General features: G+C 48.9%; 2 protein-coding genes and 1 long non-coding RNA gene across 5 annotated transcripts; 2 read left to right on the top strand and 1 right to left on the bottom strand.

Moving 5' to 3' along the window:
* Positions 1 to 24,268: 24,268 nt before the first annotated feature.
* Positions 24,269 to 44,156, bottom strand: LOC112661040 (uncharacterized). Its single transcript, XR_003137388.3, has 4 exons — positions 43,976 to 44,156; positions 40,836 to 41,886; positions 25,367 to 25,515; positions 24,269 to 24,407 (listed from the first exon to the last, which is right to left on the bottom strand). It is a non-coding gene; the product is annotated as an uncharacterized LOC112661040 (long non-coding RNA).
* SLCO2A1 (solute carrier organic anion transporter family member 2A1) lies at positions 42,753 to 124,185 on the top strand. 2 transcript variants are annotated; one of them, XM_025448911.3, is made up of 14 exons: positions 42,753 to 42,894; positions 79,928 to 80,065; positions 85,688 to 85,850; positions 103,117 to 103,344; positions 104,151 to 104,249; positions 106,352 to 106,488; positions 108,247 to 108,325; positions 108,905 to 109,069; positions 110,136 to 110,325; positions 112,206 to 112,371; positions 114,705 to 114,868; positions 118,058 to 118,122; positions 120,844 to 120,967; positions 122,175 to 124,185. In XM_025448911.3, exons 1-14 carry the CDS (start codon positions 42,799 to 42,801, stop codon positions 122,293 to 122,295), a joined length of 1,935 nt encoding a protein of 644 aa, XP_025304696.1. In that variant the 5' UTR covers positions 42,753 to 42,798; the 3' UTR covers positions 122,296 to 124,185. The 2 variants fall into 2 exon arrangements, with proteins under 2 accessions (XP_025304696.1, XP_035561192.2); XM_035705299.2 differs by lacking the exon at positions 42,753 to 42,894 and adding an exon at positions 46,914 to 47,051.
* A 20,999-nt stretch (positions 124,186 to 145,184) lies between these two features.
* Positions 145,185 to 205,497, top strand: RAB6B (RAB6B, member RAS oncogene family). Of its 2 annotated transcripts, none has more exons than XM_025448898.3 (8): positions 145,185 to 145,354; positions 171,096 to 171,154; positions 193,092 to 193,145; positions 193,337 to 193,442; positions 195,177 to 195,288; positions 196,389 to 196,482; positions 199,316 to 199,382; positions 201,025 to 205,497. In XM_025448898.3, the coding sequence occupies exons 1-8, from the start codon at positions 145,285 to 145,287 to the stop codon at positions 201,087 to 201,089; spliced, it is 627 nt and encodes a 208-aa protein (XP_025304683.1). In that variant the 5' UTR covers positions 145,185 to 145,284; the 3' UTR covers positions 201,090 to 205,497. The 2 variants fall into 2 exon arrangements, with proteins under 2 accessions (XP_025304683.1, XP_048955785.1); XM_049099828.1 differs by lacking the exon at positions 145,185 to 145,354 and adding an exon at positions 145,515 to 145,614.
* The last annotated feature ends 1,760 nt before the right edge of the window (positions 205,498 to 207,257 follow it).

The following is a 207,257-nucleotide window of genomic DNA, read 5'->3' as shown; positions in this document are numbered from 1 at the left end:
ACCATGTCACATACGAAGGACTGCAGGCCTGGACACATTGGCTGTAGAGTGTTGGGCAAGCAGAGACAGAAGGGAGAAGGACCAACCTGAGTGAGCTGGGCCCAGGAGAGCCCAATGGCAGGTTTATGCCACAACCTGAGAGGCAGAGTAATGGTACCTAGTGGATTCAGGGATGGGGTGAGAAGTTGGGCTGGAGAAAGCTGACACATCTGAGAAGAGACATTTCTGCCTACTCCCAGTCCCATGGGTTCCAAGCTTTCCAAATGTGTGGACCCTTTTTGATATCCAAAAATCTGACGTCTTTCACATGATTGACAGTATTTTTACTTTTTCTTTATGGTAATAATTCCCAAAAAGTAAATTTAAAACAGGCTATCTATTTAGGTATGGGCTTGGGACAAAATGTTCCTGAATGCTGTTAAGTATTCTGCTCACAACCTTTAGAAAAGCAACTTCATTTCAATAGGATTAATTCCTTCTTCTCAGATTTGATGTACTGTTCTAATTCTGCCAAATACATAATTATTATGTATTTGGATTTCATTAGTTGCATTATTTAAGAAGCCTAAGAATAGTACCATTTTGCTTAAAAATACTTTTTCACTCTGGAAAATTTCAATCACAAAACTAAAGAAAATAGTAAAACAAATCCCCATGTGCCCATGACCTGCTTTAATAATGAACACATGATAGATCTTGTTTCATCTCCAACCTCTCCTCCCTCTCCTCCCCCTCTTCTCCTGCCTCTGGCCACTGAGTTATTTTAAAGCAAATTCCAGACTCATAACATTTCATCTGTGAACACTTCAGTCTCTAAGAAGGACTCCTCTAACACCTAGAAGTTAACAATTATTCCTTAATATCATCAAATATCCTATCTTATTTAAATTCCCCAATTGTCTCATGAATGGCTTTTTACCGAGATAGTTTGTTTAAATGAGGGCCCAGAGTTCACATATTGATTGCATTTGGTTCACATGTCTCTTAAATCTTTCAGTATCTAGTAGTTCTACCTCTTTTTTTTTCCCCTGGTCATTTGTTTATTGGAGAAACCAAGGCATCTGTTCTATAGTTTCCAGTTTTCTAGACCTTGTGGTTTGCACCATCTTGGTGTCATTCATATGTTTCTCTGTTCTCTGTCTTTTCTGTGAATGGTAGTTAAGTCTGAAGGTTAACTCAGATTCATGGGCAATATTCTATAAGAACATTTCATAAATGGCATAATTTCCTATTTGATTACAGCAGGAGTCACATAATGTTTGTTATCTCTGTTTCCGTGAGACAGTTCTTTATAGATTGGTGCACTGTAGAGTTTTCTACCAACATTCTAGCTAGTGGTTTTAAAAGGCAGCCATTAGTGAACATTGCCTAAATTCATTATTACATTAAGGTATGCAAAGTGATGATTTTCAAATTCTTTCCACCTCTTCTGAACTTATTAGCTAAAATTCTCTAACAAAGATCTTTCCTACAGCAACTATTTAGTTACCCTGGAATATGGTTTGTGCAGGGATTATACTTTCTTTTCACTAATTTACAAAATAATAAGCTGATGTCCTAATAACTGCCAAAGGTGACAGGTGAGATGGGTGTCTAAGATCTTATGAAAATTCACCAAGTTAGCCTGCCACAGTCTCATGTCTCATGGATGTCAGCTTAAGACTGCAACTGCTAAGGTAGCCTGGGTGGCTCAGCGGTTTAGTGCTGCCTTCAGCCCAGTGCCTGATCCTGGAGACCCGGGATCGAGTCCCACATCGGGCTCCCTGCATGGAGCCTGCTTCTCCCTCTGCCTCTCTGTCTCTGTCTCTCATGAATAAATAAATAAAATCTTAAAAAAAAAAAAAAAAAGGCTGCAACTGCTTGGTTAGAGACAAAGGACTTTATTATTCATGGCATGGCAAGGAACATGAACTTCATGTTCACTTCAGTTTCCTTGTCCCAAGTCCTATGGGGCAACATGGAGTGCCCCAAGTGGATGCTGTATATGCAGGAGGGTTGTATCACAGTAAGGAGTCACCTTTGTCCTAGAGGGAGAACTACTCATCCCCTTAAGGTTACTCGCTGCTAACATAACCCTGATAAATGGCCTGGATATAGAATGATCAGGGCCTGGCATTCTTTGCATATCCAGCAAGAACATGCAGGGATGCTCAGGGCCCATCGCCTTTGTCTGACAGTGTTTTTGTTTCTGTATTATTATGCATGGGCATAATATTTTAATATATTTGATGTATTTTATCCCATTGCAGTCATTATTCTTTTTTGATGCTTAAATTGTCCCATGTCTGGCCAGTGGCACTTGCCTCCTGTGATATTTGTCATGACCCCAGGACTCTTGGATAGCATCCTTGCTTTCTAGTTTGACAAAGTGGTGCAGCTCACCTTGTAAATTTCCTGCTTCAGACCTTCAGACATTTCCCCAAGAAGCTCTTTATTGGGAGACTGTAATTTAGAGACCATAATCTGAGTGCTAGAAGTGCTCATTGCTACTGAATGGATCATTACTTCTAGGTCTTTGCAGAGGACAGAGGTAGGAAATAGGTGTTTGTTTTAAAATATAAAAGTAAATTATGAGCCAATATTAATATTTTAGATTAAACTTTATAAAATTTGACTTAAATTTAAAATTTTATATTTGTATCTCCTTTCTCTTACACTGAAAATTTTGATTCCTATTAACACTAATGTAATTACTGATTTTTTCTCCTGTAGAATAGTTTCAAAATGATATTACTAATATTATCACCACAACATGATTACTGAACTAATCAACTTAAGATTTCTTTGCAGTTTATTTAGCATATGTCTTATTTGGAATATTTGGCCAAGTTACTGTATTTTAAAGTAACTCTAGGATGCCTGGGTGGCTCAGTGGTTGAGTGTCTGGCTTTGGTTCAGGTCGTGATACTGGGGTCCTAGGATCGAGTCCCATAGCGGGCTCCCCCTGGGAAGCCTGCTTCTCCCTCTACCTATGTCTCTGCCTCTCTCTCTCTGTCTCTCATGAATAAATAAAATCTTTAAAAATTTTTTTTAAAAGTCACTCTTAATAATTCTGTATATGGTTAAGCCACCAATTTGATGTTTATTTAGGCTATTTGTTTTATTTTGTATTCAGTTTTTATGTATATTTTATTTTGTTCTAATTTTCTTCAATTCTTTATATTTTCATTTTAAAAATTTTAATTATTTAATTAAAACATCTACATGATTTCAAAGGCAAAACTATAAAGTAAGAGAAATTTAGAGAAATTCAGCTTTCATTGTCCTTTCCTAATTCTTTTACACTCCCCCATGTGGGAAACTTTTCATTTCCTCTTCAGCTGTTGTTGCATTTGTTTTGAAATGTAGACAAATATGAATTTATTTATTTACTTCTTTATATTTCCCTAGTTCACATAAAAAGTCGTGTCTTATACACATAATTCTACATTTTGCCTTTTTCATAAACAATATATGCCCTGTGGATTTTATCAAGAATGCAGAAACTCTCCTTATTTATTTTTATAACTATATAGAACTCCATTGTGGCTGGAGTGGCTTATTAAAACAGTCTCTGATAGCTAGAAATGTGGGTTTCTAGTATTTTGCTCTTATAAGGAGTGCTTCAGTGAGTAGTCTTACAACATGTCATTTTGGTTTTGCTAGTGTGTCTTTGGAATAGATTCCTAGAAGTAAGATTGCTGAGTAAAGGGGAAACAGTTATGTAATTTTGCCAGATATTACTAAATTTCCCTCCACAGAGTTTGTGCTATTTTGCATTCCTATCTTGCATACATTTTAAAGAGTAATGTGATAGTTTTGTTTAATATTTACAGTGTGTCAGAAATTATATATATTGAGGGGCTCCTGGGTGGCTCAGTCAGTTAAGCATCTGACTCTTGGTTTTGACTCAGGTCGTGATCTCAAGGTCGTGAGACTGAGCCCTTTGTGGAGTTCCACGCTGAGTGTGGAGTCTGCTTCAGATTCTCTCTTTGCCCTTTCCCACTGTGCATGAGCTCAATATCTCTCTCAAATAAGCATATTTTTTAAAAACTTTATATATATTGAGAGCAATTTAGACTTATGATAAAATAGAGTTAAATTTTGAGGGAGTACAGTATTTCAAAACATTTTAGGGTTTCTCAAGGAAAAAAGTGTTAAACTATTAGGTGATATAAGAGACTAAAGAATGATTGGTTTATAGTCATATTGTTCCCAGTATACCTTTGACATGAGGTACACCTGTGTCCCTATTCCTGCCTGTCCACCCATTATCTGGGTGACCCTGCACAAGTCACTTAACCTGTCTGGGCCTCGTGGGGAAGACATTTGTGGAAGGTGCCAGATGAGATAATATATGAAAAGCCTTTGGCATGGAGTCTGGGGTAGGTGGATGACCACGGGGGAGAAATTATTATTATTTGACTGTTCTTGCCAGGACCACGCTCCCCTTCCCTCTCCTTGTGGATCTGCATCGAGGAGGCAGCTATGAAAGGACTGAATGGGCCAGGGGTGGGCTGAACAACTTGTCCAGTTTGCCTCAGATTTTTCTGGTTTTAACTTTGAAAGTCCCATGCTCTGGGAATTCCCTCACTCCCAGGCAATCTGGAACAGCTGGTCACCCTCTTGGGGAGAGAGACCTGGCTTAAGGGCCAGAGAGTTAGAGACAGCTCTACCCCTCTGTTCTCAGTCACATAGCCGAACAAAACAAGCTACTCACATAAGGAACCAAGAGCTGTTTTGAAGTTAAAATAGGGACCTCAGCTTGAAAGGCTGAACCACCAGGGGAAATCAGGCATGCCCAGCTCCTTTCTCTTAGTCTGTAGTTGGGGATGGTTTTTTGTAAGGCCTTTGACCTTTTGGTGTCAACTGTAACTGAAAACCCCCTTACCTGTCTCAGAATGGTTGAAGGTAATATTTTATTGATAACAATTGTGAGGTGTATAGTTAGCCTATTGGCTATTATGAAATATGGATTTTAATGTAATAAGAAATCCTATGAAGCTGTATTTAATCTTCTGTATTCATTGGAGTAAGTCATTGTTTAATATTGACGAAGCGAGTAAGAACACTGGTATTTGGCAGCCTGAGCTTCAGGACTCACGGCAGGAATTTTCATGCCAGATTTATGTCACTCAGCTCCAATTATTCCAACATTTTCATGAAAGGAAAATGTCCTTCCATAGATTGCAGGATGCCCCAAGATTGCCAAGAAGTAGGCCAGTCAGCTAGAGAGTTGAGGAATATGCTGGGATCTACTGACCCACCTCCAACCTCTCGGGCTGCGGAGCTTCCCAGGGAGCTCTCTGGTCCCTGCGAAGGGCCAAAGAACAGTCTCAGGGTGTGGCACCACAGGCGCTCTGAAGATTTAGCCCCATTGGGCTTATAACATGAGTCATACAACCAAATCCTGTTAATTGCCTCTGAAAGTGTAACTTTTGTCCAGAATAGTTTCCCAGTTTTCAAGACCCAGGATTCCTTTCTCTTAGCGGGTACTCTGTCAGTGCGAAATGTGGGCCATCTCCTGTGGCCAGTTACTCACTCTCATGCTTCCTTTGATCTGAACATCCACCATGCCATTTTTTTTAACCCTGTAGTTTCTTTTTTAATTTTTATTTTTATTTACTTATTTGAGAGAGAGCATGAACAGAGAGAGGGGCAGAGGGAGAGAGAGAAGCAGACTCCCCGCTAAGCAGGGAGCCCAACGTAGGGCTCGATCCCAGGACTTCGAGATGATGATCTGAGCTGAAGTCAGACACTTAGCCGACTGAGCCACCCAGGCACCCCTACCCTATAGTTTCAGGTGCATTGTGTTCCATCATCCCTGTGGGGATGTTCAGCCAGTTGTGGCAGCCTGGCATCTAACAGCTCCCAGTAAAGTGAATAAAGCCTCCTCACTGTGGGCAGCCCTAGTTAGGGGTGATCCCAGGGATGTGCAGGATGTCCACTCATAGCCCCAGGCACTTCCATTGTCACCCTGATGCAGCCTTCGGTAGGCACCAGACCAAAGATTGGTCAATGGGACTCCCTCTTCTGGGACCTTGATTCTCCAAAAGAGCTCTGCAAGGACTGAGTGGACAACTGGACTTGAACCCATTCAGATGCAGCTTAGCTCTCCAGGCCCCAGCCTCTACAGGCTCCCATGTGTCTTCCTGCCTGGGTGCTCTGTGCACAGGCTGGAGCCTGTGGCCTGCCTGGGGCTACAGCACGCAAGTGGTACATAATGATGAGGAAGACCTATGAGCCACCATGCTTGGGGACTTGCCTACCAAACAGACTGCCTCCTCAGAGCTGGGGATTAAAACATTTTTAAATTAATTCCTCATTTTGATTAAGTAATACATAAATCTCATAATAAAATGCAATAAAAAAAGTTTCTCTCTGACTCCTGTCCTCCATCCTGTCCTGCCAGTGTCTTAGTTTCTGTCCAGAGCTAACTTACATGTCCTTTATTATGATGACTTTTAACATCACAAATAGAGTCCACCTACTTATAAACTGCCCTGCACCCCACTTTTTTCCACTAACATGTCTTAGAGTCTCAATATTTCTGATGGGAAGAAGTAATTGGGTGTCTTTGTTGGAAGGAACACGGACCTCTTCAAAGGATTTGTTTTAAAGTGAGAGGCTGGCCTCCAGGGAACCTCCAGACAGGAGCGGGGAGCAGCTCGAGTTGCTCTGCAGATCTTTTAGGACCACTGCCTATTCTCTGAAGAGAAACTTTTGACAAAGGCCATTGAACTATCTCCTCCCAGTATGCCTTCTTGTATGTGTGGGTGTACGTGTATGCACACGTGCATATTTCTAACGCCCACTGCCTTGTGTGGGATGTGATAGGATGGGGAAAATCAGCCCTTGTCCATCTTATAGCGCTGAGCACAGGGCCTGGTACATAGTGGATACCTGAGAAACAGCTGATGGTCTCCTCCTGGTCCCTCAGCCTAACTCCTATACTTTAGCCATGATACACCATTGTTTTCCCAGCTTCCCAGCCCCTGCTTAGGAAAAATTTTGTTGTTTCTTGTGATATTTCAACTCTTCTACCTGGAGTATCTTCCTGAGTTCGTTATCATCCATTGAGGTTGTGAACATGCATTCTGGGCACCCTTCTCTGGAAAGCTTTCTCTGACCAGCTGGGCCAGCCAAAGGCCACTGAAGGCATCCCTCTGTCTCACACTGGACTGCCCCAAACCCTAACACTTACTCACACACAGCAGCCCCACCCTTACCAGAATCCCAGCGCTAACATCAACACCAGTGACACGGTATCATACATGTGGAACAGTGCCTCACTGGGGCCTGAAGGCTCTCAGTGGCACCTGGAACCAGAGAGTTCCCAACAGCCTAGGGTCCCATCTGTGGATCTGCCATCCTTCCAAGGTGAGCCATTGTCTCTTCAGCTGGGAGCCCTCAATGGGTAATTTCTTCTTCATGCTCTCTCTTGCCTATTCTTTTCTTTAAACTCCCGAGAAAGAGGAAGCTGGAGACAAATATGGGAACAGGTTGTACAAGCCACAGAAAGGACTTTAGATTTTGCTCCAGTGAACTGGGAAGGGTTCTTTGGACTCTGAAATGCTCTAGAAGAGTGACAACATCGGGCTCACATTTTAAAAGACCATTCCACAGCTGTGTAAAGAACACATTCTAGAGAGACAAAGGCAGAAGCAGGGAGACTGGTGAGGAGGCACGGCAGTAACTCAGGTAGGAGAAGATGGTGCTCGGACTGGGAGGCAGCCATGGAGTTGGTGGGAGAGGTGGTCTGGTTTGGTCTGGACAGAAAAGTGAAAGAAGAGCCAGCAGGAGATGTCAATGAATGGGGGACGTGGAGGGAGACAGGCACCAGTAGAAGCCCAGGGTTTTTGTCTTGGGCTCCTGGAAGGTGGGATCGGTAAAGCTATGGGAGGGGCAAGTGCTGAGCAGCTTGACAGGGTCAGACCCTAGGATACCCACTGGGTCACCATCTGACCCAATAAAACAAATCTTCGCCACAACAGGCTTCAATTTCTTCTAAATAATCGGTGACTGGAGACACAGGCTTGCAGAAAACCCAGTGTGTTCCCCTTCTGGGGCCCACTGTGTAGTGCAGTGATGGTGTAAGGCCTTCCAGTAGGGTACGGAGCCCGGGGGGCTGCTCTTTCTACTCCAACAGCCTGATGACACCTGCTCCAGTCTTTGCAAGAACACCATCTGTGGCAAGTAAACTCAGTTATTGTGTTTAGGTCTATATCCTCCAATTCAATACTACAAGATAGTTTCTAGACTGCAAGCTGGCTACTTTGGTTAAGTGATGACTTTTGTTGTAAACAAATAGCGCAGCCAGGCAGCCTCAACCGCAAGGCATGAGGAATTCTGACCCCATCCCACCATTGTTGTGGGAAATGTCCACTCTGTGTCTTTTGAAACAATAGAGCCCTCTGAAATGTAAACAGTGCCTTTCCCCTTGGATGTCCCTCCTGGGCCATCCTCCCCTCCCCCTGGGTCTCCGCAAGTGAGTAACTTCTGCAAGGAGACTCTCCCTCTGGGAGGTCAGGGCTGAGCCTAGAGCTCCTGTGTTCTTCCCGGGCAGGACTCGGGCTTTCAGTGAGAAGTGGGAAGACCTCTCTGGGTCTCTGCATCTGTAAGTTTGGGTAAGCAGATCATCAAGCGTCTGAGTTTCTGGACATTGTTGCTTGAGGCTCTGTTCCGGGCACCTGGCAATGCCTCCCAAGAAGGTGTCCATTGCATGGTGGAGGCACTTCCATGTTCTTCCTTTAAGAAGTCATGACAGGGGGATCCCTGGGTGGCGCAGCGGTTTAGCGCCTGCCTTTGGCCCAGGGCGCGATCCTGGAGACCCGGGATCGAATCCCACATTGGGCTCCCGGTGCATGGAGCCTGCTTCTCCCTCTGCCTATGTCTCTGCCTCTCTCTCTCCCTGTGTGACTATCATAAATAAATAAAAATTAAAAAAAAAAAGAAGTCATGACAGGGCTCTGACCTATGAGGGAGGATAAGGACCCAATAACCAAGAGGCAAGTAGGTGTCCTCCACCCCGTTCTGGCGTGCAGGCTTCTGGACACTGCAGGAAGATAATGATGGTGGTGGCTAACATTTATTGAGGGGCTTGCTCTATACATGACACTGTTCTAAGCACTCGATATAGATGATCATATCGTCTAATCCTCACAGCTACCAAACGAGGTGGGTGATGTTATTGTTGCCATTTTGCAGTTGAGGAAATCTAGGCTTGGCAAAATTAGGCAAGGTGACTGGGTCACACAGCCTGGGAGGGCTGGGGCTAGGGGGGAAGCCCGTGTAGCCCAGTTCAAGAGCCTTCATGGTGATGGCTGCTCTTAGGCAGGGTAAGAGAGTACCTTCACACAGTGGGTACGGGATCGCCAGTCACCATAGCATAGAGGCCTTGCAAACACATGTAAGCTTGCTTTGGGGGTTCAGAAATGAATGGGACAAAGTTCCTGCCATTAGGGAACTTACGGCTTTGCAGAGCAAGGACCATGTGCAAAGCCCACCACCCTGACCAGTGCCCCTGCCCAGTCATTGTTTTATAATGTTCCCTGGGTAATGGGTAAAAATACAGAACCTTGCTCTGCTGGGATGCTAGTGTTACTGGGCTGAGACACCTGCCTTTGGGGGCTTAGACACTGTAACACCCTTCCTTACAATGTTAATGGTGAACTTCAGTGGGGGTGAACCATGAGGCCAGTATCTATTGTGTTCATGGGTCTAGCACGGGGCTTGGCACATTGTAGGTAACCTGGTGAGGCTCCAGTTAACAAAGAGTGTAGATTGTTGAGAGGAGAGAGGCTGCTGCACCATCAGCACGGCAGAGCCGGCACCCGGGTCACCCGATGAGGCTCCCGAAGTCACAGGTGGATTCTGTGGATGACTCCCCAGGGCCCTATCCTGTGCCCTGGGAAGTGATAGTGCTTTGGAAATATTCTTTAGCCTTAGGAGCTGTCGGTGAGTGTGCCATGGAGGACCAGCCCCAAGGAGGCCTGAGTAAGGCTCTTCGTGGAGTGCACGGGAGGCTGGGAGGAGCCTTCAGAGATGGATGGGAAGAGTAGAGGCCCGCTGCATGCTGGGTCCAGACTGTCACTCCCTGACCAGAGGATTTGGAGAAGGGAGGTGTGCCGGGAACGTCCAGATCCTCCTTTGAAGGAGCCAATCTCCCATGAATGGGTGTCCAGGACTTCCTCAGGTGGGAGATGACCAGCCAGACCAAGAGCAGCGTAGCAGCACAAGGCAGGGGCTCCCAGGAGAGTTACCCACCTTCCTGCCCTCCAAAAGGTCAGAAAGAACTTTCAGCCCCTCAAAGACATTGGGCATAAGTGTCACTTTCATTCGGTGAATATTTAATGAGCACCTGCTTTTGTACCAAACCCCTTCTTCCATAGAGCCCACGCCCCACTGGGATGATGAGCCCTCTTTCCCATACACTGAGAATTCTCACTTAGAGAGGCCTGCGCCTCTCCCTGAAGCCAAGAGGGTGGCCGAATGGCATGGACTGGAGCTGGAAAGTCAGGCTGTCAGAAGCATCAGGAGTAGCAACTAGGCCAACTGGTCGCAGACTTTCTTAGCTACAGATTTTTTTTTTTTAAATATCTCACCTGGAACCCCACATAAAGTGTTTAAGCATAACTTTATTTGTTGCCTTCCTGTTTGCGGTGTGTGCTTACTAAACCAATCGGTGAGAACAATAAGGCAGATTTGATCAACATAACCACTTGAAATCCAGGGTTATGGAAATCAATCGGAATCATGCCAACCTAGGCATCTAGCGCCTTCCCACGTATCAGGGATTCTCCACCTCAGCACTGTTGACATGTATAATTAGATATTTCTTCATTGAAGAAATGCTCAGGGCCTGTCCTGAGCATTGTAGGATGCTTACCACTCTCCCTAGTCTCTACCTACTAGATGCAAGTAGTAACACTCCCCTCAGTAGTGAAAACCAAAAATATCTCCAGATATCGTCAAGTGTCCCCAAGTGGGGAAGGGGAGCGCAAAATCACCCCATCTGAGAACCACTGCCATCTATTTTAATTGAATATCAAGAAAATCCTGTTTCACATGGGGAAGTACTTGTATTTGGGAAGAGTGTATTTTGGGTTTTTTTTTTTAAATCAGCTCGCTGGACTCTCCTAGGACCACATTTAATTAATGTTTTATTCTAAGGTCCGTACCAAAAACAAAAAAAGTTGAAAAGCAGCAGCTCAAGTTAATGTGTTGGTAGTTTTCAATGTACTAAAATTTGTATGTAACACATTTGTGTGGGTGTGTTGTTTTTATTACAATTTTGAAGAATAGGAAAATCTTCATATTAAAAACATTCAGACCAAATGTTGGCAGGTCCCCTAAGCCCTCTGGGAGGCACGTTCAGAGATGCTGGTTTCACATTAGGAGGCAGCTGTGGAGAGGCCAGGTTGGGCAGTAGGGCAGGGTCATGGTGCCCCTCTGCTGCCCCAGAGACCCCAAGACTTCATTGGGCGATGCTTGGAGGAGGCAGGAAGGGTGTGTGGAGGCCTGGGGGCCTCTCAAGATCTAGAATTGAAGAGAAGAAAAAATAAAGATTGAGTTAGGGGTGAAGCCTCTCAGTTCTAAGAAAGGGCCCCCTAATCTTGGTGACGCAGGGCCAGGAGGTTAAACCCAGAGCAATCATAATGAAAACAATCTGTTTGCACCATTTGATGCTTCCAGAAATTTTCAGGAGCAAGTCCAAGGTGGAGAACCCAAGTGGAAGCGCTGCTGGTTGGAACTGAGCAGGCGGTAGTGAATTAAAGGCTGGGGGACAGCATCTCTCCCAGCTCCCAAGGAGGAGGGCACTGGCCACCCGGGGATGACAGGGTGGGGGCCCACAGGCTGCAGGAACAACAGCTGGCTTTAATGTTCTGGCAAAAATAGGCCTTCCCTGGAATCAGTGTTTTCTCCCTCCTCTGAAATTGGGAGCCAATTTCGGGGCTTGCTCCTGGGAAATCCGTCTCAAAGGCGATGGGACAGCTGACCACAGGCTAGAACTCACTACCCCTGTGGGGACTGAGAGGGAAACGTGGCAAAGGCTTGGCGAGGGGGCTCATGACCCTTGTTGCTGTGTCCTCAGCTTCCGCTGGGGCTCTTGGGGGCAGACTTGCTGCCCGGGGACCCGCTGGAGCCTGGGGTGCAGAGGCACAGTCAGGGTGCCCTGAGCTCCCTCCTCCCCTTTCCCTGCCCCACGGTCACTCTGGGGAACTTGGTTCTTATGCCCCAACTGGCCACTTGCAGGGTGCTCAGCCCCAGCGCCACCGCCAGAGCGCCTGTCGTCCCGCTGTGCCTCAGTTGCTGACCGTGGGGCTGCGGTCAGGGCGAGGGCCGGGCCTGGCAAGGTGAGCGCTGGGGCAGCCCCGGGGTCTGAGGAAGGTGCCCGGAGGCTCGGGACACGAGGTCCATGCGGGATGCTCAGACTGTCGGGGTGAAGAGAGCCCGCGGGAAGGGGCCTGGGCGGCTGGAAGACCAGGGGGCGCTTGGCCAAGGCCGATGGTGCGTGTTGACGGGGCGGGCTGATCCGGGGCACCGGTGGTCCGCTGCCAGACATTATGAAGCGCCAGCTGTGTACAGGAGCTGTCCTGGGGTCTAGTGACAAAGGTCCAGGGGACTTGAGAGTTGACCAAGAGATGATTCTGGTCCTTTCCCAATACCCTGGGAGGCCCCACCTGGTGGCGTGCACAGTGGCTCCCCAGAGCCTGGAGTCCCTCCCTGGGACCTCGCCACAGGGAGGCCATGGGGGGGGGGGAGAGTGACCACAAGAAGCAGTTGCGAGGGCCTTGCGGCTGCCTGGGAAGGGCTCCTGCCTCGTTCTCAGCGCCTTGCCTAGTCCTGGCTCCTAGACCCCAGCCCAGGAGGCCTGCAGGGCTCCTGTGCACCCCCACCCCGGGGGCTCTGAGCTCCCAGCACCTGCGGGTGTGCATCCCCTGGCCCCCTGAGACTGTCAGGGACCTCCAGCGAGGAACCACTGGCCCCCACGAGCCCACGGCTTGCTGTGCAGCGTGCAGAGCTCAGTCAGGGGACAAGAACCCCGGGACCTGTACTTCAAAATCACGGATGCAAAGAAAGGCCCTTCTGCACCCCAGCTCCTCATTCTGTGGGGCCCCTTCCCGCTGTGCCCTTGGAAGCCCCGCAACTCTGTGCTCTCCGCTGAGGGCTGTCCCTGGCTCGCCTCCATGTCTCTCCCCTGGGATGACTGGACCCTGAGGAGTCTCACGTCGGAGAAGCACCTCACGGCCTCCTGTGACCTCAAACCTCTCTCGGCGTTGGCGGAGCAACCGCGGCTTCCATTTACAGTGGAGGTCATGGAAGCTTGGAGAAGGTGAGTATGGTGCTTGAGAGTGGGCTGCCCCCGAAGCCGATTGCCCTTCCCAGGCCTAGGCCCGGCCCCGCAGCTTTGCTCGCAGCCCCTGCTCCTTCCAGGACAGCAGGCCGCTGCCCTCAGCACACAGGCCACGTGGGCTCTGCTCCTGTGCAACTGGAGGGACTTCCCAAACCAACTGTGAAGTTTCCTGAAAGGTGCTGCGGGGCCACCAGCCTCAAGGGTTCGGCAGAGCCCTGCCCAGGAAGCACCGAGCGCCCTCCCCGGGCCGTGTACTTGTGCTAACCCTGGCCTCAGGGGCCTTGCTCTCCTCATTCAGGAAGGATGCTGGGGAGGCGGACGGAGGCTCTGGGGAAGGCCCAGCCCTTCTGGGAACCATCCTGAGGGAAGTGGAAGCTCCTGGGTGGTCCTGCCCAGCACTGGACCGCACCCGCCCTTGGCTTCAGGCGAGCTTTGGCGCTGGAAGGACCTGGAAGGACAGGGGCTCAGCTCCTGGGCCGGGCAGGAGGCAGAGGTCAGCACACTCCAGGCTTTACCTTTCCACCCAGAAAGCTCCCTGTGGACGGAAGGCCCGGGCCCCTCCCAGGCCGTGCTGGAAGGCTGAAGGGCGTGGAGCGTGGGGACCAGGAGCCTCTGCTCTGCCAGCAGCGCTCTTGGGGCTCCTGGCCTCTGCTGAGTGGGAACTGAGCTGGGAACTGTCCTACCCGAGGGCATTTCTGGACCCCAGACCACTGCCCACTCCCAGTGTCTGGGTCCCAGGCGTTGATCCAGTGAAGGAATGGGCCTCTTTCTTTGCTGGTGGATGAGACACACCAATTAGAATCCTGCCTTTCTCTCCAGACTTCCTAAGCCCCTACCTGGTCTCCCCTCGAGGCACACAGGCCTTCTCTGTCCTCACATCTCTGCCCCACTCTCTGCCAGGAATGCTTTGTCCTCATGTCTCCCCTTACTGACTCCTGCTCATCCATCAGCCCCATCTTTCCCCTATATCCCCAGATGCCTTCACGGACCCGGTCCCTCTATCCCATGCCCAGGCCTTTCCCTCCAGAGTGCACCATGTGGTCACAGTTAGTGACCTGAAACTGAGCCCTTGACTTCCCTTCCCCAGCCGCAGGAGGACTAACGTAGTGCCTGTCACTTGTGTGCCAGACCAGACACAGTGGGAGCTGTCTAGCTGTGTTTATGGGGCAAACTGAATGTCCTAGCAGGATTGGGGTTGTCAGAAAGTACTGTTATGTGAGCCTGTACACACCTGCAGTAGGAAGAGGCGTGCATGGCCCAGAGAAGATTCTTTAGGACAGGGCAGGGCAGGAAGCATTACAGGGTTCATACTGAGAGGGCAGGCCAGGACAGGGTGCCAAGGTTGGTGCTGGGCTGGAGGATTAGGGGGGATGGCAAGTCTTATCACAGGTTTGCAGAGGAAGAAGAGACCTGTAGGGGATAGCCAAAGGCAGATCCCCTTAAGCCTTCGGGCAATGTCACCAAGGGGTCCCCCCTGACAATAGAACTTCCTCCTTGTAGGGAGGCAGCAGTGGATTCAGGGGCAATGGGCTCAGACCTACTCCTTGCCATGTCTTTCGATCCCCACTCTCCTCATCTGTAAAGTGGGAAGGGTAAGACCTAACTGATGGGGTTCTTGGAAAGTCAGCTGAGGGAAAGGTGAATCAAATGTCATTTTGCTTTTCCCATCTCTGCAGAATCACGGGCCAGAGGTGAGGGCCAGAGGAAGGGAGTCCTCCTGGCTTGTGGGAAGCAGTCCTGCTCCTGTGACTCACGGCTCTGGGAAAAAAGCAGAAGTGGATTCCTGTGACTTTGCAGAGTTGGGGAGAGTTTTTCTTGCCCTTTCCAGCCCCATTGGTCAACAAACACGTACCAAGCTTTTACCAGGGGCTGGGCACTGTGCAGGTACCTGCAAACGCAGATGGAACGACACATCTCTGCCTTAGAGGGCTCCTTCTCTAGGGCTCAGGGAGGCCTGACCCAGGCCTGAATGAGGGACAGATTTGGGAACCAGGGTTCATTTTCTAGAGAGCCCAGTGGCCTGTTAGTGTGAGGGAGCCAGGGCCTGGCTGTCACCCACACTCACTCCTTAGGAATCTGTCCACAGTTCCTGGCTTTCAGTGCTCTGTGTGTCTCGGCCCAAATGTTCTGGAATGCCAGCTTCACATGGCCAACTACCACCAATCCTTTCCCACATGGGGGCTATTTGACAGCTCGAAAACTTGTCCAAACCTGAGCTCTGGAAGCCCTTTCCAACTTTGTTCCACCCTGATCTCGAATGATGGCAACTCTGGCCTTCTAGCCCTCAGGCTAAAATCTTGATCACCCTCCCTTTTTCCCACAATCTTTTTCCTACCCCCAATCTGTCAACAGTCCTGTGACCTCTACCTAAAGTAGAGCAAAACCTAATCCATAGCTGTAGAAAGCTGACTATGGTTGCCTGGAGTTGGGGGTGAGGGAGATGACAAAGGGACACAAGGACACTTCTGGAGGTGATGGTTTAATGGGTATGTACGTATTTTAAAATGCACCAAATCATACATTTTGTATGCGTATGATTAATATGTATGCCAAGTATACTTTAATAAAGATGTTTGTTGTTTATTTAAAAAAAAACAACAGATGTTTCCAGTGACTTCTGCAAGTCCTTCTATAAGACCCTTCCCTCTTATAGACTCAGTTTCCCCACCTGTGAAAGGAGGGTCTCTAAGGGACCTTCCATCTGGACCGTCCATCTGGACCTCCTACCACTGTAATCACCTCCCTCATCTCCCTTAGAGGCATCACACATCTTGAGGAGACAGAGTAAGGCTGTGTGGCCTGGGTTTGCCCCAGGACTCTGATCGCAGCTCAGATCGCCAGTGCTCCGTGTAGAGTTGGCTCAGACCAAAATAAGAGCTTAGTTGGGGAGAAGTGGATGCCAGGAAATAGGGCCAAGTCATGTAGGAAAATAAGGAAATGAGTAAATCCATGACTCTATCACTGCTCGGGTTCTTTTCAGGCCCAGAAAACTTCCAGAAAGCTGGACAGAAGTACAGACATTTTGCCAACATCTGCATTTGATGGATGCAGAAACTAAGACCCCGAGAAAAATCTTTTTTCAAGTATACTGAGCTGGAAACTGGCAGAGCTGTTACAGAAATGCAGGTTGCTGTTAACTGGACTTACTGTGGTGATCATTTTGCAGTATATACAAAAATGAAATCATTAGGTTGCACACCTAATACTAATATAATAGTTTATGTCAACTATATCTCAAAAAAAGAAATACAGGTTGTTGGACTCCTAATCCAGTGCTCATTCCAGCCCCTCCCCTGGGGGTCAGAAGACATGAAGTTCATCCACAGGTCCCTGAGCCTCTCTAGGCTGGCTCCCCCTGTGGCCTCGGCCTCTGCCCCTCCACATCACACCCCGGGGCCTCACGGAGGGCTGCACCCATTTGTGAGCACCTCCCCCAACAGGGGGAGAGATCGCACAGTGCCACGTGCCCCGAAGTGCTTCCGTTCAGAGAATTATCTGTACCTGCCTCCTTTGGGGGCAGGAGGGCAGGGGCTGAGAGCCCTAATCTGAGGCAGGTCTCAGGTGTGGAGTCCGGAGGGCCTGGAGAGAACCATCTGGAACTGAGCACCTGTTACCCGCTCAGCACCTCGCATCCATCATCAGAGGTGGTTCCCAAACCGCCCTGTGAGGCTGGTACTGTTAACTCCATTTTGCCCTGTTTTCTAAATGAGAAAACTGATGTTTGGACAGCCAAAGCAGCTTCCTCTGGCCTCCGAGCTGCGTCCTGGGAACACCAGGGCTGGACCGAAGTAAGCCCCATTCCCCAGACTTTCCAGAAAGGAGGAAGAGGAGGAGAAACAGCAGCAGCGGCAGCAGAGTCTGGCACTTCCTGCGCCAGGCCCACCTTGTCCAAGCCACTGGACCTTTTCAAAAGCCTCTTAACTGGTCTCTGCGTCCTCTTTGTTCCTTGCAGTCAGCTCTCAGCACAGTAGCTAGAGTGATACGATAGGAAGGCCACACCCTGCCCCCCTCTGCTCGGAGCCCTCTGGTGGTCCCATTTCTGAGAGGAAAGCCCAAGCCTTGGCCGTGGGCTGTGAACCCAACACCAGCCGGCCACGCTATTCTCAACTGGTTTCATCCCCTGCACTCCCCTCCCCTTCTCAGTCACTCAGCCTCCTTGCCTTCCCGCAGTGCATCAGACACACTCCTGCCCCAGGGCCTTTGCACTTGTTCTCTGCCTGGAATGCTCTTCTCCAAACATCCACATTGCTTAATTCTTTCATTCCTTTGAGTCTTTGTTTAAACATCACCCTCTCCCTGAGGCTCTCCCTGACTACCCTAGTTAATACTACAGCTTATGCTCTCTCCAGCCCAGGATTCCTGATCATCCTACCCTACACCTTTTCTTTTGCCATAGTACTTCTCACTTTCTAATGTATAACACGATTTACTTATTTATTGTATTTATTGTTTGTCTCCTTCGGAAGACTATAAGCTCCATAAAGCCAGGGATCAGTGTCTGTTTTGTAAGCTGATGAATGTCAAACATATAGAACAACACACTGAACAGCGCCTGGGGAAAAGTGGGCCCTTAATAAACACATGAAGTTTTGGGGAGGTCACGACCCTGGAAAGAGCACGAGCCTCTGCATTACCTTGATCTGGTTTCAGAGCACTCCTCCAGCACTGGAATAGCTGCTTACTTTTATCTCCTTAAGCCTCCACTTTCTCATCTCCAAAATATGATTTATTTTGAGATATAATGCACATGAGTTGCCCAGCGGAGTGCCTGGCCCACAATAGCCATATGAGAGCCAACTGCAGGGAGAAGTGACTTTATTTAGCAAATAAATGTTATGAGATGAAGCTCTGGCAAATTAAATAGGACAAGTAGAGCGGGCTCCCACAAACTTGATTGGAGTGTGAGGCTCTTCTCAGAGGAGATATTTTCTTCTCCTTGGAGAGAGAACACTTGGAAGTGTTCTGGTCCCAAACAGTGAGTTTGAGAGAACGCTACAGAGGAGTGAGGGGACCAAGTCTCAGCCCCGCTCACTCACTTCCTGGCAGGGGCACTTAGGACCTCTGGCTTTGCTTTCAGGCATTTCATTTATAAAATAAGATGAGAATGCCTTTTGTGCTGACTTTGGGGGGAATTAAAGGGATTGAAGGAGAAAGCGTGTGTGAGCATGCTTTGTGGGCAATGCAGGATTGCCTTTATGAGAGGGGTGCACAGCTGCTTATATGGGATACGATGCTGGCTGCTTTCAGAAGGTGTTATGGGCTGGATTGTGCCCTCCCAAATTCATGTGTTGAAGTCCTGACCCCGAGTATACCACAGAATGGAACTGTACTTGGAGATAGGGTCTTTAAAGAGGCAATTAAACTAAAATGAGGTCATTAGGGTGGGTTCTAATCCTATGTGGCTGGTGCCTTCTAAGAAGAGGCATCTTAGACATAGACACATACAGATGGAAGATGACGTGGAGACACAGGGAGAAGATGGTCATCTACAAGTGATGGAGAGAGGCCTCCAAAGAAACCAACCCTGCTGACACCTTGATCTTGGACTTCTAGCCTCCCGAGCTATGAGACAGTCCATAGGTGTGATGTAAGCCTCCTAGCCTGTGGTGCTTGTTACAGCGGCCCTGGGACACCAATGGATTAGGTCTGGATGGGACTCCCTGAATATTAGCAAGCTCAGGGAACCATGCTGCTCTGCTCCTTTCCCGCTCACACACATACTAGTCCCAAACATCAGTTTCCAGAGTGCTCCATGGTCCACTCCTGCCTCCCTGGGTCCCAGAGATGTCTAATTAGGTCTTTCAGCCTGAAGAACCTAGTCACTCAAGAGGAGTCCCGATAGTACCATGGGGGCCATCACTGGGCAAAGACCCTCGAGAACATACACTGTTGCGATTCCATGAGGAGGGGGTTTCTGGAAGGGTTGGTCCCGTTGATTGGGATGGAAAGTGCAGTGTCTTCTTTCCTTTTTTTCCTGTTGGCAGAGGAGAGAAAAATATCTATTCTCCAGAAAGGGCTGGGCATACATCCAGGGCCCTGTGCCCAAACCCCCTCGTCCCTCTACATGCTCCCAAAGTCCTGTCTGGACATGCTGGGCTGTTGGGGTTGGAAGATCTGTTTGTGTCACGCGGTTGCCTCTAAGCTATGGTGTCTCAGATCCTCTCAGCGAGAGCCCAGGGCTCCGGGAAGCTGCCGGCGGATGGCCTTCCCGTCTCCTCTCCTCTCCTGCACTAGGTTTATTAAGTCACGAGATGTGGTGGGGTCCACTTGCCTTCCCCAGAATCACCTAGCCCTATCCCCCTTTCAGGACAGGTGGCCCCTGTATTTTTTTTTTATTATTTTAAAATTTTATTTAAATTCAAATGAATTAACATAGAGTGTAGTATTGGTTTCAGGAGTAGAGTTTAGTGATTCCTCACTTACATACAACACGCAGCACTCAGGGGTCCCTTAAACTGCTTTGGTCAACAGTACAGGCCAAAGGCCAAGGGAATGAGACCCACATATCAGTGAGGTGAATGCTGACCCTCTTGGAGGAGTTTCCAAGTCGGGTGCTAGGGTACAAATCCTATTAAAACTTCATAGGAAGTGTCATTTCTTCTGCAGAGTAACAGGAAAAAATAGACAAAACATGGGTTTTCTCGGCAAAACAAGGCCACCCACATATACTCCCCTTAAATCTAGCCCTGCCTGGTGTAACTGCGAATGTTGGTCTGTTGTCATGTAATGGTCACACTGCAGCACGTGGTCTGAGGCAATTTCCTCATTTGACTGGCTTCTGACTTCAGAAAACGGGAGCTCCCAGGCCCCTCCCTGGCTGACGCACCCTCGGGCCTACCGGGAGAAAGCTCTGAACTCCAGCCCCATAGCCCTGGTTCCGGTTGCCTCTGAATTGAAGGCTAAAGTTCAGCTGCCCTTGGTCAGCTGGGGTGTCGAGCCCCAGAGGAACAAACTGTCCTGTAGAAGCTTGGCTTCACAGTAGCTACTGGCATGTGGTGTTTCAGATCCACAGGGAATCCTGTTTGACATTGGACAGAGCTCAGAATCCACACTGTAGCTTTGGGTGTGAATATTCAGTCCTGACCAAGTATTTTCAATGAAGGGTTTTGGACTTTTGCTCCATCCTTCATGCCTCTCCATAAATATGGATGCTTTCCCACAGAAGCTGGACAACATGCAGATGTCAAGTTCTATGGCCTCTAATCTATTTGTGCAAAGGATCAAACTAAAATGGGCTTTTCTTGACAGTTCCAAGAGTGGATTAGCAGCCTGTGCTTGTGGGTGTTATGAGGCCAGAGTGACCTGAGACCCCCACCTTCTGTCCTTCTGTCAGGAGAGGAGCCCCCTGGGAAAGGAGATGACTGAGGAGCTGGCCCAGGTCCCTACATGTCTGAGGAGTCCCTGAAGGCCCTCAGCAGCCTGAGCTGGAAGGTCCTGGAAGGAGGAAGCTTCATCCCATGGGGCCTGCCTACATTTGCAGCTAAGAGCATGATGCCTGATTTCACGCGAACCCAATGCCAGGGAATTTCCTTCTCATTGTTGCCTCCACATTGAGGTGAAGGCAAATAACCAATCAGGAATGTATTTTTTAAAGATGTTTAGGGAGTTTCCTGGCTGTGGCCACACATTCTCTCTCTATACCTCCTACTTTTGCAGCCTGATCCAGTTGGAATTCAGAATGAGATGAAGCCTCAGGAATCATAAAATCCTGACTGATTTCTTTTTAAGTCAAACTATGCCTACTAGATGATTCTTACAAAGTCAGGAAATGAGAACTATGTTTAGTAAAGATTTCCAATAAACCACACTGGACAATCTGTGGTTGGTAGAGTGCCTACTCCGCCCACAGGGATTCCTATGTTGACCGACTGTGATCAGCCGCCCTGACCATAGCTGACTGTCCTCCACCCGAAGGCAGCTGCTCATTGGTGACAAAGAAAGGAGCCTGGTACCTGGGGTCAGTTCAGCAACGCTTTGCCTTCAGAGCAATTCCACACTGGCTGGATTCCAACTGCCCCTGAAGTTCCTCTCTCAAGGAATCTTGAGTTGGACACACAGAGCAAGAAGCAGGAAGAAATATTTGAGAAAGAGAGAGACTGAGAAAGAGAGAAAGCAAGAGACACAGAGATGTGGGCAAGCCATCTCGAGACAATGGCAGATCCACCAGGGCAGGAGAGCATCAAGATAAGGGGGACACCTGGGCAGAGTGGTTCTCCTGTGCTACAGTGCTGGGTTCCCGGCTTGGGTTTGCATCCCAGCCCTGCAGGTACTGGCTGTAAGATTCCCAACAAATCACAAATCTCTCTAAGCCTCAATACCCTCCTCCTCAAATGGCAACAATGGGACTCTATACTATAAGGCTGTTGTGAGCACCACATGATAATGGGTGCAGAGCATCTAGTGTCATGTCTGGGACCCAGGTGGGACAGTAGATGCTCACAATTGTCGATATTGAAGCTGCCTTAGTATTAACCCCAAACCATGAATGCTGACTGCAGGGTACTGCTGGGGTCCTGCCCCAGTATCTCTCTGTCCGTCCTTTCTCTTCATTTCCAATAAGCAGCCACCACTCCAACTAACTGGACAATGTCTGTGTTTGCAGCTTGAAATAGTTTCTTTAATGCAGAAATAAAAAGAACTGTATCAATTTGCTAGAGCGTGGTGGCCAGGATGCCCAGTTCCTCCAGCACACCATGTTATCCACGTGGGAAAAGCAGCTGCTGGGCAGTGGCTTGGCCTTTGAAGGACTAGGTCTTGAGCGTCCTTTGCGTCAGTGCGAGCACAGTGAAACACAGGGATGGGGCAGGGCCTTGGCTCAGGGAGGGAGAGGTAGTGGAGGCCATTTCAAGCCTGGAGTGGAAGGAGGGAGCGGATATCCTGGCCTGTCCAGAGGAGGAAGGGCAGCACTCCAGGGGTCTGATGTCCCTCAGCAGCGAGGCCATGCCCTTGCCTGTGTATGTGTGTGAAGTGTGTATGGACAGGGGTGGGAGGAGAGGCAAGAGTGCAGTGTATCCCGAATCCATTGACGCATCTGTGTTTGCCGGGGTGGATGTGTGAGGGCAGGCTGCAGGAAGGGGTGTGCGTGTGCAGTCTTGTCCCCGGGGAGCACTGTGGTCAGCAGTCCTGAGTGTGTGTACCTGAGGATGGGTCACATGCTCAGGTGTGAGTGTGGCCCCAGGTGTGGATGAGCGCGGGGTCAGCAGTGGGCTTCGTGGATGGGTGATGGTGGTGCGTGCCCAAGTGTGCGTGCAATTCTGTGCATGTAGCCCTCTGCCTTCAGGGCCCTAATGCAGGCCCTAATGCAGGATGGGGCAGGGCAGGCTGCCGGGCCACCAGGCTGACTGGGCTGTAATGACAGCCTTTATGGGGCCTGCTGAGTCCCAGGAACCAGAGGCATTGAGGAGCTGCTGACAGAAGACAAGGAATGAGGAAGTCCCAAAGGCTTCTCTGGGTTTGCATTTCAAGAGGCATGGAGTGACCTTCGCCTCCACTGCTTGGGCAGGTGTCTCCCTCAGAGAAGGGGAAAGGTCAAGTTTCACTTTTCTTCTAGTTGTTTTCACTTTCAGATCTTGATGAAACACCAGGAAAGGTGCAGGTAGTGATGACAGGATGTGTGCCTGGCTTCGGTGCCTTCATGAGGGCCCCGGCAAGGTGGCCATGCTGCACAGACTCAGGAAGAGGGATGCTGTGCCTCCCAGAGCACCCCCCCTCCCGGAGCCGTCTGGGCCTCCTCATTCGGACTGCTGAGAACATAGCTCCTGAGAGCAGGCGTGGTTGTCCACTGTCGCACGGGGCCTGGTGGCGGAGCAGAGGCCAGAACCAGCTATCAGGCCCGGGATTGGTAGAGCACAGCTGACTGGCCAGCAGCAGGTGAAGGCAGGAGTCGAATTCCCGACCCATGTTCCAACAATCTGTGCCAGACAGTGTGGCTCCCAACACCTCTGTCCAACTCTGGGGTCCCCCCCAATACTTCTCCTCAGCCTGAGTCTCCCATCCTTCAGGAAGGTTCCTCCCATGAGACTGGACATGAACAGCCCAGCTTTCTCTCTGGGTTACCAATCCCTGGCTCCCCATGTCCTCTCCCACTTGGGGTGTGTCTGCTTTGCCCTGGACCACCGGCCTCCCAGGTCCTGGGGCAGAGCCGGATGGTCACTGTGGGCTCTCTATTCTCCAGAGTTCCCCCAACAGCAACAACTCACATGAACACACAGGCACAGACACTGCGCATCCTTAGGAACACGTCTCCCCGTCGCACACTGCTTGCCCGCCCACAGCTGGCCCCTCTCCGCTCTCGTGGCCCCTGTAAACCAGTCCCGTTCCTCCTGAGGCTTACTCTCCCGGCCCCTCACCCCTCGCTCTTCAGGGGCTCCACCCGTGTTGTTTGTGTCTTGGTGGATCTTTGACATTCCTCAGGAATATGTATGTTCTTCATTTCAAATAAAATAATGATAGTCTTTTCCCAATTCACAGAACAAGTCAAGAGTGAGAACTCTAAGTCTTTTTCTCATTAAACGTTTGACATCTAAGACCTCAAACAGAGAAACAATAACATGTTTGATGGAAAACATCTAGATTCAGTTTCTCACCCTCAATCTTCACATTAACTTTGGCTGTTGCTTATTTTTATCTCACTGAGATGCTGCATGTGTCTGAGATGAAATGCCAGTACAAGGACACCTGCTTGTAGAATGGATTAAATGGACTCATTCTCTGGGAGGTCACTCAAGAGTGGCTTTGCTGCCACCCGACCGTGGGCACCCCCGACCTGCACTTGCTTATGTAGTCTGGAGAGGCCTGACCAGGCTGGATGCTTGTCACCACCTGGACTTGGCCCCTCATGGCCCTCAGCCACCTTGTGTTGGCTTGCTAAATTTATCAAGTAAAAATAAAGATCACCCAGTTAAATGTGAATTTTCGATAAATGACCAGTAATTCTTTTTTTAGTGAAAGTCTGTTCCTGCAATATTTGTTGTTTTTCAGAGATTCACATTGAACTGGACACCCAGCATTTTATCTGACGACGCTAACCTGGTGCTTATATCCACTGCGTGTGCGGTCCACTTCAGAGGCCCTGCAAGGGTAAAGAACCGAGGTTTGTCAAAGATCTACACATGAGGGCAGATTCTGTCCTCTCCTGGCGTAATGCTCCTCTCTCACACAGCCTTTGGCCGGTCTCACTGATGCCCAGACCCCCAGAGCTCACGTCAGTGTTTTAGCTTATATGGCAGTACCCAGCAGCATAGTGCTCTGGGCTTATACTTCTGTGGTCTCTTTTTATTTTCATTCTCTTCTTTTCCCATTCTAAACACTGAATGTTTGTGTCTCCTCCACCCCTAATTCATATGTTGTCACCTAATCCCCAGTGCGTTGGTGTTGGGAAGTGAGACTTTTGGGAGGAGACTTAAGTCCTGAGGGGGAAGCCTTCAAGAATAGGGTAGGTGTCCTTATGGAAGGGACTCCAGAAAGCTCCTCCATCCCTTCCTCTTTGTGAGGACACAGTGAGAAGACAGCAACCTGTGAACCAGGAAGTGGGTTATCACCAGACACAGAACCTGCCAGCGCCTTGACCTTGGGCCTCCAGCCTTTAGAACTGTGAGAAATAAATTTCTATTGTTTCTAAGCCAGGCTATTCTGTTATAACAGCCTGAATGGACTAAGATACTCATGGACACTTTTTTTTTTAATTGAGGTGAGGTGACATACAGTATTAGGTTAGTTTCAAGTGTACAATATAGTGTTTTGACATCTATATATACATGATGTAAGGCTAGTTAACCATCCGTCACCAAAGTTACGACAGTATAATTGGCTATATTCCCTGTGTTGTACTTTACATGGGGGTGGCTTATTTATTTTATAACTGGAAGTTTGTACCTCTTAATCCCTTTCACCTATGGCAACCACCAGTCTGTCCTCTGTCACTTATGAGTCTGCTTTTGTTGTTTTGTTAGTTCATTTGCTTTGGTTTTTAGATTCCACATAGGAGTGAAATCATATGGTACTTGTCTTTCTCTGACTTATTTTGCTTACCGTAAGGCCCTGGAGGTCCACCCATGAACATGCTTTTGGAAAGAAGGAAGGCAAACCCGATGAAGATACCACCTCCACATTGCACTCAGGCGAGGATGACGCAGGGAACATCTGCGTGAGTGATTCCCACTTGAGAGCAGAGCTGGATTCTGCTATGACATTATCCAGGTTAACACCATTATGCACATTTGTAAAATAAATAATATGATTTTTTTATGCTTAGACTTCAATAACACTTCTAAGCCCTACTAATAATACTTCTGGATTGGAGATACAGCAACAAAATCAATATTTATTACAAAATATTCGATATTTGAAAACAGATTAATCTTGTTCATTTATCTGGTAAAGTATCACATTTTAGGCTGATTTATTCATTTATATGCTTGTGAAACGCTTTGGGATGAACATTGCTTTCAAATACAATGTCCGGAACACGCTCTGCTTTGCTTCTCTGCACAGCATTTTGGGGATGTGTCAACACCTCTGCTGGCCCTGTGAGGGAGTCACGGATTGGGCTCCTGCTCACCACCCCCCAGCTTAAGCGGGTCAGCAGCCACATTTCCCACCACATCAGCATTGGCTGAAATAACTGGCAGGTTGACGCAAAAACCTGCTAGGATCTCATATTTCTTCTTGTCATGGTTTCCCTACAGATGCCAGGTCACGAGCTAGATATGATGTTGAAAGAACTAGCAGGAAAGAGGGGAGTTGCACTGCTTTTGATTTGTGCAGACAAAGGGCCAAGAGAAGGGGCAGCAGGCAGACCCCAGCCTTGGCAGTCTTAAGGAGCAGACTTCCTGCTTGCTCTGCTCCCAGGAGTTCTGCTCCAAGAAGTCATTTTGGCATCTGAGCCCAGAGACAGAAACCTGGAGCTCTGACTTCAGGTCACGTAGCCCAGACTGGCAGCACTGTCCAACCCCAAGCCAGCATGAACTGGCAGGACCTGGGCAGGGGCTGAGGGTCTGGGGACAACGGTCATCTGCTGGAGCAACCCAGGAGGAGTCTCCCCTGGCCAGGGGCCTGAGCAACATTGACCAAGGAAAGGAGTATATTCCATGGGGGTGCTTGAAATGATCTTAGGTACATGAACTTTAGCATTTTTGTAAATGGTTATGAGTTATTTCAATCTAAACTAGAAAAATATGATATCAAATTCAATAATCATTTATTATACGGTGATATGCCATAGGCTGACTTCTTTAACTTGGGCCACATTATCACATTATTTGGCCATTTAGGTAAGATGTCTTTGCCCAGCAAGATTGACTTCCCTAAGGAAGGGCCTATGCCCAAATTTCTGCAGGCCTGGCTCTGAGAGCCCCATCCACCAGGAGAGCGAGACATAAAAAGAAGCCCAGCTGTGAACAGATCTTCCCAAATCTTGGCTCCAGGCAAGATAGGTTTGTTTATATCTGGTAATCGAATCAATTCTTAAAAAACAATCTTTCATTTGCCTTTTATTGAGCTTTGACTCCATCCCCGGCCCTTCTTGGTTCTTTAGTCCTCCTTCAAGGACCCAAATCTGAATTAGGGACATCACTCAATGAGGAATCTACAAGGGGAGGGATGCCCTCAAATAATCAGAGGACATCTTGCCCTTGTGGATTTCTGGGCCTTTCATCTCCAGAGAAGGGCAGGCAGCCCTGAATGCTGCCCCAGTTTGAGGACCATCAGAAGGTGTTTGGGGCTCCTTCTGGGGTGAGGCCAGTGAAGGGGACCGCCAGGTTGGCCAAGTGGACAGGGAGCCTGTGGCCAGGAGATTTTCATTTCTGAGCTGCTGAGTGACCAATTCATTGTTCCTGGGCAGCCAGCTGCAGGATGAAAGAAGATTTGCTTAATGCCCCATCTGAGAACTTTAAAAAGGGAAGGATTAAAAGAAACAGGAAAAACTCAAGTCTAGATGAGAGTAGCCAGGATCGCATCAGATGTTTAGGAAAGGACAGATTATGCTAGAATGAATGCAGTTCATTCAACAAATATTTATTGAGCATCTTTTGAGTGCCAGGCAATGATCCAGGCACTGCTCCACTGGTTTTATTAAAATATGGCTATTTTAAATTGGATCTGCGTCTTGGTAAGGAAGTGAGTACCATTTTATTACAGTATTTGCCAAAGAAAATATCAAATATTTTTAGGCTTCATCCAAAGAAACTCAACCCCCGCCTCGGCAGCTTCATATGCTCATGAGTACATACACCTCAGTCCTCTGAGCATGAGTGCCCTTCTTCCTGTGCAGATACAATCAGCCCTTGGTAGCTGAGGGAAACAGGGCAGACATTTGGCTGGGGGCTCAAGGTACAGGCTGTTTATTCAGTCCCTCTTGCAGACAGAGGGCAGAGAGGAAGGAGACGGCGTGGCTCTGAGGCTTAGCCCCTGGGGAGCGATGCTGGCTTGTGTTGAGGCTGTGCTCAAGGTCCACATCAGCAAATGTGTTCATTGCATTTCCTTTCCAGAGCTGGCATCTGCTGTGCATGGAAAGTCCTTCTGTGGGTGCTGCTTGGGTAGCTCAGGGTCCTAGAGGAAATCGAGTATCCCGAATGTGATTGATAACATTTTTCAGCCTTTGCAGAGGCATGGCTTTGTGTCCTCTTAAAACTCACATGGATGAGGCATAGAGAAAATGCAACAGTCTGAAAGGAATATCCGAGTCTAACTTGGAAACAGCAGAGCAGCCTCTGATGGCCATCAGTACCACCTACCTATGCCTTGCACACCATTAATGGCCATTAATTTCTACTTCCTGCTCTCCAGCCAATGAAATGGACCAAGAATGAGTCCAGGCACAGAAACAAGCTGATGTTGAGGGGTTCGCCATCATCAGCTGAGCCAAAGTGGAAAGCCGAAACCATCCCTCCAGCTTTGATGGGAGTGGCCCACATTTATGTGAGCCTGCTGTATTCATTGAGGGTTTCAGGAGAAGGCAATTTCCTCTAAGACAGTGATTCTCAAAGCATGGTTGCTGGACCCACAGCAGAATTACCTGGGAACTTGTTAGAAATGCCTGTTCTCAGGCCTCACCCCTGACCTTTTACATCAGAAGCTCCAAGAGCAGGGCCCAGTGATCTGTGTTTCTGGTACACACTCAAATATGAGAATCACTGCTCTACACGAACCACCTAAATTTATCTTCTTTGCATCTGCACAGGCCAGGCAAGTATTGTCACATATTGTCTACAGGTGAGAACACAGATCCCACTGTTTATTGAGGGGCCCGTGGGTCTGGCCTTCCCAGTGCCCACCTGCTGGCCACTGGCCTCTCTCTTCAACTTCTACTAAAACGCCTCGGTGGTGGGGAAGGCAGAGCAGCAGAGGTGAACGGAACCAAAATGTGCTGTCGTAGAGGCCAGGTAGGCCATGCTTCTATATGACCTGTGACACTGTCTCTCAGGGAGAAGTGGACGAAGAGATGTTTTGCAAGGTAACCTGAGGTCAGGAAAGGGACAGATGGTCTGTTTGCAAGGTAAGAGCAGTTAGGCTAGCCAAGGGTATGAATCTCACATAACTAGCAAAGGATGAACTCTGGCACTTGAACTACATTGAGTGTTTTAGGTCTTCAGACGTACCAAAGAGGAGAGAAGCAAGTTGCAGCTGGAGCGGAGGACGTTCTGACAGTCTTCCACCCTCTTCCATCACTGTGGGCCTAAACGCCTCCTCCCCTCTGCCACAGTGAAGCTTTTGTACCAAGAGAGAATGGCCAAGACTCACATCCCATGGAAGAGTCAGTGGAAGTTTACAAGGGCATGAAAACATGAAGCCTTGCTAACTTCTGAAGGGTAATGGGACCTTGAGGGAGACAGAAACAGTTTTAAAAGACAGAATGGGGGGAGGGAGTGGAGTGATTGAGGGTGGCATGAGGTTCAGAGCAGTGGCCCAGGTGGTCACATGATGCCCTCGGTGGGGACATCTTTGCCGTCTGAGTGCCAAGACTCCATACTCTTCACACTTTAGCCTGGTTCCAAAGAGTGAATTATCATAATCTGGATGAACAATGCCGTTATCCTTACTATTTGCTGCTATTGCAACTGCTTGGCTGTCAGAAGTGAGAAAGACGTCTAGCAAGACTCGGAGATTGCTGCCTCAGAGTTGGTGGGTAACAGATGAGCAGGAAGATGAAGAGGTTTGGGGGAAAAGATAGATGCACTCAGCTGAGTTCCAGGCATCTGTGGGCGGTCCGGATTAAAAGTCAGGGGCCACAGGGTGCGTGGGTTGGAGGTCAGACAGGATCCAGGTTAGAGAACGCTAGTGTGACTCACAGCAGCAGGAGGCAACTGAGTTCACGGGGTCAGAGTGAGGAGAAGATCTGAGCACTAGAGTGCTGGCATTTGAGAGGGGTGCACCTCGAGAGAGTGCCATGGAAGAGCCTGAGAAACAGGCAAGGAGGGGACAGGAGAGGCAGCATGAGTGGGGTGTGTAGGCTCAGTAGAGAGAGAGTGGGTGAGGCTGACGAGAAGCGGCCAAGAGCAGAGCCCAGCCCCTGGTGATCCCACTATGATGGTGAAATCTCCAAGCCAGCTTAGTAGTGGGTTGAGCTGTGAATGGTGAGTGAGAAAAATAGAGACGATTTCAGGAAGCCTGACCATAAAGGAGAACAAAAAACCCAGGACAGTGGCAAGAGGAAGTCAAGGAGTTGCTCTATTATTAATGTGGGGATAGCATGAGAACCAAGCAATTTTTCTGCAGGGAGAGAAGAAAAAGAGACCGTAGGGGAAGACCTCAGGGTGAGGAGGAAACTGGAAGGAAAGAATATCCTGCCTGAGAAAGCTGAAGGCGATGGACCCGGAGCACATCCAAGGGGTTAGTCACTCTTAGTCAAGAAGAGTGACAGCTCTTCCATGGAATTCTCTAGGCTATAGGCTAGAAAGAAGTGGAAATAGGTGGGGACAGACAGATGGGAGGATTGGAGGAGCTAAAGCACTGCACATCTCTGTGTAGGGCAAGGCCAAGACCAGATGGTTGGGATATGGCCAGAGTAGAACATGGGTGTCCAGAGGTAGAGCAGCTCCTGGTGGAGGCGACCCCCAGGTGTGTGCACAGATGACTGATGTGGCTGAGAGGCAGAGGCCACCCGAGTGGAGGAGGTCGGGCACTGAGGACATGGGGACGGGAGGGCGGTCGTGGGATGGGAGTGGAAGCAAGAGGAAAAGCTCTTGAAGAAGGAAGAAAGGGACCAGCGGGGGAGACGGGCTGAGCACTTGCTGGGTTGGCTATGTGAGCCTCATGGTAGGAAGGGCCCAAGAGACAGAAGCGCCACAGGGACCCATGAACAATGGCATTATCCTTACTATTTGCTGCTATTGCAACGCTTGGCTGTCAGAAGTGAGAAAGACGTTTTGGAGAAACGTCACCCTTTTGGCCCTGGGTTTCGGAGAATGAGCAGCTTCACTCAGAAGGGCACAGGTAGGCCCTTGGAGGAAGCCAGTTCCACCAAAAGGCAGAAGGGAGCAGAGGGGGGCAGAGGCTGAGGAGGTGGGTGGTGGGGACCACAGACCCAGGGCTCAAGGCAGGCTGAGAGGAGCTGGAAGGGTGGGGCAGTGGGAGCAGTTAGGTCTGGGGGGAATCAGAGGGGACTGAGGGTGGAGGAGTCAAAGGATCTGGAGCCAAAGGTCTTGAGTTTGAGCACACCCCATGCCAGGGTGGGGGGCCTGGCTGCTGGGGTGCTTGGCAGGGTTCGCTGATGTTCTTCAGGCACCAAGGCTGAGGGAGGAGGCAGGGACGGGGGGGGGGGGGGGGGGGGCAGTGATCACGTTCCCTGAGTTATGCCGGGCGCACTCTCAAATCTAGCTGGGGCTGGTGAGGTTCGCTTACTGCCTTTGACGCCTGCCTTTCTCTCTCTCTGCCTGGATAGAGCCTACTCACCCTAACGTGGCTCCCACCTTCTCTACAAGCCCTTCCCGATCATCTTTGGCCTCTGAGCTCTTACCACATTCATTGTTTTCTCATTTTAATCCTCAAATAACCTTGAATTTTTATTTTATAGCTGCACATCTATAGCCTCATTAATATAATTGGTGAGTCTTTGCTGATTGCACACCAATCAAAGGTTGATTGATTTTTTTTCTTGGAAAGCATGCATTGGGGTGAGAGGCAGAGGGAGACAGATAATCTCTAGCAGACTTCCTGCTGACTGTAGAGCCTGGTGGGGCTCAATCTCATGACCCTGAGATCATGACCTGAGCTGAAATCAAGGTAGATACCCAACCAGCTGAGCCTCCCAGACACCCTGATTTTTTTATGTGGATGTTACTATATCAAGATATCATGCATGTTATAAGCACATAAAAATAGGAATTAAAAATCATGAGACAGAAATATCTATAAATAGTTGTGATATATTTGTCCTTACTGCCCTTGGGGTGGTCCCAGGCCCCCACCAGTGTGCACACACTCCCCTTGAGGTCACAGATCTGTGTTATGAGCTGGAGGGATATGCTGGTGTCTTATACCTCCTCCATGTCTCCTTTGTGAACAGGAATCATGTCATGTGCATAACAGGTGCTTAGTAAATATTTATGAAAGGGACAAATAAGTCATCCAGGAATGTTTTGGAATAGAGGTGGCATCACGGTATGGCCAGTGGCTTGGACTTTAGCATGAGATGGTTTGCATTTCAGGTTCCAACTCTGCTCCTTTCTAGCCCTATTGTCAAGGCAGGTTCTGGGGCTCCCAGAGTCTCAGTTCTCCCCATGAAAAGGGGCACAATGACCAGAACTCCCTGACTGGATGTGGATTTTGACAAAGGTCAGTGACTGAAACATTAACACTTGGAAGCACCTCAAAGTCACCCGCACACCGTCTCATTTTGCAGAGGTGGTGAGGAGCAGCGACCCCTCCCTCCCCTAAGACCACAAGGTCAAAGCAGGGCTGGACCAACACCCATCTAGGCAACAGATTGATGGAGATTTGGTTTCAATTCTGAAAATGGTGCTTATGGAAAATGGTTATGTGGTCCAGTGATTCTTCTCTCTCTCTCTCTCTTTTTTTTTTTTTTTAGATTTTATTTATTTATTCACGATAGATACACACAGAGAGGCAGAGACACAGGCAGAGGGAGAGGCAAGCTCCTCACAGGGAGCCTGATCCGGGACTCGATCCCTGGGCCCGGGGATCACATCCTGAGCTGAAGGCAGATGCTCAACTGCTGAGCCACAGAGACATCCCTCTTCTTTTGTTTTTCAAAAAGCTTATTTACTTCATCATAAAGTAATATTTATCATTAAAATCAAAAAGATGTAGAAAAAGATAAAAAAAAAAAACCCTCACATTCCCACCATGGAAAGATTATTAACATTTTGCTATCATTTCTTTTACTCTTGCCTGGTGTTATCCAAACCTTGGTTTCCTGGATTTATCTAATATGCCAGCAACAGGAAATCCAGCTCCACAAAACCTAAACCATAAAGAGAATCTACCAGCTCACAGGACTGCAAAGTCCAGATGCAGAGGCCTCGTGGCAGAGCATGAAAGGCACGGTTACAGGGCTCAATGACCTACCTCTGTCCCACATTCTCACTCCTCCTTAGAATGCCCCAGACCCCAACACTGAGGGAGGTGCCCCCACTGCTGGCAGTGTTGGGAGAAAGCATGCTGTCCTGAGGGACTGTCCAGCAGAGGGCCCAAGTGGCTAGGCCTGGCTCCCATGTTCCCACCCTGGTGGGTTCCCACCAGAACTCCCCGACTGGCTGTTATGAAGATGGGGCATGCAGCACAGAGTCTGGGTTCATGATGAGGGGGTCACCGCCAGACAACAGTGCTTTCTGGCTGTCTGATGTGGGCACTTGGAAGCAGCTGAGCTCTCCTGTGAGTGTGTATGGATGTGGATTTTGACAAAGGTCAGTGACTGAAACATTAACACTTGGAAGCGCTTCAAAGCACCTCCCACCAGGGTGGGAACCCACCAGGGCTCATAACCTGAGAGCTTGGAGGGGTGGTACCCCAGAGGAATGTCAGGTGCTTCCACAAGAAGTGGGACAGATTCTGGAGGAGGCCAACAGCAGATATCTACTCCTTGGCCGTCATCCTACTACTGTGGCCAGAGGGAGGTTCTTAGGCCTGGAGTCCCCTCAAGGATCAGTCTCTGCATGCCAGGGTGAAAGAGCTATGGTCTCTCCATCTTCCCATCCAAACCACCCGCCCCGACACCCTCCTCAGCCTCCTCTCCTGCTGGCTTCACAGAGGAGCAGTGAACATTCTCTTCCTGAATGCCCAGCAAGGTACTCCCTCCCTGTGACCCATGACCAGGGAGGAGGCCTGACTTCCACTGACCTCATCAGGTGACTCAGTGCACAGCGAACACAGCCCAGGGTGTGTTAGGGACCCCAGGCCCAGGTGAAGAGCCCCACAGAGCTTTACAGGCCCCAAAGTTTACAGCTGAGAAAGCAGTAGATGCTGCCTGGAAGAGCCAGGCTCGGGGCGGGGCATGGGGCAGGGACAGCCCAGCAGAATAGGTCGTAATCAGAGCAATCACTGGCTGCCAGCACCCTCAGCCCAAGTGCTGTTCAACTGGGAAATAAGGTACACGATAAGCACGTCCCCACTAGTCCCTCCTGACGGAGAGGTGGGGAGAGGCAGGCTCTTCCGACAGTCATCCCTGCTCTGTCTCCTGTGGGTGGCATCCTGCTATCTGCACTTGTGTTTGTACTTGGTCCCTGCCCCGAAGGCTCACAATCCACTGATACAGGATCAGTCCAAACAGTGCAGGGAGGGTGTGTGCCTGGCAAGGCAGGACGCCCATTCCCTTTCCCCGAGTGAAGGAAACAGGCCCTGGGAGACGGGGAGGCTGTGCTGAGGTGCATGAGGGAGGGGAACAGGGAGCAGAGGCCTTTCCTGTAAGCGGGGAGGCTGCAGACCTGGACAACTGAAGGAAAAGTAGAAGAGGCAAGGGCAAGAAGCAAGGCAGAGGGAAGAGGAGATGATCCCTTCTGGAAGCGAGGGTGGGTCAGGTGGGAGCAGGAGCCCAGACCTAGATTCAGAACCAGGGAGAGGGCACAGGGTGCGGGGAGGAAGGTGGCCCCGAGTGGATCAAAGGACTACCATGGGAAATGTAGAACGTGGGAAGATGCTCAACGTACTTCCCTCACGAGAGCTTCCATGGACTGACCCTGCCGTGGACAAGGTGAGGGGGCGGTGAGGAAGGGAGGGGCACCTCCAACCAGGAAATGCCAAGAAGGCTTTAAGGAGGCCTGTCTTTGAGGGTGTGTGTGTGTGTGTGCGCGTGCGTGCGTGTGCTATAGCCATGATGGAGCCCAAGACTTGGGCTCCCAGGGAAGAAGACTGAAAGCCAGGAATGGGACTGGGACCCCCAGACTCTCCCATGTGAATGTAGAGGGGAAGACCCGGGGAGGACAGAGGCGGCAGGGCCTGGGAGGACACCTAATCCTGTGGCCCCCTCCTGGACCCAACATTAGGGGAGGATGGGGCTCCAGACAAGCCTACTTAGGGGGCTCGATCGTCTCCCAGGCTCTACTGAGCAGAAGCCTTTAAGAAGAAGGCTGTTACGGAGAAAGCAAGGCCTCCTAAGGAGAAAAGCTGGGAACAGGTGAGGAGGGAACAGGGACCCAGGAGGGAAGCCCTGCTGAGTTAGAAGAAAACAATCATTAGTGAAGGCCTGTGAGTCAAGTTCGCTCCTCATGCCGCTCTAAGTGGCAAGTGCCACCAAGAGGTTAAATGACTTGCCGTAGGTCACACAACTAGTAAGTTGACAGAGCAGGGAAAGAACAAGAAGATAACCCCCCTTTGGACTGTGAAGTCCAATACCTCGATTATACGGTGAGGGATCCAGTACTCCCCAGGAGGGTGCCCATCTACCTATAGTCCTGGGTGCTGAGCTCCTTCTCCAGAGCTAGGGGCAGGGAACAGGATTTTGGATCAAGGTAGCATCACTCCATGGCATCCTTGGATCAGCCCTAGGTTGGCTCCCTGAGCTGAGTTTTCTGGGCTGTTGGGAATAAGAAAGACCCCGGATCCCCAGGGCCTAGGTGGACTCTCCAGCTAGATTAGCCATGCCATTCCCTCTGGGGCGCTGGTCTCCCCCTACAGGGGCTAAGAGGGATATCAGGGAGGGAGAAGGGACTGAAGTAGAAATGCAGCCTGAGGACTGATTTTGAATATCATAGAGAAAAATATCTAAATGTGTTAAATTACGCTGCTTGCAAACAGTCTTGAGGCAAACTTTTTTTTTTAATAAAAAATTACTCAAGGGACACCTGGGTGGCTCAGCGGTTGAGCATCTACCTTCGGTTCAGGGCGTGATCCTGCGGTCCTGGAATCGAGTCCCACATCAGGCTCCCTGCATGGAGCCTGCTTCTCCCTCTTCCTATATCTCTGCCTCACTCTCTGTGTCTCTCATGAATAAATAAATAAAATCTTCTTTAAAAAAAAGTTACTCAAGTTGTTATTTGTAAAAGACAAAAATTAGAGACACCCCGACCATTCAACACCAGGGCAGGGTTTAAAAAACTCCTCGTTGGCACTCAGAGGGATGGTGATGAGCCCTTCTCAACACGGGAACGAGGCTTATTGTCAAAGAGGAGGAGACAAATGGCAAATGGTGAGTTTTCTTTTCTTTCTTTTAACGGTGAGTTTTCTAAGTGAAAACATACTCGTTGGGGAGAATTAGAAAAAATAGAAATTTAGCAAAGCTTAAATAGTGGTATGGAATGATGGGTGAATGAAACAAATATTTTCTCTCTCCCAGTAGAGTTAGGACAGAGTTATTTTTCAAAGAGTATAATGTAAAGATTAACAAAGTTTAAAAACAAGCATCATGGCAGAGACAAGGCACTGGTTTTCTGTTTACTCAGTAACATTCAGATGACAGGATCCCCTGGGTCCTGGGCCACACGGGGCCAAGGATGATGTAGGTGCTCACGGACTGCGTGGTGTGTGAGCCCAGCAGGGCAAGAGCAGAGGTAAAGCATGAGCTCTCCGGCAGTGGCTGATTATCACCCAGGCGTGGTGATGAGCCGGCCCAGGATAACAGGCTGTGATAAGCATCCCTCCATGTGACCCGAGGTGGGTGGGGTGCAGCCGCTGGGGACAGGCTGGGGCTCCTCACCCACAGGGAACGGACATGGGAGGGATGCAGGGTGAGGCCTATTTAGGTTTCTCCTTTTCCTGCTCCTGCTGTGCTTCCTGCCATAGCAGAGAGTGACCTCCACCGAGTCAGACTCAGAGAGAAGAGCACAGCCAGGCCTTGAAAAGTCTTTCCTGGAAGCACATGGAAATCCCATCTCTGTGTGTCCCAAGCATTGCTGCACCCCAGGTGACATGTCGAGAGGCTGGGGTTCCATGAGGCAGGACACCCGGGTGCTGCAGCACCCTCCCCTCTTGTCACTTGGAAAGGGAGGGCGAAGTTGGCCTCCAGGCCGGAGAGGGAGATGTGGGGCTGTAGGAGCGCAGGGTGGGCCACATGCCACGGCGGAAGAGAGACTGGAATGCAGTAGGTGTGCGGGAATGGGAATGGGATGTGCACAGTAGAGCAGAGCAGAATGGAGTGGGGTGCTGGAGCTGGATCCAGGAGGGCCCCAGCGGCCAGGCTCTGCCCGGACCTCATTTCAGGCCAGTGGTGCTGGCAACAGGGGTGCAAAGGGGGCAAGGACGGGCCAGGCACCAACATGGGCTCCAGACCCCTACCGGGCCATCCTCTGGGTGGGGGTCCGACTTGACCTGCCTGCATGCTGTGACTCAGTCTCTGTGAGCAAGGGTCCCAAGGAGCCGGGGCTTGGTACGGGGCTGCCAGGGTCTAGATCCTGGCTCTGCCACTTACTAGCTATGTGTCCTCAAGTAAGTTATTTTCTCTCTCTGTGCCTCAGATTCTCCAAACATAAAGTAGCGCTAATAAAAGTAATCCCTTCCATTGGGCTGTTTTAAGGATTAAATGAGTCAACATTTGTTTTGGTGCCAGGTATGGACTGTCTACACTGTGTGTTTGTTAAATAAAAATATAAGCTAGTGGCCAAGGTGGTCCACAGGGGAGCAGGCTGCCCCACTGGTGACCGTGACAAAGTGGTAGAGCACTTGACTGCAGACGTGCCCTCCACCTGCCGTGGGGGGGGCAGTCCCTGGGGGACGTCCCCCTCCGTGCCTGTACGTGCACAAGGAGCCAGGCAGCCAGAGTTAATTCGTGATCACACTTGAGTATTCAAATTGCCAGGAGACCCTCATCAGCTGCTGCAGGAGTAGGGGGCACGTGGCCCAGGGGTGCCAGCCACCAGGGAGGACAAGGTGGACAACAAGGAGCCTGGGGGTGAGCGGTGGGCAGAAGGGATTGCCCCAGGCGGTAGGGCCTTGACAAAGATGGCTTGGAGGCTGCAGGACAATGAGGCCTTCCCCGGTCACTGGGTCGTTTTGGAATTCAGTTCAGTTCAGCTCAATTCTATTATTTATTTGTTTGTTTATTTATTTATTTATTTTAAAGATTAATTTTTTAAATTTTTATTTATTTATGATAGTCACAGAGAGAGAGAGAGAGAGAGAGAGAGGCAGAGACACAGGCAGAGGGAGAAGCAGGCTCCATGCACCGGGAGCCCGACGTGGAATTTGATCCCGGGTCTCCAGGATCGCGCCCTGGGCCAAAGGCAGGCGCTAAACCACTGCGCCACCCAGGGATCCCTTATTTATTTATTTATTTATTTATTTATTTATTTATTTATTTATTTATTTATGATTTTATTTATTTATTCATGAGAGACAACACACACACACACACACACACACAGGCAGAGGGAGAAGCAGGCTCCATGCAGGGAGCCCAACGTGGGACTTGATCCCAGGACTCCAGGATCACACCCTGGGCCAAAGGCAGGCACTAAACCACTGAGCCACCCAGGGATCCCTCAATTCTATTTAATAAACATTTTTAAGCATCAGCGTATGCTGGACCAAATGAGGGATTTAGTGCAGAAGCTCCCAAGGAGCTCACAGCTGAGTTAGAAAAAGAGACTTAGATGCACACTTATTCCCATCAGCACTGCCAAGCATAACGACAGCTGGCAGCCCTGAGACCTCACGCGCTGCACACCTTAGGATAGCCTGGGGAGGTGCGCATTCGTATCTTCAGCTTAAAGAGAGGGCACTGGGCGGCTGGGAGGTTAAGCAGGCCGCCTAATGTAACCCAGCTGAACAGAAGGGTGGTCAGCATCTAGGTCTGACGGTAAAGTCACGTATTGTCTCTGCTATCACCTACGATAATAAAGGCAGAGACACATTGTGTGTGCTAGGGAAGGGCCCTGATTCTTATTCACCTCTAAAATGGGGATAATGACATCTAGTTTCCTGAGAGACAAGGGATAGATAATGAATGTGACAGGTCTACACCAGTTTCTCCTCTTGCTGTGGAGGCCCAGAAACAGGTAGTAACAGGAGCTGCTCTGGAAGGGTAGAAGCCAAGCTCTCTGCAGCAGGCAGTGCAGGAAGGGGGAACAGAATGAGCAAAAGGCCGGAGGTGTGAGCATGCAACAGGTCCGGCATGAAAGCAAGAGATTCAGGCAGAGGGGAGAGCCCAAAGCTCGTTCCTCTCTTTCTTCCCTTGGCAACCCCGGAAAAGCTGCTGAAAGCTCCTTTCCAGTTCCTCCTCAACCCACATAATCCGACCTCTGCACACATTACCCACTGGAAACACTCTTGCCAAGGGCCTCAATGCCAGCCTTTTGCCAGCCCACTGGCCATTCTTAGATCTTACCTTCCCTCCTCCACAACCTGATGTGTTCCTTACCTTCTCTTTGAAACACCACTTCTCGGCTGGTCTACTTCTCTGTGTGCTGGGCTCTCCCCTCTGTCTCCTTTGCTGGCTCCTTCCCCTGTGCCCCCCCGAATGTTGCTGTGGCCAGTCATAGGCCTACTCCTTGTCAATGCATTCTCATTGGGAGACTCATTTGTTCCCAAGGCTTACCCACCACCTCCATGTGGGATGGTCCAAGACCTGATCTCTTGCCCAGCGCCCACCCTGAGCACTGGACTCATATAACTCCCCGCTGGGCATCTAGACCTGCATGTACTCCAGGAAGTTTGACTCAAAATGATCCCACAGGGGTTCCCTGCATTCCCCAATAGCTGCTGCTCTTTCTGGGTTCTCTCTTCCAGGGGTTGGTATCACTAATGCAAGTCAGATCCTGGAGTTCGTCCCTAACATTCCCTCACTAACATCTGGGTGCCATCTCCTAGCAATGTGTCTCACATTTTTCTGGCTCATCCTTCCCTACAACATCTCCACTGCTGCAGAAAACATCTTCATCATAGCTCCTGGGGTTCCACAACCTGTCCCATTGCATTCCTACCTGGCTGCCAGAGAGGTCTCTGTGAAATGCAAATCTGCCCAGGGCACCCCCTGTCCAAGAGCCTTATCCCCATTGTGTCAGGGATAAGGCCCACACTTCACAGCATGCCAGTCAATGTTCCAGCCTCTTTACCACACATTCCCACTGTCCCTGGGTCTCCGGACAGACTGAAACCATGGAGCAGATAGATTAGGTCCCAATCTTTCTAGTCTCTAGGCCTCAGCTTGAGGCTTCCTTCCTCCAGAAAGCCTTCCTGCTGCCTTAGGATGAATTAGGGCCCCTCTTCTGTGCCCCCATAGTAGTTGTGCACAACAGAGAGCTATGGTCTCTTTCTACAACACATTCAGGCTTTCTCTTCTTGCTCCCCACCTGAGGCCATGGAGTCTTTGAAGCCAGGGCCTGTCCTTGTGCTATATTTTTCTATGGTGCTAAAAAGTATTTGCTGAAATCAAAGAATTTGGGAAGGGTCTTGGAAACAGACCCTGGGGGTGCTTATAGGAAATGGGTTACTCTTTGTGCAGACACCTAGAGCTGAATACACAGTATCCTTTCTCCCCTTTTCCCTAACAGAAACCCAATTTTGTTCAGGAGAAAGCAACAACATAAACTACACTTCAGGGTCTCTTTTGCAGAGGGTATAGCCATGTGGCCTCATCTTAATCAACAAGACTTAAGGAAAAGAGTCTAAGCATGTATGGGAGAGATTTGTTTCCCTGATGTGAGCACAACCCTTTCCTGTTTCCTGTCTTCCACTTGGAATTAAGAGAAGAGGCTAGAGGTGGAGCAGCTATCTCATGACAATGAGCAAGCCACACACTAAGGAATCTGTAGGGGTCTAGGTCATGACCCCTAATTATATTCTAGCAGGCTTCTTTTTAAAAAAAAAAAAAATATTTATTCATTTGACAGAGAGAGAGAACAAGCAGGGGAAGTGGCTGGCAGAGGGAGAGGGAGAAGAATCCTCCCAAAGAGCAGGGAGCCTGACGCGGGTCCTGGGTTCATGACCTGAGCTGAAGGCAGCCACTTAACCGACTGAACCACCCAGGTGCCCACCTGGCAAGCTTTTTATTATGAGACAAAGAAATCTCACTGAAGCCACTTTGGTTAGGTCTCCACTACATTTAGCTAACCCCACCTCGTAAGAGCAGATAAAAGCAGATAATCATTGGTGAGCATTTCTGACTAGGCCTTACCTTTGGAGATGATGCTGGTCTTGAAGTAGGCAGAGGGCAAGGTTAATGGAATGAGATGAAATGAGGATTGGAGAAGCTGACTTTCCCTGGATTTCTATCAGAGGACCATGACAAGGCCTTGCTCAGGGTTTGAGGAGGATGCTCCAGACATCACAGCCTCAGTGTGCCCATGACCTGAGCCTTCACTGCTCTCTGTGAAATGAGATGCTCCGATGGGAATGTTATCTTCTTTCTCTGCTCCTCATGAAATGAGGCTGCTGGAATAGATAACTTTTCAAAGGGGATAGTGCTCCAAGTCTGGGCTTTGGAGTCAGGCAGAGCTGGGTTTGGTTCTAGCTCCGTCACTTACTGGTTGTGTGTCTTTTGGTCATTTTATTTATTTATTTTAGTTGACCTCTCTAGCATCATCATCTATAAAAATCCAGATTGTAATAGAACCTATAACTGTTGGGCTAATGCTGGGGTTCTATGGAATCATGCATTTGAGTACCCAACAGAATGCCTGGACAATACACCATGGGTACTGCAGCGTGTGTTGAATGCTCTGGGTGGCAGCCGTCCTTGTGTTCCAAGTTCTCTGCAAGGGGAGCCTGGCGACCCGGAGCTTCCTGCCTATTCTAGGTCTGGGGCTGCTGCAGGGCTGCGGAAAGCAAGCCTCCCGAGATGCCCTTTACTCTGTGGATGAGTGAGGTGGCCCACTGCCCAACGGCTTTTCTTCCAGCACCGTGTGCTGTTGTATCTGGAATTCTTGGACTGCAGGTGGATAGGGGAAGCCCACAGACAGAGGACGGCCCAGCCCAGGCCCAGAAAGGCATTGTCCTGTGAGTCCTTGTCTTACCCAAAGTTTCCTGGGTCTTGAAGGTGGCCCTGTGCTTCTCCTAGCAGTCGAGTGGGCTTGCACGGGGGACTACGGGAATCACGGAGCTGGAAAAATACCTCCAGAACTGGATTCCTCACCGCAGCTGCTTTTGGCATAACTTCTCTTAGCCTTCCCTTGAAAAGCCTCACCTTCTTTCTCTTCTGTGCAGTAGGAATCCTAGTGGAAAAAAATCTTGGGGAAGAAAAAAAAAAAAAAAAAAGCCGATGTTCTATTCCAGCCTGAGAAGGAGGTCAGTGGGGTGCGTCCCTAACGTCCACGGGGGGCCCCCTCTCTTGGCTGCTGTCGCTCAGGCCAGACCCAGCCATGCTGACACTTGACAGCGCCTGCAGTTTACCTTGGCTCGGCTCCAGAGAGTTCGGGCCCTGCCCGGGGCGGCCCCCTCTGCAGCGCAAAGAGCAGTTTAAATATAAATCAGTCCTCGACACAAACAGCCTCGGCGCGTCAGTCCCGGAGCCATCCCCGGAACTGGGAGCCCCGGTTTTCGGCGAGCGCAAACAAGCAGAGACCCGCTCGGCCCATCCCCCCGAGGGAGGGCGTCGGGAGGGCGGGGGCCCCGCTCCGGACGCCCCGGCCCCGTCTAGCCCCCGGGTCCCGCTCGCCGCCCCAGCGCCTCTCGGTTCTCCGCCCGCCTCCTCCTGCCCCCGGAGCGCCGCCAGCCCCCTCCTCCGGGCCCCTCGGGCCGCCCGCCCGTCGGTCCCCGCTGCACCCCTCGGGCTCCCCCGACGCCCCAGCGCTGCCTCCCCTCCCCGGGCCCGGCGCCCGGCAGGCGGGACCTCCCCGGGGCGCCCGAGCCCGCGGGTCCCAGCCGCGCTCCGGCGGCTCCGGCAGCTCCGGCGGCTCCGGCGGCCCCGGGGCGCGCGGCGAGGTCACGCGCGGGCGCCCGGCGCGTCACACCTGTCGGGGGGGCGGCCGCGGGGGGCGGGGGCTCGCGGCGCCTCCGACCGCCGAGGGCAGGAGGGAGGAGGGAGAGCGCGTTTCATCATCGGCGACCGCGCGGCGGCCGCTATAAGAGTCCTGGGCGCGCACCCGCTCGCGCAGTCTCCGCGCCGCCCTCCCGCCCGCCGCCCGCCGCCCGCCGCCTCCATGGGGCTCTGGCCCGAGCCCGACGCGCGCCGCGGCAGCGACGCCTCTCCCGGCCGGCCCCGCCGCTGTCCGCGCTCCGTCTTCAGCAACATTAAGGTGAGCGCGGACGCCGCGACCCGTCGGGGCCCGAGCGGCGGGGGCGCACCTGGGGCGGGGGCGCCGCCGTCCACCCTCCGTGCCGCGCGGGGCCGCCTCCGCGGGGCCTGGCGGGGCGAGGGGCGCCCGGGCCGCGCGTGTCTGTGCGCGCGTGTGTGCGCGTGTGTGCGCGTGTGTGCGGACCTCTGCGCGCTCGCACGCCTTCATGGGGTAGCAGACGGGACGCTGGCGGCCCCGACGGTGCCCTCGGAGGGTGACCAACCGGCCCTTTGACAAAGAACCTCGTGGAGCGGCGCCTCTCCGTGCGCGGGAGCTCACTTGGAGAAGGGATGAGCTGGGGGGGGCGGGGGGTGACGGGCCGTGGTTCCTTGGAGACGATCAGAGCCGAAGGCATGGGGGGGGGGGGCGGAAGGGATGTTCTCCTTCCCCTAAAGCAGCAGTGCCCGGCTCTGCTGCCTCGCTGCTGCGCTGCTGCAGGCGAAGTTCAGAATCCCCCCACCCCCCACCCCTGCCCCCCACCCCTGCGTGCTTCCTGGGCTGGAAATGGCCCCAGGAAAGCAGCAGGCCCTCGCGGTGTGTTCAGGAACTTCGAAGCAGGTGCCTCTCTCCCGGCAAGTTATGGGAAGTGGGTGAACAGAAGATGGGGGTGTAGCTGGCCTTAGGGTGAGGACACTTTCTTCCCGAGGGCAGAGCTGCTGCGATGAGGACTGCAGAGCCCCCGGGGAGGCTCCTCGAGGGTAGTGGAGGCGGGAGTGGGGGGAGCAAGGCGCAGAGAGGTTGTTTCCAACAATCCTACAGTTAGATGGGGCTAGGTAAAGCCTCCGGCGCTGCAATTCAAGGGAAAATAGGGGAAGGGTGTCGCTGTGGACCGATTAGGTGTTCAACAGGAGAGTTGAACCGCGTTCAACAGAAAGCCCGCCTATCCTTATTCGTATTGTTAGCAGGGGAGCTGGGATCCCCACTCCTGCTTCTGCTCCATCCCCACAACACAATAAATAGAGGCTGAGTTGATTCCATGGTTGGGTGTAAATAAGACACAGAAATTTTGAGACAGTTTCAGATAATTCTCAAATTGCCTCACCTTTGGCCAGACCTGGATGAGAACGCTGTGTGCGGTTGGTTTTGGTCCCACCATTCAAAAGAGTCTTGGAGAAGTTTCAGCAGAGAACTATAGAAAATTTGGTGTTTATAAATTAGGGATTGGGAGGAAAGGGTGGGAGCAACTGCTGGGTGGTCCGGAAAGAAGGAGGCCCAGGAGAGAGTCAGGGTGGGGGCAGCTCTCCCTATTTTACCAACAAGGGCAAGAAGGGTAGCTTGTCCCGGAACAGTTTCCTGACAGTGAAGGTTCCCCTCCCCCTCCCTCCCCAGCAAGATTGATCCATTTAGACCTGCCCTGAGTCCCTAAAATTAGTTTATGGTAGCAGTTTCTTTGAAGATCTGTAGAAATGAGATAATTGTTCACATGTTGATGATTTTACCGCATGTGCCTGAGGCCTGGACCCAGGCCAATTGGCCTCCTAAAGGTTCACACCAGTTAAGAGTTTTTCTTAACTCTAAAAATCAGATTCTCTTAATTATCACCTCCACTGATCCATAGCAACTCTGAAACCAGAGTGTAGAGAGACTCCCACTTAGCGGCACTTAACCTGAAACCAGGTACAATTTGAATATCTCAAGGCAAATCTGGGACCTAGAATTCCCTTAGTTAAGCTCACATAACCCTTTTTTTTACGGGGGGTTGTCAGGGGATTGCAGTTTGTCGGGAGATTCCCTCGTAGTGAGAGGCTGGGTGACTCCTCTGCCCTCTCCCACTGGGTGATGGACTGCATGTGTCTTATGACATGGGTGACATGGGTGCAAACAGGGAACACCCAGCCTAAGGACCCATCATTTTCATGGGTTCCTCACTGCTGGAACAGACTAACCAATTGGGTTTATGACTTTCCTGCAAAACCCCACATACCATATGGTTTAGGGGAAGGGGATGAGGCCAGGAGACATCCAAGTCTAAGTCTAACCTCTTACTAACTGGTGACACATGGGAAATTTCTCACCTTCCCTGGCAGCAGAGTCCTTATGTTAAAACAACAAACAAAAATGGGTACTATGAATGATCCCCACGTCATGGAGCTCCTTAAGGATTATGTGGGAGGAGACATAGTAAAAGGGTTTTGTAAACCATGCAGGACTCTCCAGGATTGGCTTCAAGAAGATGTCAGTTCTTTCCTCAACAAACAGGACTGCACATTTAAACACCATTTAGGACCTGCTGGTCTACCAATTATGCCTTACAGGAGGCGTAGTTAATCCTTAAGAGAAACTATAGTTAGCAATAACGTCCAAAGGAAAAGTAATAGTAGCTGACACTAATGGAGCTCTCTGGATGGACCAAGAACTTTGGACATATTTCACCCATATTTAATCCTCACTACAACTCTGTCTAGTGGATACTATTACTATCCTATTAATGATGAGGAAAACAAGGCTTAGTGAGGTGTGGACACATAGCCAGAAAGGGGTGGAATATCTAACTGGGTGTGTGAAACCCCAGGGTCAGAGACTGACCGCCGTGCACCCTGCCCTCACCATCACACAGTACTGCTCAATTTTGGTTTGGCACTTGGGGATCCAGTAGGTATGCTTGTTCCGAGGGGTCAGTGCTTTCTTCAGGCCCTCCTGACACTCACATCCCAGCCATGAGCAGGGGTCACTGTCACAGCTACAGGGTGGATGTTCCCAGTCAATAACAGGGTCACCACACCTTTTCACTCCACAACTCTCCCCTAAAGAGCCTGGTGACTCTTATTTATGGGATGAGGTTTTTGTACTCTCTCCTGTAGGAGTAAATGCAATTGTATTTATTCTGGAGATGTCTCTATTGCTTCTGGCTTACAGGATTCTTAAGAAGCAGAAGACCTGCTCACCAGTCATTGTCAGAGAGAACACTTCAACATCCAGGACTCTAAATTAAAAACAGTTCATTCAGCGAATGTGGGGGTGGGGAGGCAGGAGAGAGCCTTTGTGGCCAACTCATCCTGGCAGCCTCAAAGAGATCTGTTTCTTTTTAAAATGAAATTGGGGGGGGGGCAAACGTAGATTATCTTATAAGAGGAGTAGACCATTGGTAATTGCTGTCCAAATTTCAGAAACTCCCACACCTCAGGCCCCAGCATAGGGAAATAGTATATATCTATCTAGTCAGTGAGGGAGAGTCCAGTGGGGATGGTGGGCAGGGGACACACGGTGAGAAGAAAGGGAGAGACAGATCTCACAGCTTGGCCTGAGTGGCCCAGTGACCTCTGACCTGGGAGGGAAGCCCCAAAATGAGGGAGAGATACTTTATCCTAGCCTGTGTCTGTAACTTCCTAAGGCCTCTGACACCTAACTTTGGGGAGACATCTTGGGCTTAACGTCTTGGTTTTCAGAGGGGAGTACTATATCCCACCAATCTGACTGTTCATGCCTCTCAAGAGAATACCCGGGAACAAAGAATTCCTTAACTGACCTCACGGATTACGAGGTGTCCACTTCTCCTGCCCTGGGTTAATGGGTATGTCTCTGATATTCAGGACAGCATTATCCATCCTCTGAGAGATCCTGGCTTGCCCTGCTTATATGTGGGGGTTGGGGGGAACTGGTTGGGTAGGGGTCACAGGTCACATCTTTCCTCTTATAATGATACTCAAAGCCCTTCTCCTGGTGATGAATTGTGACCTACGGAACAAAGAGAAGAGTGATTTATGTCTCACAAAATGGATAGCTCGTCTTACCTCCTTCTGATCATTCTCCTGTGTCTGTAATAGTAACTTTTTTTCCATTCAAGTAGACCCAGATATGATGTTGAGATGTTGGGTTGGGAGCATGGCTTCCCCACATCCTCTTTTGCTCTGTTTGTGGAATGAAGAGGAGTGTGGGTGGTCCTCTGTGCAGACCTCGTCCCTCCTTGTTCTCCCTCTTCACACCTCTGCTTGGTTTTATCCCATTCCATGGGTTTAACCACTTCTAGCCCTTGCTTCACCCTGCTTTCTGCTTGTGGCGGTGCTGGCCTGAGAAGAGCTCCATTTATGTGCCAAAGCCAGAAAGCTGTGCATGGTGAAGCTAAGAAGCTTGGGATGCTCCAGGCTGTGGACCCATCAGAGGACCTTGCTTGGGGCTGGGTGAGTCTGGCCTCCATTTAATATCCTAAGTTCATTACCATGTGGGCATTGCACTCACAGTTTCTGTTGAAGAAGGACATAAAGAAATAGCTGTGTGAATGTACACTTGTCTGTACCACACAGGACCAGCACAGATGGGTTGTAACCATGGTCTTTGGTGGGAGAACCAAAGGGAACATGGGAGAAGAACATGGGAGAGAGCTGACTTCTTAGTACCAGACAAAGCTTGATTTATTTTGAGTTTTTAAAATACTTTTTATTTTGAAACAATCATGTATTCATAGGAAAAATAGTATGGAGAGGTACTATGTACCCTTTACCCAGTTTCTCCCAATGGGTCCATATGACATATTGCGCTATAATACCAAAAGCAGAGAGTTGACATTGCAGTAATGTGTATAGTTCCATGCCATTTTGTCATACAGATTCATGAAACTACCACCCCACTGCCTCAAGACACAAAACTGTTTCTATCGCCACCAAGATCTCTGTTGTGCTACTCCTTTGTAGTCATGCCTGCCCGCTTCCGACTGACTACCATCACAACCACTAATCTGTTCGCCATCACTATAATTTGTCATTTTGAGAATGTCACATAAATGGAACCATGAGATATGTAACTGTTTAAAATTGGTTTTTCTTGTTTAACATAATACCTTTGAGATCTGTCCAGGATGTTGCTTGTATCGATAGTTTGTTCCTTTTTATTGCTGAGTTGTATTCCATGGTATGGATGTACTGTGATTTATCTGATCGTTCACCTATTGAGGCATATTTGGGTTGTTTCCAGTGTGGGGCTATACAAGTAAAGCTGCTGCTATAAACAATCATGTACAGGTTTTTGCGTGGACATAGACTTTCATTTCTCTAGAATAAATGCCTAGGAGTGCATTTGCCGGGTTGGATGGTGGTTGCTTGTTGATTTTTTTTTTTCTTAAGAACCTACCAAACTTTTTTCCAAAGTGGCCGTACAATTTTACATTTGCACCAGCTATGTAGGAGAGATTCAGTTTCTCTACATCTTTGCCAGCATTTGGTGTTGTCACTAATTTTTATTGTGGCTATTCAAATAGGTGTGAAGTGACATCTCAGCATGGTCTTCATTTGCATTTCCCTAATGGCCGGTGATGTTGAACATCTTTTCATGTTCTTATTTGCCATGTGTGTGTGCTCTTCATTGAAACGTCTGTTCATATAGTTTGTCCTTTTTGTAACCAGATTTTTTACTATTGTTTTGAGAGCTGCTTATATATATGAGATACAGGTCCTTTTGGGGGCATGTAGTTTGCAAATATTTTCTCCCAGTCTGTGGCTTAAGATCCCCTTAATAGGATCTTTCACAGAAAAAAAAAGTTTGGATTCTGATGAAATCTAATTAATCAATTCTTAATTTTCTGGATCCTGCTTTTGGTGTATGTCTTAAGAACTCCTCACCAAACCTAGTTCCTGAAAGTTTTCTCTTACGTCTTCTTTTAAAAGTTTTATAGCCTTGCATTTAAATCTGTGATCCATTTTGAGTTAATTTTTGTATAGGTGTGAGGTTCTTTTTTTTTTTTTTGCCTATAGTTATCCAATTGCTCCCGCATCATTTGTTGAGAAGACTATCATTTCTCTATTGAATTGCCTTTGCTCCTTTGTCAAAAACCAGTTGGCCATGCTTGTGTGGATCTATTCTGGGTTTTCTCTTCTGTTTCACTGATGTATGTGTACATCTCTCTGCTAATACCACACTGCCTTGATTACTGTAATGGTATAGCAAGTCCTGATAACAGGTAGAAGCTTGATTTTTAGTCTGCAGTGGTATATGTTTATGTTATGGTTACCATACTTTATAACCAATTCAGTTTCCCTTCTACTTTGCCTTTAAGGAGACTTAAAGACAAATTTGAAGCTTGCTTTTTAGTAACTGGATGGGATCTTATGTATTTCTGTGCTCCAGCTTTTCTTCTAGGCTTAGCTGAATAGTTGTATTTTTCCTTTGAACTTGATTTGTTAATCTATGTTCCTAAACTTTTTCTATTCTCAACAACAGTCTTGCAAAGGAGGTGTCAGCATCTCTATTTCACAGTTGAGGAAATGGAGGCTCATTCAAGACCACCTGTCCAATACATGGCAAGCAGGAATTCCTTCTCGGGGTCAGCTTAATTCCAAGCCCTCTTCCTTTCAGGGCCACAGAATGCCTCTCAGTTCTGGATTCTCTCATCCTTGAACATTTGGGCCTGAGCTCAGTGATCTCTGAGGTCCTTGCAAGTTCTCAGATCCTCATCTCATGCTGTTAAGTTGCTGATGGAGATGAGACTGGGAGCAGGGCCAGTTAGGTCTGAGCTTTGCTGAGAGACCTGCTATGAAACCTGGCAGAAGCTGAGGGTATAGGCTGGCTGGCTGGCTTTGATCAATCCCCAGCTCTCTCAGTTTAGAAGATCTTGATTCCTGGGGTGTGGCCTCCTGTTTGGGATGGATTACATTTGATCAGGGTGGGGAACGAAACCAAGACAGGGAGTGTCAGGCTACACCATGAGGTTGAAGGATGGGTGGATACTCCAGTGAGCAGCCCTCTCCCAGCACCGGTCCTCCGAACCCCTTTGCCCCGTTGGGATGCTCAGGAGGCTCAGGGGAAATGCTGGAGGCTCTGACATGGCTGGAGGGAAGAGCACCAGCCTGGGACAGTAACCCCAAATGAACTTGGGGATATTCAGTCTGGTCAGCATTGGTGCTGACTCCCACAGGGTTGCTCCCTGCCTCCCAGAAAGTAGGCACACGAACCCTTTGGTAGAAATTCAGGGGGATCCCTGGGTGGCTCAGGGGTTTAGTGCCTGCCTTTGGCCCAGGGCGTGATCCTGGAGTCCCAGGATCAAGTCCCATGTTGGGCTCCCTGCATGCAGCCTGCTTCTCCCTCTGCCTGTGTCTCTGCCTCTCTTTCTCTCTGTGTGTCTCTCATGAATGAATACATAAAATCTTTAAAAAGAAAGAAGAAAGAAAGAAAGAAAGAAAGAAAGAAAGAAGAAAGAAAGAAAGAGAGAGAGAAAGAGAGAGAAAGAAAGAGAGAGAGAGAGAGAGAGAGAGAGAAAGAAAGAAAGAAAGAAAGAAAGAAAGAAAGAAAGAAAGAAAGAAAGAAAGAATGAATTAATTCAGTGTGCACCTGAGTCCTATAGGAACCTGGGAGTCTGGTAACAAACATCAGTAATACCTATTTTTGTTCCTCAGAATGCTCTTACACCCCTGAGAGATGCTGGCCTAGAGCACAGAAAGCCTCAGTTAAAATGCAGGTGTCATTGGGGAGGGCCTCAGTAAGCCAGTGTTTGTCCAACCAACCCGCCAAGATGCCCTGAGTTCTAGGAGAGAGTAAACAGGTTTCCACATAGGAGTAGACAAGAGGATGAGTGGATGAACCATGAGTATTATATTTCTGGAATCTTTTATGTTTTATCTTAAAATCAAGTGAATTTTAGGTTTTCCTACACAGTATAGTGTATGTTTCCAAATAATGTATTTCCCCCTAAATCTTGGAGTAACAGTGATGCTCTAGGAAGCTATGCTGCATCTAGCTCGAGTCTCCCAAATGTGACTCCCAGGTGGAGCATAGCAAGTTTGGGAAACACAGCACAGGTAGACCTCACGCCAGAACTAGTTTATCCAGTTAGTTCACTCAGCCAGCTTGGTACGTGCAGAGGGACCGGTACCTAGAAAGTTTAAGTGGGACAGGTACGGGGTGTGGATGTCAGACAATTCCTGGGCTGGTCTCTGCGACGCCCCAGGAGATGAGCCAGCTAGAGAATGCACTGAGGTCCCTATGGGCCCGGAGGAAAGGGGTAGTAGCCAAGGGAAGGGCGGGGAGGACAGCAGGCTTCCAGAGTCACCCTTGCCTTGCATAATGGGCTGCCAATGAGTTTGCAGGATGGGATTAAACAGACCACTTTCTCAGTCGTTTTACATCATTCTTGCCTCATGCCTCAGGGCCTTTTGAAAGCTTCCTGCTTTGCCTTTGATTCTCAGAGCATTTGAGGGGAGTAGAGTGGCAGCTAAGCATTGGTGCAGGAGCCCTGGGCTCACTCACTCATAAGCCTTTACTGAGCATCCACCACGTGGGGCTCTGTACCAGGTATTACTGTTTGTACTTGGCTCCCTAAGAGGCTCCCAATCTTCCAAGAAACAATAATCTGTAAATTCCCTGCCTCTCAGCATGACCAACAGCCTTGATTTGTCCAGGACTGAGGCAGTTTCTGGGACACAGGACTTTCAGTTTTCAAACTGGAAAAGTTCTGGACAGGTTGGGACAAGTTGGTCACCCTACTGCTTCCCTTGCTGTGACATTGTACAAGAAAGGACTTCGACCCTCTGCTGATGGAGGGTCAGGGATGGTGCCCAGTGATGGAAATAAACCTCAAGGATCTATGGCAGGAAGGGATTGTAGTCTTCCAGAGAGAAGATGAGCATGAGCCAGGACACTGGTGGTGGGGCTCATGGAGCAACGAGCCCTATTACTCCTTCTCATTTGTATGCAGAAGCCTGTCTTCGTTGTTCATCATGATTGCTACAGCATTTTTAACTTCTCATGGTATAGAATCCATACAAGTGATGATATAACTGACCTGTAGAAAGATGGTGTTTCTTGGCTTATAGAATTAGTTGAATTTCAGAGTTGAACGAGACAAGAAAGATCATCTGCTCAAAGAGGCAGGAATCCTCTTGATGTCCTTACCTCTTTTGCATAGCCCTAGTAACGGGGAACTCACCACCTCACAAGGAAGGCCCAGGAGCTGGTAGCAACACAGGCTTTATTTTTTTATTGTTTTTAAAAGATTTTATTTATTTATTCATGAGAGACACACACACACACACAGAGAAAGAGACAGGCAGAGACACAGGCAGGGGGAGAAGCAGGATCCATGCAGGGAGCCTGATGCGAGACTCAATCCCAGGACTCCAGGATCACACCTTGGGCCAAAGGCAGGCGCTAAACCACTGAGCCACCCAGGGATCCCTGCAGCACAGGCTTTATTTTTTTTTATTTTATTTTTTTTTATTTTTTTATTTTTTTAAATTTTTTTTTATTTATTTATGATAGTCACAGAGAGAGAGAGAGAGGCAGAGACACAGGCAGAGGGAGAAGCAGGCTCCATGCACCGGGAGCCTGACGTGGGATTCGATCCCGGGTCTCCAGGATCGCGCCCTGGGCCAAAGGCAGGCGCTAAACCACTGCGCCACCCAGGGATCCCAGGCTTTAAATCTCTCCTATGTTGAACTGAAATCTCCCCTGCCTTTCCATGTACATCCCTAGAGGGAAGCTAGCAGAATCCCCTCTTCCTGGTTACTGCCCTCGATATTTCCAGTAGAAAACAGTCTCCTCTCTCCCATAAGTCCCTGTAACTGGGGAGCTGCTTGGCAGGGTTGAAATGGAAAGCCAGGTGGTCTGGGCTACTCTCCTCTGAAAGCTGAACCAGGCTCTGAAGTTGGGCGTTGCTAAGGGGTGTGTGTGGTTCCCGACTCTTGCTGTCCCCGATCACAAAAGTTTTCTTGCTAGTTTCAGTCACTGCAAGGAGTGTGGTCCCCACTCATGAGGGGGCCTCCGGCTTTGTGGAGGCCGGTGGGCTCCGAGTTTCCAGGAACCAGCAGAGATCTTCTCATCATGGGGACCTTCACCCCATCAGATCCTGCAAATTTGTTATGCCTTCATGAGCTGCAAGGCCTGCCCCAACCCATTATTCCTCCTTACCCCCAACTTCCTCTGTTCTCACTCTCAGCTCCTCACTTCCTCTGACTCTGCAGGCCTTCATGGAGTGTCCATGCCAAGCCTGGAAAAGCTCTGAATAAGTCATTGAGTCTATCATCTAGTCTCCAAGTAGATGGCATCTCTCAGGAGGCTCACTGGGGACAAGAGGCTCACTGGGGACTCCATCCTGACTCTATCACCAGAAGGCCTAGCAGAGACCCTCACAGAGGGATCTGACCTAGTGCTAGCAGGAACATACCTGTGGGATGTACTCCAGGGATACACCTCACACATCCCTCCCATCCTAAAGTGGCAGGACCAAATTATTGTAGAACCAGCTTTGTCTATTGGACCATCTCCACCCCTAGGCCTTGTCACTGACTTGGAAAGTAAGCCTGCAGGGCCCTGTGGTTGTCCATTTCATTTCACATTGCCCTGCTGTCAGGAGGATGTCCTCCTAGGCTCACTGCAGCCTGGGGCTCCTCCTTTGTACTCAGTGTCCCAGCAAAGCACTGTTCCACTGAATCAACATGAAAATTTAACATTTAACATGTAAAACTAGCAAGGAGTGGGGACAAGCTTGTTTGGGTTGCTTAAATTAACAAATATTCAGAATTCCCACCCTCAGCAACACATTTTTATTGGTAACAATTATGATATGGTTTTCAATCGTCACACAGATGGATACATTTTATGAGGGCAAATATGTATGGGAAAATATATGAGGGCATATGGATATTTAATTGTGATATTTAATTTGGATATTTAATTTGGGGGAACCCATTATGCGATAAATTTAGTGAAATAGTAAGTGGGCCTTTCAGAAATGCTATCTGACTAATCTTACCATGCTCCGAGGTGTATATTATCCACCTTTTATGGTGGAGACTAGCAGGCAGCTCACGGGAATTGCCATATCACACAGTGACAGAGCTGGTATTTGGGGACTCTTTCCTCTATGGCTGCTTCCTGCATCCCACCATAATTCCACCAGCTGAGCCAGAGCTTTGCTACTTCAGTCCTTCGTACCAACAGACACAAGCAGAGCTATTTATTTATATTTATTATTTTATTTTTCTAAGCCAGATTTGACAATGGTAGCCCTGTAAGTCTTTATTCCTCAGCTTTGCTCTTTTGTTGCACATCCCCTCCCCTCTGCTCATAAGGCTAGACAGATGCTCCAGCTGTATGGCACACAAGCACTTAGACCAGAGACCCCAGCCTGAAGTGGGGGAAGCCATCAGGTGAGTTGGAAATACTTCCTAAAGAATAAATGGAACCCCAGTCAGCTGAACGACATTTTATTATATGACTCATATGCTTAAAGGCTTATAATGAGGAAATGACTCGCATATCTAGCAATCGGATATGCATTCAGGTACACCAGGGGACATCCATCTATGGAATATTTACGAATTATTATTAAAAGTTTTCTTGAGAGGTGCCTGGGTAGCTCAGTCAGTTAAGCATCTGCCTTAAGCTCAGGTCATGATCCCAGGCTCCAGGGATTGAGCTCAATGTCAGGCTACCTGCTCCTTGGGGAGCCTGCTTCTCCCTCTCCCTCTGTCTGCTGCTCCCTCTGTCAAATGAATAAATAAACAAATAAATATTTTCTTGAGAATAGTTTGGGGGTAAGGGTTTGTTCTATAACGAAAGCAGAAGCTGCAGGATAGGCAACTATATGTAGAGATGATCCAAATTTTTAAGTCACAAGAAGACTTGAAAAGTATATACCTAAACAGATAGTTCTCTGTGTGAGAAGCCCACAGATGATTTTTGTCTTCCTTCTTTGTGACTTCCTATGTTTTCCATTTTTCTGCGGTAAACATGTCCTGTACTTATAATTAGAAAAACCTGCCAATTAAAATGCCCTAAAGCCTGTGGGGACCCCACACCCCCCTTTGTTGGATGCAGTGAGACATGTGTTGTGGAATATGAAATGTGATATAAGATGGGAGGTGTCTGGTCTCCAGGTACCTGAGGATGGACCAAAGATGAAGTCAAGATGGCAGGTGGGGGTGTGGGCTTCTCTAGAAGACCATTCCCATGGTTCCCATCACTGTTCTCATGGCATTATTATGTTTGTTATTGCATTTGAGTCTTATATCTCTTCAGAGTTGGGGGTAAAGTTGAATAATAATACTCCAATTCTATTTTTTTTAATTTTTATTTATTTATGATAGTCACACACACACACACAGAGAGAGAGGCAGAGACACAGGCAGAGGGAGAAGCAGGCTCCATGCACCGGGATCCCGACGTGGGATTTGATCCCGGGTCTTCAGGATCGCGCCCTGGGCCAAAGGCAGGTGTCAAACCGCTGCGCCACCCAGGGATCCCTCCAATTCTTTTTAAAAAAGATTTTAGTTATTTATTTGAGAGAGAGAGAGAGAGAGAATACAAGCAGGAAGGAGGGGCAGAGGGAGAAGTAGACTCACAGTGGAGCAGGGAGCCCAGTGTGGGACTCCATCCTAGCATCATGACCTGAGCCAAAGGCAGACGCTTAACTGACTGAGTCATCCAGGTGCCCCAACAATACTTTAATTCTTAAAGAGAGGTAAAACTATGGAACATTTTCTTCTCTGAGAATATTTGAGAGGCATTTCTCTGCTTTTCTCTCTGCTCTTCTGGTGCCCATTCCCAGGGACTGGCTCAGAGCTTGGGAATCTAGCCCTAAGGTTGGCCAAGCATCTTAGGGAAGTGAGTGTATCTGATGGGCTCCATGCCATGAAGGAAGAGTGTGCCTGAGGGAGAGGCAGTGAGGATAGAATAGAGGCTGAGACAGGAACTGCTAAGTGCTGCCTGGAGTCTGGTCCTGAGCTTGGACTTTTACACCTGGAAGGATGTGGGAACATCCTGGGTGGGTTTTACCTAGTCATTTGGTAAGCCTTGATTAAAAAAAAAAAAAGAAAAAAAGCCTTGCTTAACTACCCCCTGTTTATAAGATAGCACTCTGCAAGTGTTTCTATTCAGCAGGGGTTTCAAAACTCTAAGGCCAGGAATGGTGTCAGGATGGCTGCCTGAGATGCATTCATTTTGTTCATTCATTCATGTGACATGTCATTATTGATCACCTATCATCAACCATTAAAGATACAATGATGAACAAGAAAGAATGGGCTATGCCTTCTCCAGAGATATAAACAATGGGTAGATACACAAATAAACGTAGTTACAAAGTGTGTCACGAAGGAAAAGAGGGGCACCTGGGTGACTCAGTGGTTGAACATCTGCCTTTGCCTCAGGTCATGATCCTGGGGTCCTAGGATCAAGTCCTATATCAGGCTCCCTGCAGGGAGCCTGCTTCTCCATCTGCCTATGTTTCTGCCTCTGTCTGTGTCTCTCATGAATAAATGAATAAAATCTTTTTAAAAATAGAAGGAAAAGAAGTGGGTTTTATAAAGGAGAAGGGAGTAGAGACAACTGGATTTTGCTTAATACATGTGGGGCCATGAACTCTGGATTCTAAAAAGTCACCTTCATGCTTCTGATATATAACCTCTGCATAGAGAACACTGCTGTGCTTCAGACAAGGTACCTATCTTGCAAAGGCTCTGGTTAGTTAGGATAAGATGGATTATAGAAAACTATAATGAATTATGGGTTTACATAACAAGGGGCTTCATACTACAAATACTTACAGATACTTCTTAAATAAAACACCACCAAATATTTTAAAATGGAGCCAAGCTTGTGAGAAAGAAAGTGAAATTTTCAGGTGCAAGAAATGAAGAATGAGTTGAACCAAAACAACGAGTACCCACAGACCCTGCAGTAGGGATAGAGGGGAAAATTGTGTGTGGTATGACTAGACCAGTGAAGAAACCCTAAAGAAACTCCTAATGGAGTTTGGGTATTCCTGTGCTCCTTTGGGAGCAAAGATGGCGTGGGGAGTTGGGCCTCAGACTTATGCATAAAGCTGCCCCCCTAGTGAGAAGGGAACTAATGAAACTCTGCCCACCGCCCTAGGGACAGCAAAGAGGCTTATCTCTAACAGGACCTCTGGGTGAAATAATTCCTCTAAGAAATTATAACCCCCAGTCTGTGCTCCATAGAATTGAAAACAGAATTTATACTATCCACGTAGTATGGGAATCTCTAAGCGGATAAGTTAGCATAAAAATTGTTTTGGGGCTGGTGATAACTCTTTGCCATCTGGTAGACACAAGAGTAAAACCACTTTGGAACGATGTTTCTATAATCTAGACCAACCAGAATCCCCAAGAGAAGACAATGCCCTTGGAAGAGGAGCCTAAAAAACAATTACACAAGGAAATGATCTACCATAAGCAACAGGCAGCAGATATATCAATGAGGAAGATTAGCACCTCAAGATTTTGAGATAATGGGGCATTCTGAAAGAAATTATAAAACCATATTAAAAATGTTTAAAGAGATATAAGAAGAAATAGAAAATAGCAGGAAAGAACAAACTGTGAAAAGGGAATGGGCAGTTTTGAGAAATATGTGGGGATTCTAGAGATGAAAAATATAGATATGAAAATTTAAAATTCAGCGAATGGTTAAATAGCAGATTAGAGAATTTCCCAATTTCAGACCCTTAACTTAGTAACATCTGCACTTAATGATAATTAGTAAGTGGAAGATAGGATTGAAGAAGTTAGTCTGAATATAGCACAGAGGAATAAAGAAGTGGAAACTGTGAAAGATATTAAGACATTAAGGGCAGGGTCCAATAAAAGTCTGAAATGAGTGCCAAAGAAGAGAATAAAATGAATAGATGACAGTATTGAAGAAATGACAGAGTTTTCAGAATTGAGAAAATGTATTGTACCATGATATAAAAAAAGTATAGTAGATTCCTGCAGGAATTTATAGGAAGAGCCCAACCTCTACATATTATAGTGAAATTGCAGAACAGTAAACAGTAAAATTTTAAGAACTCTAGGGTGAAATTGCAGATTACTTATAAGAATCAGTAATTAGATCAACACTAGTCTTCTCGAAATAAATAATAGATACTAGAAAATAATGGAATAGTTTTCAGAATGCTAAAAGAAAATCATCACCAAATTCAAATTTTATAACTAAAAGATAATTCAAGAAGACAAATTAGAGATTTTCAAACAAAAGCAGAGAATTTACCAATCATCAGTCCTCACTAAAACAAAGAAGGGTGAAATTCATAAAGCAAGAAAAAAAAAAACAGAAGAAAAGGTTAGTATGCAAAAAGTGGGAGTAATTATTAATTGTAGGTAGACAAAAATAATAATCATTAATGGAGGGCGGAAAAGATGGAAATAGGAGAATACATGCCATTCATATGAAAAATTAGAAGGGAAAATTGGAATTAAATCTTAAGTCTTGGGCCATCTGAGTGGCTCAGCGGTTAAGCTCTGCCTTCAGTCCAGGGCATGATCCTGGAGTTCCAGGATCGAGTCTCGCATCAGGCTCCCCGCATGGAGCCTGCTTCTCCCTCTGCCTGTGTCTCTGCCTCTCTCTCTCTCTCTGTCTCTCATGAATAAATAAATAATCTTTTAAAAAATAATAAATAAATAAATCTTAAGTCCTTAGCTTGTTTGGGAGGAGAGGGGAAAAATTTACTCTTTAAGTCAATTATGTATGTTAAAATGTATAGGTAATTTAACAGAAAAGATGCTGAATCTATACCATCCAAAGCAGAAGAAAGTAAAAAGTTGAAACCTAATCCAATCAATAAAAGGCTAGAAAAGAGAGAATGAAAGGCAAAAAATAAAAATAAATACAAATAAAAACATCATGGAAGTAGAGCATGATAAAATGAGGTAGATATAAATCTCAATTTGTCAGAAATTACAACACATGAAAATGGATCACTCTCACCATTTCAGGGCTAGAGAATTTCAGGCCAGATTGAGCCAGAAACAGAGACAGAGAGAGAGAGAGAGGGAGAGGGAGTGAGAGAGAGAGAGGAGGGAGAGGGAGGGATGGAGGGAGGGGAAAGGAGGAAGAGAATTAAAAAGATAATTCCCCCTGAATAGGATCTTTGGCCCAATGTCTATGATCATCTTTTCCTGATCACCTGCCCTGTAAATTTCCGATTCACTTGTCCAGCCCCCACAATTGTATAAGTCAATTCCTTGAAACATATATACATATACATACATGTATGTATATCTTCTGTTTCTGGCTTGATCAAACCCTGAAGTAGACAAAACAATGGCCTCCCCAGTGTCTGAGTACCCTAATACCCAGAACCTGTGAATCCATTACTTTACGTGGCAGAAAGGACTTAGCAGAAGTAATTACATTTTTTAGAATAGATTGTCTGGGTGGCCCAATGTAATCACAGGGTCTTTATAAGAGGGAGGTGGGAAGGTCAGAGTCAGCCACAAAGGTAAGAGGGAGAGAGATTTCAAGATGCTCAACAGCTGATTCTGAGGAGGAAGGAGCCACAAGCTAAGGAGGTCTCTAGCAGCTAGGAAAGGCAAGGAAGCAGATTCTCCGCTAAAGCTTCCAGAAGGACTACAGGCCTACCGTCCACCTTGATCGTAGGTCTTCTGTCCTCCAGAACTGTAAGACAGTAAATTTGTGTTGTTTTAAGCCACTAAGTTTTATGGTGATTTGTTCCAATAGGGGTAAAAAACTAATACAAATATTGATTCATTCAGGACCCTTCCCTTCTTCCCCAGTAGCGATGCCTTCATTCAGGCTACTTCTTGTCCCTCAGCAGGACCACTTCTCCTGCTTTTCATTGTCTCCCAGAGGTATGTTCTCTGCCTCTCCATAGGAAGTCTCAATTGTTTCTCCCTCCCTCCTTCCTTCCTTCCTTCCTTCCTTCCTTCCTTCCTTCCTTCCTTCCTTCCTTCCTTCCTTCCTTCCTTCCCTCCCTCCCTCTCTCTTTCTTTCTCTCTCCCTCTCACACCTGCTTTTAAGGACTTCTGATTAATTGAGTCAGGTCCACCCAGATTATGTAGGATAATCCTCCTTACTTAAAGTCAACTCATTATATATTGTAATGACATCTGCAAATTTCCTCCACAGCAACACCTACTTTACTTTGATTGAATAAAAAAAGAAAAAAGAATAACTGGGGACTGTAGCCTAGGCAAACTGACACATCAAAAACATTGCCAAAGGGCAGTGACAGGACCTGTATATGGCAGGATGTGGGAGCAGCAGGCAGAGGGCTCCAGGAGAGGTGAGCACCACTGGGCAATAGACAACCCTCCAAAAAGGGCTGCAGGGGCCAGAGGGGCTTTGCTGAAGTCACTGAAGGGAGGAAGGCGTATTTTGGGGTGAGCTGCTGCAAGGAGGCCTAGAATGGGGCATTCCGTCCACTTCTTCCCATGACTGGAGTCTCCTTCCATTCTCCCCACAGATCAGATGCCCAGCATATCGCCAGTGCCTAGATGCCCCTTCCTTATGTTGTTTATCGGTATTTGTTCTGTGATCTGCTGCAGAGGTCACCCGCCCCTGGGCTGCAGACATGAATGGGTAGCGGTATTGGGGAAGTGGGTGAGCTCATGTCTGCTCCTCCTAGGCTGTAGCTGGTAGGCGTCAAGTATTTGCTTAGCTAATCTTTTCCCGTCTAAAGATGCTTATTGGTGATTTCATTCATGAGTCTTAAACCTGCAGGTAGAAATCTCAGCCAAAACAAACCAGGTGTGGATGATGAAACCACATTCCCTTGCACTTGCCTTCAACTCTCTAAGTGAGGCAGCGTGGGATAGTCAAAGGAACTGAGAGGTGGGCAGAAGTATGCAGCCAGGGGTAGACTGCGGCCTCCATCAGCAGCACAGCCAGACCCTCAGCATGTGAAGAGACCACGTGTCCAGATAGGCAGATGGCCAAGGGAAGTGCTGAGAAATCATGAGATTGCCTCAGTTTTGTAATGGATTTGCACACGGAGGTTGGGCCTTATCTCTAGGAAAGAGATACCTGGAAAGGTATAGGTTAAAGCTCAGGAGGACATACCTGAGTCTGAGATGGTGGTTCCCTAAGCATAGTCCCTGTTCTAGCAGCACTGGCATCACGTGGGATAAATGCAGATTCCTGGGCAATCCCAGAGCTTCCGAATCTGGGGCCCAGCCAGCTGTTTCAGCAAGCCCTCTATGTAATTCTGATGCACCCTGAAATTCTAGAACCTCTGCTCTGAAGCCAGGTACATATCGGGACACTGATTCGCTTGCAGAGGTCACCGGGGTATCTGGGATATCATTGTCCCCAAGCCACTGGTGGGAAGTAATCAATTAAATTGAAATGGTGGCCAGGGAATGTGGGTCTCTAATGTGGAGTCATAGTTGATGGGAGGAACTTTGGGGACTTCCTGCTCCATGTAGTCTGGGGCAAAGCCAAGGGCCATGCATGTCAGGCCCTGAGACCTGCCCCTGGGCCAGGAGAAAGGAGGCTGGGAAGGGTGCAAGAGGGTAGGGTCTTCTCAGCCTGGAGGACCGTGGCCGGCCACCTGTTGGAATTTAGAGAATCTCCACAAGTGCTCTGAGCCCACACACTTGCTGTGCTAGGCTGAGTTCCGTTTCAATCTCTCTTTCTCTTTTTTTTACCCAGGTAGTTTGGAGATGGCAAATGTTCTCAGGTCAGAAGTATTCAAACTAATGATATTTATAGCTTAAAATTAAATACTGTAGGTAAACAGAGAATTTGAGAAATTGGCTTGCTTTCCCCTTGCTCCCACTTCTCCCCTCATTTCCTGTGTTTAGATAGGACATGCCATAGTGCACAGAAGACCTTGACGCCCTGAGCGAGCCCTCCCAGCAGCAGTGGAGATCCCTGTGGCCTAGTCCCCTTGTCACTCCCTGGGGTCCTGGGCAGTGGGTGTGGGAGGGAGTGCCAGAGGGTGTGGGTAGCTGGGAAGGATGTTCTGATTGCCTTTATCTAAACATGGCTTTCCTATAGGAAAGAAGTGAGCATGCTTTCTTGACTTCCTGCCTTGACCTCCCATGTAACAGTTTCCTTTCCTCTCAAACACCAGCCTAGGACCTGAGGAAATTTTCCAAGAGAGGCTTTGGGCATTTTCTGCAGTGCTGACTTGAAGCCCTCTCTTCTCGCTGCCTGAGACCCACCCAGTTTCTTCCATCTTTCCCCACGCAGGCTTGCCAAGGAGGGTGTCCCTCTTCGCCCTCCTTGCTGAACTGAGGAGTGGAACTGGGAGGAAGGCAGAGGGAGGAGAGAGGGTAGGGAACACCTTGGGAGACACAGGAAAGTCAAAGGGACAAGGTTAGAGAAGTAGCTGCCCTCTGTCTGCAAAGTCCAGAAATGAGTTGAAGCAATGGAGAGAGTAGAGCTGGAATAGATGCTGGCGGGGATGACTGCAGAAGACCACCTCCATCCTGGTACGGACTTTGTTGATAAGGCTGCCCGCCCCTGGAGATAGTCAGGGTGGGGACCAGATGGGCAGACTTCTACCCATCTGGAGACTAGACAAAAGGTTGAACTTGGACCAAAACGCATATGTTGTTAGCAACCAACCTGCCTCTGTCAAGCTCCAGATCATCTTTCAGAGTTCCTATGTCCCAGAGAGCCCCGTGTCCTCCTGATTCTTCCACAAATTTAGCAAGTGAAGTTCTGTTAGGAAGCATTCCTGGGGGCTCCATTTCAGGCCAACACCCATCTCACAGATGGTGACTTGCAACTGTGTGGAGTCTAACAAGACATAGAGCTCTTCTGGCCTCAGGGAGAAGGAGCAAAGGTAACAGAAATAATGGGACAAGACATCTTCCCACAGCGGAGGTATTGCTCATGGAGTGTAGTGTCAACAAAAAGCCCAAGGGGGATTTATTTCAAAACCCAACATGTAGGGTACCTACGTGACTCAGTGGTTGAGCATCTACCTTTGGCTCAGGTTGTGATCCTGGGGTCCTGGGATTGAGTCCCACATCAGGCTCCCCGCAGGGAGCCTGCTTCTCCCTCTGCCTATGTCTCTGTGTCTCTCTGTCACTCACTCATAAATAAATAGATAAATTAATTAATTAATTAATTAAATAAATAAATAAAATATTTTTAAAAACCAAGTAGCAACCAAGTTACCATTTTATTTTGGAGATTAGTCCAAAGGATCTCATCCTTTCTTCTTGGGTGTGAGGTTGAATAACTCTCACCATTCACTCTTGGTCCCATTTTCTTTTGAGTTCCTTCCTTCCCTTTCCTTGGTCTCTTACCACCTTCCACTTCCACGTAGTCATCTAGGCACTGTCTTCCCTGGAGCTTTTCTCCTGCTGACATCCCCTGGTCCATGGCCACCCCCTGACTGGAGGCTCTTCCACTACCTGTTCCAAGACCTTGTATGGACCTACCTGCCTCTGGCCTTCCTTTTCTGTCCTCTATTCCTTGTCTTGTTACTGGTTAACCAAATGGTTGACAAGCATTATCCCTGCCAACAAGTATTCAGTGACAGCCAAAGAGAGAAAATTCTGTGGCTCTCCTTGGGCACCAATCCTCTTTCCTGACTTGGTTTTCTCCTCTCACCTATCCAGAACTTTCTCAGACTAACCAGATCATTTCCTAACCCCTAGGCCTGTCAGGCTTGCATTGTTCCGCTCCTCACCTTGTCTCCCAGGCTAGGATGACCCCTTTGCTCCTCTCTGCATTCTGACATTCTTGTCCTCAAAAACCCAGCTCTGATCTCATTTTCTCCAGGGCCCTCTTCCTTACCTTCTCATATTCTGAGTGCCCGTGGCACCATTATCTGTATGGCTGCTCTAGCATCTGCCCTATCGCCTTGAGAGTAGTTACTACTATTGTATACATATGCCTCATCTTATTACCAAACTGCCCCCAAAGGGGTCTGGCTCTGCTTGGCCCTTGGTCACCCCTGGAATATGCTTGGCCCATGATGCTATTCAATAAATATCTGCTTATCATAGTATTTTTAATGTTCCCTCTGGGCAAAACTAACAATGCCCACCCCCCCACACACACACACACTCATAGCCCCCAATAAAATCTATCTGAGCTGGCAGGCCAAAGGAATCATAAAGTGTTTCTGCCCCTTTGTCAGAGGGAGGCGCTGTTTCAGTCATCATAGGGAGATCCACATTCAGTGAAGGGTAGCTCTTGTGTGTGTTTTGAGCTAAGGGAGGTCTTTAGGAGTGACCAACCCCCCCCCCACCCCTTTCCATATAACCGTGACTGCCCTGGCATCACACGTGTGATGGCATTAAAGTGATGTTCAAACAGAGCTTGATGGGGAAATCAGAGTTAGGCCGACAAGGAGTCAAGAGAGGGCAGGGTACAGGAGAGTGTGCTAGGCTGAGAACAGCATGTCTGGGGGGCAGAACCCACATGAGGAGAGGTGTGTTTAAGGAAGAGACACAAGTGCAGTGCAGTGCACTGCTGCTGCCTCCCAAAGCCAGCCACGCAAAGGAAGGAGGCCTCCTACAGGTGTGCATGCTGGCAGGCACAGGTTCATGGTGAGTCTGGAAAAGGAAAAGGCTGGAAAAGCAAGTCAATATGGAGCTGCATCCTTTATAGGATCTAGAAAAAATGGTGAGTAGATACCATTCTCTGGCCTGTGGCAAAATGTAGACGGATTCTCTGATACTTGTGAGAATTGGCCATCAGTCAGGAAGACAAGTCATTCTATGTGACAGCTTTAAAAGGCACAAGGGGACACAGATTCAGCTGGAGGAGAGAAGGAATCCCTCCCCGCATTTTGCATGGGCTTCCCATGTCTATTGGCTCACATGGAAAAAAGGTCTGCGTATTTGGGGAGAATTCTCATGGACCCTCCAGCTGTGGATAGAAGGCAGAGGCACCTGAAAATGAGTAAGGAGACACTCAGTGTAAGGGAGCAGAGCCTAAAGGCAAGACAGACCAAGGATGGGAATAGGGGTGAGGCAGGAAATGGGTGCCCAGTACAGGAGGCCTTGGCTGTTACTTGTTCGTCCATAGTGGCCAATAAGTGAGTAATAGAGGAATTAAGGACATAGCTGGGTGAATTTGGAGGGACTCAGAAATTAAAAAATAAAGCAACCTGCTTTCTCAGGCACCTGGAAAACAAGTGAGAAGACTCTCCCTGGAGCTGGAGGGGGAAATGTGGTGGCCTAGGGAAGGTGAAACAGGTTTCTGCAAGGGTCAGCTGAGGCCAGCTGGGCCAGGGGGACAGGAGTCTATCACTGAGCCTAGGGCATGTCCCCTGTACTTCTAGTGATTGACAGAAGTCCTTTGGCTTGTAGACACATCAGTCTGTTCTGTGCCTCCATTGTCTTGTGTATCTCTATATCCAATTTCTTCTTCTTCCCATAAGGATAGCAGTCATTGAATGAAGGCCCGCCCTATTCCTGTCTGACCTCACCTTAACTTGATTACATCTTTGAAGAGCCTATTTCCAAATAAGGTCACATTCACAGGTATCAGGAGTTAGGGCTTTGACCCTCACACAATCCAAGGACACAGTTAAACCCATCATCCCTAGCAAGGAGGCGGGGCGGGGGGGGGGGGGGGGGCAGCATAGGTGGTAGAGAATATCCTTAGCATTTTACTGTGAGTTTCAGAGGCAGAGGGAGTTGGGTGTAGAGAGACGTGAGATCAGTTATGAGGATCATAACAAAGAGTGTTGGAGGACCAGCACTTTAGGTGGTGTAGTCCTTTGGGTCCATATCTTTGATATTTTCACTCTCATGGATCAGTGGGGAAACAGACTACCAGGTTACATGCCCCTCTTAAGATCTCCAGGAGGTCAAGTGGAAAAATCTGAAATCATGGTCATGACTTAGCACTTAGGGAAGACATTTTATCCCCTTGAGGTATCTGATGGGACAGAGAGATTCGAGTCTGAAACCAAGAGTCCTTTCCTCCTGCCATCCTTCCACCTGCCACCAGAAGAACAGAGAGACAGAATAACTACAGAAGTGTGGTGATTTTCCTATGTAGGAACTATCAATTCACTCTGTCGCAGGTTGTGTTTCCTCCTTCTCTGCCCCCCAAACATCTTATCCTGGCTGCCAAGGGCCTGCTCCATCTGGTGCCAAGTTTTAAGGGGGGCTGCATCTCTTTTAGAGTGATGGGATCTTGGAAGGCTGTGGGTGTCTGTGACAACAACCCGAGGCTGTAAATTCTGGGTCCCTCAGCATGCAGGGGAATGCCCAGGTGATCAGAATGGGGTGTGACACTGTTCCCATGCAGGAAAGCATGTCTCTGCCACTGACAGGCCTGTTGTAGGGGAGTCCCCACCTGTGTGAGTGCACGTGATGGGAGTGGCGGCCTGAGCATGCCTGTCCAGTGCATGTGTGTGCATGTGTGCATGTGTGCTTCTGCAGTAGCCTCAGGAGGCACTGTGACACCAGAGCAGCAGGCGGGAGAGTGCTGACAAGGAACACCCAGCACCAGCTGGGTCTGGGCCAATGGGCAGCCACACATACATGTCAGTGCCTTGGCCTCTCAGGCTGGGCAGCCGCTCACCCTTCTCTCAAGCACCTGCTATGTTTGACTCTCTTGCACGTTCTTGATACTTTGTTCTCAGTCCTCCAATGTGGCTTTGATGGGCTGAGCATGCTGTGGTTTATCAGGAACTCGGCAGCCTACGAGGGAGGCTGTAGGATGGTCTCAGCGGGTAGTGCGTGGGGACGAGCTGCCTGCAGAGGGGGTTTCCCTGGGCAAGGGCTCCTTCCTTATCCTGCCAGAATACCCACTCATTTCCACCAAACCTTCTTAGGCTTCACACGCTGGCCCAAGTCATGCTCAAAGACTCACACACTGCTCCCTCCTCGCCGCTCAGGGCAAGCCTCCAGTCTCTGGTCTGCTACCACACTTGGCAGGGTCAAGAGGCAAAGATGGGTCCAAGCTTTCATTTCTACAAATGGAGATGCTTGGGAGCTCTGATAGGGAGCTGGTCCAGGGTGAAACCCTAAGGAAAGTGGAAGAAGTTATAAGGGCTTGCTAAGCAACTTACCGGCCTCCAGAACTTTTTTGAGAGAGAAACAGGTACAATAGGAGGGAAAAAAATATGCATTTGTGCAAGGAATTTACAATCCCTCTGCATCATTTCAATTCCACTTACTTATGCCTTATGGGCACCCCGGGAACCAGTGGTGCCATTCACTGAAATGCATTCCTTCGCATTGATTTATTCCTTATCAAGCACTGGCCAAGCCATCGCCTCTTCTCATCAAGTAGCAGCCTGGCTTCTGTGGCCAGTTCCTTCCCCTACTCTGCTGGCTGGTGACAGGTATACATGCAAGGTGCCAGGATTGCCAAAAGGCCCAAAGTACTCCAGGTGATTGTAATTGCAGCCTGAGCTCAGTGCCCCGAATGAACAATGGACAGTGTGTAACAGGAGGGACATTCTTTGCCACCGGAGAAGCTAACCAGGGGAGGAGACAGGAGTAAAGAGCCCCCAGGGAGAATGAGTGGCCCCCACCCCCCAAAGGCTCGGTGGTGGGTAACACAGGGAGAGAAGGTGCACAGGGCTAGAAGAGGGAGGACCCTGGAGGCTGGGGCACTTCACTTGTTTCTAATCTGAGCTGGTGGGAATCTGCTGGAAGGGTTTTTACAGGGTCATGACAGGCTCTGATCTCCATTTTCAGAAGATCATACTGACATAGTACGTGATTGTATTTTCATAAAGTACAAAACAGGCAGCCTAACCTGTGCCACTAGAAGTCAGGAGAGTCATTCCCCTGGAGGTGGAGAGTGGCTGAGAAGGGCACAAGGGGCTTCTGGGAACCAAGGCACGTTCTGTTCTTTGATCTGGATACTGGTTCCTTAAGGGTCCTCAGTTTCTGAAATTTTATCAAGGCACACTCTGTGACTTATGCCTTTTTTGTGTGAATGTTATACTTAAAGTTTCTTAGAAGATTACTACTGGCCAACCAACAGATTGGAAGGAGGAAGGAGTGGGTTTAGGAGAAGGGTGGGAACCTGTGACCATGGCCAGGTGGTATCTGACAGTGACTGGATAGAGGGTGGTGGTGGAGCTGGAGAGCAGGGTGTGGATCTGAGTCTTGGTTTGGAGGTTGAAGTCCCAGGGCAAGAACTGAAACTGAGAAGAGGAGACCATGCAGGGTAAGATCATGGTTTGGGGCATGAATTTCAGATACTGGCAGAGAGTCAAAGCTGCAATGTGTGGAATGCAGTTCACTGCATGGCCCAGGCTGGAGGAGGGGCGTCTACCCTCCAGTGGCAGCAGGAGGCTTCAGTGTGAGTCCAGGGTGGGCCTGTGCAGGGGTGTGTGGGGTGCCCAGGGCCAGCATGTGTAGGAAGATGAACAAAGGGGCCGAAGATGGAGAACATCCTCATCAGGTGGGGAGCCAGAAAAGGGCTCCCCCATGCATTTCTAAGAAGGGACAGAGGGGCAGAAAGCAAGAGCACTGGGATGGCAAGTAACATCATAAAGGTGAGGGAAACCAAATGTGTCGAATGCTGCAGAACTTAGGTAAAGCCACCTTTGGAGGCCACTGGATTGGCAATTATATAGCCAGTAATCTTTTTTTTTTTTTTTTAAGATTGATGAATTGATTGATTGATTTGAAGGAGAGCGCAGGAGTGGGGTAAGGGTCAGAGAGAGAAGCAAACTCCCCATTGAGCAGGGAGCCTGATTTGGGGCTTGATCCCAAGACTCTGGGATTATGACCAGAGCCAATGGCAGACATTTAACTGACTGAGCCACCAGGTGCCCCCTCCCCTTTTTAAAAAGATTTATTTATTTGAGAGAGAGCACTCATGATGGGGGAGGGGCAGAGGGAGAGAACCCCAAGCAGAACAAGGAGCCCGACGCGACATGGGACTGAATCTCATGACCCTGAAATCATGACCTGAGCCGCTGAAATCAGCAGTCAGACTCTTAACCGACTGAGTCACCCAGGTGCCCCAATAGCTGTCAGTCTTGACACAAACAATTTTGGGGATGCCTCCTTCCCCCAAATTCTCATAAAATTGGGCAGCAGGATGATGGCCTGATTTGGTGTCAAATGGCTGCTATCATTCACCAGCTTTGTAATATGAGACAATTGTGTAAGCTTCCCTGACCTTCCATTTCCTCATCCATAAACAAAAGGAATCATACCTACCTTTCAGGGTCGTAGGAAGATTAACTTAATGGAGCAAATATTTGTTGGACATTTATTATGTGCCAGATAGCCAGATGCAAAAGATACAGGGTGACCAAGGCTGACAAATGGGGAAAGACAAAATAAATAAACAAAATGATGTGAAGAAAATAGCCCCTTGGAGCTTCCCCATGGCCACAAGCCAGCCTTCCTCCTGGCCAGCTTCCTGGGGATCAGCTCTCAGGGTGCTGAGCTCTTCTGATACCGTATCCCCGGTCCCCCCTTTTTCTCTCTCTCTCTGAAAAACTAGCTTCCTCTTCCTTGAGGGTTTAATCTTCAAACCCTTCAGGGAAGTGAGGGGAAAATATTAACAACTTATCTTGTTACTACAAAAAATAGGAAAAATATAAAATGTGGTGAAGCCTCCTTGTTAATACAGCCTGAACGTTCTTTTCCTGCCATAAGCGGATTCAAAGCAGTTTCCCTAATGGTGCCTTATGTCAATCTAACAAATAACTCGTGTGCCAACCTCTGAAGAAGACAAATGGCACTTGTATTCCATGAAGGAAAGCTTTTCTTTTCTTTTCTTTTCTTTCTCTTTCTCTTTCTCTTTCTCTTTCTCTTCTTTCTTCCTTTCTCTTTCTTTCTTTCTTTCTTTCTTTCTTTCTTTCTTTCTTTCTTTCTTTCTTTCTTTCTTTCTTCTTTCTTTCTTTCAGATTTTACTTATTTATTCATGAGAGACACAGAGAGAGGCAAAGACATAGGCAGAGGGAGAAGCTCCCTGCAGGGAGCCCCATGTGGGACCTGATCCCAGGACCCCAGGATCGCGACTTGAGCCAAAGGTAGATGCTCAACCGCTGAGCTACTCAGACATCCCAAGCTTTTCTATATTAAAAAAAATAATTTCTGGGGAAGAATTTGGACATATATTCACATAGATGTCAATGATAGGCTTGTTTCAAAGTTTTTATTTTTCTGAGAACCCTTGAGTACCATGCTCCTAGCTAATCTGATAAATTAATGTAGTCTCATATGCTCATGTTTCATCTCTTCTAGACTTTTCTTTTTAATCTATGATTTCTAAAGCCCAGGCTGCAGGTCCTTATCATCCCAGGCAGTCTCTTACCCACTCTTCTTCATTTTATCTTCCCTCACAAATGCTATCAGATCAATTCAGCCACCTGCCTTCTCCCTCCGTGGAGTTGAGCATCAGACAGGAAAAAAACCTAAACAACCACAGTCCAAAGTGTTTGTGGATCACCAGTGTTATGAGCTAGAGGGCTCACATACCTCCTTTTCTGTGTGCCCTGTGTCCCTTCAGACAAGGATGCCACAATGGCAAGATGGTTTTGACCTATATACTTGCAAGGCCCCTAGGACTCTGGCTTTATCAAAGGCCTTTTCCAACTCATAATAATATTAAATACAAAACACAAAATAGTAACAAAAACTAAAAGAATTATGCAGGTTGGGACTTTCAGTATCCATTCTAATTTTATCTTACATAGAGGCCTTCAGGTGAGATTTTTATCTAAGCTGAATAGACTAAACCAAAAAGTAGCCAGAAGATCTTATCTAATTCAATTCACCGGGGACCTGGTTCCCACCTCTGGGAGCCAGGACCCACCAGGCAGTTTGAAAATGGGAGAGGGTCCACTTGGACGTGATGCTCCTCTGTGCCTGCTGTGGTTTCCTGTGGCCTCCTGGCCTCCGCTGTGCCTCCATCCTCCCTGAAGCAGCTCTCACAGGCCTTTCTCGGTTATATTAGAAGAACCCTGCTATACAGTAAGGCTTCTCTGTGGACAGTAGAGGCTGGCAAGGGGGCACTGGAGAAACTGGTCAGGGGCCTGGCTTGACTGGTCTCCTCTCCCAGGCAAGACTCCAGTTGAATTCTCCAGCCTGGCTACTTCCCTCTTAAGGAAGAAAGAAGCTGTAGTGGAAATCATGGGGTTTTTTTTGTTTGTTTTGTTTTGTTTTTTGTTTTTTTAGACTATCTTGATTTTTATACTTCCAAGGGCTCCCAGGACCCTGTCATATCAGAGGCTTTTTCCAGTTCATAATAATACTAAAGATACCTTTTATTATTGCCACTACAAATACCACCAACTTTGTCCCAACACTGACTGTTTTGAATCTCTGAGCTTTATCTTGTTCAGACATTCTTCCTGAATGGGAAAAAATTTGATTTCCTGAATCACTTCTTGAAAGAGACATTCCCCTTTGGGGCCACGGGACCATGGTTTAGATCCAAAGCCACACCCTGGAGAAGGTATAGAAGGGGTAAGCAAGCCAATTGGCGAAGGGGGCCTTTCACATCTGAGTCCTTGCTTTGCTTCCTTATCTTTCTTTTGTCAGGACAGGGAAAAAGATCCCTGTCTCCCATCCAGCTCTGAGGGGCCTCTCAGGTGAGCCTCAGAGGAACTAACCCAGACATCCTCCTCCCCTTTCAGATGTCTACATCTCTCAAGTCCCCAGGAAACAGCCAGGAGTTACCCTTCTGGGTGGCCTTCTTTGTCCGCATTTGCACTATGGCCTCTTTTGGCCAGAGTCTCACCTCCTAGGTCTTTCCCATGTGGTGAACTGCCGGCCAGGACTGACAATGGGCTATGAGGGTAGAGACACTGAAAGACACATATACAAGTGGAGATGGGCAACACTCAGAGCCAGCACTGGTCTCTGGCCATCTGCCTTCTGTTGGAGACACACCAACCACTTTGGAAGATTCTGGTCAAATAAATGAGGTTTCAGAATGGATGAGTGTAGTAGGGAGGTCATGGAAGAGAGTTGTAGAGAAAGACCTGAGTACACGTTTTGGTTTGACTACTTAGTCCACTGACTGACAAGTGTATACTATTCTTTTCCCCATTAGAAAAGTGGGCATGGAATTATCACTTTGTTTGCTAGACTAGCATCGGAAAGACATTGGGTTTATGATTCAAGATGGCAGACTGCACACATTTTTCTCCCCTCATCTCCATCACCCTCATTATAATGAGAGTAATGAATGAAAGAATGGTGAAAGCCAGTCACAGAAAAAAGAGGAGAAAAGGGAAAGAGATTATGAATGGATGAATAGTTGCAATAATTTTAGCAAGATGGAGGTAGTTGGGAATGTCGAAGGACCAAGGAAGGACCACTCTCATGGGCGTGCATGCATGGGGCCTACAGTGTGGGTAGCCAGTGGACTGGGCATGGCCCTAGAGAGCAACAGATTTAGAACAAGGAGATGTGGCAGAGACAGAAATGAGAAGTGGGGCTGAACCCCAAGGGGTTATAGAGCAATCCCTTTACCCCTGGGAAGCATAGATAACCTTCTCCTTGAGCTGAGGAACCATCAGCTAGCATGGGTATGCACTGGGAAGGGAGGCCCTGTTCCTTCTGGCTCCCAGCTGGCTTGTCACAGAGTGAAGTGTTCCAGTATTAACGCAAATATGCATAGAACCATTACAAGTTGGGAGGAACAGGGAGAGGGGTGGGAGATGCGAGAACAAGTGATACAAGTTCTCCCCTATAATGGCTTGCAGTCTAAAGTGACAAATCAGGAAACTGCAGAACAAGCGTGTTATTTTGATACGTGTGGAGATAATCCTTGGAAAAGCTAAACCCAGAGGTGGCTGTCCCTGAGGTGCTGCACTGGTGGTGGGCTTGAGCTGAGTGCAGGCCTGGGCCTCGGCATTCTAAGCCCTTCTGTGTTACTTGATTTTTTAAAACATATGCACATAATACATTGATTCAAAATGAAGGGGGAAAGTGAAAAAGAGAAAAGAAATGTAAATGGATTTATGATTACATAGGAGAGATTCCAGCTGACTGTGAAAAGGGGTTTCTGATTGCCTAGTGTTGCTCAAACTCCATTGGGTTGTCAGCATGGCTGTGCAGTTCTGGTGCTTCCTGAGAGATGTGTGAGCCTGTCTGGGGCTCCAGCATAGAGATGGGAGCAACAGAATGGACTCTGGGGCCAGATTTTGACTCCCAGATGTTGGAAGAACAAAAGCAAGTGGCACCGTGGGGTCTCCTCCCTAACTCAGAGAACTGTAGAGTGGCCCTCAGCACACCCCTGAACTCTCCCCAAATTGCTGGCGAAAGTGAAAATAAGGTCTTACTATGCTCTTCTTTTCTTTCTCCTCCCTCCCTCCCTCCGTCATCCTGGTTTTCCTTTCCTCCTTCCCTCTATTTCTTCTCTCCCCTCCCTTCCTCCCTCCCTCCCACCTCCACCTCCCTTCCTTCCTTCCTTCTTCCAAAAAATAGTTCCATTTAGATTGCTGGCAGCTGCCACTTGTGGAGCAAAGCAGTTGTTCAAACTGGGAGGTCACAGCCTATGTCTCAATCAGGCCCCACTTCCTGCTCCTGATGGTTTTCTTCCCACTCTTAGGCTCCCTCAGTGTACTAAATTATCTCAGAGATATCCCATCCTGGTGGACGTCAGGCATCAAGTGAATTTAGAGTTTTGCCTTCCCCAGAATATATGTGGACAAAATCAGAAGTGGTTGACAGCAGAGTCAGTGATCAAACAGGTAGCAATTTCTTACACATTTTAGAACTTCTACCCAATGTCCCTATAATAAATGAGTGGATGCCTCAGATCATAGCCCTAACACTTAGTTTGGAAAAGAGGGTAATGAACAGATAAAGGATACCACGTCTTGGCTGTACTTTGACCCTGTCTCACTCATCCTGAGCTGCAGAGGTTTCCCTCCTTGTCCTTCTGGTTCACCCTTTATGGCTGTATTACTTACATCTTCAAGCTTGGCTGGAGCCCCGGGCCCCACTCTGAACCTTCACTTGGCATCGCAGCATCTCATCAGCCTTTAGCAGCTCTTTGGCACAGGTAGCAAAAAGAGTTCTCTTCATTAGGAGAAAGATCTTCATGACCACCCCAGTTTCCCCAGTTGCCTCCTCTCCAAGCTTCCTCTTCATGTTTGTTAGGGTTGAGAGGAGGAATGAAGCTATGGGTGTAAGCATTTGGGTCTTAGAGCTTCCTGCCTGCCAAACCCTGCCATCCCCTGCCTTAGCCTTTTCCTCGAGCTTCCTTCTACAAGATGTGCCTAAAGACATGTACAGTTTTACACACTAGCTGTTTATATTGGCACACCACACAAACTTAGCCATTTACATGGCTTCTGACCCTTTCAAAGTGGGCTCCTTGGATAAATAAATGTATTCCAATGACACTGCCAGTGCTCATAATATTAATAAAACAAAATGGGGCACCTGGAGGGCTCAGTTGGTTAAGTGTCCAACTCTTGATTTCAGCTCAAGTCATGATCTCAGGGTCCTGGGATCGAGCCCTGTGTTGGTTTCCATGCTGGATGTGGAACCTGCTTGAGATTCTCTCTCTCTCTCTCTCCTCTCTCTCTCCCTCCCTATCCCCCTCTGCCCCTCCTTCCTCCCCCTAAAAAACAAAACTGTGGAATTCCTTTCAAAAGCCTCAGAACACTATTTTGAATCCTTTCATGGTTGCAAGTCTATTTAAAAATTAGTTTCCCTTAAATCAACTCTATTGAAAGATAGCTTACATATAATCAAGTATTCAGATTGATTGATGAGTTTTGACAGATGTATACACCTGTGTAAATACTGCCACAATCAAGATATAAAATATTTCTACCACCCCAGAAAGCCCCTTCAGACCAATGCAAATGTTGAACTTTTTTATTTGGGTTTAGAAATAACCAACAATCATTTAGCATTGAGCCAAGTAAATGAGAGGGGCAGGGGAACAGACACATGCAGCTTTGTGCCTTGTGACCTTTGTGGCCTGTGGACTGACCTAGGGGAGGACTGAAGGTTTGGATTCATCCATCACTGAGGACAGACCATTGGAATGAACCTGCAGCTTCCTGAATGGCTGCTCTGATGGACAAGTTCCTGGAGCAAGGACTCATGAGTTAAGAGTGTTTAAAGACACATTCATTTACCTGACAACAAGTGAGCCCAGCTACAGACCAGACATCGTCCCAGGCAATGGGGAAGTGGCACCCTAAAAACCATTCATCATCATTCCTCCGTGCAGTCTCTGGTGGGGGAAGGTGCTGATAAACGAGAATGATATAATTTTAGGAAGCAGGAAGCACCATGAAGAAGAATAAAAGCCGAGTGAGGGGATAGAAAATCATGGTTTGCTATTTTAAGAACAATAATATGGCCCATATAATATGTCTTTATTTTATTTTTGTTTTGTGAAGAAATCACAAGGCTGATTCTACTGTAAGCCACTTTCTAGTATATGTGCTGCCGAAGCGAGCTGTAAGCCACTTTCTAAAAGGGACATGGGATCTTCCTTAAAGTATATTTTGCAAAGTGCTAGTACCTGTTATACAAATATATATATATTTATATACACACACACACACACACACGTGTGTGTGTGTGTGTGTGTGTGTTAAAGTGTATGTGGTGGGAGGGGCATCCATGGTTGGAGAAGTATGGAGAAAGTTGGATAAAACAGTTAAGCAGTTTTTTACCGAAGACTTTTCTCAGAGTCTTTTTTTTTTTAAATTTTTATTTATTTATGATAGTCACACAGAGAGAGAGAGAGAGAGAGAGAGAGAGAGAGAGAGAGAGAGAGAAAGGCAGAGACACAGGCAGAGGGAGAAGCAGGCTCCATGCACCGGGAACCTGATGTGGGATTCGATCCCGGGTCTCCAGGATCGCGCCCTGGGCCAAAGGCAGGCACCAAACCGCTGCGCCACCCAGGGATCCCTCTCAGAGTCTTTAATATGCTAAATGATTTGTGAATATTCAAGAGGCAGGATGATAGTAAGCACAATTTTCCACACTTTTTCCTCCTGAGAATGCTTTCAACTCCAAGCATCTCGAGTGAATGGTGTTCTGCAGGGCACCTTGTGGGAAATTCTGCTCTAGAGTTCTCATGCTGCAGGAGGATGGAAAGCAACAGAGAGGCTCAGTTACTTGGGCAAGTGAGGCAGTGGGAGAAATCTCCACTTACTGAATATCCCTCATATGTGTGACACTCGCTGTGGCCCAGGGGGGTGCCAGGTGCTTAAACATGCCTCTGTGGATGCTTCCCAACAGCCCCATGAACAGCAATCATCAGAGTTCCTATTTCGTAGCAGGGAAGCTGCTATCAGAGAGGTAAGATAAGGAGCCAAGGGTCACGCCATTCCTTGCAGAGTCAAGATTGAAACGTACACTGGTTTGACTCTGAATCCAAACTATCCAAACCCGTAGCACTGTGTTGTCTAAAGGATGGTGGAGGGTGATGGCAATTCAACTAGCAAACTTCTTCCTTCTCCCACCAGGGCATCCACATGGTTTCTTAAACCCTATGTTCTATTTCTCTTGCAAGTATCAAGTGTTTGGTGCTTCATCTCATGCTGGCCATGGAGTGGGTTCTTGGTAAGGTCAAGCAGCCTGGGTGGTGATCCCAGGGTCCAGTCTGCATAAGCTCAGGGTGGTCCTGGCCAGAAGGCTCTGCTGGAACCATCCATCTACATCTTTCCCTTGCTGGCACTCCCTTCCCTGCAGCCATGTATCTTCTCATTCTTCTCCATCTGCTAAATCCATTGGAATGAGAGGCCTGCATATATGCCAGCACTTTTATCAGGATACCCATAAAGCACCCAGACCTGCAGGGCTGCAGTGGCCAAAAGCTGGTGATGAAGTTGGCTCTGTGAGGGGGCATAGGATGTGAAAAGGTGCCGGCCGGCTCTAGGTGGAGTCTGCTATCTAGTATCAAGGGGGAAAAAACGGGGGATTTCTGTATTTACTGGAAAAAGAACAAAGGCATACCTTTCAGGAAAGACATGAGACAGATTTTTTTCTCCCACTGTCCTCACCTTCCTCTCATGAGACTGCTGGGGAATTTGGTAGAGGTTAGTCACGCCTATTAATTCATTACTAATTTGGCTAGAGGGAGACTGGTCTTTTCTGAGCTTTATTTTTTTTTTTAATTTTTTAAATTTATTTATGATAGTCACAGAGAGAGAGAGAGAGAGAAAGAGAGAGAGAGGCAGAGACACAGGCAGAGGGAGAAGCAGGCTCCATGCATCGGGAGCCCGACGTGGGATTCGATCCCGGGTCTCCAGGATCGCGCCCTGGGCCAAAGGCAGGCGCCAAACCGCTGCGCCACCCAGGGATCCCTTTTCTGAGCTTTATAAGCAGAAACTCTGGTGTTCTAAAACTGAACTCCTGTCCTCCCCCTCTGTATACAGCCCCCCAGCTGGAGCCCCTGTCTCCCACACATTGCCTTGCTCCCTTCCTGGCCTTGAGGCTGGAAACTCTGCCCCTTTTCTTGCACCTTGAATCGGTGACAGCCGTATCAGTTCAACCACTACAGGTGCCTCCCTGCATCCCCACTGCCCATTGTTTGGTCCAGACCTCGTACTCTCTCAGGCTGCTATGACAGCCCTCACACCTGCTGGGTGTTCCCTCTAATGCCAGCCATGTGCCAAGCCATCAAGAGGCCTCTGCAGCAACAGGGTACTGGAGTTTTTAGAAGCAACTTTGAACTAGACACATAACTGAGCCCCATGCTGGGCAAGACATGCCAAGAATTAGTTTTTCAGACCAAGAAGGGGGAGATAATTCTGTCCAGATTGTGAGCAGAGACACAGATAATGAATGTGTGCTGTGGGAAACTTGAGTAGTTTGACCTCGGTGAAGTTTGAAGGGCAAGGTTGTGGCAGCAGGTGTTACAAGCAATCTAGTGCTGCATTGCAAAGCAACCAAAAACTTTGTGCTTCAAACAATGCCAGCATTCGGTTTGTTCACAGATCTGCCATCTATATAAGGCTTGGTGGGATAGCTCATTTCTGCCCCATTTGGCATGAAGGCTGGGGCTGGAATCCTCCGGAGGCTCTTTCAGTAATATGTCTGGCAGTGGATGCTGGTTGCAGATTGAAACTTTAGCTGGAGTTGGCGGGAACAGCAATACGTGACCGCTCCATGAGCAGGGAAGATTGGACTTCCTTACAATGTGAGGTCTGGCTTCTAAGGGTCCCAAGGGGGAAGAAGCTAGATGGATCCTCTATCAGTGTCAGGACTCATCTTCAGAGGCCACATAGCATCACTTCTGCTTCATTCTCTTCATTAGAAGGAAGTAACAAAGATCAGCCCTGATTGAAGGGGAGGGAGACTCCACCTCTTGATGAGAAGGAATGTCATTGTCACAGTGGAAGAGATGCATGTGGGATGGGAGATATTGGTTTAGCCATCTTCATAAAATACGTCAGTCACAGCAGGGCATGGATCCAGAGGCACGCAAGGTCTGGGATCTGTAGCATCTTAAATATCATGCCAAGGGCATTGGCTTTTATCTTATAGGAAGTGAGGGGGCCAGTGAGCGGTGTTAATTTGGGGATAGCCTGCTCACATTTGAGTTTGAGAAAGTTGTCTCTGGGGTGGTGGGATGGAGGGCTTTTAGGGGGCAGGCGGGAGGCTCGTGAGAGATTGCTGCAGTAATCCAGGGCGAGAGGTGAGCCTGGGGCAGGGCATGACTAGCACACAGAGAGCACGTCAAGTAGGAGAGGCACCAAGGAGAAATCAGGGGGCTTCCACCAATTTTAATTCAGGAGGCCTGGGTTTGGGCCTGACTTCTATATTTCAAAGGCACCACCACCTCCTACCAGGTGATTATGGATAAAAACTGAGTTAAGAACCACCAATTTAAAAAAAAAAAAAAAAAGAACCACCAATTTAGCCCAATTACCTCACAGGGAAATCAAGGGCCCAAGAGGGCGGGAACTGGCTAAGGTTGCACTGTGAAGTGAGAGACAGGCCCCAAACTGGTTCCAGGCATCTCAAGGGCCTGGCACATAAGCCCAATGGGCCAGCTGCATGCAGTATGCTAGCTAGGCAGGCACTTTGGATCCCCCTCTCTGGACTTCAGTTCCCTGTTTGTAAAAGCCCTTAGACTGCTTTCAAAAACACCTTTATCATGAAATCTTAAGAATTCTGATGTATGAAGCAAAGCAGAGCAAAGGCTCCCTAGGGACACAGGGAGGGCGTGCTACCTCTACTTCCTTCTGTCCCTGGTGAGGAGCTGGGTGGCCGCGGGCTCAGACAGGAGACAATTTGGAGAGGCATGTGATTTTGTGGCTGTAATGGCCTCCTCAGATTTGGAGACCGTGAGCATGGTGCGTGGGTGGCAGCCAGTGACGGGCCCTGTCAGAAGCCCCAGGCTGGCCTCATGAAGGCTCTGCCCTAGCAGGTAGGAGAGGGAATGTCAGCTCTGGCCCACAGCCTGGAGAGGGGCCCCTGCACGGAGGGTGGGCTTGGCTGTGTGAGGAAGCGGAAATGAAGGTGGAGTCCCAGTTGCTGTCCTAAGATGCCAGCCCTTCAATTAAGGAAAGAACTTTGGCAGCCTGTGAAACATCCCCGCCCCGCCCATCCCTGAAGGAAAAGTGCAATCTCCAGAAAGGGGCACCTTACAGGGGATGTGGGACTTCTGGTGCTGAGCCTGCTCTGGCCCAACCCACCAGCTAAGAACCCAGGAAATCCCAGCGCTCAGCCTGGAGCCAACTACAGATGTTACATGAATGTTACCTCACATTCATGTTTACTCATACCCACAGGACAGGCATATGGGGTGGGGTAGGATGCAGAGACAATGCCCTGGGGCCTTCCCCAGGGCCCCATCACCCATCCAGGACCCCCAATAAGAGGTGATGACAAGCTGGGGGATACCCACTCAAACCGGGTAGCTTAAGAGCCCATTGTGGTGCCTTAGAGGTGAGCCTCGGAGAATAGGTGTTGATGGTGGAGAGGGAAGTGGAGGACAGGTCAAGAAGAGTGAAGCAATGTGACTTGGGGTGTGTCATGCCCCTGGGAGTAACCGGGACCGGTTGGAGAGTAGCCTCCAGGCCTCCCAGGACACAGGAGGGAGGGCACAGTGGTACAGTGAGAGAGCAAATCAAGGTGCTGAGTGCCCCGGGTGTGGGGCTGAAGAGTCAGGCCTTTGCCTTGGGGGCGCTTCTCCAGCCCTGTGGTTTTGTGGCACCATTTATGCTGACGGTGATAGGAGTGGCGGGCATGAAGGCAATGGGGGACAGCACCGAGCGAGGCCATGGGGGAGAGCCCCGGTGTGGCCGTGGTACGGTTTCACCCTCAGGACCATCCCATGACGGAGGTGTTCCCAAGTAACAGGCGAGGAAACAGGCCAGGCTGTGGACCTCCTGCCACGGAGGTCCCACAGCGGAAGGCCAAGGTCATAGGCAGGGCTCCCGTCCAGGGGCCTCACCAGCCAGCGTGTCTTCCCCCAGGTGTTCGTGCTCTGCCATGGCCTCCTGCAGCTGTGCCAGCTCCTGTACAGCGCCTACTTCAAGAGCAGCCTCACCACCATCGAGAAGCGCTTTGGCCTCTCCAGTTCCTCCTCAGGTCTCATCTCCAGCTTGAATGAGGTAAGCAGGAGGTTCTGGTCCCTCAGACTCCACTTGCGCACCACCCCCCATCACAGGGTCTGGTTAGGGGCTCTAGGAGGGGCAGGGGAACGGGGACCCAGGCTGTGCACATGGGGAATGTGTTCTAGGGACTACTAGCTACATTGCCTGAGGCTTCCCTGCACCCGACTCTGAGCCAAGAGCCTCTGGCAGCGCCTGACCTTGGGGCCTAGTCACAGCAGCCCTGTGAGCAGGTGCTCTACTCCTTCCCACCTGATGGATGAGGGCACCACGGCTGAGGGTGTGCAGCAGCTCGCCCCAGGTATGCAGGGCCATCTGCCTCCAAACCCTGGGTCTCTCTAATTGAGTTGTGTGGCCGCCCACAAGTGTACGTGGCCTCTACTCATCCTCAGTTTCTGGAGGGGGATTGGTGATGAGTCTCAGGGATGCAGGTGGAGAAGTGGCCCCAGGCCTGGTGGCTCCTGTCTTATGAGGATCACAGCAGCCAGAGCTGCTCAATGGCCCTGACTCCCAAACAAGGTCAGATCTCTGTGACCTGTCAGCAACGTGGGTTTCACATGTCCCTCCGTGACTGCTCATCAAGGTCAGAGGAAGGTGGGGTGGCCTCAGAGATCGGGAATGGGAGGTCAGAGGACAGGGCTAGCTAGGAGTCACTGGAAACCAGGGAGGAAGAGGCCAAGGAGGCAGCAGAGCCCCCTCCATTGTGGCTGCAACACCAGTGGCTCTGGGTAAGGAGGCAGGTCTCCCTGGCCTGGCTTCTCTCTTCTCTTTCCACAAGGCCCACCGTTCTGGGGTGGAGGCAGTGGCCTCCCCCTCCCAGAGCAAAATTAGATCTTCCCTTGACTTAGTGGAATTCAGGCTGATATGGTAATCCAGAGCCTGGCCCCCACCAGGGCAGCTTCTAAGACGGAGCCGCAAAAGAAGGTGGGTTGCCTCCTGGCACCACCCTCAGCCACTACCTTTCAGTTTCCCTGTCCTCCATCCTGCTCCCAGCTGGAAGTGCTCTTTGCCCTTCACTCCTTTGCCCTCAATGGCCTACACAGCAGTGCCCTCAGGAACCTCTGCCCTGTGCCAGATCCCCCTTTCAGTCCTAGGAGTGGGGATGTCTCTGCCTAGCCGTGTTATCCAGAGGAGGAAACTTGCATCTAAAGCCTAAGTGCCCCATCCAGGCTGGCCACGTACACGCACACAGTACAGCCAGCATCTGAGCCTGGGTCTGTCTCATGGCCGCTCTGAACCCCCAACCGCCTCTTCGACCAATCCTCCCTGCTCCCTTGTCCACAGCCCTGCTCTGCTCCAAATGCTGTCCTCCAAACACATCGCCAGAAGAATCTCTCTTGCCTCCCCTCTCTGCACGTATTCCTGCATCGTGGGCTGTCTCCCACACCTGGGGCACCCGCATACCTGCCCACATGCAGCCCTGTGGCCCATCAGTCAGCTCTACTGGCCTCAGACCCTGTCCTCTGAACTCCCTCCCAGAGCCACTGCTTACTCTGCCTGCATCTGTGTCTGTGTGTTTTAGTGTGTATGCATGTGTGTGTGCACACCCGTGTTTTGGCTTCCTGGTGCCACCGGTGACCGGTCTACCTCTCCACGTGTGTTGTGCTCCTGCAGCGCTGTGAGCTCCCACACAGCGCTGATCACAGCACCCATCACACGGAATGCACCTTCTTCATGTTGGCCTAGGACTTTAACAATACGCCTGGCACATGTTGTCCTCACTCATGGAGGGAAGACAGCCTCTCTGGCATTTGTGTCACTGCAGTCCTATCCCAAGACCCTGGCAGGCATCAGTAGTCAGAGTCCTCTTTCATGCTAAGTCCAGACTCTGAATCCTCCTCAACATGGTGTTCTAGGCACACTATTAATCAGTGTCAGATTAGTATCAGGCTACCCAGTCTCAGAGCTTTCCAGACTGATGGGTGAGTGAAGGGGAGAGGAGGGCTGGGCACAAAAGGCCAACGGCAAGACCAGGAACTTGGCTTATGGGAGAAGACATGGGCATCTTGGTCTGTGAAGCAGCCGCTTCTCCTACCCACTGCTAAAGGCCAGGTCTGAGCAGACAAAATCAGAGGGAGCCCTGGAGGCCCCAGCCTGAATGTCTCCCACCAGTTTGCCCTGGGGCCCCCTGGGTTTGGGACCCTGATGGGCAGGGATGTGTTACAACAGGGCTTGGTAACAGACTTTCCAATAATCTAACAGAAAGTCTACAGAGCTGTTGTAGGGGCCGCTGAGGGGGTGAGGTGTGGACTGTGGAGGCCCTCCTCTCCTCAGCTAGAACAGCTTCATTTATACACAATTTATATACAATGATATATTATATTGTATTATAGTATAGTACATTATGGAAAAACTTTTTGCAAAGGGACTCCACTGCTGAAGAAAAGTTTGGGGACCAAAGACTTAAGCCAGCATCAGCTATAACAGGTGTGGAGGTCCCACTTTCTTCCAAAAAAAATGAGTGCATGCCCTGGGAATGCTTCAAGGGCCAGCCCAGATGCATGGGGCCTGGGCACCCCAGGCCTCCTTGGCCTTTGGGGTGCTCTGTCATCCCTCACCCAGACCTTTTAAAGTCAGCTTCAGTTAGCCTAGCAGACATAGTCTGACACTTATAATCAGTTCTTGAAAAAATGCTTGAGAAATAAAAACATGGGGGAGATGAGCTCTAAGAAGCATAAGAATAAAGCTTTGCTTCCAGGTATGGGTTTCAGAATCTCCTGGATCAGGCTAGGCTGCCTCCCTACACACCCTCACACCCTCTTTTTGTATATATTATAAACCATATTACTCATTTCCACAAAGGAGGGATCTTCTGGGCAATTGTGTCCTCTTGAAAAAGCCAATCATTTGTTCATTCATTTACTTAGTCAACAAATATTTAATGAGTACCACCTATGTGTCAAATATTGCTCTAGGTGCAGGGAGCAGGAATGAACAGACAGATAAACATCTCTGTTCATATATCATTCTAATGATAAATATGACATTTGTTTATATAAATAAACAATATTAATTATTTAATTTATTTATTTAAATAAATAAAACTTGGTAGATTGGGTTACAACAAATGCTATGAAGAAAAATAAAGCCACGGAGGAGAATGGTGGTTGTATTTTAAAATATATTTAAATATAACTAAAGTTTTGTTTGTTTTTTTTTTATAACTAAAGTTTTAAGTGGTATTTAATTGTTATAAATGTAAGTTTTACCTAACTCCTTTTTTTATTGAGATATAATTGAGGGATCCTTGGGTGGCGCAGCGGTTTGGCGCCTGCCTTTGGCCCAGGGCGCGATCCTGGAGACCCAGGATCGAATCCCACATCGGGCTCCCGGTGCATGGAGCCTGCTTCTCCCTCTATCTGTGTCTCTGCCTCTCTCTCTCTCTGTAACTATCATAAATAAATAAAAATTAAAAAAAAAATTAAAAAAAAAAGAGATATAATTGACACTTAACATGATATTAGTTTCAGGTATACAACATAATGTTTGGGCCTTTGTATGTATTGCAAAATGACCACCACAATAAGTCTACATCCAGCACCTCACATGGTTACAACTTCTCTTGGTGAGCTCATCCAGTCCCATGGTGTTGTTTAACTATAGTCACCATGCTTGGCATTATATCCCAGTACTTGCTTATTTATAACTGAAGTTTGTACCTTTTGAGGACCTTCACTCGTTTCACCCACTTTACCTCCTTATTTCTCAGAGAAGCCCTTAGTAAGAAGTTACCATCTGAGCAGAGGTTTAAAGTAGGTTAGATGTCAAGGGAGTCCTGTGGACAGATGAGGGAAGGAGCAGCAAGTACAAAGGCTCAGAGGAGGGTATGTGTGTGAGTTAGGAGAACAGCTAGAGGCAGAGCAGCTGGGATGAAGGGAAGGAGAAGGTGGAGGAGCACAGATCAGAGCCTTCACAGAGAAGGGGTGCAGGCTCTAGAGGGCTCGGGAGGCTCTGGGACAGACTTTGCCCTTTATTGTTTGGGGTTTAAATGGAGAGAACATGGTCTGACTTGACCACTCTGTCTGACTCTGTCTGCTGGGTGAATAGGCTACTGGGAGGCAAGAGTGGAGGCAAGGAGCCCAGGATGGAGGCTACCATAATAGTTCAGATAGCATATGGTGGTTGCTTAGACTAGGAGGTAGCGATAAAGGTAGAGAGAAGCAGCTTCCAGGTGGCTGCTGAAGGTCCAGGTGGTGGGATTGCTGATGGCTGCATGTGAGTGTGAAAGAGCAGTCAGGGATGGTGCTCAGGTGTTTCGCTTGAGCCACTGATTGGTAGGATGCAGGTGCCATTGAGATGAGGAGGACTGGGGTGGGGCGGCCAGGTTTTTGAGGGGAAGATGAGACATGAGGTTTGGGTGTGCTAAGCCTGTGAGAATTAGAAGCACACACACAGCATGTAAAGCCATGGGACCGGATGAGCTCACCAAGAGAAGAGTGGAGGTTCAGGGAGTGAGCTATGAGAGTTGAGAGTTCAGGGAGGTGAGGAGGAACCACCCAAGGAAATGGAGAAGAAGCCATCAGGGGAAGAAAATGAAGAAACTGAGAAACTCAGTAAAAGAAGTATTTCAGGAAGGAAGGAAGGAATGGCCACCTGAATCACATGGTGCCTAGAGATCAAGTAAGAAGAAAACTGAGAATTGGCCAGTTGATGATCTTGATGAGAACCACATACCAAGACTTTGGTTCCTGTTTCCTGAGACAGGGCAGTTGCTTTTCCAGCCAGAAGGAGGCTATGTTGTGGACAGGGCAGGGCTGTGGGTACTGACATCCAGGGCTCCTCCAGTCCAGATGAGCTTACATTCTGGGGCAGAGGATCATCTCTTTGGAGGAGTTGTAGTCAGAAGATCTGCCAACACCCCGTTTTATCATTTTGGACCTTGCTCCCTAGGGTGGGCCTCCAGTTCCCTCCCCTGGCACAGGGTGGGGCTCAGAGACCAGGCCTCCCAGGGAGCACCAAGGACACAGAGTTACTGATGTTTACAGCCAGAAAAGGAACTTAGGGGTGGCTTAGTCCTCCTCCCTCACTGCCAGGAGTGGAAGGAAGCCCAACGGGCAGGTCAGGAGCAGAGCTGCTGGGGCAGAGACCCGCTTCTCCAAGAGGCAGTAGACCAGTCCAGTTAAGACTGGGTGCTTTAAACCCAGGCATTCCCCATTCCAGCTGCCTCCTAGCCTCATAGCAAGGGCAAGTTCCCTACTATTTTGAGTCCCAGTGTTGTCATAAAAAGAGAGCTGTTGCTTGATGAAATGAGATAGTACCCATTGCTTGGTGGTTATCCTGACTACCAGGCGGCATCCTTAGGGCATTTAGTTAGCATGTGATGTTCCTAGGCTTCCTTGGACTTTGCCCCAAAAGGTTTGGACCTAAGATGTTTGAAATTGAGGCTATGAGCTTTTCACGGTTTCTAGATACTTCCCTTTGTCTGGTCCAGGAGGCTGAGACTGGGAAGGGATTCTGACATAGGGGAGGATGGAAACAGCACATCTTGGGCCCACGGTGAGGCTGACAGTGGGCGGCCTCTTGCCTCTCTGCTTTTCCTGGAGCAGGTACAGTCAGGTCTCCTCTGTGGGTGAGTAGGGACAAAGTTTCTGGTCTCACTCGGCCCCTCTGCTCTCTCTGCAGATCAGCAATGCCATCCTCATCATCTTTGTCAGCTACTTTGGCAGCCGGGTGCACCGTCCACGGCTGATTGGCATTGGGGGTCTCCTCCTAGCTTCGGGTGCCTTCATCCTCACCCTCCCACACTTCCTGTCAGAGCCCTACCAGTACACCTTGGCCAGCGTTGGTAAGTGGCCTCAACTCCTGCTTCAAGGGCATAAGGAAAGAATGGGCATCTCACCAAAGTTGGTGGGGATGCTTCTGGGGCAGTGGCTACCACTCCAGGCTATGCTATGTTCTCTTACCAGAAAGTGTCATTGGCTTTTATTGTTTTGCTTCTCCTTGAAGCATATCTGAAAGTGAAAACGTGTGGAATTATGCAGAGCTTTGGAGCAGCCCTGGCTTGCTGAGGTCGGAGCATGCAGCTGGTGGCTCACCTCCCCCTGTGATTCCCTATAATTCCCTGTGCTTCATGCAAGGAATGATCCAGTGCACACAAGTGGGGATGCCTCCGAGCAGTGCCTGTGATGGGCTTGGCAGAGGGTCAAAAGCATTGCCCACGATGAGATCTGTGGATTTTCTGCATGTTTAATCCTGTGTTTAATACTTCCTGACATTTGTACATTCATCCATCATTCTTTAGGTTACAGTGCACTTAAACTGTGATCTCATTTGATTCTCCTGGACACCTGTGAAAGGAAGAGAAAAGGTCTAAGATGAGAACTTGGCACTCAAAGTTGTCCAGTAACTTTCCCAGGGGCACCAGTCAGTTAGGGAGAAACAGACCCAGGTCTCCTCATTCTTACGCAAATGGTCCTCCTGTAGCACAGAGTCTCTTGTTCTTAGTGACATGCCCTGTGGTAGAGAGAGATGTATGACGATTTTACCTAAGTAATAAACAAGGAATTAAATAACACAATATTGCCTGGTGAGAGTTCCCTTTTCTTTAAAAATTGTTTTATTTTTTTAATATGAAAAAATCAAAATATAGCAAAGTAAAGAAAAAATACAACAAACACGTACTGATCATTAAGATATATCTGTTTTCCTTCAGATACTTCTTTTATTTTTCCTTTTCTCTTTAAACAGATTTATTGAGACATAATTCACATACTATATGTGTAGCTTACCCAATTAAGGTGTACAGTGGTTTTGGTATATTAACTTTTGGTTTGTGTGTGTGTGTGTGTGTGTGTGTGTGTGTGTGTTTAAGTAGGCTCCACACTACTTAAGTAGGGATGGAGCCCTACATGGAGCTTGAACTCATAACCCTGAGATCAAGACCTGAGCTGAGATCAAGAGTTGGACACTTAACTCACTGAGCCACTGAGGTGCCCCGATTATGTTATTTTTTTAATGTGGTAAAGTATACATAAAACATAAAAGTTGCCATCTTAACTCATGGAAGTATACAATTCAGTGGCATTCATTATATTCATGATACTGTGCAATTATCACCACTATTTCCAGAATTTTTCCATTAACACCAAGCAGACACTACCCGTTAAGCAATCACTCCCCATTCTTCCCTCCCCAGCCTCTGGTTATCTCTAATCTTCCTTCTGTCTCTATAAATTTGCCCATTCTAGATATTTAAGTGGAATCATACAGTATGTGTCCTTTTGTATCTAGCTTATTTCACATTGCATCATGTTTTCAAAGATCATCCATATTGTAACATGTATCTGAATTTCACTTCTTTGTGGCTGAATAATATACCATTGTATGGATATGGCACATTTTATGTATCCACTCACCTGTTGATGGATACTTGGGTTGCCAGATACCTTTTTTAAAAAAGGAATAAGACAAGGGCATTATGCTAAGTGAGATAAGTCAGTCAGAGAAAGACAAATACCATATGATTTCACTCGTATGTGAAATTTAAGAAACAAAACAAAGAGTCATAGGGGAAGGGAGGGAAAAATAAAATAAGATGAAATCAGAGAGGGAGGCAAACCATAAAGGACTCTTAGCTCTAGGAAACAAACTAAAGGTTGCTGGAGGAGAGGTGGGTGGGGGGATGGAATAACTGAGTGATGGCATTAAGGAGGGCACTTAATGTAATGAGCACTGGGTGTTTTTTTTTTTTTTATTTTTTTTTAGCACTGGGTGTTACATGCACGTGATGAATCACTAGATTCTACCCCTCAAACTAATAATAAACTGTATGTTGACTAAATTGAATTTAAATAAAGATTTTTTTTTTAAGTTTTTTAAAAAGAAAGAAAGAAGATATTAACTTCCTCTTGGCTCATCACTTCCTCCCTAACAGGAGGTGGCCACTCACCTGTAGTTGGTGTGCTTAATAAGCTCATTGCATATCTGTATACTTTTCTTCCTTCTAGTGTTAGGTCTTATTTCTTTAGTCTTATTTTTTTTTCTTCTACTGGTTTGGAAGTTATACATTCCTAGTTATCCTTATATTGAAACATTTAAAAAATTATTAGAGAACAAAATTGACTTTTTGTTGGGGGTGAAACACAGCTCTATAAATTTGAACACATCTATAGATTTGGATAAACACCACAATCAGGATATAGAACAGTTCCATCACTCCCAACACATCCATCATGCAATTCCTTCATAGTCACACTCTCCCTATCCACCCAACCATTAGCCCATTTCCAACATTATAGTTTTATGGCTCTGAGAATAACACAGAACTGGAAACATAAACGTCTTGAACTGGATTCTTTCCTGCACTATAGGCCTTTGAAATTCACTGAAGTTGTTGCATGTATCTGTAGTTCATTCTTTTTTCTTGCATAGTAGTATTCCATTATATGGACATAACACAGTTGACCCATTCATCCATCAAAAGACATTTGATTTGTAATGATGTGGATGGAACTAGAGGGTATTATGCTAAGTGAAATAAGTCAATCAGAGAAAGACAATTATCATATGATCTCACTCATGTGGAATTTAAGAAAAAAAAAAACAGAGGATCATAGGGGAAGGGAGGAAAAAAATAAAATAAGACAAAATCAGAGAGATAAACCATAAAGGACTCTTTTTTAAAGGTTTTATTTATTTATTTGAGAGAGAGAGAGAGGGAAAGAGAGCACAGACAGGGAGATGGAGAAGCAGGCTCCCCGCTGAGCAGGAAGCCTGATGCAAGGCTCAATCCCAGGATCCTGAGATCATGACCTGACCTGAAGGCAAATGCTTAACTGACTGAGCTCCCCAGTTGCCCTCCCATAAGAGACTCTTAACCATAGGAAACAAACTGAGGGTTGCCGGAGGGGAGGGGGGCGGATGGGGTAACTGGGTGATAACATTTAGGAGGGCAATGATACAATGAGCACTGGGTGTTATATAAGGCTGATGAATCACTGACCTCTACCTCTGAAGCCAATAATGTATTATATGTTAATTGAATTTAAATAAAATTTTTAAAATGCCAAAGGAAAGACATTTGAATTGTTTCCAACTTGTACAAAAAACAAGGTTGCTGTAAATATTTGTGTATAGACAGGTTTTTTTGTAAATATAACTTTATGATGTTGAACATCTTTTCATGTGTGTGTCATGCATGTATTCTCCTTGGCAAGGTGTTTGTTCAAGCCTTCTGCCCATTTTGTAATCGGATTGTTTTCTTACTGTTGAATTTGAGAGTTCTTTATAAATTCTGGATACAAATTATTAATTGGATGGAAGGTTTGTAAATATTTTCTCCCAGTCCTTAGCTTATCTTTTACATTCTTTTAAGTGTCATTTGCAAAGCAAAAATTGTTCATTTTAATGAAATATAATTTATAATTCTTTTTTCTTTAACCTATTGTGCTTTTAGTGCACATATAAGAACTGTGCTTAATCCCACATCAGGAAGATTATCTCCTATGTGTGCAGTTCTGTTTTTTGTTTTTTATTCTTAAGTTTTACAGCTTTCCACTTACATTTCGATCTATGATCCATTTGAGTTAATTTTTATAGGACTCTTTTTCTTCTCTTGCATATGGATATTAAATAGTTTTAGCATCATTTGTCAAAAAGACTATCTTTTCTCCATTAAATATTTTTTGTACCATTATTAAAAATCAACTGGTCATACTTGTGTGGGTCTTTTTCTAGACTTTCTATTCTTTTCCATTAGTCTATGTGTCTGTTCTATCACACTGTCATGATTCCTGCAGCTTTACAGTTAAGGCCTAAAACTGGTTACTATGATTCTTCCAACTTTATTCTTTTTCAAATTGTTATATCTATTCTTATTCATTTGCCCTCCCATATAAATTTTATAGTCAGCTTGTCTCTGAAAAAAAATCCTTCTGGAATTTTTATTCGAATTGCATTAAATTCATAGATCAATTTGGGGGCGCCGAACACATTTATTCAGTCTACCAATCCATGAACACAGTATGCCTCACCCTTACCCTTACATTTTAACACTGACCTACAATTTAACAAACTCTAAAGCTGATGAATGTCTCTATTCTTCAACAAAGTAAGGATGCTAGGATGTTTTACTACTCGATGTCCTCTTCCATCTTCCATGTTTTTGTTGACCACTGGCAGGTTCTGCCAGTACCTATTATTATTATAGTCATTGTTAGTTATAAATAAGTTAGCACTTATGCATATTTACCTACAAGTTTGCTTCTTTCTTTGCTTCTTGCATTTCACCTGCTCTTGTTGGTTTAATTTCCTTTTTCCTGAAATACATTCATTAGCATTACTTTCAGGTGGGACCATGGATGAGAAAATCTCTAAAACTATGTCTTAAAATGTAAGTTTTACCCTTGTCCTTGCCTCGTGGCTTGGCTGCAAGCAGGATTTTAGTTATTTCCTCTCAATGCTTTGAAGATACCAGGCCTCTATCTTCTGGCTCCTCTTTCTAGTATTGGGACTTCTACCTCAGTCTCATCATCATTCCTTTCTGAGAATTCCATTTTTTCTCTGTAGTTGACTTTAAGATTTCCTTCTCTTCCTTGAGATCTTACATGTCTACTATAATGGTTTCTAAATATAGGTTAATTTTTACTTATCTGTTTGGAAGTTCAGTATGCTATTTCTTTTGAAGATTAAGGTTTTTCTTTGATTCTGAAAAACTCTCAGCCAAAAATGTTCCCAATATTGCATAGCCCTATTTTCTCCCTTCTTTCTTATAAAAATGCATATGATATATATATATATATATATATATATATATATATATATATATATATATATATTCATGTCTGGCCTCCTTGTCTCCTGTCTTTCATAGTTTTGGGTGCTTTATTCATCCAAGCTGCCTCCTGGGTGATTTCCTCAGGCAGGAAATCTTGCTGCTCACTTTGTCTCCCCCAGCTCTCTCAGTTGGATCCAACTCATACTCTACATTGTACATTTTAATGGCTCTCTATATTTTGCTAATTTCTAAAAGTTATTATGATAGTTTTCCAAATCTGTCTGCCCTATTTTCATGTTTTTGATGGTGTCTTATGATTTCTATTTTTACTTTGGTCTCTTCAATTATCTTAAACATTTATTTATTTTATAGTATTTTTCTGTTTGCTCCCATAACTAAAGTTTGGGGAATGTTAAGCCTCCCATGTTTTGTGTTTGCTTGCTCTTGCTTAGGGTGGATTATTTACTGTATGTTTTACAATGTTTGACTGTGGGATCATTTGCAGTGGGATTTTTTTCCCCTGTAGAAATTTTATGTGATCTGGGTTGAGGATATAGCCTTACAAAGTGGTTTTACATTTGTATTCACTCAGCATCTCAGGAACAACACTGCTTTGGAGATAATTTTGTGATAATTTATTGGCTTGGGATAAACTTGTACATGTTTTAAAGGATGTAAGAAGAGGCAGTGGTTTTGGGATGAGCAGCAATGAGAGGCTCAGTCCACACATGCTCATCCTTGGCCTACTATATTGGAATTGAAGATGTCTGAGAGTCAGTGAGCCACCAAAGACTATACTAAGGGAATAACTGATTCTGATTTTTGTTTACCTGTTTACTGAAATGTCAGGCATTTTGGGAGGGGTCATATGTAGAAGTTAGTTTTAAGAGTTGAAACAGAATGACTAAACAAACTCCAAATTCTTTTTTTTTTAAAGATTTTATTTTTTATTTATTCACAGAGAGAGAGAGAGAGAGAGAGAGAGAGAGAGAGGCAGAGTCACAGGCAGAGAGAGAAGCAGGCTCCATGCAGGGAGCCGACGTGGGACTCGATCCCGGTCTCCAGGATCACACCCTGGGCTTCAGGCGGAGCTAAACCACAGGGGCTGCCTGACTAAAGGGGTTCTTAAAAATAGATTTTATTTATTTATTTGAGAGAGAGAGGGAGAGAGCATGAGCGGGAGAGGGGCAGAGGGAGAAGCAGGGTCCCCGCTGAGCAGGGAGCCCCACATGGGACTCAATCCCAGGACCCTGGGATCATGACCTGAGCTGAAGGCAGATGCTTAGCTGGCTGAACCACCCAGGCAACCCAAAGGGATTCATTCCTTTATAGGTTGTGAGACCTCTGGTAGGGAGAGACAGGTGGCTGGAATGGAAAAAGAACAGAGCCAGAGTAGCAGTATCTAATGGTGAAATGTCTGTTGGGTCTGATCATGGGAATCTTTTGCATTGTGGCCTTGTATATGTGTGGACTATGTAGAGACTAAATCCTTCCTCAAGTAGCTCCAGGAGGAAGACAGACCCAAAGCTAGGGGCCCTGCCATGCTCTTTCTCCTCCTCAGTCTAGACAAGGGATTTGAGGCCAGTTCTGAAGGAGAGTTGGGTATTGCTGGCCACCCTCCCAGAGAGCCCTGTGCCAAGTCCACTCCAGACCCAGGGCCCCTGCCCTTCCCCAGCAGCATGAGGACTGGGTTAATGAAATCAGCAAGGGAGCCTGGGGCACTGGGGCCAGGCTGAGGGGAGGGCATCCTGCCAGGCACCACACACTATGGGTCGGTGGGTTGGCTCTCCGCAGCGTGGGCCACATACCAATGGCATTTGCTTCGCACAGAGCAGCCACCACAGAGGGTGGTTAGAGATGGGCGGGCCTCTGAAAATAATCACTCTGCTCCTTGTTAGGGATGGTCCATTGGCTGGGGTTCAGCCCACCACAATCCTCCCTGCTCAGAGGGAAACACTCTGCCATTCCCTCCTCGACCCCGGTGCTCTTAGCCAAACTCCAGTGAGAGGGAACTGAAGGGGACTGGGACAGGGACCACGGCTAGCCTCTCAACCTGCCCGGGGAACTGCAGACCAGGAGAGGAAACTTTTTCGTTGCTGTTGCTCTATCTGTGTAAATTCTATTTGCAACAATGAGGCACAGCAGTCTTTCTTACTCTGGCTGGGGTCAGAGCAGCAGCTGGAAGTGCTCAGGGCTGAGCCACCTTCAGAGCATTTTCCCAGTGCCAGGGGTAGAATGAGGAGGACTTTGGCCCAGGAGCCACATCGGTGGGATCCATCTGGGGCTGTGTGCAGGGTACCAGTACAGCATGGGCATGTGCTATGCTAATATGTGCAAGTAAAAATATCCAGAAAGTCTCACTTCATGGGAAAAGTTTGAAATGCAACTCTATTTCAAGTATATTCCTACGGGAACTTTAGTTTTGAATTATGCAAGGCAATCAGGAACAAATGAATTTTATTAAATGCACCGCCCTGAGTCGTGTTCTGGAGTCAAGCAGTCCTTGGGAATTGAGACTCACAGTGCAGCCTCGGGGCCATCTCCTCCTCAGCTGAGTGTCAGTTCCTCCCTGTATGAAATGGACACTTGCTCACAGGGGTACAAGGGCTGGGAGAATGCATGCTCAGAATTTAGACTGTTAAATGTTGACTTTTATAACTGGAAGTGGTGTGGTGGGGCACCTGGGTGGCTCAGTCAGGTAAGTGTCTGACTTCAGTTCAGGTCATGACCTTGGGGTCCTGGGATTGAGCCCCATGCAGGGTCCACACTCATGGGGAGTCTGGTACTTCCTCTGCCCCTCAGCTCATGCTCACGCATGCTCTCTCTCTCTCTCTCCCAAATAAATAAATAAAATCTTTGAAAAAATATTGGCAGTAGTGGGGACAAGATATGTATTATGCTGGGTAAAGCAGGGTCCCAAATGAGGAAGCACCCTGCTTCCCATAGCAAGTTGAGTCTCACAGCTCTCGGCTGTGGGTTGGGCATCCTGGGGGCATCTAAAGGCAATTTCTTCTTGGTCCTCACTATAGGTGTTCTGCTCCACTCAGGAGCAGGGCTCCTCCCTCAACAGAGTCCCTGCTGCATCCTCCTTATGTGAGTCCATAGGATTTCTCTCAGTTGAAGCATGGGCTGCTCTTCTGCTCCAACAGGAGTTGCAGCAGCCTGGTATGATGGGTAGAGCATGGACTTCAGCATTCAAATGAATCTCAGCCATTTACTTGCCAAGGCCCCTTAAGCAAGCTACTACCTTACTCTTCTAACCCTGTTTCCTTATCTGTAAAATGGGACCCATAATAACTTCACTTTCAGGGTGTTCTGAGGGCAAAATTAACACAATATAGGATAGGTAAAGTGTCTGGCCCATGTTACCTGTCCAGCACATTTTTCTTTGTCTGCCCTTGTGACATTTGAAATCTGTTACTCGTAAGTAATGACCCCCAGACCTATTATATCTTGATTTCGTCCCCTTGGAGCAAAGCTACTCCAGAAATGAACATGGGAAATGAAGAGTAACTGTGTATTTTAGGAAAAAAATAAAGAGGGGCTGAACATTGTGGGAATCATGGAGACCTTTAACAACTAATTGCTAATTTTAAAAAGGCCAGGCAGACATTTATGAATGTTTAGATTTTCTAAATGTCAGAGGGGTCCGGAAATGTGCCGTGGCGCCTTTAGAGAAAAGACTAAGCTACCCAGCCAAGCTTCCAAGACCACTTCTGGAAGGCTCAGAGAGGTTTCAGTAGATGGGAAACAGGCCAACATGACACCAATTCCCTTAGGAGATAAGGGAAGGGTCTTCGGAAACCAATGTCTGGCAGGACTAGGTGTAACCCGTGAATGCTTCTAAGCCAAGGCCAGAGGGAAGTTGGCCCCTACACAGACAATGGATGCGCACAGGCAGGGAGCTTCCTGTAAGATAAGAAGTGGGGGTTGGATTGTATTTTTGAAACAGTTGGGAAAAGAAAGGGAAGAGTCGCTTTCTAGTCATTTATTCATAAATGTGCCAGCTTACCCATGCTCATTCATCCCAAGGGTGTCCCTGGGAAGGAGGGTGTAAGGAGGCATAAGGAGGGGAAGCCTCAAGCTCCTGGGTGACTGGGTCCCTTCCTCAGTGGATAACACACAGGGCCTGGAATCAGCACCCCAACCCCCAGAGCAGAACCCACTCCGCTAAACTGTGGAAGCCATTCAGGGTCCTTCACTGAGAGAACTGCTCATGACAGATAAGCTCAGGGCTGTTCAGTAGTGAACACCCTGCCATGGTGTAAGATGGGTTTGCTCAGAAGTTGTGCAGGGGGACAGGGAAAGTGTGAGTGTGTCTGTGGGGTAATTATGTATAGGTGTATGTGTGAGGGAAGTATTTTATGTGTAGGAAGTTTATGGGGATCCCTGGATAGCTCAGCGGTTTAGTGCCTGCCTTCAGCCCAGGGCATGGCCCCGAAGTCTTGGGATCGAGTCCTGCATCAGGCTCCCTGCACGGAGCCTGCTTCTCCCTCTGCCTGTGTCTCTGCCTCTCTCTCTCTCTCTTTCTCTCTCTCTCAATCTCTCTCTCTCTTCCTGAATGAATGAATAAAATCTTAAAAAAAAAAGAAAAAAAAGAAAATAGTGGACCGTCAGGCTCTCTTAACATCTGTTTTGTGGGCAAGCCACAGTCTCCCACCTTGACGAGCCTGGAAATGAGACCCCATGTTCTCCTAAGTCTCCAGCTGAAGTCTGAGCAGAGAGACCTGAGCATGGCTCCCCCTTCCAGTCAGGCCCCCAGGGCTTGTTTAGTCATTTCCTCTGTTCAGAAATGAGGCTGGGGTGGCAGCCCTGCTTGGGTCTGGGCGGGGGGCAGGGGGTAGGCAGTGCTAGGCAGCAAGCTGCATCCTGCAAGTTGTGTTCTGCACTCTGCTCCCCTGGGGAGAGTCACTTCTCCAGCATCCCTGGCTGACTGTATGTCTCAGGCATGGTGGGAGGTTCTGGGAGGTGGTGGTGGTGGGGTCTCCTTGGGAGAGTCAGCACACAGGGTGGAAAAGAAAGAGTGGTGACTATTCCACTGGCTTTGGGCACAGTTGGGAGTGAGGGATAGCCCCACAGAAACAGAGTCTGGGTCCTTGTTCCACTGGAGAATATGGTTTGAAGCTCTCCTGTAGGAGGCCTGGGGCTCCCTGAAGATCCCTGGAGAACACGGAGGAACTTTCTACTACTCTTCTTGCCACACCTGGTAGAGCAGAACTGCTGGCTGTGCCCAGACACCTTCTGCGACCCAAAGGTTTGGAATGGGAACCACCAGGCACATTTGGGCAGTGTGCTCCCCACCGGGAGGCAGGAAACCTGCAAGAGCAGTTTCTTTCTCTCGGGGGCAGAGGATTCTTCAGGGTCAAGAACTTGGATTGGCCACCATCCAAGGATGTGAGGCTCAGAGCTAAAGGGAGAAAACTGCAAAGAGAAGTCAGGACCCACGTAATGGTGTTAGGAGATGGGGACTTTGGGAGGTGATTAGGGCACCAGGGTTGTGCCCTCATGAATAGGATCAGAGCCCTTATAAGAGATCAAAGAGCTCCCTCACTCTATTTCTGCCTTGTGAGGACATAAGAAGTCTTCAGTCTGCCACCCAGAAGAGGCTCTCATCAGAACCTCTGTGTGCTGGCTCCCTGATCTCAGACTCCCAGCTTCTAGAACTGTGAGAACATAGATTTCTGTCATTTACAAACATTCAGTCTATGATACTTTGGTATGGTAGCCCAGACCGATTCTATTAGATTAATTCTCCTTGATTGGAGCCCCTCCTTAGAGCCTCATGCCTAATTTTGAGTTTTCAGGTTTGGACTGTCTTATTAACTATTCCTCTCAGCTTTGTCATTTGTGCCATTCACAAATTTTCACCCAAGCCTGTGACAATAGCATTGGGTGGTGTGCAATTAGGGCCACCATCTTCTGGGTCACACTGGCCCCTTGATGCCAGCCCTTGATGTGCTTTGAGCCAGTTCTCCTCAAAGGACTTTCTAGCCACATGTCCGCATCTTGTCTACCAGGATATCATGACAGGCTTTGTCTAAAAGACTTCCTCCGGTCAAGTAACACCATGTTACAACTTCCTGCTGGTCTGCAAGCCGCACTAACAAAGGAAATGAGGTTGGTTTGGCATGACTGGCTCTTAATGAACTCATGTTGGCTCAGCTAATCACCTTTTTTTTTTTTTCAAAGAGCTCCTCATCAGCCTGTTGAATAAATCTGTGAAGAATAAGTTCTGCTTCACTACCAATTGGGGTGTGTGTGTATATTAAGCTCACATCTCTTCCGATATTAAAATTAAATGGCTCTGAACCACCATCCAAGTATATCTTCCTTCACTCCTGTCCACTGAGAAACTATTTTGTTGATGAGCCAAGCCAGGCGATGCCTCCTTCCTTGGCCTGGTGGCAATTCCCCAGGGTTCAGGGGCAAGATGTGAGTGGGGCAAACCCCTTGCTGGCAGTGTAACGTCCAGTGTCGTTTCACCATGCACAGTGCACCTGCCCTCTCACGTCTGGCTCATTGGTCACCTGGCCTCCTCAATACAAGTAGGCATTTTCCCTGGGGCCCCCTCTAGGGTGGGGTGATGGTGTGAGGAGGTGTGTCCAGCCTCAGCCTCAAAACTAGTCTTGCAAACTCAGTCTGAGAGCAGAACACAGGAACACACTCCTTCTACTCCCCTGAGCTCACTCTTTTCTCTCAAAGATATGAACCCTTCTAAGCAGTTCCTTTATTCTAATCCATCCTCTGCTGGTGATCTACACTGATCTTACTTGTCTCTAGTTTCTAGACCCAGTCCCTAAGTTCTTAGAAACCTGGGCTCTATTGCCTATCTCTAGGATTCCACCATCTTCCTTCTCCATTTAAATTTCTCAAAGTTTCTAGCCTCTTTGGATGATGTTTTTATTTGATCACTATGTCCCATGTTATAAGATACTCACTATTTTTAATCCTAATAAGAATATTGTAAGGTAGATATTATTATATCGTTTTGGGATGAAGACATTGAGGTTCTGAGAGGCCCCCAATCAGTGAGCAGTAGAACCGAGATTTGAACTTGATTTATCTGGCTTCAAAATGTGAATTCCTTTCACTACCCCATGATGTGTCTCAGGCTGTCAAACCTAATTCTGTTGGGTTTCTGCTGGTACAGACTCTTTTCTCCTAGTTTCCCAAAATAAAACACATTTTGGGATATGCATATGCCCATAGAAATTATTTTGTAATTCTTTCAAAGAACCAACTCCTGGTTCTGTTGATCTGTTCCACAGTTCTTCTGGTCTCGATTTCGTTGAGTTCTGCTCGAATCTTTATTAACTCCCTTCTTCTCTTGGGTGTAGGATCTATTTGCTGTTTTTTCTCTAGCTCCTTTATGTGTAAGGTTAGCTTTTGTATTTGAGTTCTTTCCGAAATTATTTTGTAAGTGGAGACTTAGTCTAGTTGGAATAGACCACATATTATTAGCGGGACGTTATGGAGTATCAGGGTTTTGTGAACTGCACTGAGAATCCAATCACTTCTGATGTGTGAACAACCTACTTTGCAAACCACTTTGAGATCTCAAATCACGACTGAGTTTGGGACAGTCTGTTCCAAGCCTGCTGGTGGGTGTTGCCAGAGTTTCGGGAAGAACTGTTGAGAAGCTGAATTTAGGAGGATGAGGAAATAGGTCCTTCAGAATGGAACATTCTGAATGAGGTTCCCGGGGTTTGCTGATAGCCTGAGGGTTTGGCACCTTGGCCATGTTTCCAAAAAACTCTCCAGAAGCACCCCCTCCCCAGCCTTTTCCTATTATTCTCTAATGAATTGCTTCTGAGGCTTGGGTCTTGCCTCACTTGACCCTACTCACCCACAAACCATGCCCCCTTCTGAGCAGGGAGGTGTGTGTGGCTTTCAAGGAACGTAACTTGAAGAAGGACTCACTGCTGCCCTTCTGTTCCCTAAAAGACCTCTCTTTCCTCTACCAAAATGATGAGCATGACTAGTCAAAGGAAAGCCCCATTTGCTGTGGCCTTCTTATGTTGCTTGACCCTTCTAGGGTCCTCTCTCAGACCCCGTTTCAGATCTTTGTGTAGAGACCTCTTATACCGTTGGGCCCCCTCCAGCTGGCTTCAGCCTGGCCACACATGGAATGTGTGTCCTTGAACAATGGAGTGGCTAGACCTTAGTTTGCCCAGATTTGCCCTGTCTCTGTAGGTACCCTTCTAAGGAAGTCAACCTTCCTGCCACAAAGTCCTCTATCTTTCTAAACCCACTGAGGGGTCCAGAAATTAGAACTGAATCTCTGAATTTAAACTGTGGAATGAGTCAGAGGGTTGACTCACGTGCAGCTGGGGTGGTGCTGGGGTAGCTGGAGGAGGAGAGAGGTCCCAGCCTGTTTCTGGTTAGCATTTCACAGCCCTGTGAAAACTGGCACAGTCAGACTTCTGGTGTCTTGTGGGAAAAGAATGTGTTCTGATGAGCTTGAGCCTTCCAGAAGTCTGCCTCAGGGAAGATGAGAAACAGACTGACATCCCTCTAATGAACAGACTCCCCTACCTCCTTTTCCCAGGGCCCTCCAAGATGGAGGAAAGAGACCTTGGGTGGGCAGGCACCCTCTGGAGTCTGTGGTGGCTGGACTAAGCAGGCATTTCTCTGACCTTACCACAGGATTTGATACGGTGGGAAGGTCAGAGCTAGCAACATCAGAAGACGAGGTTGATGTGCTTCCATAAGTCAATGGAGAATAACTGGGTACAGGCCCCTTGCTGAAATGCTTGAGAAATGGGGAGAGGTTGTTCTGTCTCCTTCAGATGGGCCTGAGCTCCTAAAAGAAGCTGAGAAATCCACTCCAGGGAGAAGGGTGGAGTGGGGCAAAGAAAGCCAAGTTCCCCACCTCCCCACTGGTTTTGCCAAAGTCTTCTGATAGAAGGTCTTTTCCTCTCCATCCTTCTAGCCCTTAGACTCACCGATCCCTGTCCTCTAGATTTTTAGCGGAAGATCCTAATGGTCTAACGGTTTAAATTCTAGAAGACTCCACTCTCACCAGAGGAAGCCGGCCATGGCCACCCACTGCAGGAGTCTCAGGTGTGAATTCTTAGGAAGCCTACACTATGTTTGTCTCTGGCATAAACACCTGTGCCCACATCAAGCCAGGGAGCAGCAGGTCCTACCCATTGTTGCACCCTGCTCTTCCTGGCTTCAGGGCTGCCTGCCTCCAGGACAGCCAGGTGCTACATCACTGAGGGCAGTGCTACCTGGTGAAAGAAGCCTTGTCTTCTGCAGGTGAATTTCGTATGAGTCATGGCCTGGGCCAGAGTGGATTTGGCCCCAGTCAGGCCTGGCATAAGGAAAAGAGAGTTCATGAAGAGATCTTGGATCAATTTGGAATGCAGAAGAGCCAAAGAGGAACTCCAGAGACTTGCAGTTGGGGCCAATTTTAAAATACACATTTTAGTAAAGGCAGTTCTTGACACGGAATTGACATTCCAAAAGTTAATAATAACAAATGACCCCCAGAGGGTTTTGCCTCCTGGACATTTCATTAGGTGGAATTTTGTGAGGATTTTTGTGGCACTGGCATACCATGCAATGTGCCATATGAGGATTTAATAAGCTGGTCAACATTTCTATGATCTTCGATGACCATTAAATGTCCCACAAAAAAAATAATTTTACCAACCAAGCCAGCAACAGTGTTCTAATAGATGTGAATGTCGAAAAATAATAAGAGATCAGAGAAATTAAGAACTAGACTCTTAGTGAGCCCTGGGTGGCACAGCGGTTTAGCGCCTGCCCTTGGCCCAGGGCGCGATCCTGGAGACCCGGGATCGAATCCCACGTCGGGCTCCCGGTGCATGGGGCCTGCTTCTCCCTCTGCCTGTGTCTCTGCCTCTCTCTCTCTCTCTGACTATCATAAATAAATAAAAAAATTAAAAAAAAAAAGAACTAGACTCTTAAAAGAAACACTTACTCTTTAGGCCTTCATCTACCATGTGCCTGTGCTCCAGCAGCTAGCCTGCCCTCGTGTGTCCCACACACGTGCCTCTGGGCTGTGCATCACAGTCTGCAAAGCCGGCCAGCCCTCCCCGTCCCTCGTGCAATGCACCACCTCATCTATTTTGCTATCAAAATACCTCTTTACTGGGTCAATTCCACTCCCTGCACATAGGCCTTGCAATCGGTCTTAATGCTTCCAGTGTGTTCGTTGCACTGCTCCCGTCATGATCTTCAACCCTCCGGGATTTTCCTTAGGATACAATCCAAACCCCTTCCCAGGACACACAAGCCCTCCAGGAGTGGCCATGCCTCACCCTGCTTAGACCTGCATGCTGGTCATACTGAACTTTATTTTGTGCCATTCAGTCCCCCTCCCCCACCAGCCCCTGATAACCACCATTCTACTCTCTTTCTCTCTATGAATTTGTCTATTCTAGTTTCTTCATATAAGTGGAGTCATGCAATGTTTGTACCTTTGTGTCTGGCTTTTTTCGGTTAGCATAATGTCTTCAGGGTTCTTCCATTTTGTATGTAGCAGGTATCAGAATTTCCTTCCTTTTTAAGGCTCAGTAATATTCCATTTTATGTGTCTATCACATTTTGTTTATCCATTCATTTGTTGATGGACATTTGGATTGTTTCCACCTTTTGGCTATTATGAATAGCCCTGCTATGAATGCTGGTGTACAAGTCCTGCTTTAAATTCTTTGGGGTGTATACCCAGAAATGTAAATGTTGAATCTTATGGTGGTTGTATTTAAGTTTTTTGAAGGAACTGCCATACCATCTTCCATCATGGCCGCACCATTTTGCATTCCTTCCAGCAATGTACAAAGGGCTCTAACTTTTTCTTCGTCTTATACAAACAACACTTGATGTTTTCTGTTTGTTGTCATTGTTATTGATAATAGCCATCCTGACGAATGTGAAAGGATATCTCATTGTGGTTAGGATTGGAACAATACTGTGGTTGCTTCTTCAATGAACTGTGTGCCACAGTAGGCTGAAGTTTGTGAAGGTAACACTCATGCCTTTGTCTCTGTCACCTCCCTGTCCCCTACCCCAGCAGAGTGCCTGCCCACAGTCACTATTGGCCAAATAACTGACCAACTGAGGATGAATAAAATTTGGTCCAGGAGGTTTTTCAGGACTCAGCATCCAAGTTTTCCCCTGTCTGGATGACCTTAACAAGAAGACACCTTATCCTTCTTTGGTGTTCCTGGGACAGGCCTCCTGTTCATTCCATGGGGGAGTTCTGTAGGCCAGGAGTTTTCAAATGTGCCCTATACAAACATCAGTGTAGAGGACAGGTAGGGGTGGGACTAGGGGGACCAAGCATGTGTGCCTGGGGAAGAGAGAGAGCAATGAGGAGGGCAGACCCTTACCCCACCATCCAGGGCAGGCTGGGGCACAGTTGAGCATGAGGGGCAGATCTGGTCCACAGCCCTCATATTTCCTCTCTTTGGGGCTTTGAGGCCAACATAGATCAGTGCTTTACCCTCTCTGGCAGTACCCCAAATGAGAATTAAAGGGAATTATGTTAGTGTGAAATGACAATCTCATAGAGCAAGATCAGTGATGTTAGTGGTGTCCATTGGCTTGGACAAGGTATGAGAAAAAGGGATCTTCTGGAAGGGACCCCTCAAGAGCTCTTGAGGCCTTGGAGAGCTGACAGTGCTGATTGGTTAGTGTGGGCCAAGTTAAAAACAATGGCATGGAAGTGGCAGTCACAGGCAGCATGGTGCTCACAGCATGCTGGGAGTCTCTGGGACCCTCCCAGAAAGGAGGGATTGAACTTGAAGGTCTCAAGTCCTTTCCAGCTCCCCAGATTGTAGGATTCTTGGTTGCTGCCCACATTCAGTAAGGACATTAAATGCCTTTGTGTGACACAGTGCCAGGCTTCTCCAGGAATCAGGTTCCAGGGGTCATGACACAGGAGGGATGCATCCCAAGTGGGGATGACACTATCCTCTGTGTCTTCTGTGAGCCTTTGTTCTGCTAAAGAGAACCACACCCCAGGGACCCCAAGTCCGAGGCTGAGCACAGAGCGTTTCAGTCCAGCAGGCCTGGATTTTGATCCTGGATCCCCCTTTTTCAACTGAGCAACCCTTTCCTCTGGGAATGCCGGTATCAACCTCCATGATCAGCTCCCTGCCTGTCCTCACAGAGGACAAAGAATGGATAGCCATGGGTGGAAGATTCCTCTCACCCAAGAAGGGCTGCTCCTGGAACAGGGAGCCCACACTCTGACCTTTGTGTCTACAGTCACTTCCCAAAGGCCTGAGAGAAAGGCCAGATTTGGAGGCCAGCTGGTGGAACTAGAAGACCAGGTGGTGGTTACTGGCGTGCTCTCTCATTACAGGGAACAGCAGCCACTTCCAAGCTGAGCTCTGTCAGAAGCACTGGCAGGACCTTCCCCCCAGTAAGTGCCATAGCACCACCCAGGACTCCCGGAAGGAGACCAGCAGCATGTGGGGTCTCATGGTGGTCGCCCAGCTGCTGGCAGGCGTCGGGACGGTGCCCATTCAGCCATTCGGAATCTCCTACGTGGATGACTTCTCTGAGCCCAACAACTCACCCCTGTACATCTGTGAGTCACAGGCTTGAGGAGGGCTATGGGGATGTGGCCGCGTCCTGAAGTGGCACTCGCTCAGGTTTGGGGGGAAGACATGTGGTTTGAATGCCAGCTCTATTACCTAGCAACTGTGTGATCCTGGGCAGGTGACTGGACCCCAGGGCCCCAGGTTCCTCTCCTGCAGAGCGGTATCTGCATTGGGCAGCTGTGGGATTACATAAGTAATGTATGTAACCACTTAGGCCCACACTGGGCATGGGGGAGCTCCTTTAACAGCCCCTGAAAATGCTGCTGTCCAATCCTCCAGGTATAGGCCGGGGTACACATGTCTTCCCAAACTGTCCACTTAGGCCTCAAAGAAGCACAAGCAAAGCAGATAACAAATGACCATCTCACTGCCCCCATCCTTCCCTTAAAACAAGCCGCAATGAGCATTCTTGAGGCCCACGCCTCCAACAAGAAAGAGCACACCCACTGGCTCCATGGCCCCACAGCTCCTGCCAGGGTTCCCAGCATTGTACTTGCAGGGAGCTTCGCCCACCAGCACACCCAGCAGGAATCGTTAAATGCTGGGGAGGCTTTCCCTCCTGGCAAGTGGGTCTCTTTGGTAGCTGGCTGGAGGAGAAACAGCCTTAGTTCCACACATCTCAGGATCTTGGGTGATTCTAGTCTTGTCTATGGGAAATGCCCTCGATGTGGACTTGTGAAGGCCAGGGGACAGATGGGGTGACATCTCAGGAATCCCTCAGCTAGGGAAAGAACCCGGGGCTGCCACACCCTCTCAAGCTCCCTCAGCCTCCTTTTCCTTCCCTGCTTTCCAGCCATCTTATTTGCCATCTCTGTGTTTGGACCGGCCTTCGGATACCTGCTGGGCTCCGTCATGCTGCAGATCTTTGTGGACTATGGCCGAGTGGACACAGGTGAGCGTGTGCAAGGATGCCCATCCCACCACTGGTTCCAGGGGACAGCCTCCCCAAGCCCCAGCCAGGCAGGGCAGAAGGTGAGCTTTAACTCCAGATGCTTGGGCTTCCTCTTTCCCTCACTCATTCGCTCCTGCAGAGCCTCAGGCAGCCGGGAGCAAACTGCGTGCTTCCTCTTGCACAGGACACTTTCTGTCCTTGAGAAGTGTGTAGCAGGAAACCTAGAAACTTGGGACAGGGCTTCAGCTGTTGCTACCATAGCTGCCCATCTTGGTAGTGGTATTAAAAATAGTTTTACCGTTCTTGGATTCAAAGATGGAGTTGATTATTCAAAAAAAAAAGATTTAATAAGAGCTCTTTTGAGGATAAAGAGGCACTACGTAAAATATACACATGGATTATGATTCACATCATGTTTAACTCTGTGAACACTGGTAGTAAACAAGCTGTGTCTAATCCTGGTTCTACCTCTTACTGGGTGAGTGATCTATATCTTTCTGTGCCTCAGTTTCCTCACCTGTAAAATGGGGCTAATGGTAGTAAAATAAAGTTGTTGTAAGGATTAGAACATGCCTGATATATATATTTAGAGGTTAATAGGTTTGAGCTCTTATTCTTCACAAAATGGTATGGACTAAATTGCTGTATGTCTTAGAATGAGGAAATATGGTCCGTAGACCAGGACACATGAGGTGTCCACAGGTCGCTGAGGTGACCACCCATGGAGCCAGCCTCCCAATGAATCCTGCAAGGGCTCATGGCCTTTGTAAGCTTGTCCTATGCCACCCAGCCTCCCAGAGGGCAGGGAGAGCCAGCACTGTCACAGAGGGGCAGGCAAAGTGCTTTGGAAGGTCCAAGGCAGGAGACAGTGCTCCTGCCTGAGGTGGTCAGGGAGGGCTTCCTAGGCAGCTGACATCTGCATGCATCCCCATTGGTGGGTGGGATTTCTGCAGGTAGTACTGGGAAGGAAGGCCTTCCAAGGGGAGAAAAACACCTGGACAAAGGCAAGAGATGGAAGATGTGTGGAATGTGGGGATGAAACAGAAAGTTCCCACCCACCAGAAGATGTGACTAGGTGGCAGGTCTGAGCCAGACACGCGGGAATAATACTCCCACCAGTTCCTGGCACACAGACCGGAGTTTGCCTATTACACAAAGAATATGGACAGACATTAAAGCCACCATCCTGCCAGAGTCCACAGATTCCTGTTCCTGGGTACTGTCAGACCATGATGTCTTCATTGAGGTGTCACCTGCCTTTACTTCGCATGACAAGGAAAAGCCAGGAGGAGCTTTCTGCCTCAGAGTCAAGCCATCTTTGCCCTTTTCCTGGCACTTCCTGAATCAGTTCCTGCCTCTTGGTTACCCAAGGAGACTTGCAGCTGAGCTCCCAGGACCAAGGACAGTGCCCAGAGATGCCTGGCATGTTGGACTGAGGGCCATTCTGCTACCTTCTCCCTCCCTCCCTCCATGCCCACATGGTTTCTTTACAGCAAGAGGCACAATGGCAGACTCTCAGATGCAGATGGGAGACATTGGCTGGGTGAAGCATCTCCTTTGGAGGCCAAGCAGCTCACTCTGATGATAGTTGTTCCCTCAGGCTCTTAAGGATTATTAGTTCTCCTTTCTTAGGGATCAGTAAAGTGGGGAGGCAGTAGCATTCAGTGATTAGGAATGGGTTTGGATACCAGGGAGACATGGGTTTAAAATCGACCAGTGAAATAGTACTTACTAGCCCTAACCTTGGATCAGGGCAAAGCTAATATCTCTGATCCTCAGTCTTCTGATTGGTTGGAGGTGGGTGGATACAGCCTCCTTCATTGATATACCTACCAAAGGTTGGGAATAAAATAAGATGAGGTCCAGGTTCTGATTCCTTCAGCCTGGGGATTATCTCATGATCTGCTTCATGCACAGTGGCCACCATGCTCTGGAGACCAGATGGCCTGGAGAGGGAATGCTGTCTTGACCCAGATTCTAGCTCATGCCTTACCTCTTCTGCATCATGGGAAGACAGCCCCCCTGATCAGAGGCCCTCTTTCCAGTAGAATGAGATCCCGCATTCACTCAGAAAGCACTTGTTCTCTTTGCTTTCTTTCTAGCTGCGGTTAACCTGAGCCCTGGAGATCCCCGGTGGATTGGAGCATGGTGGCTGGGCCTGCTCATCTCCTCAGCCTCCTTGGTTCTTACCTCTTTCCCCTTTTTCTTCTTTCCTCGAGCAATGCTTAGGGAAGCAGAGGTAAGGTTCTGAGAGCCTATGACTCTGCCTCTTAGAGTTCAAGAAAGGGAGGTATGGGGAAAAAATAAACTGAACTGAGAAACTGCAGCATGTTAAGCAAATTCTGGGTGAAATCTAAACAAGTTGCATGACACAGGACTTCTCAGAGGCTTTGAGAGGTGAGAGTGTTGGTGAATTTCCAGACAGCCTCTCACCAGAGTGCCCTTTCCACGTCAGGCATCAGGAGGGTTCCAGGGAGCATAGTTTGGGAAACACCAAATTCATAGTAAAGAGCCAGGAAAAGCCAAATATATGGACTGGCACAGTTGGCCCCTCATGTGTGAACCTGCAGGACTGAGTGGGAAGGAAAGCTCTAGAGCTGAAGAGCATGAGGGTGGGCTGAGAATGAGTTGACTGTGCGTGGATGGACCTTCTGTGTGTCTGCCAGCCCTGCCTCCTGGGAAAGAAGTCAGGAAAGGATGAGAATGGAAAACAGAGACAAGAAGGCGGGGTGGGACTTTGATGTTAGGGTCTAAAACTTGTTCTGATCCCATGAAGTTCCTGGGGCACTGCAGTGACTGGGTGACCACATAGGTGGCATCATGGCAGCTGGGTTGAGGTCAGGAAGTCAGGAAGGAGGGAAGGCTGGCCATCTGAAGAAGTCTGTGTAGAGATGAAGGATGGGGCTGAGTGCCAGCCAGTGGTTGCCAAACAGCTGAGGCAGGACACGGAGAGATGTTCTTGGAGGGGGTGCCAAGTACTCAGCAGTGGGCAGATTGGAGGAGAAGCAGACGAAGTTGGCACCAAGGTTTCAAGCCAGAGCCCGAGCTCAACATCTGGCAGTGAGGTGTGTGAGATCTAGGCCCAGCTGTGGGAGGAGTGGCAAGGGTGGGAGAGCCTCCACCTGTCTTAGGGAAGAACTTCAGAGGTTGTCAGTGCATTGTGGTGGTTTGGGGGTCAGCGAACCTGAGCCTGAGTGCCACTTAAAACCTAGCAGAGTGATCTTGGGCAAGTTGCCCTGTTTCTACATTTCCTTTAAAATACTGGAGATAGAGCACCTGTCTCAGAGGAGGCTGTGAGGAGTGGAGATGTGTGTGGAAGGCTGGGCACGGTGCCCGATGTGGAGTGTGCTCGCAGTACATGGAGCTCCTGGGCCTGGTGGTGTGTTCCCCTGGGAAGCCCTAATGGCGTCAGAGCGCGGGGGCCTTGCACTCCTCGTGTAGGGGTTCAGAGCTACAGCTGACAAGTTCACAAGAGGTAGGTGAGCTCACTGAGGTGGTATGCATAAAAGCGTGGGCCAGGGGCCAGGACGCAGCCTGGAGTGGGACTCAACTTTGGGACCAGAATGAAGCAGGGACTCCATAGAGGAGATGAAAAGAAAGAGCTGGAAGCAGAGGTCATTGTGGACCAGTGTATCCCAGAAGCCTGCCAGCCCTGGAATCTGAGGACAGCGAGGAAGTGTAGCTATGACAGACAAGATCTAATCAGTCATCTTTTGGCATCAGTCAAAAGAAAGCTAGATATGAATAACATGCCCAGAGGGATCCCAGGAGGCATTGGCATGGATGTGTTCTGGCCAGCAGCCACCGCACTGGGCTCACTGACATGCAGGTGGCACTGGCTTCCAGCGAGCATTCTCTGGGCGCCCTCCCCCACACACCTGGGGCAGCTCACAGCTGCCCATCCCTGAGCCACCGACACCAGGAGGGGCAGGGGCCCAGGGTAGGGCCACCACAGGGAGTTTGGACCATTAACGCTCACCCCCTTTGCTGCCTTCAGAGGTCTCCTGCCATAGTGGATGAAGCAAGGAAGATGGATGAGGCCAAGCCAAGAAGCTCCCTGGTGGATTTCATTAAACGTAACTAACTGCCCCAGCAAATCCCTGGGCAGGGCGGGGGGTGGGGTGGGGCATGTAGCACTGGCTTGAGGTGGGGGCAGGGAGTACCCCAGCCCATGCAGTGTTGTGCATAGGAAGGGGCAGCTAAAGCAGGTGGTCTGTAACTGGCCCATCTCCCAGGAGCGGTTCTGCTAGAGGCTCTGGTGACTGCTGCTGTGCAGGTTCCAGGAGACTCAGATTTAAGCAGAGTCAGCCCTGCCTCCATGGTGTGGCCCCCATGTTCTCTCCCTCGTTTCACATGGAGGTGGCTGTCATGTGTCATGCTTAACACCACGTTCCCAGTGTTAGCCCCTTTTCTATCCAGCCCCCGCCTGATATCTTCTAGGCACATCCTCACTTTGCTTAGCCTGTGAACATGTTGAGTGGGAGTTGAGAGGCTATGTGCCCCTGGACTGGCCACTGAACATCTTGGTGCCTCAGATCTGCCCCGAGGAAGAGAGGAGAGCTGCCTAGAGGAGGAGGAAGGGCAGTGACTAGTCCCAAGGCACCCCTGTGGTGACCACCACGAGGACCCGGCCCCTGACAACCATCTGTTGACAGGGTTTCCTCGCATCTTCCTGAAGCTGCTGATGAACCCACTCTTCATGCTGGTGGTCCTGGCCCAGTGCACCTTCTCCTCGGTCATTGCTGGCCTCTCCACATTCCTCAACAAGTTTTTGGAGAAGCAGTATGGTGCCTCCGCAGCCTATGCCAACTTCCTCATCGGTGAGTCTGGAGGGTGAGGGCGCTGCAGGAGCTGGAGAGCCCTGCCTAGGCCCTTGCCTGAGGGAGCAGCCGGGCCCTCCGCTGCCCATCCAGGGACGGGAGAGGCCAGACCGGACACAGACAAGAGCCAGAGGAGGACTGGCCCAAAGGAAAGAATTTTAAGGACATTTTTCCTGGTTAGCAATCTAGAATGTTCTTAGCAGGTCTCTGGGGTTCCTATCATTCCAGGCAGGGGTGGGCAGAGGATAGGATCTGTCTTCCTCTCTGTCAGAGGGGCTGGAAGACTGACAGCTTCCCAAAGGCCCTGACACCATCAGAGGCAACAGAGAAAAGAGAAAAGGTAGAAATTGGGGTTAGGGATAATGCCTCCTGTTTTTTTTTCCCTTTTTCACCAAGGACTTGAATACCCACTTGGGTAAGGAGTATGTGGCCCAGTGATTCTCCACCCTGGCTGCACTTTAGGATCCCCTGGACAGCTTTAAAAAAAAATACAGATACCCAGGCTGCTTGCTCAGCCAATAAAAGCAGACTCTCTGGGTGGGCCCAGCATTGGTATTTTGTGCAGCTGAGATTGAGGAGCACTGATGTGGTCCCACCAAGTACCAAAGTGAACTACTGAGCCCAATCCACAGGTGAGCCTGGTCATCTGGAGATGGCAAGATGGTCGGGGCCTTAGCTGTGACCTCATCCCTTTAGCTTCAGTCACTAGCTAGCACATGAAATAGGGGCACCACCGTGTGATCCAGCTGGTATAATGAGGATGCAATGAGGGGCCAGGTAATGAAAGGCACCTAATAAATGCACCTTCAACCCACATCCCTCTGGCTGCAAGGGTTCCACTTATTTCTTTATTCTTTGCATAAGCAGGGCAATCTGCTATGTCAGGGTAACTCTGTGGATATGCCTGGCAAACAGTAAATGCTCAATTAATGTCATTTATTACCATTAAAGTTGAATGTATCGAATGTTCCTTCAAGCAGCCATGCCCCCTTGCCCATGGTTCAGCTCAGTGTCTACCCCCAACTCCCAGTCCTTTGCACTCAGACCGGCTTCTCTTTGTTTGTAGGTGCCGTGAACCTCCCAGCTGCAGCACTGGGAATGCTGTTCGGAGGAATCCTCATGAAGCGTTTTGTTTTCTCTCTGCAAACCATTCCCCGCGTGGCTGCCACCATCATCACCATCTCCATGATTCTCTGCGCCCCTCTCTTCTTCATGGGATGCTCCACCCCCACGGTAGCAGAGGTCTATCCCCCCAGGTAATGGGAACGAGAGGTGAGAAGATCCCCTTTGCTGAGGCCAGAGCCTAGATCTGGCTACCATACATCTTCCTTTCTGCTTCTTCAACTCTTTTCTCTCCTTTTTTACTTTTTGATCTAATCTCTTATGTGGCAACTTAGAAAATGGGCTCTTGAATCATATGCTTAATTATGAGAAGAAATCAGAGGTCCTAGTGAGCCCCACCAATCAGGGTCAGGGTTCTGTTTTTTAAGAAGCACCAAAAACTAATTAGTCTGGTTTCAGGATGAATCTATAGGGCAGTGAGTCTCAGGAACCAGGAAATAAGCTATGTTTAGCATCAACTCTGTGCCGGCTACAATTACAAAGTCTCCTTGAGCTGCTGAAGAAAGATGAGAGGAGGGGACTTGAAAAGATCTGGGAAAGAACAATGGAAGTGATGACAGACTCAAAAAATTGGGGCAGGTGAGGCAGAGGGCAGATAAAGTATACCTGTCAGTTTGCATAAAGCAACCTGGTCCCAAGGTTTAAGTCTGGCTTCGTGTTCAGGAAGAGCTTTAGAGGCCCATGAGAGGAGGGTGCTGAGTGAAGGGCATTTATTTTTTCCTGGGTGCCCCTTCCAACTACCTCTTCTTTTAGGTTTTGCCTAGTGAAGTTGCAATGTTTGGAGAAACTGTACCTTTCAGCCTTGGTGTTTTCTCTTTTTCTTTAAGATACTGTCTTTTGTCTTTGGTGGGTGATGGAGAGAAGGGGTAGGAGGGAAGGGAGGCTGGCCCAGGGCAGGAACCTCCATTGAATTTGTATTGTTCTGCAGGCAGACGATGGATTAAGAGAAGCTGAGAAAGCTTTGAGCCTTTGGGTGGCTCTTACTAGGAGTGTTTGGGTTTTTTTAAGATTTATCTATTTATTTGAGAGAGAGCAGGGGAAAGGGTGGGGTGGGGAGAGAATCTCAAGCAGACTCCCCGCTGAGTGCAGAGCCCAACGCAGGGCTGGATCCCACGACCCTGAGATCATGACCTGAGTTGAAATCACGAGCTGGATGCCTAACTGGCTGAACCACCCAGGCGCCTCTCACCAGGAGTATTTAGCACAGGGCTTTGTCATCAGACTAGGGTGAGCTCTGGCACAGTTCTTTGTAGTTGGCAAAAGTTACTTATCTAATCTTCAGTTTTCTCTCATGAAAGGAATGTGATTAATTGTAGAGGTGTTGTGAGGGCAGCATAAAAAGTCTTGGGCACTGTGCCTGGCACCAAAGATATATCCCATTAATATTAACCATCAGCAGTGTAATTATTTCAGCAGAGTCCTGGTCTGTGGTTTGTCAGTTTATCCCAAACCTCAGAGAAATGAAAATCAGATGTGGTGGTCAGGGGGTGGGAATGGTGAGATCAGCTGGTGGAACCCCCTGGGTTGAAGCACAGGGGTGGAGGTTCAGTGACCTGGGCAACATCTACATAGACCCAGAGACAGGAGCCCTCCAGACCCCAGATGCCCTCCAGGGGCCCCAGCCTTCTCTCAACCAGAGCCCAGGTGGAGGGGGAGGGAAGGGAAATATTGCCTATGACTCTGGCATAGCATCTGCCATTTCTTTCATCAGAGTCCTGGTTGGTTGGTTGGTTGGTGGGTTGGTTGGTTAGTTGTCTTGATGCTCTTCTGCAGCACGGGGTTTGCTGACCGAGTCTTTCTGACCAGCAGTTGGCGGTGCCACGGGCACTGACCAAGCAGTCAATTCACCACTGGCTCCAATAGGCATAACTCCGATCCCAGGGTGGCACTGGCCCAAGACAAACAGAGACTCACAGGCATACTAACCAGGCGGGGAACTCACCCTGGGCTGGCGCGGGGAGGTTTTTCTTTGGTCTCGCTTTGTTTGATTCCCCATTTCCTGTTTTGCTGGCAGGACATCAAGTCCTATACATCCGCAGCCTCCTGCCTGCCGCAGGCACTGCTCGTGCCCAGACTCCATCTTCCACCCAGTGTGTGGAGACAACGGAGTAGAGTACCTCTCGCCGTGCCACGCAGGCTGCAGCGAAATCAACGTCACCTCCATAGCCTCCAAGCAGCTGGTAAGGGCATGAGAAGCCCTGTGCGGTCTCTGTGCTCAGCTTGTGCCCTCGCAGGCTGCTCCTTGGCTCCAGGATGGATGAATGCCACCCACGCCACACTCGTTCCCAGCCTCCTGGCCCCTGGGCCACACCCGCTCCCTCTCCGCCTCTCCTTCCCTAAGGTCATGACCAGATGCCTACAGCCCAGAGTCAATTAAAGATTGGCTAATGTTCAAAAAAATCACATTCCTGAGGCCCAACAATGCTCAGAGTAGAAACAAGCCAAAGCATTCCTTCAGCTGAGGCCTTTGAGTATCATCCTGACGGATCCTAAGGGGCATCTCTGGGTCCTGCATCTTGGCTGTATGGGAAGCCACAAGGACAGGCCCAGAGAAATTGCGGGCACAGGGCCTTCTGTGATCTGAACTCAGAAGGTTAGAACTAGAAATACGATCTAGGGTATTTGGTTGAACCCCTCAGCCCCGACATATGGCTACACAACTGGCCTGAGGTTATACAGCTATTTAGGGGCAGATCTGGGACTGGAACCCAGGATCCTGCCTCAGTTTCAGACATACCTGGTCAAGGCCATGTATCTCCTGGCCACCAGCCTTCCACTTGTGCAGCCCACGTTCACTGTGCCCACGCGGTGAGGTTCTACTAGCCCTCTGAGTGCTCTGGCTCCTGGCTTCTGCATCAGCAAGCAGCAAACCAAGTCAAGACGTTTGTTCAGTTATTCAACAAATACTTAGTGAACGTCCAGCACAGCCGTGGGTGTTGAGGACTCAGTGGAGAACCCATCAGACAAAGTCCCTGCTCTTGTCGAGTTTGCATTCTATCAAATAAATGCACAAGATAGTTTTAGAATGTAATCTGTGCCACAGAGATACTTAATGACTAGACTCTCTAGTTCCTGGGGGCCTCCCTAAGATGACATTAGAAGTGAACAACCAGAAGAAGAAAACTCTAGGAAGTTCTGGAAGTGAGGCATTCCAGGTAAAGTAACAGCAAGTGGAAGGCCCGAGGGCATGGAGAAAGCACAGAAGGCTAGGGTTGGCACTGAGAGGCATGTCATACCCAGGCCAAGGCTGGGCAGGCCAGGCCTAGGAGCCAGATGTGCCTTCTCCTAAAAGCAATGGGAAGTCTGTGCAGTTCTGCTAAGGATGCTCTAAGGAGGGGAATGCACCCCATTCCCTTAAGCCCATATGGAGGGCATGGATAAGGCTAGCCCCCACTTAGCATCCTCCTCCAAGGGCACAGGGAAGTGCTGCTCCCACAGCCACCTCCGTGGGCAAAGGGAGACAAAGCATGTAAACAAGGTGGTCTCTCCATTGCCTTCTAATTGGAGGAGTCTCTGGTGGCTTCTGTGGTTTTCTTATCTTTATTTACTTACCTCTGATTCATCTACTTCCAGAAATCATCTTGACATATTTCCAACAACAGCACAAATCCATTAGCGTAATATCAAGAAAAGACAATAAATTATAAGGGGAAAAAATCTATGTGAAAAAATGCAGACTGAGGGAAGTAACAGTCATATTATATATAACTTACTTCTGAGCTTCCCGGGAGCCAAAATAAAGAGGGTACCGAGTTCCTGCTGTCTTCCAGAAGGAAGCATCCTGGCTCATTAGTTCCAGTCCTAGCCTTGTAACTGCTATGACATTTAAATGACCATAGGCTAGTCCATCAGGTGCTGTGAGAAGTAAGGTGAAGACCACCTGACATGGGCAGTGGCCACCAAGACCAGTTATGTAAGAGTGCTGAACCATATGGACTTGTAGACTGGAGACAGGGACCTCTTTCCCTAGAGTCCTTCACAGACAGGAGGCATTCCTCTCTGGTAGGAAGCTCTGGCAAAGGCCTGACAGATGAAGAGCTCAGTGGATTACACTGGGTTCCCACTGCTGTCTCCTCCTGTCTATACCTTTCTTACCTTCCCCGGCAAAAAGGAGCATCCACAAAACCACTGCTCCAAGGCACAGGGCAGCCTGGCCCCAAAGAGAGCCCTCCAGCCCCTGGTCCCATGCTGGGTAGGCCTTGACTAGCAACAGGATCCTGCATGTCGTGATGTGGGTGGAACTGCAGGAGGGGCCCGGCCCATTCTAGATGACCAGTTTTGGTGAAGACGATTGCCCAAACAGTGGTCAGAGGTGGTATCTGTGGGACACCTTGAAAACCTCACCAGGTCTGCTCTCCAGCCTCCACACGCAACATTGCCCAGCTCCCCAAGGCAGGAGTCCAAACCTGGGGGACTCTTTGGCTAGAGCTGGTACCGGTGACAGCATTTGAAGTGTGTGGTGGGTGAGAGGATGACAGGGTGTCTCCCTCTCCCCCTCCCTCTCCTTTCCAAGATGTATCTGAACTGCAGCTGTGTGACCGGGGCATCTGCTTCAGCCAAGACGGGATCGTGCCCCATCCCCTGTGCCCACTTCCTGCTCCCAGCCATCTTCCTCATCTCCTTCGTGGCCCTCATAGCCTGCATCTCACACAACCCACTCTACATGATGGTTCTGCGGTGAGTGCACCTTGGCCCCCACACTGCCTGCTTCTGTCTCTCCTCCTTTCCTGGCACTGAAAGACCCCAGCCTCGGAAGGGCAGAGCCACGAATGGCTGAGCCACGATGAAGCCAGGCTGCCTCGCTCCACACTGTGGAAATACCTATAGATTCACTTATGTTTAAGTCCTGAAAGAACTAAAAGGAAGGAGAATTCAGCTAGATGAAAGAAATCAAGGGAGAAAAATCTGGAAAGTTCCAGAGACTTGAGAGTGAAGCTATGAGAAAGGATGAAAACAAGAGCAACCCAGTGTGCTAGGAGCCAGGACCAAGTTCTCAGGTCAGAAGGGAAAGGCTGGCCACGCGGGAGGGGAGAGCAGAGGTGTCCCATTACAGTAGCGGTGGAATGCCTCTGAGGTTTTGAGAGGGAATTGACCCTTCCTTCACCTCGCCCTCTGCAAAGAGAAAACAACATTTCAACCAGTTCACCCAACCCACCCCTGCCCGCCTCTTTCCTGTCCTCACCCACCTTGAAAAACATAGGATCTGGATATCCAGTGCTAGGGTCAAAGGCCCAGCTATGCCATACACTGGCTGGATGTCTTGGGTTGTTGCCAACCTCACTGAGTCTCAGTTTCCTCAGTTATGAAAAGACATTAATGATATTGACCACAAAGGACTGGTGTCAGGATTACCTGATAAATTGCTTTGTAAATCTAAGGTACTTTACATATTGGTTAATTATCCCTATTAACCAAATTCTAAGAATTACTAATAGCTAGCTAGGTGCCAGTGACCTGTTTTTCCCAAAAGGCTAGGAGATGAAGAACTGAAGCAGCCACTTCTCAGGGCCTGCGGTTTTATGAGTTAGCTTGCAAACTACCAAGCTCCTATTTTTGTTACCGTTTCAAGAACGTTGGCAGGAGACAGGAGACTCCTGGTTCAAAGACAAAGGACTGTTACTCACAGGAGCATGCAAAGAGCAGGAACCTTGCATCATTTATCCTTGTGCCCCTCATCCCATGGAGTGACCTGAAATACCTACGTGTATGCTTCACGTGCAGTGAGCTTATGTCACAGTGAAGAATGCTGGGCTGGGAAGAGCCACCCACTGTGTAGACCAAGGCTGCTCTTGGTGTAGGGTAAGGTTTTACCCCATGCCCCAAGGTCACTCATCGCAACCACAACCCTGAGAAATGGCCCAGGAAAATAGCAGTCAGAACCTTGTGTTCTTAGTATGTTCCACAGAAACCTGCGGGGATGCTCAGAACCACAGCGTATTCCCCTCCCAACACCATCAGCACCCAGTTTCTACCACCCCCCACCCTGTGCATTTGAAGCACCAGTGCTTTCATTGAAGGCCCTTGAGTGGGATGACCTCTTGTACCAGGGCCAAATGGGCCATGGTGGGCCCTCTAACCCTGAGAAATATTTGTGGGTGGCCATGATGAGCAGAGGGAACAGAATAAGGAAACTTCACAGGGAAGTCCCTGAGCAGTAGGTAGGGACCAGTCCCAGTCAGTCTGCCTCCCAGAGGACTCCATCAAGCCCCAGGGTTAGGGAGGCTGCAGAAGAGGAGCATCATTTCAACCACAGGAGGGGCTTTCCTAGAAAACCTCTCCCTTCCAAGTCTTATCAGCAGCTGGAGCAAAACTAAAGAGGCCCCAGGATCCCAAAATTGTTTAAAGATAAATCCCACTAAGAAAGATGAGAGAATAGATGCTATTTAGTGCAAAGAAGGTGAGGCTTAAAGGTGACTTTGTAGGTGACCCACATGTTGTTTGTACCCTAGCCCCCAACTAGGTGTGGAAATACAGGCTGGGAGGGAAGGTTCACCAGAAATGTGGAAGGAGAGGGTGGTCCAAACATCAGAGTTAGTTCACGGCCAATGAGGGCAGAGACCAAAAGGGGCTTAAGCTGTCAGAAACCAAACTGTGGTGCCCAACCCCATTTGCTCCAGAATCTAGAGTAGTCTTTCCCAGGGACAATAACCAGGACTATTTAGGAATGAGCACTGTAGGGACCTGTGGACATAAAGGGAGTATCCATTAGATTGAGATTTGAGGTACTTTCCATTGGGGAGAGGGGGTCGTAAGTGGGTGCCTCAAGCCTGTAAGTATTGCTTTCACTGGGCCATCCTGCAGAGGAACTGGAATAGGGCCCCTTTCCACTTTGCTAGCTGGACTGTGGGGCCATTGGTTCTGAGTTCCCTTCCTTGATGTCCCCTCCGCCCCCAGAAGGGTGGGTGTTCAGAACACAGAGAAGCCTGGTGCCTCTGCAGGCTACCTCCTGGCTCCCCACCTTGTGGATGGGGTGTCCTCCCTCTCTGCCCCATGCCCAGCTGGGATGGCAGGGCCTGGCAATACCACCACTTGAAAGCTTCCCCCCATCTCCCTCTGAATCTCTTTCCTCAGCCAAATGCTTGTCTTCTCTTGAGGGAAAAAAGGTAGCAGCAAGACTGGCTATATAATTTGTAGGACCCAGTGCAAAATGAAAATGGGAGGCTCCTGGTTCCAAAATTATTGAGAATTTCAAGACAGCCACAGCAAAGCATTAAATCAAACCAGGAACCTTTCTGAGGGTAGGGCCCTGGGAGGCTGCACAGGCCATACGCCCACGATGCTGGCCCTAGGTAAAGGATTCTTCTAGTTGCACACAGAAGCCTATGGCCCAGGGGCCCTAATTACACTGTCATCAGGGCTGTCTTTATTGCTATTCACACTCTATGGGAGTTGTTCAGACCTGCTGCTGTGAACACACCCTTCCCCATGCTTCTCTCCATTCCCAGCCTCTTCTGCCCTCTGCCTCTTGAAGGGGGCACTGGGCAGCCCTGAAAATCAGAGACTAGTGGTTCCCAAATTTGAGTGTGCAACAGAATCTCCTGGAGGACTTCCTAACGCACAGATGGCTGCCCGCCCCCCCCCCCCCCACTCAGTGTACCTGATTCTTAGGGCCTGAGGTAGGGCCTGGGAACCTGCATTTCTAATGAGTTCCCAGGGGTGGGGACTCATGCAGCTGGTCCAGTGATGGTGCTTTGAGAACTACTGATATAAATGACAGGAGCTCTTGGCCAGGTGAATCCAGTCAGCCAGGTGGCTGTCAGGCCACTTGAGGGTAGGATCTGGCATGTTCTAAGGCTGGCTGCCCCTGACTGAGTAAAGGCACAGCCCTGGGTCCTCTGGCTACTGACTTCCTATTTTCCTTTTCAGTGTGGTGAACCAGGAAGAAAAGTCATTTGCCATTGGGGTACAGTTCTTGCTGATGCGCCTGCTGGGTAAGTGCCTGAGATGCCCCCTTCCCTCCTGAGGGATGGCACCAGGGCATCAGAGGGCTAAGAGGTGCAGGGTGGGGCTGAGGGAAGCCTTGTCTCATCTCTACTCTAAAGGGAGGCCATGCATAATCAAATCAACACATCAGCAAGGGCCAAGACCCTATATGGGCGGTTTCCCCGTACTTGAGGTTAGGAAAGATTCCATCTATGGCATTAACTCCAAACAAAACTATGTAAGAAAAATGAAAAGTGGACACAGCTGAGAATACCTAATAAAGAACTGAAGGCAGGTATTTTTTTCATCTCTCTCCAAGAACTGGCTGTAGGAACAAAACCCTGCATTCCTGTCCCAGCCAGAACAGCAGCTGAGCCCAGCCCTGGCTTCTCTCCCATCTCACAAAACTCATTCCTCTTGCCTCTCTTCTGCAATTGTTTCTCAGTGCGGGGCCCTCTGCTGGCAAACCCTGCCTACGCTCAAGCAGCCTGAGCCTTCAGAGAAAAGGAGCCAGTGCACAAATGACCAGTAATGCTCCGTAGGAGGGCAGGCTGCCCTGGGGAGCAGGGAACACCTGGCTCTCCCTGGGGGCGTGGGCTGGGGGGGTGGGAGATGTGTGCACCTCACCCGCCCTTTCCCTGAGCCTCATGCTGGACCATCCCTTCTTGACACATCCAGGCAGTAATATGCAGATCATTGCTGTGAAAGGTAAACCGAGTAAAGGGACTACCTTCAACTGAGTGTTTTTTTTTTAGACTTTATTTATTTATTCATTGAGAGAGAGAGAGAGAGAATGGCCGGGACACAGGCAGAGGGAGAAGCAGGCTCCATGCAGGGAGCACGACGTGGGACTCAATCCCGGATCTCCAGGATCACACCCCAGGCTGCAGGCGGTGCCAAACCGCTGCGCCACCGGGGCTGCCCTCAACTGAGTATTGATTAAGGACCCAGTGGGTGCACACTGCAGTGGGGAGTATGGCAGTTGCAGTGGAGGGACGTTAGCCGCTATCAGATTGTACTTTCTGACCTCAAATGCTGAAATTCCTGCAGAGCCTACTGTGCCTTATTATCTGGGAGCCCGGCTACACGTGACTGACCTTCCAGCGGCTTCCATTATCGTTCTGGGGTGGGTTGGTGATGTCCCTCCTGGGGCCTACCGAGCAAGAAGCTTTGCAGGGACCTCTCCCACAAAGATTGGGAGAGGAGTGCAGATGATGAGGAACAAACCAGCCTTTTCCATGGGATTTCTCCATGTTGGGCCACTTGCTCTCCTCGTCCCAGCACTGCCCCTTCAGAGCCTGCTCCTCAGGCCTGTATTAGCAGCATGGAAGGATGCAGGGCATGGAGGATGCAGGGCAGCGGGGCCTCCCTGTCCTGGTGGCAGAGGCACTGCTGTCATCATAGCTGCTTCCTATCATGCATAATTCACATGGGGCTTGCTGTGAAACCTCTGCTGGGAAGGAAGCCCCAAGTTCTGTCCAGCGCAGCCAGCGGCCAGGATGGGCTCTGAAGAGCTTCTCCCAGCCACCTGGAAAACAACCACTATCCCACTGCTCAAAGCACCTGCTGCCTTTGTTTTGTCACTTGAGCTCAGACAACTTGATATGGGATCACAGAAAATCCGGGCTGGAGGCATTCCATTCATCACCCAAGAACACAATCGCACTCTGGGATAGAAGGAAGGCCTTCACGTGGATAAAACCCAGCAAGTTTAAAATTACCCACTGGGACTTGGTTGAAAATTTCTCTGGACTTCATTTCTATTTAGGGTAGTAGCATCCTTGGTGGACCATCCCTGTGGCCAGTTTCCATCCCCTGCTTAGCTGGAGACTTGGAAGCAAGCAGGGTCTGAGTAGACAGGCTGGTTTTCCAAAGTTCCCAATTATGGGTGGAGCCACAAGCAGATCTCTCTCTTTCCTCCTGAAGCAGCTTCTCACAGAGCCCTCAACAGAGCGAGGCTATTCTGAGCACAGTGGTTCAGGGCGTGGATCCTGGACAAATCCCTTCCCGGTTGGTTCAGTGACTGCCTAGAACTATAGCTAACAATACGGGGGTCATCTGGAATATTTTGCAGCAGGAAGACATAGCTTCTGCTGGATCGGGTCTCACCACCCAGCTGTGGGGAAGTTCAGGCGGCTGGGGTAGAGGCTCTGAGCAGCCAGGGTGTTGGGGGTCTTCTGGGGGTGTTGTCTAAGCCAGCAGGGCAACCTAGTACAGTAGAAGAGCATGGGCTTTGAGGAAACTAGGGTTCACAGTCCAGCCCTGACCCTCTTGGCTACACAAGCATGATGTAGCCGTGCCCACCTTCTTCCTCCTTAAAACAAGAGCACCCAGCCATCTCCAGTCCCTATGAGGACTTGAGGGTTTCCATGTCCTCAGGAGACTCCTGCCACACCGTAGAGGTCAGCATATCTCCACTTGAGGCCCTTCCAAGTGTTGCCTGTCTGAGCTGGCATCAGGGTGACCTCTGTGACTCACTGCTCTGAAAGGATGGCTCCGGTCCCTTTTCTCTTCTAAGCCTCTAGTGAAAGAGGAGCTCAGGTTTCCCAGAAAGCTATTTGGCTTTCCAAAGTCACTGTGGTTCCCAGGGGTGAGGCAGAGCTGTTCTCATTCATGGGAAACACACAGGGGCACTGGGGAGAGGGAGCTCACTCCCCACCCTGCCGGGCACCTCTGCCTGCAGCTCCATGTAACCTGGGCTCTCTGAATTCTCTTCCTGCTTATGCCAGCCTGGCTGCCGTCTCCAGCCCTCTACGGCCTCACCATCGACTACTCCTGCATCAAGTGGAACTTTCAGTGCTCAGGGAGGCGCGGGGCCTGTGCCTACTATGACAATGATGCTCTCCGAGACAGGTGAGGACCCAGCATGACCCTGTGGTCCAGGGGGTGTCAGGCCCCAGGCCAGAGCAGAGGGCAGCCATCTGCTCTGGCGACTTTTGTGGGGTTAAAGGCAAGGACCAGAGGGGTGTTGCCATGGACAGAGAGCAGGGTCACTGATGACATAGAACCATCTGGCTAATAGAGAGAGAGAGTGTGTGTGTGTGTGGTGTATGTGTGGTGTGTGTGGTGTGGTGTGTTTGGGGTGTGAGGTATGAGGTGTGGTGTGTGTAGGGTGTGAGGTGTGAGGTGTGATGTGTAGTGTGAGGTATGTGTGAGGTGTGTGTGTGGGGGTGTGTGGGGGATATGAGGTGTGAGATGTGTGTGGGTGTAGGGTGTGAGGTGTGTGTGTGGGGGGTGTGAGGTGTGAGGTGTGGTGTGTGTGCAGTGTGAGGTGTGTGTGAGGTGTGTGTGTGGGGGGTGTGTGGGGGATATGAGGTGTGAGATGTGTGTGGGTGTAGGGTGTGAGGTGTGTGTGTGGGGGGTGTGAGGTGTGAGGTGTGGTGTGTGTGCGGTGTGAGGTGTGTGGTGTGGCGGGACCTGGGGCGAGGCCGTGGCTCTGGAAGGATGCCAGGCCAGCTCCCACTGCTTGGAGAGAGGGGCCCGCGCGCTCGCGGCCGAGGTCGAGGGCAGGTGGCCCTAACCTGCCTCAGTGGACCCAGGCCCAGCTGCACGTCAGTAGTTCTGCACCCTTCCGGCCACCTCACCTGCCGCCATTGGCACGTAGACCAGAGACCGTGGGCTTGAGGGGTCTGAGCAGGATCTGGAAACTGGGGGGTGGCCTAGAAGGCCGGGAGAGGGGTGTACCCAGAGGGCGGCGAGCAGATCCCCTCTCCTCCTGGCTGTACTGGGAGGACTGGAGCCTCCAGACTGGCTGGGGCTGCGGCGTTGCCTCTGGCCCATGCTGGGATGAGGACCACTGGGCTGGAAGCCCGAGCCCTCTCCCCGGGAGGCTGGTGCCCTGTGCGTCAGAGGGTTGAAGGAAGTGAGCCCCCCACCCCGGCCCCGGTGGTAACGGATCCTTACCTGAGTGGTGACGACAGATTCCCTGGGCCATTGTGAAAGCGATGCTCTCTTCCTGATGGCCCAAGCCCCAGCCCCAACCCCCCCGACCCCCAACCCCACCCCTGGGCCACAGAGCCTCCACACCCCCTGACTGGTCCCGCCCCCTCCTGCCCCACAGGTACCTGGGCCTGCAGGTGGGCTACAAGGCGCTGGGTGCGCTGCTGCTCCTATTCATCAGCTGGCGGGTGAAGAAGAGCAAGGAGTACAATGTGCAGGAGAAGGCCGCAGGCCTCATCTGACCCCTGACCCTCGGCCCAGCCGCTGCCCTGCTCCAGAAAGTGGACCCTGCCCCTCCACACCTGCCTGTATTTACTAATGTTAACACATCATTTCCGTTTAGTTTTTTAAATAAGAGAAAACCCCAGGCAGCATTTGCCCTCCCTGCCTCCTACACCCCCCTCCCCGCCAGGATTCCTTAGGTCCACTGTGTACCTGGGCTGGATGGGGACTGAGCTGGAAAGCTAGGTCTTCCCTGGCTCCGTGGGAGGCACCCCCATGTGCCCAGGCGCTCCTCAGTGTTGGGTCCCCCAGCAAGGATGCCCACTGAGGCAGCCTTCCCGCCCCCCCCCCACCCCCGCTGCCACCGCCCCAGCCTTGTGGGTGGGTTGGTTTCCTAAGTGGAGAGAGCAAAGGGGTATCTTCCCAGAGGAAAAAAGGAGAGCGCTGGGTTATGGTTAATGGCCAGAGGCAGGCCTAGGGGAGGGAGAGCCTGGCTGTAGCCCCCTTTGTGCCTCAGTTCAGCATCAGAACCCAGGAAGGACTGACCTCCTTCCACTCAAAAGGCCATTTTGGAAGCTGCCATGTTGGGAAGTAGGGCCAACTGGCCCCCTCTCAGTTACCCTACACTCAGGCACCAGAGCAGGGACCAAGACACCCCAAGGGCGGGTCATCCAGATGTTGTTCCTGTTAACTCTAGATCCTTCTGAGCTAAGAAAGCTGCACTGTGGTGAAGACCTGAGGAGGGCTGTGAAGTGGTCAATAGCCCAACCTCCCACAACCTCCATGTGAGGATGAGACCACTCAACTCAGAGTGTTGGGAAAACCCTCCCCAAGTTGCCTTGGGAGCAGATGAGGTGGCCGCACGTGGGCATCCCTGTCTGGATGGACCTCACCCTGTGTGCCAAAAAGACAGGCGGTCCAAGATGTCAGCAGAGCAAGTGCTGAAGCTGAGAGGGTACCAAGGGCAGCCAAGCTGGATGGTGAGCTGCAGCCCACAAGAGAGAGGCCAGTGTGGTCAGCTTCCCTGGCTCCAGACATGCCTGTATTCATCAAAGAGATCTCGCCTCTTCTCACTGCCCTTCCTGGGGCCTGGGTTGAGCGACCTCACTGTTGTGTGGTGAAGCTTGAGAGACGTCTGCAATGGAGGCCTTTCATCAACAAGTATTATATTTATCGCAGACCAGCTTTGTGCAAGGCAGCACTAGTACATGGCTCTCCACCGAGCTTGCCTACGATCTCCCTCACCTCCCTCCGTCCACACTGGGCCTTCTCCCAGAGTGTGCTCAGTAGGCAGCAGCAGGGAGGCACAGCACAAACCCAGAGATTGTCAACAGGATCTTGACCATCTATGTCCCACCAGATGGCCCCTGCACTTGGCCCTTTGCCAGACAGAGACCTGGCTCACTGTGTCCTCTGGAGCAGCTAGGAACTGGTTATGGCCATACACGGCTCTCTTGAGTTCCAGTCCTCTTGGAAGAGCCCTCCAGAAGCATATCAGAAGCCATCTCTGGAAAGGGGTCCTATGGTGGTAAGCCAAAAAAATGCCAGTGGCAGTGGCCAAACTGCCATGAGACCGAAGTCTTCGTGAAAGCCACTGCTACACATGGCCTTGTTTCCAGAGCCACCATGCTTATTTCCAAAGATCTCACTCAGGAAGGGAGAGGCTCCGTGCAACCTCAGGGGCCAGTTTCAGCGTTTAAGTTGGTTCTGCTTGGAAAATGATTCCCTGCAACTAATCCTGGTCCTTCTCTCTGTGATTTAACCAAATCCTGGAGGCACTGCCCTTCAGCTGAGCTCACGAACAATGAGTGCCAACCTGCAGATCTTGGAAGATTGGTTGCCCTCCCAAGGCTTTATTCTATTGTGATATTGCTATTAATATATTATAATTTTGCTATTGATGTAACTTAGTCATGAATTTGTACTGTCATCTGTATTTGTCAGAGAATGATAGATCCTATATTTTCTGGCCAGAGGAGATGCTCATGCCACATCCACAGGGGCCCATGGCCATGGGTATTGGAGGTAATACGACTCTCAACCCATCAGTCTAGTACGGAGCAGGTGGCAGGTGCTTCTTGTTCCTTCAGTAAAGTTCTACAGGTAACTGTCAAAGACCCACAGTGCTGGACTGTCAGGAGGACTGATCCCTGCCTTGAGTTTATATCCATAAGTAGAGTGAAATACCAAATCTTGGATCTTTGGAAATAGCTAAATCCATGATACAAATCAGAATTAGGATCATAATCATCGTTGGTCACTTGGTCACAGCCATACTACCACTCCCACAGCAAACCTTTCCTCCTGATGGCCAGCAGAGAATATAATGGTGTCACCTTCATTTCACTTCTAGAGCAAACACTTCTAAAGCTGAACAAACTTCCTTGAGTGCTGGACATTCATAGAGGGTGTGATTAAAATACAGATTCTCAACCCCTCCAGCCAGCCCCCAGGGCTATGGGAGTGGCCCCTGTAACTGACCGTTGTGAGTGGTCCCTAATCCCTTGTGGGGTGTCATCGGTACAGCAGAACCTTGGGGACACCCCCTTATGCTTAGGCCATTGAGAAATTTACAGACTCTGTAGGCCTTTGGTAAGTAAAAGATGACAAGGGAAGGGGGGCCAGTTAATCTGATTTCCTGGGTGGCTACAGTCAGGAGCCAGCGGGCATGAAGAACAGCCCAAGAGCTCGCTGTACCGTATGAAGTTCATACCACGTACTGAAAGTGGAACCCTCACTCTCCAAGCTTGAATGTGCAAAAAATGTCACAAGTGTTCTCTAAATTAGTTATGTTTGATTTCTCGCTGTCATCCTGTTGACTGGCTGGAGATTTAGCATCAGCCATCCTCAAGGCTAGTCCCCAAAGCCATCCACAGTCCCGTGGGTCCTGCTAGTATGAGTCTCTGGTCCTTTCCCAGGCTGAGGCTCCCTGCTTCCCTGTGAGCCTGGAAACCCTGCAGAGGCTGGTTAGGGGAGGGCCCAGCCCTAGAAAGCCCACCCCTCTGCTCCATTCCCTCTGCCAGCATAATCCAGCCCCTCAAGGGCTGAACAGAAAAAGCCATAAAAGGAAGGGTCTGTAGGCACTTTTTATCTCATTCTTCCTGGAACCTCCTTAGCATAGGAGTGGGAAAATGCAGTGGAAATCAAATACCATATCTCCACAAATTATGGCCCCATAAGGGAGGCCAGACTGGTCCTAAGACCCCTTTGAGGATGAGGAATCTGAAACTGAGGAAAGCGTTGTGGCTGACTTCACCCAAATGACACCTGGCTGGGTCTGGACGTAAACCAGGCCGTCTAGATCGTTCCATTCCAGCCCCAGCTGCAGCCTCAGCCTCCCTGCTGAGATAATCTGAAATAGGGGGAGGTCCCTCTATTCCCACTGGACTTCCTGGCGGCAGGTGGGGGAATCTACTGAGGGCTCTCTCAGGTGGGAGTGCAGGTGGGAAGGACCAGGTGCTGCTTCATTTACCCGCCTTCTGTTCAAGTAGCAAGAACATCACATGTGCTCATTAAGCAGGGCCGATTTAGCCCCATAGCACCATGAGTTACAGGAGAGTCTCGGAGAAAATGGACAAAGAGGAAACAGCTTTCAGGAGTAAAGGCCAGGAGAGCTGCACACAGACAAACCCTGAAGGGTGACACCTGGTGACGGGTTAGCAGATCCTCGCTTAGGAAACAAAGCCATTTTGTGATTTTCTCCAACCGCTCGCAGAGGTGGAGAGGGACAGCTAAGCTGCGGGCTGAAGCCAGTCAGTCTGACTGTTATTAAAATATCCTATTACAGATTCCCAAAGTGATGAGGTTGGCAGGAGCTCTGTGTGTGTGCGTGTGTGTATGTGAGAGAGAGACCCTGCGAATCCAAAGGAGAAATCCTGTCTTTCCCAACCACGGGAACTACATACCTGGGGAAAATACCCATCCCCTGCCAGTAGCACCCCATCCATTGTAACCTTTCCTCAGAGATTAAATATGTAAACAGGTCCCGGGCAAGCCCTTGGCAAATCACAAGTGAGAGAAAGCTTTTCTCCCTTGACACGCCCTGCCATTCCTCCCCACGTGACACAGGTCGCCCCAGCTTGCCAAAGCCCCTGCCCCCCAGGCACCTGCCACCCCTCGATGTCAACAACAGTGACTAAAACGCACAAGGATCCGTACAGCTCACAAAGCCGCCCAGCCACTCATCTAGCAAGCTCCCCTAATTGCAACTGGGTCAGGACAGGCTGGGCCGGGCTGCGGTAACCTCAGCGAGGTGCCACGTGACATAACAGGAGGTCATATCTTGCTCACCTAGAGTCTACTGTGGGTCTAGGTAGCTCTCCGGGGCAGGGGCTCAGTAATGCAGTCGGCTTGGGGGCCGAGGTCTCTCTGTTTCATCACATGCCACCCCAAACTGACAGGGCAGGGGCAGCAAGTCCCCAAAGGTCTCATGCTGGTAAGTGGATATTCTGGAAGTAATACGCTCCACCTCTGCTCCCAGCCTGTTGGTCAGAACTTGCATGTCCCTGCCACCCCTGTGTGCCACACAGCTGGGGAAAGATGAGCCTGTGAGCTCAGAAGAAACAAAAAGCAGGTATGGACAACAGTGCTAGCATCCTCTACCACTACAGATGAGCCGGGGACATGGGTGCTCCCAGGACACTTAAGCCAGCTTTGTCAGGCTTTGTCAGGGGGCGGGAAATGTTTTCTGAAGGAGGCAGCATCAGTGCTGGCTCTGGAGAGGTGAGGAGATGATCTCCAGGCAAGGCCCAGCCCACAGGCAGTTGGCAGAGGGATGGAGAGGTGGGGAAGGAAGCAGAGCTGGGGTGGCAGCTGAGAGAGATGCAGGGAGCCAGGAAAGGTTCTCTTGAGGTGGGAGGGATTTTCTAGGGAGGCTGAAGAGCCAAAGAGAAGTACAGCTGTCTCCTTCCTTAGGGAAGGAGGAGGGGATGAGGCAATGTGCACTAGAGGAACCTCACCCAGAGCTTCCACCAGCCCTGGGAGGCCAGTATGGCCAGTCGTATCCTCTGAATGGAGAAAATGAGACCCCTTCTAGTTGTCACTTGTGCCTCCATTTATTCATTTAGTACCTGATACAGATGACGGCCAGAGATGACAAACGCATGGTCCCCAGCCTTCGGGGACATATTAGGAGCCAGAAACAGAGGGCAGAGTTCAAGTGCTATGAGCTCATTTGGTTGAGAGATCAGAGAAGGGGGTTGATCCCAGTCTTGCAGGATGGACTGGATCTCAAGAGACCGCATGGTCCAGAGACATTCCAGGCAGAGGGAAAGGAGCAGGAAAACCTGGGCAAGCTCTGAGAAACCATGGACACAGGACCCACCAAGGAGATAAGATATAAGGCCTGGAGAGGCAGTTGGATCCAGGCTTAGAGGCTGCTGGAGGGTGTTGAGAGCTGGCTTACACCAGGCTGTTGGCGGTAAGGCCAGCTAGGTCCCAGGGCCTGGGTCAGGGCCTGGGAGGGGCGCCTCAGAGCCCCAGCCAACCAATCCCAGGAAGGTGTTTCTAGCACAGGGTCTCTTCCCAGAGTCTACACTGGAAAGGAGCTCCTGAGTGGACCCTGCCATACCTGCAGGGGGCTGTCCTTTCCATAATCCCAGGGCACACTGGCCCTGCCCAACACACTCAGAGGGAGCCTCCACCTCATGTGCTTGAAGGAGCCACCCACGTGCAGCCTTCCTCTTGCCCAATGCTCCGAGGCTGCCCCAGCCCAGGGTGGCGTGGAAGCCACTCTCTCCCCATCCTTCCCCTCCCACCTCCTCTCTATGCCCATCTAGGCCCTGGAGCCCCACGCCTGGAGCTGGGAATTGGAGAGGCTCAGTGTCAGGGCCAAATAGGGCAACTAGTTTAAGTCTCCCAGTGTTGCCAACCCCCTTCTCTTTACCCTGTGGTCCATCAGTGTGAGAAAGTCTGTCCCCTTTACAGACACCAAATCCATAGAAGTGACCTCAGAGGTCCCAGATTGGAACCAATATTTGTTTAAACCTTGGTCCTCATTACACCTCACTACCCCTAGCTTCCAGAAGAGGAACAGCGACGGCTGGATGAGACGGAAGCTCTCCCTTTGGGTCCCCACTGGGAAAGGCCCCAGGCCAATTTCACACCGTCCCCAGCTGGCTCCTTGACCCAAGTGGCCTCTCCAGACGCACTGAGGTTTCAGAAGGGCTCTTGAAGCGCAGAGTTTCAGCAGCTCAGGTGTGTTGAGCGCTCAGGCCACTGTCCCAGGTGCTTCAGACAGGTTTGCTCCCTGAGTCAGCGCTGGAGCCCTGCAAGATGCAATCAGCGTGCCGCTTCTCAGACGCGGATCCTGAGACGCGGCGCTGCCCTTCTCAGCGAGGGGGCGCGCGGGGAAGGCGGGCGCCGGCCGAGGGGCGGTCGGCCACCAGGGGGCGCGCCCGTCCCGTCCCCGTCCCCGTCCCGTCCCCGTCCCCGTCCTCGTCCCGTCCCCGTCCCCGTCCCGTCCCCGTCCCGTCCCCGCCCCGTCCCCGTCCGCGTCCCCGTCCCGTCCCCGTCCCCGTCCCCGGGCCCTGCCGGAGCCGCGGGAGCCCCGGGGACGCAAGGGTCGCGCGCCCTCCCGCTCCGCGCCCCGAGGAGCACTCTGCAGGGGTGCGGGCCGCCCAGCCGCCCCCTCCCGCCGCGCGCTGGGTCCTGCGGCGCTCCTCACGCCGGCCCCGCTCCCGCACCGCCTGCACCGGCCGCCCCAGAGCATCCCGGGGTCTGGGCCCCTGCTCAGGGGCGTGGCCTTGAGATGTCCCTCTGTCCCGCTCCGCGACAAGGCACCAGGTAGTCTGTTTATCTGTATGTTCAGTACGAAGGTGTAGTGAACCCATTAAAGAACAAGGAAAGCGTGGTTTGTCTCCCTCCCTAATGTTTCCCACTCAGTTCCCCTCCTTTCCCTTATAATCCTTTTCACTATGTCTTATATTCCATGTATAAGTGAAACCCCACATGGTGATTGTCCTTCTCTGATTGACTTATTTTACTCAGCATCATACCCCCCAGTTCCACCCACTATGAAGCAAATGGTAGGTATTCCTGTCTTCTGATGGCTGAGTAATACGCTCCTAACTCTGGGAAACAAAGGGTTGCAGAAGGGGAGGTGGGGGTGGGGGATGGGGTAGCTGGGTGACCGGAGGGCACTTGATGGGATGAGCACTGGGTATTATACTATATGTTGGTAAATTGAATTTAAATTTTAAACACATGTAAAAATAGATAGATGACAGATAGATAAATTTTAAAAAGGAAAGCAAAGAAGAAGCCAGAAGCACCAAAACGCACACAGGACTTCCTGACACTCTCTGACCTGTTGCTGGCAGAGGGGCCACCCAGCCCGCAATATGGGGTTCCCACAGCCTCTCCCCAGCATCGCCCTCTGGAGACCACCCTTCTGTGGCTTCAGGGGGCTCAGATCCCTCTGACTCCTCTTTCCTCCAGTTCCCAGAGCACCTTGTAGGGCCTGGCCCTGAAATAGTAGCAGGCATCAGAGAAAAAGCTATGTCTGCCTGTATCCTGGGCATCTCCACTTGGGGAGTGTCCCAACTGCCCATCCTACGCATTTAGGCATCTGGAAAGTGCTGGACACCAGTCCTGTGGAGTGAACAAGACAGACCGAACCCCATCTCCCTTGGAATTTACAATTTGGGAAGCAAGACAGACATAATCAAGAAGGCCCACAAATTGTGTGGCAATTGGCTAATAATCTATCACAGGTGCAGCCATGCTGTGAAGCAGGAGTGCAAACACACAGATGGATACCTGCATGGGAACGCAGTGGGGTGAGCAGGTATGCGGTGGACCCAAAGGGGAGAAAGGCCAGTTCCCTAGCAGATGGGGTGGGGGGACAGGTAGGAGTGAAGGCAGTGAACTTCAGCTGAATCTTGAAGGGTAGGGCACGTTTGTTGAGCAGGGCCTCAGAATGGAGGTGTTCTGTGCAGAGGGGGCTGCAGGAGTGAAGGCTCAGAGGTGAGAAAGCTTGGGATACGTTTGCATGAAAAGCAGGGGCAGGTTGCATAGTTACGAGCTGCCGGAGTGTAATGAGTGGTGGTGTACCACGCACACCTCCCATTGTAACTGGCTGCTGCCTGTGGGAATGGGAAGGCACTGACAGCTTTTTAACAGGCGGATGCAACCCGGTTTCTGGGTTTAATAAAAGGTCACTTTTTAAATGGGCTGCGGGTATACCTGGCTGGCGAAGGTGGGGTCTACAGAAGGAGGCTTCCTTCTTGTCATTATGGCTGCTGGGGGAACTGGCCCTGGAAAAGATCAGAGCTGGGGTGCTCCAATGGGGCCAGAGCTGGGGGAAGGACCAGTGAGCAGCAGAGCACCCCAGGCCCCCACAGGCTCCCAGCAGCCAGGCTGTGTGCTGCCCAGAGTTCTGGGGCTGATCCCTGGGCCAGAATGCGCCTCCCAAGCACATGCTGGAACCGGCTGTCTCTGGGCCCAGCATATGGGTTCTAATAGGTCCACATGACATTTATGTTTTAAAGTTAGCTGCATATATCGGGAGAGTTTGAATTTTGGATTTCCTCTTGAAAAACCCTGGGCCAGCACTCCTGCCGGATGACAAGGGACTGGAGCTGAGTACAGAGCACCTTTGGATGGTCCCTGTACTCTTAGCGGGGGCTGCACTTCCCACATCACTAGCTTGGTCCTTGTGGGTATTTAAATTTTCACACATACACATGCCCTTAGAGAGTCCAGCTAAGCCACTGAAAATCTAGGTGAATGTGGGAAAAGGCCTGGAGGAGGACAGAGGGGCTGTGTTTGAGAAATAACAAGCAGGTGGATGACTACCCAGTAGAAGATGAGAGGAATCAGTGTGGACTGCTGGGCGGCTAGAGAGTCAAGTCGGAACTGAACTCCCCATCTCTCTGCTCAAACCTCCTCTCACTGGCTTTCCCACCTCACTTAATGGCAATCCAGCCTTCAAGCTGATCAGACCAGAAACTGGGAGACAGAAAAAAAATAAGAGAAGACAGCTTAGTAACTGGGGAGGCACGAGGGGAGGCTTCATAGTTGCAGGAATGCTCTACTTCTTAAATTCGTGTTGGGTAGCTGGTTTTGTGAGAATGCATTGAGCTCTCTGTGCTTCCGTGTATTGTAGTTTACAGAATAAAGTGTCAACGTGTCATGCATGTGTCTCAGTTGGGCACCGCTATAACCACACCATCACCCCAGGGGAAAAACAGACTTGTCCTTAAAATAAAACACACTTAAGATTTGATTTTCCAAAGGCTTGTTTAATCAGTGATTCTGAGTAAATGTTAGATTTACACTCATGGTTTTATTGTACAATAACATTTTACCTTCTTTTTAGGTAAATAGTCTGTGTATTGAAATGCCCTCAAATGAAAAGCATTTCCCATTGTAAAACTTTTACCAATTTACTTTTATATTTGTGATTTGTTTTTAACGAGGGCCGATATTACCATGTTGCAAGCACCACCTGCCCTGCGATGTATTTGAGACAGAGGGATGGCTCCAAGCCAAAAGTCTGATTTTTTTTTAACTTAATAAAATAAAGAAATGACTTTTTTATGCTCTGCTTTCTCAGTGTGCATTGTCTGATAGGGTAGAAAACAAATTATGTGAGGAAAAAAATAGGATTATCAGTTTTAACAGTCAGCATAAATTGTGATAACATTTTAATCTTTATTGTTTGAAATTCATCTGGAACTTAAAATGTTATTATTAATAGCCTTTTACTCGAAAATGCCTGCAAGTATTTGTTCTCTCTTGTCAGAGCATAATATTTACTTGTTAAATGGAAGCTTAATTTTTAATACATAGTTTAATTTTATACACACAAGCTACCTAGTTCAAGAACAAAGTTTTTGTTTTTTTTTATAAAGTCCATTCTCTATCCATGAATTTTTAAAACTCATTTAATATGCTTACACACATCTTAAGAGTTTTAAAATCACACTCTTTCGCTGGGCTTGCCTTAAGATTGCAGAGATGGGTGGGCCTCCTCGGGCTGCTGGGACACAGTGGGGGCCAAGGGGAATGAACAAAATGTTCACCAAGTCTTTGGTTTTTAAGACAAGTCAGGAAGCCACGAGTCACTGTACTATTTACCTGAATACCCCTGGAATATTATTGCACATCTTTGGGTGGATAACCTCGTGTGGCCACAATTCCTACTTGCTGAGTGAGAATCCCTAGAGACACAGCCTCCTGTCGTCTCCCACTTCACTCTGTTCATGGGGAACATCTTTCACACTTAAACAATGGGACAGAGGTACTCGATCCAGTGCCAGAAGGGCATCTCAATCCTCATGGCTTAGTATGGAGATTTCCTGGAGTGCAAAGCAGAAGGTGCAATCCAGGGTGGAGACTACACATCCTGACACATACACAGCAAGCACCTCCTTTTTGCTCTGGCCCCATTGTTGAAATGTGAAGGATTCTCCATATAAATGCCCCGTGCACAGTTAAGAAAAAGAAAGGGACGACGTGGTGGGAACTGACTCTTGTTGACGTAAGTTGGAGCTAGAAGCATGAAAGCCCTAGACTGGCCCTTTGTGGATCAGTTCACCCCCTTCTGCCTTCCTGTCCTTACCAAGGGTCCCAAACAGCAAATAGTCAAGCCAGCCAGTACGGGGATCTTCTCCGACTCAGGCTTTATCCTCTAAAGGCAGAAAGACCTCCGGAAGGGTGGCTGGTGGGTGCCCAGAAGCCCTGAGGAAAGCCTCAACCTCTGCTTTGGCCTGGGGCAGTGAGGAAAACCTCCCGGGGTGGGGTGGGGGGGATTCACAATTCAGATCAGAGTACAGTCATGCATTCCCAGCTTTGGGATGGAAACCTTCATTTCTACAGTGTGAGGACAGAGAACTTTCTCCAGCTTTCTTAATCTTATCACCTGTGGTAGGCTGAACATTGGCCCCCAAAGATATGTCCATGCCCCAATCCCTTAGAATCTGTGAATGTTATTTTATATGGCAAAGATTCTGCAGATGTAATTTAAGGATCTTAAAATGGGGAGATTATCCTGGATTACCTGCGTGGACCCTAAATACAATCACAAGTGTCTGTGCAAGAGAGAGGCAGAGGAAGACCACACACAGAAGAGAAGGCCATGGGAAAAAGCCAGGAATGATTCTCCCTAGAATCTCCAGAGACAGCATAGCCCTACCGACGTCCTAATTTCAACCCAGTGATCCTACTTCCAGACTTCTGGTCCCTAGAACCCTAAGAATACATTTTGGTTATCTTCTGTTGGTCAGAATGAAGTCTGACCAGAGTGGTGGTCATTTGTCACAGCAGCCTCAGGAAGCTAGAAAAACACCTTCTCAGCCAGAACCCTACATTCTCCTTGTGACCAAGTCTGTAAAATTTTGGTCCTCAACCCAGGACTGGCAGGCAGGCATTTCCTTTCTACATGTGATTTAGTGATTATTCGGCAAAATCAGCCTTCCTTGCTGTGAGCTGGCAGGGAAGTGTTGCATCCTCGGCATCCCACAAGATAAAGCTCCATGCCAGGGAGGCCAGGCATCCTATCCCTCTGGCTAGGATTCCATAATTGTTATAAAAGACTGTATGTTTTATTTTAAAATAAATATGCTACAAATTCTTGCCTAAATATTTTTAAGGAAGAAATCTTATCTTTAATTTTGTATTCCCCAGAGACTCTCCTTAGTTTAACAACACTCAGATTAATTATAACAAGGTCAGAGGGGATATAGTCAAGGATTACTCATCAAGTGGTTGTGAGCAAATGAATTTCTACCACAAATATAGTTTGCAACTCCAGGCGAACATTCATACTTTTTTATAACAAGCATCTTGATAACTACTTTGCTCTACCGAACATACAAAAAAATAATAATAACACTTTTCTCTACCAAACATACAAAATAAAAGCATTGCGGTTTCTAAAGCCTTGAGATGAGAGGTTACATTCCAAAGAAAATTAATGGTAATTCTAAAGGTAGACTGCAGAAGATCACAGTGCACTCCTGCAAATAAACTACTTAAGGTAATGATGACAAGATTCAAATAAGCAGGTAATTTTTTAAAATTTTTCTCTTGTATATGAAAGAAAACCAGTAGGAGTTTTGTAAAGAGAATGCATACTTATTATGAATTATTCAAGCACTGCATGGAGGTGAAAAAAATTCAAATGCCACTGCTCATAAATAATTATCATTTACATTAGGAGAGTCTTTTCTTATGTGTGTTCCAGAAAGGCAAAATAGATATACCAAAAGGTTTTGATAAATATGTGATTATTTTGTATATGCTAGTTGTAATATTACATTTGATTTCATTTGTATTTAAAACTTGAAAAAGAAATCAAAAGGAATCTAAAAGATTATATCTAACTCTAATTAGTATATCTAATAGTATCTAATGTGCATAATTATCATATAAGTATACATGACATAATAATTATATGTATTAGATATATTAAATACTAGATTTTTTATTAGATAGCTTTTTTAGATATTAGATATATTTTTTATTAGTTACATTAAATATTAGATTTTTTAAAAAGATCTTTTTATAACTACAAAGAGATTTGGAGGGAAAAACATTGAGACTAGAGAAATTGTTTTTATATTCCGTATTTCAATTTAGGCAAATCCTTTGACTCCTTGATGTGAAAAATGAGGACATTGATCTAGAGCCTCCTTTCCCTCCCCCATATCCTTACATACTGTGATACAAATATCTTACATACACATTTATATTTTAGCTCATGACTATAATTTGTAAATTTTTTTATTAATATTAGTTCGTAGTTAAATGTTTCTGAATCTTACCACAGCTTCTCTACCCCTGAAATCTTCATTTTGATTTATAGAAATTTATTTTTTTTAAATTTTTTTTTATTTATTTATGATAGTCACAGAGAGAGGGAGAGAAAGAGAGACAGGCAGAGGGAGAAGCAGGCTCCATGCCGGGAGCCCGATGTGGGATTCGATCCCGGGTCTCCAGGATCGCGCCCTGGGCCAAAGGCAGGCGCCAAACCGCTGCGCCACCCAGGGATCCCGATTTATAGAAATTTAACTTCAAATAAGACCTTTTCCCCCTCTCAGCTAATGATATTTATTGCTTGGATGTTTATATTTTCAAAAATACTTATTTTCAACAATATTTCCCCTTAACTTTTTTACTCTAACTTACAACTTATACTTTTCTGAATATTTAAAATTTTCTCAAGGCTTAGAGAAATTAAAAGCTTTTACCCAATGTCACACAGCTAGTGTGCAAAGTCAGGACACCAATGCAGGCCTAATTTCAAAGCTCACCGTGTTGTCATCTATCCATCATCCACTGTTCCCATTCAGTTACACACTTGCTCATTATCTATCACTCCTCACCTATGTAGCTCTGTATCTATCCGTTACCTCCATTCATCCTTCAGACATCCATTTACCTACTTCATTATTCCATTCATTCATATATGATACCAATGCAAGCATACATACATAGTCATTCATCTATCCAGACATTCCATCTATTCCATCTGTCAATCAGCCCATCATCCTTCCATTTACCTATCTATTTATCTACATTAATTTACTTTAACATCCATTCATCCACCTATACATGGATACATAGATACAACCACTCATCCAGACATTCATCTATCCAACTATTCATCCACAAAGCCACCCTTTCATAAATCAGTCCATTCCATTTCCTATGGATCCTTTTATCTTTTCTATTAATTCATCTGCTCATCCAACCAGTCTATCAATTTATCCAGTCACTGATAACTCTGAAAACGAGAACTTTCGTAGAATAGGGAATTGTCTTCTTCTAAGAGTCTGTTGTGTTCTCATTCCATTTCCCAGCCATCAAGAGAAGACCATAGTATTTCATGAGACAATAAGGAGGTCTGTGAGCCCTTGACTGTCTCTCACCCATATGAAAATTCTTGCAAGAGAGACTGTGGGTCTTATGGTCTTAAATATGGATGCCTTCGGTAATCTACCCAATGACTGAACCTTCTAATGTTTGTGCAGTAACGAATCCTCTCTTTATGGAAGAGTCATCAGCAAAGATTACAACCTAAGACTATGAGGCAGAAATTTTGCCCATTTAGACCTCCTCTGTCATTGGCCTGGTATTTTTATTGCAGTCACAACCTTCCATCAACCGACCCACTGCTTAGTTCTCTGGCCATCCACATGGAGTCACTGAATGTGACTTGTCAATTTACACCTAGTTTAACATCACTTTCTTTCCCTACCCCACTGTAGTGAAGCAGCCTGGAGGCACCACTTGGGTGGACCTCAGTAAGAGCTTGATGTGAAAGAAGCTCAGTTTCTCACTCAGATGAGTGATTCACAGTTAACATGATTGAATCAAGGCTATTCGTGACAAATACAAGTCAAAACAAATCAAGAGGAAAGAGTAGAGACGTAAAAATAAATTTTGAAGCCTCTCTTGCAGGGTATTTTGCAAAATCGAGAAAGAAACTATAATCAAACTTAGAGCAGAAAAAGAAAAAGAGTAAGAGGAAGAAGGAGAAAGAAGAGGGCATTTGCGATAGTGACAAGGAGTTCTATGAGGAGGAGGAGGGAGAAGAAAGAGAGAGAGTAGTGCCCTACAATCTAGAGAGCTAGACTTGTCTTCTGGTTGCCTCCAGAACAATCAATGATAAAGAAATTACAGAAATGAGACAGAGAAGTTATTATAAGAACTGTGACTGGTTCCTGGGGAGACTAAAGCCAGGGTGAACTCATATGAAACGTTAACAGCAGTCCCAGGTGGGGGTGGGGCAGCAGGTATAGAGAGGGGAAGAAAACTGTGAGGAGAAACTTCCAGTTCTGTTCATTCTTCTCTCCCATATTTCCCAGGGAAGATGACTGGTGGCCTGGTGGCCTCTGTCACTGGAAGAAAGAAATCAGTGGTAATAGCTTGGCTATTACCCTTGCTCAGGAATGCCAGGGTAACTTCAGAGCTGGGCCGAGTTGAGATTCTGATGAAAACACATGCAGGCTGACCAGATGCCCAGGCATTTACTCCTCTGTCTCAGTCTCCTCAAAACCCTCATGGGATGGCAGGTGACCATTTCTTTTTTTTTTTTTTTTTTTTTTTTAATTTTTATTTATTTATGATAGTCACACACAGAGAGAGAGAGAGAGAGAGAGAGAGAGGCAGAGACACAGGCAGAGGGAGAAGCAGGCTCCATGCACCGGGAGCCCAATGTGGGATTCGATCCCGGGTCTCCAGGATCGCGCCCTGGGCCAAAGGCAGGCGCCAAACCGCTGCGCCACCCAGGGATCCCCCATTTCAAGAACAGTGGCTGAGCTCCTTGTGAATGGAGCCAACCATTCTAAAGATCTTGTTTTCTTTCAGTGCTGTTTTTTTTTTTCAAATAAATTAAAGAGGAAACCCTGAATAAAGAAATTTCTCTGTGAAATGAAAGCAAAAAAAGGGATGTTGAGTGGCAATCCTGGAGTACCTGAGGCTCTCCATTCCAGGGCTCGTTCCTGCTCCTTCCTTCATACTCATTGGAAGGACAAAAGCAGACCTCTATTGCATCCCTTTCCATTATTGGACTGGGCAGCTGATAACCACAAGAGAAACATGATAGTATAAACAAGATAAGTATAAAAATATAACAAAGATATTCAAAGATATGAGAGAGAATATTGGTAAAGTTAAGAAGGAATAAGAAGAGGTGCCTCAGTGATGCAATTGGTTAAGCATCAGACTCTTGGTTTCAGCTCAGGGGTCCTGGGATCAAGCCCCACAGGACTCCATGCTCTGCTTCTCCCTCTGCCTCTGCCCCTTCTCACCACTCATGCTCCCTCTCTTGTTCTCTCTCAAAAAAAATAAATAATCTTTAAAAAAAAAAAAAGGAACAAGAAGCAATAAAAGAAGACAAACATGTGCCTCTTCTGATAGAAAAATAGGAAATTCTTTCAGGACAGCAAGAGAACCTAGGCACAGTTTTATAAAATATACTTAAAGATAACAAAGAGAGAACAAGGTAGTAAAGAAGTGGCTTTACCCCAGATCTTGAAGAAAACAGGGATCTAGAAAAGCATGCTTGACATTTGGACTACTTCTGCCCGGGGAGCATGTACTGATTCTGCACAAGTCAGCAATATCTGTAATAACCAAACACTGGAAACAACCAACATGTCCCTTACAATAGGTGGATAAATAAATGGACACAACCCCTTGTTCGTTTCTCAGAGTTAGGAGTCTCTCATGTTGGTGGTGGAAAGGGAGGTGGGCAGGGGGTTGGGGTGACTGGTGACTGGGTGACAGGCACTGAGGGGGGCACTTGACCGGATGAGCACTGGGTGATATGCTATATGTTGGCAAATTGAATTCCAATAAAAATAATAATAAAATAAATAAAGAAACGGACACATTCGCACAATGCAATACTACACAGCCCTGAAATGGATCAACTACAATTACATGCAACACCATGAGTGGATCTCAAAAACTCAATATCTAATGAAAGCAGCTAGATGCAAACGAGTACATATTGTTTGATTCAATTTATAGACAGCTCAAATATGGGCACAACCAATCCATACTGACATACCTGAATAGTCATTTCCTTTGTGGGAGTAGCATAATGACTAGGGATGAGGTGATGAAGATTTCTAGGGTACTGGTAATATGCAGGTAGGAAGGTGAGCACATATACTTTTCCCTATTCCTCCTGCTAAATACAACTTAATGCCCTAGATATTGTGTATAAAACAAACATAAGAAAACTCTGAAAGGTGGAGAGAAGAAAACAGACCAGCATTGGACCTTGGGACCCAAGGAATGACACAGTGATGAGTTCCCTATATTTTCTTTTTACTTATATATTCTGGACTTGGAGCACAAGAAGGTAGTGATAAAAAGACCACTGAATACAGACAAATATAAAGAATCAAACAAAGCCTGCTCTCTCTAGTCAATGGATGGAGAAAAGGATAGCCTAACAAGACAGAGAACTTTAGTCAACAACTGCTGTGCTCCAATCGAATACCACAGGTAAAAAAACTATGAGGTTTCCCCTATCATCTACCTACCCCAGCAAAGTCCAAGTGGTGAGTACAACCTTCCACCATTACTAAGCTGTATCAAAGCTGGGATGGAGCATCAAGGAAGGCCAAGATGGGAGCCGGCCCTTTCATCCCCACAGGGCAGTACTGAGGCCTCCCACCCACACTCTCAGTGGAGACCATGCAGCGAGTCTTCACATTCATCCCCTCTCCCACCTTAACAAGACCCAACTGATTTTTTATAAAGGTGCAAAGGTAATTCAATAGAGAAAAGATAGCCTTTCCAAAAAGAAAGAAAAGAAGACCACCTCCAACATACCCCATACAAATCTAACTCCAACTCTATCATAGACTGAAATGTAAAACTTAAACCTATTTTTAAACTTTTAGAAAAAACATAGGAGAAAATCTCTGGGACTTAGGACTTATTGAAGAATTCTTGGACATGACACCAAAAACACAATTCTTAAAGGAGAAAAGTCAGTAAGTGGGCTTCGTCAAAAGTAAAAACTTTTACTCTGCAAAAAACCCTGTTAAGAGGTTGAAAAGACAAGCTGCAAGATGGGAGAAAATATTTGCAAACCACACATCTGATAAAGGACTAGTATCTATAATATCTATATTGTATCTACAATATACAGAGAATTCTCAAAACTCAAATAATCCAATTTAAAAAATGGACAAAGGACATGAGCAGACAATTCACCAAGGAGGATATACAGATGGCAAATAAGCACATGAAAAGATGTTCAGCATTGTTAGTGGTTAGGGAAATAAGGATTAAAACCACAATGAAATATCACTAGATAGATACCTCTCAGAATGGCTTAAAAAAATTAAAAAAAAAATGACAAAACCAAAGGCTGTGAGGATGTGGGAATGTAAAATGGTACAGTTACTCTGAAAAACAGTTTGGCAGTTGCTTTAAAAAAAAATAATAAAACCTGTCATATGACCCAGTAGTGCACCTCAGGCCTCTATTCTAGAGGAAAAAAAAAAACTTACGTTCACATAAAATACTTGTACATGGTTGTTCATAGCAGCTCTATTGGTAGTGGCCAAAACCTGGAAATAACCCAGATGCCCTTTAATAGGTAAATGCTTAAATAACCTGGGGTAATCCATACCATGGGATAATATAAAACAGTGAAAAGGGAGCTGATTATTGATACATACAACCTGAATGAATCACCATAGAATTATGCTGAGTGAAAACCAATCCCAAAGGGTTATATACTGTATAATTCCACTTACATAACATTCTTGAAATGACAAAATTATTGAAAAGAAAAATAGCTGTGGGACGCCTGGGTGGCTCAGCGGTTGAGTGTCTGCCTTCAGCTCAGGGCGTGATGCTGGTCCAGGGATCGAGTTCCGCATCAGGCTTCCTGCAAGGAGCCTCCTTCTCCCTGTCTATCTCTATCTCTCTGCCTCTGTGTGTGTGTCTCTAATGAATAAGTAAATAAATAAAGTCTAAAAAAATAAAAAGAAAAATAGTTGACTGGTTGCTAGAAGTTAGGAAGGGGGTGGGGCATGAGGGACCCTTGTGGTGATGGAAATGTCCTGTATATTGACTTTATCAGTGACAACACCGTAGCTGTGTCATTGCACTACAGTTTCGCAAGATGTTATGACTGGAGGAATCTGGATAAATTATACACAGGATCTGTCTTATTTCTTTCAGCTGCTTGTGAATCTACAATGATCTCAAAGAGAAAGTTTAATTTAAAAAAGTATATATAGTAGCAAAGGGCTGAAAATAGCCAAGATTTTCTTTTTTTATTTTAAATTCAATTAATTAACATATAGTGTTTTATTCGTTTCAGAGGTAGAGTTCAGTGATTCATCAGTCTTTTTTTTTAATTTTTTTTATTTATTTATGATAGTCACAGAGAGAGAGAGAGAGAGAGAGAGAGAGGCAGAGAGACAGGCAGAGGGAGAAGCAGGCTCCATGCACTGAGAGCCCGACGTGGGATTCGATCCCGGGTCTCCAGGATCGTGCCCTGGGCCAAAGGCAGGCGCCAAACCACTGCGCCACCCAGGGATCCCAATTCATCAGTCTTATATAACACCCAATGCTCATTACATCCTGTGCCCTCCTTAATGTCCACTACCCAGTTACCCCATCCTCCCATCCTCTCCCCTGCAGCAACCCTCAGTTTGTTTCCTATGATTGAGAGTCTCTGATGGTTTGTCTCCCTTTCTGAGTTTGTCTTGTTTTATTTTTCCCTCCCTTCTCCTATGATCCTTTGTTTTGCTTCTTAAATTCCACATGAGTGAGACCATATGATAATCCCACATATGAGTGAGATATATAATTGTCTTTCTCTGATTGATTTATTTCGCTTAACATAATACCCTCTTGTTCCATCCACGTCATTGCAAATGGCAAGATTTCTTTTTTTATTTTTTTTATTTTTTGGATGGCTGAGTTGTATTTCAACATGTATGTGTGTGTGTCTGTGTGTGTACCACATCTTCATCTGTCCATGAATATCTGGGCTCTTTCCATAGTTTGGCTATTGTGGATATTGATGCTATAAGCATTGGGGTCCAAGTGCCCCTTTGGATTGTTATATTTGTATCTTTGGGGTAAATACCTGGTAATGCAATTGCTAGGTTATAGGGTAGCTCTATTTTCAACTTTTTGAGGAAACTCCAAACTGTTTTCCAGAGTTAGCCAAGACTTTCTTTCTTTCTTCTTCTTTTTTTTTTTTTTTTTTTAGCCAAGACTTTCTTAAAGAAAATTTAAAAATATAGGGAAGATGTAGAAGTACATCTAGATTGACCAGAGGACATTTTCTGGAAAACAGTTTGGCTTAAAATCAAACATATTTGGTTCTATACACCAATGTATCTACTCGATACATATCTTAGAAAAACTTCTCTCAGGTGCATGAGGAAGCATATAAAGAATGTTCATAGCAGCATTTGTAGTAGCACAAAGAATACTGTGCATTTTCCAATGTTAATTTCCTGGTTTTACTAATGTATGATGGCAATGGAAGATATTATCATTATAAATCTAAAATTATTTTAAACTTAAAAACATCTTTTATCTTGGACACATTTTACCGAAAATGATTTAAAAACTGGAGCATACACGTCAGTATTCACTAAACAGCAGTGCAAACAAAAGAACCGCTACTATATGCATCAACAAACACATCTTAGGAATATAATGTTAAGAAAACTGCAAGTCATAACAGAGACCATACCTTACATAAAGTTCACAAGATGCAAAGAAAACAAAGTATTGTTCAAGGACACATCAAAAAATGTGATAAAACTCAAAGAAAAACCAGAGTTGTGCATTTCTGCAAATAGGGAGGAAGGAGAAAGGATGCACGGGAGGGAAACAACTGGAGACCTTAGAAGTATTGTAACATTTGATTTCTCCAGCTGGGTGGAGGGTCAATGGGCATTCACAATGAAAAATTTTCTTTACAACTTACACAGATATCAAACTTATGCAATAAGAAGCTTTACCTAATTAAAATAATAAATAAAATAAAGGAACACAAAGACAGCAGACCCTCAAGTTTTCAGAAACTTATTCTGGTGGGTTTACCAAACCCAAACTGAGTGACCCAGGGGCCACATTTCCCCTTTTTTTTTTTGAACCTGGAGAAAGCCTATTTCTTCCAGGGCAGGTTAAGGACAAGAGCCCAAATGAGGAGAGACAAGCAATGACAAAAGGTGGAGAAGGAGGGAGACATGGAGCAGAGCAAACTCAGACTTCCACAGCACAATGACCACATTCTGTGAGCAACAGCAGTTATTACCTCCAGCTACATGAGCCAACCTGTCGTGCTGTGCTTGAAGTAGGTAGGGTTTTTGTCATCTGAACTGGAATAATCCTGACAGAGTCCCATAGGTGTCCTGGCCCATGGGTCTGACTTTGAGGCTTATAGGTGGCCAGAGGGGCCTGGGTCCCACCCATCCCTCCCCTACTGTCATACTGCCTTTCGTGTGGAGGACCGGGTGATCAGAGAAGGTGTAGGACTTGCCCAGGCTTACCTAACTTCCTGCCAGTAGCTTACCTGACTTTCTATCACAATTCAACTGCTTTGTCTTGACAGTGACAATGTCCTCAGTACAGGAGGATGAGAGGGTGCAGGAAGACAGCACCAGGTGGCATCTGGAATATTGGTGGAGGGACCACTCAGAGGTAGGAAGTGCTGCAGCACTGGAATAGTCTCTCCTTCTGGAGCTTCCTTCAGCCCCATGCTGGATACAATCTCCTGAGAGAGCAAGAGCCCCAGAGCAGAAGTAGAGTGGGAGTTTGGAGGGTGCCCCTGAGCCTGATGCCAGGCACAGTGGGGCAGGTATCCTAGACTGCTGGCCCTACAATCTCTGAGGCTCCAAACCAAAGGCAACTCGGAGAAATAAAACAGTTGTTTTGATTTGCATTCTAGACATTCATTCAAACATTCAACAACTATTTACTGAGTTCTCATTTAGGTCCTTGAGATCCTGTGATGGAGCTTCAACAGCTGCTTTCATGGAACTCACTTTCTAGTTTTTAAACAAGCAATGAGAGAGGGATCCAGCTGGGTTGACTATGGGCCAGGAAGCCTATGGGGCTGATAAACAAACCAGAAACAGACAGGAAGACACCCCAATCAAGCCATGTAAGTCAGAAAGAGGATGACAAATGTCCCTTGGTAATCTCTAGGGGTTGAGCTTGCTTCTCTTCTCTCTGTACACACACACACACACACACACACACACACACATACACACGGAGCTTGCTCCCAAATGTTCTTTGAACCACAGTAAAGAAGGAGACCATGTGGTGGTTGAACAGTAGGAGGCAGCTTCATGAAACCTCCATTAACTGGAATGCCTTACCATCCGGCTGTCCTGGGAGTCCTTCTAACACTTGGGTTCCTTGCTCTCACCCACTCACAACTTGTCCCACGGGCCTCGCTGGGCCAGAGGAATACAGAGGGGAATGGGAAGCAACCCTCCTGTCCTCGGGAAGCTCCTTGTCCAGATACAACTAATTGCCAGGGCAAGCAGAGGCCTCGGAAGCCTGGTGGCCCCAGAGTCAAGAACTGCTGCAGGGCACTGTCCAGAGACAGCCGTGCTGATATTCGGGTGTCTGCTCCTTCGCTCTCATGGGACAGCAGATCCAGGATAAAATTACCTGTAGGAGCGGTTGGCTTGAGATTGGCAGGCACCCTTTCCTGGTCCTCCTCTCTTGCTGGCCAGCTCTGAGGTGACACCGCTGACCCCAGAGAGGAGCCCAGGGGAGGGAGGGCTAGAGCCACCCACACAGGGTCGCGGCCGGGCCGGCCAAGCCCCCTGGCCCACCGCCCCTGGCTCTCCCCCGACCTCCTCTCCTTCCCCTCTCGGCGTCGCGGGAGGTGGAGGAAGGGACCCGCATCTAGGTTCTGGAAGACTAGAAACAGATGTCCCCTGGCAATTTCGTGTCATTTTTCTGGATTCAAAGGAGGGGTCGCGTTAGAGCGGGGAAGGCAGGCAGCCGCGGGGCGGGGGCGGGGGCGGGGGGCGGCGAGGGGCGGCGAGGCCCGGGGGTCTCGGAGGCCGGGCGCGGGCACCCGGGCCCCGCATGACATCAGAGGCGGGGAGCGCGCAGAGCGCAGGCGCGGGCCGCGGAGGGCGGACGGGAGGGGGCGGCGCGCGGCTCGCGGCTCGAGGCTCGCGGCTCCGGAGAGCGCTCCTCCGCCTCCGCCCCCGCCGTCCCCGCGCCGTCCCTGCGCCCCGCGCCTCGGGCGTCCAGAGCGCGCCCCGCGCCCCGCGCCCCGCAGCAGCCCAGCCGCAGCCGCAGCCGCAGCCGCAGCCCCAGCCCCAGCCCCAGCCCCAGCCCCAGCCCCAGCCCCAGCCGCCGCCGCCGCCGCCGCCGGACACGCCGCCGCAGGCCGGGGCCGGGCGCACCGGGGAGCCAGGGACGCGCGCAGCCCGCCCTTCCCCCTCCGGCTCCCGCACCGCCGCCGCCTCCCCCGCCCTCCCCCTCCGGCTCCTTCGCCTCGCCGCCGCCTCCTGCACGGCCCGGCCGCCAGCACCATGTCCGCAGGGGGAGATTTTGGGAACCCGCTGAGGAAATTCAAGTTGGTGTTCCTGGGGGAGCAGAGCGGTAAGTGCCCCCCGGTTCTGGCTGGGCGCCGAGTCACCCCGCCGCCCCCCTCGTCCGCCCGGTGAGGCCCCGGCCCCGGCGCGGAAGGGCCCCTCCGAGCCCGGGCGGAGGGAGGCCCCGGGGAGGGCCGCGGGGGGCGCCGGGCCCGGGGAGGGGTGCGGGGCTGCAGCGGCGGGAGGCCGAGGGCGCGGCTGCTCGGCGGCGGGGCTCGCGGGCTCCTCGCAATGCGGCAGCGGCGGCGGCTGCGGGCGAGCGCGCAGGTGGCCGGGCGCGGGGCGCGGGGCGCGGGGCGCGGGCGGGGGCCGGGGCCGGGGGGGCCGGGGCCGGGGCCGGGGGCGGGGGGCGGGGGCCGGAGCCCCTCTCCCGAGCACGAGGCGGGCCGGCGGGGGCTCCCTGCGGACCCTGCCCCGACAGATGTTTAGTGCTGGGCACGTCCAGGCCCCGGAGCCGGCGGCCTCGGGGGAAGCCGACACCTGTCTCCCGCGGAAAGGGCGGGCGCCGCTGTAGGGGAACGGGGCGCCCACCTCCCCCGGCCTCACGTCCGACTGGGCGCGGAAGGTTCTAGACGCTGCCCGGTGCCCGCGTGTGGGAGCGCCCCTCGGGCGCAGGGTCTGGGCGAGGACAGCGAGGGGTCCCCGGTGCGAGGCGGATTGGGGGATGGTGCGGGGGTGCCTCGCCCCGAGACGCGGCGAAGCCCGGCGCTGGGCAGAGAAAGGACCGGGCGGCACGCCCTGCCTGGCTGCCCAGCACCCTCCGGGGAGCGGGGGGGAGCGAGAGCGCTGAACGCAGACGAGGCTTCCCACCCCCACCTCCCGGCTCTCCGCCCGTCTTGGGGGAGGGGAGGTCACCGAGGCAGCCGGCCAGGGGCGGGGGAGCGGGAGCGGGGGAGGGGGAGACCGCGGCCTCCCTGCCACCCAGCAGCCTCTCGGGGACAGCATCTCAGAAACCCCGGTTGGCCCCGAGGTGAGAGGACCAGATGGAAGAGCGAGGATCCCGCTGACACCTGTAGGAAGGAGTGGTTCTCAGAGCATCTCCCCAGAGGCCTCTCACCTGGGGCTGCAGAGAGACAGGCTGGGCCTTGCCCAGCTCACCTCAGGAAGAAGGCGGTCACTGGGGACAGGATCCCCAGCCCTAGCTCTGCACACCAGTCCAGTTCACGTGCTTTGATGCCTGTCTGTCCAAGGGGCCAAGACGCAGGCAACCTTAGGAGGACCTGATGGGCTCAGGGAGCAGTGCTACCCTGCTGTGTGTACAAGTGGGTTGTGAAGGTCACATGGCAGGCTTCTGTGTTGCTGCTCATTCCCTGGGGTGGATGGTTCAGAGAAGGATGTCAGAAGGTGGTCAGGCCCTAACGTGGGGATGGATCCTGGGGCCAGGCTGTGGGCATTTCAGAACAGAATCAACTCAGCCAGCCAGCCCTGGGTCCTGGACTGTGAGTTTCTGATCTTAACAGAGTCCAGCTTCTGAGCTCACTATGCCTGTAGGGATTTCAGGAGTCTTCACATCCCAGTGCTACTCTTACCCAGCCTGAAGCCCTGGGAGAGAACTCTGATCAGACAGCCTGGGACTTGAATTCCTGCTTGTGTTGTCTCGAGCAGATTTCCAGGCCTCTCTGGACCTCAGTTTCTGTCTCTGCGAAATGGTTGCCTGAGGGCAGTTCTCTTAGTCCTTCACATTTCCCCAGTGCTTCTCAAAGGGCCTTAGCTCTGTTAAGTTAGTTCTCAAGAAACATTTTTTTATTCCCAGTCTGAACATGTTTCCGCCCATCAGACCAGGGCTCTGATGAGGAGAATGCCTCTTGTGAATTTGAGTGAAAACTCTGGACTCCCTCAGAATCTCTGATGGGCTGAGGTCCCTGAGGCGCCATGCAAACCCCCTTTGTTCCTAAATCACAGAAACGAGAGCTTAAGGCCTCAGAGATGGAGTCCCCATTCTGCATGTGTAGATAAGAAGTCTGATCCCCAGGGAGGAGGAGGACTTATGGAGAGTCCCAGGGTGAGTTGCTAGTACTTCAGGGGCTGGAACCAACATCTCCTGTTCCCAGTTGTCAGCATGTCATTGGGAATTAAGATGACCTTGAATCAGGGAGATGGAGAATTGGGGAGCCCTCCTGAGTTGGGGTAAGGATTGTCACCCTCTGGCCAGCCTTGTGGCCGTGTTGGATGACCTGGGGGGAATGCTGAGCTGTTTGGGCTGGGGGCAGGGTTTGTAGGCCCACCCTTGGAACACAGGTCATTAGAGATGAAAGGCTCTGCCATCAATGGGATTGGCTATTGGCCACTCTGGTCCCTTCTGGCTGGGAGCCTTAGGGCCCTGAGAAGCCTTCTCCCACTAGACTGTGTAGTGGATTGCGTACTTCATATTCTACATGGCTTTTGGGGCCCTGAAATTAGGTGGGGGACATAGGCATCCCAGAGCCTGGTACGATGGGGAACTGCCTTCGGAGATACTGCTTCTGTCTTGCCTGCACACAGTTTTGTCTGTATTGGTCCTTTGTGTCACTGTAGCCTATGCAGTGTAGGGAGCCCCTGAGTTCTGGCCCTCCCTCTACCCTGGCTCTCCCTCCCTATGTGACTTCAGAGGTCCTTCACCTTCTCTAGCTGAGACACTTGGGTCAGCTGAGCTTGACAGAAGCCATCTAGAGAAGCATACCTATATGAGCTGACTACCCTGGATAGAAGGCAGGGGAAGGGGCTGGAGGAATGTGGCCTTTTCTTGTTTCTTGTGGGTGGTATAATGGTGCCATCTCCCTAGGCTAGTGGAGGAGGACACCTGGATTCCAAAAAGGAGTACCTGACCTGGAGCCCAGTGATGAGGAGGACACCTGGAACAGATAATTCTAGGAGGGTATCAACCCTTCAAAGATACCAGGATCTGGTTTGAGTGGGAAGCCCTTAAGGAACCACGCTAGAGAGAATACCTCTAGCCCATAAGAAAGCCCTCCTCTTGGCAGCAGAATGACTGCTGTCCCCTAGACCATGGAATACAGGCTGGCTGGCAATGTCAGCCTGGCAGGGAGTGGGACTGTGGAGAGGGCTGTGGTTCCAGAATGAGGGGAAGGCTGTGTAGTACTGCTGGTGTTCAGATGGCTGTCACTGGGCCTGATGGCCATGCTCTTAATGCTGATGGCAGTGGTGGGGGATTCGATGGAGGATGAGGCACACTGGTCCCAACTGCAACACTTGGTGACATCCAGAGAAGACAGGCATGAACTGGTGTCTTAGGAAGGAGAGGAGGTCTTCCTCCTCTGGGGGGACGCATCTTCCTCCTAAGTTCTGATAGTGTTCTGCGGGGGTGGGAGTGGGGCATTAGGCCTCCCTCGGGTGCATCTGGGTGTGTCATGGGGACTAGGGATGTGGCAGATAGGCCTGTCCAGTGTTCTGGCCCCTTCGGATCTCCATTCTCTGAGACTACTCTGCCCAAAGCAGAAAGATTGAGGGCCTGCCACAAGTTTGATCTGCTTTCTCAGGTTGAGGTCACCAGACAGCGTGTCCCTCTAACCTGCCTCCTCTCTGTCTTGTCCCTGGCAATTGTGCTGCTCACCATAGTGAGCACCATGTGAATGGCGTCCCCAGAGTTGTGCAACACAGTGACTGTGCACAGCTGCCTTTGACTATTTAGTCATTTGTTCACTTATCCCTCTCTCTCCCACCACATCCCTCTTTCCCTTCCTCCTTCCATCATCCATTTATTCATTTAGTCAGGTCTTTGAGTGTATTCCTGCATCATAGAACTTATGGTCCACTGGGGAGTTCAGACATTTGTGGCTATAATTATAGTAAAGGTCTATGCAAGCTATGACAAGAGAAGAACAGCTGCTGTGAAAGCACATAGCAGGGCGTCCCACCCACCTTTGTGGGCAGGTGTCAGAGATGGCTCCTAAGACTTCAGAGGAGGAGATGCTTCTCTAGGCAGCCGTCTGGTACTCCGGTGGGCTGAGTGCAGGGGCCCACCCTCTCCAGGGAGCTTTGTCTGTTCTTCATCCTGCTCTGGAGAAAAAAAGGCTGGGATGGGGAGCAGGAGGATGAGGGTGTCTGGCTTCCTAGTGCTGAGAAGGGGCTTTCCCCCACTGTCATCTCATTCCTCTGGGTTAAGGAGTGGTTGTTTCCCCTACACACACACACTGCCCAGAAGGCTTGGCCTGCCTTGCCTAGGGCCTGGCCCAGCCTGACCCCTGCCATCCCACCACACACCATCCATAACCACATGGGGAGCCCTTTGCTGACCTGGGCATTGTACCTGAATCCCATCCCGGAAGTCTGCTCCCTGCTACCTCCCAGATCCACTCGTTCTGCTGTGCCTGGCCCATCTGGACACTCACCATGGCATAGCTTTGGTTTCTTTCTGAGTATTTGAAAAACACAATCACATGCTGCCCCATGACCTCTCTGTTGTTTCAGTTATTCTGGATTTTTAAGTGTTGATTAGCTCTTTCAGATACAAAACCCCTAATTGAATTTTTAAACCCCTTAAAGGAAATTTAAGCGCCTAAGAGGACAAGGTCTTAGCTCCTTTCCCCTCTTCCCTTTTGCAGGGAGTTTGTGCTCCTTAAATATCTGTATTTAAAAATGATGAGATTATTCTCGCTGTGTGATATGTCCTGATAGTCCCTCAGTAGATTAAAAGCAAGGGGAGTCAAGGCAGCTTTGAAACAGGATTCTTCATCCTGACACCTGCTGCTTTCCCAAGCCTGGAGATTTTTACCAGAAACACTTAATCTTTCACAGAGGGTTGGAGCATTTAGCCTTGATCGTGCCCAATCTATAGTTCATCTCACAAAAGCTGACATTCTCAGGGTACCCACCTCCCACCACCTTTTCTAAAGAAATAGGAGAAAGCAGCAGGGCCACCAGAGGTGGGAAGGAAGGGATGCGCCCAAACCGGATGTTGCCAGAGCTCACTTGGAGATCTGAGGTAAATCACCAAGTCATCCTGTGTCTCAGCTTCTTGGTCTTGTTTTCTCTCCTCCCAATTTTTTCCCTCCCTTCCGCAGTGGCTGGAATGATGGGGGGAACCTTGGGTGTTGGGTATGGACCCAGAATATTGGCTTTATTTGTGTAAGGAAGGTGTGCATGAGATGAGAGAATCAGATGAGACCCCAAGGTGAGAATTAACCTGTACTTGGCATAAGACAAGCATGGCACCCTCAATGCTGAGGTCAGAGACAAGAGAACTAACCAGAAGAGAAAAATGAGACCATTAGAATACACCCTGGTTCTATATGATCTGATAATCATTATCATTTGCAGCCCCCAAATTATAATGAATCCCATTAAAATACAACCAAATAACCTCATCGTCCTTTTGTTATTTATCACATCCGTAAAGTCAGCCCATGAATATTTACCCTTATAGGTGTTCCCCTGACCTTGCAAACTGGCCCGGGGCAGACCTGAGAATGGTACCGTCTGCGTCCACCCCAGCTGCAGTGTCTTCCAGTCCTCTGCCTTCTGTGTCTTCCACTGTTGCTGAATGAATGAACCATTGAATGTGCAGGGCTGTTTGGTCTCAGTGTAAATAAGTTAGAGAAATTGCTGGGCAGAACCATTGATCAAGGTGAGAAGAGATTAGGGTGAGCAGCAAAATCTATAGACATCAGGGGTGGACTGCCGGAAAAACTGGGCTGGGCACCTTCCTCAACTGCCTGTCTGTCATCCTTTTCCATTTGTCAGCACAGAGTAGAGGAGATGGGGGAGGTTGTCAGGGAGAAGTACCAGCCACGCCCTGAGATGAGCAGCTTTTGTTAGAGCCAAAAAGATGTGCACCAGGAAATGGGGCCCCCAGCAGAGCCCCTGCTTCATGAGAGAGGAAAGGAGAGGATAAAGATTCATAATGCCCTGTGAACTCCTAGGAGGAGTTCATTGCTGTATCTTAAGGCTTGAAACTTCCATTTTTCCTATTTCTGTAACTATTGCCCTAAACTAAGTGGGATCTTTTAAAAAGTAAATGTTCACTGCTGTGAATACTTTGTCATGTTAGTGAAGTGATTTATTTTTAGTTTTTAAAAAAGCATATTTATCCTGGTCTCTTGGTAACAAGACCAGTGGGAGCCCAGGTAATTCAACCACATGTCCCAGGCCAGGCACCACCTATTCCCAGGTAGGGACATATCCAAGGGACAGGCTAGGATCCAGGAGAAAACAGATGATACCCTGCTCCTTTGGGCAGAAGAGAGTCTTAAAAGCAAAGGTTACTCCCAGGAAACACACTGAAGACTGGCAGCCTAAGGCACCAGCAGGTGCTGTGGACAGTAAGAGAGGAAGACTTGAGTTGTGTGCCTTCTGTGCTAGAGACCACAGCTTTCTTCCAGGACCCGGAAGGATAGTTGGTGAAGGGGCATGATGTCTTGGGATTTCACCAGAGAAAGGAGCTTCCAATATTGGGTTAACTGGCTTACCCGATTTCCCCTGTGACTAGAAATGAGATAAAGGCAAGTCACAGAGATTGGCCATGAGCTGGGACTTTATTCTGAGGGAATCACATCCACACCTAGGAAGGATTCTTCATTCTAAGGGCATAGAGAGGGTAATAGATGGGTAGGGGTCCAGAACAAGTCTGTCTTTCCTAGAAAATGGAGCTGACCTTCTTGGGTTTCTGTGTTTTTCCTCCAGTTAATCTCAGGTGGCATTTAGGCTCTACATGGGGTACTTTCTCCCCAGTATGTTAAGATAGATATGGAATTCTCCCTGTTTTGCAGGTCAGGAGACAGAGGCTCAGGCAGAGCTGGTCATGGCCACAGACTCACAATGCTGCTAATGTGGCAGCATTGAATTTGAACCCAGGTCACTGTGAGAAACCCAGAGTGATCTGTTGGGCCTCATGCCTCACAGGCAGTTTCAGGCCCTGTTATAGGGTAAGAGGACAGAAGAACACTGAGGCCTTATAGACATGAGGTCTGCTGTAAATATTTCCTGTGGAATTATGTGCCAAGCTCTTTGCTGAGGATGAGCCAGTGGATCACAGCATGGGGGAGCATTGGAAGAGGCCCTGGATTCCCCTAGGCTGGTGAGGAGGGCAGGGAGATTGCTCTAAGAAGCAGGCAGGGTCTCCACGTGGGAGTCTGCTGGAGCTGGATTGCATATCAGACACTCCTTTCTTACACAGAATGAACTACTTATTTGAGGTGGTTTGAAAGGAGTTGATTATAGAGATTGTAGGGATAGCTAAAGCCTTCCCAAGTCATCCCTGCACTGTCATGGAGGCAGATGCCATCCCAGTTTTAGCAGAGAACTAATTCCTAAGCAGGGAGAACCAGTCAGACTAAGCAGCTTGTTCCCACCTGCTCTGGGGCAGCCCTTCTCCTGGCTTCAGCCCTCTCCCTTCAGACCTGGAGATATCAGGGCCCTGGAGATCCTGATTCTGTTCTGGGTCAGCCACCAGCAGCCTCTGTGGTTGGTTAAGCCCCAGCCCTTCTCTGGCTTTCCCAATATATTCTCAAGGGCTGCTGGACTAGATGGCCACTCAGGCCAATGAAGCTCTAACTCTGGTCCTGTAATTCAACGCCAGCTCAGGGTATGAAGCTAGTAACACTCCCAGCCTGGAGATAACACTGCTGGCTAGTAAGGTCAGAGGGGCTGCAGAGATGAAGGTATGTAATCAGGGCCTCTGCTAACTGTTCCCCCAGAACTTCCCTCGCCAGGCCTCAGTGCAGGGTCCTCTCCAACCAGCTGCCTCTTCTCCTGGGAGAAGAGCATTGTTGGCCCTCCTTCCTGGTATGCCCCCAGGGTGCTGTGGCTCATCTCTTCTCACGGTGTGTTTGACTCAGGTTGCCAGGCAACAGGGAGGGGGCTGTCCTGCCCTTCCTGCTGGCATGCGTTTTATTCCATACAGAGAGGACCTTTGATGGGGACAGCAGAACAGGTGACAGCTCCCAGGTACTTCTACTCCAGGATTCTTCTTTCTGAGGTCAGGTGGGTGGGTGGTAAGCAGGGAGGGCTGGGAAAGGGCTACTGCCAAGTGGGATATGCAGTATCCCCACCAGACCAACCTTAGCTCCTGCTCCAGGCCCATCACTTACTTGGTGCTCCTGAGCCGTATACTTCCACTCCAGGCCCACTCCTCACTCCCTGGGTGGTGCTGAGATATAACAGGACCACCCCAAGCTCATTTTCCTTTCCAGACAGCAGGGTAATCCTTACCTTGTTGGAGTTGCACAAAGATCAAATATGTCAATACATGGCACGTGGTAACTGCTCGAGTGATAGGTAATTTTGTTAGTGAACCAGTGACAGCAGCCCCCCCCCCCTCTTTTGTAGATGAATGAAGGAGAAAGAGGTAGGGGTAGAGTGGAGGTTTTTGAGACTCACTGATGGGTCATTTTTGTGTAGTGAGCTGCAGAGTCCACATCCTTGTGATGTGATGAGTGGAGCTGCATAACCATTTTAAAGATGAAGGAAAGTGCATCTCTGAGAGGGGAAGGCTTTTGCATGGATTGCAGGACTCAGACTGCTTACTGCTGAGCTGGGAATAGCTCCTAGGCTTTTGACTCTCTAGTTGGCATTTTTCCACTGCCCATCCCAGTAGGAAGTAGGACAGATTCACCCAGCCTTGCTCTGCTGGGCCCCCACAGCTGCTCACAGGAAGAGTACCTCTTCTTCACAGCTCTGTAACTTCCCCAAGGACAAGGAGCAGAGCCTGGGTAGATGACAGGGGCAGAGGCTTTGCCATGTTGTGATTACAGCAGTAGTTAGTGAGGTAAGCAGGTAATAAATCTCAGCTAGTGGTAACATGACTATTAAGCACACAAATAAGGCTGTGTGCATGGTCTGCTGGTGCCTTGGGGTTGGGGGCAGTCAGGGAAGGCTTCCCAGAGGAGGTTTTGCACAGTGAGCAGGAATTCATAGGCACACAAGGAAAGCATCTTAAGCAGATGGCCTGACTATGCCAGGGCTAGGGGGCTGGGAGGAGCTTGGAGCTTGGGAAGTGGGGGGAGTTGCACATACTTCAGGGTGGCTGGACTCTGGCATAGATGTTGGGGGCGAGGTAGTGAGCATGGTTGGAAAAAGCATTGAGCCTGAGGAATTGAGCAGGGTCAGGCCCCAGAGAACCTTGCTTCCATACACAGGGTCTCGTTCTTCCCTAAAGGTAATGGGGACACATTTAGGGGTTTTGACTAAGGAGGGACATGCTCATGGATTAGAAGACAAAAGTGGAGTATGGGCCTGATTGGAGGCAAGAGATGCAGGCAGCCTGAACCAGGCCATGCGGAGAAGAGTCAGAGGATGGAATATAGAGGAGGTTTGTGTGCCTGAGATTTAGACCTCTGGGCACATAGATTTTCCTGGTTCTTTATAGGGTGAGAACTCCAGGATATTGGAAGGTGGCAGGGGAGGAGCTCTTGTCCTTCTCTACAATGCTATACTATGCTCAGATGTACCCAAACCAGTCACCTTGACCTCCTCTGCCCTTCCTGCTTCTACAATGCTCTGGGTGTCCTGACTGCTTCTGTCCAGCCAAAGGGGATGCTCCAGGGCTGCTGGTATCCCTTCCAGACTCTTCACCTGTGCTACCTGCTCAGGGCATGATGTACTACCTGCTGTGAAGTTGTTTATTAGTTGTCTGTGCCCCCAGCCACCTGGTTATTGGGTGTGTGAGCTCCCCCTGCCCCCTGGTCATTTGGTTTGTGAGCTCCCCTAGCCCTTTATGCAACCTCTTATCACTCCTTCCCTGGCTGGGCTCCTCTTCCAATAGATGCTTGACCCACCATCATTGTTTTCTCCCATGATTCATTTGCTCTTCTTTTTGGAATTATATCTAGCTGCCCAACAACTTAGGGGTGCCTGAGAACTTGAGGGAGGACAGCACTGTATAAGGGAGAGCCCCACTTCCTATCTTAGAGACAAAAACCCAATCTCAAGCTGGCCGGCTACACAGAAAATAGAGGGCAAGAGCCAGGGAGCCAGAGTAGAATCAGCAGACCGCCATCCTGAACCCAGGCCTGGCTCAGAGAGGGCGGCCTGTTCAGATCAATGGGTGCAGTCCCCTGCCCATGAGTTAGCTCATGGTCTCTTTTCAAGGGCTGCAGCTTCACCCTGCAAAGCCCTGGTGACCTCTGCTCCCTGTCCTTCCTGTCTTCTGCCTAGGCAGTGCCCATGGAAGTTACAAAGCATCTTTGTTAGTGTGACTGCTGAGTGAAGAATATTCTAATTATCAGTAATCAAGCACATTTTAGTCACTGCCTATGGTCCCGGTAAGCAGTGCCAAATTGTCTGTGAAGTCAGGATGGGTAAGGAGACCTATTCCTTTGCTCGGCACTCAGCAGAGGTGTCTCCCCTGCATGGAGTTGCTAGCCTGGAAAAAAATGGTCCCAGAAGCTGGCCAAAAGCAGCTCAGTGCAGCTCTGACCATTTGAACCCCCTCTGTTCCCTCCTCATTGCCCCAGCTCCTGGGGCAGAGGCAGGACCGAGAGACCCGTCATCCCTGGTACAGGACTGGAGAACTATTACTGTGCCCTTTACACAAGAGACAGGTCCCTCTGAGGATGGTGTACTAATTCAGAGACATGGAGAAAATGTTCTATTCTGATCCTGTTGATGAGTAGGGAGTAAACACTGTGCAGCCTGAAGAGAGTAAAGCAAAGCATCTCAAACAAGTGTTTCTTGTTTGTTTCCTGTCCAGTGACAGGAGAGGGCTAGGAGGAAAGAATAGAGAAGGGAGAGCCGTGGAAGCACTGAGACAGAGTGGGGAGGCACTCCCAGCAGACACAGGCAGACACAGGTGTGCCAGGCACAGAGCTTCTGGGCCAGCACCAGGCCTTGGGAGAGCCGGGGTGCTTTGCAGCTCTAGATGGTGGGGCCGTCCGTCCCAGGTTCTGTCCAAATGGAATGAAAGACTGGAATGCCTTTCAGTGGAGGCACTGATGTGTGCTGGGCACAGGAGTGAGGGGACCTGTCCTGTGTTGGGTCGAGGACAAGGTAAGGAGCAGGGACTGCTGCTGCAGAAGGCTGATGACCTCCAGCGAGGCGGAGCAGCCGAGGAGAGAAGGGCCCTTACCTTGTCATGGAGGATGAGAGAGGATGCCCAGCAGCAGCACTGCCACTCAGCTTTGTTTTTCACCTCCCTCTCTGAGGTGGGGTGCCTCTGCCCCACTGGGGCGCTGCAATTCCCAGATTGGGCGGCTGTGAGTAGGGACTAGTCTTGGGACCAGGAGATCTTTGTTTAGTTCTGCTCTTCTCTGAGTAGAGAGAACCTCTGAGAATGGTTTCCTTTTAGGGAGGGGAAAAAAGCACCCCCCCCCCAAAATTAGCCAAACTTTTAGAATATTAACAGATCTTACCTATAGCACCAGGATCCAGAAATTCTCTGATTCTAATTCATTAAGGCCCTCCTTGCCTCCCCCACACCCAGCCAAAGTGCTGCAGGTCGCTGCCCAGATCAGAATCTGAAATGCAGGCCTGAAAACATGCCCCCGAGAGACCGACCACCCACCTTGGTTCTCTCCCACCTATGTCAGAAGAGGGTAGAGTCCACATGGGGGGCCAGAACCCAGCTGTCTCCTGCTCTCAATGTGCAGCAGAAGGGCTACTTTTTTTTTTTTTATTAAGATTTTTAAAATTTATTTATTCATAGAGACAGAGAGAGAGAGAGAGAGAGAGGCAGAGACACAGGCAGAGGGAGAAGCGGGCTCCATGCAGGGAGCCCGACGTGGGACTCGATCCTGGGTCTCCAGGATCACGCCCCTGGCTGCAGGCAGCACTAAACCGCTGCACTACTGGGGCTGCTCTAGAAGGACTACTGTGAGCCAGCTTTCTGATCCGGACAGCGTCAGCTCATCCACGCACCTTGGCTTGGGAGGGCTGGATGTAGTGTGCAAGAACTCTGCAGAGCAGTATGCAAATGCATGGTGCAGTAGATGCCACAAGGGGCTGCCGATTCCAACCCCCACCCAAGACTCTGTTCAGGCCTGCTGGTAGCTTCTGTCTTAGGCAGAGAGGCCCATGAGGTTCTGTTGCAGGTGACCAGCCATTTTACCACTGTAGGAGAGGAGGCAGAGACTTAGTAAAGAGTAGGGGTGGTGTCTCTTAGAAATGTGTGAATATGAGATAGTAGATCACATGTGACCTCAGGTGACCCCGAGTGAGGCATGCCCTTGCATAGCCCCTCACCTTGAGTGCACATGGAAACGAAGGCTTGCTTCTACTTAGTATGGTATGGCAGAGGTGATGGATGTCCTTCCCATGGTTGTTCCTGTAGAAGATTCCTCTTGCTGGCCTTGAAAGAAGCAAGCTACCACATGTGAGAAGGCCTGTGAGGGGTCATGTGGCGTTGAACCTCCAAGAGGTGGCCTCTAGGAGATAAGAGCAGCCTCTAGCTGGCAGCCCCAACAAAATGGGGGCCTCAGCCCTCCAGCTTCAAGGAACTGAATTCTATCAGCAATCACAGGCGCTTGGAAGAGCTTGGATGCCAAGCCCCAGAAAAAAGTGTTGATACCATGCTCATACCTGATTGTAGCCTTGTGAGACCTGGAGCAGAGGACCCACATAAGCCATGCCCAGACTCCTGCCCACAGAAACTGTGAGATAATGAAGGGCTGGGATTGTGCCCATTGCCCTCTTGTCAAAGCAGCAAGTTGAGTAGCAGTGAGCAGGCTGTGTGAGGGTTTACATAGGAGAGCAGGAGAAGAAGGAGTGCCAAGGACAGGAGAGCAAGAAAAGGAGTGTCAAGAACAGTTCCCTATGCTCATGGAGACCTCAAAGACAGCACCCATGGATGTCCAGCCCAGGGTCCTCTGACAGACTCTGGATGCCACCCTCCATCTGCCTGAGTGAGCTTGCTCTCTTGGCCAGACCATAGCAATGAATGACCCCATGGATGGGGACTTTGGGTCTACTATCACAGGGCCCCTCTGACTGGGCCTCAGCTGACAACCTGGGTAACATAAGCCATGCCTATCAACACTGCCTTCTTATTCTCACTGCCCTACTCTTCCCTCCCTGTTAATGAGGCTTTTGCCCTTGATGACACCAGCAGTTTGCTTCTGGAAGAAAGGATAAACATGAGCATGTATGTGACTTTGCCAAACTCCATGCTGTGGATGGGCCAAGAGTTCCTATGAGTTAAATAAACTACCAAATTGCATTAACACCAGCCTAGTCAAAAGATCAGCTGGTGGTGGGAATTTAGCATTTGCTTCCTCCTGCTTTCAAACAAACATACATATCCTTACTATGAATTCATTTTTCACAGCACCCATGCAGCTACTCAGGCATGTGAACATGACTGGCCTGTGTAGGGTGTGAGTGGGATTGGGCTGAGCCACAGGCCATTCTGCCCATCCTGGTCTGGCTAACAAGGGAAGCCATGCCAGAGGGTCACTGTGTGCGCTGGCGGTGGGGGCTCCTGACCTGAGCAGGGAGTGGAGGGTGGCTAGTACTCAAAGCTAGCAGGTACTGGTGCAGCTGGTGCAGCTCCTCTCCTGGAGGGGAGACCCTGCACCTTTTTGAAGCTGACAGGAGTGTTTGAGATGACTCCGGCAGAGAAGGTCCAAATAGTAGGTGTACTAGTTGTGGTTGGGATGAGCTCTATAGTCTACACACACTATCTGGCCAGGTCCCAGGTGATTGTCAAGAAAGTCCTGCAGATGTTGTCTTAATAGGGTTCTCAGTTTCACAGCTAAGGCACCAGAAGGATCAGAGAGTTCCTACACACATTGGTCCCTAACTGGATTGAGTGTGTGTGTGTATTTGCATGGATCTCCATGCACCTGCACACGTGGTGGTTACACATGGGCTCTGCCCACTGAGCTCATTTGTCCAGGCTTGCTCAGTCTCCTGGCCCATGGTTAGGAGGGCTCACAGCAGCTTCCCAGTTAGATTCTGGTTTTCTATAAAAGACTAGGTTGATGTCAAGCACAGTTATATTCTGGTTTCTTAGGAAAACTTCATGTTAACCGGTATGTTTAATAAATCAGAATAAGCCATTTTCTGAAGGTGCCAGCAATCTGAGAGATATGGGGGTGTGTGTGTGTGTGTGTGTGTGTGTGTGTGTGTATGTGCATAATTTTTAAAAATCACCATATTTTTCTTCCTTTAACTTTTTATTTTGACATAATTTTAGGCCTTTAGAAAAGTTGCAAGAATAGTACAGACTTCTCAAATGCCTTTCACCCAGAATGTTAACTTTTTACTGCTCTCATAGAATTCATAATATGAGAGGTGAGGCTAGGCATTTCTGCCTACATTGTACATATGAGGAAGCTGAGCCTCAGAGAGGATAGTAACTAACTTAAGATCACACAGCAAAGAAGTGGCAGAGACAAGATTCAAATCTAGATCTGTCAGACTTTAAGCACATGTACTATGTGTGATGTAAACATGAGTGTGAGTGTCCTCCTCTGCCCAAAGCACTTTCTTTCTTGTGTTGTAGGTCTGCTAGTGGCAAATTGTTTTGGCATTTGATTCCTTTCTTTCACCTTCATTTTTAAAAGATTTTTGTTGGGTATAGAATTCTGTGTTGACAATATTTTTCTTTCAGTACTTCAAAAATATTACTTCATTTTCTTCTAGTTTGCATGGTTTCTGACAAGGTAACAAAAAACTTTTTCTTCAGTGTTTTCATAGGTCTGTTATCCAACACAGGGTTGTTATTTGTGTTTGCAAAGTCAATGATCTTTTAAAGATTTTTTTTTTAAGATTTTATTTTTAAGTAATTTCTGTGCTCACCCTGGGGCTCAAACTCACAATCCTGAGATCAAGAGTTACATGCTCCACCAACTGAGATTGCCAGGTGCCCTAAAGATTTTTAAATAATATGAAATAAATATTACATATTTTACCATATATTAACCATTCCTCACGTTCATCGTCCCATTGTGCAGATCCACATTTCCATCTGATGTCATTTCACTTTCTCCTAGAGGACTTCTTTTAACATTTCTCATCATGAGCATCTGTGGGTGATGAAATCGATCAGTATTTGAATGTTTGAGAAGGTCTTTATTTCATCTTTGGTTTTGACAGATGTTAAATAATATATACCTGAAAGTATAGAGTTTTATTTTTAAAAAATATTTATTCGTTCATGAGAGACAGAGAGAGAGAGAGAGAGAGGCTGAGACACAGGCAGAGGGAGAAGCAGGCTCCATGCAGGGAACCTGATGTGGGACTCGATCCTGGGTCCCCAGGATCATGCCCTGGGCTGAAGGCGGCACTAAACCGCTGAGCCACCCAGGCTGCCCAGTTACAGAGTTTTAGGTTAATAGGTTTCTTTCAGTACTTTATAGCTATTGCTCCATTGTCTTCCTGCATGCATTCTTTCTGAGGAGAACCTGTTATCTTCTTATCTTTGTTTCTGTGTATCTAACGTGTCTTTTTTCTCTTGCTACCTTTATGATTTTCTCTTTATCACTGAATCTGTGCAAATGCATTATGATGTGCCTTGATGTGGTTTCTTTTACATTTCCTTTGTCTGGGATGCATTGAACTTTTTGTGTCTGTGTGTTTACATTTTTCTTCAAATTTCATATATTTTCAGTAATTATTTTTTCAAATATTTTTCTCTTTCACTACTCCCCCACAACCAATCTTTTGAGACTTTTTTTTTTTTTAATTCATGAGACACAGAAAGAAAGAGAGGTAGAGACACAGGCAGAGGGAGAAGCAGGCTCCATGCAGAGAGCCCGACACGGGGCTCCATCCTGGGTCTCCAGGATCACTCCCCTGGCCGACAGCGGCGCCAAACTGCTAAGCCACTGGGGCTGCCTCTTTTGAGACTTTAATTACATATATGTTAGTCCACTAGACATCATTCCACAATTCACTGGGGTTCCAGCCATTTATTTCTATACTTTTTTTCTTTGTTTCATTTTAGATATTACTGTGTCTTCAAATTCATTGATCCTTTCTTCTGCAGTTAATCTGGGATTCATCTCTTGTTAATCCCATACGATGTATTTATAAGTCTCATACTTCTATACATCGTTTCTTTTTAAATGTTTTCTACATCTCTATTTAACTTTTTGAACACATAAAATAGATTTGAGAGCTTGTTTGGAGGTTCTAGCAGGGGAGCGCAGCTACTCGTATACCCTTGACTGAAGAACGGTCCTCCTCTATTGGGGATGGTTGTCCTCTTTGACCGAGAGCACAACTTCGGGAGGGACGCACATTGAGCGGTGAAGGAGGAAGGGGATGCCCGCCTAGCCAGCCAGATCAGCTGAATCAACCCTGGCAATCAATGGGGTGACAGATGTTGCAGCCAGATCGCCCTCACATCCCATAAAATGGAGTTGTAACAATTTTTTAATGTCTTTGCTGATTCTAACATCTGTGTCAGTTTGAGGCTGGTTTTGATGGATTGGTTTTTCTTCTTCATCAGAGATCTATTTTATTGGTTCTTTGCACGCCTAGTGATTTTTTTAATTAGGTCTTAGACATTGTGAATTTTGCCATGGTGGATATTGGATAGTTTTTTGTATTCCTATAAATATTCTAAGATTTGTTAGCTGGGACTGGAATGGTGCTCACCACAGTGGGGCTGATTATTGCCCAGTACTGAGGCACAGCCCAGTGTCCCATAATGGTGAGGCTTTCCACTCTGGCTGGTAAGAACACGTACTTTCCCCAGCCTTGGGTAGTTTCCCTACATTTGCTGATCCATCCTTAGCTGAAGACTGAGGATGTTCAGGAGTTCTCTGTCTCTCCATGCATCTCACTCTTCTTAGGCACTCTGTCCTGTGAACTCTAGCTGCCTTGTTTTTCTGGACTCTCAGCACTACCTCTTCAACTCAGGGAGTCCACCTGGCTCCATCCTTCCTGTGCTGTGGCCTGAAATGTCCTCACAGCAACAATTTGAGGATAGTTGTGGGGCTCACGTCATTTGTTTTGTGTCTCTCAAGGTTTCCTGTCCTTCATTGTCTGCTGTACGATGTCTTAGAAGTCATCATTTCATGTATTTTGTCTTTCTTTTGATTGTTTCAAGTGGAAGGATAAGTCTGGTCCCTGTTATTCCATCTTGATCAGAAGCTGAAGTCCCAGGCCCTTGGTTTTTCATTTAATCATTTATTTGTAGGAGACACTGGTCTGGGCTTATGACTGTGATCACTGAATTGGGCAGGTGGTGTTGGGGCTGGTTAGCATCCTTGATTTTCATCAGTGATGTTCATCTAGTTGATTGTATTAGCATGTAAATTTAACTGGCTACATGATTTATGCCCTCTAGACTCTTCAGGAACTTTCTGTTGTCCAACTCTTATAAAAAGTGCAGTATTAACAATTGGTTTGGTTTATCTCATAAATACAGCGAATCTTACAGTTGGTCATGAGTTTTGTTTGTTTTTATTTTTTTGGTCTGAGGGGGCTTATGTTTTGTTGTTGTTTTTTGCTTTGACTGCCAAGGAGCTCAGGTAATTTTTTGGTCTGACTTCTGGAGTTGGGTAAGATGTTATGGTTTTGGTTTTCTTTTGTTGTTGTTGTTGTTGTTTTTTTTTTTTAAAGATTTTATTTATTTATTCATAGACAGAGAGAGAGAGAGAGAGAGAGACAGGCAGAGGGAGAAGCAGGCTCCATGCAGGGAGCCCGATGTGGGACTCGATCCCAGGTCTCCAGGATCGCGCCCTGGGCTGAAGGCGGCGCTAAACCGCTGAGCCACCCAGGCTGCCCTGTTGTTGTTGTTTTTAACAAACTCTTCATTCCAGCCTTATCTTTTTAGCTTATTTATCTTTTGCCTTATAATGCTCTCAGAATTATTAGTTGCAAAACAGAGATATCTGTTCTTACTATCCAGCTGATTTGAGCAGAGCAGACAATGAACGTGAGCAGTGATTGGGAAGTTCAGAGTCTCTGAGAGGGTTAGAGAACCAGGCCTGGAGCAGCAGTCTGAGTCAACCAGGACTGATCTAGGAGGAAGCATGGTTCCTGTGCTGAGTTCTGGCAAGAGCTGATGTTGAAACCCACATCAGGCTGCCTGCATGTGCAGAACCGAGGGAGTCCTCCCCACTCGGATTCATGTTGGTCATTTCTGGTAAAGTCTCACATGAGGGTCTGATGGGAGAGCCTAGGTCATGTGCCTACAACATGGCTGCAAGAAAGACTCCTACACTGGGGTGGATGGCTTTGGACCTCCTCAAACAGAGGAAGGATATTCAGAAAGATTCGAGGCTATTCAATATTATTATTGATACTTAACTACTGAATCCTGATATTTTAAACAGTTATTTTTCCAAAAGTAACCAGTAAATCCTTTTGGAAGAAAAAAGGTGGGGGGATTAGCCCAGGCAAGTGCTTCTTGTACACAGCAGTCACATGCCAGGCAGCACAGCCTCTTCTTCCATGCCAGTGCACTGTCCCTAGCTCCAGTGCCCCTCGGCTCTCCTGCCAGAGTAGACAGCCAGGGAACAACCCCTTTTTAGGCTCTCAGGGCTCCTGGCTGGTTGGGGTTGGCAGTGGTGATGGGATGAAAAGTTTGAAGGTTGACAAAGCGCAAAGGTTGGAAGGACTCTGGCCAAACAGGAAAGGAGCCCATGTTATGCTTCCATCAAGCTGTACTTCAGGCTTGGTGAGCCTTTGTCACCAGCCCCAAAGTAGAAGCAGGCCTTTAATAGCCTGGCCTCACTGGAGTAATGACCTCTTAGCCTAGTGAATGACAGAGCTGAGATGTATGTTGGTAGGGGCTAAGGGAGGGGATGACACCCCATGCCCCTGACTCAGAGTGGGCTTTCCTAGGATTGCTGGGCTTGCACAGAGAAGACAGGGAGGGATGGAGGACAGTGGGTAAGTGAGAGGGTCAGGAACAGGTCAGGTTCCCAGCTGACCAGGAGAAAAGGCCTCGGCCAAGCCAGCCCCTGGCACTGTCCTGCCAACCCCTCCACCCACTCCCTTCTTCCTCGTCCTCCTCTGTTCTGTCTTCCCTGGGTCCCTTAGTGAGGCCCAGGTGGCTGAGCAGCCTCTGTCAGAGGGAATTAACACACTTAATTAAAGTGTCCAATGAAGAGCTTTGCATATTTCTTAATTACTGTCTGAGTCTTTTGGGGGACGGTTTGAAATGGGATTTTTCACATTTCCTCATTTAGCCTACAGTGAGCCAGCTGGTCCCTCAGGGCTTAGGTAGAGGCTGGCAAAGCCCTGGTTTGGAGCTGCCTTTCTGAACACGGGGTGGCAGGGTGGGTGTGGGTGGGGGGGCCTGGCCTAGCCCTCCAGGCTTGTCAACCTTATGGGAAGGTTAGAGCAGGCTTTTCTGTTCTGTGAAAACAGCACAAAAGGAAACAAGGGTCAGACAGTAACTGGTGTCTCACCGGTTCCTCTCATCATCGTAGAGCCCCGAGGCTGTGTACCTCATGTCAGGCCAGAATGGGGAACTATATGGGTATGGGGGTGCAGAGGGACAGCGGAGTCCTCTCCCCAGGCCCCTGCAGAGCAGGGATACTGGCCCAGGATAGCCTGGCCTCCTTTCTAGCTGCTGGGCAGGGATGGTTCCCTTCAGCAGGAGGCCCACACCAGCACTCATACAGTTTTTCCTGCTTGTGTTCTGGAAACTGAACCACCAGAATACCTGAGTCACCTGGGCCCAACCTCAGCCTTGGGAAGCAGATGTGCCTTTTTAGTCCCAAGGGCCACCTTCTGACAGCTGCAGACATTCTCTGACCTAGACCTGCTATGGGCCAAGGATGCAGGGACCCTTTCCCTGGCATGAGGACTGCTCTCCTAAAAACACATGGATCAAAGAGGCGGGCAGCCTGCCATGTAGCCAAGAAATGGCAGGAGGTTCTTCCTAAGTCTTTCCTGCCTCCACCCTCCCACTCTGGGCCTAGCTCTCTGGCCCCAAGGAGGACCAGATGGAACCCCACTGTCTGTCCAGCAGGGTCCTATACCTGGTGTGGGCAGTAAATGTGGTTGTGTCACTTAGAACAGATTATGGGCCAAGGTTCTGGCTTAACCCAGCAAGAGGGCTACCCGGTGCACAGTTCATGCTCTTCAGGTCTTGCCAGACCTTCCACAAAGTCTCCAGCTAACTTTTTGTGCCCTCCCTCATATTCTTCCCCATTTCTAGCCCTCTCAGCAATCTCTCCACCACACCCACACCTGCTGTGGAAATGACAGGATGGAGAGGGGTCCTTCCTGGAGGGAGACAGTGTTAGAGCAAGAGTCTGGGGGCTCAGGGCCCATTCAGCTGTCAGCATGTTGCCTGGGCACAAGCCAAGCCCAGGAGCCCTCATAGCCACTGACCCCAAAGCCATGGAAGAGTTTGGCTTCACGTGGCAGCCTTGGAGAAGTGTGAGTGACCGCTCTATGCAGAGGATACCTCAGCCTTGCATCACCAGCTCCATTCAGTCCCTCCCCTGGGGACACTGATCCCCCTGACGCTCCATCCCCGTTAATCAGCCCAAATGGCCACCTCCTTCAGGAGACCATTGAGTTTGCCAGTGGAGTGACCTTGCCTTCTGGTTGGTTCTCAGCAGCCCCTCCCAAGTTGCTTGGCACTTTTAGAGTCTGCACTCGAATACCTCCACCATGGGAGCAGGGCTGCTGGGGAGAGCAGAGGAGCACCTGCTGTCTCTCTGAGAATTCTGTGCCCAGCATGGGCCTGGCACAGAGTAAGCCCCTAATGGCTGTTTGTTGAGTGGGTAGAGAGACCTCTGTGGCTACCTGGAAGCCACCCAAATGTAAAGCAGGCATATCGTTACTGAGCTCTTCTCACTGCTCACGGCTCAGCAATATCTTCTGGTAGTTTAGTCCCACATGATTAAACAGGGAGATGCATTTTTCCTCTTTCAACCAAATGAGGGTGAGTGCTTGGAAGGCCCCCTTGCCCACAGGTCTGCTGCTGGTGGGGACCTCCATTTCTTGCCAGGTCGGTGTCTCTGTGTGGTCCTTCCTCACATTGGCTGCCTTGGGCCTCCTCACAGAATGGCACGGCTGGGTTGAAGGGACATCGTCCAGAGTGTGAGGGAGCAGAAGCACTCCAGATAGGCTGTGCCACCTTTCCTAACCTAGCCCTTGAGAGTCACAGCACCATCCATTTCTGCCCTAGTCACAGGCCTTCCCCTAGACAAGTATCAGTGGCACATTATAAAAAGAGCGTGAGGATGGGGAGTACCATTATGGAAGTTATGAATGGCCACACCTGTTTCTACCATCTCTCTACTTAAGACCCTTCAGAAGCTGCCACCACCCTTGGGAGAGAGTCCATGGTCCTTGGTGTGTTCCCTGCCCTGCTGGCTTTGCCTCTCTCTGCCTTCCCTTCTTTCTTTCCCTCTTTCCACAGCTGGCGCCAGAGATAGAGTCTGGCTTAAATCAACCTGCTGGCCACAAGGAGCTTCCTTGAACAGTGTTTGCCACTCGGGCCTCTCTTCACACACTGGTCGGGCTCCATTTTCCCTGAGATAAAACTCAGATGTGGAGACCTCCACATGTATTCCCCATGGCTCCTAGACACGTTTCTGCTCTCCCTGGACTATTGCCTCCTGTCCCTTATCATGGCCTTGTGTCTCTGCCTCTGTGCCTTTCCTCACACTGTTCCCTCTGCCTGGAATACCCATTCTCTCTCACCTCACCCTCCCACAGCTCAGTGACTGCCCTGCCTCCTCCCTGTGGCCTTTCTGACTGCCCAGCCACCTGGGCCCCTGACTTTTGTGATCTCCTGCTTTGCTGCTGGTCAGACCTTTCCATAAACCAGCATAGCGTTGTGCATGCAGCATGGACAGTGGCGTCAGATCTGGGTTTATACGCCAGCTCCAGTGCTTACCAGCCCTGTGACCTTGTTGACAATAACTAACTCATTGGATCGTGATGAGGATTCAATGAGGGAACCTAAGTTAAGCACCAGTAAGTGCTTGTCTGGCATCGAGTAGAAGCCCAGTAAGAGAGTCCGTCTCCTTCTTTGTAAGGACTCCTGCTCAGTAATGAATTTTCTCACCCTCATTTGGTTGAAAGAGGAAAAAATGCATCTCCCTGTTTAATCATGTGGGACTAAACTACCAGAAGATATTGCTGAGCCGTGAGCAGGGAGAAGAGCTCAGTAACGATATGCCTGCTTATTTAATCTAATCCTGCCGGTGGAGCTGAATCTTTGTCCTCAGAAAAAGCTCTGCGTTGCTGCAGTGGTGTCCAAGAGCTGCTGTTAGAAGGCATGTGGGACAGCATGACCTTGAGAACAGAGCTGTGAGGGGAGGGCAGCTCCCAGAGGCAGCAGGAGCTGCTCGACTGCACGACTGCACGATGCCGCTGCCCCTCTCCGGCCTCCCCCGCCTTTGGCGCAGTGGTAGTACCCAGTCAGGTGATGGCTGCAGCTGTCCTGCCACCCTTCACAATGAGACTGAGGTGGGCGATGCGAGCTCTCCGTTTGCAGGTTCCCAGACCTTTCCCCACCAACCCTCCCGCCCCCCGGGCGGTTGTGGAAGGTCTGAGCCACATTATCCTGGCAGCTGTGGACAGAGTGAGGGTGGTCTTGGAGAAGCTCTCAGGAAGGGAAGAGGGCGGGCTTCTGCTCTGAGAAATGAGAAAGATGGGTCTGGAGGAAGAGTAGGAAATTACTCTTGTTTGCAGGGAATCAGTAATGAACCTGTCATTCGGTCCAGGCCTCGGTTGGGGTGCTGGGCCCCAGGTGTTCAAGCCCACTCACGCGTACATTCTGAGCCCTGCCTTGTGTCCCTCACTTCCCAGTTTCTGACCTTCCAGATTGGGTCAGACATGGCCCCAGTGGGGAAAAGCCCCCTGCCTTTATCTAGTCCCAAGGAAAAGGTCCTGTGGTTTGGTGGGGCCATTTCCAGAGTCCTGTGACATCCATAGTGGTGGTGGCAGCAATGACTTATAAGAATCTGGAGACCCAGTGGGACCCCAAGATGCTGAAGAGAGTCAGGGAGAGGAGCTTGTTCCCTTGTCAGACCACCCCTCTACCTGGCCCCACTCAGTCGGGCCCTGGGCAAATAGCTGTCAACTCCTGTCTCCTTGCATATATAAAATGAGGATGATGTGAGCACCTGCTTCAGAGTTGAGGCCTAAACCATGTTATGGTTAGTGCAGGGATGCTGCAAGCACAAAATTCCCACAAGCTTCTGGTGGGTAAGGGTCTCATGTCTTCTGCTCACTGCTGTCAAGCAAATCTGTGCCTGGCACGTACCAGGAACACACTCTGTAAGTACAGAAGGCATGTGCTGCCCATCATGGTTATCGTGGGAATGCTCAGGAAATACTGGCAGGACTGCACACCTAAAAGTTCCTCCTGCACAGCCCCAGTGAACAACTTGTTGTCCTGGAACCTCCTTCTTCCACCTAGTAGTCACCCTGCGAGCCAGTGCTCACCCACTGCCAGTGGATGTTGTCTCGAGATGGGGTAACTTGGCCGTAGAAACCCTTGCAGGGATTTCTAAGTTCTCAGCCACTCCATGGACCTCCTGCCCCTCTAGTTACTTTTAGCAATTCTGTGGTCTCACCTCCCTGCCTGCTCAGCTGTCCCAGGGAAGAACTCATCACAGGAAGAGAACTGGTGTCATCCCTCCTTCTCCCTATTCTGCTCCCTGATGCTTGCCCCTCACCGAGATATGAGATGCAGTGTGTCACCACCTGAAGAAATTACTAGTGGACCCTGTGATCCCTCTTCCTGAGGAGGTGATAATTTTCCACTATCTTTTGGAAACGGAGGATGCTGTGTTGTCTTAAATTTTGTCTGCCTCTTGCTGGCTCAGGATTTCACTCTGTGGTCCCCTTAGCACTTTGCAGCGAGGCCTTTCTGTGTGGCAAACCTCTACTTCTCACCTTCATGTGAAAGTTAAGAGGAGATTTAAAGCATTTGGAAAGCACTTAACAGATTAATACCTATCAGTTTCCAAGTTAGATTAGAATAGATTGTGGCTGTGTTACTGCTCACCCCAGAGATGTTCAGAATAGAAATGTGGCTATTGTGACGCCAGCTGGTATATGACCTGGCACTACTGCATCAGACCCCCGGTTTAAGGGCATGGCCCCCCCACTTAGGTGCCAGCTACAAGTGGGCTCCCAAGGACACCGCATTTTGGGCCAACTGGCTGCAAATTCAGGGGGTTCCCATGACCCTCCTCAGGTTCTGTAATTTACCAGAACAACTCAGAGGACTCAGGAAAGTGTTCTACTTATGCTTTTAGTTTTATTTTAAAGGATGCAAATCAGAGACAGCCAAATGAAGAGACATGATGGACAAGGTCAAGCCAGTGGCTATGGTAGTTTTTTTTGTTTTTGTTTTTGTTTTAAATCTGATCTTCTGGAAATTATCTCAGTATGTCAGTTACCTGCCACCTCCTTCCACTTTTAAGCGTTTCCTTTGTGCCTGGCACTTTTATTTAATTCTTATCACTGTTCTTTGAAGGCTTTGATGTTATTATACCCATTTTAAAATGAGGAACAGAGGTCCAGAGGAGCGGTCATGACCACCTCAAAATGACACAGCTAAACAGCACCTCAGCTAGGATTTGAATCCAGCTAGTCAAATCTGGGTCAGAGGTGGGGCCTTCTAAGTTTTGCCATAGGCAGTCTGTCAGATGTCCCTTTTGGCTAGAAGATGATTGTCTTTCCCTTAGAAATGTGGCTTTTGGAAGACAGTTGCTTGTCTCTTAAATGGTGTACTACTAAGGCTTCACAGCTGGTAAAGGACCTTTCCCAGAGTTGCCAAATTGGGTTGCCCTGCTCCATCCACAGAGTGACCACAGCCACACCACTAAGCCCAGCCTGTGGACATCCCATCCAAGAATCAAGGGGCTGCAGGCTGGAGAACCTGCAGGTGCTGGCTCTTTTGTTTTCCCTGCCAAGGTTGTCTGTCTCCAGCAGCGCAGATCGGGAGGGCTCTGAGCCAATCTCAGCTGGGCCATCTCTGTCTGAGCCTCCCAGACCCATGGCAGAGACTTGATGGGACAGTGTAGAGAAGCACTCCTCCCTGGGCCTGACCCAACAGATGTTCTTTGGTCACCCTTCTTCCCCTCCCAGATAATGGGAAATGCTGCGGTAGGCATTTCCCTTACTTCTGGGCCCCAGGGGACCTGCACAGGGTTAGGTTAGAAGGCAAGTCCTGCAGTTTGGGAAATTAGCAGCATTTGTGGAATTCCCAAGAGACTGCCTCGTTTCTCTCACCTATGCCAGTGGTTCTTGTTTGGGGGTGATACTGCCCCTTAGAGGGCATTTGCAAATGTGGGAGGGGGGTCCTGGGTTGATACAGTGACTAGGGATCCTGCCAGCATTCATCTGGCAAGGTCCAAGGATGTTAAACCTCCTGCAAGGAGCTAGACTGTCAGGCACACACTACAAAAAATACTCCTGCCCTTGACACATTAGGGGATAGCCCATTTCCTTCCACTTCCCCCCAGTTCCTTGGAAAGCCACTCTCCTTACTAGTCCCCAGGCTGAGTGAATGGGAAGAAAAGAGCATGCCACCATCCCAGTGTGTGGCCAGTGGCAAGGCAGTATTTCCAGGTGAACATGGGCCCAAGCTAGAGGAGCATCTTGTGTTACACTCTGACTTGCTCTGATTCTTCATATATGGTTCTTGCTTTATTCAGACTCTTGGAGATCAAGGAAGACCCCGTGTGGGTGGTGAGAATTCTCGGGATGGGAGAGGCCTCCTGCTTGTTCCTGGACAAGAATTCCCCTACAGCCCACCCAGTGGAGACTTGGCCACCTCTCCTCAGGGTCCCTGTCCAGGGGTCTGTCTCCTGCTTCTGTTTCCACTTTTCATCTTTTCCTCTAGGCTTTTTCGTTTCCTTATCTGTTTGCTTCACATGACATGTGTTTAGAGGAGTCTAGCATACCTGTTACAGCTGAACCCCTCTCTTCTTGTTTTGCAGTTGGGAAGACGTCTCTGATCACACGGTTCATGTATGACAGCTTCGACAACACATACCAGGTGAGGTTCTGGGTGCTCATGCCTCCCCCACCATGTCTGCAGCCAGGATGGCTGCCCAGAGACTATGCTGGCCTCTCTCGAGGTCTTCTAATGCTGGACGTGTGCACAATGGTCCTGGGGTCCCTGGGCATCTGTTCTGCTTGGAAGACCTTTCCATCTGTGCACTGGCCTCAGTTCAGTAAAGACCCAAAGCCCTTTTGAAAATCCAAACGTTGGTAAAAGAAACACTTTCAAGAGGAAAATTGTAAAAATAGAGAGAAGACACATTTCAGTCTCTGTTCTCTTGCTCCCCATGGGCACTGTTTGGTTATGTGCAGGGTCATCATGTAGAGGAGAGTGGATAGGTAAGGTGTAAAATGAGGGAGATGAAAATTAGAGCAGTAAGAGAACTTGCTCCTCAAGCATGGTTATGTTTGCTAGACCCTGCACGCATGCACTGTTGCTAAGGCACTTCCTTCCTGGAGAGGCTAGTTCCACTGCTGTGCATGGGCAGGAGGCTGGACAGAGTGAGCTCCATGGCTTCTGGCTCTCAGGAGTGGTTTGGGGCCAACCAGTGGCCCAGAGGTGGCTCCAGCTGGCCCAAAGACTGAGCTCCTCGGTGTCAATAACATTTCACTCTCCTGAAATTACTGGTGAGTCAGGAGGTATGTGCAGATGAAATGAATTTCCCCTGCAACTATAGCTTTTTGCAGAAGGCACCAAATTTAATCATCTCAACTATGTTTAAGGAATAAAAAAAGATATTGTCTTCCATAACAAAGGGACAAATAATAATTTTTCTAAGCTAGTGAATTCTGTAAGATACTAGTTCCAAGACATGTTAGCTGGTGTTACTCCAGAAGAAAAGATAGGTATGAAGGCTCAGTGCTTATACAGATTTAGGAAACACTGGTAAACTAAAGCCAATCGACTTTTCCATTGCAGGATTTCTCAAGACTTTTACTACATCGATACATGGTTTTGATTTGCTGAAAGAGGGATATGGGTGTCAGGATCTCCCAGATGTGTTTGATCATGGAATCCTTTTGTTCCTGAGTCCTCAGAGGACAAGTATTTACAGCACAAACTGGGGACCTCTGTGCTAAGAGGTCCCTCTGCTTCCCTGGCTTTACAGAGGATGCAGAGCACAGCTCAGTGCAGATTACCGTTCTGTGTCTGCTCTTTGGTCTTGTCTCCTCTGGACCAATCATTGTTTTTGCCTCCAATACAGCCACTCTTTCTGCCCCCTCCCATTCCCTGCTTTTCCTCTGCTGTGTCTGAAATACCAGACAACTAGCGGCCTTGGGAACAGTGGGTAAGAACGTGCGGCTGAAGCCAGGACCTGTCAGATCTGCTCCTCCATTCACAGGCCCAGCACAGGGCCTGGCCATAGCTGGTGGTATCAGGTGCCTACTGGCACCAGAGTGGCTTGGAGAGGCATCCTCTGCCTTGGTTTTCAGACCCCACTAGGCTCTCTGGGAGAGGGGCTCTGAACTCTCTGCACGACCCAGGTCGTAGGCTGTAGAGTGTCTATCTTGGCCACACTTTGTCTTCGTTGTGTTCTCTCTGCAGGCCAGGGCTTTGTATGACTTTGTACGACAGCAGGCTTGCCAGGGGCCTCCTCCCCATAAGGGGGCCTCTTCCCACATCAGTCTTCCTTCGAGATTATTTCTAACAGACTTTAGTTCTGAAAGCCTGGGTATTCATTTATTTGTGTATGTGCATGTGTTTGTGTGTGAATGACCTCCAGATATTATTTTGATTATTTGATTTTTAAAAAAATTCTAAGTTATTTATAATGCCTCTTGTTGGTGTCCCATTGAAAACAATGGGACTCTTAGCTGACTACTGTTCTTGACAGTAGGTAGCAGCATATATGACTTTTGCAGTGACTGGTGATTCTCATGGGCATGGATCAAGGCCTCAACTCCCCTTCATGTCCTTCGAGTTTCTCAGAATCTCCTCCTACCTCCATCTCCAGTGTCCTCTCCCACTGCCTCCGCTTGCCCCGCATCCTGTGGTCCAGCAGGCGTCTCTGCTAGCTGCTCCCCACACGGGCAAACAGTCACGCCCTCCACACTTTGGCTCATAGTGTCGCCTCTGCTGGAATGACCTTCCTTCTCCTCTCCTTAGCTGTGAAAAATTCTTCTGACTCATCAAGGCTCTGAGCACTTGATTGCTCTGCATATGGGGTCCTCTCTCTTCTCTCTGCCACGGCCCTGTCTGCCCTGGCACATTGTCCTCAGGTCTCCTTTAGTCTCCCAGTTCCACAGGAACTCCAGTGTGCTCTGGCTCCTTGGACGGTCTGTGTGTTTGGCTGAAGCCAGGACCTGTCAGATCTGCTCCTCCATTCATAGACCCAGCACAGGGCCTGGCCATAGCTGGTGGTGTCAAGTGCCTGCTGGTACCAGAGTGGCTTGGAGAGGCATCCTCTGCCTTGGTTTTCAGACCCCACCAGGCTGAGAAGCCTCAGGGGCCAGATGTCTTGGTGAGAAGGGGAGAAAACCCAAAGGGAAGCAAGACCTTCACCACCGTGGACTTTTTTGACTTTGTTATTGCAGCAGATAGAATTTCTTTCCCAATGCTCTTTAAGATGGTAATTAGGCTGGGAGGCCAGGGATCCAATTCTGTGTACACATAGGCCATTTTAATGAACTCTCTGGAGAAAGAGAGGGGGAAATGGTATTGTTTATTTTGTTTTTCTTAACATGGTGGCAGAGACATTTGGGAAGTAGACAAGATCCCCAAGGGCTCTGGGGAATGTTCCTAGTTGTCCCTGACCACTCCTCACCAACCCCCTCAAACATCTACTCCATTAGCCGGCAGGGCCCCTCACTTTCGCATAGCTAAGATGCTCAGTTCCCCAGACAGAATCCTTCCTCCCTTTCTCCCATCCTTTTGTGTGCCTCAGGCGCTGTCTCTCATCCTCCGTGTCCCTCATTTACTCATTCTGACAACAGATGTCTGTCACATGCCTTCTCTGTGTTTGGAGGGACAGTGAGAGAAGATGACCTGGCTGCAGAATCTGGCCCTGCCTTCAGCCAGGGCATGGAGGGCAGAGGGTGTCAAATCTCATCCTGGGTGGCAGTCAGTGAGCCCTCTCTCCATCTGGGGCCGAACAAGCCTGAGGCCCTAAGGGGCTGGCGTGAGGTCTTGTGAAGACCAGGGTCATGCAGAGTTGGATTTCCTTGTTCCACCTCTTGGAAGGGTCCTGTCTGCCTGGCAGGCCACGGAGAGAGGCCACCTTGTCAGCTGGCAGGCCTCAGGAGAGCAGGTCCCCTGCCACCTCTTGCCTGGCACTACCCCTGCTACATACACACATGTACATCCTTGTTCTCCTCATGGCATGTTTACTAACCAGCCTCTCACCACCCCTCCCTTTACCTCATCTAAATCTACTCACCTGAAGAAGCCAAAAATCAAGACTTTCAGCCTGGTGAGATTAACGTCTACAATAATTCTCTTGTATAAAACACCAACTAAAACATTGCTTTCAAAAGTAGTTGTAGAAGACACCTTTTGGTACCTGCACTGTGATGAGACTTGATCTTCTGTGTAGGCCACATGAAACACATCTGCAGCTTAGTCCTTAGGCTACCTGTTTAAAACCTGCACTAGCACCATGATGGGAGATTTCCTGCATCTGCAGGTGGCCACTGGGATGAGAGGCCAGGATTTGGAAGCAGCACTCATCTGGGGCTTCTCATAGGTCCTTCATGGGCTCTCTGTCTTGGCCATATATTAGCATCACCTACAGGGGAGATGGCCTAGAGATTCACAGGATGGGTCAGACAGTAGCATTTTTTAAATCTCTGAGGTGATTTAAATGAACTTTTAGCCAAGGCCTGAGCCAGTGGCCCATTCCTAGATCTCCTACCGCAGCACAACCTAGGAGACACTGACCTAAGGGGCTGCTCCTGGGAGAGGCCCCCACCTGCCAGAGCTTACTCAGCTGCTCCAGGAGTACAGGACCACTCCTAAGGGACTGGGAGGCTTTGCCTGTGCTGGGTCACTCCGAGGATCCCACGGAACCTCTGGGCAAGGAACAGAACAGGTGTGTCCGCTGTGCCAGCACAGGCCAAGGGGTTGCCTGAGGGACCCGCACCCCCTCAGTGATCTGCACCGTAGTTGCCAACTGCTCTGCCCCGAGGCTTTCCTCTCACTTCTGGGCTCTGGGTTGGTTTTCTGGGTTTTGCCATAGCAAATTGTCACAAACTGAGTGCTTTTATACAACAGAATTTTGTTTCTCACTGTTCTGGAGGCCAGAAGTCTAGGACCAAGGCTGAAGGCTCTGGGTTCCTCTGAAGGGACCCTGAAGGCTCCTCTGAGGCTCTGGGAGAACAGTCCTTCCTTGGGCCTCCCCCCAGCTTCTGGCAGCTGTGGCTGCAGCCCCTGTTATGAGGCTGCAGAGCTAGAGTCTCTGCCTCTGTCTTCATGTGGCCTTCTCACTGGGCTTCTGTGTAGTCTGCTCTTCTTGTGGGGACACCAGTCGTTAGATTTAGGGCCCTACCCTAAATACAGAATGATTTTTCATCTTGAGATTCTTAACTAATTCCATTTATAAAGACCCTATTTCCAGATGTCATGTTCTGAGGTTCCAAGTGGGCATGAATTTGGGGTGGATCATTATTTTCAACCCATTATGGTACCCCCAGTCTGATCCCATCGGGGACCAGAGCTTCTGGCCTGGGCCTCAGCACCATCTGGAGCTTCAGACAAGGCAGGGATCAGTGGCCGTTCTAGTGGGCACAGAAGTCTTCCTGGAGAGAGTGAGGGATGATTTGACTGTAGCTGCGCTGGAGGGAGGAATGATTACGTGCTGAAGGAGAAGCATTTGTGGAAGTCCAAAGTGTGATGGTCCAGCACTGTGTGTGTGTATGACGGGGAGGGGCCTGCCCACTGCAGTGGAAGGGAAGAGTGGGGCCTTTGGATGGATTATTGGCAGGCTGCATTTTCATGTTCATGGGCCTTACACACTATTGTCTTTATGGGTGCTTTGTTATTTCCTTCATTAAATATATATATATGAAGTTATATTTAATAACTTGTTAAAAGAACATATAATCCAGACTAGATTCATTATTATATATTTATTATTATTATATTCATTTTTATCTTGATTTTAAAAGGAATTAAAATTTAAAAGTTAAATATTTTCGTGGCCCCTGAAAGTACCATAGGCCCTAGGCTCTTAGCCTGCCATGCCTCGTGGATAAGCGGGTACAGATGGTTGGGATTGTGGCAGGCCTTGGAAGCTCAGAGGGGCTTGGGCTTGTAAGGCAGGAAACAAAGCTGTTGAGGGTTCCTACTATAGGCACTGATGGGATTGAAGATTTCAAACTTTGTAGGAGACAGATGTGGAGCACTGGGCTTGGGCAGAGGGGACAGTTGCAGGCGGGGCCCACATAGACCTGGATGCAGCTGCGTGTGACAGGGCAGGGCATAGAGAAGTGTGATAGAGCAGTTAATGCAGGACTGCATGGGAGCTAAGTGAGGAGCCTGGGCTGAGGACAGTGGAAGGAATGAGTGAACCGAGGGTCTTAGGGTGCAGAAGAGGGAGAGGCCGGGGTGGGTCTTAGGTTTCTGTCCAGACACCCTGGAAGACTCTCAGTGCCATCAGCACAAATGAAAATGCAGAGTTGAGTAGGAAGGGCTGATGGAACAGCCAAGTGAAAGTGTTTGAGAATGTTACATGGGGCAGACCTGGCATTCAGGGGGATTTCACTGTATGACTGTCGCCTCATATTTTGACCACAGAACTTAATGTCTGCAAAGGTGGAACTCTACTCTATGAAAATAAAATCATCATGTTGCTAGAATTAAGTTAGGACTAGAGTTCAATGTTTTGCCAGAAGCACAGCAGCATCTGGCAGAGTCGCCAAATACTGCCCAGGTGTAAGCACAGGGATGGCTGGGAGGCCCATGATTTCCTAGCAGGACACTTTGTTAGTAAGCTCTTGTCAGCTTCATTTCATCACTATCGACCTAGTTGGCAGGAGAGTTGCTGCTATTGCCTTCAGTTTTCTGTGTTTTGGATTTTTTTAAAGATTTTATTTATCCATGAGAGACACAAAGAGAGAGGCAGAGACATAAGCAGAGGGGGAAGCACAGAATCTGGTTGCACAAAATCTGGATCCCCAGAGTCCTAGGAACTGATGAGTCTTGTGGGTTGGTATACAGAAAGGAGGAGCAGACAGAGGGGCCTTTCTCCACAGAGTCTAAGATGCCACATGTCCCCGTGTGGTGTTCAGATAACCACGCAATACCTGGGGGAGACAGGGATAGGATCTTCTGCCCCTGGTTGAGGTGGTCAGAGTGAGGTCACATACCAAGGACAAGGATTCAACATGTTTCCTTTTACCTCAACTCTTTCTTTCTCCTTCAGAATGATGCCACATGCAGAGGAGGCCTGGGTTCCAATCCCAGGTTTGTCACTTAGCTCAGAGACCTTGGACCAGCATCCCCATTTTTTAGTACTGCATTCTCTTTTACCCTGGGAATTATTTGGATAGGATTTAACCCCTATTTCATCTAGACCAGTTGCCTCAAACTTTAGCAGTAAAAATGTGGTTAAATTGTATTTAGACCATAGCTCGCATCAGTCTTAAAATCTAGATGATGGAAAATCATAGGCCAGAAGTACTGTTGACACAAATGTGCATTACTATACACCATATAGAGAAGCAGAACAGAAAATTGAGGGACACCTGGTGGCTCAGTGGTTGAGTGTCTGCCTTTTGGCTCAGGTTGTGATCCCGGGGTCCTGGGATCGAGTCCTGCATCGGGCTCCCTGCAGGGAGCCTGCTTCCCCCTCTGCTTATGTCTCTGCCTCTCTCTTTGTGTCTCTCATGGATAAATAAAATCTTTAAAAAAATCCAAAACACAGAAAACTGAAGGCAATAGCAGCAACTCTCCTGCCAACTAGGTTGATAGTGATGAAATGAAGCTGACAAGAGCTTACTAACAAAGTGTCCTGCTAGGAAATCATGGGCCTCCCAGCCATCCCTGTGCTTACACCTGGGCAGTATTTGGCGACTCTGCCAGATGCTGCTGTGCTTCTGGCAAAACATTGAACTCTAGTCCTAACTTAATTCTAGCAACATGATGATTTTATTTTCATAGAGTAGAGTTCCACCTTTGCAGACATTAAGTTCTGTGGTCAAAATATGAGGCGACAGTCATACAGTGAAATCCCCCTGAATGCCAGGCATCTTGGCAAGATGACCTGGCCCTCTGAGACCCACCGGAGTACCGCTGGTCATCCACGTGCTCCTTCTGGAGTTCTGGACTGAGGGCAGACCTGGTCTTGCTCTAACATCTTTTCTTTCTCTCCACCTCTCCTCTGCCCTTTCTCTCTCTCATCTGTTGAGCATATAACAAATTAGGAATGTGGTTACCTCCTAGTACAGAAAACTGACTAATGGTGGCTTGAGAAGAGAGGGTGAGGTTTTCCAGGTACAAGCGGTCACAGTGGGACTTGAGGTGGTACAGCTGCACAGTGATGCTGTCACTCCCTGTGCTCTTGCTCTCACTCTGTTCCTCTTTCTGGTGTGTGGGTTCTTATCTGCATGTGGGCTGGCTGTTGCTCCAGACATCATCTCTGCATTCAAGGCAGGAAAAGAAAGCAAGAACTTTCTTAGGATCTCCTCCCCCTCCGGCAGACTGCAGCTTATGTCTTAACCAGCCAGAACTAGGTCGCCCAGTCACCCTTAACCCCTGGAGAGGCTAGAAAAGCAGAATTTCACTTTTACTGTCTTTAGGCCAGCAAGAGGTGGAGTAAGAGGTGGCTGGGGGTTATTGGGTGAGCTCACCAGCAGCAACTGCTATGTTTCATAGATTAATGGAACTCATAGTGCAATTATCTGCCCTAGAGTCAGGAGTCCATCCTGTTCACTTTGCAGGTTACCCTTATATGGTTCTTAGACACCCTCAAAAGTCCACCACTTTTGGAGGAGCATCTTTCGCCCTGTTAAGGAGAGGGCAAAAGATCCTCCGTGCTTGGATCCTTCCATGACCCTTTGAGAAGCCTCCAAGGGAGCATCAGGCCACACACATCACTGAGAATCTCTGTGGCTTTTGAAGGGATCGACCGATTTGGATGAAATTTAACATTTAATCCCTTAGTTAAAGGCAGGAGGTGCATACTCCTTGGTTGACCTTTCAGACCATAGGAGATAAAAGAGCAATTGATAAGTACTTAAATTGGGTGGTGACAGGCACAAGCCACATTCCACTGGGAGGAAAGTGACTGTGCAGGCTTTGAGGCTGAAGTGGCTGAAAGGAGCCTGGTACCTGTGCCTTGACCTCCTGAGTCAGCATCCCCTCCCCCAGAGCACTCTGCTGAGCAACTGGCACAGACGGACCCTGCCCAGCATGTTTTCCCAAGGCTGCCGCCTCCTTCCCCCACAGTGCCCACTTGCCAGTCTGAATCCTAAAGTTTTGCCAGCCTCATTTGCATGCTAATTTGCATGACTCTACCCTGTACTCTCATCTGATGGTCAGTGCAGAGCACAAACAGCCGCTTCATTGTTGAGGGCTCGTCATGCCCAGCTGCTTTCTGCCACTTATGGATGCTTCCCCAGCCATGGGCCAAGGCCTGGCCAAGGCTAGAAAAAGACACACATACACTCTTTTTCGTGAGTTCTCTTCCTGAGAAGAGTCTTGAGTCAATTTATGCAAATCATCATGCAGATTTCCACTGCGGACTTTATTACTGTGTCTTGTCAGAAAGTGGATGCAAAATTATATTTCATAATAAATGCACACAGCGAAAAAGATTCCAACGAGTGCTTCAGGAGACATCTCTTTTCTTGGAGATCCACTGGGCTGATGGTGGTCTCGTACAGAGGGAGGTGGGCAATGTCATTCTGCGCTCTGTGTCTGAGCCCCCATGGACACTGTGATACCACCTTCAGGACAAAGTGGATGTAGATGTGGCTATGAAACCTGTGCTTGTTAAGATTCCTCATGTTTTGTATAAAATGAAATGCTTGCCCTTTTTCATAAGCAGTGCAGTGTGTAAGCACGATATTAAAGGAGTAAATAGTGGAGTGTAGAGTGCAGCCCAGCCTCCTGGGAAGGGGCATCGGGCAGCACAGCTGAGGAGGGGAGGGAGGATCCGGGGAACCGTGGACTGGCAGGAGGGCCCCCCATATCAAGCCTGCTGCTCATGTGTCTTGATATCCTGCTTACATTCCTGTGGCATAGTTACCAGCAAGACTTATTTATAAGAGGAAACAAAGTACAGAGAATGAATACTTTGATTCAGACTCCATGCCAAGCTAGAAGAGGGATGTGGTCTCCTTTAGAACTCAGCCAGCCTTTCCTGAAGCCCTGGGAACACTAGTTTATTGATAAAGGATGTTATGAGGATTACAAGCCCAAAGTTTCCTAGAGCAAGGAAGCTTGGGAAATGTTGGATTCCATGTAATTGTTCGTGTTTCTTTCGTGCAGGACTTCTCAGAGTGTTTACTGCACCAGTGTGTTTTATGGCTCTCCCCTAGGAGTTAGAATATGCAACCTTTCTCAGAAACATTTGATTACAGTTTACCTTTATCCTGTAGATTGCCGCATGGGGATGCATTTCCCATAACCAGTCTGAGAAACTTGGGAGGGTCTTCTGTGGAGTGGGTTTCTAGAGCTTCTCCTGGAAATCCTCTAGTGGGTTGGTCATTTGTGTTTTTACAGAGTACCTTTGCATAGTCTAACACACGTGATCTGCAGTCCTTAACGGAGGCTATGAATATACCCATTTCAGAGAGGAGGGGCTCCCAATCCAGTGCTCTTCCAAGCCCATCACAGAGTACTCAGATCCTGCAGAGCACTGGGAGAGGTCACTAAAAACAGCCCGTGATCCACCCGGTCCATTTGGCAAAGGTGCTAGCAGCATCCTCTGGGCCTGGCCATGGTCAGCCTCAGGGAGTCATTGAAGGAAGCCTACATTTGCTGGTAGAAGTCTGACCTTTCCCTCTCCCCAAAGGCCCATGAACTTCTGGTCTCCTCAGCCTCTTAGCCTCCTGGCATCACCAGGCTATGTGTATCTCATGGATCTGGGCTTTGCCTTCAAAGCAGAAGTGACTCCCTCCGCACCCCACACTCAACCCACACAAGCACCATGTTCCTGTCAACACACACCCCCCTTTATGAGGCATGCTGGCCTTTAAGAGGGAGTGTGGGGGTGGCAGGTAAGAGGGAATCACTGAGGTTTCTACCTGGGTGGCTCGTTCTTTTTGCTTGCTATCCTCCTATTGTTGTGTCGCATTGTGTCCTATTTCTGTTGATCTGTTTTCACATTCACTGTTTATGTGCTGTCAAGCCCATGAGTGATTTTAAAATTTCAGATATCTGTTTTTTAGTTCTAAGTTTGTATTTCGTTTTTCTTTATAGTTTCTCTTTCTCTTCTGAGATTTTTAAAATCTGTGCCTTGGTTATGAGCGTATCTCTATATATTTGAGCATAATCCTATTAGCTACTTTAAACGACTTGCTACTTCAGTAGCTGGGTCACCTCAGTGTTGGTCTCCACCTGTTTTTTTTCTTGAACATGGTTGGCACTTCATATGCTGAATAAATCAAGATTTATCCTACACGTTGTGATTAAGACTGTGAATTCTGTTTGTTTCTTTGGAAGAGTATTGGTTGAATCCAAATTCTTCATTGTCTTCCCTGTAGGCAGTAGGTAGGCAGCAAATTAAAGTTTTGTTCAGGGATGCCTGGGTGGCTCAGTGGTTGAGCGTCTGCCTTTGGCTCAGGTTGTGATCCCTGGTCCTGGGATCGAGTCCCACGTCAGGCTCCCCATAGGGAGCCTGCTTCTCTCTCTGCCTGTGTCTGTGCCTCTCTCTGTGTGTCTCTCATGAATAAATAAATAAAATCTTAAAAAAAAATAAAGTTCTGTTCAGATTTGTTTTGTTTTTAGTTTTAGGTAGGCTGCTTGGGGTCTGCACAAGCAGGGGTAGTGGCAGAGGGAGAGGAAGAAACAGGCTCCCCACTGAACATGGACCCTGGGATCATGACCTAAGCCGAAGGCAGACACTTAACCAACTGAACCAACCAGGCACCCCTTGGGCAGCTTTTGTATATAGAATTTGGAGTGCCCTCTCTGTGGCTTTCTTGTGGTTAAGATTTTGCACATTTTCTGGCTGTTGTGGTAGCTTTGGGATCTGACTTGTTTCTCAAAAAGCAGACTCTGGGTTTCTTGCCAAATTTTAGCAACCCCTGTGCTCCAGCCAGGGCTCCCCTCAAGTGAGCAAGAAGTCATAAAAACAGGAGCTTCACCCAAGGCTGTTCCCCCCCCCCTTTTTTAAGTTGACTCCCCTCCAATTCCTACCTGCTTTTGGTCACTTGGCAGTGCTTTCAGATAGTTGTTTGTTGTGTTTTGTTCAGAGTTTATAATAGTAATCTGCAAGAGGGTTGGTCTAATAAGAGCTCTGCCATTAAGGAAATCAGAACTGTCCCATTCCCTCCATCTGGGCTTCCCCCTCCACACACGTTTCCCATCCTCCACTGCACCCCCTTTTTCACCTGCTAGAAAGTTAGTATTCACTTCAGGACTTGCATAATTCCCTCATTTTGCCTCAGGAAATCAGTTAGAAGCAGGGTCCCTCTCCTCTTCGTGTTCTTCTCACTACACACTGGTCCTTTCCATCGTCAAGGAGCACAGTCCTGTGTGCTAATGTTAGCTCCTCTACAGGTTGGAAGTTCAGCTCTGAATAGGTATTAACCATGTGAAAGAGCATTCCAGGGGAGCATTCCAGCTCCTCATGGGCAGAGACAAGGGCTCATTCTGCTCTGTGACTAACACATAGTAGGCATTCGAGGATGAGAAGGTGAAGGAGTATTACTTACTTGCAGTGTTTGCCAGAAAGGAGCTGCCCAGGGCCTGACAGAGATGGGCTCCAGCTGGCAGTGCTGTGGGGCCAACTGCTTGTGCCTTGTGTCTGGGAAAATAGATGATGCCAAGGAGCTAGAAATTTCCTGGTAACCAAGGCTCAGCCAAGGCCATCTTAAAAGTTCTTGTTTTTGCTCTGTCTTTAGAGAGCGGACTTTAGTTGTCCTTGTTAAAATGCAAATGAATTTCCTCTGAAGTGGGCTCTGCAGAGCTATTATGGCTAATGACCATAAGAGTCTGACAATAGGAAGCCAGACAGGATGTGACCCCCACGTAGACCCAATGACAGCTTCAGGGCACAGTGACAGCTTCAGAAGCGAAGGGATTTCAGGAAGCAGAGGAAATACAGCGGAATAGTCAAAAGCAGAGGCTTTGCAGTAAATGAGACCTGGGTTCAAATCCTGCTTCCGCCTCCTATGTGACCTTGGTATCTGAGTGAGCCTTGATTTCTGAGTGAGCCTTGATTTCCTCATGAATAGCACCTTCTGCATACGTGGGCATCTCCCTCTGTCTCTCAGCCCAGGTAGGGAATCTGCCCCTCCTTCTGGACCACAGCCTCCTCCCGCTGATTATAGCACAAGCTCAGAGTCTAGGCAGTTGCTTGCAGACTGTACCACACAAATGAATTATCTGCAGGCTTACCTGGAATTCTGGTTCCTAGACTGACACCCCAGAGATTGTGATTCTGTGTATCTCGATGGGGCTCTGGAAGCTGCATGTTTAACAAGCTCCTGATGTGTCTCTGAAGCAAGTGGTCTCTACACTACATGTTGAGAATCACTGGGCCGTAGGAGAGACTGACCAGCCTGAGATCTTTCCAGTTCCCTGTAGAAACTGTTAAATGAGGGGCCCTGAGGCCAGCCATAGGGCTTAGAAAATGACTTGTAGGGCAGCCCCAGTGGCGCAGCGGTTTAGTGCCGCCTGCAGCCCAGGGCGTGATCCTGGAGACCTGGGATCGAGTCCCACATTGAGCTTCCTGCATGGAGCCTGCTTCTCCCTCTGCCTGTGTCTCTGCCTCTCTCTCTTTCTCTCTCTCTCTCTGTGTGTCTCTATGAGTAAGTAAATTTTTAAAAATCTTAAAAAAAAAAAAGCAAATGACTTGGAGATCATGACTTGCAGAGTGGCTGAATCTGAATTTTAACTACATGGAAGAACAATTCCAAAGGAGGGAACAGCATTAAATAAGGCACAGAAACACAAAGTGATTCGTGTGTGTAGTGTCTTAACCAGAACACTATTACTATAGTATAAAGTCAAAGCTGAATGTGATGGAAATGAGACCAGAGGAAGTGAAAGGCAGGCCCTGAGCAATTTGTAGACCAAGTGAAGTGTTTAGACTATTTATTAGGGACAGTGGGAGAGTGAAATGACCAGATTTATGTTTTAGAAAGATAACTCTGGTCCTGGATGACAGGTTAGTTGTAAGAGGAGAGCCTGAGGGCAGATAAACCAGTCAGGAAGCTGTTGAGGTTATTCAGATAAAAGAAGTTGGAGATCTTAACTGGGGCAGTGCTGGTGGGGATGCTGAGAATGGAGAGACAAAATGCTCAGGGGGCAAAGTCATCAGCTCAGTGATTCTTCTGAGGTAAGAGAGTGGATGAGAGAGCAGGTGAAGAGCAGGGACTCAAGAGGGCTTCTGGAGGCTAGGGCATATGGGGTGGTAGAGATGCCATTCAAGGAGGGAGGAAAGTACCCACTTTGGAGGGAGATGATGGGCTCCGTGTGGGACACACTGTCTAGTGAGATGCCTAGTAAACAGTTGGATACCTGGATCTGGGGTCAGGACAGAGGCAAGGCTTGGGATATAGATTGGAAGCCATCAGTACATCCTATTTGAAGCTGTGAGAGTAATGAGGTCCCCTGACACAGGATAGGAAAGACCAAGCAACATTTTAGGAACAGAGAAAGGAAGAAGTTCCTTTAAGAGATCAATAAGAAACAGCAGTTAGAGAGGCAGAGAAGCCAGAAACAAGCAGTGTCATGAATAGCAAAGGAAGGAAGGGTGTCAAGAAGAGGATGGGTCATCAGGGTCAAGTGCATCAAATAGAGCTTGGCCTAAGAATGTTCTTACAGTGGAGAGGTGAAATGTCTCCTGGTTAGCAAGAGCAGCCTCGGTTGGACAGAGGACAGACCCTGGACCACCCTGGTCAAGCAGCAGGTGGGAGGAGAGGAAGTAGAGACTGGGTTGGGGATCCTTTTCCAAAAAGCATACCATTTGAAGAGAGGTGAGAGCTTGCTAGATAGCTAGCAAGCTACTTAGTGATGGAGACATGAGAATTTTGAGGATGGTTTCTGGACAAAAGTAAAGAGTGAGTAGAGCATGAAAGCTTGAAAATGAGCCATCTCATTTCATCTCCTTGGAAAGGAGATGGCAATAGAGCATCACCTGAGAGGAGGGGACCAGGAACAAGGGACCCACAGGGAGAGGCTTGCTTCAAACAGGGAGAGCAAACCCTCAGAGCTGAGAGGGATGTGGGGATGATGATGGACACTGGTAGACAACTTGGCAAATATTCTTTTTAGTCTAGGCTCTGCCACTTCAGCTGCTGACCCTGGGCAAGTAACTTAAGCATCTTACACTCCATTTTCTTAGCAGTGATGTACAAGTACTAAAGAATGTTGCTCTTAACAGAGGTTATCAGGAGTAAATTAAGGCATGTAAAGCACTCGGCACAACTGCTGGCAAAGAATAAGTACTCAGATGCTTAGTCATTATTACTGTGCTTACACATTGTCATATGAAGGGTAAACACAAGGAATTGAAGTGCTTTATATCTAATGTTGAAAAGTAAGATTTGAGGCTGTCTCCTGAGAGGGAACCACACTGAAGATGGAAGAACGGGGAGAATGTTATGAACTCTTGCTGATGTGGGTGGAGGTAGGAGGTGATCAAGGACAAGTCACATGTTTTTATGTTTACTCATAGATTTACCATTTGTGGTGCTCTTATATTCCTTCTTTAAAGATGCAAATTGCCATCTGTAAAATTTGCCTAAAGCATTTCTTATAATTAGGGCCCACTGGTGACAGATTATCACAGCTTTCCCTTACTTGAAAATGTTTTGCCTTCATTTTTTAAGAAAAGTTTCACTGGCTGTGGAATTCTAGGCTGCCATGATCATGGTGGTGGTGATGCTCTTTCTTTGGAACTTGAAAGATGCTTTTCCACGGTCTTCTGTCCTCCATTGTTTCTGCTAAGAAATCAACTGTCATTCTTGCCATTCTTGCCATTATTCCCTGGTGTATAAAGTGTTTTTCTGTTTTCTCCCTGCTATCAAGGTTTTCTCTGTATCTTTGGTTTCAGCAGTTTGACTCTGACGTGCCCAGGGTGATTTCTTTGTATTTATTATGATTTAGGTTCACCGAGCTACTTGGTACCCTGGGTTGATGTTTCTAACCAAATTGGATAAAACTTTAGCTATTATTTTTTCAAAAATCTTTTTGCTCAATCTGTCTGTTGTTTTCATGAGGCCCCAGTTGCAAGTATAGCAGATTCTTGATATTGTTCAAGCAGTTCTGGAGACTGTGTTCATGTATTTATTTATTTATTGTATCTTTTTTCTCCGTGCTCCATTTTATTTTGGCCTCTCTTCACTGACCTTTCTTCTGCAGTGTTCTAGCTGTTGTTATACAAATCCCGTGTGGTTTTGTTTCAGATATTGTATTTTGTAGTGTTGAGATTTTCAGTTTTTGTTTTTAGAATTTCCATTTATCTCTTGAAATTCATCATTCATCTTTTCCTTTACATTTTTACCATATTTATAGCAGTCATTTTTAAATCCTTCTCTGCTAATCCAACATCTGGTTCACTTGGGGGTCTGTTTTCTTGATTATGGCTTCAATTTCCTTCTCCTTCGTATGTCTAAACCTTTTTTTATTGTGTAGTGGACACTGTGAAGACAGGCATACCTTGGAGATACTGCAGGTTTGGTTCCAGACCATGTGATAAAATGAAACATGAATTTTTTGGTTTCTTAGTGCATATAAAAGTTATATTTATACCACATTGTAGTCTATTAAGCATATAATAACATTGGGTCTAAAAAATAACATACATACCTTAACTTAAAAAACTTTATTGTTGGAGTGTCTGGTCAGTTAAGCGTCTGCCTTCAGCTCAGGTCATGATCTCAGGGTCCTGGGATTGAGCCCCACATCAGGCTCCCTGCTCAGAGAGGAGCCTGCTACTCCCCTTGCTTGTGCTCATTCTCTCTCTCTCTCTCTCTGTCAGATAAATAAACAAAAGCTTTAAAAGAAAATAAAAAGGACTTTATTGTTATGACATGTTAACCATCATCTGAGCTTTCAGCAAGTTGTAATCATTTTGCTGGTGGGAGGGTCTTACCTCAGTGTTGGTGGCTGCTGACTGATCAGAGTGACAATTGCTAAAGGTTGGGGTGGCTCTTAAAATAAGACAACAATGAAGTTTGTCACAATTGACTCTTTCACAAAGGAATTATCTGTAGGATGTATGCTGCTTGATAGCATTTTACCTGCAGTGGAACTTCTTTCAAAATTGGAGTCAGTCCTCTCAACCCTGCCACTACTTTATCAGCTAAGTTATGTGATGTTATCAATCTTTATTGTCATTTCAACAGTCTTCATAGCATCTTTACCAGGAATAGATTCTATCTTAAGAAACCCTTTTTTTTGCTAATCCATAAGAAGCAAGTCCTCAACCATTCAAGTTTTATCATGAGATTGCAGCAAGTCAGTCCCATCTTCAGGCTTCACTTCTAGATCTCTTGCTGTCTCCATCACATCTGCAGTTAACTACCACCTGAAGTCTTGAACCCTTCAAAGTCATCCATGAGTGCTGGAATCAACTTCCAGACTCTTCTTAATGTTTATATTTTGATCTCTTCCCATGAATCACAAATTGTCCTAGTGGCTTATAGAGTGGTTAATACTTTCCAAAAGGTTTCAATTTACTTTGCCCAGATCCATCAGAGGACTCACTATCTTTGGTAGTGATTTACAAATGTAATTTACAAAATGTATTTCTTAAATAATAAGACTTAATAGAATTATAACTTGATCCTTGGCTGCAGGGTGACTGCTGTGTTAGCAGACACAAAAACAACATTAATCTCATTGTACATCTCTATCAGAGCTCTTGGATGACTGGGTGCATTGTCAACGAGCAATAATATTTTGAAAAGAGTCCTTTTTGCCGAGCAGTAGGTCCCAACAGTGGGCTTAAAATATTCAGTAAACCATGTTGTGAATAATGTGCTATCCTCCAGGCTTGATTGTTCCATTTATAGAGCACGGCAGAGTAGATTTAGCATAATTTTTTAGGACTGTAGGAGTTGGGAATGGTATATAAGTACTGGCTTCAACTTAAAGTGACCAGCTGTACTGGCGCCTAACAAGAGAGTCAGCCTGTCTTTCAGAGCTTCCAAGCTAGGCATTGACTTCTCCTCTCTAGCAATGAAAGTCCTAGGGGTACCTGGGTGGCTCAGTCATTGAAGCATCTGCCTTTGGCTCAGGTCATGATCTCAGGGTCCTGGGATGGATGGAGCCTCGCGTTGGGCTCTCTGCTCAGAGGGGAGCCTGCTTCTCCCTCTTCCTCTGCTCCACCCCACCGCTTGTGCTCTCTCTCTCTCTCAAATCAGTCAATCAATCAACTGCTACCTAGCTAGCTATGAAAAAGTCCAAGATGGCATCTTCTTCCAACATACGGCTGTTTTGTCTTCATTGAAAATCTGTTGTTTAGTGTAGCCACCTTCATTAGTTATCTTAGTTAGATCTTCTGGATAATTTGCTGCAGCTTCTACATTGCTGCTTCATGTTGCACTTTGATGTTATGGAGGATGGCTTCTTCCCTTAAACCTCATGAACCTCTACTGAATTCAAGCTTTTCCTCTACAGCTTCCTCACCTTTCAGTCCTCACAGAACTGAAGAGTCTGGACCTTGCTCTGGACCAGGCTTTAGCTTAAGGGAATGTTGTGGCTGGTTTGTTCTTCTACTCAGACCACTAACACTTTCTCCGATTCAGCAATAAGGTGGTTTCATTTTCTTACTGTATATGGGTTCACTGGAGCAGCACTTTGAATTTTCTTCAAGAACTTTTCCTTTGGATTCACAATTTGGCTAACTGTGTGGTGCATGAGGCCCACCTTTCAGCCTTTCTCAGCTTTTGACACCTTTCATCCCTAAGCTTAATCATTTCTAGCTTTTGATGTAAGAGATGTGCAGCCCTTCCTTTCACATAACACTTAAGGCCATTGTGAGTTATTAATTGGCCTGATTTCCACCCTGTGGTGTCTCAGGGAATAGGGAGACCTGAGGAGAGGGAGAGATGGAAGAATGGCCAGTTGATTGGATACTCAGAATACACACAACATTTATCGATTAGGTTCACTGTCTTTTCTGGGTGCAGTTCATGGCACTCCAAAATAATAACAGTTGCAACAGCAAAGATTACTCACTGATCATAGATCACCATAAAAAATATAATAATGAAAATTTTGAAACATGAGAATTATCAAAATGTGACACAAAGACACAAAGTGAGCAAATGCCATTGGAAAAATGGCCCCAATGGACTTGCTCTACACAGAGTTGCCACAGACTTTTAATTTGTTTAAAAAAAAAAAAGAGTTATCTGCAAAGTACAGTAAAGCAAAGCACGGGACAATGAGGTATGCCTACAATAAATTATAGAGATTCTTGGATTCTGTTACCTTCCTCTGAAGAGTGTTTGAGTTTTATTTTAATAGGCAGTTAAATTATGGAGAGCTAATCTTTTTGGGAGGATGGGGCAGGATTACTTACCATGTTTAAATTTTGTTAAGATAGGTCTCTCTTGGTTTTTCCCTCAGTCCTCTGGTGTGACCCTCAGTCCTGCGATGATACCTTTCCTCCCAACGCCAGCCCTTCTGGGTTTCCCATGGAAAGCCTGAGGTGTTTACCAAGCCCCTCTAACTTATAGGACTAGGAAGTTACCTCCGGAAAAATTGGTTAAATGTTGGATCTCACTTCGTTCTCTTGCCTTCCTTCAAAGCTTGTAACCCCTCCATTTTTCTGTCTGCTTTTGCTCACTCTTCAGTGCTTAAAAATTATTTCTTGTATTTTTCCACAGTTTATAATAGTTATCTGTAGGAGGGTTAGTTCGATAAAAACTACTCAGCCATTATTGGAAACCAATCATAGGAATATATTTTGGGGCAAAGCTGATGGTTCAGCCACTCCCAGGAACAATGCCTGTGCTTTGGCAAAAATGTGTACAGTTATGGGAAGGTCTGCTGTAGCTCAGTGGCCTGGCTTGTTGGAGACAGAGTAGTCAGTTAAGAAACCAGATATTTCTCTGATGTGCAAGAAGCATGAAAGTAGGACTAAAGGTGGGAGACAGCTGGAAAGGGAGGAGGTAGAGAGGAGGTTGGCCCCTTCCAGACTTAGTTCTTCAATACCGATGATGTGGTCAGGCTTTTGCGGGGCGGGGAGGGGGGCAATGGAGATAAAATATGTGGGTGTCCAGTAATGGCAGTTATGATTGCAGAGGCCACTGAGTTGAGCTTTGCCAAGGCTTGATCCAGATGGCACAATTCTTGTCATGTCATCTGGTGACTTCTCAGTCCTCCATGGAAGCAGAAGTGGCTTGTGCCCACATGAGATGCATTGGGGTTGTTATTGTTACACTATCATCAGTAATATCAGCATTGCCATCTGTGCTGCTTACCTTTGAGGGGTATGTTTCTCCAAGGTTCTTTGCTCTATTAGTTAGACTATTGTTAATCTGTGTTAAAAGAAACCCAAAATAACAGTAGCTTAAGCAAAATTGAAATTCCATTCTCTCTCGCACAATAGTCTGGATGTAAGCAGTCTAGGACACTGAGGTGGCTCCCCTAGGTCAGGGACTCAGGCTTCCTCCATCTGGTTGCTCTGTCATCACTACTATATCACCTTCATCTGGATGGGCCAGCATGACTCACCACTACCTGTCTTCATTCCAAGCTGCAGGAAAGGGAAAGAGGGCAGCTGTGAGCATGTCACCTGCCCCCCATCATCCCAGAAGATGCATACATCACCTTTACATCCCACTGACCAGAATTTAGCCATCTCCCTGCAAAGGAAGCTGGGAAATACCATCTTTATGGGGGTAGCCATTGATCCATTTACATATCTAGAATCCTATTACTGTCGAAAGGGAGACTGCATATGGGAGGATAGCCAGCAGTCCCTGCCACCAATCCTGAGGTCACACACCTGGTTTTCAGCTCAGGGGTCACTTTACAGAGGCGCTTGGCACTCCTGGGGCACTGATGAAGGGAGAGATTTCCACGTGGTCTGCACAATTCTCCTTAAGGGTATCTGGAAACAAGGACTGTCACACTTCATTGATGAGTGAACATTGTGTGACTTAAGGAACAAGGCTGGTTCCACAAGCCACCTGTCAATTCCAGACTTGTTCCCCAGTGACTACACCATGTAGGAAAGATGTGCACGCTGGGCTACAAAGAGCCCAAGTGATACCGAACTTGTAGTGTTGACCCTTCCAGCTCTGCCTCTGACTCATGAAGTCACCCCAGACGTGCCCTCTAACTTCCCTGATCTTTCATCTCCAATGTAAGGGCTTGGATGGAGGTTATGTCTAAGGTGTATGTTTTAACACCCGTGTTCTAGGATTGTAAGATTCCTCGACACTCCAGGACTCTGCATTAGGGCAGACTTCCAGGGGGGATACAGTTTAACTCCTTTGTGGAATGATTTGGACGTCTGAATGTACATGAACATGCTTGCAGACAGCCTGGGACCTGCAAACATGGGTTTTTCTATCTCCTTGTGCTTCCCTCCATCGTGGTTTTTGCAATCAGAAGTAACTGCAGTTTCCCATACAACTAAGGTTACTTTTTAATCTTATGTTTTTGTTTTAAAATATTCTATTTCTGCTTCTAGAACTATTACACATTAATTGAAGAAAATGGAGAAAATAGAGGAAATTATAAGGAAGGAAGCAAAAAGAACTGCCCATACTGTCGTCATTCACACTGGTGTTTAGTGTGTTCCTTTCATTTTAGTATCCAAGAAAATATGAAAAATACTTCTCCCTACTTAAGTGCATCCTGTTGGGATTATGCTACACATGATATTTACAACCTGCTCTTTTCTGCCTGATGACCGATTCCTCAGGTCCTTAAATATTTTTTGAGAACATGATTTTAAATGGCTGCTAAGGATTCTAACCACATGGGTGTACCACGCTGTACTTTATCATTTATCAGTGCCCTGGACATCCAGGCTATGTCATCAGGCATTATTATTAACTGCATAGCAGTGACATCTCCATATCACACTGATAGTGTCTTAGTTCCTATCCTAGATGCTGTGGGGCAGGTGAGCCTAGAGAGGTTGGGTGGCCTGTCCAAGGCCACACAGTGAGTGGTGGGTCCCAGCCATCTGGCCACAAGGCTGACTATATCCTGCCCAGTCACCTCTCCCCACTGCCAGAAAAGAGAGGGCACAGGGGTGTGCTGGGGACAGTTGGCTCCTAATATGTTGGTTTGGAAGAAAAGAGTCAGTGTGGTTTCCCAGGGAGATGCTGCTCTGGATGGTTTGTTGTGTCCCTGAGGAAACCCAGCTGCTCTCTTCTGCCCACACAGCAGCAAGCCTTGCTCCTGCTCCCCACTCCACCCCTGCCTGCTGGGGGCAGTGGTGGACCAAGCCTGGGGGCCGGAGTTCCAGGAGCCCAGAGGGGAGGCTGTGAGAGAAAGGAGGCAGGTGAGGTCAAGCAGGCTTGGGCCAGGAGACCACCCAGCTTCTGCTCCTCGAGGCTCCCACCTGAGGAAGGCAGGGGATACACCTATCAGGGTGGGGAAGTCTCCTCGCCTGGTTCTTTTGTCCCCTTCACAGAGCAGTTTTGTCACTCCCGAAAACCTGTCCTCATCCTTACTTAGCCCCAACCCACTTCCTCTGAGAGGCACAACTGGCTTCACTATTGGCAGGGGGAGGCAGGGACAGCAGGGCAGGACTTGCCTTAGGCTCGGCATGGGTGTCTCTTCTTTTGCTGGCTATCACTGCCTGCCTGAGGCATTTCAATTTTAACCTTTCCCTGTTTTTCTCTAATAGGCAACCATTGGGATTGACTTCTTGTCAAAAACCATGTACTTGGAAGATCGTACGGTGAGTACCTGACTTTAGAACTAGAAGGACAGGGAGGGCTCCTTTGGACTTATCAGCTGGGGCCATTAGCTGGGCAGCACTGAGAGAGCCCATGTCTACTGCAGAGCTGGCAGGGCCGGCATCCCAGAGCCAGGGCCTTCCTCCAGCCCCCAGTGAGGATCACACTGACCTCCCTGCCCTCCGTGTGACAGGTACGGCTGCAGCTCTGGGACACAGCCGGCCAGGAGAGGTTCCGCAGCCTGATTCCCAGCTACATCCGGGACTCTACAGTGGCTGTGGTGGTGTACGACATCACAAGTGAGTGTGGGTCCAGGGTGCCAGAGGGAGGGTGGCTCATAGAGGCTCTGGGGCCTGTGTGCATGCTCATGTGTGCACACGTGTATGCTGTGTATGCTTGTCTTCTGACTGCAAGAAGATGGGTCCTTGGTGGTGGGGGGTGAGTTGCCTTTGAATACCAGCATGTTTTCCACCTTCCCCCACCATCCTGTGACAGGCATGGGTATACAGGATTGAGCTGGGCCTGCTCAGAGCAGGGGGCTGTGTGTAGAGGTAAGCGGAGGTGCCCATGAGGCTGGCCCTGCTCCTATCCCTCTGTGTCTTCATTGGCCCTGATGGCCAGAGAGACCCCTGTGGAGCCACTTCAGTATGTATATATGGGAGAAGACACTGGTCTCTGGGCCAGCCTTGAACCAGCAGCCATGGTTTTGTCAGCTGACATCCCAGCTCCTCAAAGGGTCTCCTCTGAGGGGAGGCCAAGCAGGTCTGGGAGAGCCATGGGTGGGCTGCATTTCCCACACAGTGTGGCTCCTCTGGCCAGGGCAGCTGTTCTTGAAAGGAAGACTTATTGCAGGGAGAAGGAGTGGGGCCTGGTGCAGAGCCTCAGCTGCCCAGACAAGTTAATAGAACACACCTGATAAGCCCTGGTGCCATGGTCACACCTGGGGTGGGAGGACACCCGGGTGCTGTCCACAGTACTGAAATCACATGGGGAGGCATGTGTGCTCCACTGCTTTGAGCCTGCTGCCCTTGGCCCTGCCCAGCTCCTCTTTCCACCCCTCCGTCTGACCACAGGCTCCCCCCACACCTGAGTAAGGTGGGAGCTGGGTCCTTCGGCCTGGGTTTGTGCAGCCTGACACAAGCAGGATGCAGCGCAGGCTGGGAGCAACCGAGGCTTCCTGGGATAGGCCGTCTCCCCTGCCTTCAAGTGTATGGGTGTTGCCCTGCGACCACTCCCCAAGGTCTGTCACATCTTTTTTTTTTTTTTTTTTAAAGATTTTATTTATTTACTCATGAGAGAGAGAGAGACAGAGACACAGGCAGAGGGAGGAACAGGCTCCATGCAGGGAGCCCAACATGGGACTCGATCCCAGGTCTCCAGGATCAGGCCCTGGGCCAAAGGCAGGCGCTAAACCGCTGAGCCACTGGGCTGGCCACATCTTCTGAGAAAAAGCCTGCCTTCAAATGGCCTTACCTTTTGTGGCCATTGTCTCTCTTGGGGCCACCTCTCTCCTCCTCCTACTTGCATATCCTGAGAGTTCTCTTTGGAAACTCTGGCCCTTCCTGAGCACCACCCCCCTCGGTCAGAGCCCACTGTGTAGGGCCCGCCTCCCCCAGGGGCTGTTGTGGCTCTCCACCAACACTCACACACGCACACACGTTTCCAAGCTCAGCCAAGTCCAGTGTACCCATTTCTCACTCTCTGTTCTGCACCTACAAAGTCAGGTCTGATTCTCAGGTGGGCTCCTAAAACCACTAGTCTCTGTAGCAAATCATGACAATGACCTTCCAACAGGAGGACTCCCACCCTGCCCCAGGGGGTGGTTCAGCAACACAAGGTTTCTCCAAGGCCCTGGGGCAGCAGCTCCACAGACACCCATGGGCCCCCCACTAGAAGGCCCAGACCCACTGGTCTGGGTGTGAGGATGCACAGCCCTCCTCCCTCCTGCTCCTGGTCTCATGCCCCCTCCCACTTTGCCCTCTGTCTGCTCAGGTGGACTCTCATTCTGTTGTCTCCCCACTTTTCCCACCCAGATCTCAACTCCTTCCAGCAGACCTCTAAGTGGATCGACGATGTCAGGACAGAGCGGGGTAGTGATGTTATCATCATGCTGGTGGGCAACAAGACGGACCTGGCCGACAAGAGGTAGGTGTGAGGGTGCAAGGTGCGGGGTGCTGGCAGGCCCGGCCCACCCTCTCCTCTGCGGCTCCTCCTGGCGAAGGAGTTCTTGGATGCGTGAGTGGTGAGTCTGTGCTTCTGATGTGTCCCCATGCATCTGAGAAAGGCGCCTTGGGGCCACTGGAGGCTGTGAGAGCCCTGGGAGACCCTTGTGTACAGTGTCTCAACTCTGCACCCTACCTCGCACTGTCTGCAGGGACGCTTCTCCATGAGAGGTCTATGGAACCCTATGTGCCTGGCCGTGCGCAGCAGTGGGTGGTCTGGGGCCCGGCACGGCCACAGCCCAGCTGCAGCTGGCAGTCCCTCAGGCCCCAGTTGGCTTCTGCTTCTGCATGTATCTCTGCCCCCACGAAATACTTGCACTGGTGTGAGGGTACTGATCCCCAGGAGTGAACGTGCAGAATTTCCCATCTGTGGCTGTGTCTGGGTGGTCGTGATGCTTCCTCGGAGATGCTGCTCCATGGCTGCCTCCACAGACAGGGCTCACTTCAGTGAGGATACACTTTGTCCTACATATATACTTTGTCCACTCATCCCGTGGGACCCAGCTTGGTCAGATAGAGCAGCAGGTCCTGGACGGCGGGCTTCCTCCAGTGTGCTCTGACCATCTACAGAATTATCTGCCTTCGAGCCCACTCTAATAGAGTCCTGTCTTTCAACTAAGGGAAATGGGGCTCAAAGCCCAGTTCCATCACTCAGTAGCTCTAAGTACAACCTTGAGGCAGTCACTTTTAACCTCACCATCTGCCTGTGGAAAAGGAGACTGCTGACACCACCCAGAGAGCCAGTATGTGGCCCAAAGTGCTTTCTAGACACAGACACATGAGATGGTTAATTGTTAGGAAGGGCAGGCATGGGAAGGTCCCCAACCTTCCACAGAGGTCTCTTCCTGAGCTGGGAAGCACCACAGAAGGAAAAGTGGGGATGCTGATACCCTGCTGTGGCCCTGTGCCCTTCATCCTGGACGGGAGCCCTGTCCTCAGCTGACTCGTGGGCGAGGCCCTCATCTCAGGCTGCTCCCTCCACCTCTACCAGGGGCTCATTTTGCCCTCTCCCCTCACTCACAGGCAGATAACCATCGAGGAAGGGGAGCAGCGTGCCAAAGAACTGAGTGTCATGTTCATCGAGACAAGCGCAAAGACTGGCTACAACGTGAAGCAGGTAGGATGCACCTGGCGCTGGTGCCAGCCAGCCTGGCCAGGGAGCCACGTGTGGCTTCCAGCCTGGTTAGTCATGGGCCTGGCTCTGCCTTGCCCTGAGGGGCTAGTGAGCAGGTTGGGGCAGGCCACCAGAGCACCATCAACCCCACTTCATGGGAAACGAGCTAACCTCTAGAGCTGGTAAAGCACATGAGAGAGGGTAAGAGCACTCACTCTCTGGGGGTGTCTCGAGCATGTCATCCTTAGCCACCTTACCAGACTCATGGCCATGTAACATGCTGAGTGTCCGGCCACCAACTTCCAGGTGACAGCAGCAACATTTCCCTAACATCTTACCTCACTTGGGATGGAGGAGTGGGAAATTGAATCTGACCAGCATTTTGGGGTACATGCATTGTGCTTGACAAGTGCTCAGGGCTGTGGAGGGCCAGGTGGGCTTGGAGCTTACAGAGAAAGAGGCCTGGGGAATCAGGATGGTCAGAGAAGCCCTGGAGGAGGTTACTGCTGAGCCTCGCAGCAGGGGGCTTCCCTAGGACCATGGACCTCTAAGGGTGGGGATCCACAGGTCAACAGACTTGGGTTGGCAAGGGCTACCCCTCCAGTCTTCATACACCTCCTCAGACATGAACGTAGGCAGGACAACTCTGTGGTGGTGGCAGCACCTGTGACTTTATCACCGTACAGATCACAACCGTTCTCTTGTCCGCCTGCCATGTTATGGGTCTCTTGGCCTCTACGTGCATCACTGCTCCAGTTCACGGGGTGACTAGACCTGCTGCCAGCTCTCGCTGTTTAACATGTCCATGGGGAAGCACAAATGCAGCTGCATAACCACCTAGTGTCTTTAAAGACTTTAGAAGTGTATTTCAGTCCTGAATGATTTCCTTTATACCCCTATGTAACCGAGGTCACACGCTTATAAGGAGCCCATTGGCTTCAGCTGGCTGCCAGAGAGGTCTTTGGTTCACAAAAGGTTAGGAGCCCCTGTCTTCAAGGAAGAGAGGGCTTGAAGAGGTGAAGAGGGAAGGTGTTCTCTGCAGAGAAGGGTAATGTGTAAGCAGAGATGCGGCTGGAGGGGTGCGTGACCTGGGGAGGGGACTCTGAGTGAGGAGCGTGGCTTGGCAGGGGTGTTACTTCTGCCCTGCCACCCCTAGCAGTGCCTGGGAGCATTACACAAGCTGCCCATCAGCTGTTGGCCTGGATACAGTGATGGTTCATCCCACATGGACAGTGCCCATGGCAGAGGAATGGAGAGAGACAGAGTGAGGGACCCCGAACCCTTCCTCCCCAATTAGAGCCCCCTCAGCATGGCTGTGTTCATGCCCATGCCCTTCCCAGTGCTGTTGTGGTGTCTCTTGGAGCAAGAGCTGCCTATCCCAGGAGGCATGGAGGTGGCCCTGGGTTGCTGCTCTGTGTGGCCCTGATGGAAATTCACAGGATGCAGGGAAGCAATGGGCAGTAGCCCATGAGGCAGGTCATTTCTGCCCTAGTGGTCAGGGGCAGGGAGATGCTGATGTCTCCCTTTTTAGAATGCTCTGGAAGCCACTTGATGGTCTAAGCATGAATTAAATGTGGTCCGTTCAAACTCTGTGGTTCAGAGGAATCTTCATGTAGCGCAGACTCCTGGATTCTAAGGCTGATCATATCTGCTCTCGGAGACCCACGTGTGACCCCAGGAGTTTCCGTCTAACTGGCAGTTTGGCCACCAGCAGGCAGGACACGGCTGCGTGGGCAAGGCCGTGATGGAAAGCTCAAGAGTGACTGGGCCTTTGCACCCTCACTCACTTCTTCCTGCCCCACTTTGGAACCCCCTCTGCATTTGCCCACGGGCTCCCTTACCCTGCCAGGCCCACCAGTGACTTCCCCACTCAGGCCCTCCTCACCCTTGGCCCTGTCACTTGGCTTGGGTGCTCCCATAGAGCTGGGCTCTAGGGTGAGACCATGAACAAGACTCGCCCTGTCTTTAGAGAGCTCACTGAGTCCCTGGAGTTGGAGTATATGGCGGGGGCTGCGGGGGGCGGTGGGGGGGGGGATGTTCAGAATCATCTGGTGCATTATACTTCTGCTTTGTACTTGTCACCTGCTAGGTTCCACGTCTGCCCTGCCTGACGTCCCCACCACACGGTCCTCCCTGTCTACCTACAGACACAGACACCCCACATGTGTGCAGCCTACACACTTCTCCCCCCACACTTACACAAATTCACACACAGACAGTCCACATGTGCATTTTCCACACATGCGCCTCTTCATACAACATACGCATCACCCTAACACCCATACCCAAACAAACCTACAGCATCACACTCACTCTCCTGTATGCTTTTTCTCTCAGAAGTCTTGTTTTCCATGATGTGATTGTATGGCCCTGGCTCCCAGCACCCTGCTGCCCTGATGCCTGTGGACTCACAGAACCCCCTCCCCCCGCCCGCCCTGCATGAAGAGAGGGTCAGAGAGGGTCATTTGTCTCAAGGGCAGGTTGAGAGTTGGTTCCCCACCCAGGCGGTGGGACAGAAGCCTGCCTAAGGGCTTGTCTCCCAGGGCCTAGATCATTTTCTCCACTAGGGTAGGTAGGTCCCTTACAGTCACCAGGACGCATGCTGCGCTCCTGGGGACCCGCGGTCAGCCTGCCTGAGTGAGAGGCCTGCCGGGGCCCAGACCTGTGACAGGCACTAGGGCAAGGGAGGGGGCAGTTCGGTGCAGCGCCGGCCCTTCAGGGCACAGTTGGCGGGCCAGACAGGAGAACAAGGCCCAGGGTCAGGACAAAGAGAGGCAAGAGGGTGGAGAGGCAGGATGGGGCCAGGGGCTCACGCTGCGTCTCCCCCTCTCTCCAGCTCTTCCGACGTGTGGCATCAGCTCTGCCTGGAATGGAGAATGTCCAGGAGAAAAGCAAAGAAGGGAGTATCCTTTTCCTTTATTAAGTGAGTGAAAGATGTGCTGGAGAAGCCATTTATCCACTGGTGGATCCCCTTAGTGTTTTAGAACAGTGGGTGAGCCCTCACCTGGTCTCCAGCCCATCCTTCCCTGCTGAGTACGGCGTGGGCCCTCCTCTGTACCGGGGCGAGGCTGGACTCCAGAGGCTTTAGGAACTCGTCCAGCTCAAACCGTCCTAAAGCCTCTATTTCCAAAGCAGTGGGGGTACCAGGTGGATGTGAAGGACGGTGTGGGGCAAGTGAGAAATAGGAGCTCTGCCCATGTTTACAGTGAACACCACTTGTATTTCACGGGTACAAGTAGACTCTCCACTGCACGGAAGGCTTCTGCACCCAGAACATGGTCCAACCTATTCTACGTGGGAGTTTCCCCAACAGATCCCTCCTCCCGTGTCCTGCCTGCTTCCCTGGCCCAGCCCTGCACAGCCCCAGAGCTCCCTCTGCTCTGTGGGACGAGGTCTGCACGCGGCCACTCACAGAGCCCACCCCAAACCTCAGATGACACCCAGAAGCTGAAATTGAGGCTCAGAGAGGTAGTCTGATCTGCCCAATGGGAAGGAAGGCAGTTGTTCATCCTCTACCATGTTACCAAAAATGTGTTTATGTAGATATATACCAGGAAAATGTTATTTTTGTAGGTGTGGGGAAAATAAAAGGAAGAAAAGTCAGAAAGTCCTACTCAAAATATAGGCCATGGCCAGAAAGTGGCATGGAGGGAAAATGTGATCTTTGGGAGAAGCATGGCTCTTTGTAGTACTCAGAGCCAAAAGAGTCTCTCCCAGAGTCCTTAAACAGGGGCCACAAAAACATCCCTAGGACACCCACAGCAGGACCCACAGCAGGTCCCACAGCAGCACTTACGCTTCCGCCCCGTCCACTGCCCCAGCTCAGTCCTCCAGAGGGGCCCACAGCCCTGCCCGGGAAGAGCCATTCCGTGCTGTGCCGACAGCCTGGCCGTCAGCTGTGTTCGAGCCTGGCGTGAGGGGCTGTCAGCTTGGTGAGGGCAGAGGAGCAGCCTGGCTATGCGTTTTGAACCCATTCCTCTGGTGGAGCTCTGACTGGGGCTCCTCCAGCCCAGTCCCCAGGGCACCAGTGGAAAGGGCTGGAGGCATTTCCCAGGGATGCGGCTTCCCCCGGCAGCCCTCTCAGAGTCTAAGCGACACACTGGGACTAGAGCTTGAGGCGTCACTTGCTGTGAGTGGTGAGGGCAGGGCCCACGTAGCCCTGTGCTAAGATGTGGGATCCATGCCTGACCAGCAGGATGTCCACTTCCAGTGCACCCAGAGGGTGGGATTGCCTGGTAACCAGGCTGAGGCACTGCTTACCAAGAAGGCTTCTGAGGAAGGGCCTGTCCTGCCTGTGTTTACATGGTCATCCCACAGCCCAGGACCAGCTTTGCTTCAGGTCGATGAAGGGGAGGGGTCGTGGGAAGGAGGGGGGTGGGAGCTGGTGACCCTGCCTCCTTCCTGCCCAGGCCAAGCAAAGACCTGAGTAGGTATTTGTGGAAGGACAGAGGATCTACGTGCATAGGGCAGATGAAGGGTGCACAGGGACAGGAGCCAGGGAGCAGCTTCTCCGTCAGTCATCTTCCTTAGCCCAGGCCCCTGCAGTGATCGACATCAAGCTGGACAAACCCCAGGAGCCCCCAGCCAGTGAGGGCGGCTGCTCCTGCTAATGCAGCCTGACCTGCCAGCTTCCTTTGACACTACTCGCTTGTTGTGTTGCTTCCTATTGGTTAGCTTCCTAAGGGGGGTGGGAAATGAGCTTATCAAGATGGGAGGATTTTTCTTTTCTCTCTGTCTCTAGGAGTAGGGTGGGGTGGGGAGGGAGGCTGGGCATCAGGGATCACGTCACTCTTAACAGCTGTTACTTAAACAACTATTTTTTGGTTTGGTTGTAATATATTGTACTTTATTAAGATTGCCAAAAACTGTTAAAATTTAAAAAAATTTAAATCATGTGTATACAACTTTTTGCCAGATAAAAATGTAGTCATTTTTATTTAAAAGATGTGCTTTTTGTTTTTGTATATTTGTAAACTTACAGAGAACCTTTTCCACACACCTCCTCCTTCCTGCCCTCTTTGAACCATTCATCACCTCTGCCCTCCTTCCACCCCGGCCCGATAAATTACAATTAATGGGGCAACTTAATTAGGTTCCAATCCCAGGCCCCACCCACCAAACAGGCCCTCTTTGGTTAAATCAAACACTGAACACAGCCGCCTCTGAAGAGGCAACCTTTAACTCTGTCCTTCTTCCGTGGCCAGAGTGGGACATCAGCCATGGCCCTGAGCTGAAATTAAGGCCTTGTGGACGGCAGGGAGCCCGGCAGCAGGCCTCACTGGAATTCCTCCTGCCTCTCCCTTCCCCTCTCCGATAAGCCTAGAAGGGCGTGGAGGGCACGTGCCACAGGCAACCTGTGTTCTCTGTGGTCCACTCAGTGGTTAGCAGAGAGGTCACTGGAAGGAAGGACGGGGTGCTGTTGGCTACTGGGGCTTGTGTCGATGTGTGGTTCATAGCCTTGGGGCACCATGTGGTTCTGAAAATGTTCTAATCAGCCTTCCCAGCAATCAGCACACATGTCTGGGTTAAATCTAAGGGAAGGGCAGAAGGAAACGCAGTGTGTGCCGCCCCGAAGCCCTCGTCCTTGCACCTCAGCAGAGCTAGAGCCTGTATCGCACGGTGTCCGTCTGTGATTGGGGTGAGGGGGGTCAGCTGCTGTACCGCCACCTTGAAGATGCAAGTTCAGATCCTTGGCTGCTAGTTCTATGGAGTGCTGTTCTGGAAAGGCTGACCTCTTGATGTGTTTGCCCCACTGGCATAATGCAGTTGTAATTATTGTGCACTTACCTTTGAGGGTTTTGTGGCAGCACTCTGGTTGCTGGAAGGTGCTGCTGAGGTGGGGTCTCCAGAAGGCTGCCCAGAGAGAGCCATCCTTGCCATTTTGACTCATTTCTGAGAAGGGCTTGGTCCGAGGACCTCTAAAATCTCTGAAGATAATTCTAAGTGATGGAGCCCATTTGGCCAGCGTTCCAAATAGACCCAGACTTACCGACCCTGAGCCCGCACAGAGCCAGGCAGTGGGCTTGGCAACTCCGGCCAAGACACAGTAAACCCTGCTCTCCAAGCTGGGCTTGAGTCTGCCTCCAGGCTGCTGTTGGGCATGTCTTAAGGGAGCTAAATGACCATCTGGGAGTGGTAGGGGCTGAATTCCTCCACAAAGCAGGACTCCAGTAAGTTATTGCAATGAACTTTGGAACTTCTCAGAAACTAATCCAAAATGGCAGCCAGTAAGTAGACAGGATTCACTGGTATTTGTCCAGTGGGCCTGTCACACACTCTCAGCTTAAGGAGACGGTCAGAGCTGATGTTTAGAGAGGAATTTATCTTCAGGTGAAGAAGAGAGGAAGCAGGATTTTTCACTGAGCTCTTCTTCCAGAAAGCAAAGACTGATGTACGAACGTTAATTCCAGTGTCATGTGTTTAGTTTTTATATGTGTGTACATAATTATATATAGAGATAGACTTGTGTATACACCTTCCACACACATTCTCACAGAGATACATGTGCTCAATGTATATTCTTGTTTTTCCTGCTCTCAAGTTGGAACTTGCATTGTGATAACAGTTTTGGAAATTCAAAAGTACTGCAACGTGTTGAAATAAGAAATACTTAATATTGTCAAAAAACTTGTGATTGTCTTGCCATCAATAAACTAATGCATAGATGTGTTAAACTACAGGCAAAAATAGCCACGGGAATATGTGCACCGTTTCTCTCTATACTTACATGCATAGGTGTGCATGCCCATGTGGGCCAGTACCCCCCCACCATGGCACACCCCCAAGTGGTGCTTGTTGGAAGAGTGCTTACTTACCTCGTGAGGATTGATAGAGTCTATGTTACAGTATCAGCCTGGTTGGCAGTGAGGCCCATTGCTTTTGGCCTTGGGGACAGCCCCATTTGCTGGGATCTGCACTGGGTCCCAGGGAATGAATGTATGGTGGATTTTAATATTCTTGGTACTAAGCGTAGCTTTTCTTAAACATTCCTGTAAAAACAAAGCAGAAACTCAGTTCCCTTCTCATGTGCACACGTAAGTTAAGGCACCATGAACATTTCTTTCCATCACAGCCCAAGAGCAGTAAGAGATGCAGATGTCATTTGGCTTGATGTGGCCTCGGGGAGCCCTGCCTTCCTAGCATGTACACAAGGTCCTCTCTCGAGTCCAGGCTCTCCCGAGCGGCTTCTTCTGAGGTGAGGGCAGTTGTCTCCTCTTGTCCTTCCAGCCTAGTGGTGCCATGCCATTCCATGACCCTCCTTCTCTCAGGCCTGATTTCTGCCCCTCACTTCCTGGTCTGTTGGGGCAGCCGGATCTCTTGCACAGAATTGGGTTGGTTCCTTGGCTCTCATTTTGAGCAGGTGCCATCACTGACTCTTGGTTATAGGTAGTATCTAGACTTGGAGCTGAGGTTTAGTAATAAAATGATCAGGTTCCTTTGAAGAGGGGGTGAAATTGCCACCACTTCCCCAGTGAGTGTTCCATCCCTGCCAAATCCAGATGGGCTAGCATGAGGCAGAGCCATCGTTCAGTCCCTCTCCCTACGGACTAGCCCTTACCTGGGAGATGGCCGGGGTCCTCTTCTTCAGGCCCCCTTTTTTTTTCTTTGAGGGGAAGTGTCAAAGAAAAGTTGTCAGTAAAGCTCCTATTCTAGAGGCATCTGAAAAAGCATAAGATACAGGAAGCAGATAGCATAGTTATAAATGCACACACGTGCCAGAACGAAGGTCGGCGGCAGGTGTGAGAAGTGCAGCGTTTAGTCCACGGTTAGCAAGCGGACTGGTTATGAGCAATCCCTCTCAGTCAGAGCCATTACTCTCACCACTCTCTTCCTGTCAGCATCCTCAGACATTCTGGAACACTCCTGGGTCTGAGGAGCAACCAGATCACTTCAAGTGTCTCAGGCAACAGAAACGAGAATTAAAATGCCGGTAGCTAAGTGTACAGACATATCTTTGAGTGCACACGTCTCTGACCTTCCAATGGCAAGCCGGTGCTGGGAGCCCCTGCCCTCAAGCACCAGGTGTGACAAAATGGCACCGCTGGCTTCGGTGTCCTTCGGGCAGAGCAGCCGCATTCCTTCATATGGCAGAAGGCAGGTGAGAATGTCAGGATGTGAGAACAGGTGGCCAAGGACGGAGTCCCAATCTGAGCCACGTGAGGGGCAGCTGAACAGAAGTCATTGTGCATCAACCAAGCAGGGCCGCATGCTCACTAGTTTCCAAACTACCTCTCCCCCAAGCATGTGATGAGGTGTCACCACCTAGCTACGGCAGCACGATGCGGAGGTCTCCCGTCCTTCCTGTCTCCGAGACAGGAAGACTGAGGCAGAGAAGGGCCACTTGCTTGTGAGCACCCGGCAAGTCGGAAGCGCTCAGAGCCGAGGTGTTTCCATTCTTCATCCATCGCCAACCTGCGCGAACCAGTGTGACTGTGCGCCCGTATGGAAGGGGCTGCTGTGCGCGGCTGCTCCTCAGACCACCTCTACTCTGGTTAGGATAGAAGGTTCTGGCCAGCGTACCTGAGCGAGCTGGGAAAGAACGCATGTCCATTTCACGCTCCTCCATTGCTAAGAAGGGCCAGTCCCCAAGTCCACTCTGTCATGGGCACCCACAGACCAGGGCATCCTTTGAGTTTTTGTTTGAAATGAACTATTTAGATGTTCCAAAACCTTGGGCTCTCGAGTGTACGCTCTCCAGCGCCACAGCCCTGCGTGGCTGACACTCCCCGCAGGGCATGGCTTATCCTTGCAGTGGGGTTTGGAAGCTTCCTTCCACTGGGAAGCCTCCATACACGGAAGGCCAGCCTGCGTCGTGTGGTGTGTCGACTTGTCCCCTCACTTTCCCTCACCCATCCCCTTCAAAGTGATTGGCCACGAGGAGCACAGAGGGTGGCATTTCCATCTTCACTGGCTCAGCAGGCATAAATGGCCACGTTGACTTTACATGAAACTGTGTAAAATGTGGAAGACTCAGCATGTTGATCAAACAATAAACTGTCCTGATTCTCTAACACAAAACCTCTGTCTACTGTCTCTAAGTGGTGCAGTCATATATGGCGGGTGGGGGCGCAAAAATGTATTTCTTCAAGTGCCTGCTCCACAAAGCCCCTCGTCTCCTGTCTGGTGCGAGGTCTTCCACCCAGAGCCTTGTTTCTTCCTCTTCACCCGGGCCCTCCACATACTCAGACATACGAATGAGGGGAAGGGTGCCCTCATTTCCATCACCTCCGCTCTGCCTAAAGGCTGATGGGAAGGGAAGCCCCGGGCAGAACGGAGACTCGGGGGTGTGTAGTAACTTCTGTCAGCCCTGGTCTCCACAAGTCATGGCTGGAGGTCCTGAAAGGCAGGTACAGGGACCGAATCTCTCCTCCTCCTGGTGATCTCCAAAAAGCCATTTAAGTAATTTAGGGTGAACCGTAATCATCCTCCAGGTGACACCACCAAGCAGCCACATACCACCTCCCCTTCCCCCACACTATAGAGAACATCCCCTGAGAGGCCCCTCAGGTCTCTGTCATCTCCAGACTAAAAGCTGCCATAAAGGCCAGGACAACTGTGGGGCCAATCCGGAGAGGACGCAAAGGCCAAGATCAGGCCCAGAACTGCCCTGGCCTGGGAATGCTGGAGTCCTGGAGCTATGGAGTAAGCCAGGTTCACCAGATCTCCCTCTTCTTCAAGTTCAACTTTACATTATCTTTCCCCTTCAAAGTTTCTAAAGTTTCTGGAACACCCTCCAATCTGCCACCTCAGGGAAGCCACCTCTAAATTAGGAGGGACAGGAAATAGATGTCTCTGCCCACCAAGCCTAACCTTTGTGGCTGCCAGATGTAAAATGTGAGGTAGAGGAGGTACCGGGGATGACAAGGGGCAGAGGAGGCCTGACGACCAAAGTACACGCGCTGGTACAAACCAGACTGAAGCCAGAGCCAAGCTATTCCAAGACGGGGAGGGCATAACCTTGCCGAGGAGGACAGCATTTATACACACGACTGTCCAGCAGCCCCTCCTCCTGCCAGATGAAGGGAGTAGCACCCTGGACTCCCCAGACTCAGATGTGAAGATAACAGAGGGTTGGTGAGTAACCTGTCCCAGGTGCCCCGTGTGGCGCTGACGGATGCTGCTCAAGGTGGCCAGTGAGCAAGAGTGGAGAAAGGAGCTTTGATAATCCTATGCTAACCTCAAACTTAGAAATGCCACAATAAGTATACTGATAAGCATATCACAAATACCACAAACAAAAACATACATTTCAGTTGAGACACAATCAGCTTAAGTCAATGGAACACTAAATGTCTTACACATAACAGGACCACAGGGGGACACTGGGATCCCAGGAGGTGCTGAGACAGAAGCCACGGGGAAAAGGTAAGTGGTGCTCTCCATGAACGGCAGCTGTTGTTGCTACGACCGCAGCAAACTGGCAGATGCCTGGCAGTGGAGGGGCTACCGAGGCCCCAGAACCCTAGGGAGAGGGCTTGAAAAATGACCTGGAATAAGAACCGTATGGCCAGCACCTTAACCCCTCAGTCTGTATGTGTGCTCCATACCGTGTGGAAGGCCCCATTCCAGAAGCAGTGGCGTGCCCAGGCATATTCACTGCAGCCACCCACCTACCAAGGCATCTCCCCACATCCCGAACCTCTCCCTTAGCCAGGAATGGGTGATTCGTACCAGGTGGCAGCTGGCCTGTGAGGAGGTCTCGGGACCCAAACACACCCAGTGGCTCAGACACTGCTATGTTCCCAAGAAGGAGCGGTTTCAAGCCATGACGGTCTCTA

This window comes from Canis lupus, chromosome 23 (genome assembly GCF_003254725.2).
Source record: "Canis lupus dingo isolate Sandy chromosome 23, ASM325472v2, whole genome shotgun sequence".
Lineage (NCBI taxonomy): Eukaryota > Metazoa > Chordata > Mammalia > Carnivora > Canidae > Canis > Canis lupus.
Note: the sequence above shows the minus strand (reverse complement) of the source record. Positions and strands in the feature narration are given on the sequence as shown.

Bases quoted from the DNA above. Each gene is read 5' to 3' on its own strand.
- SLCO2A1 (XM_025448911.3), top strand. From the start codon at position 42,799: ATGGGGCTCTGGCCCGAGCCCGACGCGCGCCGCGGCAGCGACGCCTCT. The intron at 109,070-110,135 runs GTGAGTCTGGAG...CTTTGTTTGTAG, and splicing joins CTATGCCAACTTCCTCATCG to GTGCCGTGAACCTCCCAGCT. The intron at 110,326-112,205 runs GTAATGGGAACG...TTTTGCTGGCAG, and splicing joins GCAGAGGTCTATCCCCCCAG to GACATCAAGTCCTATACATC.
- RAB6B (XM_025448898.3), top strand. From the start codon at position 145,285: ATGTCCGCAGGGGGAGATTTTGGGAACCCGCTGAGGAAATTCAAGTTG. The intron at 171,155-193,091 runs GTGAGGTTCTGG...TTTCTCTAATAG, and splicing joins GCTTCGACAACACATACCAG to GCAACCATTGGGATTGACTT. The intron at 195,289-196,388 runs GTAGGTGTGAGG...CCTCACTCACAG, and splicing joins ACGGACCTGGCCGACAAGAG to GCAGATAACCATCGAGGAAG.